The following is a 288,358-nucleotide window of genomic DNA, read 5'->3' as shown; positions in this document are numbered from 1 at the left end:
CAGTGCATTTGCACTTCTGGTACAGAAGTACATTCATTTCCAATGGAACTCTGTGTTTGCCTTGCAGCATTGCGTTGCAGAGGCAGTTGCAGCGCGTTCTGTGTGGTACATACATTGGATTTATAGAACATATGCAACAAATTGTATGCGTTGACGGCTTGACAGAAATGGTAATAGAAGGTGAAGGTTTAACTTTTGCTGCACAAATATCCAGATGATGCTGCATACCATTTTGCGCACAAACGCTGTCTGTGTGATCGAGGCATAAACCCTGGGATGTGTACAGTACGTTTTTATGTTACGTTAAATTGAACAGAAGCCGGGCTGTACTGAAAGACCAGTTGAAAAACAGGGAGGTTGTGAGTTGGGTAATGCTGTCAGCATGGCCACTGTCCTTTAAATACTTAACTCATTGCTTCAAGCCACACCAACCAAACGGGAACAACATACCTCAAAGTCTGTTCAAGAATGTTCAAGAATGTACAAGAACTTTTAGGGGAAACGTGTCGTTCAGTGCAAACCGTTCCGCAACGTAGCAAACGTTCAAGTGACCTGAACGCACCTCAGGATTGCTGATGCTATGTATTGGCAAGTGAGAGTCTTTGAAGCTACCGTTTTAATTTTAAATGTTTATGTTGAGCTCACATAATATAATTTAAAAGTATGCATTAAGGTATCTGTAATATAATAAACGTGGAAAAAACTAATGTATACATTAATAAATGCTTTTCTATACCTTCCAAAATATATTTTTTACGATGGTGGGGGAGTGCCAAGATGGAGGTGTGGTGGCTTCAAAATAGCACCCTTTTCAATCTAGTGAGTTAAGTGAGTTAAGTGAGTTCAATCTAGTGAGTTAAACAATGAGTTAAGTATTTAAAGGACAGTGGCCATGCTGACAGCATTACCCAACTCACAACCTCCCTGTTTTTCAACTGGTCTTTCAGTACAGCCCGGCTTCTGTTCAATTTAACGTAACATAAAAACGTACTGTACACATCCCAGGGTTTATATAAATCATTGGGTGTATCCCAGAAAAGGGTTAAGGCCATTACAGTATTTCTCTTTGTTTGTAGGATAGGCCTACTACTGTACCTGCCAATGAAGAAAATAATTCTGTCAAGAGCTTTACTGAATGCCCACTACTTTTTAGGGACATGATACTTTGTGTTTGAGTTTGACTGGGGATGCATCTCAAGTTAACTGCCTAAAATCAATGGCCTCTTGGCCTTTTCTCCTGATCTCTGAAAAACCTGCACAGGTGGAAGTAAAATTACCTGAGAAAATCAGAAAAGGAGACCATGATGATGTTGAGACGCAGCAGTGCAAGTAAGTACATCAGGAGGAGTAGGGCTAATGGAAAAGGTCAGACTGTTGGAGTGTTTGTCAGTGGCAGACATAAAAACAATGGGCCTATTGTTCTATAGAGTAGGGACCCATACAGATAGTCACAATCACTGCCTATTTACCTAGGCAAGTCAGTTAAGAACAAATTCTTATTTTCAATGGCAGCCTAGGAACATTGGGTTAACTGCCTTGTTCAGGGGCAGAACGACAGATTTTTTTTACCTTGTCAGCTCGGGGATTTGATCTTGCAACCGTTCGGTTACTAGTCCAACACTCTAACCACTAGGCTACCTGCCACTATGATCCCTTATTGATGTCACCTGTTAAATCCACCTCAATTAGTGTAGATGAAGGGGAGGAGACAGGTTAAATAAGGATTTTTAAGCCTTGAGACGTGGATTTTGTGTGTGCCATTCATAGGGTGATTCATGCTCAACAGTGTGTATCAAGAATGGTTCACCACCCAAAGGACATCTGGCCAACTTGACTGCACTGCGGGAAGCATTTGAGTCAACATGGGCCAGCATTCCTGTGGAACGCTTTTGACACCTTGTAGAGTCCATGCCCTGACGAATTGAGGCTGTTCTGAGGGCAAAAGGGGGTGCAACTATTAGGATGGTGTTCCTAATGTTTTGTACACTCAGTCTATGTTGGGGACCATTTCATCACATCATAAGCTGTAGAGAAGCAGGCATCCAGGTAGCCTGATCCATCATCCGGTGATAGCTTGGGCTAACACATACCGTCTGAAATATAGCAATATAACTGTTTTAAACAGTTATGTGCCTGCCAAGATACTGAATGAAATGACATTGGAATTTACTCTACTGGTTGTCAGTGGTTGGTACTTATGCAGCTGGGCATTTTTTACAAAATATCTAAAGGAAATCATTTTTAAACAGACTTCAAAATGCTGGAAAAGCATTCAGATTTCAATTACCTGAACCATGAGCACACAATGTAAATACATGCAAAAAAGTGTACTATAGATTAAGTGCCTATTAACACGCCCCCCTCAGAACATGTTTTTTTACAAAAGGATAGATTTGAAGTTAGATCAACTTTTTCAGCAGGTGCATATGCAGAATGCTACCCTCCACAGCATGGCATTCGCTCCAGATCAGAACTCCAAACCTACAACCTAATTTAGACCAAAGTTAACCGGAGAGATTACTACTTTCAAGGTTCTTTTTCCAAGCTATACGGAGGGTGCTCTAACAGCAGAGACCTGAGGACACCATTCCAACCTGGAACTGAGTGAGTAGTGTTTGGTCCGATTCTATTTTGTAAGCCAAATAGAAAAGGAAAAATGAAATAATGAAAAATAAAGTACATTACTGTAACGGCAGCCTTCCTCCTCTTCACGAGAAGAGGAGGTGTAGCAGGGATCGGACCAACACGCAGCGTAGCCAGTGCTCAACATGTTTAATAAACGAAACTGTGAACACTTACAACAATACAAAAATAACAAACCGAAACAGTCCTCTCTGGTGAAACGAACACAAAGACAGGAAACAACCACCCACAAACCCCAACACAAAACAAGCCACCTAAATATGATTCCCAATCAGAGACAACACAAAACACCTGCCTCTGATTGAGAACCATATTAGGCCAAACATAGAAACAGACAAACTAGACACACAACATAGAATGCCCACCCAGCTCACGTCCTGACCAACACTAAAACAAGTAAAACACACAAGAACTATGGTCAGAACGTGACAATTACGATTATATATTTTATTTTATGGGGACTGAATGCTGAGTTAAGGCTCCCAGGCTTGCAAGGACAGACCAGATACAAATTCAATTAGCACTAAGGTGTGAGGTAAACGGTGTCAAGGCCTTTGGGCCCAACAAGTGTCAGGAGACTTTGAATCATCCTCTGAAGCCCCCTCCTGCTGTTCAAAGACCATTCACGGGCATTTTCTACAAGAAATCTGCCTCCATAAATAAAAGGTTCTCCTAAGTGGGTGTGACACCTACTCTCATTGCCTGCTGCACTGCTGCTTGGATAACACCTGGTGATCTGTTCACCGTCTGCCCTGGCCTGTCTCCCCTGTCTGGTTCAGGTACATCCACCCCTCTCTCCCGAGCTTTCGCTCGCCTCAAGCACTCACGCACTGTTGGGGCGAGTGACTCTGATCTTACAATGGCAAGCCCCAAGTCGTTGTATATTTTATTTTTTGTGCATTTTGCTATTTTGCTATTTGCCTCATGACTCCTGCATACTTTGTTGACTACAAACTTTCTTTACCCAACCGTGGGACAGACTATGTTTGTTCCCACACTCGGGACTCTGACTCTCTATTGGTTACACAGATTTTTGGCCTCCCATCCTCTTCTAACCACCATTCGTTGGCTTTGTATTCATGTTACCTGATGATATTGCTGTACAATATGATCTTGTTGCCATCTGATGCACATTCACATGTCATAATTCAGCACTGCAGAGTTGTCATGAGAATTTTGTTCTCAATGTTCATAAACTGAACTTCAATTAAAATACTCTGTCTGTTACTAAGAATTTGTAAGGTTCTTGTTGAAATGAAACAGACAGAGGCCAGTCTACCATAGTCAGAATGTTTATTTACGAGAGCTCTGCCCATCCTTACATGTACATTGGTTTATATACCTCTCATTTCGTCATAACTGTCCCTCCTCCTCTAAGACAATAACAATATAGTTCACAAGTCTTCTCCTTCTCATACATTGTCTGCCACCTGTTATACAATCTACTACAAGCCCAAGGTCTCTCCCCTCCCTGGGTGGGGACAGAATGTCCTGAAAGGAACACAGTAGTACAGCTTGTCTGTCGATAGCTCCTCTTATCATTTGTTTCACACTTGCACCCTGCTGACATACTAAAAAGGAACAAAAAGTCCTTGTTCTAATTCTGACTAAAACTACACACATCAGATTTAGATTTATGATTCTAATACATTTCATACAATCATACAGTGACAGGGTAGAATTCTGTTAGTTATAGTTCTACGTTAAATGTATACATCATTTAGTCATTATTCATAAAAATCATAACAAGAGTTCTCCCCGTACTATGCCGTGCCTTGATTGTATTACTGTTGATGATATCTGGAAATGTGCATGTACACCCTGGCCCACCTACTGTTGCTAGCCCCAATTCTGACTTGTGCTCTGATATCTGCTTCACTGTTTTCTGTTCTCGTAAAAGCCTGCGTTTTCTGCACGTTAACACTAGAAGCTTATTACCTAAAATGGATAAATTGAAAGTGTGGGTTCACAGGTCCAATCCAGATGTTGGTCATTACTGAGACGTGGTGAAGGAAGAGTGTTTTGAATACTGATGTTAACCTTTCTGGTTATAACCTTTTTCGGCAAGACAGATATTCCAAAGGTGGGGGAGTGGCAATCTTTACCAAGGAACACCTTCAGTACTCGGTTGTCTCCACTAAGTCTGTCCGCAAACAATTTGATTTGCTAGTTTTAAGCATTAAACTTTCATATAGCTCTTTGTTGACTGTTGCTGGGTGCTATCGTCCCCCATCAGCACCGGCCTGTACCCTACCTGCCCAAAGCTCTCTCCTGGCCCCTTACACTAAGTCTGAATTTGTCCTGCTAGGTGACCTAAACTGGGACATGCTTAAACCACCTGACCAGGTCCTAAAGCAATGGGACTCCCTAAATCTTTCTCAGATTATCACCAATCCCACAAGGTATGACTCCAAACACCCAGAAAAGGCTACTCTCCTCGATGTTATCCTCACAAATAATCCTGATAGGTATCAGTCTGGTGTTTTCTGTAATGACCTTAGTGATCACTGTTTTACAGCCTGTGTTCGTAATGGCTGCTCAGTGAAACGACCTGTTCTGATTTGTCATAGACGCTTGAGCAAGCCTTCCTTCATGAACTGGCCTCTGTAAAATGGTATAGAATCAGCTTGATCCCCTCTGTCGACGACGCTTGGACCTTCTTTTTTGATATTTTCAATGGGATTGTTAACAAACATGCCCCCATAAAGAAAATGAGAATTAAAAACAGGTTCAGCCCCTGGTTCAACCGTGATCTTGCAGAGTTACTGCATTTGTCGAAAGGCTCAGCACACACATACTCAGGACTACTGGTTATTGTTCAGGCAAATGAGTAAAAAGTGCACTCAGGCTATCCGGGAAGGCCAAAGTTTGTTACTTTATGGAGCAGTTCTCTCTCTGTGTGTCTAACCCCAAGAAGTTCTGGAAAACGGTTAAAGACCAAGAGAATAAACCCTCCTCCTCACAGTTGCCCATGTCCCTTAATGTTGATGATGTGGTTGTTACTGACAAGCGGTACATGGCTGAGCTCTTTAATCACCACTTCATTAATTCAGGATTCCTATTTGACTCTGCCTGTCCAACATTTCCTCATCTCACACCCCTTCTAATGCGACTATCCCCGATGCGTCTCCCTCTTTTTCCCCAGCTACAAAGTTTCTCCCTGCAGGCAGTCACTGAGTCCGAGGTGCTAAATGAGCTCCTTAAACTTTACCCCCCAAAAACATCTGAGTCAGATATTTTAGACCATTTCTTCTTTAAGGTTGCTGCCCCTATCATCGCCAAGCCTATCTCCAACCGTTTTAACCTCTCTTTCCTTTCTGGGGAGGTTCCCATTGCTTGGAAGGCAGTCACAGTTTGTCCTTTATTTAAAGGGGGAGATCAAACTGATCCTAATTGTTATAGGCCTATTTCTATTTTGCCCTGTTTATCAAAAGTGTTGGAAAAACTTGTCAATAATCAACTGACTGGCTTTCTTGATGTCTATAGTATTCTCTCTGGTATGCAATCTGGTTTCTGCTCAGGTTATGGATGTGTCACTGCAACCTTAAAGGTCCTCAATGATGTCACCATTGCCCTTGATTCTGAGCAATAATGTGTTGCTATTTTTATTGAATTTGCCAAAGCTTTTGATACAGTAGACCATTCCATTCTTGTGGGCCGGCTAAGGAGTATTGGTGCCTCTGAGGGGTCTTTGGCCTGGTTTGCTAACTACCTCTCTCAAAGAGTGCAGTGTATAAAGTCAGAAAATCTGCTGTCTCAATCACTACCTGTCACCAAGGGAGTACCCCAAGGTTCAATTCTAGGCCCCACGCTCTTCTCAATTTACATCAACAACATAGCTCAGGCAGTAGGAAGCTCTCTCATCCATTTATATGCAGATGATACAGTCTTGTACTCAGCTGGCCCCTCCCTGGATTCTGTGTTAAATTCTCTACAACAAAGCTTTCTTAGTGTCCAACAAGCTTTCTCTAACCTTAACCTTGGCTAGACGGTGCACTGTCCTTCTCTCAACACATATCAAAGCTGCAGGCTAAAGTTAAATCTAGACTTGGTTTCCTCTATCGTAATCGCTCCTCTTTCACCCCAGCTGCCAAACTAACCCTGATTCAGATGACCATCCTACCCATGCGAGATTACGGAGACCTAATTTATAGATCGGCAGGTAAGGGTGCTCTCGAGCGGCTAGATGTTCTTTACCATTCGGCCATCAGATTTGCCACCAATGCTCCTTATAGGATACATCACTGCACTCTATACTCCTCTGTAAACAGGTCATCTCTGTATACCCGTCGCAAGACCCACTGGTTGATGCTTGTTTATAAAACCCTCTTAGGCCTCACTCCCCCTATCTGAGATATCTACTGCAGCCCTCATCCTCCACATACTTGACCCGTTCTGCCAGTCACATTCTGTTAAAGGTCCCCAAAGCACACACATCCCTTGGTCACTCCTCTTTTCAGTTTGCTGCAGCTAGCGACTGGAACGAGCTGCAACAAATACTCAAACTGGACAGGTTTATCTCAATCTCTTCATTCAAAGACTCAATCATGGACTCTTACTGACAGTTGTGGCTGCTTTGTGTGATGTATTGTTGTCTTTACCTTCTTGCTCTTTATGCTGTTGTCTGTGCCCAATAATGTTTGTACCATGTTTTGTGCTGCTACCATGTTGTGTTGCTACCATGCTGTGTTGTCATGTGTTGCTGCCTTGCTATGTTGTTGTCTTAGGTCTCTCTTTATGTAGTGTTGTGCTGTCTCCTTGTGATGTATGTTTTGTCCTATATTTATATTGTATTTATTTATTTATTTTAATCCCAGGCCCCCGTCCCTGCAGGAGGCCTTTTGCCAGGCCATCATTGTAAATAAGATTTTGTTCTTAACTGACTTTCCTAGTTAAATAAAAATAAATCAAATAAAAATTGTGCCAAATAAAGTAAAACCCACTGGGCACAGATGTCAGTTTAATGCTTATTTCTGATGTACATTTGATTGAGTTGTCAACAAGAAATCAACAACAATTTCACCATGACATTGGATTTAGGTTAAAAGTTGGGTGAAAAAACGTCCATTCCCTTATGTTGGTGACTTTTTGCAAATCCAATCCAGGTTGATTCAACATCACATTTATTTATTTTGGTTGAAATGATGTGGAAACATTGATTCCAACAGTTTTTACCCAGTGGGAAAGTTGACTGTAACCGGGTTGACAATCTTAAATCAGATATAAATTGAGACGGGGAATGGAAGCTTGTTGTGTGCAACAGGGAGTGGCAATTGAATGCAAGCTTCACAAAAAATAAAATACAATTGTTAAAACATTTCTAGCCTGTCTATCTATGGTTAGCAGGGTTGTGTTATGCTTGACCCGTTCAGTTTTCCAGCACAAAACACCAGAAAAATGTAAGAGTAGAATCACCTCACCTGATATTACTCTGGTTTGAGAACGAGATGTTCAATGTTTCTTTTGAATTGTTTTTTTAAAGGAATAGTTTAACCATATTAAAGTTAGCGTTCACTTCACATAATAGGGTTTACCCTAAGGACAGTCGAAATTAAGCACCAAATCACAAATATCTTCATAAATGACTTTGCCAAAGCAACAAAATAACTAAGGCTTGTAGTGGAAATTCTAACCAAGTGAGAGAGACTTTGTTATTTTTTCAAACAATCAATCTTTATTACCGATTTAAGAATTGCAATAATGGAGCGGGTCAACAACCACCCATCGGTAATCGTTGAGAACCCAATGAGCAGATCTGGGTTACAGCTCTTTATAGTACATCCTCCTGAATGTTCATGACAAACATGTGTAGAATTATACAAAAGTACATTGTGCTATCAAGCAACAGCAAGATTTACATTGCGCCAGGTTTCTGTCTCTAGGTCATTTACTGCTTGTTTATACAGGGGTATCTTTTCAGTTTCACCCTCCTTAACACACATATACTAATGCAACAAGTCCAGTGTTCATCTGTATGTGAGAGAGAAACTGGAGGGAGGGTTCACCTGGCCCTGGCAGAAAGGCCACTATTTCGTAGACACTATTCAATCAATGGAATGCAGGCTGTAGGTTCTATCACCTAGCCATCATAAATCAAATTGCTGTCGTGGCAGAATCAGATTTAGCTAAGTAACATAGATAGATAAGATGTTATTTTCATCATATGCTTGTGAGATACTTGTCATTAGAATCTTCTGAGCTAGGGATTGGTAACTTGGGGCCAGAGAGGGGAGAGGTCAGGCTTGTCTTCATAAGTCAATGTATCTGTTAAACCATGTGGTACTAAGTAGAATATCAGAAGGGGAGGAGGACAGAGTGGAACRTTGGTTTCTTATGGGAATGTTGTTTGTAACTATTCCTAAACCATGGGATGGAGTTATTAATTGGGGAACCAGTTAGTTATCTCATACAATGTCTGTACGCCAGTCACTCCCTACTTTTCTCATAGGGGGAAGGAGTTTGGCCGTGTTTGGAACCATTGTATGTCCCCTCTGAGGTTGCCCTTATCTTGACCTAGTATTTGACCTAAGGGGCTCACTGTCTGATTTTGAGTTTGTTCAGGTTTGGGAGTATCTAGAAATGACAATTGATATATGCCATTGGATGAGGTAATGTTTTGGTAGACAGTGAAGTATCAAGCATGAGATTTAAACCTTGTCTTGGGAGATCAAACTGAACGATGATTTATAGCTGATGCTGTCTAGCGATAGGATACTCCTCTTTCGGGTAAAGGATTCTTTGTAAGTTGAGAGGGGTGTATCTTGGCTATAAATGAAACTAAGAATTGTTTTGTAGGCACTCTCAGAGAATTCATTTATAGACACTGAATTGATCTGAGAGTCATTAAAGGGCTTTGGTGAAGCTTGTATATATATTAAAGATGGAATATATAATTTAACTCTGACTTGTGTGTGGTTGGCTCTCTCTCTCTCTCTATTGAGTAATACAGGAAATTACCACGACATTGCCAACCCCAAGCCCCAGAGACCCAACTCAGTCCCACAGACACAGATGAGACTGTACTGAGAACTTATTCAATGTATAAACAGTTTTAAAACAATCTTGTAATTTTTTACCATAATCCCCCATTTTAAGACTTGTCTCAACTTCAAAGAAAATGTGTTTTAAAAAGACATGAATAGAAAAACACATCAGACATGAAACAACTTCTAACTTAAATATATTTAAAAAACTTCCTTGCACTATTATATTACCATTGTAAATGACCATCTGTTGGTTCATTGTGTTCAACCTTAACAAATTATTGGTACATTTTTTAATCGGGATGAAACACAATCACGTTGACACTGAGCATACTCCCATTGGACAGCATGGTGGAAATAACTCAACTCAGCAAAAACGTCCTTTTCACTGTCAACTGCATTTATTTTCAACAAACTTAACATGTGTAAATATTAATTTTATATTAATAAATATTAATATTAACAATAATTAACAAACATAACAAGATTCAACAACGGAGACATAAACTGAACAAGTTCCACAGACATGTGTCAAACAGAAATGGAGTAATGTGTCCCTGAACAAAGCGGGGGGTCAAAATCAAAAGTAACAGTCAGTATCTGGTGTGGCCACCAGCTGCATTAAGTACTGCAGTGCATCTCATCCTCATGGACTGCACCAGATTTGCCAGTTCTTGCTGTGAGATGGTACCCCACTCTTCCACCAAGGCACCTGTAAGTTCCCGGACATGTCTGGGGGAATGGCCCTAGCCCTCACCCTCCGATCCAACAGGTCCCAGACGTGCTCAATGGGATTGAGATCCAGGCTCTTCGCTGGCCATGGCAGAACATGTCAGGACCCGGTAACGAACTCGGGTCTCCGGTGTGAGAAACAGTCACTTAGTAAACTGAGCAACTAATAGTCGGCAGAACCCAGAAGATGAGGCAGACACAGCAGTACTAGAGACGGTGGTTTAATAAAGTAAAAAGGAAAAGATCTTCAGGCAAAAAATATAAATCCACAACGTCAAAAGTAATTCCAAGAGAAAACATGTATATCCTCCAAGACACAAGGAAAAATCCACAAAGTGGTAAGAACAGCAGGGAAAAAACAAACCTCAAAAGAATAATCAAAAATAAACAAGAACAAAACCAGAGTACCTCAAGAATATCCAACTAGAGAAACAAATGTTCACAGCATGGCTGGGGCTGGGTGCTAACATACAAACACAGACTTATTTTCCACCATAATTTGCAAATAAATTCATAAAAAATCCTACAATGTGATTTTCTGGATTTTTTTTCTCATTTTGTCTGTCATAGTTGAAGTGTACCTATGATGAAAATTACAGGCCTCTCTCTTCTTTTTAAGTGGGAGAACTTGCATAATTGGTGGCTGACTAAATACTTTTTTTGCCCCACTGTATGTACAGTGTGTGCAAATGTGGTAAGTTAGGGAGGTAAGGCAATAAATAGGCCGTAGTGGCGAAATAATTACAATTTAGCATTAACACTGGAGTGATAGATGTGCAAGTAGAGATACTGGGGTGCAAAATAGCAAATAAATAAATAACAATATGGGGATGAGGTGTGCTATTTACAGATGGGCTGTGTACAGGTACAGTAAGCTGCTCTGACAGCTGATGCTTAAAGTTTGTGAGGGAGATATAAGTCTCCAGCTTCAGTGATTTTGGAATTCATTCCAGTCATTGGCAGCAGAGAACTGGAAGGAAAGGCGGCCAAAGGAAGTGTTGGCTTTGGGGATGACCAGTGAAATATACCTGCTGGAGCTTATGCTATGGGTGGGTGTTGCTATGGTGACCAGTGAGCTGAGATAAGGCAGGGCTTTACCTAGCAAAGACTTAAAGATGACCTGGAGCCAGTAGGTTTGGCAACGAATATGTAGCGAGGACCAGCCAACGAGAGCATACAGGTCGCAGTGGTGGGTAATATATGGGGCTTTGGTGACAAAACAGATGGCACTGTGCTAGACTACATCCAATTTGCTGAGTAGAGGGTTGGAGGCTATTTTGTAAATTACATCGCCGAAGTCAAGGATGGGTAGGATGGTCAGTTTTACGAGGGTATGTTAGGCAGCATGAGTGAAGGAGGCTTTGTTGCGAAATAGGAAGCCGATTCTAGATTTAATTTTGGATTGGAGATGCTTAATGTGAGTCTGGAAGAGAGTTTACAGTCTAACCAGACACCTAGGTATTTGTAGTTGTCCACATATTCTAAGTCAGAACCGTCCAGAGTAGWGATGCTAGGGGGCGGGCAGCAATCAGTTGAAGAGCATGCACTTCGTTTTACTAGCATTATAGAGCAGTTGGAGGCCACGGAAGGAGTGTTGTATGGCATTGAAGCTCGTTTGGAGGTTTGTTAACACAGTTTCCAAGGAAGGGCCAGATGTATACAGAAGGTGTTGTCTGTGTAGAGGTGGATTATAGAATCACCAGCAGCAAAAACTATATCATTGATGTATACAGAGAAAAGAGTAGGCCAGAGAATTGAACCCTGTGGCACCCCCATAGAGAATGCCAGAGGTATGGACAACAGGCCCTCCGATTTGACACACTGAACTCCGAGAAGTAGTTGGTGAACCAGGCGAGGCAGTCATTTGAGAAACCAAGGCAATTGAGTCTGCCGATAACAATGCGGTGATTGACAGAGTCGAAAGCCTTGGCCAGGTCGATGAAAACCGCTGCACAGTACTGTCTTTTATCGACGGCGGTTATGATATCGTTTAGGACCTTGAGCATGGCTGAGGTGCACCCATGACCAGCTCGGAAACCAGACTGCATAGTGGACAAGGTACAGTGGGATTCGAAATGGTTGGTGATCTGTTTGTTAACTTGGCTTTCGAAGACTTTAACGGCAGGGTAGGATAGATATAGGTCTGTAACAGTTTGGGTTTAGAGTGTCTCCCCCTTTGAAGGGGGGATGACCACTGCAGCTTTCCAATCTTTAGGGATCTCAGACGATACGAAAGAGAGGTTGAACAGGCTAGTAATAGGGGTTGCAACAATTTTGGCGGATAACTTTAGAAAGAGAGGGTCCAGATTGTCTAGCCCAGCTGATTTGTAGGGGTCCAGATTTTGCCGCTCTTTCAGAACATTAGCTATCTAGATTTGGGTGAAGGAGAAGCAAGGGGGGCTTGGGCAAGTTGCTGCAGGGGGTGCAGAGCTGTTGGCCAGGGTAGGGGTAACCAGTTGGACAGCATGGCCAACCGTGGAAAAATGCTTATTGAATTTCTCGATTATCGTAGATTTATCGGTGGTGACAGTATTTCCTAGCCTCAGTGCAGTGGGCAGCTGGGAGGAGGTGCTCTTATTCTCCATGGACTTTACGGTGTCCCAAAACTTTTTGGAATTAGTGCTACAGAATGCAAATTTCTGTTTGAAAAAGCTAGCCTTAGCTTTCCTAACTGACTTTGTATATTGGTTCCTGACTTCCCTGAAAAGTTGCATATCGCGGGGGCTATTCGATGCTAATGCAGTACACCACAGGATGTTTTTGTGCTGGTCAAGGGCAGTCAAGTCTAAGGGCATCGCCTATGGACTCTATGTGCCATTAGCACAAACATGCTATAGTTCATAAGTATTATCATCAAAATGTAATTTGGTAATGGATATAGGTCAAATAGATTAGGATAAGATTCACTCTCAGGATCAGAGGGTTTCCCCTCTCCATTTAGCAGCGGCATGGTGAGATCTTTAGTACACAACTCCTTAGCACACGTCACAATTTGCATAACAAATCAATCCATAATACATTAATTGCTCCACTCATATCGTTAACATACTAAAAACTTACTCAAATCAATGTCAGTTTACAAAAAATCTTTCCGTTTCCAAATCATAATTAAAACCCAATTAATGAATTATCCAACCCAAATTTAGAATTACAATGCTTAGAACTAACGTGAATCACTATCACTCAAAGTTAAAACCCTCAACTTAACACAGATTGACATGAATATAAACATACAATATAGTCATTTTATAATTCTAGCATTGACTTATCATCACGGTCATAATTACAGATCAGTATCTTAATGCATTCTTAGTCTAAATTACTATACATTTTGCAGTGTGTAGACCTCTACAATCAACTTGATACCCCAAATAAACAATTTAGGGCAACCCTAAATCAATTATGGGCACAGAATTATGGGCACAGATGACCAACCCCTGCTTCAGGCACTCATTCTTCTGGCATCTCTTCATTGTCTTCTTCAGATAGATTCACAGTTCAAAGTGGATGGTCCATGATAATGTCCTGATTTCAATGTCTCACCTGGGTTGCCACCACCTTTATCACCCATTATGTCTTGTCCATTTGCCAACCAATATACCAGCAGCATGAGAGAAGTTTGGACGGGATCTCTCTCCATGCTCTCTCCACGTGGACTCATGTCACACTCCTGAGAGGAAAGGAACCTCCCTCACCTCAGACTCCTGGAGTGGACCAGCCACCACCGGCCTGAGGAGAGACACATGGAAATGAGGGGTTAATACGGTAATCGGGGGGAAGCTGTAACCTGTAACATACCTCGTTCACGCTCCTCAGGACTTTGAATGGCCCCACAAACCACGGGCCCAGCTTCCGGCAGGGTAGGTGGAGGGGCAGGTTTCGGGTCGAGAGCCAGACCCTGTCCCCTGGTGCGAACACCAGGGCCTCACTGCGGTGATAGTCCGCGCTGGTCTTTTGGCGCACGCGGCCTGCTGGAGGTGACCATGGGCGGCTTCCCAGGTCTCCTCCGCGCGTCTGAACCACTCGTCCACCGCAGGAGCCTCAGTCTGACTCCGGTCCCAGAACAGGCTGGTACCCCAATACACACTGAAAGGGGGAGAGGTTAGTGGAGGAGTGGCGGAGCGAGTTCTGCACCATCTCTGCCCAGGGCACGAACGCCGCCCACTCCCCCGGCCGGTCCCGGCCGGTCCTGGCAACCTGCTCATTACTCTCGGGGTGGAAACCCGAGGTAAGGCTGATCGAGACCCCCAAACGTTCCATGACATGACAAATCGGCATATTCTGAGGGAATGCGCACGGTGGAGACCTGGTCTGGACTTTCCACCGTGGTAGCACCAACGGAAACCCCTCCCCGAGCACTCTCGCAACCACCCCGTGAGAGCCCTCTGTTGCCAGGAAATAGTGGGGTTATGACGAGCCAACCAGGGAAGGTCTAGTACCACGGGAAACGCAGGAGAGTCAATGAGAAAGAGACTGATTCTCTCATCACGACCCCCCTGCGTCTCCATGGCCATGGAGAGGGTGGCCTTCTTGATTAGCCCGGACCCTAATGCTCGACTATCCAGAGTGTGAACCGGAAAAGGTCTATACACAGGAATAATGGGGATCCCTAAACTAAGTGCTAACGCTCTGTCAATAAAATTCCCAGCTGCGCCTGAATCGACGAGCGCCTTATGCTGGGAATGCGGGGAGAACTCTGGGAAACAAACAGTTACAAACAGGTGGAAAACAGGGCTCTGGATGAGAGTGGTGCATACTCACCTGGGGTGACGTCAGAGTGCCCTGTCTGCTGCCTCAACACCCAGAGGGACCAACCCGGCACCGACTGGCAGTGTGCCCTCTGCGGCCACAGATGGTGCACGTGAAGGCCCCTCCTCCAGCCTCACTACGCACAGCCCCTCCCAACTCCATGGGCACTGGAGCGGGAGTGTTGGGCGATGGAACCGACAGAGCCCCCTCAGGACGTCTCCACGGATGACCAGCAGGTTATCCAACCGGATGGACATATCCACCAGTTGGTCAAAGGTGGTGACATCCCTGCAGGCCAACTCCCGTTGGACGTCCTCACGTAAGCTGCATCGATAGTTGTCGATGAGGGCCCTGTCGTTCCATCCTGCTTCGGCGGCCAAGTTCCGGAACTCCAGCGCAAAATCCTGTGCGCTCCTCGTCCCCTGCCTCAAATGGAAGAGTCGTTCACCCGCCGCTCTACCTTCGGGCGGATGGTCAAAGACGGCCCGGAAACGGCGAGTAAACTCCTCGAAGTGGTCCAACGCTGCGTCTTCCTCTCCCCACACGGCGTTTACCCACTCCAGAGCTCTCCCCGAGAGGCATGAGACGAGGGCGGATACTCTCTCCCTTCCTGAGGGAGCTGGGTGAACAGTGGCCAGTATAGGTCCAGTTGTGAAAGGAACCGCTGGCACTGTGCGGCCGTCCCATCATACTCGCTGGGAAGGGAGAGACGTATTCCACTGGAGCTGGATCCGGATGGGACGGGTAGAGAGAACCCCGGTTGAGCTGGTCGAGGCGCTGGAGAGATCCATCATGGCACCGAGATGATGTAGCATAGCCGCGTGTTCCTGGACGCGTTCCTCGACTCCTCTGACCGGGGTACCTGCTCCTGCTGACTCCATGGTAGGTGTAGGATTCTGTTAGGATTGTGTATTGGAGGCGAAGTCAGGTGCAGGAAAGCAGAGTGTAGTGAACAGGCACACTTTTTATTCCGGACAAAATGACAGCACAAAGTAACATAAAATGTGCCCAAAACACAGAACATAGACAAAAAGTATTGCGCGTAACAATATCTACAATATCAAAATACACGTAACACAAAACAATCGTACACAAAGACATGATGGGAAACAGAGGAATAAATACATATGAATTGATTGGGGAAAGAAAACCAGGTGTGCAGGGAACAAGACAAAACAAATGGATACATGAAAAATGGAGCGGCGATGGCTAGAAAGCCGGTGACGTCGACTGCCGAATGCCGCCCGAACAAGGAGAGGAGCCGACTTCGGCGGAAGTCGTGACACAGTCGTTTTCAGCTACAATAGTCATTTACAACATGAACAATGTCTACACTGTATTTCTGATCAATTTCATGTTATTTTATGGACAAAAAAAGTGATTTTCTATAAAAAACAAGGACATTTCTAACTGACCCCAAACTTTTGAACGATAGTGTATATTCAGTTCATATCCATATTATTAATATTTTGTGACTGAAATTATGACACCATTCTCAGTAGCCTATTCTAGCAGGTTATTAGGCAAGACAAAAATGTATTACCACAAAATGGCCTCGCTATTCATGTTGAATAAATTAGCCTTTCAATTTGAACTAAGCAAGCTGCTAAATCATTCAGTTTACATTTTAAAACAAACCCTGGCTGCTTTTTTTAGCTAAGAAAAGCATGGCAATAGTTGAAATACAATTAGAAATCCAGATTTTAGTCAGTAACAGACGCAAAGCTATTGAAATGACAAGTAAATCCCACAAATAACCCAAATATAATGGGTTTATTTTTTTAATTTTTTTTTATATAACCTTTATTTAACCAGGTAAGCTAGTTGAGAACAAGTTCTCATTTACAACTGCGACCTGGCCAAGATAAAGCAAAGCAGTGCGACAGAAACAACAACACAGAGTTACACATGGAATAAACAAGCGTACAGTCATTAACACAATAGAAAAAAAAGAAAGTCTATATACAGTGTGTGCAAATGGCATGAGGAGGTATGGCAATAAATAGACCATAGTAGCAAAGTAATTACAATTTAGCAAATTAACACTGGAGTGATAGATGAGCAGATGATGTTGTGTAAGTAGTGATACTGGTGTGCAAAAGAGCAGCAAAGTAAATAAAAACAATATGGGGATGAGGTAGGTAGATTGGGTGGGCTATTTACAGATGGACTATGTACAGCTGCAGTGATCGGTTAGCTGCTCAGATAGCTGATGTTTAAAGTTAGTGAGGGAAATGTAAGTCTCCAGCTTCAGCGATTTTTGCAATTGTAGTCTTAACATCTGGCACATAATAACGACACAATTACTAGAAAATAGCCTTAAAGTTTATACAATTGTTTCTTTGCAAAGATTTCACACGCGCAAAGGGAATTTAGCAGTCAACGAGTTGAATCGACATTCATTGATTTGGAAACAGATCTGGCGAGTTTAATAAAAGCGGATGATCTTTTCTCGTGCGACATAATGAAATTCCTTTATTACTACATCACATTAGCTCCGCAATAATTATTATCTTGATAGAGAACCTAATTAGTTTTTTACGTCGTTACAAGTTATGTCTACATTCCATGTTAATTCCCTTGAACTTTATGACAAAAGTGTTTATTCGATAAATATAGCAACTCCTCTCTTACTGTGGGAAAAAAACACATTTTCAGTCCTTACGGGCAGTTAAATTTTTTATTTTATTACCTGGGCAGAGAATCGCATGTGTTTATAGTTTATTGGTTAGAGGTAAGTCAATTTCCCATATTTTTACAAAAAATTGATATACGCCAATCTTTTTATGAGACTCTTTCCAAGACTCTGTAGACAGTCATAATGCTTTAACCTTATCTCTATCAAATGATCCATAAAGGGACTAACTGAGAATACTTCTAAAATACTTTGTACTCCCCTTACATACATCTACATGTGGGTTGTTTAAGTTGTATATCATTATTACTTTATCAAATCTGTAGTAATCAATTATACACACACATAAAAACATAACAAATGATATCTTCACAGAATCCATATATAACGTTAGAAATCTTAGGTACTCACATCAACCACTCCATGTGCATTTTCAACGACTCTCCATTGCTGTGCATTGCTGTGCAACCAAACTCCCAGTGGAACCCAAAAGCGGGGATCCACTCTAGTGGAGTATGGCATCCCCAGCTGCATCTAATGCAACACCCTTGCACGGTTAACCTGGATTACCCCGGGAATAATCAGCGAAATTAAGATTGTCATCGCATCCTAGTCGCCAAATGGCTTTACAAAGATGGCGACATTGAGATTAAGTGGGTTAAAATAGTCCTAGAAGTGACACAGGGTTGACGGAAGGACATGTCAAAATGCTGAATTATGAGACTTTAGCAACCCTTTTTTTCATATTCAAAATCTGATTCATAGAATTTCCCATGTGGTCTATATTAAACATGTTAATGCACAATTTCTACTTAAAATATTAGAGGGACACAAGGCACTCATTTCGTGGAACGACTCACACTGTCACCCAAGTTTCCCAATTGACTCACATTCCTCTTGTCAATCCAGTCAGACCAGAATCTGACCTTGAGAGCAGACTTCCCAATTACATTGTTGATAACAGATCAGCATTTGGCAACCATCTCAAATGGATGGACAAGTGAAATGAAAGTATTGTCATTTTAATAACAATAGATGTTTAACATAATTCCTCACATGAAATGAAAACTAAATTATTTTCACATTTGATATGAAATAGTTCACCATATCCAAGTATTGTAAACCATTGGACATCGTCTAACCACTAACCAGAGCTTATTGCAGACATAAATAGCACTCAATGTTACTTTGTTAAATAAATTCTAGATATACAGTTAAATAATAATCTTCAGACTGTCACTAACTTTTAAGTCATCATTGCCTTCAACAGATATATTTCTCTCATAAATGGTCTTGCCTGCTACAACTACATTCATGTGTCCATCCATCCATTCCCAAGGGTAGAGAAGTGGACATTAGTATGTAGGGGCAAAAGGAGGAGTATGTGGCTCTAACAGCAGCAATGGGTGGAGGGCCATTGGTAGTCTCTCCTGGAAGCATCTGGTACTGGTGCCCACCAGCTGTATCAATGTCCTTCTCTGGCCTCCAGGGCTGTGTTTCCCCTGGTCTTGCCCCTGCTCAGCCTCCACATTGATCTCTGCATACATGTGCTTCTGATGGGCACTCCTCTTATTATGGAACTTCCTCTGACTTTACATTTTAATTCTTCTGTTTGTTGGGATTTGGGTCCAGGTGGTGTGTGTTCGGTCGGGGCCTGTGGTCGTCTGTCTGTATACACCATCCTGGGTCCTGGGGGGCCTTCAGGTGCAGTGCTGCTCTGTGTCTTGATCTTTCTCTGTGGAAGAGCAGGGAGCTCTGGCAGGTAACTCATGAGGTTGGTCTGGCTGGGCCGCGGTGACTAAGTGTATCTTTCTGGGCAATGGCTTAGCAGTACAATCTACCTGGAATATACAGAATAGATAGACTGTACTCTTACACTAACTTCAGTTCTCTTTGATCTCAGTGGATTCAACCTGCAGACATATGTAGGCAATAAAGGCCTACAATGCTTTTGCAATAGCAATATTTCAACATTTAAAAAATGAAAATACAACTTTAGCCCTATCCCCCAACAAACACACAATGTAATTCCAGCATTTTTCCAATGCTTGGGTTTTGGAGGCTCATTGTGTTTAACTCTGTCTCCAGGCAGGGGTAGAGTCTTGGAGGATGGCCGTTTGGAGTTACTAGCATTTGGAGGCTGGCGGCAGAGTCACTCAATGTGCTGGGATGATGTTGGAAGGCAGGTTAAGTGTCCTCAGTTGGTTTTAGATGAATACTGCTGTTCATGTGTGGGTGGTTATTCAGCAACACACCATGATTAGGGTTCATGGGTTGTCTTTTGGGGAATAAAAGTTCTGCATAATTAGCCTCGGCCATTGATACCAACAACAACAACAAGTAGATGAAGGGGGAGAATGTTTAGTCAAAAACATCTCAATTCACTTATGTATCCACAACAGTGTTCAAAAATTCAGCTCAGTGTGCTGTGCCGACCACTGCGTGTGTATGCCATATCAAACCAACTCAATGCAAGCCTATAGGGTACCTGTGTGTGTACAAAATGAACAATATGGTAGTTTACGGAATCAACTATAGTTCCTCACCTGTCCACAAGCTACAGTCAGCAGCTCATTGAAAGGCATGACAGGCACCCTGCAGTGAAAGTTCACAAGGTCTTGCAGCACGTTGATCATGAAGTGCCTGCAGCGATCAGTGGCACTAGACATACAGAGAGAAAAACCAAAATAAGGAAGTGGAGAAGGACTTTAAACTACACTGGTGAATAGAACAAGGGCCTGTCAGTGGGTAATAGGTGTGACGATGGTGTAGAATCAGATAAGAAACAAGCTATGGAAACAGAACACAATTAATTTGCTCATGTGCCTATTGTTAACATTTCTTTGCCTGCCTGTTTATAGAAATGCCATTATTCATGTTTCAGCTGAACAAACAACCAATCTAACGACGCCTCGCCTGGAAGTGTCTATCTAATGTACAAAGTACAGAGGCTTACCGATAGGACAGTGTGTATCCTATCCTGCTTTCACTTACTCGGATCAGGAAGTAGTCTGTGGGCTTGGAAAGGAGYATTTCCTCAGCTACCCTGCAGCGAATAGACACGGCCATGTTAGGACAGACTTCAGTTTTAACTCACTTAACTGATGAATATACAACATGCAATGTCACAGAACACAACCATTCAGTGCCCTACTGTAATACAATAACAACAGTCATAAGGCACATATCCTACACTCCAGGCCACACATTTTTTGTTGTTGTATTTATGAAGGTATTTTTGTATTTACATTGGTCTCATCTAGCCTTGGTTGCTACGGCTGGTAAGCAATGAGTGCATTTCAATGACAGAGACAATTTGAGAACTTACTTCCTAGAAATAATGCCATGGAACCATTCTGGAACTACCCCATTCCTGATTACACAGTCACGTTGGAACTCTGAACCAGGAAAGGGCATCATGGTCTTCCCTGAGTCTGTGTTCTGTTCATACCCTCAGTTGTGTCCTGGTAAAATAATGAATGTTTGGAATCAACCCCAATTTCTATTGCCAATTTGACAGGTCAAACGCTGCTGGGTTTTTCACACTGAATAATTTCCAGTGTGTGTCAAGAATTGTCCACCACCCAAAGGACATCCAGCCAACTTGACACAACTGGGAAGCATTGGCGTCAACATGGGCCAGCATCCCGGTAGAACGCTTTCAACACGTTGTAGAGTCCCTGCCCGACGAATTAAGTTCTGAGGGCAAAAAGAGGTGCAACTCAATATAAAGGTGTTCCTAATGCTTTGTACACTCAGTGTACAGTCGTGGCCAAAACCTTTGAGAATGACACAAATATAAATTTTCACAAAGTCTGCTGCCTCAGTTTGTATGATGGCAATTTGCATATACTCCAGAATGTTATGAAGAGTGATCAGATGAATTGCAATTAATTGCAAAGTCCCTCTTTGCCATGCAAATGAACTGAATCCCCCAAAAACATTTCCACTGCATTTCAGAACCTTGGCGTGATCCTGGACAACACCCTGTCGTTCTCAACTAACATCAAGGCGGTGACCCGTTCCTGCTAGCGCCCGTTCATGGCTCTACAACATTCGCAGAGTACGACCCTGCCTCACGCAGGAAGCGGCGCAGGTCCTAATCCAGGCACTTGTCATCTCCCGTCTGGATTACTGCAACTCGCTGTTGGCTGGGCTCCCTGCCTGTGCCATTAAACCCCTACAACTCATCCAGAACGCCGCAGCCCGTCTGGTGTTCAACTTTCCCAAGTTCTCTCACGTCACCCCGCTCCTCCCTCTCTCCACTGGCTTCCAGTTGAAGCTCGCATCCGTTACAAGACCATGGTGCTTGCCTACGGAGCTGTGAGGGGAACGGCACCTCCGTACCTTCAGGCTCTGATCAGGGCCTACACCCAAACAAGGGCACTGCGTTCATCCACCTCTTGCCTGCTCGCCTCCCTAACCTCTGAGGAAGTACAGTTTCCCGCTCAGCCCAGTCAAAACTGTTCGCTGCTCTGGCACCCCAATGGTGGACAAACTCCCTCAACGACGCCAGGTCAGCGGAGTCAATCATCACCTTCCGGAGACACCTGAAACCCCACCTCTTTAAGGAATAACTAGGATAGGATAAAGTAATCCTTCTAACCACCCCCCCCCCCCCTTAAAGGAGTTAGATGCACTATGTAAAGTGGTTGTTCCACTGGATATCATAAGGTGAATGCACCAATTGTAAGTCGCTCTGGATAAGAGCGTCTGCTAAATGACTAAAATGTAAATGTAAATTTCAGCCCTGCCACAAAAGGACCAGCTGACATCATGTCAGTGATTCTCTCGTTAACACAGTGTGAGTGTTGACGAGACAAGGCTGGAGATCACTCTGTCATGCTGATTGAGTTTGAATAACAACGGAAGCTTCAAAAGGAGGGTGGTGCTTGGAATCATTGTTCTTCCTCTGTCAACCATGGTTACCTGCAAGGAATCAAATCAAATCAAGTTTATTTTATATAGCCTTCGTACATCAGCTAATATCTCGAAGTGCTGTACAGAAACCAGACTAAAACCCCAAACAGCAAGCAATGCAGGTATAGAGCACGGCGGCTAGGAAAAACTCCCTAGAAAGGTCAAAACCTGGGAAGAAACCTAGAGAGGAACCAGGCTATGAGGGGTGGCCAGTCCTCTTCTGCTGTGCCGGGTGGAGATTATAACAGAACATGGCCAAGATGTTCAAATGTTCATAAATGACCAGCATGGTTCAAATAATATCAGGAGTAAATGTCAGTGGCTTTTCATAGCCGATCATTAAGAGTATTCTCTACCCGCTCCTGCGGTCTTCAGAGAGTTGAAAACAGCAGGTCTGGGACAGGTAGCACGTCCGGTGGACAGGTCAGGGTTCCATAGCTGCAGGCAGAACAGTTGAAACTGGAACAGCCAGCAAGGCCAGGTGGACTGGGGACAGCAAGGAGTCATCATCGCCGGTAGTCCTGACGCATGGTCCTAGGGCTCAGGTCCTCGAGAGAGAGAAAGAAAGAGAGAAGGAGAGAATTAGAGAGAGCATACTTAAATTCACACAGGACACCGGATAAGACAGGAGAAGTACTCCAGATATAACCAACTGACCTAGCCCCTGACACATAAACTACTGCAGCATAAATACTGGAGGCTGAGACAGGAGGGGTCAGGACACACTGTGGCCCCATCGATGATACCCCGGACAGGGCCAAACAGGAAGGATATAACCCCACCCACTTTGCCCAAAGCACAGGAAACACGTGCCATCATCATTGCTTGCCACAAAAAGGGCTTCACAGGCAAGGATATGCTGCCAGTAAGATTGCACCTAAATCAACCATTTATCGGATCATCAAGAACTTCAAGGAGAGCGTTCAAATGTTGTGAAGAAGGCTTCAGGGCGCCCAAGAAAAGTCCAGCAAGCGGCAGGACCGTCTCCTAAAGTTGATTCAGCTGTGGGATCCGGGGCACCACCAGTACAGAGCTTGCATGGCAGCAGGCAGGTGTGAGTGCATCTGCACGCACAGTGAGGCGAAACTTTTGAGGAATGGCCTGGTGCAGAAGGGCAGCAAAGAAGCCACTTCTCTCCAGGAAAAACATCAGGACAGACGATATTCTGCAAAAGGTACAGGGATTGGACTGCAGAAGACTGGGGTAAAGTCATTTTCTCTGATGAATCCCTTTCCGATTGTTTGGGGCATCCGAAAAAAGCTTGTCCGGGAAGAACAGGTGAGCGCTACCATCAGTCCTGTGTCATGCCAACAGTAAAGTATCCTGAGACCATTCATGTGTGGGTTGCTTCTCAGCCAAGGAGTGGGTCTCACTCACAATTTTGCCTAAGAACACAGCATGAATAAAGAATGGTACCAACACATCCTCCGAGAGCAACTTCTCCCAACCATCCAGGAACAGTTTGGTGACGAACAATGCCTTTTCCAGCATGATGGAGCACCTTGCCATAAGGCAAAAGTGATAACTAAGTGGCTTGGGGAACAAAACATCGATATTATGGCCAGAAAACTCCCCAGACCTTAATCCCATTGAGAACTTGTGGTCAATCCTCAAGAGGCGGGTGGACAAACAAAACCCCACAAATTCTGACAAACTTCAATCATTGATTATGCAAGAATGGGCTGTCATCAGTCAGGATGTGGCCCAGAAGTTAATTGACAGCATGTTAGGCGGATTGCAGAGGTCTTGAAAAAGTATGGTCAACACTGCAAATATTGACTCTGCATCAACTTCATGTAATTGTCAATAAAAGCCTTTGACACTTATGAAATGCTTGTAATTATACTTCAGTATTCCATAGTAACATCTGACAAAAATATCTGAAGACACTGAAGCAGCAAACTTTGTGGAAATTAATATTTGTGTCATTTTCAAAACTTTTGGCCACGACTGTACATACCACATTGATAGCTATATTGATAGGATATGCAAATCATTACATTTTTTAACTCTGGTCTGGTATCCGTATGCAAATATTATTTTAACGGAGGCAAAAACCTGATACAGCAACAAATAGGCATAAAATTAATACAATGCAATGTTCATAACAAACTGGGTAATTAATAGAGAAATAAATAGTAAACGTAATTCTGAAATGTATGTAATGTCTTTGGTATACAAGGCAGAAGGTTACTTAATACAAAAACAAAAGGAGGGTGGTTGGTCAGGGTAAATGGGTGGGCATAACATGAACGTCTATCAACCCAAAGATTGCATGTTTGAATCTCATCACAGACAACTTTAGCATTTTAGCAACTACTGACAACTTTAACTACTTTTCAACTACTTAGCATGTTATCTAACCCTTTAACCTAGCTCCTGACCCTAACTCCTAATCCTAAACCCTAGCGTAGCTAAGGTTAGCTACCTAGCAAACGTTTAGCAGCCCAAAGTTTGCAAGTTCGAATCTCATCAAGGACAAATGTAGCTAATTAGCAACTACATACTACTTTTTAGCTACTATGAAATTACGTTGCATGTTAGCTAATCCTTCCTCCTAACTCCTAACCTTAACCCCCCCAGTGTTTCCCAAACTGTCATCATGACCCCAAGGGGTGCACGTTTTGTTTTATTCCCTAGCATTATGCCCTAGTTTTGGGAACAGAAAACTGTATTGAGATCAAATGTTTAATCGATGAGAAAATTTGCAGAATGTCAGCCAAAATCCATCTCTTTTCCATCTTCTCCCATTGCCCGCCAGTAAGCTTCCTCTGGAAACGCGAAAGTGGAAACGCCAAGTGGACGCTTCACATTTAAATATCCAGTGAAATATATGTCTCGTTGTTCTGTGGTACTGTCCTTGGTATTACAGCTTTATCAAGCTATTTTGTTTAAAAAAAATGTTAATATGAATTCCATATAGGATTAGGCCTATTGAATATCTATTGATAAAATTTGATTAAGATGAATTCGAAAATGTCGGACAAAAAAAAAAGCAGCAAGTTAAAATAATCTCATTTTAATAAATCAAAAAAAGTACACATCTACAAACATGTAGATCAATTCAACAAGATTTATGAAAGTAGGTAACAGTAAAATGTATTTTTCTTATTTACAATTGTTTTCAAAATGCGATTGTCCCCTCCATTTAACCCATAATCAACTATGAAATCCAAATAGTCTTGAACATGGAATGCTAATGATATGTTCAAAGAAAAAAGTAATTTATAAACTGAAATATGTACAAATAGTTCCACCAGAAGGAAAATAAACCTTCATAATAACTAGTATTCTGATTAAACATTTGCCAGACCTTCGTAAAGGACCTAAAAGATACAACAGTCCGACAAACTGACTGTGCCCCACCCATGTGGTGTTTTACACAAGAGAGGACATATAAAATAATTCAATGGCAATTTACTTCATTGTCACACCTAGAGAAACCATTTGTGATAATTCATGGGGAAGTCACTGTTGTTCCTTTGCTATGATTTAACATGTGCTCCATTCCCTATAGATTTGCATTGAGAAAAGCAAGTTCAAGGTGACAAAAATAAGTATAAGAACAGAAAGCTAGACAAGAATGTTCCTTTGCGCATTTCTAATCTCAAAGAGAAGCTCTTCTTCAAGTTAAATATTAAAAGCCTTAAGAGGTCCAACAGTCTCATGATGAATAGTTCCAAAGCCCATGATATCAAGCATCAGGTGAAAATAAGCCACTTCTGTTGCGGTGGACAGGGGCAAGCTCAGCGGGAAGGATAGACGAGAACAAAAACAAAATTCTAAATCCAATATGAAAAGTCACTTTCCTCCAGCCTTCAGGCATCCATTTAACATTGTCACACTGAAGGCGACTTAAATTAAGTCGAGGTTAGGGACTGTACTGTAGAATATCGCAACTCGTTCATTGTAAATCATTTGGTCTTTCATGACAATGGAGAATTATTGAAAAGTGCATAATCAAGAGCAGGCTTTCTACAAGGGCACTTTCATACTTGGATGTTGTTTTTTTCTCAGACTACACGTTCTCTTGCTTGTAAAATTTTAGTCCATTGCCATGTCACTACAGTGGTATGCCGATATCTTGCTTCGAATACAGTATGCAATGCAAATACCTTCAACTCAAAACACCCCAAAATAGATTGTGGTCTTAATACTGGCACACCAACATTTGGGCCTTGCAGTTAAATTAGGACAAACGCATAGCTACCGCTCTTGACTAAAGAAGGGGAGAGGCTATAAGGACACTGGTGACCTTCAAAATGACTAACCAGAAACTGAAACTGACCCTTACCTTAACGGCCATGCATGCATATAATCTCCACCCGGCCCAGCCAGAAGAGGACTGGACATCCCGCAGAGCCTGGTTCCTCTCTAGGTTTCTGATATTTCTAGGGAGTTTTTCATAGCTACCACGCTTCTACATCTGTATTGTTTGCAGTTTTAGGCTGGGTTTCTGTATAAGCACTTTGACATCTGCTTAGGTAAAAAAGGATTTCTAAATAAATACATTTGATTGATTAACCCTAACCTAATTTTAACCAATTCTTAAATTGGTCAGGAGTGTCCGTGTAGCCTTTTCCCTAAAGAAGCAGCAGGAATGGTTCTCTAGGGAACTGGAATGTCACAGCATATTGATAAATGAAAAAAGGAGAACATAGTAATAAACCTGGAAATTAATATTCATGGCATTTGTTTCACCATACAGTAGGTTGACATTATTCAATTGAGTTCTTATAAAATCACATTTGACTAGTAATATAGGCCTACCAAACAACTATCAAGGCAGCCTACTTTGGCGCAATTGTCACTAATTTTCCATCAAAAATACTGACAAGCATGAAAACAGCTTACAAAAGTCAAAGGCCACACAAACCTGCACGGTATTACAGTATCACAATTAAAACAACCAGTAAAAAAAAAAAAAAAAGGAATAGGCTGAGAGGCTGGAATTTGAAAAGGGTGCATAAGACGTTAAAAATGAAATCAAGCAATTACCACCCAAAGGACTATATCTCTATTTCAGTGGTATCTACATCATACATAACATGAATATTTGGGGCAATGAGGTACTCACACTGTTTTGGTGGAGTGGTATAAGATTAAAACACATTTTGAATGCCAAAACAAAATGTGGTAAACGTATGCATTCATTTGTTAGATTGCAATTCATTTCCTAACTAGACTGATGTTATTGTGGAACAGATGATTTTTACTTATAGCCTCTGGAACAAGTTCTGGAATGTAATAGTTCTAATGAATACTGACATTCCTATACTTCCATACAAGGGACTGGAATAAGACATGCTTTTGCAAATTGCAAGATGTGCAGCCAATTTCACTACTAAAGTGCAAGAGTACACAGTAAAACAGGGTTCAACTCAATGTGCAGTTACCGGCACATAAAATTGTTCTAACACTCAAATATATAGTTTATAAATCATTGCAAACCTTGTGCATAAAAATAATCTGAACTGCATAATGGTAAATGCTGAACACAGATGCACATTTTCAGGTATGTTGTTAAGATGGTATGCCTTTACTGTTAACATTGTAAGACTAACACTTCAGAACTGTATTATATTATCTAAAGTATTATCTTAAGGAAATAAGTGGCTTTCTTGTCTATAATTTGTTGGATGGCAAAAGGGGATTTAAGGTAGAATACAGATAATCACTAATTTGAGAAAGGAAAAACAGGGATGCATAGATGACACATTTGGAATAAATCTCCATAGTAGCTAGATGACGCAGAATTCAACAATCTCACAGAAGATGTCAGATGTATGATGGTTAACTAGTCTTATCATGGAATTAAGCCACTACTTTTAAGGATAAGGTCAATCCATGTTGAGACAAAACCTCACTAAGGATCAACTTTGGCAGCAGTGCGACCACAGAGCAACATACAGTATCTGTGACAACCGTTGCAGAGAACAGAGAGAGAGGAGAGGGTGAGCAGCAACCTAAGTGTAATTACGAGAGACGATATAAGAGCATGATGGTACAGAAGAGTGCCTGGTATAGAGACCTAAATCTAACGCCCATCCAACAACACTGATTGATCCACCTGACCAATGAAAGCTACCGTTTGTAAACTGGGGGCACATGGTGAAGCAGAAAAAAAAAACAAAGCCCAAAGAGGCCTGGGATATCGGGAATGAGAGGGATGAGAACAGGGCGAAAGAGGAAAGCTCTGAGCAMGCCCAGTCCAGTTCTGTCCAGCTGTGGACAATGATAAGATCGTTGTCCTCACAGGAGGGTGCAGCGGAAGAAACTGCTCTTCTTGGGCTGTTCTGTGATCTTCACACCATGACTGCTGCCCTGAGGATTGTTGCCCTCCTGGAACACACACACAGTAAGTCAGAACACACACACACAATACCCCATCTAAAATAGATGTGCACATAAAACACACACTTACCAGTTTCTTGTCCATTTTCGCCTTGATGTCTCTGGCAAGGGTCATAAATGCCTGAAAGTTCAAGGGGAAAAAGACAGGACAAATTAAGATCAAAGAGACAAAACAGCGTGCAGTCTCTTTCAACCTAACAGAACAACAATTACTGTACAGCCATTGTTGTTTTTTAACTGCTGAGAATTAGTGAACTCACATTCTCCACGTTGATATTGGCCTTTGCACTGGTCTCCATAAACTTGATACCGTACTCCAACGACAACTGCCAAAGGTCAATAAAAGGGACGCACAAAATATACTCAGCGAACATTGACAGTAACTCAATCACAAGTCTACATCTGTAGATACTCAAGATGTGAGTCATTGAATATAATTATTGATAATAGCCTACATAACATTTACTGATCCCCCACCGTCTCACATCTGTCTTTGGACAACTGTCACTCAGCAAACATGGGCAGTAGCACAAAACATCTACTGTATAGACACTTGGATATCAGTCAGGTAGTTTGATATTTTTCATTTCCTGATCGGTGATGATCACCCACCTGCTCCCCTCTGTCTTTGGACACCTGTCGCTTGTCATTGACGTCACACTTGTTTCCCAGAACCATCTTCTCCACGTCAGCAGAGGCATGCTGGACAGGAAGACAGAAGATTGATCATGCAATGTAATTGCTACTTTCACTAAAACGTACAGACTTCAAAGACATATCGTGCATTCGGAAAGTATTCAACCTGGAGGTCGACCGATGATTTTTCAACGCCGATACCGATTATTGGAGGACCAAAAAAAGCCGATTAAATCGGCCGATAAAGATGTATTTTTTTTATTTGTAATAATGACAATTACAACAATACTGAATGAACACTTATTTTAACTTAATACATCAATAATATAATACATCAATAAAATCAATTTAGCCTCAAATAAATAATGAAACATGTTCAAATTGGTTTAAATAATGCAAAAACAAAGTGTTGGAGAAGAAAGTAAAAGTGCAATATGTGCCATGTAAAAAAGCTAACGTTTAAGTTCCTTGCTCAGAACATGAGAACATATGAAAGCTGGTGGTTCCTTTTAACATGCGTCTTCAATATTCCATGGTATGAAGTTTTAGGTTGTAGTTATAGGAATTATAGGACTATTTCTCTCTATACCATTGTATTTAATATACCTTTGACTATTGGATGTTCTTATAGGCACTTTAGTATTGCCAGTGTAACAGTATAGCTTCCGTCCCTCTCCTCGCCCCTACCTGGGCACGAACCAGGAACACAACAGCCACCCTCGAAGCATCGTTACCCATCGCACCAAAAGCCACGGCCCTTGCGGAGCAAGGGGAACAACTACTTCACGGTCTCAGAACGAGTGACGTCACTTTAGCGCGCACCCCGCCAACTAGCTAGCCATTTCACATCGGTTACACCAGCCTATTCTCGGGAGTTGATAGGCTTGAAGTCAAACAGCGCAATGCTTGAAGCACAGCGAAGAGCTGCTGGCAAACGCACGAAAGTGCTGTTTGAATGAATGCTTACGAGCCTGCTGCTGCTTACCACCGCTCAGTCAGACTGCTCTATCAAATCATAGACTTAATTATAACATAATAACACACGGAAATACGAGCCTTGGGTCAATAATATGGTGAAATCCAGAAACTATCATTTTGAAAACAAAACGTTTATTCTTTCAGTGAAATACGGAACCATTCCGTATTTTATCTAACGGGTGGCATCCATAAGTCTAAATATTCCTGTTATATTGCACAACCTTCAATGTTATGTCATAATTATGTAAAATTCTGGCAAATTAGGTCGCAACGAGCCAGGCGGTTCAAACTGTTGCATATACCCTGACTCTGCGTGCAATGAACGCAAGAGAAGTGACACAATTTCCCTAGTTTAATATTGCCTGCTAACATGAATTTAACTAAATATGCAGGTCTCAAAAAATATACTTCTGTGTATTGATTTCAAGAAAGGCATTGATGTTTATGGTTAGGTACATTCGTGTAACGATTGTGCTTTTTTCGCAAATGCGCTTTTGTTGAATCATCCCCAGTTTGGAGAAGTTGAAGTCTTTGTTAGGAAGACATAGTCTTCACACAGTTCGCAACGAGCCAAAAGGCCCAAACTGCTGCATATACCTTGGCTCTGTTGCACAGAACGCAAGAGAAGTGACAATTTCCCTAGTTAAAATAAATTAATGTTAGCAGGAAATATTAACTAAATATGCAGGTTTAAAAATATATACTTGTGTATTGATTTTAAGAAAGGCGTTGATGTTTAGGTACACATTTGTGCAACAACAGTGATTTTTTCGCGAATGCGCTTATTAAAATCACCCGTTTGGCAAAGTAGGCTATGATTCAATGATAAATTAACAGGCACCGCATCGATTATATGCAACGCTAGATAAACTAGTAATATCATCATCCATGTGTAGTTAACTAGTGATTATGTTAAGATTGATTGTTTTTTATAAGATACGTTTAATGCTAGCTAGCGCCTTACCTTGGCTCCTTGCTGCACTCGCATAACAGGTAGTCAGCCTGCCACGCAGTCTCCATGGAGTGCAATGTAATCGGCCATGATCGGTGTCCAAAAATGCAGATTACCGATTGTTATGAAAACTTGAAATCGGCCCTAATTAAATCGGCCATTACGATTAATCGGTCTACCTCTAATTCAGACCCCTTGACTTTGTACACATTGTCTTACGTTACAGCCTTATTCTAAAATAGTTTTTTTTATTCCCCTCAATCTACACACAAGACCCCATAATGACAAAGTAAGAACAGGTTTAGACATTTTAGGAAATTTATAAAAAAAAWAAAWAAWAAAATATCACATTTACGTAAGTATTCAGACCCTTTACTCAGAACTTTGTTGAAGCACCTTCGGCGGCAATTACTGCCTCGAGTCTTCTTGGGTATGACGCTACAAGCTTGACACACCTGTATTTGGGGAGTTTCTCCCATTCTTCTCTGCAGATGCTCTCAAGCTCTGTCAGGTTGGATGGGGAGCATTGCTGAACAGCTATTTTCAGGTCTCTCCAGAGATGTTAGATCAGGTTCAAGTCCGGGCCACTCAAGGACATTCAGAGACTTGTCCCAAAACCACTCCTGCGTTGTCTTGGCGGTCTGCTTAGGGTAGTTGTCCTGTTCGAAGTTGAACCTTCGCCCCCAGTCTAAGGTCCTGAGCGCTCCGTTTATCTTTCACTTGATCCTGACTAGTCTCCTAGTCCCTGAAAAACATCCCCACAGCATGATGCTGCCACCAACATGCTTCACTGTAGGGATGGTGCCAGGTTTCTTCCAGATGTGATGCTTGGCATTCAGGCCAAATAGTTCAATCTTGCTTTCATCAGACCAGAGAACCATGTTTCTCATGGTCTGAGAGTCCTTTAGGTTCCTTTAACTGAAGAGTGGCTTCTGCCTGGCCACTACATAAAAGGCCTGATTGGTGGAGTGCTGCAGAGGTGGTTGTCCTTCTGGAAGGTTCTCCCATCTCCACAGAGAAACTCTGGAGCTCTGTCAGAGTGACCATCGGGTTCCTGGTCACCTCCCTGACCAAGGCCCTTCTCCCCCCATTGCTCAGTTTGGCCGGGCGGCCAGCTCTAGGCAGTCTTGGTGGTTCCAAACTTCTTCCATTTATGAATGATGGAGGCCACTGTGTTCTTGGGGACCTTCAATGCTGCAGACATTTTTTGTTACCCTTCCCCAGATCTGTGCCTCGACACAATCCTGTCTTGGAGCTCTACAGGAAACTCCTTCGACCTCATGGCTTGGTTTTTGCTCTGTCAACTGTGGGACCTTATATAGACTGGTGTGTGCCTTTCCAAATCATGTCAAATCAATTGAATTTACCACAGATGGACTCCAATCAAGGATGATCAATGGAAACAGGATTTACCTGATGTCAATTTTTAGTCTCATAGCAAAGGGTCTGAATACTTAGCAGGTATTGGCCATATACCATAAACCCCCAAGGTGGCGTATTGTTATTATAACTTCTTATGGCTGCAGGGGCAGTATTGAGTAGCTTGGATGAAAGGTGCACAGAGGTGCCCAGAGTAAACGGCCTGCTCCTCAGTCATAGGTGCTAATATATGCATATTATTATTAGTATTGGATAGAAAACACTCTGAAGTTTCCAAAACTGTTTGAATTATGTCTGTGAGTATAACAGAACTCATATGGCAGGCAAAAACCAGAGAAAAAATCCAAACAGGAAGTGGGAATTCTGAGGCTGGTCGATTTTCAACCAATATCCTATTGAAATCTCAGCAAGATATGGATTTTGCACTTCCACTAGATGTCAACAGTCTGTAGAACCTTGTCTGATGCCTCTACTGTGAAGGGGGGCCAAATGAGAGAGATATTAGTCAGGTCTGCCATGACCTGACCATGCGCGTTCATATGAGGGAGCTCTGTTCCATCGCTCATCTGAAGTCAATGTAATTCTCCGGTTGGAACGTTATTCAAGATTTATGTTAAAAACATTCTAAAGATTGATTCAATACATCATTTGACATGTTTCTACTGACTGTTATGGAACTTTTGGACATTTCGTCAGCTTTTAGTGAATGCGCTATTTGGACATAAATGATGGACATTACCGAACAAAACAAACATTTCTTGTGGAAGTGGGAGTCCTGGGAGTGCAATCCGACGAAGATCAGCAAAGGTAAGTGAAGATTTATAATGCTTTTTATGAGTTTTGTTGACTGCACAATTTGGCGGGTAACTGTATGGCTTGCTTTTGTGGCTGAGCGCTGTTTTCAGATTATTGAATATTGTGTTTTGCTGTAAAGCTTTTTGAAATCTGACACAGCGGTTGCATTAAGAACAAGTGTATCTTTAATTCTATGTAAAACATGTATCTTTCATCAAAGTTTATTTCTGTTATTTGACGTGGCTCTCTGCAATTTCTCCGGATATTTTGGAGGTATTTCTGAACATGGCGCCAATGTAAACTGAGGTTTTTGGATATAAATATGAACTTAATCGAACAAAACATATATGTATTGTGTAACATGAAGTCCTATGAGTGTCATCTGATGAAGATCAAAGGTTAGTGATTCATTTTATCTCCATTTGTGCTTTTTGTGACTCTCTTTGGCTGGAAAAATGGCAGAATTTTTCTGTGAGTTGGTGGTGACCTAACATAATCGTTTGTGGTGTATTCGCTGAAAAGCCTATTTAAAATCGGACATTTTGGTTGGATTAACAACAATATTACCTTTAAAATGGTATAAGACACACGTATGTTTGAGGAATTTTAATTATGAGATTTCTGTTTGAATTTGGCGCCCTGCACTTTCACTGCCTGTTGTCATATCGATCCCGTTAACGGGATTGCAGCCATAAGAAGATAAACTGGTTACCAACGTAATTAGAGTAGTAAAAATAAATGTTGTCATACCCGTGGTATACGGTCTGATATACCACGGCTGTCAGCCAATCAGCATTCAGGGATCGAACCACCCAGTTTATAATGGCCAATATACCATGGCATTGTTTTGTAGCAGTGGGGGTTCTCATTGGATAATTTTTATGTAGAATGACTGAGAAGCTCAGCTCTGGTGACTTTTTTTTAAAGGACTCGAAAATGAATGAAAATAAAATCATGCTGACACCATCTCAAATATAATTTCCAACTCCAGGAATGATCCCAATAACATATCTGTAAAAATTTGGTGTTACAATTATTTTAACATATTGAACCATGCATAGGTCCATATTATTAGATATTAGTGATGGAGGAAAATAATTGATAGGTACATATCAGGACATTATATTTCACAATATATTGTATAGTTTTGACAACATCGCAATACTATTTCTGCGCTAGTTGGATGTACCTACACCAAAACTCCAGTATTATTCCTTCATAGCTTGTTCTCCATCTTTTTAAATAGGGAGCCAATTTATTTTCAGCACTTCCATGACTGACCAAAACTTGTTTTTTCACAGCTGTCCCTTGTCCCTCTGCAGCAGACATATGGTGAGCAATATGTTTGGAACGTCGAATCACAATAAAATCAGTTTCGAATCGCAATACTTATTGTATCGGTGATAATATTGTACTTCTCACAGAAACCACTGCATGTCACAATTCTTTCCCCCAACACTTTCCCTGGCTGCCACTACTCTTGCTCAACTAAAGACCATTAAAACTCCTGTTTACCCATGATTGCGTTATGAATTGTTGTGCATTGACTGCTTGTCAGAATGCATGTTTCCCTCCCTATGGCAATCGCAACTCGAATGCATCTTGAGAGAAATATTTATCTAGCATAGAACGTATAAAAACAAGCTGACTAGGTAAATTGATAAACTATTTTACTATGGGGTTGTCTGTTTTTTCTAGCAATTACTCGTTTTGTTTGCAGGGGAAAAGTTATAGCATCTTTATTTTGACTGTAGTGGAAACACTACCACAGCTAAGGGCTGTTCTTAGGCACCACGTGACATAAAATGCTGTTTCAGCCAATAAGCATCCAGGAACCAAACTACTATAATTTCTGATAATTACCTCCTCTATATTCCTTATCCAGTTTTTGATGTTGTCAAATGACTTCTCATTGGTGATGTCATAGACCAACATGATGCCCTGGGGAGAAAAACAGAGACTTGGTAAACAACAACCACTTTAACAATGAATGTCAGATACTAACATCCTGTTAAACTTGAGACTTGTACACTTCAGTAAAAAGCTAATTGTTATGAAGGGCCTGAACAGGATTCCAGTGCGATTTTACGCCTCCCATGAATGATCTCAGGTATGTAGTGCTTAATTTACAAAAATAAAGGGAGGGACTCAAACTAGTGTGCAATCTAGGCCTAACAAATTGATCGCCATTAATGTCTCTGAATATGGATTTTTTTTATTTTTTATAATCTAAACTATATTCTCATCAGCGGTGTAAAGTGCTTAAGTAAAAACACTTTAAAGTACTACTTAAGTAGTTTTTTGGAGCAACTGTATTTATATGACAACTTTTACTCCACTACATTCCGAAAGAAAGTAATGTACTTTTTACTCCTTACATTTTCCAGTACCCAAAAGTACTAGTTACATTTTGAATGCTTAGCACGATATGAAAATTGTCTAATTCACACACTTATCAAGAGAACATCCCTGGTCATCCCTACTGTGTGATCTGGCAGATTCATTTAACACAAATGCTTTGTTTGTAAATTATGTCTGAGTGTTGAAATGTGTCCAGGCTATCCATACATTAAAAAATATATATAATCAAGAAAATCGTGCCATCTGGTTTGCTTAATATAAGGAATTTGAAATTATTAATACTTTTACACTTAAGTATATTTTAGCGATTACATTTACTTTTGATACTTAAGTACATTTAAAACCAAATACCTTTAGACTTTTACCAAAGTAGTACTTTACTGGGTGACTTTCACTTGAGTCATTATCTTTTAAATGCATCTTTACTTTTACTCAAGTATCTTACTGATTCTCATGTAGGTATATGTGCTTTGTAGTACATTTGCAAAATTGAGAGAGGGACATTGATGTATTTTAAAAAGATGAGGAGCAAGAGAGGGAGTGTGGTGATGTAGTGTCCACAACTAAAGAATCATTGTGGAATCCCGAAAGCATAAGCGACTGACCATGGCTCCTCTGTAGTATGCCGTTGTGATTGTTCGAAACCGCTCCTGGCCAGCTGTGTCCCTGGGAGAGAACAACACAATGAGATCCTTTAATTCCCATCCCTGATTTTAACCCACTTGTAGAATTATAGGCCAATTGTGATCATTCCCAAGGTGCACTTTTTCAAGACATAATTTCAGAGAAATTCTGTTAAGTCAAAGGGCTGTCTTACCATATCTGTAGCTTGATCTTCTTACCATCTAGTTCTACAGTTCTAATTTTAAAGTCAATACCTGAAACAGGAATAGCAAAAGTGAGACAATTCTTGCATTTCTACCCACTTAAATTTTTATTTCACTATTGTCTAACCACAGCGCTCCAAACGACAAAGGATCATTGAAACACMACCATTTGAGTTTGATGTATTTTGTAGGCCTACCGCACTGTTTATGCACAAGTGGCAAAACCAGACTGCATTCAACATTTGCTTGAAGGCTAGCTAGTAATTATTTGGATTATATCATGTCCAGAGAGTTCTGGCTAGGGAGGCCCATCTTTTTAGATGATGCTGCAGGCCACATACAGGAAGTGCACAACTTCAATTTGAGAAATGGCTTGTCTAATGTAAATGGCTGCATAACTTCAGGGAAGACCTCCCCAACATGTAGCTACTAAAACGGACCTTTCTGTAATGTTACAGTGACTGGTTTGAACTAGCGAACTCTCATGTATTGTTTACTGGGAAGTGAACTTCACTGTTATCTAACGTTAGCTAACTAAGCTATCTAATGAGTCAGAGTAAGCTTGTTCTTGCTCACTTGACAGCTAACGTTAGTTAGCTAAGGAGTCAGGTGACGTCACCTGCTAAAATCTTATGAAAATATCAATTTGAGGTATGCTGGGGATGCTGAAGTGCTGGTTTTATTGCCAAGCGAGCAGTGTGAAAAGCCGGTTAAGTTAACTAGCAAGCTAGTCCTGAATGCTAACCAAATAAGCTAGCTAGCCAGCTAACTTTAGCTAACTAGCGTTAGCATGACAGGATGGGCGCACACTAGCATTGCTGCTAACTAGCTACCCGTCCTCCGGCATAACTTTTCTAACCAGAAAACTTACGAAATTCACATACCTATTGTGGAGATAAATGTTGAGTTGAAGGCATCTTCTGAAAACCTGAACAACACACACGTCTTTCCGACGCCAGAATCGCCGATTAACAGTAGTTTAAACAAGTAATCGTAAGTCTTCGCCATATTATTAGCAATTGCGGAAATCCCGCCCGGCAGTTGTGAAAAGAGATACGTTACTGCTTTGCTCGATTTACTGGACCAGTGATTGGACAAACAACTTTTCACTCTTGACTGCTCTGGAGCCGTGAATTCCACGCTGTCAATCAAAATGGAAACGTCAGCTGATTGTGCTCTTGAAGTCAATGTCCCACCCATTAAAATGTGGTCCCACCCATTAAAATGTGGTCCCACCCATTAAAATGTGGTCCCACCCATTAAAATGTGGTCCCACCCATTAAAATGTGGTCCCACCCATTAAAATGTGGTCCCACCCATTAAAATGTGGTCCCACCCATTMAAATGTGGTCCCACCCATTCAAATGTGGTCCCACCATTATCTTCTCATCTTAATAACAATGATAGTCAGTCTGCAAGGAGTGCTGTAATATTCTAATCAAAGTTGAAAGTACAGTGCCAGTGAGTGAAATAACAATAACCAAGAGAAGTAATGTCGGTAAGTGGTTTTTCTTTGCACATGCGAGCAATTCTTTGGAATAGCCAGTCAAATACTGTACAACGTGTACATGTTTATTGGAGGTCTTGTTTTGACCATGAACATTGAAGTCAGTAGCTAATAGTGCTGTGCTATTAGTACTTTTTGAGGTTGCTTCGGTTTCAGTTCGATTATAAAAAAAGAATCATGGTTTTCGGTTTTGATCTTTTTTTTATACATGAAATGCATTATGAAATAATAGCATTACAATGATTTTACAGCTTTTTAATGGAAATTCCAAAGTCAAAAGTAGTAAACATTCATTTGTCAAAACATTGAAAATATTGCTTTGTCTCTCAGTTCCACATGGGGTAGATATCAATATAAAATAAGAAATGACTATGAAATAATACAATATTTCCGGTGTATATTACTTTTTATTTGATGAGCTTATTCGTTTTAATATCCTAATAATATTTTCTCTGCTTGGGCAGTAACAGTCAGCCGGTGGCATCCTGGTTTCAAAGAATTTCGTATTTTTCTGTTATGAATTCTAGCTAGGTGGCTAACGTTAGCTAGGCTAGGTGTTAGGCTTAAGGTTACGTTTAGGAGTTAGGTTAAAGGGGAAGGGGAAGGGATAGCAGACATGCTAAGTAGTTATAAAGTAGCTAAAAAAGTAGTAAGTAGTTGTAAATTAGCGAAAATGTTAAAGTTGTCCGTGATGAGTTATGAACTCGCAACCTTTGGGTTGCTAGACCTTCGCAATATACGCCCACCCACTAAAACCAGACTAAATGGAATTCAAGTAATTGACCAACGTTGCTAATAACCAGAAAAAAACTGTYGGTTAATCGCTCAGCACTAGCTAATGATTCAGTCAAATTCAGCAATAAGTTATGAAGACTATGGTTTGGTTTAAAACATGACCATTTAGCAAATATAAAATAGTGGTGCCTGTTCTGGGAATGGAATACATGTCTGGGCATGCATCAGAAATAGTTCTGGTGCAGTTCTTGTATCAGACATGAGAGGGTACCCTTGACTTATTTCCCCTTTCATATGGTTTTATGTTTTTTTAATGGTTCTAATGGTGTGAGCTGTGAAAACAAATATTTTTATACATTAGTCCATATTGCAGCTCAATAAGGACCTAATACACCCTACTTTGGAGGCTGAGAGGCAAAGACACAAGAAGAAGAGGTTGGTTCAGAGTCCCAACTCCTACTTCATGGATGTAAAATGCCCTGGTGAGTATTAAGGATGTAGCTTACATCCTGCCCAAGTTGCAACTTTTTGCATTGATAAACTATTTACATGTAGTGTTCACACTATTATTAAATTAGCTTTCCCATTTCCCGATCTATAAGAATTATAATCATTTACAACACCAAAAAAAATAAAGCATGAAAATAAATAAAGCATTTACAAAGGTTTATTTAAAGAAAAAAATATACGGTTACAGAAAAACATATTTGTTTTCAACTTTATTCCAGGCTGCTACAGGATCACCACAGTGTTCAGTCATGCCCAGAGAGTGGTGCCCTGTGGCGGCTGCTCCTTCGTCCTGTGCCAGCCCAGAGGGGGGAAATGCCGCCTCACTGAGGGTAAGAAGACTGTTGTATAATCACATTGCTCAAGAACTTACACAGTAGCATAGGCCCATATCAGTGTAGAGCTCTATCGAATATCTACTGATTTTTGACTTTACCAGTCTCTTTCTCACCCCTATACAGGCTGCTCCTTCAGAAGAAAGCAACGCTGAGTGAGATTTCAGTAGTGAACTATCAACTGTGATAGTTGTAAATTGGGGTCCATGGATGTTTCGTAAATTATATTGAATGGAATGGGGATTATTCAACTGATCTGATTGGCAGTGTTTTGTCCTTATTATTATATAAACAGATTACAATATTGTTCAGCTACAATATGCCTTTTCGTAATGAATAGGTATAATATACTGTATGCTGAAGTGGTTTGTCTCTGTTTGACATTTCTATTTTTCTTACTAAATAATAAATTAAATAATCTCTTGAGCGAGGTTGTTGTGTAAAAATTTATTAGACTGAAAGCAGGAAAAGTGAATGAAACATTTCAACACAGACTCAGTCAAATAATGAGAAGCCTTGATTGATTACCTTCACAGACAACAATAAAACCTTTTGACGGTTCACCTTCTCTGGTTTGTGTATTCTTTGGTTTCGAGAGTTCCCCTGACTGAAAGTTTTGTAAAACTGGAGCAATACATCAATAACTAACATTATTCTACTCTATACAATATCTATCCATGTTTTATTACCTTGATTGAGGCCCCAGTGGTGCTTTTTTTGGTTTCACTTTTACTAAATATGCTACCACCACAATATAATACCAGGATTATGGTTTTACACCTAGGCTAGGCAGTCAAATGCAGAGCTGGGATAGTGGCAGGCATGCCAGGCCATAGTGGAAAGGAGGTGCTATAAAGCTGCATGTCAGCATATGGCGGCACTTTAAGACCATACAGATAATAGGTTAGGTCAGAAGAGGGGTTGTAGTTCCTTGAAAGATTTGTATATAATGCTCTTTTCACATTAAAAACAATTGTTTTTTTTTCTCGCTTTGGCAATCCCTCCACCTGAATGACAGTCACAGTATTTTAGCACCACCAGTAGCACCACAGACATGTTCGCCATCCTTTCCATGAGTCTTCCTCTAGTCTCAATGACCATGTTAACACACACATATACACCAAAGGTAGAATATTGGCTCATTATTAAAAGGCACAGTCCAACCTGTGGATATGTCCACATACAGTGGGGAGAACAAGTATTTGATACACTGCCGATTTTGCAGGTTTTCCTACTTACAAAGCATGTAGAGGTCTGTAATTTTTTTATCATATTTATCATCTATAAATAAAAATCCAGAAAATCACCTTGTATGATTTTTAAGTAATTATTTGCATTTTATTGCATGACATAAGTATTTGATCACCTACCAACCAATAAGAATTCCGGCTCTCACAGACCTGTTAGTTTTTCTTTAAGAAGCCCTCCTGTTCTCCACTCATTACCTGTATTAACTGCACCTGTTTGAACTCGTTACCTGTATAAAAAGACACCTGTCCACACACTCAATCAAACAACTCCAACCTCTCCACAATGGCCAAGACCAGAGAGCTGTGTAAGACATCAGGGATAAAATTGTAGACCTGCACAGGCTGGGATGGGTTACAGGACAATAGGCAAACAGCTTGGTGAGAAGGCAACAACTGTTGGCGCAATTATTAGAAAATGGAAGAAGTTCAAGATGACACTCAATCACCCTCGGTCTGGGGCTCCATGCAAGATCTCACCTCGTGGGGCATCAATGATCATGAGGAAGGTGAGGGATCAGCCCAGAACTACACGGCAGGACCTGGTCAATGACCTGAAGAGAGCTGGGACCACAGTCTCAAAGAAAACCATTAGTAACACACTACGCCGTCATGGATTAAAATCCTGCAGCGCACGCAAGGTCCCCCTGCTCAAGCCAGCGCATGTCCAGGCCCGTCTGAAGTTTGCCAATGACCATCTGGATGATCCAGAGGAGGAATGGGAGAAGGTCATGTGGTCTGATGACAAAAATAGAGCTTTTTGGTCTAAACTCCACTCGCCGTGTTTGGAGGAAGAAGAAGGATGAGTACAACGCCAAGAACACCATCCCAACCGTGAAGCATGTAGGTGGAAACATCATTCTTTGGGGATGCTTTTCTGCAAAGGGGACAGGACGACTGCACCGTATTGAGGGGAGGATGGATGGGGCCATGTATTGCGAGATCTTGGCCAACAACCTCCTTCCCTCAGTAAGAGCATTGAAGATGGGTCGTGGCATGACAACGACCCGAAACACACAGCCAGGGCAACTAAGGAGTGGCTCCATAAGAAGCATCTCAAGGTTCTGGAGTGGCCTAGCCAGTCTCCAGACTTGAACCCAATAGAAAATCTTTGGAGGGAGCTGAAAGTCCGTATTGCCCAGCGACAGCCCCGAAACCTGAAGGATCTGGAGAAGGTCTGTATGGAGGAGTGGGCCAAAATCCCTGCTGCAGTGTGTGCAAACCTGGTCAAGAACTACAGAAAACTTATGATCTCTGTAATTGTAAACAAAGGTTTCTGTACCAAATATTAAGTTCTGCTTTTCTGATGTATCAAATACTTATGTCATGCAAGAAAATGCAAATGAATTACTTAAAAATCATACAATGTGATTTTCTGGATTTTTATTTTAGATTCCGTCTCTCACAGTTGAAGTGCACCAATGATACAAATTACAGACCTCTACATGCTTTGTAAGTAGGAAAACCTGCAAAATCGGCAGTGTATCAAATACTTGTTCTCCCCACTGTACATTGTGCATGGACTAAATTACCATGTCAGTTGGTAAAAGCTGATTCCTGTCAACTGTTTGCAAAATAACTCTAGGTGGAGCTCATGAATCATACATAAATGAAGGCCATACATATAACATAACCTATTTCAAAACATGCTTTTGAGTGCACATTTCAAATATGAGTTGTCGTTTTTCTATTCTTGACTCATTGGTTTGAAAAAACTAAGGGTACAAGTTAAGTTAATCCCCTTTCGCTGGGAATAAGACTTTACAGCTCAAAATGTGGAATGAAATGTAATATTTATGGAATGTTGCAAGACTTTTATCCTCTCCATCTTCCTCATCATCATCTTTATAAGCTGTTGAGCTCTTGCAGTGTTTGATCCAGGACTTGATGCATTCCCAGGTTCTCTTCTTTGGCACCTGCTAATTTTTCTAAAAAATAAATAAAATAAAGACATATTGAAAAAATATTGAATGAAACCACACATAACAGGACCATCAAAGTTGATTAATATGAATTAATTCTCCTTAGGTTTGGTAAACAATATTCTACACAGAATCCAAAGCCATTCCTATACAGGATGTACAACAGCTGCTTCCTAGCCACCATGCTTCTACATCTGCATTTCTTGCTGTTTAGGGTTTTAGGCTGGGTTTATAAATACATTTGATTGATTGATTGATTGATTTTACATACTGTAACTGCTGCGATCGTGTTAAGTTGTTCCATATGCAAAACACAACCACACTAAAGAACACTACCCAAAACAAAAGGCAGATTTGCATATATAAAACTGATGACAGTAATGTATGGAGTTGCACGACAAATGTTATGTAAAACGGATGTGAGGGACACTCAGTGTGACTGCATGCCACACTCCATAAATTCTCACCTTCTTAAAACAGTTGTTTATCCCATTATAAAGATTGTAATATCAGAACTTTTTAATTAAAGAAGAAAGGATATTTGAGATAGTTAGCTTTTAATGAGTTTCATTACACAGTGAGATGGACAGAAGGCACAGAGAAAAGGAGAAAGGGTATTTCAAGAGGCTAACCTCAGGACACAATAGCCTAAAGTGGGAAGGGTGAGAGAACAGACACCCTGGAGGGAGCAGGAGGCCAGCAGAAAGAAATGTCTACAAGGAGGTCATGTCATTGAGGGCATGATCCAGCTCCTCGCTGATAGCCTTGTACTTCAGCTTCTGAGCGTAAAGTTCATCTGGAGGTCAAAGGGCAGCAGGAAGTAGCACAGGTAAGGCACAAGGAAAGCAGCAGCCGAGAGAGGTGGAGGACAGGACAGGGAATCAAAAAGGAAATGGTGGCAAAAAGAGAGGGAAGAGAAAGAGAGGACAGTTCAGTGGATGCAAAAGAGAAAATTCATACAGTATAAAAATGAAAGAAGAGAATATGCCAGAAAGATAAGACATCTTAGTCTACCTGTGAGCATTCTAAAATTGAAATATGTTGCAAATCTGGGGGGGCAAGAGATGACTACCATAAGCATTTAAGCCTATATCAAGGTTTCCATAAAAGTACTTCATACTGGTAAACCCATTTCATGTGGCTCTAGGACCAAAAATTATGATCTAAAAGGAATTTGAGCACTCTGTTCTTATTGCAGACATCAGACACCAAAATAGGTGCTCTTTGGTTAGTAGAAAATGGGCCTACATATTTCTTTACACTAGAGACCAAGGCAGTGTGTTTTATTAGCTTGTCGGAGAAGTTTCCATATGTTTGGCAGGGTACGCTTTCTTCTAGAGAAATATTTCCAGCTAGTTGAATATTTTTTTTTTTAGCTGGGACCGGGTCAATGTGAAACTGTGCATAATAAGATGTTGTTTCATTGCTCAGGGAGAAGATTAAATATCCAGACCTCTTGACCTAGGAAATTACATACAAATGGGGAATACGGAACAAGCTTGACATCTTAACTAATTTACTGACATGGAATGTTCTTATTTGAGCAACTCAGCTTTATAAGTCTGAGATGCAACTGAGAACAATGATAAAACTGTTATTTTCAAAATATATAGTGTAATCTTCTGCAATAAAATATGTCTAATTTACAGGAACTTTCTCTCCACACTAAGTTACATTTACTTTCTCTTCTATCGAAATGCCATAGAGCAGTTTGCAACAGCGTTTTTAGCACTCATACCTTCCAGGTCATCAATGAACTTTTCCAGTTTGGCCACTGTCCTCTCTGCAAACTCTGCACGAGTCTCAGCCTGGGGGACACAGAGGGAGGGGGGTGTCAGAACAGGACGCCATTTTTGACATGGAGCAAACTGGCTTACTACTGGATGAACTAAAAATCCAATAAGATGCCAGCAGCTGCTTACCTCCTTCAGCTTGTCACTAAGAACCTTGATCTCCTCTTCATACTTGTCCTCTTTTTCTGAGTACTGTCAAAATACAAGACAAAGTCTGTTCCAGGCAAGCTCTGAAATCTTGAACATGTCAGACCATTCATCTCAGAGACAGAAACGCGTACAGAAACAGACAGACATGAAAGTGCATAGACAGCGATGATCTTGCGGCAGTGTTTGTCAACCATACTTCGCTGTAATACAACTAGGGTTGCAAAGGGAGGGTATATTACTGGAAACGTTCTAAGTTTAAAAGTAAACTACCAACATTTTGGTATATTTCAATGATTTTATCACAAACATTTGGTGGCCCTTTTGGGTACTTCAGATTATCACAGGTGTCTGTAATAATCTCTTAGCTCTGTATGGCCTCATCACATGTAAAATATATAAAATAATTAAATAAGATGATTTTAAAATAAAAAATAGAATGACAAAGCTGTAAAACATTATCCTAAATGTAAACCATCAACTTCGTGAATACCATTGGTGTTTAACATGAGGGTTTCAACATGAAATATCTTCTTTTTTTTTCTTCTTTTTTTTTTTACAAACTTTTATTTATTTTACTATGTCAATATGTAAAATGATAAACTGGAGTGAGCTTTGGCAAATTGAGGCAAGCAACATCAGCTTCATCATAAGAGCTGTTCACCAAAAAACCTACATCAATGGTATGGCGAGGACCCGACCTGCCCCCTCTGCCCAGCTCCAGCGACTCTCAGGCATATAATGACAGGTTGCAAGACCAGCCTCTCACAAGGCCGCTACACCTGGAGGCACAATCAGGTCCTCAAGAGCCTTGCTGCAGCACTTGAGACCAAGAGGAGTGCAACCAATTCATTACCTCCAAAAACAAGCAATCCCGTCAAAACAACAACATTCATCCGGGAGTGACAGAAAAGGCCCAAGCATCCTCCTACGAAGCCAGAAACTGGACACCTAGCCATGGCCCGGGACTGGAAGATGCTTGTCGATATTGGCCAGCAACTAATTTTTCCACCTGAGATTGCGTCTACCAACCTTAGGCCAGACATGGTACTCTGGTCCCCTTCACGAAAGGCTGTGTACATCATAGAGCTCACAGTCCCGTGGGAAAACTCTGTTGAACAGGCCTACGACCATAAGAAACTGCGTTACACAGAGTTGGCAGCAGATGCAACTCAGCGTGGCTGGAATGCAAAAGTCTTGCCAGTTGAAGTGGGATGCAGAGGATTCGTGGCTTCTTCCACCATCAGGTTGCTGATAGAACTTGGAATCCATGGACAGGCTCTGCGGCAGACCGTCAGAGCAGTTTCTCAAGCAGCTGAAAGAGGCAGCCAGTGGATCTGGATCAAACGGAAGGACCCTTGCTGGGCTATAACTTCATGACCCCCCACCTGAGAACCCAATTCAGATCCCTCCAACTTGAGGAGGGCATATGAGGTATGCAGTCAGCTGTAGGGCTGGCTCAGGGAAGAGGACGCCCCTGCCTTGCATAGTCCCGTGGGAAATCTTAATTGGGCATGGGACACAAGCTAAGGCTTGATCACCCTTTAGCTGGCCACCTTTGATGAGGGTGTTTAGTGATTAAAGGCCGAAACACCCACTGATTCGAAGGCACACTACTGAGGATGTGTCCCAAAATTGACATCTTAACCCAGTCTAAGAAATAAACCTCCCATGCCACTCTGTCAACATCACGGCAAATCTAATGTGAGTGCATACCATCTATTGGCACAATGGACCATTTTTACATCTCGTCCCGTGTTTTATGATTCTGATTCTTTGCTAATGTTTTGTCGTCAAACTGGTGACAGTTGTGAAAAAAGTAAATAGTTGGAAGAGTTGCAGAATTAATTGAAAATAATGCCAGTGTTGATTAGAGGCCTTTTCATTAATTTGGCTATTTTCTCTTGAACCACATGGTCTATCTAATAAGAAACTCATGGACAATATGGACACAGATATAAAAAATGAATACTATATGAATAAAACATGTTTTAAGTTATTCAAGTATAAATTACCAAAATTACGATAGTGACATATTTTCTGTTAATTACCCAAATTACTGAAGATTCCGGTAACTTTTGTAAATTACCGGTAGCTTTGCAACCCTAAATGCAACTCTTCAGGTGTGATAAACTGGCTGTGTGTTAACATGGGTATAAGGAACACATCGTGCTGTGATGCCAACCATGAGAAGGGCAGTGATTTAATCAGCACCGGGCAACTGCTTAAGTGGCTGAGGGAGTATCATGTGGCATGACTGGCACTAAGCTGGCTAGGTAGGAATGCAGAGAAAGGTCTGTTTTGTTTCCAGGGCTATTACACCTTCCTGTTCCATCAACATTATCATAAAGAAATCAACATCCAATTTGTCAGGTGACACCAGGATCTTTGTTCAGATGTCTTTGAAGATAAAAGTGTGTCAGGTAGTGATTATACTCAAAACAACTCTGCTTTCATGTCTGCCATGTAAAGTCAACTAATGATTTGGGACTGACTTAAGTGGATGCACTTACCCAGAACATGCAGATATACAGAATAAGTAAAAACAATTATGTATTTGAATTGGGACTGGTGATCTACACTGCACTTAAGCTGAGTTTGCACTCATCAGTAGTTGACTGTATTTACTTGTATGATGTAATAGTATGCACACTGACCTTCTCAGATGAGGCTTCTAGGGATTTTAGGTTGTTGGTCACATTTTTCAACTCCTCCTCCAGATCACTGCATTTACTACCAGGGAATAAAGGAAGAAAAGTACTTAGCATTGGCATCTCAATACTTACATACACAATACTGGAAGGATCTTCACATGTTCATTTCAAGAACCTTTGTTTACCCTCTTATTTTAGTGTAGTGTGCTGCACTTACAGTTCTGAGACCTCGGCCCTCTCCTCAGCTCTCTCCAGTTCTCCCTCAAGGATTACCAGCTTACGGGCTACCTAAGGTAGAGAGATAACCATATTAGTGAAACAGTATGAGTGTGTTAAAACTTCTTATGGCTGCAGTCCCGGTAACGGGACCGATATGACAACAGCCAGTCGAAGTGCAGGGCGCCAAATTCAAAAAACAGAAATCTCATAATTAAAATTCCTCAGACATTCATGTGTCTTATATCATTTTAAAGGTAATCTTGTTGTTAATCCCACCAAAGTGTCTGATTTCAAATAGGCTTTTCAGCGAAAGCACTACAAACGATTATGTTAGGTCACCACAAAACCACAATAATCACAGCCATTTTTTCCAGCTAAAGATAGCTTCACAAAAACTAGAATAGAGATAAAATTAATCACTAACCTTCAATTATTTTCATCAGATGACACTCATAGGACTTCATGTTACACAATACATGCATGTTTTGTTTGATTAAATTCATATTTATATCAAAACATCTGAGTTTACATTGCGGCGACTAGATTCACTAGTGGCAAAAACATCAAGTGATTTTGCATAGCCACATCGTTTCAACAGAAATACTCATAAATATAGATGATAATACAAGTTATACACATGGAATTATAGATATACCTCTCCTTAATGCAACCGCTGTGGTGTCAGATTACAAAAAAACTTTACAGAAAAAGAAACCCACGCTATAATCTGAGACGGCGCTCAAAAGTAAAACACCACAGCCGCAAAGATGGTGTCAACATAAACAAGAAAATATATGATAAATATTCCCTTACCTTTGATGATCTACATCAGAAAGCACACCAGGAATCCCAGGTCCACAATAAATGTTTGTTTTGTTCGAAAAAATCCGTTATTTTTGTCCAAATACCTTCTTTTGTTAGCACGTCTGGTTTACATATCCAAACGCTAATTCTGGTCAGCGTTATATCGGACAAAAACTTCAAAAAGTGATATTACCGATCAAAGAAACATTTCAAACTAAGTACAGAATCAATCATTAGGATGTTTTTAACATATAGTTTCAATAAAGTTCCAACCGGAGTATTCTTTCTTGTCTTCGTGAGCAATGGAACGCAAGTGACTACCATGAGGAAAAAGCATGATCAGAAAATGGCTGCTTGATGGACACCTGACTGATTCTGCTATCATTCTCTCCCACAACATCATAGAAGTCTCATTATAATTTCTATTGATGGTTGACATCTAGTGGAACCCCTAGGCAGTGCACAATCATTCATATCTCAAGGGGATTTTATTCGGGACTCTGGTGAATACATACAAGCTCAGATTTCTGACTTCCTGTTTTGATTTCAACTCAGGATTTTGCTTGCCAATATGAGTTCTGTTAATCTCACTGACATAATTCAAACAGTTTTAGAAACTTTAGAGTGTTTTCTATCCAATACTAATAATAATATGCAAATATTAGCAACTATGACTGAGGAGCAGGCCGTTTGATATGGGCACCTTTCATCCAAGCTACTCAATACTGCCCCTTCAGCCATAAGAAGTTAAGGGATACTTCTATGAGTGGATTTAACCCCAGACAGAACAAACTCTATGGGACCATGTGAAGTCTCACCTCCTCGTATTTGCGGTCGGCCTCCTCAGCGATGTGTTTGGCCTCCTTTAGCTGCATCTCCTGCATCTCCATCTTCTCCTCGTCCTTGGAGGCCCGGTTCTCGATCACCTTCATGCCTCTGATAGGACAGGACACACAGTAATGTCAGCAACACCCAAGACACAATCAATTTCAAGTATCATTTACACAGCCCACCCAATATGGAGGCACATTGAATGGTTTTACACATTCAAGATGGCTTTCCGAGAAATATCGCTGGTCTGTTGCTAGCAATGGACATGGCATCAAAACCTATAACAATAAAAAAATGTCAAAGCAAGCCGCATGTGCCTGGTACTATCCAATGGAGAATGGCATACACAGTGCATTTGGAAAGTATTCAGACCCCTTGACTGTTTCCACATTTTGTTACATTACAGCCTTATTCGAAAACAAGTCGTTTTTTTCTCCCCTCAAACTACTACACACAATACCCCATCATTTATTTAACTAGGCAAGTCAGTTAAGAACAAATTATTATTTACTATGACAGCCTTGACAAAGCAAAAACAGGTTTAGACATTTTAGCAAATGTATTAAAAATAAACTGGAATATCACATTTACATACGTTTCCGACCCTTTACTCAGTACTTTGTTGAAGCACCTTTGGCAGAGATTACAGTCTCGAGTCTTCTTGGGTATGACACTACAAGCTTGGCACACCTGTATTTGGGGACTTTCTGCCCTTCTTCTCTGCAGATTGGCTGGGGAGTGTTCCTGTACAGCTCTTTTCAGGTCTCTCCAGAGATGTTCGATCGGGTTCAAGTCCGGGCTCTGGCTGGGCCACTTAAGGACATTCAGAGACTTGTCCCAAAGCCACTCCTGCATGGTCTTGGCTGTGTGCATAGGGTTGGTGTCCTTTTGGAAGGTGAACCGTCACCACAGTCTGAGGTCCTGAGCGTTCTGGAGCAGGTTTTCATCAAGGATCTCTCTGTACTTTGCTCCATTAATCTTTCTCTCGATCCTGACTAGTATCCCAGTCTCTGCTGCTGAAAAACATCCCCACAGCATGCGCTGCCACAACCATGTTTCACCGTAGGGACGGTGCCAGGTTTCCTCCAGACGTGACGCTTGGCATTCAGGCTTCATCAGACCAGAGATTCTTGTTTCTCATGGTCAGAGAGTCTTTAGGTGCCTTTTGGCAAACTCCAAGTGGGATGTCACCTGCCTTTTACTGAGGAGTGGCTTCCGTCTGGGCACTCTACTATAAAGGCCTGATTGTGGAGTGCTGCAGAGATGGTTGTCCTTCAGAAATATTCTACTGTGGGACCTTATATATACACAGGTGTGAGCCTTTCCAAATCATGTCCAATCAATTAAATTTACCACAGATGGACTCCAATCTAGTTGTAAAAACATCTGAAGGATGATCAATGGAAAGAGGATGCACCTAAGCTCAATTACAAGTCTCATAGCAAAGTGTCTGAATACTTAAGTAAATAAGGGATTTCTGTTTTTTATTTTTAATACATTTGCAAAAATGTCCAAAAACCTGTTTTTGCTTTGTCATTATGGGGTATTGTGTGTAGATTGAAGAGGAAAAATATTTATTTAATCCATTTCAGAATAAGGCTGTAACGTAACAAAATGTTGAAAAAGTCAAGGGGTCTGAATACTTTCCGAATGCACTGTAAATATAAATATGCGGTCAAATTAAAAGGTGAAAGATTATAAATACATCCGTTTCTGTGAATGGCTGGTACTGACCTCTCGCTCTCGTCCGCAGCCTTCTCGGCCTCCTCCAGTTTCTGCAGCGCAGTGGCCAGCCTCTCCTGGGCCCGGTCCAACTCCTCCTCCACCAGCTGGATCCTGCGGTTCAGACCCGCCACATCACCCTCCGCCTGGGAGAAGAGAGGGGGATGAGGTCAAAGGTTAGAAGGGTCACACAAAGGGTCACACTGACACAGTAATGTGTTGTACTAGAAAGCAGCACATCCTGCTAAGAGGATGTTCCCTGGATGGTATCCTCACATGGTCTCTCCTATCATTGCTATGCGGATGAAACTCAACTACTTTTCTCCTTCTCCCTTCCGACACCCAGGTGGCAACACGCATCTCTGCGTGCTTGGTAGATATCTCAGCTTAGATGTCGGCCCACCACCTCAAGCTCAACCTTGACAAGAAGGTGCTGCTCTTCATTCCGGAGAAGACCGGCCCGCTCAAAGACCTCTCCATCCAGATTGACAACTCCACAAGCTCCCCCTTGCAGAATGCAGAGAACCTTGGCGTAACCATGGACAACACCCTGTCGTTCTCTGCAAACATCAAAACAGTGACTCGCTCATGTAGGTTCATGCTCTACAACATCCGTAGAGTACGATTCTAGCTCACACAGGAAGTGGCGCAGGTCGTAATCCAGGCACTTGTCATCTCCCGCCTGGGCTACTGCAACTTGCTGTTGGCTGGGCTCCCCGCTTGTTCCATTAAACCCCTGCAACTTATCCAGAACGCTACTGCCCACCTGGTGTTCAACCTTCCCAAGTTCACCCATGTCAACCGCTTCTCCGCACACTGCAAAAATGCCTTTTGTGAACTAACATTCGATCTTGACTTTTTTCCCCTCCCCTTACTACCTTTGACTTTGCTGATAGCTACTTTATTGAGGAAAAATGGACTTACTATGACTGTGGTGTGGTTGTCCCACCTAGTTATCTTAAGATGAATTCACTAACGAACTGTAAGTTGCTCTGGATAAGAGTGTCTGCTAAATGACTCATAATAAATGTAAATGCTAATGTAATGGAAGCCATCATATGGAGGTTAAAGACATCCTCAATCACCTATAACCATGTGTGAGGATCCAATGACAGGGGAATACACAAAGAGCCCATATCCTCTTCATGATCCATTTCCTATAGTCAAATGACCAAATCGCCCTCTAGTGGCCTCATGGGTGGAATGTTATTAATATTTTTCTGAAAGTCCGGTGTTTCTATGTCAAACGGTTTTGTTATATTTCAGTCTTCTGTGAAGTATATAAAGTGTAATTTTGGGATGTAAACTCAAAATGTAATACATTTCAACTCTATATCTGACATGGTACAGTTGCCTTAATTTGTTTCAGTCAATAACCATGTGTGTAAGGTGTATACATTTCTTTCAAAGTAGATTTGTTTAAGATGACCAAGAAACACTCTGTGTGACCCTGATTTAGCCCACTGCAGTAAAAGGTTAAGCCAAGGCAATCTATTTGGCTGAGTTCTTGGGTGTCAAATTAGTCATACATTCACAGTGTCTAAATAATAAATAACTAATTTACAAAGTGAATTGGAGACAGATGGAAACATTCAAATGTATAGAAGCCAGAGTCTTTTAAGGTCAGTGGGTTTAATGATGAATGAGCATCGAACAGAACTACTGATTCCATTCACTGGAATCCATTTGATTTGATTTAAGACAAAATAAGTGGGTCACATGATGGAATTTTTTGGGGATCCTCTTTACTTGATAAACAATCCAATTCGTAGAAAGCAAACAGAAAATCAAACCTTTATTTCCTCTCTCAGTCCATAAGCATATCCACCTCCCAGGGAGTAGGCCTAATATTTATACACAGATTTCAGACAAATACAATGGAAGCTCTCCAGCCAACTCTGACTCAGGTCTTACTACTACTACTACTCCCACAGTTCAATACAGCACCCACAGGCCTGCCCTTGGCTGACCATGTCCAGACCCAGCTTACACAACTAGGCCTCAGGCCTGGAAGAGAAGCGCTACAGAGATAGAGATGGGGGTTACGGTTGGAAAGTGAGGCATAGAGAGAGCTAACAGAGGACAGAGGAAAAGGGTAATTAGGAGTTATTTGTGCAGAGTGAGTGCCATTCCATTCCATTCTCTCATGGGCTGGATATTTCAGCTCTGCTCTGGGATGGCTGTGGGAGAGACATGGCTTCCTGCTCTGCTCAGGGCCTGGCGGTTAGTCAGCACTCTCCTTTCTATGCCTCTCTTTTGCTTTCTCCCGATCTATCTTTCAGGCCTGACTGACACCCCACCCATCCTCCCCCTTCTCTCTCCCTAGTTAATACAGAAGCATGTGCTTAGAGAGGCAGTAGAGGCGGGCAGGAAATGTCCAAATGACTGATGGATCAACAGCCAGCCAGCTAAAAGTCAATTGAATCCAACGAGACAATGAGCGATTTCTAGACTGGTGCATAAACTGACCACAAAATGAATCATTGTGGATAATACATCACCCCTAACTTATTTATGGGGTTTTATGGACATCAGATCAACTGCCAGACAGTTTGAAAGAAACGAGGCCTGAAAAAACAGATACAGTTATGAGGCAATTGTCTGGAGAAAGCCTCCACACATAAACAAACATCAATTCTATTCATGAGCGCAGGTCAGTTAGGTATGCATGTCTGTATGTGGCTGTGAAACACGTTCTGATACAGACAGGCAGGCAGTTAGCAATAGAGCTACAATAGCTTCCTGAACAATTGAATGGCTGTTGTGTTGACAAAAAATCAGCAGCATAGAAATATTTTTACTAGCGGATTTACCACTAAAACAATGAGCGATAGAGTTGAGGCACTAGTTTATAATGGCTATCTAAATTCAGACATTGATTATCATGTGGGTAAATCTCCCCCAGACAGTTCTCTGTGTGTTTTAAAGCTTGCTTGTCCATCTACAGATGTAGGATCTTAATTTGATCACCCTGTTGCAGGAGAACTTTTCTGCAATGCAGGACTGTATTTTCTACTGTATTTGAGGTTTAAAAGGATTCAGACAAAAATKTCTATTAATTATAATCTGCATAATAATTTACATTTCCTATTGCTGCAGGATTATTTTCCTGCTATAGCAAACTGGCTCAAATAAAGATCCTACATCTGTATACAGWATGTTCCAAAGGTAATTCATTCAGCCATGTCGAGGGAACCAGGCATTCTTCTTCGAGACGCATGATGATGTAAGGTACTTGCATTCAAAAACTGAAGTCTCTCAGGGTTGGTTGGAAAAGCATTTTGTTGTTAGTTAGATTATTTACCGTGTAGCTGAACTATGGACCAGGCCCATACCATATGGATGGTCGCTAAAGAATAATCTGGAAAAGTACCACAAAGAAAAGTATGCAAATATCATAGCTAATTACCAACTAACTGTCATAACAACTTACAGTCACACCCTATACAGTACATGAGCACATTCCTGTTATTTAGACGAAAATGTAAAGACCCTATTTGAGAGAAAGGAAATGGAGTAGGTTTAAAGGGGGAAAAGGTAGAAAACGGACAGGAAACCAATCCACACTACATCCTGACCTTCCTCCCTCCCCTCTTTCTCTCTCAGTTAGGTCAGGGTCAGAGGAGATCTCTCTCTCTCTCTCTCTCTCGTCAAACAGCATTCTCTGGCTGCCTAAGACACACACCTTATATGGTAAAACATACTCGAGAGAATGTTTGTAGTGCAGTGCCAAGAAGACGTTAGAGAGGCAAGGCACCACACACACACACACCACACACCACACACACACCACACACACACACCACACACACACACACACACAACACACCACACCACACACACACTTACTTGCGTATATGCACAATGGCGCACATAGACACACACAAAGAGAGACACACACACAGAGAAAAAAAATGCTTAAATGAAACCATCTGTGAGAACTAGATTCAGGAAAAGGAAAGACACCAAGCTAAGGAGGTGCTCTGTTAGTGCTTCCTCTCTCACATATAAATAAGAGGATCCAATTATGAATGGAAGATAGGAAATGTCTAGTGAGAAACTCAACAGACTAAAGTTATGCTAATGCAATGTCTATTATTATGTCATGGCATTAAATATATCAACAATAGTGTATAGAATGAAAAGGGTATCAGTAGCTACAAATGTAGGATCATTATTATTATGTAGATAATAATTCATGGACATTTTTTGTTGGGGTTGATTCCTTTTTTCGGAAGGGAAAATCAGATCTGAAATTTCAAAGTGTAAATTACAAACTTCAGAAGCCTTTTTAACTCCTAGCCATTAGCTTCTATATATCTGCTGTACCAGCTGACTGTGTTCTGTTGTATTGAGGCCGTTTGAGGCTAGCTGGCAGCTGATGACACAACGAAGCCGCACTGACACTAATAACCCACTGCCACAGCATCCTTATCAAGCGCCAGCAGCTCACTACAATAGGCTTGATATTCCACCAGCATCTAGAGCGCTAACTCGCTGAATCGCTCACTTTGTCCCCTACTCAGCACAAAGTTCTATCCCCCTCCCTGTGGCCACGCGACCAGCTTTCTTTACGCTGTGAAGACTTTATGTCAATACCAGAGCCTTTTCATTGGCCGTGATTATGTAAATGCTGAGCCAAAGATGACAGGGATATACCATTTAGCGATTTACAACAGTGAATTAATACATTTTCGTATTGATGGCCCCAGCTGGAATCGAACCCAAGACCCTGGCGTCACTAACGCCATTCTCTTATGATCTGAGCTACAAAGAACGAAGAAGGTGAGAGTGAGACTGCATTCATTAGAAAACACATGCCTGTTGTCTCTCTCATCCTGAAGAGTCATAAGCATTGAGAGGGAGGGAGGGCTACTGCACGTCAGGAATCAAATTATTGCTTCATTTGAGGACAGTGGGGTAATGAAGAGCGTAAGGATTGGGTTTCTATGGAAGTGTTCCAGGCTGGAGCTGTGTTATAGTGCTGGTCCAGTCCTGTTGTGATCCCATCTGTTAGCAGAGACTTGACATGCAAAGACAGCCTCATATAACTAGGGGTTTCAGGAGGAGATATGTAAAGGCAGGCTATTAACCATCAGCCACGTGCTTCTAATGCAGTGCCACAAGCCTTTTCAATGCAAATAGGACGCTAAATGAACAGAGTGGTCAACTCCATCGTATTTCAGGCACATTCAGACCCTGTCCCGTTCCTCATCCTTGACTTAAGCCAGCTTCAGAGTGGAGATGGCTCACTGATTTGTTTATGGGTCTGAGAACATGTGCAAAACAAAAGCCCTGTGCTTCAGCAGGGTCTCGGTTGCTAGCCAACACCAGGAAGTAGTGCGGGTATGCAAATAAGGAAGCGAGGGCTCAATTGGGTCTTAGACCGGAGAGTTAAGTACCAGCAGGTAAAGTAAACATTCCGCTTGTGAAACTATTTACTGGTTTATATATTATGGTGACCCCACAACTCTAAAGCAGTGGACAAGCTTAGGCCTGTCACTATGCGTGGCAGTGGGATCCCTGGTCAACACTGTAAGTACAAGCCAACATCCACTCCCTCAAATACTGTACTTTCAAGTTCCAAAGGAGTGCCCTGTGCCCAATGAATGCCAAAATGTATTACTGTTAAACTTAAATTTGAATAGTCGTGATACTCCCATGGAGAAAGTCCAAAGTTAGATTTTTTTTCTCCAGTGGAACCAGGAAGTAATTCTTTCCATAGCATGCAATGCATCATGGTGCTATTTGTGGCAGGAAACCACTGGCTAATTACCAGACAGGCCAGTCAACAACTCTAGACCTATTTGGCATTCACTACTGTATATTTACGTGGCTGTCAAAAGCATACAGATCTAAGCAATAAAGTGTTATTTAAAACTTGGTGAGAGGGATAGACTGCCCAGCTAGCACATTTGGTTCCTTGGAAGTTGTGGGAACGTCCGATTTTGGTTTCCCATTGGTTCTGGGAACAAAGCCATAAGTTGCCTGACAAGTAAAACTTAATGTTTTTGGGGCCTCCCGAGTGGCGCAGTGGTCTAAGGCACTGCATCGCAGGGTTTGGCCGGGGGGGGCTTTACTTGGCTCATCACGCTCTAGCAACTCCTTGTGGTGGGCCGGGCGCCTGCAGGCTGACCTCGGTCGTCAGTTGAATGGCTTTTCCTCCAACACATTGGCGCGGCTGGCAGGTGTTAAGGAGCGCGGTTTGGTGGGCCATGTTTCGGAGCACGCATGACTCGACCTTCGCTTCTCCCAAACGCATTGGGGAGTTGCAGCGATGTGACAAGATCATAATTGGATATCACGAAATTAGGAAGAAAAGGGGGATAAAATAAAAAWATATATATWTTTTTTTATGTTCTGAGGACGGAAGTGAACATTCAAAGGAAACAAGCACTCATTAAGATCAGGTGTGGCCAACACACTTGAACACACTTAACAAGATAGAGGATAGAGAGAGTTTTGTCGATGCGGAGAACGGATTGTATACATAATTCTTAAAACGTTCTCTGAACGTTACTAAAGTTTTCATGTCAATGGTCTTAACGTTCTGAGAACGGAATGTATGTTTTTATATTCTTAGAACGTTCTCTGAATGTTATTAAAGTTCTCTTGTGGTTTTTATGTAAAGTTTTCTTAACGTTCTCGGAACAATTTGAGAACATGACTTTAAATACAACCATGAGAACACCTGTAGGAAACGTTATGCTGAAGTATGGAAATTCCGACAGACGAACATTGTTTCTTAAGGGTCTAGAACATTACCAAAATTGAAATTAAATGTAACCATGTTTGAACTTTTAGGAAACGTCCTGTTAAAGTAATGAAATACCAAGATTTTWATTTTTTTTGTCAAGTTCCTTAAATGTGCTGAGAATGTCCCAAAGCCATGTAACTATCCTGCACCATTCCCAGAAAGTTATGTTAAGGTTTTATGCAAAATAACCATAGGACAACCACGCTCATATGGTTCTCAGAATGTTATGCGCTAGCTGGGTGTGGTCTGCTCTTTACACTTTTATAATAAGTGATTCTAAATATCACATTATTCTATAGAAGTCTTTTGATAAGAAATATTTGCAGCACCAAAGTCAGTAGCCAACTTMACATAGCAACTGGGTTCTCTTTTAGACCCCCCAGATAATCAGGATGTGTCTGTATCACAGGCCTGGGAGAAATGTCCAGCATCTGCTTATCTTCCTGCTGATGTGGGCTGAAGCTGTGGCACAGGAAGTGTCGGAGTGGAGCCGACAGGCAGTATCCTGGCATGTTCCTCAGGGGCAGGGAGTAGAGAGAAGCTGCGTCTAACCACTGATACTGGGTCAGATACTGTTTCATCCCCCTAATGGTTAAGGCTAGGACTGGGGGTAGGGTAATCTGATCCTAGCTCTGTGGTTTGGAGCACTATGGTATATATCGAGCCAGAGGCAGTCCCTCCAGGAAGGATCTGGGAGTAAAGCTAGCTCAGCTTGGGATAGATATCTTCCCTCTCCTCTACATGCATAGAATATGGATAATAATCTGAAATAGGCCTAGAACCTGCAACCTAACCTAAATACTGTACATACTGTGAGAACTGTTGATATGAATATATAAAGCCTCAATGAAGCACATCTTGTTTTTGTGATCAACTTTTTATTTCGTTTTGACATTTTCCTTTTTCAGAGGGGGGTTACAAGTACAAAAACAAACAAAATGCATACAAAGATAACCCTGACCCATTCCCCCTTAGTCCACATCCACTCGCCCGCATCCTCCCTCCCCACCCGGAAAGCATGCTTCCCACCCTGAAGAAAGCATGCCTCGCCCACTCCTTCCCTTCCCATCCCATCCAGCAACCAAGGTTGCTTATCAGTTCATCTCCCACCCATCCATCCCCTGAGTCTCCTCTTAGAATCCCGCCTACCACCCCTGTCCAGTGGGCCTGAATGCTAAGAAAGCAACAAAAGTCTAAATAAATATATATTGTATAATTGGTTTGTATGTGTGGGGCTTTAGCTGAGATTGTTCTTTACAACGTCAAGTATTTCTTGATTATCATTCCATGGTGGTTCAACAAAGGCAGAGGGTGTTGTGTGAAGTTAAGTTACGCCTTGCAAGACAAGAATGCCACTTCACTCCAAAATAACATCAAGGCATTCGTTTTAGGCCAATAGTCTCCCTGTTTTAACTATTCAAAAGACGATTCATTACCTCATGAAAGACACAACAATGTTCCCTCTTTTGTGCATCTTGTTCCAATGAAATTGTGCCAATAAATCACCCTGGTTTGCCCCAATTATTCACACATGGGCCCATACACCCTTGAGGTAGCCACACAAGTGCTCACTCAAGACTCAACCACTTCAATTCTTTTCATCCTTGAACACAGACTAATGTCTTGAGCTTGAAGGGATAGTTTGGGATTTTGGCATGAAGCCCTTTATCTACTTCCACAGAGTCAGATGAACTTGTGGATACCATTTTTATGTCTCTGCGTGCAGTTTGAAGGGAGTTGCTATCTAGCGTTTGCGATAGCGCAATGACTGGAAGCTTTTGTAAATTACAAACTCCAGAAGCCTTTTTATCTCCTAGCCATTAGCTTCTATATATCTGCTGTACCAGCTGAATGTGTTCTTCCAGTCATAGCGTTAACGTTAGTTATCATTGGTTCGTGAAACTACCTTTAACTTTTTTCATGCTTGAGAGACATAAAAATGGTATTCACGAGTTTATCTGACTCTGGGGAAGTAGATAAATGGCTTCATTGACAAAATCCCAAACTATCCCTTTAAGAGGTACATTAAAATGCTTTGAGGCTGAGAAGACCGACATGATGTAAGGTCTGAGTCTGTGACTGAAGAAACTGTGAATGTAATAGCAGCCAGGTTGCAGACTTGGGGTCAATTCAGGGGATGAAATGAAAATGCATCCCCCACCATGCCTGGTTCTTAAGCTTCTCACAGACCCACTATGGCCTCCCTGCTGTCCAATCATGAGTCAGTACTCATGTCCAATGAGCCCTGAGGTTCTGTCTCTTCTATATGCATCACCATATGTCAGTGAAAGCTTCCTCTCTACAAGGCCTATAGCTGACAACAACTACCAAGAAGCCATTGGCACACATTTACATCCTGGGCCTCTCGTGGAGGACAATGCTATCCATCAAACATCCATTTCACATCCCTCTTTCTTTTGCTTCCTTTGATGGATTGCACTGAAATGAAGGGGAAACCCCTCCTTTAGCCAGATCCTCTCATTACCTCACCTCTTGCTGTCTTCCCAATCAAGACCTGACAACTCATTAGGCCCCCCGCAAGTAGCCATGTAATGTTTCTATTGCAAATATGTTTTGATGATTCAGACATATTTCAAAAGCAACAGCATTTGAAATACTTTTTGAACCATACAGCTATTTTACAAGAAACTTAAGTTCGTACTGGCCCTCCAGATTTACCCATTTTTTATACTAACATCTTGTTCCAGCATTAGACTCATACAAACCTAAATTAGGCCTAATTATTAAGTCTAGCCTAGTTACAGCTTACTCCTTTATAATGAAAAGGAAATGTCCAAAGAGAGAAAAGGACCATATATTTATATTCCTACTGTAGCACACATCTGATGATTATGGGGCACGCGCTAGGACCTTTAGCAATTCAGGCTTTTTTGGAGACCATTGTGTCTTCACTACCGGCAGATCAATTAATTAACGTGTACTTTCCACACTATTACAGAACGTAACATTATAACAGACGTGGTCATGAAGAGAAGGACAGGTAAGCGAAGTTTTTAAAAGGAGTAGACAGAGGGAAAAGATAAGTATTCGATTGTCTCACTTTCTCCCGAAGTTCTCGTTCCCCATCCAGTTCTCTCTGTAAAACCTGGGCTCGGTCTTCTGCATCGTCGGCTTGCTGTTGCAAACACTGGATTTTTCTCTTCACAGCGTCCAAAGAATTCAAACCTGCCATTCTCGTACTATTCGTTAAAAAAATACTTTTGGTTTCGAAAATTGTAATATTGTGCAAAAGTTGCTTTGGTCTATTCAAACAGGATATAATAATAGTATTCAGTCTTTGGAATGGACCGAAATAGCAGAATAGAAATCTTCAAGTGCAGTGCAATAAGAAAAGTTGTATAAGCCAAGACAATAGGTTTTCCAGGTGGTTATTTAGTTCAGACTCAGACTAAGAGTCTGAGACTAACTTTAGAAAAATATTAAAATATATACTTTGGAATGAAATATGTATGAACGCATTAGCGAAGCGTTCCAGTTTTGAACGGCAGATAATAAATAAATAAAAGGAAGGAATGATGAGGAAAGTTCCTCCAATACAGAGAAGTTTGAAGTGTGATTCAGATGAGGTCACAGTTTTAGGATAGGCGTTCCCGTTCTGCGGGATTCTTGCGGGTGTAGGCAAAGGGGACTTTCAATGAACAGCTTCAATGGCAAGAAATCAATCCATTTTGTAGCCTATAAAGAGAATTATGTACGTTAACAGTTGCCAATGCCATGGTAAATAATGTATGTTCTTCAAATTCAGGGCTTCAATTTAGTCACCAAAGACAGGGAAAACAGGAAATCCAGTCCAGCAAAAATGAGGCTAAAATGTGACACTTAAGTGCCTATAAGTAGCTCTTCTCTCTGGTTTGATATGGAAAATTCATACTTGAACTTTAAGAGATTATTCTGAACAATATTCGTAACAGTTCATTCTTATGATCTATTACAGTGTACAAAAATTCCAGGTTTTATCAACATTTGTCAAATCAAAGTCTAAAGCATTTGATTTTAGGCTAAATGTTGTGGTGTTTTTGTGTAGCTCTGGAGACTCATTTGTTTGGTTACTGTAACTTGATTGTTGAATACCTCATCAATATGTGTGTGGGTAGCAATACACAAAACAATTCACATGATTCAGTTGTCTCCATACTCCAGCAAGCAGACGGAATCAGCAGGTTTTGATTTATGGTGTCTCGGGTGAGTGTCTTGTGGAAATGTGGTTGGTACAGCTTCAGCTCCAGCTCTATGAATGCCTATGTGAATTCCCCACCGGAAAAGCTTGGAGCATTTATTTCATTAGACACTGGAGTGTGGGCCTATCTGTTTGCTTTAGCTGCATTCTTGACATTCCTGAACTGCTGCTCGGCCCTGCTGCTCCACAGCCCTTTTCAACCCGTATTCACTACAGCCCATTCTCTAAGGTTACCATGCCCCACAGACACAAAGGACATACCACACGCTTCAGGTTGGAGTTCCCCCTAGGCACTGATCTAGGACCAGCTTAACCTCCCTAAAATCCTGATGTTAAATCATTAGCTGGGAAAATTGACCTTAGACCAGTGTCTAGGGGCAGCCTCACCATACTATTCATTTACAATGCCCCACAGACACAGGCTAACATTAGTAATCAGCTGTTGTCTGGCTTATAGGGCAGTTATTCTCTGCCTACTCATCTGATTTGGCTGTGTTAATTCAGATGTGTGATTAGTTGACCATTGCCTCTAATAAATGACATGTGGCGGAGTGTTCAGGAGCATGTTTTCATGGGAAGCCTGGTCTAAATTCCCCAGAGCTGCCATGTCAGTCCTGCCTTCCTGGGCCTGATCAGCCACTTCCTCTCTCTCTGTCTTTCTCTCTCCCTGTGCAAGACAACAGTGAGTTTCTCTGGGATATCCGGAATCCCAAACAATACGGTCTCCTTGTTGAAGTTGGGGCACACACGGCTCAGATAATCTGACTTTGTTGTTTTATCTACAAACCGCTATCTCTTACGTTAGAGAATTTTTAAAAGTGTTACAGGAACTGTATTGTTACTGCTAATTGTTTTCTTGCATAGATTGTTTATTGTATAAATATTGGTGCTCATTCTTTCTTGCTGTCTGCTTGCAGATCTCAGACACCAGGCCTACTGTGTTTGGGAAAATGAAAAAGTGGGTCTGGTGTGAGAGATAATATCTCATAATGACAGCAGGATAACATCATTCTAGCCACAGGCAAAACAGACACTGCCTTTCTTTGACGAACAGTCGTTCAGAGAGCACATAACTAATATCAAAAACTGCCTTTCCTCTTATGAAAAGTTGGTGAATTTCTACATTTGAATAGATCATCTTATTAGATCATCAGATTGTGGATATTGAAAAACAACAATATGGGCTTATTCATATTCAACATCAAAAATATCCATCAAAAGTATGACAAGCACACACTTGATCCTCTTTGAAATGAAGCCTAAGCCTGTATTTAAATTGAACCTTTGTTTAACTAGGCAAGTCAGTTAAGAACAAATTCTTATTTACAATGACAGCCTACCCCGGCCAAACCCAAACCCGGGCAACAGTGGGCCAATTGTGCGCCGCCCTATGGGACTCCCAATCACAGCCGGTTGTGATACAGCCTGGAATCAAACCAGGGTCTGTAGTGATGCCTCTAGCACTGAGATGCAGTGTCTTAGACTGCTGCGCCACTCGGGAGCCCAAATCAAAATGGCACATCATGGTAAGCCTACACATCACAAAGACCTCATTTGAGGTGTTTCTAAAATCCCTTAAAGGCAAAATGATTGGTGGAAAAAACAATTGGAGCCATTTCCCTGTTTGACTGCTAAGTTTTATGGTTATTATGCCACATACTGTGGTACTCTATGGGAATGAATGAAATTGTGCAGTATTTCAATCAAATGTTTCAAGGACAAAATGACATCTATTTAAGTATTTTTGTTGTTGTATTGGAGACAGTAACATTAGTAATCTAAAAAATTTACTTTTAAGAACATTTTTGCTCACTTAATATAATTTAAAAGTATGCAATAGGGTGTGTGTAATATAATACATGCAAAAACAAATGTAGACATGAATAAATTAATTTCTATAACTTCTAAAAATATTTTTTACAACGGTGGAAGAGTGCCAAGATGGAGGCATGGTGGTTTCAACACATCGCCCCCTATCAGTCATCTAGTGTATATATAAATCATTGATCCCAACAGGTGGAACCATTCCACTAATGCTTAATATTGTAAAGGAGCTGATCACGGACTACAGGAAACGGAGGGGCGAGCACGCCCCCATCCATATCGATCGGGCTGTAGTGGAGCGGGTCGATAGCTTTGAGTTCCTCGATGTCTACATCACTAACAAATTAACATGGTCCACACACACCCACACAGTTGTGAAGAGGGCACGATAGCACCTCTTCACCCTCAGGAGGCTGAAATTATTTGGCATGAGCCCTCAAGTTCTACAGCTGCACCATTGAGAGTATCTTGACTGACTGCATCACCGCTTGGTACGGCAACTGTAAGGCCATACAGAGGGTGGTGAGTACGGCCCAATACATCATGGGGGGCCAAGCTCCCTGCCATCCAGGACCTCTATACCTGATGGTGTCAGAGAAAGGCCCCAAAAATTGTCAGAATCCAGCCACCCAAGACATAGGCTGTTCTCTCTGCTACCGCACGTCAAGTAGCACCAGTGCTTCAAAGTCTGGAACCAACAGGAGCCTGAACAACTTCTACCCCCAAGCCATAAGACTGCTAAACTGAGCAAATTTTAGGTCTTGTGAGCGGAATTTGTTTTTAAACTTCCGGCAAGTGTTTACAGTGAACACTGAGGATGTACCTTTGCCGTTTTAGACAGTAGCCAATTGGCTATTCTGGCTATTTGAGCATAATGTAGGCCTACCAACAAAACCAATGCAGCAAATCCCATAACATTTTCACGTGGAAATATCTTTTGATTTCTATGATATACAGTGCATTTGGGAAGTATTCAGACCCCTTTACTTTCTCCACATTTTGTTACGTTACAGCCTTATTCTAAAATGGATTAAATAAATATTTTTATCTACACACAATACCCCATCATGCCGAAGCGAAAACAGGTTTTTAGAAATGTTTGCAAATCAGGCCTCCATGGTCGAATTGCTGCAAAGAAACAACTACTAAGGGACACCAATAAGAAGAGGAGACTTGCTTTGGCCAAGAAACACGAGCAATGGACATTAGACCGGTGGAAATTTGTCCTTTGGGCTGGAGTCCAAATGAGATATTTTTGGTTCCAACCGCCATGTTTTTGTGAGACGCGGTGTGGATGAACGGATGATCTCTGGTGTGTATTTCCCACCGTAAAGCATGGAGGAGGTGTTATGGTGTGGGGGTGCTTTGCTGGTGACACTGTCTGTGATTTATTTAGTATTCAAGGAACACTTAACCAGTATGACTACCACAGCATTCTGCAGCGATACGCCATCCCATCTGGTTTGGGCTTAGTGGGACTATCATTTGTTTTTYAACAGGACAATGACCCAACAGACCTCCAGGCTGTGTAAGGGCTATTTTACCAAGAAGGAGAGTGATGGAGTGCTGCGTCAGATGACCTGGCCACCACAATCCCCCGACCTCAAACAAATTGAGATGGTTTGGGATGAGTCGGACCGCAGGGTGAAGGAAAAGCAGCCAGCAAGTGCTCAGCATGTGTGGGAACTCCTTCAAGACTGTTGGAAAAGCATTCCAGGTGAAGCTGGTTGAGAGAATGCCAAGAGTGTGAAGTATTTGAGATTTGAAGAATCTCATACTTTTTTGGTTACTACATGATTCCATATGTGTTATTTCATAGTTTTGACGTCTTCACTATTATTCTACAATGTAGAAAATAGTAAAAAATAAATAAAAACCCTTGAATGAGTAGGTGTTCTAAAACTTTTGACTGATAGTGTACTTAACCCACGCCCCCAACCTCCTCCTAGTCCCCTTCCTCCGATCACCACCTAGTGGGTGTGTGATAGGGGCTCTACCCAGGGTGCTTTGCTGCCCACTCACGTCTGCGGCGGTCTTCTCAGACTGTTCCAGTTTCTCCTTGGCGTCTTTGAGGGACTCAGAGTATTTGTCCAGCTCGTCTTCAGTCCCCTTCAGGTTCTTCTGCAGGCTCAGCACCTCGTCTTCCAGCTAGAGCAGGACAGATGTTTGTTAGTTAATAGTACACACAGTTAGCTCTCTCTCAATCACCCACCCACCCACTCTCACACACACAAACATTCACATACATACATATTAGCTCTCCTGCATGCACACACGCACAAACATTGGTGTCTTTTCTTCTTTTAGTATATTAGCCTACTCATCTTGCTTTCTTATATTTCTATTATGATAACTCTTATTATATCACCGTTTTATCAAAGTTAAAGGATAAAGTCTCTTGAAGGAATCTTCACATCAACTTAAGGTTTTTAGTATCAAGTTTCCATCATATGTTGCCGTTCTTGTTTATCTTCTTTAATGAATTAATAAAATGTGAGATTGTGTTTCCAAATTTCTTTAAGAAAATATGTTGGTATGGGTAGGAATGTGTATGCTTTGTTCAGTTCTGTCCTTCAGCTACACATCTAGCTGTATCTGTAACGTCTGCTTCCAACTCACACCCTCAAACACATAGATCCCCTGAACGCAGCTCACTTTCCAGATCCCAATCACCTGAATTCTAATCACCTGTTCACACACCTGTATTTCATTAACACACATTATTTAGTTCAGTTCTTTGCACCCCATCACTGAGGTATTGTTTGTTTTGTGACATGTATTTCAGAGCACTGTTTTTCCCGCGATTTACTCCTCCCGTGTATGAGTTTTTGCCTGCCTCACTAACGACGCCTATTCCCTGCCTGTACTTTAGCCTATGGATTTCCTGTTATCTACCTATTGCCTGACCTCCCGGGCTACGTTACTAGCCTTTTCCCTGCCTGTGTATGGCCTGCCCCTGGACCCAGCTACCTGCCTCCACCTGTGGTCCTTTTCAATAAACACCTGCGCCCTTTGCTTGAAACCAGCTCCCTGTCTCCCATCGTGTTTATTACAGTATCAAATTCCTCAGACTCAAATAAAAGAGAGTTTACATTTACCAGAAGCTTTAATAACTTGTTTGTGTTCAGTGGGCTTTACAGGACCAATGTGTCTACCCAGAATCCATCTTGATATTCAGGGGATCTATTTAGCAGCCCCCCTATGGGTACCAATGTTACACCTCTATGATTTGATGGTAAAACATCAGAGAAATGAATGCCTATAAAATTATAACTCCGCAGATGGATTGATAATCTGCTCAAAGCAACAGTGATGAGATGATAAATCTACAATGTGCATGGTGACTTCCCTCAGGGTGTTGAAAGTGGATTTCAGTTTTTGTCAGAACAATAAAGTGCTAGCATGCAGAGCCTGCACACACACTGGGGGCTAAGTAGTAATCAGAGTTCCCCTCTGTGCCTTTGGGGCTCTAAAGTGCTGATAATCCCGCTGGATTCCACATGGCCGATCTATTGTTTAAAAATACAGCTGCTATCCTTGGTTGACTGTGTTCTCTCAGGCAATGGAGACGCATGTCAGGCACTTGGATGGACGCCCTTGGTCTACCAGTGGTCCTCAGCCAGGCTCCTCTGCTACAGCTATACCTCTCCAGAGCCCCATCACGAACCTCCAAACTCGGGGTGAATAGGATCTGGGGCCTGGGTCTATCTCTGTGGAATTGTAGGACCACAACCACCACTGGGCTTATCCTGATTTGGGCTGAGCCTTGTCAACAGACCATCAAGACGATGCTGCATCCAGCACCTATTTGTTCTTTTTTAAATACATTTTTTTCAGTTGGCATCAGTTTAGTCCAAGCCTGGGGGATAAAGTACTCAGATCATCATTAATCTTTGGACTATGTAACGAAAGGCATAATCGGAGGTTATACTCTGTTTTAGCTGTGTTTTATTGCTCTTGTCAAGTCCCAGTGGTACTGTGTGTTGTCCATTGAAGGAGCTGTCATCCTGTCCTCTTTCCCTCCCAAGGCTGCTGTGGGCTGTTGGTAAGGAATCTTTCCTCATAGGTCAGCGTCATCTTTCATGAGTCATTTGTTGATTTAACCCAACCTAAACACTTTTACACTGAGCTCTGCTCTGGTCAGCTGCATTACAGGCATATGCACACTGGATTCACTTTGATTCTTTCAACTTTGATTGACTTGGTCTCACATCTATTACAATTCCCTAACAATACATTTGCTAACACTGTAAATCTTTGATTTTGTTCCACACTTTAATCAAACATATTTGCATTGGATTAATTCAATAAACTGTGACGTGTTTACCAATAATTTTCTCTGAAATACAACTGGTATGGAACAAATGTTTAGATTGGCTTACAGAGTGTAGAGCAGTATGAGACATCAGAGCCCGTACATGGTTTGAATTTAAGCATCGTCATCCAACTCGGATATCTCTTGTGATGTCCCTTTATGAACATAGCTTTTGATTAAATCCTGCACTTTATCCTTCTGTAGCTAAGTGCCAATTTACTGTGTCAACTGAGTGATGTTTCATAGATCCATCTGCATGTCTCTTTCTCAACTCACCTGCTTGCACTTGTCCTCTGCTGCCTTCTTGTCGGTCTCAGCCTGCTCTGCGCGGTCGATGGCGTTCTCCTTGTCCAGCTTCAGCATCTGCATCTTCTTCTTGATGGCCTCCATAGTGCCTGATTAGAGTGCGCTCACTGAGAAGAGAAATGTAGCTGAGAAAGTTGTGTTACCCCTGTAGTTTGAGATAGAGCCTGTACTATGCAGTAATGGAGAGACTACTAGATCCCGAGTCCACAAGTCAGAGGGCTAGAGAAACAGACAGAGGTAGAGAAAGAGGGAGAGCAACGGATTGAGAGACAGAGGTTGCAAGTGCAGCACAGAGGGATGCAGACTTGAGCCTAGGGCTGCTGTCAATACTTTAAACTCCCAACCAAACCTGAGTGTAGTCTCCGATGCTTCCCTCTCCCTCCCTCCCTCCCTCCATCCCTCCACGCACCACTCTGCCCCCCTCACCAAACATCCACCCACCCACCCACCACCCAATCAAACCACTCATACGAGGCCTTTCTAAGGAATGGCTTGGACCACTGTAAACACTCACTTACACAGCAGCTCTCAGCCAATCTCCTTATTTGGGTTGCTATGTTTTCACAGAAAAAAGACAGATCAGACAGGAGAGAGAAACACAGGGCCTAATTCGACATTTAACCCTGTGGATGGAAGAGTTGGCATATGACGCTTAATACACCTCTTGTCCTGCTCAAGAATAGGTTTGGCTCTGGTATGGGTAAGCCATAGAGAGAGAGATAGAGTTAACAAGTTGTGATTGCTTGGTGAAGATGTCTGTGGTCTGTTGTTGGACGGTCCGTCCAAGTCACTAATAAAGAATGCTTAGCAGCTCCACATACAACAGAGGACAGATAATGAGTTTACATTGAAGTTTCCCCTCACCAGCTGATATTAGTTGGAATGCCAAGGTTTTGAGGTTGGGATGAGGGGATCAGATGTCCTGTTGATGGGAGAGAATGGAGAATAATGTCTGCCATTGAAATAGGAAGATATACGCAAATAAATATGATTCTTATTATTGATTGACATACATCTAATGTACTGGAGTATTAAACATATTGAATAATTCAGCATTCTGCAACCAAACACCATTCTCTGAAAGATACTGTTTTGCTTTGATTTCTGCACACCTGAAATTTGAGTTTGAGTCACAGAGAACTGTGGAGAGGTTTTGTCTTATAGGGTGTGGAAAGATGTGCAGGAGGTAGGGGTGTCCCCCCTAAACCTGGACCCACAGCCTGTCTGTCTTCACAGTTTAGTAGCATACCAGCTGCACTAAAACTGTCCATCAATAAAGGGCATTGCCCGCTGACTAGCTGTGGTAAACCACTACAACAACAGCCTTTTATCGATTGACTTTGCATCTTGACACATGCCAACCAGATTCTAGTGAGGAACCTGATCTGATTTATAAGAAAGTGTTTTCACTTTCAGGTGTGCCAAAGGCATCCTACCTGCCCCAACTCACCTCATTCATGGAGCAGTATTGTTTACAGACACATCAGCTGCTTTGACATGGCTGACACTGAGGTGAAAAGGTGCCATATACCAATCGTTCATATTTCCTCTGGGCAGTGTGAAGGGAGTTGGCCCAGAAAAGCTCACTGGGGATGAAGTGAAAAATGTCACACCATGTGCCGTCCAGCCTGCCTGTCAACCCAGGCTAACGGCTTTATCATAGAGGAATAAGTAGTTCAAATCCATAACAATCATCGTTTGATATCTGGCAAAGACCATTTGATGATAGGCTGATATGATAATAAAATTGATTTATAGGGAACAAGTCGTTTCTGATGTTGCATGTAAGCACTTTAAGGTAAGTAAGTAAACAAGTACTTATACACAGAGGGTCTTGTCATAACGAATCTCATCCACTAAGGAATGAGACGTGAGGAATCCAAATCCATAAGGAATACAGAATTTATCCAAGGGAATATTTACAGTTGAAGTCGGAAGTTTACATACACTTAGGTTGGAGTCATTAAAACTTGTTTTTCAACCACTCCACAAGTTTCTTGTTAACAAACTATAGTTTTGGCAAGCTGGTTAGGACATCTACTTTGTGCACGACACAACTAATTTTTCCAAGAATTGTTTACAGACAGATTATTTCAATTATAATTCACTGTATCACAATTCCAGTGGGTCAGAAGTTTACATGCACTAAGTTGACTGTGCCTTTAAACAGCTTGGAAAATTCCAGAAAATTCAGTCATGGCTTTAGAAGCTTCTGATAGGCTAATTGACATAATTTGAGTCAATTGGATGTGTACCTGTGGATGTATTTCAAGGCCTACCTTCAAACTCAGTGTCTCTTTGCTTGATATCATGGGGGGGGTGGGGGGAAACAGCCAAGACCTCAGAAAATAAATTGTAGACCTCCACAAGTCTGGTTCATCCTTGGGAACAATTTCTAAACGCCTAAAGGTACCACGTTCATCTGTACAAACAATAATACGCAAGTATAAACACCATGGAACCACACAGCTGTTATACTGCTCAGGAAGGAGACGCGTTCTGTATCCTAGAGATGGATGTATTTTGGTGCAAAAAGTGCAAATTAGTCCCAGGACAACAGTAAAGGACCTTGTGAAGATGCTGGAGGAAACAGGTACAAAAGTATCTATATCCACAGTAAAACGAGTCCTATATCGACAAAACCTGAAAGGCTGTTCAGCAAGGAAGAAGCCACTGCTCCAAAACCGCCATAAAAAAAGCCAGACTACGGTTTGCAACTGCACATGGGGACAAAGATCATACTTTTTGGAGAAATGTCCTCTGGTCTGATGAAACAAAAATAGAACTGTTTGGCCATAATCACCATCGTTATGTTTGGAGGAAAAAGGGGGAGGCTTGCATGCCGAAGAACACCATCCCAACCGTGAAGCACGGGGGTGGCAGCATCATGTTGTGGAGGTGCTTTGCTGCAGGAGGGACTGGTGCACTTCACAAAATAGATGGCATCATGAGGTAGGAAAATTGTGTGGTTATATTGAAGCAACATCTCAAGACATCAGTCAGGAAGTTAAAGCTTGTTCGCAAATGGGTCTTCCAAATGGACAATGACCACAAGCATACTTCCAAAGTTGTGGGAAAATGGCTTAAGGACAACAAAGTCAAGGTATTGGAGTGGCCATCACAAAGCCCTGACCTCAATCCTATAGAAAATGTGTGGGCAGAACTGAAAAAGCGTGCACGCCTACAAACCTGACTCAGTTACATCAGCTCTGTCAAGAGGAATGGGCCAAAATTCACCCAATTTATTGTGGGAAGCTTGTGGTAGGCTACCCGAAATGTTTGACCCAAGTAAAACAATATACAGGCAATGCTACCAAATACTAATTTAGTGTTTGTAAACTTCTGACCCACTGGGAATGTGATGAAAGAAATAAAAGCTGAAATAAATCATTCACTCTACTATTATTCTGACATTTCACATTCTTAAAATAAAGTGGTGATCCTAACTGACCTAAGACAGGGAATTTTTACTGGAATTAAATGTCAGGAATTGTGAAAAACTGAGTTTTCTCCTCTTGAGAATAAGATATTGCACTGCTGTTTAGCTCACACTGCATTTCTGCATGGATGGATGCCACTGGAATTTCCTGACTACGGAGCCCATTTCTGAATGTGGATTGAGACCTATAAGGATCACATATTATAGCTATTCAAATATGTGTTACAACTGGCTTCCTCTGTCCCTTCCCTGTCTGTCTCCTCTGTAGGAATAGGCCTGAATTCAGACAGGTTGGCCATACAGTGCCTTTTGATATTATTTATACCCCTTGACTTATTCCATATTTTGCTGTGTTACAGGTTGAATTCAAAATGAATTAAATCTATTTTTTTCTCTCTCACCCATCTACCTAATAATGAGAAAGTGAAAACATGTTTTTAGAAATTTTTGCAAATGTATTGAAAATTAAATACAGAAATATCTCATTTACATATGTTTTCAGACCACTCAGTCAATACTTTGTAGAAGCACGTTTGGCAGCATTTACAGCTGTGAGTCTTTCAGGGTAAGTCTCTAAGAGATTTCCACACCTGGATTGGAAACATTATCCCATTATTCTGGTTGTTGATCATTGTTATTCAACCATTTTCAGGTCTTGCCATAGATTTAAGTCAAAACTGTAACTCAGCCACTCAGGAACATTCACTGTCTTCTTGGTAAGCAACTCCATTGTAGATTTGGCCTTGTGTTTTAGGTTATTGTCCTGCTGAAAGGTGTATTCATCTCCCAGTGTCTGGTGGAAAGAAGACTGAACCAGGTTCTCCTCTAGGATTTTGCCTGTGCTTAGCTCCATTCCTTTTCTTTTTATCCTGAAAAGTTCCCCAGGCCTTAACGCATACCCATAACATGATGCCGCCACCGCTATGCTTGGTAATATGGGGAGTGGTACTCAGTAATGTGTTGTATTGGATATGCCCCAAACATAACACTTTGTGTTCATGACAAAAAGTTAATTGCTTTGCCACATTTTTTCTGTATAACTTTAGTGCCTTTTTGCAAAAAGGATGAATGTTTTTGGAATATTTGTATTCTGTACATGTCACGATCGTCTTGCTGAGAGAGAGTGGACCAAGGCGCAGCGTGTGCAAAATACATTCTCTTTTATTTTAGAGAAAAGGAAAAACACGCAACGAACACTTTAACAAACTGAAACCAAAACAACAAACGATCGTGAAGCTAAWGACKTAAGTGCACACACARGCTACAAACGYACAACATAGACAATTACCCACATTAACCTAGTGCCTATGGCTGTCTTAAATATGGCTCCCAATCAGAGACAATTAATGACATCTGTCTCTGATTGAGAACCATTCAGGCAACCATAGACACAGCTAGACACCTACACTAAACACAAACCCATCTACTCTACTTAACCCCCTAAACCATACAACCACCCTAGACAATACAAAAACACATACATTCCCCATGTTACACCCTAACCTAACTAAAATAATAAAGGAAACAAAGAATACTAAGGCCAGGGCGTGACAGTACAGGCTTCCTTTTTTTCACTCTGTCAATTAGTTTAGTGCTGTGGGGTAACTACAATGTTATTGATCCATCCTCAGTTTTCTCCTATCACAGCCATTAAGCTCTGTAACTGTTTAAAGTCACCATTGGCCTCATGGTGAAATCCCTGAGCGGTTCTCTTCCTCTCCGGCAACTGAGTAAGGAAGGATGCCTGTATCTTTGTAGTTACTGGGTGTATTAATACACCATTCAAAGTGTAATTAATAACTTCACCATGCTCAAAGGAATATTCAATGTCAGTTTTTTTTGCCATCTACCAATTGGTGCCCTTATTTGCGAGGCATTAGAAAACCTTTGTGGTTGAATCTGTGTTTGAAATTCACTGCTCAACTGTGGGACTTTACAGATAATTGTATGTGTGGACTACAGAGATGCGGTAGTCATTCAAAAATCATGTTAAAATACCCTAAGGTCGATTAATTAGCATAATACAAAAATCCCCATAAAAATCTGTCAGTTTAATCTAGAGATATGTTTTTTTTGCATTGGATGCGTCTCAATCCACCTCATATGCTTATGTCGCTCTTCCGCATCTGCGGTGAAAGGTGACAGAGCTATAAAGGTGTTTGTTAGACCATGAAACATCACGAAAAACGGTCTTCTCACAAAATCGTCTGTAGCTTCCGAACTATTATGACCCCTCTGTGGAAAGGTGAGACTCTCACAAACACGTAACTGATTATGTTGCTCTAGGACGCCCACAGGCCTCACAAGACTCGTTTGAAGGTCCCCCATACCAGTTGAAAAAGTTATGGAAGTACATATGCAGTCTATTTAGTGCCAAAAATAAGGAGTTAAATACATAATAAATATTTCCTGATCCTTCTTATATCTCTCAAATATAGAACAGACACTTCAGAACTGTCACGCCCTGGCCTTAGTATTATTTGTTTTCTTTATTATTTTAGTTAGGTCAGGGTGTGACATGGGGTATGTGTGTGTTTTGGGTGATTATATGGTATAGGGGGTGTTGGTTGTAGTGTATGGGTTTGTGTTGAGTGTATGTGTCTAGGTATGTCTATGGTTGAGTGTAGGTGTTTAGCAAAGTCTATGGTTGCCTGATTTGGTTCTCAATCAGAGACAGCTGGTTATTGTTGTCTCTGATTGGGAGCCATATTTAAGGTAGCCATAGGCTTTAGGTGTTTGTGGGTAATTGTCTATGTTGAACGTTTGTTGCTTTTTGTGTGCACTAACGTTTATAGCTTCACGGTCGTTTGTTGTTTTGTGTAGTGTTCGTTTTTGTGTTTTTTTCCTCTTCTAATAAAAGAAGATGTTCTTTTCACGCGCTGCGCCTTGGTCCGTCTCTCCACACGATCGTGACAAGAACAAACTTATTGTTGCACACAGTGTGTCCGTGCTTATTATGTGACTTGTAAAGCACATTTTTTCCTGAATTTATTTAGGCTTGCCATAACAAAGGTTTGAATACTTATTGACTCAAGACATTTCAGCTTACATTTTTTTCTTGATTTGTAAACATTTCGAAAAACATAATTCCACTTTGACATTATGGGGTATTGTGTGTAGGCCAGTGACAAATGTAATCCATTTTAAATTCAGGCTGTAACACAACAAAATGTGGAAAAAGTCAAAGGGTGTGAATACTTTCAGAAGGCAATGTTGGTTGATGGGGCCTCAGAACACTCTGGATCCAGAGATCAGAAATACTTCTGAATATTTCACCATGTTCCCTCTCTCAGCCTCTGTGGCAGAAACTCTGGAGCATAATTTAGTGCTTTTAATATGCTGTCCCACAGTTCCAGGCCCGCCTTCTGTTTCAGAAGAGAAGCCACAGAAATTATTCAAAAGATGTTAGACCAATATGAAATATTTTGCCAACTGAGTTTGAATAGCTGGTACTAGTGTATGGTTTTGATTTATAACCATGAATTATACTGGTCTGACATAAGTAATGGGGTGCGTGTATAGGAAAGGCGGGAGAGTTGTGATGGAATTGATGGATATTCATTCTGACATGGATTAGGAATCTGCACAGCTCTAAACAACTCTTAGACGTACATTTGTTTTCATCATTTTATCTGCTGATCTTTTTCTCTCTCAATAGGAAAGGAATCCTACTCTTACCTTAACCATACGATTTTATGACTGGTAAACCTATATGAACATGTTCATTTCCACTATTTAAACAATTAATTACAATGTAGTTACACTTCTCTCAATTTTTAAAACAGTCATGCTTTCTCGGTCTTCTTCCGTATCATAATGTTGAACACAAAACCATGGAGTCATGGCTCTCATTCTCTCCCAGTCATAGAAATGAAAGCAGGCCTGAACTACACCTCCAGTTCCATTCATCACCTTGTAATCCCTCCTATCCCTCTCTCTGACTCTCTGACTATGACTCATCCTGGACAGTAAACCACCTGGTCTCTGTTACTAGCCATGATGTTCTCCTCCTCTATAACACACACACACACACCTGTTGGAATTATGTCATGCACCCCCCCCTCCACCTGTCAATGCACTTATGTTTGGATCGCATTTAGCCAATCAGACATGAGCTCACCTATGAATTTCCCCTTAAGCACTAGGACAAGAGGATGACGTCATGTACCATGGTACACTTGCAGAATAACACAAACACATATACGCATACACTGACACAAATGTTCACCAGCATACAGACACACACACCTGTGTGACTCAACCTTTGCTCACCTCTCATTCGAGAACAAAGCCTGTTCCTGTGCATGTCATCGTGTGACAACTATAGGATCCCAAATCAATATCTCACCATCAGCCCCTTACTCTCCCTAGAATTTCTAAGCAAACAGCTGGAGGCAGGGCTTTCTCCTATAGAGCTCCATTTTTATGGAATGGTCTGCCTATCCATGTGAGCGACGCAGACTCGGTCTCAACCTTTAAGTCTTTACTGAAGACTCATCTCTTCAGTAGGTCCTATGATTGAGTGTGAAGGTGAACGGAAAGGCACTGGAGCAACGATCCACCCTTGCTGTCTCTGCCTGGCCGGTTCCCCTCTCTCCACTGGRATTCTCTGCCTCAAACCCTATTACAGGGACTGAGTCACTGGCTTACTGGTGCTCTTCCATGCCGTCCCTGGGAGGGGTGCGTCACTTGAGTGTGTTGAGTCACTAACGTGATCTTCCTGTCCGGGTTGGCGCCCTGCTGGTCATTTGACCCTGCTGGTCATCTATGAACATTTGAACAACTTGGCCATGTTCTGTTATAATCTCCACCCGGCACAGCCAGAAGAGGACTGGCCACCCCCCATAGCCTGGTTCCTCTCTTGGTTTCATCCTAGGTTCTGGCCTTTCTAGGGAGTTTTTCCTAGCCACCGTGCTTCTACACCTGCATTGCTTGCTGTTTGGGGTGTTAGGCTGGGTTTCTGTACAGCACTTTGAGATATCAGCTGATGTAAGAAGGGCTTTATAAATACATTTGATTGATTGATTGATCACAAAATACTGAGTCACAATGCTCACTTCACCCCCTACTGGAGACTGAATAGGCTATAGACACGTGGCCAACCATTGCAGGACAATTACAAGGTTTAGTCTATCAGGTTTGTTCTCCAATGTTCACATCATGTCCACAATTCTTGATTTGTTCTGATCAGAAGACAATAATCCAGATAGTTCATTGAGAATTGCCCTGAGGCATGTTGGTGACAGAAACCTGTTGCACAAGTTTAGATGGGCCTATAATGAGCAGGAGGCACACAAACAGTAATCTGATCACTCACTCGTGAAGCATTGATATCACTGGAGAGAGAGAAATTGTTTATTTCACTTTTGTTTATCCATTTTACTTGCTTTGGCAATATAAACATATGTTTCCCATGCCAAAAAAGCCCATTGAATTGAGAGTGAGAGGGAGAGATAGTGAGATAGATCTATACCAATTATTAATATTACTCAGATGAATACAGTAGTTATTGTATGAGTTCTGATTACTGTATTCAGTAGGCTGTGTTTCTGTCACAACACGCTTGTGATGCTGCAAGACCTATTTCCTCAACATGGATGATTAAGTGCTCATATCCAACCTAATGACGAGTGACTGATGACACACCAAGACCCGTGGCAATTCTCCACAGTAGTCAGTAGATCAGGAGCTTTTCTCAACATGTGAAAGTATAACTTTATATGGACATGAGATGACTGAGTAATTTACTATTGTCTGGTCTGAGGAGGAATCAGGAGGATGCTCCTCACAGAGGATGTTATGGACTAAGGATGATTTAATGTTTCAATGAGCACCTAGTACTTGAAGTGCTCTCTCCCCCCTCTCTTTCTTCACTCATACAGTGCTGTCCACTGGATTAATAAAGGCCTAGTTCACAAAAATGTTTCCTTACAAAAATTACAAAATAATCTTTAAATGTTGATTTATCCGGGGGGTTCTTCAGTACCTTCAGCACTCCTGCTTCCCGCGGTTATGTCTCTCTCTTCATTTCTCACTGTCTCTTCCACCCACCCCCACCCAGCCTCTCATTATTGTGTAGTTGCAATGGGCAGTCAAATGGTTTGGAAATATCTACAGTATCCTTCTTAAGGCATTTTAATCATTGGGCTCTGACTTTTGGGTTCTTTATTGAAACATGTAAAGCAGCATGAGAGAGATGAGGAACTCCTTAAAGTATATTTAACCTCTGTTAAGTAAGGGGCCAGGTCAGCCTGTGTACAGTACATCTGGCTTTGTGGGGACTGTGCTCTACTCTGCCTAGAACAGGAAAGAGACCAGAAGTGAACATGTGTATGTGTGTGGGGTGGGGGGGAGGGGGGTGTATGTGGGTGAGGGAGGAGGGGCAGGTCCAGGCTCTCAGTTCCAAAGAAGGAGAGAGGAAAGGCCTCCCACAGGAAACCACAGCTCAACTCGGCATGGCCTTTTAAGGTAAAAAACTCCCTAAAAGCTGTTTGCCTGGGGAATAGGAGTAAGATATAGCTGGATTTAAAGCTACAGAGTCACAGTAAAGTGAGGGCAGAGTGTATTACTGAGGGAGAAAACAGGGCTTGGACTGTAACACTGCTACTATGAACATGGTAGTCTAAAAGTATTTTTAGGGTAGATAAGACCAAAAATGTAATGTTAAGTAGCAGACGATACCCAAGTAGTCACTGGCTTCATAAATAAGTGCATCGATGTGCATCTGTGACGTTGTCCCTCCAGTGACCGTACGTACATACCCCAACCAGAAGCCATGGATTACAGGCAACATCCGCACTGAGCTAAAGGGTAGAGCTGCCGCTTTCAAGGAGCGGGACTCTAACTCGGACGCTTATAAAAAAAATCCCGCTATGCCCTCCGACGAACCATCAAATAGTCAAAGCATCAATACAGGACTAAGATTGAATCCTACTACAGCAGCTCCGACAAGCTCTGCAAACTATTACGGACTACAAAGGGAAGCACAGCCGCGAGCTGCCCAGTGACACGAGCCTATCAGATGAGCAAAATTACTTCTCTGAGCGCTTTGAGGCAAGCAATACTGTAGCATGCATGAGAGCACGGGCTGTTCCGGACGACTGTGTGATCCCGTTCTCTGTAGCCGTTGTGAGCAAGACCTTTAAACAGGTCAACATTCACAAGGCCGCAGGGCCTGACGGATTACCAGGATGTGTACTCCGAGGATGCGCTGACCAACTGGCAAGTGTCTTTACTGACATTTTCAACCTCTCCCTGACCGAGTCTGTAATACCAACATGTTTCAAGCAGACCACCATAGTCCCTGTGCCCAAGAACACCAAGGTAACCTGCCTAAATGACTACCGACCCTTAGCACTCACGTCTGTAGCCATAAAGTGCTTTGAAAGGCTGATCATGGCTCACATCAACACTGTTATCCCAGAAACCCTAGACTCACTCCAATTTGCTGCCCCAACAGATCCACAGATCACGCAATCTCTATTGCACTCCACACTGCCCTTTCCCACCTGGACGAAAGGAACACCTATGTGAGAACCCTGTTCATTGACTACAGCTCAGCGTTCAACACCATAGTGCTCTCAAAACTCATCACTAAGCTAAGGACCCTGGGAATAAACACCTCCCTCTGCAACTGGATCCTGGACTTCCTGAAGGGCCGCCCCCAGGTAGTAAGGGTAGGTTACAACACATTTGCCACACTGATCCTCAACACGGGGGCCCCTAAGGGGTGCATGCTCAGTCCCCTCCTGTACTCCCTGTTCACCCATGATTGCATGGCCAAGCACGACTCCAACACCATCATTAAGTTTGTCGACGACACAACAGTGGTAGGCCTGATCACCGACAACAACGAGACAGCCTATAGGGAAGAGGTCAGAGGCCTGGCACCACACCAGGATGCCAGGATAACAACCTCTCCTTCAACGTGATCAAGACAAAGGAGATGATCATGGACTACAGGAAAAGGAGGGCCGAGCACGCTCCCATTCTCTTCAACGGGGCTGTAGTGGAGCAGATTGAGAGCTTCAAGTTCCTCTGTGTCCACATCACCAACAAACTATCATGGTCCAAACACACCAAGACAGTCATGAAGAGGGCATGACAACGCCTATTCCCCCTTAGGTGACTGAAAAGATTTGGCATGGGTCCTCAGATCCTCAAAAAGTTATTCAGCTGCACCATCGAGACCATCCTGACTGGTTGCATCACCGCCTGGTATGGCAACTGCTCGGCCTCAGACCTCAAGGCACTACAGAGGGTAGTGCGCATTGGGCAGTACATCACTGGGGCCAAGCTTCCTGCCATCCAGGACCTCTATACTAGGCGGTGTCAGAGGAAGGCCCTAAAAATTGCCAAAGACTCCGGCCACCCTATTCATAGACTGTTCTCCCTGCTACCGCACAGCAAGCGGTACCGGAGCGCCAAGTCTAGGTCCAAAAAGCTTCTTAATTCTACCCCCAAGTGTAACCGATGTGAAATGGCTAGCTAGTTAGCGGGGTGTGCGCTAATAGCGTTTCAATAGGTGCCGTCACTCACTCTGAGACCTTGAAGTAGTTGTTCCCCTTGCTTTGCAAGGGCCGCGGCTTTTGTGGAGCGATGGGTAACAATGCTTTGTTGGAGGCAGTTGTTGATGTGTGCAGAGGGTCCCTGGTTTGAGCCCAGGTAAGGGTGAGGAGAGGGACAGAAGCTATGCTGTTACAGTGATGCTGTTGACCCGGATCACTGGTTTCGGCGGAAAAGGAGGAGGTCAAAAGAGTGTAACCGATGTGAAACCATAAGACTCCTGAACAGCTAATCAAATGGCTACCCGGACAATTTGCATTGACCCCCCCCAATTTGCATTGACAGGCAGGTCAGGGACCCCAGCTCTTGACCATGGGAAATGTGTCATAATTACAAAGTAAGAGTAAACATGAAACGTGTCCATAAAACACAGTTGATCACTGAAAAAAACATAAAATAGGACCCTTGTGTCTGTTTCGCCTCCATGTTCCCCGTTTGGCCTCTCGTGACCAGCGATTTGCCTCCAGGACTCTTTTCATCAATAACATTTACCCTCCATGCCCTCTCTATTCTGACTAGAGTTATACTGTGAGAGCTGTGTTCATGCTACTGCATGAGGTTACAATAACACGGATAACTCAACTCTGACTCCCTCTTTATTGCTCTCGCCATCATTGGAGCACGTCATCATGTAGGCACCCTACAGGGCAGTAAAAGCTTTGGGAAGAAGGCAGTCTTTCTCCATACAAAGAGCTAGCTGTATCAGTCTATATTTTACTGCTGAATCATCATATCCTGTCATACCCTGCACTGTTATCTGCCCTTACATTTGCCTCTGGCAGTTCAAAGAGACAGGGTATAAATAAATTGCTCAGCCTATTTACAATGTTTATCAATTTATTACATTCATTCATAAATGGCTGCCACGAGTGGCACAAAGGCTGGGTGTTGAAAGGGAAGGAAAATAAATTAGATTAGTAACATGGATGAGACATGAGTGAGACCAGGCCAACAGAATGTTTGTGCACAGCAAATTCTCCAGTGTTAAATCAACAGGGGCGGCAGGTAGCCTAGTGGTTAAAGTGTTGAGCCAGCAGAGCGTTGGCCCAGTAACTGAAAGGTTGCTGGATCGAATCCCTGTCGCTCTAAAAATATGTCGTTCTGCCCCTGAACAAGGCAGTTAACCCACTGTTCCCCGGTAGGCCGTCATTGTAAATAAGAATTTGTTCTTAACTGGCTTGCCTTTTTAAACAGTGTTAAATGTAACACTGTTCCAGTATCTATACGTGTTAAATTAAGCCTTATTAGCGGAGGTTTACATACACTTAGGTTGGAGTCCTTCTTATGGATAGGGGGCAGTATTTGGAGGTTTGGATGAATGAGGTGCCCAAAGTAAACTGCCTGTTACTCAGGCCTAGAAGCTAGGATATGCATATAATTGGTAGTATTGGATAGAAAACACTCTGAAGTTTCCAAAACTGTTAACATAATGTCTGTGAGTATAACAGAACTGATATAGCAGGCGAAAACCCGAGGAGAATCCATCCGGGAATTTGTTTTTGTTGAGCTCACCATTCTTTATAATGGCTGTCTATAGGAATATAAATGGAATACCTCCCAGATTGCAGTTCCTAGGGCTTCCAGTAGATGTCAACAGTCTTTAGAAAGAGTTTCAGGCTTGTTTTTTGAAAGTGGCTAAGTTTCTAAGTGGCTCCCATTTTGGCTGTAGTGTTGTGGTGCGCGGCGGTGAGGGTGCGCACTTCGTTATTTATCTCCGGTAATGAACATACTATTCTCCGTCTTAAATTTGATCATTTATTTACATATTAGGGTACCTGAGGATTGATTAGAAATATTGTTTGACTTGTTTGGATGAAGTTTATTGGTAACTTTCGGGATTCGTTTGTATGCGTTTTGAACGAGGGAAACCGGTGGATAACTGAGTCAAGCGCGCCAACTAAACATACTTTTTGGTGATATAAATAAGGACTTTATCGAACAAAAGGACCATTTGTTATGTAGCTGGGACCCTTGTGATTGCAACCAGAGGAAGATCTTCAAAGGTAAGTTATTTATTTTATCGCTATTTCTGACTTTCGTAACGCCTCTGCTTGGTTGGAAAATGTTTGTAATGCTTTTGTATGTGGGGCGCTGTCCTGAGATAATCGCATGGTGTGCTTTCGCCGTAAAGCCTTTTTGAAATCTGACAAAGCGGCTGGATTAACAAGAAGTTAAGCTTTTAAACGATGTAAGACACTTGTATTTTCATGAATGTTTAATATTACGAATTTTGTATTTTGAATTTTGCGCTCTGCAATTTCACCGGATGTTGTCGAGGTGGGGCGCTAGCGGCACGCCTATCCCAAAGAGGTTTTAAAACCTCTTAAGGATCCACCCCTTTTTTCAATTTTTGCCTAGATTTTGGCCACTAGATGGCAGCAGTGCATGTGCAAAGTTTTAGACTGATCCAATGAACCATTGCATTTCCATTCAACATTTTAGACTGCCCAAATGTGCCTAATTTGTTTATTAATATCTTTTCATGTTCAAAATTGTGCACTCTCAAACAATAGCATGGTATTATTTCACTGTAATGGCTACTGTAAATTGGACAGTGAAGTTAGATTAACAAGAATTTAAGCTTTCTGCCAATATCAGATATGTCTATGTCCTAGGAAATATTCTTGTTACTTACAACCTCATGCTAATCGCATTAGCCTATGTTAGCTCAACCGTCCCGTGGACGGGACACTGATCCCGACGAAGTTGGGCTCTGACACACAGTGAGTTGTATTGCTGAAGTTATCTGGGTAACACTTAAGAGCCCAGGAACAATGCATGACGATATCGGCCTGCCATTCCACTGACAGGCCAGCAGTAGACAGACTAGCCATGCTAAGTGCACTGTGAGCTGTTGAAACATAGGTAGACTGGGTACATGGACACAGGTCACTGCGTGAGTAATCAACACTTCGACTGAAGTGTGCAGAGAGCAGTTAAGAGAGGAGGCCATCAGAATGAATCACTGTCCTAAGACTTGTAATTCAATCAAACTCACAATGTAGCAACATAAAAATGTAGGAAAATAATGTTGCTTGATTCATAGTAAGAAGGCATGTTTTAGGTAAAGAAATTACAGATTTAGAGTTTGCAAAGATGAAATGACAATACACTGCAGCTTTCATTGAATTCAGCCCTGAGATCATCATAGGCATTCCGGGAGACCAAAGCAGTAGAAAGAAAACTTGTTGTCTGCTTTTCCATTGGACCACATTTTTCTCCACCATTTTTTCCATTCTCTTAGAAGCTAATTCAGCACAACATAGCTTTGATATTCAGATTAGTTTATCCGCCCTGCCTTTTTTCTCTGTCCTGCCCCAGCCAGCATCTCCAGAGCTGAATAAGATGTCAGTGTGTCCACTGAAGTCCTGGATTACTCTCCAAAACAGCACAACCCAGACCCCTGTTTTACTCTTGACAGTCAAAAGTGACACCTTACTGAAGATACACATAGACTAGTCTTTTCATGATTAGTTCCATATAGGATTATAGCTTGCTGTGTGAGTGAGTTTATCTGAGTTCATAAGTCTATATAAATTATCTGGAAGAGAAAACACACAGGTCCAGGAGTGAGAGGATATGGGGCTAATTTCTCAGTGTGCTACAGTAGGATAAGGTTCAGTATGTTATGGCGATGTGGGGAGTCACAGAGGGATACATAACATAGAGCTCATGCACACCCCACAGTCATCTGAACCGCAGCACTCATAAGCCATTTCCTGGCTTCGTTATTGTACAGAATTGACAACCAGGTCTTCAATCAACATTAGTCACATTCTCTTTTGTCATCATTGGATTTTAAAATCCATGAACAGCAATACTTACTGTTATACTGTAATCCATCAGTGTCTCAGTGTGCTTTCCTCTCTGGCCCCTATGGCCAAGTCTATTACTTTAACCACGACTCTAACAGATCAAAGGATTGTGTGTGTGTCTGTGTGTGTCTGTGTTTACAGTTCCCTGAGGTAAATCAGATTTCCTGGCCAATGGTAGCAACTGTCTGTCTATGCATCGCTGGGATTCTGTGAAGATTACAGCCTCACTAAATAGATGTCACTTGTCCTCAGCATTCCACACGCACACAAAGAAACAACCACATTGTACAGTAACTAGCTCCAAATCAGACCTTGCCCTTACGTACAGATCTAGGATCAGCTTACACTTCACAAATCCAAACCTGAACCATTGATAAAGAAAAAGGAATACAGATCAGTTTCTAGCAGCAACGTCATCCTAATTCACCATAGTCTGTAGCCATAATGGGTTGTGAGTGTTAGTACCTCTCTCTGCTGGGGACATCTTTGGAGTTTATTACACTGACTTAGACAGGAACTCAATGTTAAGAGTACAAGTACATCTTGTGATTTATAATACTGTGGTACCCTCTAGTGGTTTATATTCAGAGGAACAGTGTCTTCAATTCCAAACGCTTCACATCTCAGCATTAGTGTCCCATTCCCAATGTGTTTAAACAAAAATGGTGACAAATTATGGCTACCTATGTAAATGTATTGCTAATGATAATTTCTGAACAGAAGACCCGTCTTGCAAACTAAACTACATTGTGAGACAGCAAAAACAATTTTGGTGAAAGGCTATTGGAAAGCAATTAAGTCGTATTCACTAGGCACAAAAAGGAAGCAACTGGGCCGAAATAGAGAAGTACTACCAAACTTGTCTGTGCAAAACATTTTGCTACGGTTTGCTCAGTGTGCACTAATTAATACACCCCCTTATCTTGTGGATAGTCCAACCACCTACCTAAACCAGCAGAGAGTGCAATAGTACTGCTCATAAGAGATTTGAAAAGTGTTATTATTTTACAATGGTAAATTTCCCACTTCTCCAAGAGTTTAGAACTATTCAAATGACCTGTTAGCCTTGGTATGATAGGCTTACTACACAGCAGGAACCATTCAACTAAGGAATGTGACTCTGAATAAGAGTATCTGCTAAATGACTAAATAAAGGTTAAGTACAAATTTWAATCAAAAATCAAAAATCAGCTAAATGACTAAATGTAAATCTAGGCAGGATATCAAAACCTTTAGCTTATCTCTTCAGTTCCGTGAGTGAACTTTCACATTTGTCTCGCTTTACTGTGGTTAAGGGTCAGAAACTAAACTCAAAACAGACTCACTCACAAACAAAATGACCCAATAAGATGCACTTTCCTTGGAACTCATTACTTCAGTTGCCTCAGAACGTTTAACATATGTGGATTTTTCTTTTACTGAGTCATTAACTCATTTTATCCAGGACCGTCTGAGCTCTGATGGCTCCCTGTGTGCAAAACCATTAGCAAGGTACATTATTCAATACAAATTCCTGTAGCCATCCCCTGCACACACTGTGGTCAAACAGCAGCTGTAAAGACCCTCAAACATAACACATGTACCTGTCAGCTGTGTATTTTCCATTTGCATCTATCCTCTACCCATCTCCTCCCTTTCCATGTCTGAACCTGCTAAAACACCAGCCATGACCAGCATCTTGGACCCTCTACATCCGTGTGTGCAGTAAGACTATAGCTATCGTATGGTTCCTTTACCTCATCCCTGAGCAACTATCATCCCAAAAGGCTCTCCAGATGGAGGGCATCTGAAGTCTAAAGTCAACACAACCACTCCAATACAACCTAACGGTACAGAATGGAAGCACACATGTAGACCTGGTGACAGACAGCCACTCCAAGTCAGAGGCTCCAGTCTGTACACATAATGCAGTTCTGTGTCACCCACCCACACAGCAACATCACATCACTCATCCACATTAAATGGCTTTGGAAATGGTTTTGCTTGTTGTTTCTGTTGATGAGTGTTTTGGACCTGAACTTATACACACGCAGGTCTAACTAGGCCAACATCAGGACCTGCACATGTAGGCAGTCTGAGGACGCTGCACTCTTTGAGATGCACCGCTCTCCTGACATGCTTCGTCTAGCTCCATCTTTCCAAAACAACCACCACACCAGATGTCTGAGTCACAAGGCTCTTCCCAGAACTATCCTCCCTCCCTCCTTCCACCCCCCTCTCTCTCTAAGGTATAAAAGAAAGTAGGACAACATCCACGATAGCGTTCATAATCTGATTTTTTGCCATCCATTTATTATTGATACTATTTACATCTTTCGTGTTCATAATACTATTTTTGGTGGTCCTTTTGTTCATTGACATTTTAAATAGTTCATAATATTATGATGCCGCAGGTACCTGAGCCCCACCTGATCACAGCAGTGTGTCAGATTCATGGATACAACAGCAAAACATGGGGGGGTTCTGGAAAACAGAAAGTGGAGTTGTGACGTGTTTGTTTGTAACAGTATCCATGTGTTTTCCCTATGATGTAGTGTTAAGCCAACTATTTCTATAATTTCTCTCTTAAAATTAGATTTTCAACTTAAACCTAACCCTAACCTTAACCACAGTGCTAACCTTATGCCTAACCGTAACCTTAAATTAAGGCAATTTTGCCTTTGTGGCTGTGGTAACTAGTGGAAACCATAGTGTTATACTACAATTGAGACCCAGATTTCTTCCTGGTCAAGTCATGAAAAAGTCCTAGCCTTAATTATGATTGGTCCAAACTGAGGTGCGAGACACATCTGTATTGCCGCGGTTACGGGGCACATGAACAGCATCCACAAGCCAGAGGATGAGAAGCAGGAGGTGAAGAGAGAAGGAGTTGAAGAGGAGAGGGGCCCAACCAAAGGCCTCGCTCTGTAGATAGGTCAGGACCCTCCCTTGACAGAAGAAAGAAAGTAAAGCTGTGACAACATCTTTATTATCACTTCATGTAATTCAAGCTCAGCTACATAACTGGAGCTCCGGGGAGGCAGCATTCAGGACCATAAAGAAGACTGTCTCCGTGGTACAACAAGAGGAAGGGGAATAAAAGAGTGGTGATGGAATTGATCAACAAGGCTGATCGCCAAGAACAATAAAAGAAGCCACAACAAACACATACAGTACATATATATTCACACACATATGTACTCTCTTAAAAAAAATAACCTGAAAGGGTTCTTCGGCTGTCCCCATAGGCGAACCCTTTGAAGAACCCTTTTTGGTTCCAGGTAGAACCCTTATGGTTCCAAGCAGAACCCTTTTGGGTTCCATGTAGAACTCTTGTCACAGAGGGTTCTCCATGGAACCCGAAAGGATTTTACCCATGGAACCAGAAAGGGTTATAACTTCTTAAGGATCTGAGGGCCCATGACAAATCTTTTCAGCCTCCTGAAGTGGACGAGGTGTTGTCGTGCCCTCTTCACGACTGTGTTGGTGTGTTTAGACCATGATAGGTCCTTAGTGATGTTGACACGAGGAACTTGAAGCTCTCGACCCACTCCACTACAGCCGCGTCGATGAATAGGGGCGTGCTTGGCCCTCCGTTTTCTGTAGTCCACGATCATCTCCTTTGTCTTGCTGACGTTGAGGGAAAGGTTGTTGTCCTGGCACCACACTGCCAGGTCTCTGACCTCCCTATAGGATGTCACATTGTTGTCGGTGATCAGGCCTACCAAAGTCGTCTTGTTGGCAAACTTAATGATGGTGTTGGAGTTGTGAGCGGCCACGCAATCATGGGTGAACAGGGAGTACAGGATGGGACTAAGCACGCACCCCAGAGGGGCCTCCGTGTTGAGGGTCAGCGGATGTGTTGTTGCCTACCCTCACCACCTGTGGCGGCCCGTCAGGAAGTGCAGGAACCAGTTGCAGAGGGTGGTGTTCAGTCTCAAGGTCCTTAGCTTAGTGATGGACGTGGAGGGCAGTATGGTGTTGAACGATGAGCTGTAGTCAATGAACAGCGTTCTCACCTTTTCTCCAGGTGGGAAAGGGCAGTGTGGAGTGCAATAGAGATTGCGCCATCTGTGGATCTGTTGGTGCGGTATGAAAATTGGAGTGGGTCCAGGGTATCTGGGATGATGGTGTTGATGTGAGCCATGACCAGCCTTTCAAAGCATTTCATGGCTACAGATGTGAGTGCTACGGGGCGATAGTCTTTTAGACAGGTTACCATGGCATAAGGGACTATGGTGGTCTGCTTGAAACATTTAGGTATTACAGACTAGGTCAGGTAGAGGTTGAAAATATCAGTGAAGACACTTACAAACTGGTCAGCACATGCTCTGAGTATGCGTCCTGGTAATCTGTCTGGCCCTGCAACCTTGTGAATGTTTACCTGTTTAAAGGTCTTACTGACATCGGCTACGGAGAGTGTGATCACACAGTCGTCCGGAACAGCTGGTGCTCTCATGCATGGTTCAGTGTTGCTAGCCTTGAAGGGAGCATAGAAGGCATTTAGCTCATCTGGTAGGCTCGCATCACTGGGCAGCTTGTGGCTGGGTTTCCCTTTGCAATCCTTGATAGCCCTGCCACATCCGACGAGTGTCAGAGCCGGTGTAGTAGGATTTGATCTTAGTCCTGTATTGACGCTTGCCTATTTGATGGTTCATCGGAGAGCGTAGCTGGATTTCTTATATTTTTTAAGCATCCGGATTAGCATCCCACTCCTTGAAAGTGGCAGCTCTAGCCTTTAGCTAGCCTTTAGCTCCTGTAATCCATGGCTTTTGGTTGGAACATATACGTACAGTCACTGTGGGGATGACGTCGATGCACTATTAATGAAGCCAGTTACTGATGTGGTAAACTCATCAATGCCTTCGGATTAATCGAATGGAACATATTCCAGTCTGTGCTAGCGAAACAGTGCTGTAGCTTAGTATCCGATTCATCGGATCACTTCCATATTGAGCACTATATTTAGAGCACTTCCATATTATAGCACTGGTATTTCATGTTTGAGTTTTTGCTTGTAAGCAGGAATCAGGAGGATAGAGTTATGGCCAGATTTGTGTGTGGAGTAAAGGTGATCTATAGTTTTTTCGCTTCTAGTTGTACAGATGATATGCTGGTAGAAATGAGGTGAGATGGATTTCAGTTTTCTTGCATTAAAATCACCGGCCACTAGGAGCGCCACCTCTGGGTGAGCATTTTCTGGTTTTCTTATGGCCCTATACAGCTCATTGAGTGAGGTCTTACTGCCAGCATTAGTTTGTGGTGGTAAGAAGATAGCTACGAAAAATATAGATGAAAACCATTTTGGTAAATAGTATGGTCTACAGCTTAACATGAGGTATTCTAACTCAGGTATATTTTCCATGTCCTTGTTCATCCATGATTTGGAGAAACATAGGATATTACAGTTCTTCAGATCACGTTGATAGTATAGTCTCGAACGGAGCTCATCAAGTTTATTCTCCAGTGATTGCACGTTCGCCAATAGAACTGAGGTTTGAGGCGGTTTATCCACTCGCTGCAGAACACATGGTATGGTTTTAGAAGACACCAAAACTGGCTTTATAGCATCTACAGACACATCATTGTAGTGAACTGGGTAAGGCCAAAATGTAACAAATTTCACAACTTTAATTAATTATTTCTCAATAATTATTTGGAGTCAAATGTCAAATGCATGCCAAACATCCATTCCCCAAAGGACCTTTTTTATGGATTTCATTTCAGGAAGATCCAAAACATAAATATATTTTGGCCATCCTGGCATAGAACTGCCCAATGCTTCCCCATTTCACATACTTAAATATTCCAGTGTGTGTGTGGTTACATATATATATGTGCGCATGTGGGTGTATTTGCAATTGTGAATTGGAGCGAACCTGTGTGCAGGCATGTTATGTGTTTACTACCCACTGAGCACAGACGTCAGTTCAATGTCTAGTTTGATTTACATTGAGTCCCCAAAAAATGTCACTTAGTCATTGGATTTAGGTTAAAAGTTAGGTGAAAGAAATACGAATTGCCCTTGCGTTGATTATTTTTTGATTCAACCACTTTTTGCCCAGTGGGTACATGTTTGTGTTTGTGAGTACACTGTACACTCTTAGGAAAAAGGGTTCCAAAAGGGTTTATACATGTATTTATTTTTATTTAACCTTTATCTAACTAGGTAAGTCAGTTAAGAACAAATTCTTATTTACAATGATGGCCTAGTTTTTCGGCTTTCCCCATAGGTTCTACAGCTGCACCATTAAGAGCGTCTTGACTGGCTGCATCACTTCTTGGTATGGCAACTGCTTGGCATCCAAACATAAGGCGCTACAGAGGGTATCCAGCCACCCAAGTCATAGACTGTTCAAGTCTGGGACCAAAAGGCTCCTGAACAGCTTCTACCCCCAACTCATGAGACTGCTGAACAGATAATCATATGGCTACCCTGACTATTTGCATTGAACCGTCTTGCATCATCAACTCACTGGACTCTACCCACATACTCACACATACTACACAAACACTCCAACACACACACACATACGCTCACACACACACGAAACACACACACATGCATATTGACGCTACACACAGACACATACTCACACATAGACACACTTTCACACTTCACATACGCTGCTGCTACTCTGTTTATTATCAATCCTGATTGCCTAGTGACTTTTACCCTTACCTGCATTACTTCAACTACCTCGTACCTCTGCACATTCACTCGGTACCGGTACTCCAATGTGTATAGTCTCGTTATTGTCATTTTATTGTGATACTATTTCCTTTTTTGCAATTTTTTTTGTACTTTTATTGTGAAAGGGCACGTAAGGCACTGCATTATTGTGAAAGGGAACGTAAGTAAGATTTTAACAGTAAAGTCTACACCTGTTGTATTCGGTGGATGTGACAAATACATTTGATTTGATTTGAAATATGAGTAGTGTTTAGATTAAGAACACGATTTCTTTACATTCATTTATGGATCATTTAAAATATGAACTTACGGGACTCCTGAGTGGCGCAGCTATAGATCTGGGTTCGATCCCGGGCTGTGTCGCAGCCGGCCGCGACTGGGAGACCTATGAGGCGGCGCACAATTGGCCTAGCATCGTCCAGTTTAGGGGAGGGTTTGGCCCGGCCGGATGTCCTTGTCCCATCGCGCTCTAGCGACTCCTTGTGGCTGCTGGGCGCATGCACGCTGGCTTCGGTTGCCAGCTGTATGGTGTTTCCTCCGTCACATCGTGTGGCTGGCTTCTGGGTTAAGCCAGCAGTGTGTCAAGAAGCAGTGTGACTTGGCGGGTCGTGTTTCAGAGGATGCATGGCTCTCGACCTTCGCCTCTCCCGAGTCCGCACGGGAGTTATAGCGATGGGACAAGACTGTAACTACCAATTGGATATCACAAAAAAGGGGTATAAAATAAAAACCTGTCAAATGAACTGGGGTGGCAGGGTAGCCTAGTGGTTAGAGTGTTGGACTAGTAATCGATAGGTTGCAAAATCAAATCCTTGAGCTGACAAGGTAAAAATATGTCGTTCTGCCCCTGAACAAGGCAGTTAACCCACTGTTCCTAGGCCGTCATTGAAAATAAGAATTTGTTCTTAACTGACTTGTCTAGTTAAATAAAGGTTAAAAATAAAATATCTCAAAGGTACTCTTTTTGATTTAGTTTATTTTCAGACATATTGTTTGGAACAATACACTCTTAAAACACCTCAAATTTCCAGAATGATCTTTCTGGTACTTTTTAAGATACAACCCATTTTATACATAGAAGTTTACATCATAGACCATTAATCAATCACTGCTCTTGTGAATGTGAATTGCACATTCAGCAAATCACCAGCAGATGGAGTTCCCTTTGAATCCATGTGTTGGTGGTGCTCATAAATTCAAAAGTAGCAAACAGCCCACTCTGGAAATTTGATGTACTTATATAGTACATTGTTTAAAACAAAATGTCTCAAAAAGAATAACATCTAAAAGAGTAATTTTGAGATATTTATGTTTATACTTTTTACTATCCCAAAATTAATATAAATAACTTGTATTCTTAAATCTAAACACTCATATTTCAGAACCCACGGTAAGGGTTCAGATTACATCACCACTGGCTTTGTAGCATCTACAGACTCATTGTAGTCAGACTCGTTGTAGTCAGTGTTTAGGTAAAAACAAAATGTCACAACTTTAACTAGTTATTTCTCAAGAATTATTTTGGATACAGATTTCAAAAGGTATGCCAACCGTCCTTCCCCCAAAGGACCTTGTAAGGGAATTCATTTCAGGAAAATCCACAACATCATGTATATGATATCAAATAACTTTGGGCCATCCTGGCATGGAATTGCCCCATTGTGAAATGGGTTAGCTGAGTGCAGGGTTGGAATGCCTCTGTCCCCTGGGCCTGGGTGGTTGGGTAGATGTGATGAGTTGTGAAATGCTGTTTCACAGTGGAGGCTGGCTGACTGGCTGCTGTGCATGGAGTCTGCTGGCTGGAGCTGCCTGAGATGGATTCCATGGCCAGTCAGGTTCCTGGGTGTACACAAGATACATTATCCTGATGGGTCACTCTCCATTCCCCACATAACTGACTGACAGCAATTCCTCTTACACACAGACATACACACGCACACACACACACGCACATGCACACACACGCACGCACGCAACGCACGCAAGCACGCACGCACCGCACGCCACGCACGCAGCACGCACGAGGCACCGCCACGCACGCACGCCACGCACGCACACACACCACACACCACACACACACACACACACACACACACACACACACACACACACACACACACACACACTAATTAAAATAGGGCAAATTAATACATAAGCACTTTCACGCCTAAACTGACTTGAGCAGCATAGGTGCTAGTTTTACAGTAATGCTTATGACTTCCAGTGACAGTTTAAAACAGACAGTGGAGTGGTCCTATACAAGTGGAGTTGTATAGGACCTGAGCACTGAGACGTGTGGGAATGTGGGAACACTGCCCTGGGATCTGTAAAATTGAGATGAGGTTTAGTAAAAGGACATGGAGTACCTTTGCCCCTGAAGTCCTCTTTGTTTTATACCAGTTACGAAGGCATGTCTCTACACAGAGGGAACACATGTGGCAAACAGATGAGTGGCATTCAGACATACGTTTCCCTTTTCTAAAATGTGTGTGCATTTGTTATGCATGTGTGTGGGTGCGTGCGTGCGTGTGTGTGTGTTGTGTGTGTGTGTGTGTGTGTGTGTGTGTGTGTGTGTGTGTGTGTGTTGTGTGTGGTGTGTGTGTGTGTGTGTGTGTGTGTGGTGTGTGTGTGTGTGTGTGTGTGTGTGTGTGTGTGTGTGTTGTGTGATGTCGGGGGGTATATACCAAGCGGAAACTGAGTGGGGGAGGTAGCGTACATCGGCATGTAGATTGTAGAATAAGGTTTTACCTATATAACTGCAGCTGTACTGTAGTTGTCTCACAGTCATAACTAACTCCTAAGGACTGTTCATTCAGCTCACGGTGGACTGTACACATCACTGGTTTACATCACTGGTTTACACCACTGGTTTGCATTGTATAAGTGGAATGAGGATGAGGCGGAGTGGACTTACAGAACAGTCTGGTTCTTATTAGAGGCAAACTGGTTCCCCCCTGCAAGGCTCAATGTCCCTGCACTTTACCTACTCTTCTACACTATAAAGGGGAAACCATACTTTAGAGACATATACACACACACACATGTGTATATATATATTAATATATATATGTATATATATATATGTATATATACACACACACACACACACACACACACACACACACACACCACACACACACACACACACACACACACACACACACATCACACGACACACACACACACCACAAGATGCCCCCACGCACGTGACACCACACATTTAGACACAGACATACACATTGTCACTCAGCCTCCATACAGTACACAGCCTGAGGACAGAACATGGCCATTTCCTTCATGTCATGTCAGGACGGAGGGAGGAAATAGGAGAGTCATTTTCTTTCTTTCTCGCTCCAATGTTTCTCCACATAAAGGCTTCACAATTCATAAAGGTCATGTTAACTGACCGATATTATCTCATAGAACAAAACGTATTTCTCCATTCATTTTGCCCATAGGGATGGCTGAACGAACCAGAGGTAACTGATTTCCGGGTTTTAGGACTACAAGCTGGCGAGCTCTTTGTCCCACTGAGTTAAGCCATGGGGGTTGTTATAAAGCAGTATGTCAAACTCATTCCATGGAGGGCTGAGTGTCTGTGGGTTTTCACTCCTCCCTTGTACTTGATTTATGAAATAAGGCCACTAATTAGTAAGGAACTCCCCTCACTTGGTTGTATAGGTCTTAATTGAAAGAAGGAAAAAAACGTGCAGACACTGGGCCCTACATGGAATGAGTTCGACACCCCTGGTTTAAATGGTGACTCGTGTTTTTTACATTCCAACTCAGCTGGGCTGGTCTCAAGGCCTTAGCAGCACCTCAATCTTTTCCTATTGTGTCTTGGTCATGGTGATACGGAGAGCGGCTGGAAATACTACAAACTCACTTTCAGATAAAGAAATCAGTATGCAGGACACATCTGCAAAAGAATTATGCTATGTGACCATTTTCACTCAGCAATCAAACCTCACTGTTTTGTGCAGGGATTTCTACTGTAAGAGTCCCTCTCCTCTACCCTCCCTCCCTCGTTCAAGGTCAAGGTCCAGGGCAGAGGGCCAACATGTGTTGGTGTTGTGCCATACTAGGACAGGCAGGCAGGGGTCCCTGGCAGATGGATATACGGGTCGGGGGTCTGGAGTGAGGTGAGGTGGCAGGTTTAATGTAGGCTGTTTAATGTAGAGGGTTCTACATGGAACCTAACATCTTTCTACCTGGAACCAAAAAGGGTTCTCCTATGGGGACAGCTGAAGAACTCTTTAGGAATTATTTTTTCTAAGAGTGTAGTGTGGAAAAATGCTGAATCCACTGGAGTACATCACAGACAGTTTACTTATTACACATCATAAGACCAAAGGGCATGGACGTACAGCTTGGCCCACAGCTAAAGCAAAGAATAGATAGAGTACAGTCCCTTCATGTGGAAACCAAAGTCCTGCAGCCATACAGCGCTGTACACACCTTCCTGCTGGCTTCCTCCTGAAACGTATTTGTGTTTCATCGTGCTAAGTAATTAAGACAAGTTTTTACTTGTTTACAGTTTTCCCACAGCGTATCCAATCTGTGAGTAATCAGATGGGGGTTTAGCATGAGGATGCTGGACACCTTGGCAGTGGGGTGTTTGATGCATATGGCTCTTTTGAGGAGGGTTGAACAGTTCTTATAAACAATGGACTGACTGCAAACTCAGCTGGAGTACCTATGCGCGTTTGTGTGGTGCAGAGAGAGAGAGGAGACCAGATGGAGCAGTATTCACTACATATAAATGTTTATAATTAAGTATTTATTACTAATGTAAATGTTAGTAATTAATGCTGACCTAGCTCGTTGACCTCCTAGACAGAGCTGCAGGCTTTTTAGACTGGAGTTTCTAGCATGGCCATGGCTGCAATCAAACTATACAGAATAATGTCACAGAATGGTCATGTTTGTTGTTGTAGGTCGCGCATGCTGTTTTCATGCAAAGATAACTATTTGCTCTATTCTGGATGTCCGGCTTTTTGGACACAAACTGACAGGAAATTGATCTGTTTTGTCCAGATGCTGTGAACTCGCAGTGAGCCTTTAATTTCCTCAGCAGAACTCACGGTCAAAGCCAAGCTAATAAGAGACAAAGGACTGCATGACACCAAACTGTGATATTAGACCTGTACAGACTCCAATACGCCCCCATCTATCTGGCACTATGTTTGTCTGACTGCTTAGCTATATATCTGGCTGGCTGGCTGCTTGGTTCTCTCTGTCTGTCTGTTTGCTTGCCTGTATGTCTCTGTCTGCCTTCCTGTCTGTCTGTTCTCTCTCTCACGCTCTCTCTGTGTCTCTGTCAATTCAATTCAGGGGGCTTTATTGGCATGGAAAACATATGTTTACATTGCCAAAGCAACTGAAATGGATAAACAAAAGTGAAATAAACAATAAAAAGTGAACAGTAAATATTACACTCACACAAGGTCCAAAATAATAAAGACATTTCAAATGGCATATTATGTCTATATACAGTGTTGTAGCGATGTGCAAATAGTTATAGTACAAAAGGGAAAATAAATAAATATCTCTTCCTCTTTCCAGCTGTCTCCACATGGTGCGACTGCCATTATTTATCCTCTCTGAAGTGGTTGTTGGGAAATGTGGGTCTCCATGTTAATCATACCAATGAAGACACAAGTAGACTTATCCTCAGTGTTGTCAGGAAATCCCAGAGGTGAGTATTGTGTATTGCACAGTCATGCTTACATTTCTGCCTTATCTTCTATCAATATGCTTCCCCTTGGGCAAAGATGACAACCACAGTGTATAGTCTGTCTGAGATTAGGGAGATATAGGGGGAGCACAGCCAATAGGCATCCTTCTCCTTAATTACAACGTGTCTTCAGTGGGTTAGACATCACAGATCAAGGCTAGGCATCACTCCCATCTTAAACACTGGGTTGGGCACATTGGTAGCCCTAAGCATCAATTCCCTTAGTTAGTCATGCACATAACCAGAGACAATTCAAAGAAACAGTGTGTTATATTTGTAATGAGAAAGGTTATTGAATGATTACCAGAAAACGTGTAGTTTATCATTGGTCCATATTTTGCCAGCAATGCTGTATTTGCATTCGGAAAATGTCACATCTAAATACAATATGCATTCCTAAGTACAGAGTTGATATTTCTCCACAAATCTCAGTTTTACTGGTTACATAAGGTGATCTGTATACAGGGCCAGTCCTAGCCTTTTTTGGGGCCCTGGATACCTCATGGGCAAAACATTTTAGTGGCCCCACTTTTAAAAGCAGAGAGAAGAAAAGTTTTAAAACAGGTTTGCTGCAATTCTACAGATTTTGTCATGGGGTGGAGAGAAGATTTATCAATTTCATTAAATATTTTATGCAATTCTACTCATTTTGTCATGGGGCAGAGCAAAAAATGCAGTTTTATCGCTAATTTCCAGCAATTCTACACATTTTGTCATAGGGTGGAGAGAAATTCTTGTAGTTTTTWAAGATAATTTCCTTCAATTCTACAAATTTTTCCATGAGTTATGCCATGTCCTTTATTCCTCGAACAGTGGGGTCACGGCCAGGGTGTGCCATTATCAACAGCAACCCTGGAGCAATTAGGGTTAAATGCCTTGCTCAAGTGCACATCGGCACATTTTTCACCTTGCCCCTGGGCAAGTGCCCTGTGTGCCTGGTAGGTAATTTGACCATGATTACTACAAGTTTAGATAGCTGGCTAAACTAATTTACCAATCTAGAAATGTTTTGCTGACATGGTCCAATTGAGTGACTGTCAGTAACTGCCATAACAAGAGAACAACAGATGTGTACAACCAAATTGCACCTAGTGTATTCTGCTTTTATAGCTCAACAGTAAGTTGAAAATGCATTTATTTTGGGGTCTGAGGCCCCCTTGCTCTACGGAGCCCCAAGTGGTCACTTATCTCACTTATGCCTTGGGCCGGCCCTGTCTGTATAAGTTACTGTACACATTAGATACACAGATCCTCCCTAAAGGTCAACTCAGATTCATATGTGGGTACTTTTGTAGCGAGGGCAAAGCACAAAGCCTCCCAGATAAATAGTACTGTACATGTTCATACATGCTCCTCTGACCGCGGGTTTAATCTATTTTATGGCATTTCTTCCTACAGATTCTAAGATTTAGTGAAACAATATTCCTCCAGAGTGAGATCCAGGTTTGACATGTTCTCTAGTCAGTGGACAGGCTATAGATCAATAATATGACATTATATACAATCAAACAGTACATGTTATTGCTCTCTCATCAAGTTATGTCAAGTTGACCCTCAGGTTAATATGTTTTGCCTGATGTACCAGACAAATGTGGAGGAGAAGACAATTGGCATGCATCACTCTCTGTCCAGACATGAGTTATATATTCTCTGTTCATAACACCAGTCATACTGGTCACACTAATTTCCCACCCACACCACTGCCTCTCCCCCAGTGTAATTTCAATCTCACAATTTATTTTGTGCTACATGCAAAAAAGATTAAAGTTAATAGAACCTTAAAACTGTTCAGCTGCCAACATACTATATAAATTGTGTTTTAAACATCTGGTTTTCATAGTCCAATTAAATGAGTTATTTATTGGAGTATGCCAACCCAATGCCAACCCAGCCAACCCAGTGGGCACAGACATCAATTCAATGTCTATTCCATGTTGGTTCAAGTTATTTCCCGTGTGGCTCAGTTGGTAGAGCATGGCGCTTGCAACGCCAGGGTTGTGGGTTCATTCCCCACGGGGGGGCCAGGATGAATATGTATGAACTTTCCAATTTGTAAGTCGCTCTGGATAAGAGCGTCAGCTAAATGACTTAAATGTAAATGTAAATTTAATTTCATTGAAATTACATGAAAACAAGGTTGATTCAACCAGTGTGCCCAGTGGGAAGAGACTGCTTTGTGGAGTTTAGTACTGCATAAATTAACATAACGCATTGAAATATGTCCTTCAGAATTTCCACACAGATCTGGTATGCAGGCACACTCACAAGACACTGTGAGACAGTCTTGTATCATTTGTGAGTCAATCGAGATTTGTCATTGTTTCCAAATTCAGCTGATCGACCAATGAGAGAAGGGGCTTGCTTACACAACACACCCATTGCCCTTCTCCTTCACATGGTGTCCACCACGTCGTTCTCAGTAAAGGCAAGTGCCAAGAGTGTAAGACACATCAATTCTGTAATCCCTGTAAGATCAATGCAACATATTTTCGAGTTTTAAAGTATAGCCTATTAGGATATATTTTATAACGGATTTAAACGAGTTATAGCATACCACAAATATGACATTATGCAAGTACATTTCAAATGATATTGACACATTTTATTGAATAAATATTAGTAGGCAAGTTCTTTCAGCACCAATAGTGTCTCTGCATTTAGCAGAATCCTACACACAAAACGTATAACTTTTCGCTATATAGAGATAGATCGAGATATAATTGGACATACATATATTACGATTCATAAATATTGCGGGGGAAAACGCATTGTTACTTAAGACGATGTCACTGGTTCCTCTCAAATGACATTTTAACAAGGCACATGTGTTTTATGAAACACTCTAGTTTGCTGCATTGTGTCTGGTAGGCCTGAATCACAGAAGAGCAATAAACTGGAGCATGAGATTGTAGCGACTGCATAGCTCACACACCTATAGAAGCCCATTTCTGACGAATAAAAGTTTTACATTTTTTTATTTTACGAAAAAATATATTGAAAAAAAGTTTAAAACGAATTAGGCTAAAGCATTGAATCTCAAAGGAAATAGCAAGTAAATCAATTTGGTGAACATATTCTAACCATGACAAGATATTATTCTGAAATGAAGGATTACAAGTGAAAGCTATAGAACAGAAATATAACATTTCCACATTTAATGCGCATTGGTGAAGGCACAGAGTTGCGAACGATTTTTGTTGCAATTTTGCATTTGGAACCAGCCCACTTATTTCAGACCAATGGAGTTTGTTTATTCAAATGAGCCTCTCTTAAAGACAACTTGGGCGGCAATTGTGGCAGACTTCGTAAGAAAGTTTACTCTCTGATCACAGTCAGACCACAGTTTTTAACCGGAGCTGTGTTCCTACTGACTTATACAATTGGATCTACTACTCCTGAACCAATTTTCAAGGAACTTTTCATTCGGGACTTAACAGAGAAACCTCTATATCAACAATAATATGGGAAAAGAAAATACCTATTTGGTCACCGTTTGGATAATTCTTGCAAATATCTGTGCATCTTTTTCAAGTACACCAGAACAAACACTTTTTGGTAAGTAAGGGATATGTGTCCTGTTTGTAGAGCTGACTTTGGCTTTGTTAGAGAGAGGTTAAATAAATACATTATTTTCCTGGGGGCTGACTAGCCATCTGACATTACGGGCAAATGCCAGATGGGTTGGTCAAGTTTTTTTGTCCAGTGGGCCTGTCTAACTTGTTTGTTTTTTTGCACAAAAGTATAATTATGGGTTCCTCAAGGAAAAATTGGTCCAGTGTGAGGGCCTCAAGAAAAATAATGGTATGGTGTGTTAGAAATGCCAGGGCTGATTTCTGGTCCCAGTCCGCTCCTAGTTGAATTTCTGCCATAAAATAAACTCTCAAGCCACCTGGAAGGAGTATAATTGGTGCAGCCATCTCCAACTGACCCATAGTAACCCAGAAAATAGTTTATAAAGTTGTCAGACCTACCTACCCCACTCTTTTAGGGTGCGCAGTGGGAGCTCTTTCCAACCATTGCAACAACAACAAGAATTCGATCAGAAAGAAAATGAGGCATTTTCATGGCAGATAATTATTTGCAAATTCAAGTGCAATTACAACAATACTTTGAGAACTAAAATATGTTAGCATTTTGTTATGCAAAATAACTATTTTCCATTTGTTTGACACATTTTTGCATAATAACACACACATATATATATATATATATATATATATATATATATATATATATATATATTATAATTAACATTATATTCAATATTTAATGTGGTCGATAGGCTTATTTGTGATTTGTTTTGTGTGAAATAGTATTACTAGAAAATGTGGAATCATGAATGAATGTTTGGTTGGTAGAAATGCAAGTGGCAAAAGGGGGCGACACTTGACTGTTAAAACGTTTCATGATATATTTTATCATGCTGTTAATTGGACTAGATTATACCAATTGATAAACTGATAGATTCTGCAGATTGTGTTTTGTAATTATTTTCTTCCAAGATAGTCAGTGTGTGAATATAAAAAGCTGAATTGCCACCACTTGAAAGATCCAATAAAAAATACTGGAATTTGTTTCCTTGAAAGGAATTGTAGATGCTGGATCTGATTTGTCATGCAAATCAGAAGTACATTTTTGGTAGTGGTAAAGGCTTTGAATTTCTAGTGCCGTTGAGCAAGGCACTTAACACTAATTTGTCCTGTAAATTGCTCTAGATAAGAGTGCCTGCTAAATGACCAAAAAAATGTCAAAATCATCACTCATGCAGGTAACAACAACTCTACTGAATGGCTTGAGGACTTCACTGACATTGTATCCAAGTTCTCCCTGAGAACCGCTGAGGTACCAGATGATGACCTGTGCTACATTGTTCCTGGCCAGCCCTTAACCATCCCAGAGTGTGAATTCAACTCTGAGACTCAGACGTTTGTGGTTATTCATGGATGGACGGTAAAAAGCTTTGACATTCTATTATGATTGATTACCACTAAAGCATAAATTGTTTACCATCATTTGAATAAGCTGTATTGTTTATATTATGAGCGAATTAACTCAACAATAATTGTCCCTAAAAATAGATTCAGCAATGATAACTAGATGCATGATGAGAAGCCTCCCACTGTCCCTAGTTATAACGCTCCAGTGCTCATTCATGTGTTAAAGTGCTGACACTTGGCTGGTCTTCAATCAGTGCAGTGAGCAGACAATGGGGGATAGGGCCACAGTGGGTCACGCCAGCCACTGACCCCAGAACTGTGTCTCCTCCAGGTCACAGGGCTGTTTGAGAGCTGGGTCCCTAAGCTGGTGACAGCGCTGTATGAGAGGGAGCCCAAGGCCAACGTTATCGTGGTGGACTGGCTGACCCGGGCCCAGCAGCACTACCCTACCTCCGCCGCTTACACCAAGCTGGTGGGCAGAGACGTGGCCAAGTTTGTCAACTGGCTGCAGGTAAGTGATCTCAAGGTCACTGTGAACACAGGAAATAATATAATATTAACTGGGTGGTTCGAGCCTGAATGCTGATTGGCCGAAAGCCGTGGTATATCAGACCGTATACCACGGTTATGTCAAAAAAAAATTTAAAGCTCTAATTAATTTGGTAACCAGTTTATAATAGCAATAAGGCACCTGACATTGGTAATATACCACAGCTAAGGGCTGTATCCAGGCACTCAGCGTTGCGTCGTGCTAAGGACTGCCCTTAGTCGTGGTATATTGGCTATATACAACACCCCCTCGGCCCTTATTGCTTAAATATAAGCTTCACACAATGGCCTGATTTCTAACTTGAGATCAGACTTTCAGGCAGTAGTGTAAATGGGTGAGTTGAACAAAAGTTGCATCTGAAGTTTGGAATCGATCTAGTTATTAAAAATACACTGAACAAAAATATAAACGCAACATGTAGATTGTTTATCCCATGTTTCATGAGCTTAAATAAAATATCCCAGAAATGTTCCATAGTCACAAAAAGCTTATTTCTCTAAAATGTTGTGCACACATTTGTTTACATCCATGTTAGTGAGCATTTCTCCTTTGCCAAGTTAATCCAACCCCCTGACAGGTTTGGCATATCAAGAAACAGCATGATCCGTACACAGGTGCACCTTGTGCTGGGGACAATAAAATGCCACTCTAAAATGTGCAGTTTTGTCACGTGTAATTGGCATGCTGACTACAGGAATGTCCACCAGTGCTGTTGCCAGAAAATATAATGTTAATTTCTCTACCGTAAGCCACCTCCATCGTCGTTTTAGAGAATTTGGCAGTATGTCCAACTGGCCTCACAACCGCAGACCACATGTATGGCGTCATCTGGGCGAGTGGTTTACTGATGACAACCTGGTGAACAGAGTTCCCCATGGTGGCGGTGGGTTTGTAGTATGGGCATGCATAAGCTACGGAGAATGAACACAATTGCATTTTATCGATGGCAATTTAAATGCACAAAGATACTGTGACGAGATACTGTGACGAGGCCCATTGTGAGGCAATAAAAAAAAAAAAAAAGATATCTGTGACCAACAGATGCATATCTGTATTCCCAGTGATGTGAAATCGATAGATTAGGCCCTAATAAATGTATTTCAAATGACTGATTTCCTTATATGAACTGTAACTCAGTCAAATCTGTGAAATGAATGCGTGTTGCGTTTATGTTTTTGTTCAGTATACTGTATATTACTGGTGATGCAATGTTTTAGAAGTCAGAGTTGTGGATGTGTTTTCCTCCTGGTTCTGATTTGTATGCCTCATAAAGGCTTTTTACTGCCATGTTGTTGATCCACATCATTACACAGAACATTATTGATAGAAGCGGCACGTGGAGCTAGTGAAGCATATCCTCTGCTAGAAAAATACTTTAGGGCGAGGGAGGACACATTGGTATGATAAACCGCCTGAAATGGTTACATGTGAAAGCGGACAGTATAACTGACGGAACAGAATATACTTGAAAGGGTGTTAGCATCGCATAACCATGGCGTAAGAGGTTTTACAGCTAAGTCTTTACACAGTCACAACACACTTGACAGTTTAGGAATTAGGAATAAACCATGTTTGTTTTCCTTCTTGTCAGAAAACACTGGACTACCCCTGGGAGAGGATACATCTGCTGGGATACAGTCTGGGGGCTCATGTAGCCGGCATCGCCGGTCTCCTCACCAACCACAAAGTCAGCAGGATCACAGGTGAGCAGACAGTCCTTCTCTGCTGAAGAGGTTTTATTGTTTGTCTATCAGTCTGTCATTACATGTACCATGGATGCAAACATACATGCATAGGCCTACATATGCAAGTTCTATCTCAATGAATTTAGCCTCAATAGTCCCTGAATTTGTCTCCATAAAGTTTACTCAACTATGAAATCTCTTTGACCTGCTTAGAATATTAACATATTTATCCCTAAACCAGATCAGGCCCTGGAGGCAGCAGACCATTAAACACCATAATCACATCCATTGAGTACATTGTGGCTTTACTTCAGTGCTGGAAGCACACTGAGGCTTTTGCCTGCATGTTCTCATGTACAGTATTACAGATGGACTGTGACTGTTCTCTCCCTCTCTCCCTCTCTCTCTCTACTTCCCCCTTCTCTCTCCTTCCATCTGTCTCCCAGGTTTGGACCCAGCCGGCCCGACCTTTGAGCACGCTGACACCCAGAGCACCCTGTCCCCTGATGATGCTCTCTTCGTGGACGTCCTGCACACCAACACCCGGGGCTCCCCAGACCGCAGCATCGGCATCCAGAGACCGGTGGGCCATGTGGACATCTACCCCAACGGAGGAACCTTCCAGCCAGGCTGTGACCTGCAGAACACCATGATGATGATTGCCACCACAGGCATCCATAGTACGTACTGTAATTTAACACTGCAATGTAATAAAATCACACTCTGTTATTACAGTGTAGTAAATCTTCACGAGGCGTGTTCCTTTAAGTTTGAATAGCTGCATCAGATACTTTGACCTCATTAAAAGTGTCATTTTCAATGTCTTAACTTTTCTTTAACTTTAAGTCTGAATAAGCAAATGTCCCAGACATGGTTGCACAGTTAGTCCGGTGTATATCAGAGAATCAGCCAGTGATTCAGTCATCATGGTCCTAATGGTGTTGTTTTATGTGGGTCCTGTGTAGATATGGACCAGATTGTGAAGTGTTCCCACGAGCGCTCCATCCACCTGTTCATCGACTCGCTGGTGAATGCAGCAGAGCATCAGAGCATGGCCTACCGCTGCAGCTCCAAGGAGGCCTTCATGAAGGGCATGTGTCTCAACTGCCGCAAGAACCGTTGCAACAAGGTGGGCTACGGCGTCAACAAGGTCCGCCTGCCCCGGAGCACCAAGATGTACCTCAAGACCCGCGAGATGATGCCCTTCAAACGTAAGAGCGAGAGAGATGTAGGGGAATTGTTTTAGGATGAGAGAGCACGCATGCACAAAGGAACAATTGGATTAATCTTTGTCACAACAGAAGGTTCATTCCCTAGCACTAAAATAGATTTTCATAAGTTAAGACTTGATGTACATTTGTTACCAAATCCTCAATGTATTGGTCCAGAAGTCTGAATGTAGTTACGGTAGTGGTGGCATGGAGCTAGGCTTAGCTCAAGCTGGCCTTGAGAGCTTTAACTGAACACTGAGTCTCTTTACCAGGCCATGTATGTCACATTAGTACAACGGCCCCCCAGTGCACATACTGTACCAGTACTAGATAACCCTGTTCAAACAGTGTGACTTCTGAAGTCTACACAAGTCCCTCCTTTATCAGTCCCTCCTGACTCCCTATCCATAAAAGATTCCATAACATATGTCCAGCCTGCGTCCATTTTTCACCCCCCTCACCCCACTATTGTAGGATTGGCACAGTCTAACACATCTGATACGTTAGTGGCATCAAGGTCAAATCAAAACAAGCAGGGGGGATAAAACAAGGTTTATGGTGCAAGCCATGAAAGTCACATTAGAGTGAGGCTATTAGTATTTCAGTAGTTTGGTAACTTGACACCACTGCGCGTGATTGCTTAGGGTGGAAAGTTAGAGGATACTTTACATGCCAATTCTATTCGTTAATGCTTAATCTGCAGTTAAGCATTTTCCTACCCTTAGTCACCCTTAGTCATGGCAGTAAGCAATAATATGGGTATGTAAAGACAGGTCATAATCATGGAGGTACTACAGTTCTGTGGGAGCAGAATAAGGATCTTTAGCTTTAACTGTGGGCATCAGTGATGGGATAATGTCCACATGCCACAAACACTTCAAACAGTTGGAGAATATGTCTCAACCGGGCACACTGCAGGTATTTGCATCGGCAAACATACTCAGGGTTTCAGACGTCTGTGTGTGGCGTGGTTCTAAATGAAGGTCTCCGTCATTCTTTCCCCAGTTTTCCATTACCAAGTGAAGGTGCATTTCTTCAGCAGCGAGAAACTGGACTACACTGAGCAGCCCATGAAAATCTCTCTGTATGGAACTCATGATGAGAAGACAGACATTCCCTACATCATGTACGTATAGTCTGATATTAAAGAAAATAATAAAATCATTATTATTATTATTTATTTTTTATATACTTAGTTGTCCAGAAATGCTTGATATAATTTCTAAACATATCCAAACTTACAAATATCATACACTGACATAATTAACCCCAGAGATAACATCTCGTCGCCTCTCCTCAGCTGGGTACTGTATACAGTACAGAAGGTAAAATGACCCCCTAACCGTTGACCTGTGTGTGACCCCTCAGGCCCTTCCTGAACACTAACAGCACTGTGTCCTTCCTGCTGACCACCGACGTGGACATCGGGGAGCTGCTTATGGTCAAGCTGCGTTGGGAGAAAGACGCTTACTTCAGCTGGTCTGACTGGTGGGGTAACAGCAACTTCCACATCCGCAAAATGCGTGTCAAGGCCGGGGAGACTCAGTCCAAGTAAGTTATGATGAACTGAATATTCCAATTGATGAGATGAATCAATCAAAACCCAGCAGTACTGTGTACCATATTTGAATATCTTTGACACTGCACATCATCTTTCACATTGCCAGTCTTTGAAGTTGTATGATAAATGTTTCAGAAGGCTTTACTGATAGTCTTTACTGTCTGACTCCAGGGTGATCTTCAGCGCTAAAGATGGAGAGTTTGCCTACCTCGTCAGAGGAAAAGACGACGCAGTCTTTGTCAAATCAAAAGAGGACAACATGAGCCGGAAAGAAAAAACGTAAGAAATCTAGAACATTTTGAAACTTTGTGAAACTTTGATTGCATAAAAATCTATCATATCCAAAGATAGGATTCAGAACTTCCTTCCTCATTTTCTTTTGTGAACTTTTTTTTCTCTTCTCTTATCTTTAGGATGCACAGGCTCAAGATGCAGGGAAGCCTCTTCAAGAAGAACACTGCATGAAGCAGCACTTGAATACAGTCTGCACTGCACCCCACAGCCAAAGCTGGATGAAGCCAGGGAGAACGTGCTGGAGAGAAGATAAGGGATGTTAGTCTCTGACATGTACCGTTTTCTGCCTTCCATTCTGTCATGTCATCTCCATCCCCAAGCACAATCTATATCACTTTATCCACTGTGCTGGGAGTCAGTTTATGGGCTTTTTCTTCTATTAACCGTCATGATGGATAGTGTTACAAATGTCATTCTAAAATCATCTTTTTCATGGTTTTGACTTTGTCTAACGTTGCTACATTATCTTTGTAATCCTTCATCTGTGTTCATGTATACAAATCACATCAATGTATTTCTAACCCTGTACTGGGTAGTTCCGATTCAAACTTTTGATTCAAAGAGATTAACATAGCTTCTGCTTTTATGAAAGCTTTTTGACACATTCGGTATGCACACTATAATAGTCATGTCACTAATGTCACATCATGCCTAAACCACTAACCACCACAGGGACCAAAGATGGTGACACTGTCTACTGAGTTGAATATTACAGTGATCCGTGTACATGGCTTTTCAATCAGTGTTATACAGTATATATGAGTTGTTGTAGATTAATTCCCTGCTTGTTCTTTGTGTGCATTTGGTTATTGTGTTTGGCATGGGTCACTTGAAGGGCGTTAATCCACGTCAGTCGATTTGATCATTCAACAACTAGTCAAACTGGATTGTTGTGTTAAGATCAATATTTCATTGGCCACTTGACTTGAGAAGAATAGAGGTCACAAGCAGAAGTTAGCATATCCTGAAAACTTCTATAACTTCCTTTATAGGTCAAAAATTATGTGGAAACAATTACCTTAACCCTATTGGTCAATCATGCCCTTTTGAAAGGTCAAACAAAATGCTACACTAAATACAGAACATATCTGTGAGCCTTTGCAAACATTGGTAGACAGCCCTACATAATAGTCATAATGCATCCCAATAATGTTTCATATTCTATTTATTGAATGTACCTGTATATATTTGTATATTAAGCTGTAATATATTTGGGCAAGTTTCCATTGCTGTCTTTGTTTTTATAGATGAAGCTTTGGGATTTTACACGTGTGGCTTTGGACAGACTGATCAAATTGGTCTCCATGCCAGCTGATGAGTACATTTACTTTTATGAACTGAAATGCAGTGCACTGTATGAAGGAAAATCATGATACTTTAATAAAGTGAGTACATTATACATCTGGGTATTATTGGATTTACTACTCCCCTGATCTACATATTGTGTTCTTGAATTCCTTAAATCTTATTCTAACCCTAGAACATGTAACTAGATACAACATGGAGCTATTCTTAGGACATTATTAAAATCTGTCAACATCACTCAATAGTGTATAATTGTTGGCAATACATAATTTACAAGACTGACTATATAAGCATATAGTCGGCAGGTAGTCTAGTGGTTCGAGGCGAACCAGCACCCGGAGGGTTGCCAGTTTGAATCCCGGGTCTGATGGGGAAAAATTTGTCGGGAAGTGAGCTGGCAACTGGAATCTGGTATCAAACCCTAGATGCCATTGCCTGCCATTGTGCCCTTGAGCAAGGCACTTAACTCAAACAACAACAGCTCCCCTGGCGCCCAGTGTGGCAGCCCCACGCACCTCTCCAAAACTTTATAAGTACAGTATGTGTGTCTTTAGGAGGGGTTGGGTTAAATGCGGAAGTCAAATTTCGGTTGGACCTTGAGTACAATTGACCAAAAAGGCGTTCTTAATCTCTTGATATGATCACATGCTGAACCTAGTGCCATCAATATAGAGGCAGTTGTCATTCACAGGTATTATCAATATTTGCAAACAAGCAAAAGAGAAATAATATATAATTTGATGTGGATGGCTACTGTTGTAATAGCAGTGTTATTACTCCTGTGCTTAACACACAGTGGTCTCATTGTGCCTAATCTGACACCTGCGGCTCATTAAACCTTGCGTCTGACATGTGCTATTAGCACAACATCCACATTAGAGCCTATCATCAGTACCCTAAAATACCAAAACAAGTTACGCAACACATAGTGGCAATACACAGAGAAATAGTTTTGGACCCCAAATTCCCTGAGTTGGAAATACATGGTAGAATTCCTTAAAAACAGTGAGGTTATTGGGTAATTATTGGAATTTGGACCATCCAAAAAATAAGGAAACATGATAGGATAGGTATTTTCCCATGACTCACTACTGTGAGTACTGTACAAAACAACATGAGATAGATGACACATTGTCAACATTTTGCTTTAATCCATTCATTAATACACATTTTTCATGGATTAAGAAGATATATCTTGAAAGTATGTGGCGAAAACATGGAAACCCTCTGTCATCCGGTCAATTACAGTCGGATTGAGGAATGACACTGATGTGTTTAAGCAATCCGGTCTGCCTGTGTTCCCTCAGGGGTGATGGGTCTAAGTAGGTGCTGGACAGAGATAGGGTTAGGAAACCTCTTCCCTCCCTTGAGGTCATTGAAATATTTCCTTATTGTGTTTTTGTGTTTGTGTACGACTGTAACCCCCACAAAGATGTGGTTAAAACCTTACTTTTCACTGAACCTATTGTCCCAAAACAGTTGTCCCCAGAATGCCTCTCTAAGATGTTATTGTCATTTTTCCATTGGAGTTCTTATGAAAAGCTCCAAAAAACAAAGCAAACAACGTGAGACAAATGTTTGCAGTGAAGATGTAATAGTTCAGAATAATTTTAAAGATGTTCCTAATGGGAAAAAATATACACTTCTGGCTCATTTAGCTACACAACACACTATACATCACAACCATGATAAATAAACTAGGATATCTTTACAGTTCACATGGTAAGAACTTCCTGAAGCCATTACAACCACACATGTCATTCTTAAAAAGAACCCTGGAAAAAGCAGTCCAGAACAATTTATCACTTCCAAAATTTTGGACAGCAGTTGGCTTCCAAACCACACCATTTTACTGGCTCTTGCAAATCTCTACAGTACAGCTTTCCAACATTATCTCATCAAAACAAACTACGTCACCATAACACTGAATGAGATGCTTCCCTCCAAAATTGAATCAGCTTCCCTCCAGAATTGCAGCACCGTAGCAATGGGGAGTGATTGCATCTGTTTTTCTAATACTGCTGTTCCTGCTTTACAGGGAAACTCGGTCATGTTCCTAGAAAAGCAACATTAGATTGGATGACAACTGGAACGATACAAGAGCTGCTTTTTCTGGGGGGAGCAGCAGGGGATATGTGTGTTGAATCTGGCAACAGTACAATAAGACAACTTCTGTGGGGATTTTCCCCCCTTTGTCCCACTTGTTCCATAACAACAGCGACAAATACCAGCATCAGAGCCAAACTTTGTTTCCATCTCATTCTGAGCGACCAGGGGCCTCTGATAGGTTTGTCAGGGCATCCATTCTGGAATTTTCCTTGGCGCTTGACAACAATGGTCCACCATAGAGGCTAGACACACTTGCCATGTGCACATTCTTGAAGGAAAGCATGTAACCCTAGCAGGTGACATTATTCTTAGTCCTACGTACACACTGGTGCACTGCTTAGATAATGGAAACACAGGACGGGTCCAACAGACCTCTGAGGCTGACCAACCACAATTCACACGGACTCCAGAGCCCTACTGACTGATACAGTATGTCAAATGTTGAGAAGATCAACGGTCTTAAGTGAGGAAGCGGGTTAAAAACAACTAGGCCTATGTCTTGCTGATTGGTTGTAGGCCTATTCCTCCCACAGTACATCCAGTGGGTGTCCCAGCATAAAGAATCAAACAACAACTAACTAAAAGCATGCATTTGTTCATTTGTTATTAATGTGTACCCACAGAGATCACAGGACAGTTAGGCTACATCTCTGAATGTACCTACGCAAATGATCAAGCTAAACATCCAATTGAAATTTGCTTTGCAACAGAAAGCAAGTTTGGATAAGCTCAAATGCTGTTTTGTTAGAAAGCGGGGGAGAAATGTTGTTGAAGCGATCTTGCATCATTACTAGACCACAATTTCTACGTAAGTCAAGGGGCTATGGATGTATAACATGGTGAATGGTGGCTAGGGGAAGAGGCTCAGGGAAAGGGGGTAGAGGGGTGGTTGGTTAGGATTGGACTATGATTTATACTGGTCCATCTGGCCTCCTCCACTCAGAGCAGTCTTCTGGAACTAAAGACAGTAATGTTGATGACATCACAGGTTTCGCACATTGCTTCTCATAACATGATGTTCCACTTTAGTAGTGCTGCTAAACCCCACATGGCCCACTTAACACATACCTGCTGTAGGAAACAGTCCCCTCAAGCAGACCTAATGTGGGCTGAGGTTCCCCTTGCATGTAAAATACCCTCTGCACTGTGATACGTTGTATAGGGAAAAAAACATGATCATATGTCCAATAGTTATGGCGTCATGTTATCATAAATCAATTGACAAAATAACTCAAACCCAGCTAGTACATTTGGTTCCTTGGAAGTTGTGGGAACGTATGTTTTTGATTTCCATTGGCTGTAGGAACGAAGCCATATGTTTCCTGAATGGTGAAAATGAACRTTTTTTAAACATTCTGAGAACAGAAGTGAAAATTTYACCTGTTCTAAGAACATTGGTTTTTAGGATGTAGGGAGATTCTGAAAACGTTTTACTCTGGTTCCTTGACATTTTTCCTGTGAGGTAATATTAACGCTCTGAGATTGAAGTTTTTTAATAACTTCCTTTTTGGGTTAACATTTGGGTTAACTTTTTTGAACTCCAAGCATAGATTGGAGATTAATTTCCTTAGGCATTAATCATGCAAAGACATTCACTTTTTATTGTGACATGGCATCAGTGACATTCAAACCTTCTGTTCTCTAGCCATGGAATTAGCCCACTGCGCCACCAGGATGGAGCTAGTATGYCATGTTTTTAAATACATACAAAGCTGTCCATTTGAATTTTTTCAAACACTCCCCCTTTCAAAGGAAGCAAGCTCTAATTAAGATCAGGTATGGCCAACACACCTGAACACACTTAACAAGAAAGATGATAGAGTTTTGTTGACACTGACAACGGAACTTATATATTTAAGCAATAAGGCCCGGGGGGGTATAGCTAAGGGCTATTCTTAGCACGACGCAATGAGGAGTGCCTGGATACAGCCCTTAGCTGTGGTATATTGGCAATATACCACAAACTAGTTACTTACGTAATTAGAGCAGTAAAAATAAATGTTTTGTCATACCCGTGGTATACGGTCTGATATACCACGGCTTTCAGCCAATCAGCATTCAGGGCTAGAACCACCCAGTTTATAATTTTAAATAACATTCTTAGAACTTCATCTGTCCAGTGTGTGTGATATGATGAAGTAAGTTCCCCTATGTTATTTYATTGTAGGAGAAATGTAAGTTAACTATATGTATTATGAGGCCTAAACTCATAGCATGTCCTTTATATCCATGCTATTGCTCCTTTATGTTATTCTTGGCAGTCTCCTTAGTTTATAGATGTTATGTTAAGCCTATTTCCCCATAGTCACCTGGCACTACTTTGTTGTGTTCCTAATGTTTCCCTTTTTGTATTTCCCTTCCAGACCACCACATCCAATATATCTCCAAGGCCTTACAAGCCACAACTTCTAACACATCCTTCCCACCGGCTTTATAAAACCATCCAACCCCACCTCCACCTGCAAACTCCTTATTTGCATTTTGAYGATGAGCCATGGTGGCAGCAGAAGTTAGTCCACCAAAAGCCTAGTCCTTTTCTTCAAGAACCATGAGGAAATGTTATGCTGAAGTACTGAAATTCCCACAGAACGTTTCGTAATGTTCTTGAGAACATTCCCAATGTCAAATCAGTTAGAGAACATTACACAAATCTAACTGTTTGAACTTTTAGGAAAGGTTCTGTCAAAGCAATGAAATACCAATATTCTTTTGTTTGGTCAAGTTCCTTAAATGTGAGTGTTCCCTAAGCCAAGCAACTATCCTGCACCATTCCCAGAAAGTTGTATGGGGAAGCGTTAAATGAACTATTTATTTTCAGGCATGAAACTTCCCTCATGAAGTCAAGAGCAAAGCCATTTGTAGCTATGGGCAACAGCAAATTCAGTCTAGCCAGATCTGATTTAACATTTGCCTGTGCTATTTCACATAGTAAATAACATTCGCTTGAATAAAATTATTAACTTCATTGCCAGTTATCAATGTCTTACATTATACCCTCATTCCCTGCGCGGGGTAAAAGCAACCAATAGGTTTGCGACAGAGGGAGAGGTCCTCTTTAGGAACCGGGCACTTCAAGGTGGTTCAGATAGCAATACTGCGCGCCACAGAACGTACGGAATCTCTTCTAACCGGTGGAAAATTGTCACCATTTTACATTCGATACATTTTTTTAGGGTCTGTGATTGCAAACTTGACATTTCCCCAAATAAGAATTATTAGGTTGAAAAGAAATGAAAGGGTTGCAAGCGCAATGTCTTTACTTTCTTGTGTTAAATTCAGTATTGTATGTCTCGTCTTTGGAAGAGGACCACTACGTTCATACCCTTGGTGAGTAGCTAATCCATGAAATTACTGTTGAGAATTACTATTCTCCGTTTTGTGATCTGATTAGAAAACATTGCATTTGTGCCGCTAAAATGACATTATCTGAAGAATCGAACTTTTCAGATTATTATAAATGTAATTGACAGCCTTTAGATACTGTCACTTAAATGATGAGGCTGTATCAAATTTCTGGGATTTTGTGATGACGTAGACTAAATTGTTAGTATAGGATATGACCTCAAGTATTCGACTGAACGCCCATTCATTCATGCGATTTTTGAGTAAGGTTACTATAATTAGGTATTGAAAAAAATCCTAATGTTGATGTATATTGGACATAAAAGTAGACAAAAGATAATGAACAAAAACAAAAATGCAACATGTGTTGGTCCCATGTTTCATGAGCTGAAATAAAAGATCCCAGAAATGTTCCATACACAAGAATATTATTTCTCTCATTTTGTGCAAAAATGTATTTGTGCAAAAATGTATCCCTGTTAGTGACCATTTTCTCCTTTGCCAAGATAATCCATCCACCTAACAGGTGTGGCATATCAATAAACKGATTAAACAGCATGATCATTACACAGGTGCACCTTGTGCTGGGGGGAAAAGGCCACAAAAATATGCAGTTTTGTCACACAACACAATGCCACAGATGTCTCAAGTTTTGAGGGAAAGTGCAATTGGCATGCTGACTGCAGGAATGTCCACCAGAGCTGTTGAGTTGAATGTTAATTTTTCTACCATAAGCCGCCTCCAACGTGGCAGGAAGTCCAACTGGTAAGTCCAACTGGCCTCACAACCGAAGACCACGTCTAACCACACCAGCCCAGGACCTCCACATCCGGCTTCTTCACCTGTGGGATCGTCTGAGACCAGCCACTCTGACAGTTGATGAGTGTTTCTGTCTGTAATAAAGCCCTGTTGTGGGGAAAAACTCATTCTGATTGGCAGGGCCTGGCTCCCCAGTGGGTGGGCCTATGCCCACCTATGGCTGCTCCCCTACCAGTCATGTGAAATCCATAGATTAGGGCCTAATGAATGTATTTCAATTGACGGATTTCCTTAAATGAACTGTAACTCACTGAAATCATTGCAATTGTTGCATGTTGCATTTATATTTCTGTTCAGTATAGATAGGCTACAGAAACTCAAAAGTTTTATACAAAACTTGATGTAGGTCTTCTGCAATGGTGAAGTAAGACATAAATGTAGTCAGATTGCATATGAATACAAAGGCTATGGTCTATTTATTATTCAAAATATAACGTATTTGTGTCTGCTTTAACCGTCATGGAATGCAACCTCCATTCATTGCAGTGCAGTAGCTTAGTGCTTACCTATAGCCTTGGCCAAGGAGTCCGCTGACCCACTGTGAATGCAGCTACTTTTATACCCTGTGCGATTTGTCAGAGCTAGAGGAACAAAGCTGGGAAAAGCTGTGGTTTCTATGGGATCTGTCTGACCGACTGAACCCTAGTAGCCCCCCTGGTACTGAGGGGCCTGTGCAGTCAGGCATCCCCACCATCACCAGTATGATTTAAGATTAGAAATAGCAGCATGGATCAAAACATTTTATAATCCATAGGCCTACAGCTACTTTCTATTGTCGTGCATTCTGCCTGTCTGGTTTATGGTCCAATTAATATACAAATATTTCTAAAGCCAATGTGTTGTGTTCACATTCCTCTCTTAGATAATTTAATGGACAACTTCAAGGACTTGTTTCAAAAGAACGATGCCACTCCTCATGCCTACACCAAATTCTCCCTCCGGAAGTCATTGATGCCAGAASATGACATCTGTTACATCATCCCCGGCAACCCCGAGTCTCTCAAAGAATGCACTTTCAACAGCACCTCTAAAACATTCCTTGTGATCCATGGCTGGACAGTAAGCCCCTCCAACCTGTAGCAGCATGTCTGTGACATTAAGTCCTTCACAACTATTGCTCAAGGGCTTGGATTCCCTGTCACTAACAAAAAACATTTGTGCTTTCTCTCTGCTGCAACAGGTGAGCGGCTTGTTTGAGAGCTGGGTGGCCAAACTGGTGTCAGCGCTGTATGAGAGAGAGCAGGATGCCAATGTGATCGTGGTGGACTGGCTGTACGCAGCCCAGAACCACTATCCTGTAGCCGCCCAGAACACCAAGATGGTGGGACAAGAGATCGCTCACTTCATTGACTGGCTGGAGGTTTGTACGATGACTCAACTTCTAAGTCACTGCACTGTTTTTCAGAGAAAGTATAAATGACATGTTATAAACATAGGTAACAAAGTACAAAGATTTACTGTAAATTGTTTCTATTAGGGATGTGATAAATGGAAACATTTTCTTACATTTAAACTGCAATTTTTTGTATCGGTTTTCCATTTAAAATGATTAAAAAAACATTAAATTCCATGTTAATTCACAATGCAGAATAATGGTCCTATTAAGTATGTACAGTGGCTTGCGAAAGTATTCACCCCCCTTGGCAATTTTCCTATTTTGTTGCCTTACAACCTGGAATTAAAATATATTTTGGGGGGGTTTGTATCATTTGATTTACATAACATGCCTACCATTTTGAAGATGCAAAATATGTTTTATTGTGAAACAAACAAGAAAAAAACAAGAAAACTTGAGCATAACATAACTTTTCACCCGCCCAAAGTCAATACTTTGTAGAGCCACCTTTTGCAGCAAATACAGCTGCAAGTCTCTTGGGTTATGTCTCTATAAGCTTGGCAYATCTAGCCACTGGGATTTATGCCCATTCTTCAAGGCTAAACTGCTCCAGCTCCTTCAAGTTGGATGGGCTCTGCTGGTGTACAGCAATCTTTAAGTCGTACCATAGATTCTCAATTTTATTGAGGTCTGGGCTTTGACTAGGCCATTCCAAGACATTTAAATGTTCCTCTTAAACCACCCGAGTGTTGCTTTAGCATTATGCTTAATTGTTTTTGATGGTAGGCCACTCTGGTAGGCCTACATTATGAGCAAATAGCCACAGTAGCCTACTTGGCCACTGTTAAAACTGTAACTTAAAGGGGATATAGCCTCAATTTTCACAGTAAATGCACACTGGAAGTTGCACAGAATTTTCAGAATGTTCAAGTTTGCGCTTAGTAGACCTGAAATTTGCTCAGTGCTTTAATTTATTTTTGAGGGAACATTGCACGCCACTTACAGACAAGTAAAATGCCTTTCATGTCTCCAGAGAAGGTTTCGTGTTGGCGTTTAAAAAGCCGTGGTTTGTCCTACCCTAACATAAACAAACATGCCGTAGCGGAAGCGTTTTCAAGGGGCCACACACCATTATATCTGAAAAGGGTAATCGATACAGGCTATACCAGTAGCCTATTGTAATTTCCTAATATGAGACAAAAACACCCCCACCCGCTCAGCAACGAAGAGGAGCTTACCCATGCTCACAAGACTGGCCCGAAGATARCTCTGTATCCTGGCGACATCGGTCCCATGAATAGCCTAAGCCTGGATATTATACATACAGCAGACCGAAGACTGAACACACACTCTTGTCATTAGCAAAGAGAAAGAGCAGGCACTCAGAACCGTGGCTATATGTCTTACTAATCTGAATCTCGCAATGTCTTAATTGTCTTGCATGCCTCGCGGATTCACCTAAGTAGCCTAAAGTTCGCCTCTTCCTGTCTGGTTTTATTTCAATTCAGCAACTTTCCCCCAGGCCTTTTATAGCCATATAGTCTAGTTAGGCTACAACATGGAAGATAATGTTTTGTGATAACTACACTGTGATTTAAATTGTGGGTTAGAGATTTTTCTTAACGTTAAGGATCCCAACTTTGTTTAAATGTTTTAACTTTTAAATGTTCACACTCCTAGTTTCTATGGCAATGAACTTGACACTTTACTCCAATGTGTTTTATAGGAGGCAACCGACATCCCTCTTGAAAACCTCCACCTCATTGGCTACAGTCTGGGTGCTCATGTGGCAGGATTCGCTGGGAGTCACGCCTCTAATAAAGTGGGCAGAATAACTGGTAAATATAATGTCTTATAGAGAAACAAAGACCAGATAATAGCACTGTTGCTAATCATTAGTTGCTTCTTTGGACTGCAAGAACTTTCTTTCATAGGGCTTTGGCTTGTTCCACTACCCACTGATTGGCCCGCTTCTCTTTACAGGTCTTGACCCAGCCGGTCCAGACTTTGAGGGAGAGCATGCTCACCACCGCCTGTCCCCAGATGATGCTCACTTTGTGGACGTTCTTCACACCTTCACGCGGGGCTCTCTGGGCTTCAGCATCGGCATCCAGCAGCCTGTGGGTCATGTGGACATATACCCCAATGGAGGCAGTTTCCAGCCAGGCTGCAATCTGCAAAGCACCCTGGAGACTATTTCCAAATATGGTCTCTTTGGTGAGAATCACATCTAGATATTTTTGTGTGTCACTATAAAATTGGTGACATATTAGACATACACTTAGTGCACAAAATATTAAGGACACCTTCCCAATATTGAGTTGTAGCCTCCCCTTTGTCCTCAGAACAGCCTCAATTGGGGTTGATACACAAGGGAAACTGTTGAGCGTGAGACCCAGCAKCGTTGCAGTTCTTGACACAAACCTTGCACCCACTACCATACCCCGTTCAAAGACACTTACCTATTTTGTCTTGCCCATTCACCCTCGGAATGGCACATATACACAATCCACGTCTCAAGTCTTAACAATCATTCTTTAACCTGTCCCCTCCCCTTCATCTACACTGATTTGAAGTGGATTTAACAAGTGACATCAATAAGGGATCACAGTTTTCACCTGGATTCACCTGGTCAGTCTATGTCATGGAAAGAGCAGGTGTCCTTAATGTTCTGTATACTCAGTGTATATAACAACACTCGCAATCACTTTCCACACAATGACTCTGTTGTCAATTTGGGTACTGATGTATCATTGGCTAAGGCAGACATGTAATTGTCCACTTGTAATTTATTTGAAGATGGCAGGGCTTGTGAACAATAGGGTGGTGAAGTCAGTACAACAATATAACAGAAGTTGCAGTAACTTTGCAGCTAGTCGCTTATCTGTCTTTACGACTAACATTGTAGCTGTCAGCCTGACAAAGGCCCATTCATTACTGTTAAAACAGAGGCCCCCAAACATCACAGCTAGAGATAATCCCTTCAGAAGGTCACCAGCAACATAACTCTTATTGTAGGGCCCCAGATAAAGGTTGATATTACTATCTATAATGGTAATGTTAGGGAAGGAAACTTTCTCCTTCAATTGAGAATCTCAACTCTGGTTTTTGAACGTGGACCAGTAATGCAACTATACCCTTTATGTTCACAGCCATCACTGACATTCCCAGATGTTCCCATGAGCGTTCCATTCACCTGTTCATCGACTCCCTGGTCAACGAGCAGGAGGCCAGCATGGCATATCGCTGCGGGAGCAACGATATGTTCGACCGCGGAATGTGCCTCAGCTGCCGCAAGAACCACTGTAACACCGTGGGCTACAACATCAGAAAGATTCGCATGACACGCAGCATTAAGATGTACACCAAGACCAAAGACTTCATGCCGTTCAGAGTCTATCATTACCAGCTGAAGATCCACTTCTCCAGCAAGGTGGACAGGTCTGAGATGGAGCCTTCACTGACAGTCTCTCTGATTGGAACCAAAGGAGAGGTTGAAGACCTCAAGCTGACATTGTGAGTACCTGCTCCAACAGGTAGTTAAATCCTAAACCATACAACAAACCACATGCTATATCAACATAAGACACCTGACACCATTTATCACGTTTATAATGACATAAGTCTTTATGGTCTATAGCTCAAGTTTTCGTGCTACTGTATTCTATGATTAGACATGACACCTTCACTCAGAGGTAAATTAGTTGTTCTTGTGAAGTGAGGTGACATTAACCTGTTGAGCATCTATGCTCTTTCTCATTGGCAGAAAGGAGAAGATAACGACCAATAAGACCCATTCCTTCCTGTTGGTAGCGGAGAAAGACATAGGTGACCTCCTGATGGTAAAGTTCAAGTGGCAGGAGTCTACTAACTGGTCAGCCTCGTCCATGCTCAAAATGGTGTCATCTTGGTGGTCAGATGACTCTGTGGATTCTGAAGTGGAGGTTCACAAAATACGCATCAGAGTCGGGGAGACGCAGAAAAAGTGAGTTTTGAGAGGCCTCATTTATTTTAAAATCATGAAATGAAGACAATTGTCATCCATAAAATCATTAGAAATATGAACGTTTTGAAAAATCTGTGCAGAAATGGACTGTATGATGTATTCTGTGTGATGCATATGATGCAAAATGCATTATACCGGCTGTATTTCTGTAATTTGAAAGTTTTATATATCTTGAATTTGATTGCTGACATTTAAAACATTTTGGCACTATACCAACAATGGGCTAATAGTTTTTGTGTGGAATTTACCTTAAAAAAATGTTTAAGTAGTTGACTTGACCTTTAATATTCTATTCTTGTATGACCCTTTTCCAGGATGGTGTTCTGCATTAAAGGTCCTCATGCCCTCAGCTTACAACAGGAAGTGACGTTTGTAAAATGCAAAATGAATGGGAAAAAACAAACATAAAAAAGGCGTTTTTTTTTTTTTTTTAACAGCTATTTTTTTTCTTCCTGCAGTACTTTTTTCCTGCATTATTGCCAGTCAGGGATCCATTGACAAAAATCCTGTTTGTTTTACAGAGTTAACCTCAGGAACCGCTAATATTGAATGTATGGAGCAACGGACGATTGCCCTCCTTCCACTGCCGAAGCACTTAGAAAAATAATTTATACAGCTGTAAATGATTTTGTCATTCAAACTATAGAAATACATTTCCACCTTGTATATAGTGTACAGAAATGTGTTATTACAAATGTGTGAATATTTGTATTTATTTATTTTTTAAGTCTACTTGTGCCACATCAACTACGATGTGGTGCTAAAGGATAGTGAATGCCATCGTCTTTGCTGATTTTCTGGCAACCCCAAAGAGATGGTTCTTATACAAAGTCGTTGGTGCCTCTGACTGACCTCAACCCATAGACAGAATGAGAAGAGGCCTCGAGGTACCTGCAGTTAAAACCTCATGTGTTGCCTATGYTATGCTTAAACTGACAGAGCATTCACCATTGTCGTCCTCAATACTTTGTGATTATAGGATCGGACTCAGTGTGCCTTAAAATAACTTATTGTCAATTAACTTGTCTTAACCTACCGCATGTATTTGTTGATACTGTATGTTTTTTTTCATAGTTATTTGTATCTTTTACATGGTCTTTGAGACAGTAATATTGTGAGGTCCGAAATGCAAATTATTCCCGATAACTTTGTGATTATAGTCAAGCACTTGAGCAATAATGCATTGACTGCTGTTTTTATACAAGTAAATTCATTTGAGACCAGCAATAGTCCGGCCTTTGCAGCCGAATACACTACATATCAATGGGATAACCGTTATTACAATGTTATACAATATTATACCTTTTAAAACAAAAATAATAATTACAACGATTTATACAGAACCCTTACCTCTGTTTCATTGCAAGTGCTTATGTGATGTATTTAACTGACATATCCATGGTTGCTGCTGAACTATAACCCAAATAATGTTAATTTAGCTGTGGATGCCATTTTATAACTGTGAACAGGAAGCTTCTCTGAAATAAGTCAATGAGTGGTTCTTGTAAAGTGAGTCGACATCAACAATAGAAACATGACAGTCTTCCTCAGTAGACTGCACAGTTTACTTTGCATCATAGTTTAAGTTACAGGTAATAATTGGCAGGTAATGAGGATATTAGAAACAATGTTATTGTGATCATATCTAAATGTCAGACTATTTTCAACAGCACTGAGTAGGCTAATTATAACAAATATGATATATTTTGAGATCGGTATTGTAAATCATTGTGACTCATTTAATTTCTGCCTGTTCTATTGAGCCTGTATAAAGGGGAGATGAAACACTTTTGCACTGAAAACTGAGAAAAGGTTACTAAAGCGGTTACTTGCTAAGTGCACCATGTGTAAATACCATGTTGGCATATACTTCTATGGTACAGAATATTACTATATATTTTTTTACCCTCTTTTACCTCTGAAAGTATATCTGCACTCTATTGATACCTGTAAATACTGTATGTGACTATATACATATTTTAATAAATTGGAACTGCTATTTTGAAGTAGAATGAGTGCTTTAATGGAAAGATAGTTGTAAACATGAACATTTTTCCAGGATCATCCTTAGAAATACTATAAAGTATAAACCCATTCACACATCCAAGCAGAGATAAACAGACAATATCATTCAATAATACACAATCTACATTCAATTTCAGAACATATAACAAAGCTTCCAGTGACTTCCCGCTCCTTAATCTTATTCAAGTAAGGGGTGGCAGGTAGCCTAGTAGTTAAGAGCATTGGGCCAGTAACCGAAGGTCTCTGTTTCAAAATCCCCCAAGCCAACTAGGTAAAAAATCTGCCAATGTGCCCTTGACCAAGGCACTTACCCTAATTGCTCCTGTAAGTCACTCTGGATAAGAACGTCTGCTAAAATGTAAAAAGGTGTCACGCCCTGACCTTAGAGAGCCTGTTAATTTCTCTATTTGGTTAGGTCAGGGTGTGATTTGGGTGGGCATTCTAGTTTTCTATTTCTTTGTTGGCCAGGTATGGTTCCCAATCAGAGGCAGCTGTCTATCGTTGTCTCTGATTGGGAATCATACTTAGGCAGCCTGTTTTCGACCTGAGTTTGTGGGATCTTGTTTTTGCACTGTAGCTGTTAGCCCTGCAGAACTTTACATTCGTTGATCTTTTGTTGTTTTTTGGTGTTCATTCGAAAATAAATTAAGATGTACACTTTCCACGCTGCGCTTTGGTCTCATTCCGACGACGGACGTAACAGAAGATCCCACCACCAAGTGACCAAGCAGCGTGCCCAGGAGTGGAGGACATCCTGGACCTGGGAGGAGGTAATGGCAGGGGACAAGACCCTGCCATGGAAGCAGGCGGAGGCAGCGAGAGAGGAACGGCGACGAGACCAGGAATATAGGACTTGACGCAAGCACGAGAGGCAGCCCCCACATTTTTGGGGGGAGGGGCACACGGAGTGGTCGGCGGAGCCGAGGGGTGAACCAGAGCCAGTCAGCGAGTCGAGTGAGGAGCTCGACGCAAGATTCCGGAGAGAGGTGCTGTTGTTGAGAGCGCTGCAGAGAGGGCGTGCTGAGGAGCGTGACACCAGTCCGGTGTCATGTGCACCGGTTTCACACATCTGGCCTTAGGTGCGCCTCCCCAGTCCGGTGCGTCCTGTGTTTCCTCCGCGCACTCGCCCTGGGGTGTGTGTCACCGTTCAGGCACCATGTTATGCGGTTCTACGCACTGTGTCTCCAGTGCGCTTTCACAGCCCAGTGCGTCCTGTGCCAGCGCCCCGCACCTGCCGGGCTAAAGTGAGCATCCAGCCAGGACGGATTGTRCCAGCTCTACGCTCCAGACCTCCAGTGCGCCTCCACAGTCCATTACGTCCTATGCCTCCTCGCCGCACTCGCCCTGAGGTACGTGTCATTAGCCCGGTGCCACCTGTACCGGTCCCACGCATCAGGCCTCCAGTGCGCCTCCGCAGTCCAGAGCTTCCGGCGACAGTACCCAGTCCAGAGCTTCCGGCGACAGTTCACAGTCCAGAGCTTCCGGTGACAGTTCCCAGTCCAGAGCTTCCAGCGACAGTTCCCAGTCCAGAGCTTCCGGCGACAGTTCCCAGTCCAGAGCAATCCGGCGCAGTTCCCAGTCCAGCAGCTTCCGGCGACGTTTCACAGTCCGGAACCTCTTGAGGCGGTCCACAGTCCGGAACCTCCTGAGGCGGTCCACAGTCCGGAACCTCCTGAGACGGTCCACAGTCCGGAACTCCTGAGACGGTCCACAGTCCGGAACCTCCTGAGACGGTCCACAGTCCGGAACCTCCTGAGACGGTCCACAGTCCGGAACCTGCTGTGATGATCCATGGCACAAAGCCTGCAGTGATGATCCATGGCCGAAGCCTCCAGTAACGATCCAAGGTCCGGAGTCTCCAGCGACGGTCGGCAGTCCAGAGCTTTCAGCGACGGTCGGCAGTCCAGAGCCTCCAGCGACGGTCGGCAGTCCAGAGCCTCCAGCGACGGTCGGCAGTCCAGAGCCTCCAGCGACGGTCGCAGTCCAGAGCCTCCAGCGACGGTCGGCAGTCCAGAGCCTCCAGCAACGGTCTGCAGTCCAGAGCCTACAACGACGGTCGGCAGTCCAGAGCCCCAGCAACGGTCGGCAGTCCAGAGCCTCCGGCGACGATCTACGGTCGGGACCTCCGGCGGCGATCACGGTCCGGCGCCTCCGGCGACGATCCACGGTCCGGTTCCACGGAAGCGGAGGGATCAGCAAGCGGAGCGGGGTCTACGCCCCGAACCGGAGCCGCCACCGAGGCTAGATGCCCACCCGGACCCTCCCTCATAGAGTCAGGTTTTGCGGCCGGAGTCCGCACCTTTGGGTGGGGGGGTACTGTCACGCCCTGACCTTAAAGAGCCTGTTTATTTCTCTATTTGGTTAGGTCAGGGTGTGATTTGGGTGGGCATTCTAGTTTTCTACTTCTTTGTTGGCCGGGTATGGTTCCCAATCAGAGGCAGCTGTTTATCGATGTCTCTGATTGGGAATCACACTTAGGCAGCCTGTTTTCCACCTGAGTTTGTGGGATCTTGTTTTTGCACTGTAGCTGTTAGCCCTGCAGAACTTTACGTTCGTTGATCTTTTGTTGTTTTTTGGTGTTCATTCGAAAATAAATTAAGATGTACACTTTCCCCGCTGCGCTTTGGTCTCATTCCGACGACGGACGTAACAAAAGGGGTAATCGCATCTTTTTACTGGAACCTTCAACAATAGAAACACCGCCTATCAAATGTTCAAAAGGGGGCTTTTGACAAATTACAGATTAAAACCAACCATTTTCACCCTGTTTAAATTATCCTCCTTTTTAAATGAAGCAATACAGAGTTGGTTAAAATTCCAATTTCATCCTCCAGAAGAGGCAGAACAAATATTACAGCAAATAATGTCACTAAACTCTAAATCGTAAAATGTATATGTTTAATTTAAGGTTAAGATTAAATATTTTTTTATGTCCCAGTACCATAGCATCGGGTTAATGAACTGCTATACAAAACAACAACTGACGCATCAATCCATGCTTCTCAATTTAAACTATTATATAAAATTCTTGGCACAAAAAGAAAGCTCAATATATGGGGCATTGAACAGTCAGCCTTGTGCAGACTCTGCCACAAGGAAACAGAATCAATAGATCATCTATTTTGGTACTGTCCTTCTGTGGTTCGGTTTTGGAGTCAGGTCCAGAAGTGGTTGTAAGTGATAATATCTGTGTTCAGATGGATATACAAACAGTACTGTTAGGAGATCTGAAAAACCATGATCAATCAATGGGAAATATGATTATACTCATAGTGTCACGTTCCTGACCTGTTTTCTCTTGTTTTGTATTCATTTTAGTTGGTCAGGGCGTGAGTTGGGTGGGTTTGTCTATGTTTGTATTTCTATGTTGGGAGTTTGTGTTCGGCCTGGTATGATTCTCAATCAGAGACAGCTGTCAATCGTTGTCCCTGATTGAGAGTCATACTTAGGCAGCCTGGGTTTCACCTGTGTTTTGTGGGTGTTTGTTTCCTGTGTTAGCGTTTGGGCCACACAGGACTGTTGCAGGTTAGTCACGTTTGTTGTTTTGTTTATTTGTAGTGTTTGTTGGTTTGCCATTAAAATCATGAATACCTCCTACTCCGCATCTTGGTCCGATCCATGCTCCTCCTCGTCTGAGGAGGAGAACGACATTGACAGCCGTTACACATAGGTAAAGTTTTTATTTTTAGAGCAATCTTGGTAGAAATTGTAAAAAAATAGAGGCTCAAGACCTTCATAAGACATCACAGTAAAATAGAAGGATGTATCGCAAAAGGAAATAGTAAAATGGTATTGTACTGGGAAAGATGGTGTCACGCACTGATCTGTTTCACCTGACCTTGTGATCGTCTCCACCCCCTCCAGGTGTCGCTTATTTTCCCCAGTGTATTTATCCCTGTGTTTCCTGTCTCTCTGTGCCAGTTCATCTGGTATGTTTCCAAGTCAACCAGCGGTTTTCTCTTTCTCCTGCTATTTGCATTTTCCTTTTTCTAGTCCTCCCGGTGTTGACCCTTGCCTGTTTCTGGACTCTGTACCTGCCTGCCTGACCATTCTGCCTGCCTCGACCACGAGCCTGTCTGCCACTCTGTACCTCCTGGACTCTGTACCTCCTGGACTCTGATCTGGTTTTGACCTTTTTTGCCTGTCCACGACCATTCTCTTGCCTACCCCTTTGGATTAATAAACATTGTAAGACTCCAACCATCTGCATCCTGTGTCTGCATTTGGGTCTCGCCTTGTGCCTTGATAGATGGGTTAGTCTGGGGACATCTGCGGATTGGAATTAAGATTATGGATTGATTGGCCAACACACTTGGAACCAAGTAAAATCAGGAAATAAACTATATACAGTTGAAGTCGCAAGTTTACATACACCTTAGCCAAATACATTTAAACTCAGTTTTTCACAATTCCTGACATTTAATCCAAGTAAAGATTCCCTGTTTTAGGTCAGTTTGGATCACCACTTTATTTTAAGAATGTGAAATGTCAGAATAATAGTAGAGAATGATTTATTTCAGCTTTTTTTTTCTTAACATTCCCAGTGGGTCAGAAGTTTACATATACTCAATAAAAATTTGGTAGCATTGCCTTTCAATTCTTTAAYCTGGGTCAAACGTTACGGGTAGCCTTCCACAAGCTTCCCACAATAAATTGGGTGAATTTTGGCCCATTCCTCCTGACAGAGCTGGTGTAACTGAGTCAGGTTTGTAGACCTCCTTGCACGCACATCCTTTTTCAGTTTTTCTGCCCACAAAATGTCTATGGGATTGAGGTCAGGGCGTTGTGATGGCCACTCCAATACCTTGACTTTGTTGTCCTTAAACCATTTTGCCACAACTTTGGAAGTATCCTTGGGGTCATTGTCGATTTGGAAGACCCATTTGCAACCAAGCTTAAACTTCCTGACATGTCTTAAGATGTTGCTTCAATATATACACGTAATTTTCCTCCTTCATGATGACATCTATTTTGTGAAGTGCACCAGTCCCTCCTGCAGCAGAGCACCCCCACAACATGATGCTGCCACCACCGTGCTTCACGGTTGGGATGGTGTTCTTCGGCGTGCAAGCATCCCCCTTCTCCTCCAAACATAACGATGGTCATTATGGCCAAACAGTTCTATTTTTGTTTGATCAGACCAAAGGACATTTCTCCAGAAAGTACGATCTTTGTTCCCATGTGCTGTTGCAAACCGTAGTCTGTCTTTTTTATGGCGGTTTTGGAGCAGTGGCTTCTTTCTTGCTGAGCGGCCTTTCTGGTTATGTCGACGTAGGACTTGTTTTACTGTGGATATAGATACTTTTTTACCTGTTTCCTCCAGCATCTTCACAAGGTCCTTTGCTGTTGTTCTGGGATTGATTTGCACTTTTCGCACCAAGTACGTTAATCTCTAGGAGACAGAATGTGTTTCCTTCCTGAGCGGTATGACGCCTGCGTGGTCCTATGGTGTTTATACTTGCATACTATTGTTTGTACAGATGAACGTGGTACCTTCAGGCATTTGGAAATTGCTCCCAAGGATGAACCAGACTTGTGGAGGTCTACAATTTATTTTCTGAGGTCTTGGCTGATTTCTGTTGATTTTCCCATGATGTCAAGAGGCACTGAGTTTGAAGGTAGGCCTTGAAATACATCCATATGTACACCTCCAATTGACTCAAATGATGTCAATTAGCCTATCAGAAGCTTCTAAAGCCATGATATCATTCTCTGGAATTTTCCAAGCTGTTTAAAGGCACAGTCAACTTAGTGTATGTAAACTTCTGACCCACTAGAATTGTGATACAGTGAATTATAAGTTAAATAATCTGTCTGTAAACAATTGTTGGAAGAATTACTTAGATGTCAGTACAAGTCCTAACCGACTTGCCAAAACTATAGTTTGTTAACCTTTTGACGCTAGGGGTCAGATTTTTATTTTACTTTTAAATAACGTTCCCAAGGTAAACAGACTATTTCTCAGGTCCAGATCATAGAACATGCATATAATTTACAGATTAGGATAGAAAACACTCCAAAGTTTCCAAAACTGTCAAATATTGTCTGTGAGTATAACAAAACTGATTCTGCAGTTTTGTTATACTCACAGAAGTGATTTCTTTAAAAAAAATCTGTGTTTCCTGGCCCATCTTTCTTCCATTTAAAGGGGTATCAACCAGATTCATTTTCCAATGGCTTCCTCAGGCTGTGACCAGGCTTTAGACATAGTTTCAGGCTTTTATTTTGAAAAATTAGCAAGATTTTTCAAAACTAGTCAAGTGTCCTCTGAATAGTTCCTGCGCGTGAGAGGGTAGCTCTCCATTTTCTTTTTCTCTTTTATTGAATAGGTTACGGTTCGGTTGAAATATTATCGATTATGTTTGTTAAAAACAACCTGAGGATTGATTATAAAAAACATTTGACATGTTTCTACGACCATTACGGATACTTTTTGGAATTATCGTCGAATGGAACGAGGCTTTGGTTTTCTGAACATAATGCGCAACCCAAATGGCGTTTTTTTGTTATAAAAGTAATATTTACGAACAAAAAGAAAATTTGTTGTGTAACTGGGAGTCTCGTGAGTGCAAACATCCGAAGATTATCAAAGGTAAGCGATTCATTTTATTGCTTTTCTGACTTTCGTGACCATGCTAATTTGGGGCTAGCTGTTCTAGCATTGATTGATAATCACAAAAGCTTGGATTTCTTTCTCTGCAAAGCATATTTTCAAAATCTGACACGATAGGTGGATTAACAACAAGCTAAGCTGTGTTTTGGTATATTTCACTTGTGATTGCATGATTATAAATATTTTTTGTAATATTTTGCGTGCTGCAATTCAGCGGTTGTTTAGGAAAATGATCCCGTAAAAGGGATCCGTAGCGCAGAGAAGTTAACAAGAAATTTGTAGAGTGGTTGAAAAACATGTTTTAATGACTCCAACCTAAGTGTATGTAAACTTCAGACTTCAACTGTATATACACAACCGTTCAACTTAGAAATGTCCTTGTTTTTTAAAGAAAAGCTATTTCTTTTCCATTAAAATAACATAAAATTGATCAGAAATACAGTGTAGACATTGTTAATGTTGTAAATGACTATTGTTGCTGGAAACAGCTGATCTTTAAGGAAATATCGACATAGTCGTACAGAGGCCCAATATCAGCAACCTCACTCCTGTGTTCCAATGGCATGTTTGTAACGCACGTCGTCGGGAGAAGGAGAAGAGGACAAAGGTGCAGCGTGGTAAGTGTTCATATTATTTAATAAAATACGCAACACTTGACAAAACAACAAACACAACAAACGAACAGTCCTGAAAGGTGAAACAAACACTAAACAGGAAACAACCACCCACAAACACAGGTGGGGACAGGCTACCTAAGTATGATTCTCAAACAGAGACAACGATAGACAGCTGCCTCTGATTGAGAACCATACCAGGCCAAACACACAGAAATACAAAACAAGGACAACATAGAACACCAGACATAGAATGCCCACCCAAACTCACGCCCTGACCAACCAAAATAGAGACATAAAAAGGATCTCTACGGTCAGGGCGTGACAACGTTGTGTTTTCTAATCCAAGTTTATCATTTTAAAAGGCTAATTGATCATTAGAAAACCCTTTTGCAATTATGTTAGCACAGCTGAAAATTGTRRWKCTGATTATAGAAACAATAAAACTGGCCTTCTTTAGACTAGTTGAGTATCTGAAGCATCAGCATTTTTGGGATCGATTACAGGCTCAAGATGGCCAGAAACAAAGAATTTTATTCTGAAACGCATCACTCTATTCTTGTTCTGAGAAATGAAGGCCATTCCATGCGAGAAATTGCCAAGAAACTGAAGATCTCGTACAACGCTCTGCACTACTCCCATAGTTGACAGTGCATGTCAGAGAAAAAACCAAGCCATGAGGTCGAAGGAATTGTCGGTAGAGCTCCGAGACAGGATTGTGATGAGGCACAGATCTGGGGAAGGGTACCAAAAAATGTCTGCAGCATTGATCCCCAAGAACCCAGTGGCCTCCATCATTCTTAAATGGAAGAAGTTTGGAACCACGAAGACCCTTCCTAGAGCTGGCCGCCAGGGCAAACTGAGCAATTGGGGGAGAAGGGCCTTGGTCAGGGAGTTGACCAAGAACCTGATGGTCACTCTGACAGAGCTCCAGAGTTCCTCTGTGGAGATGGGAGAACCTTCCAAAAGGACAACCATCTCTGCAGCACTCCACCAATCAGGCCTTTATGGTATAGTGGCCAGACGGAAGCCACTCCTCAGTAAAATGCACATCACCGCCCGCTTGGAGTTTGCCAAAAGGCACCTAAACACGATTCTCTGGTCTGATGTAATCAATATTTAACTCTTTGGCCTGAGTGCCAAGCATCACATCCAGAGGAAACCTGGCACAATCCCTACGGTGAAGCATGGTGGTGGCAGCATCATGCTGTGGGGATGTTTTTCAGCGGCAGGGACTGGGAGACTAGTCAGGATCAAGGGAAAGATGAACGGAGCAAAGTACAGAAAGATCCTTGATGAAAATCTGCTCCAGAGCACTCAGGACCTCAGACTGGAGGTCACCTTCAAATAGGACAACAACCCTAAGCACACAGCCACGACAGCGCAGGACTGGCTTCGGAACAAGTCTCTGAATGTCCTTGAGTGGCCCGCCAGAGCCCAGACTTGAACCCGTTCGAACATCTCTGGAGAGACCTGAAAATAGCTGTGCAGCAATGCTCCCCATCCAACCATCCAAGCTTGAGAGGATCTGCAGAGAAGAATGGGAGAAACTCCCCAAATACAGGTAGCTTGTAGCGTCATACCCAAGAATACTCTATGCTGTAATCRCTGCCAAATGTGCTTCAACAAAGTACTGAATAAAGGGTCTGAATACTTATATAAATGTACAATTTCAGTTTGACATTTTTTATAAAGGAGCAAAAATTGCTTTGTCATTATGTGGTATTGTGTGTAGATTGATGAGGAAAAAAACGATTTAATCAATTTTAGAATAAGGCTGTAACCTAACAAAATGTGGAATAAGTCAAGTGGTCTGAATACTTTCTGAAGGTACTGTATATAGAGGGTTTACAAATGATGCAAGTAATGTTATAACACCCATTGTGTTTTTGATACAAGTTATAATCCTTCTGCTGCACCCAAATAAACCTGACTGATTCCATTGTGTCCCTGAGTTTCTGACCCCATTCCATTAGGTTAACCAGGTCAGGGTGACCCCATTATCTTACATCAGAAAGCGCACTGATTGTGCCTGTACTGATCAACTGGTTGAAGGATAATCTCCTGTGGGCAGATTCTGCTGTAGACGTAGAGAATCTGCCAGGACTGAATGGGATGTGTGAGATCCCAGTAGCATTAGTTCCGGTTTGGGGTGTTTCGTCAAATATTGCAAATACTGCATCCAAAATAACCGTTTTATTTACTGCAGTAATTTTGCAGTGTGTACAATACTGGTTCGATTCCAGACTGTATCAAATCTGGCCATGATTGGGAGTCCCATAGGGTGGTGCACAATTGGCCCAGCGTCGTCTGGGTTTGGCTGGGGTGGGCCGTCATTGTAAATAAGAATTTGTTCTTAACTAACGATCCGCCCCCTTTAAAAAAAAAATTCGCCTAAAATGACATACCCAAATCTAACTTCCTGTAGCTCAGGCCCTGAAGCAAGGATATGCATATTCTTGGTACCATTTGAAAGGAAACACTTTGACGTTTGTGGAAATGTGAAAGGAATGTAGGAGAATATAACACATTAGATCTGGTAAAAGGTAATACAAAGAAAAAAAACGTTAATTTGTATTTTTTGTACTATTATCTTTGAAATGCAAGAGAAAGGCCATCATGTATTATTCCAGCCCAGGTGCAATTTAGATTTTGGCCGTTAGATGGCAGCAGTGTACCTGCAACGTTTTAGACTGATCCAATGAACCATTGTATTTCTGTTCAAAATATTGTATCAAGACTGCCCAAATGTGCCTAGTTTTTTAATAACTTTTCATGTTCAAAATTGTGCACTCTTCTCAAACAATAGCATGTTATTCTTTCACTTTAATAGCTACTGTAAATTGGACAGTGCAGTTAGATTAACAAGAAATTAAGCTTTCTGCCAATATCAGATATGTCTATGTCCTGGGAAATTTTCTTGTTACTTACAACCTCATGCTAATCGCATCAGCATACATTAGCTGAACTGTCCCGTGGAAGGGACACCGATCCCGAAGAAGTTTTTTAAATAAAGGTTAAATAAAAAATAAATAGGTATGTAGGTTGTACGATTCTGCTTGCTCTGGACTCCATAGAAGTGACAGTACATCTCTACTTGATATATTGGCTGCTAACGTGAATGACTTTCAACAAAAAAATGCAGGTGTAAAAACGTAGTTTATTTAAAAAAAATGCAAATGAATGAAAATGCATTGCTGTTTAGTGCTGCAATGTCAGACTTCATTTGCCCAGCCATTGTGCATGTGTGTTCGCGCGGGCGCAGGTGTATGTGCGTGCGTGTGGGGCCGCAAGCTTTGAACCACTGCTTTTTGCGGGTTTGTGTGTCAAAAAGTTTGAGAACCACAGAGCTAGCGAACAGATTGCGGATTTTCTGTACAGCTATAGGATCGGATGCAGTCCAAACGTCAAATGGAAGGGAGAGAGGATTGCCATAAATAAATGTCTAGCTCCCACAACATTTTGGTGATCAAGAATATTAATTGTTTACTTTGCAAGCTCACAAGTAATGGGTCATCAAGCAACAATTACTAGCATAGTCTTTTGGTATGTCAAAAGTGCTTGAAATATATCAAAATATGTTGTAGACAAAATAATGAAAAGTGCAGTCTGGTAGCCTCATTAAACAGAAAAAGCTGCACAAGCCATTGCATGTATAGATTATTTATTTACTGACTTGAGACTTGACTTGAAAAAACGTGTCTCTACTCGAATTGACTTGCTTTAAGAATGCACGACTTGGACTTGACTCGAGTGGCACTGCCGTTACAAGAAGAGGACCAAGGTGCAGCGTGGTGAGCGTACATGTTCCTTTAATTAATAAAAATGACGCAGAACAAAACAATAAACACTACAAAAACAAACCGTGAAGCTAAAGGCTATGTGCCCTAAACAAAGTCAACTTCCCACAAAGACAGGTGGAAAAAAGGGCTACCTAAGTATGGTTCTCAATCAGAGACAACGATAGACAGATGCCTCTGATTGAGAACCACACCCGGCCAAACAAAAATAAATAGAAAACATAGAAATAAAGAAACTAGAATGCACACCCTGTGACATCGAGACTCAACCCGTTCGACTTGGGACTCGAATTGAGACTTGAATGATAGTGTATTGATCCCACCTCCGACGTCCTCCAACCTATCAGAGTTCTTGCAGTATGAACTAACATCTTGTCCATCCAATCAAATGATCAGAGAATTAATCTATTACTGAAAGCATAAGCTAGTGTGGTGAGTAGTTGACTTAAAGTGAAAGACAATAGTTTAACTGTTTTGAAGAAATACATTTCTTTAAAAATTAAGAAGAAGCAGCAGAGAGATACATTTCATTGTATTTTTTGAATTCTTAATTTACCCCTTTCACTTACTTAGCTAATGCAGCTAATTTAGCCTACTCAACAACCTGACTGAAACAGAGAAGAATGCTATTTATGTTAGCTAGCTGGCAAAGGCTATCCAACACTGCAACTCTTCAAAGTCAAGGTAAGCTTTCGTTTTTATAAATGTATTGCTACCTGAGCCCTCCGTGGTAACTGCTAAACTGCTTGCTGTACACTGTACTGTGTAATTGTACACATGGCTTGGATTGTGGGTTTACTAACACGTTAGTTATAGTTTGATGACTAACGTTAATATGGTGACAACGATGTAGGCTGTGTAGCGGTTAGTGGTTATGTTATGAAGGTTTGGCTTGGAGAGGTTTTTGTGCCTAATCACGGACAGCTGTTGAGTTATAAACTGAAGTCCACAAGTGAAGGAAAAAGGTGAGAGAAGGAGAGCGCGTAGATGCGAGAATTAATTATACAACGAGCAAAGTGATGATGCTGTATGTGGCCGCTATGAAAGTGAACTATGTGTGCAGGTGATCAGGGGAGTATTCATTCCGCCGGTTCTGTTACAAAACGTATAGTTTTAGTTGCAAAACTGAACGTTTTCTAACTGCTTGGACTAATGATTACACCCCAGATCAGATAGATGCAGGCAAGAGTGTGCAAGGCGGAATTGAATGTGAATGTGATTACTCCAATTTGTCCCTAGACCTGTGCACCTACGTTATAAACTTTAATTTTTAGACTAGGTTGTAGCAACCTCATGATGGGTATAGGGCCAATTCGAGTAGCATGTAGTAGCCTAAGCCTATCGATGTTACATTGAGCTGGGTGAAGGGAATATGAATGGCAGTCATCCAATATGCTGTAATCGAAATAAGGCCATGCTCATAAAAAATATTGCCGCTCTCCCTAATCTTGAATGGCACCAACTGCCACTGTTGGAGCTACAGTGGTTACTCTGGGTCACCCATGTCCAGGGTACGTCCACACAGGCACACGGTGCTGACCATCACGGCAGACAGAGTCATGATGGCCAAGAGAATGGCCCACCAGTGAGTCTGCAGACGACAAGAGCACAACAAGTCAAACACTCACCCACTTTAGTTCCAATCTGCTATTGTCAGATGTTAAATAGTCAAAACACCACTGCAACTTACTTTAATTCACATTGACTTGACGTGTTCTTTTCTTCAAGAAGCCATTTGTTACAGGACGTTAGTCAGCTAGCATTCCTTATGTGTCACACTCATTTGGATGGAACCAATGGGCATGCAGTAGCCAATTCATATGTGGTATGGAAACACTACTACTGCCATATCTAAGCCTAATAACCATTAGCTGGCATGGCTCCCAAACCAATTGTGTGAGCGGTACATCTAGGCACTAGTAGGTGTCACCATCTCGCTAACTCAACATGACACACCTGAACAGATCTTTTAAATCCCTGTGGGCATTCCTGATTCGCTGCGCTTTCTAGCGAGACCAAAGCTCAAAGCCAACTGAGGCTGGAACATCTGAACGAAGAACATCAACAGAGGAAGCTTTCTACAGTCGTGGCCAAAAGTTTTGAGAATGACACAAAAATTAATTTCCACAAAGTTTGCTGCTTCAGTGTCTTTTTTTGTTGTTGTCAGATGTTACTATGGAATACTGAAGTAAAATTACAAGCATTTCAAAAGTGTCAAAGGCTTTTATTGACAATTACATTGCCAAACATACCTTGTAAAACTGACCATCCTACCAATCCTCGACTTCGGTGATGTCTATTACAAAATAGCCTCCAAAACCCTACTCAATAAATTGGGATGCAGTCTATCACAGTGCCATCCGTTTTGTCACCAAAGCCCCATATACTACCCACCACTGCGACCTGTACACTCTCGTTGGCTGGCCCTCGCTTCATACTCGTCGCCAAACCCACTGGTTCCAGGTCATCTACAAGACCTGCTAGGTAAAGTCCCCCCTTATCTCTGCTCGCTGGTCACCATAGCAGCACCTATCTGTAGCACGCGCTCCAGCAGGTATATCTCTCTAGTCACCCCCAAAAACCAATTCTTCCTTTGGACGCCTCTCCTTCCAGTTCTCTTGCTGCCCAATGACTGGAACGAACTACAAAAATCTGAAATTGGAAACACCTATCTCCCTCACTAGCTTTAGCACAGCTGTCAGAGCAGCTCAAGATTACTGCACCTGTACATAACCCATCTACAATTTAGCCCAAACAACTACCTCTTTACCTACTGTATTTATTTTATTAATTTATTTTGCTCCTTTGCACCCCATTATTTTCTGTCCTACTTTTCACTTTCTTCCGCCTGCAAACCACACCATTCCAGGGTTTTTTTTAGTTTATTTTACTTGCTGTGTTGGTATTCACTTCACTCCATGGCCTTTTATATTTTTAATTTATTTATTATTTATTTATACATTATATTTTGTTTGCCTTCACCTCCCTTATCTCACCTCACTTGCTCACATTGTATATAGACTTATTTTATTTTTTTTTCACTGTATTATTGACTATATGTTTGTTTACTCCATGTGTAACTATGTGTTGTTGTATTGTGTCGAACTGCTTTGCTTTATCTTGGCCAGGTCGCAAATGTAAATGAGAACGTGTTCTCAATTTGCCTACCTGGTTAAATAAAGGTTAAATAAATAAATAAAAAACATTAAAGTTGATGCAGAGTCAATATTTGCAGTGTTGACCCTTCTTTTTCAAGACCTCTGCAACCTGGCATGCTGTCAATTAACTTCTGGGCCACATCCTGACTGATGGCAGCCAATTCTTGCATAATCAATGCTTAGAGTTTATCAGAATTTGTGAGTTTCTGTTTGTCCACCCGCCTCTTGAGGATTGACCACAAGTTCTCAATGGGATTAAGGTCTGGGGAGTTCCTGGCCATGGACCCAAAATATCAATGTTTTGTTCCCCGAGCCACTTAGTTATCACTTTTGCCTTATGGCAAGGTGCTCCATCATGCTGGCAAAGGCATTGTTCATCACCATCACCACCTGGATGTTTGGGAGAAGTTGCTCTCGGAGGATGTGTTGGTACCATTCTTTAATCATGGCTGTGTTCTTAGGCAAAAAATGTCAGTGAGCCCACTCCTTTGGCTGAGAAGCAACCCCACACATGAATGGTCTCAGGATGCTTTACTGTTGGCATGACAAGGACTAATGGTAGCGCTCACCTTGTCTTCTCCTGACAAGCTTTTTTCCGGATGCCCCAAACAATCGGAAAGGGGATTCATCAGAGAAAATGACTTTACCCAGTCCTCAGCAGTCAATCCCTGTACCTTTTGCAGAATATCAGTCTGTCCCTGATGTTTTTCCTGAGAGAAATGGCTTCTTTGCTGCCCTTCTTGACACCAGGCCAACCTCCCAAAGTCTTCGCCCAGTGTGCGTGCAGATGCACTCACACTGCCTGCTGCTATTCCTGAGCAAGCTCTGTACTGGTGGTGCCCCGATCCCGCAGCTGAATCAACGTTAGGAGACGGTCCTGCACTTGCTGGACTTTCTTGGCGCCCTGAAGCCTTCTTCACAACAATTGAACCGCTCTCCTTGAAGTTCTCAATGATCGATAAATGGTTGATTTAGGTGCAATCTTACTGGCAGCAATATCCTTGCCTGTGAAGCCCTTTTTATGCAAAGCAATGATGACGGCACGTGTTTCTTGCAGGTAATCATGAGAGAGGAAGAACAATGATCCAAGCACCACCCTCCTTTTGAAGCTTCCAGTCTGTTATTCGAACTCAATCAGCATGACAGAGTGATCTCCAGCCTTGCCTCGTCAACACTCACACCTGTGTTAACGAGAGAATCACTGACATGATGTCAGCTGGTCCTTTTGTGGCAGGGCAGAAATGAGTGGAAATGTTTTTTGGGGATTCAGTTCATTGCATGCAAAGAGGACTTTGCAATAAATTGCAATTCATCTGATCACTCTTCATAACATTCTGGAGTATATGCAAATTGCCACATACAAACTGAGCAGCAGAATGTGAAAATAATATTTGTGTCATTCTCAAAACTTTTGGCCACGACTGTATTTACACTGAGCTCAACACGCATCCCAACACACCCCATCTGCTAGGATCCTCTGGCCTGTTGTAAAATAAATACGTCATAGAGTAGATAGATAGCCGACCCCCTCAGCACAACAAACATAGAACAAACCTTTATCCACTCAGCCAGGTCATCAAACTCATCCAGGTCTACCAGGTGGAGGAAGGATTCTTCAGCCTGGCGATGGGCCCGTCAGCGTCCAGGATGCGACACACCTGGAACATGTCGCAGTAGCCCTGCTTGGCTGAACACGTGCCCCGGCAACCAAGGCTACACGCTTTCCCTGGAAATGCTTGTCAAGACAGAGGATGTGGTGCTGGCGCAGGTTGCAGGCTTGTCTGAGGTGAAGAAATACATGGAGAATACAGTGAACATTTTGTTATAGGTAAAATATTGAGTTTACTGAGTGGAAAAGCACATGCACACATTTGTAACTAAGTCCTCCTATCCTGTTAAATGAACTTTCACAGCACATCAGATGTTCGAACAGAAGAATGTATTATGATGGGAAAATCCAATCCAAATGTACAACAGGAGCGAGGAGTCGCATTCGAGCCGGGTCGGGCATTTCTACTGTCGCTCCGCAGGTAGTATAACTTCATTTACATTTCATTATAGTACAACGATTTGATTTTGTCTGATCTAGCAATTTCTTCTTAGCTAGCTACATAGCCGTCTTTTATTCAAAGACCAATTGCGTAATTATCGGAATTCGTCGCCCCCCTAACGTTAGTCAACACTGCTATCTGGCCAGCGGCTAGCCCAGCTAGCAAACGGGCCACCCCGTCTACCGTAATAGCAGCACTGTAGAAACTATTACATTCAACCGGAACGACTTGATTTGTGTAGTGTTAGCTAGCTACATAGTTGGCCTTGCTGTCTTCGTATCCACAATTGTGTTAGGTTCAGAGCGTGTAGTTTTAGAGTGATTATCTAATTTACCGAGGCTAGCTAGCCAGCTACTTTGTCGTCCTTAACGTAGGAAACACTGCCTAGCCAGCCAACAGCCAACAAGCTAGCCAGCCAACAGCTAGCCAACGGTCTACCGAATAGAACTCCCGCATTCAACAACCCGGTCGCATTCCGCTGCGCTCCACAGGTAGTACACATTTCATTTCCATTACCAGTACAACCCGTTTGATTTGTTTGATCGTAGCTAGCTACATACCCGTCTTTGTATCAAAGATAATTGTGTAGTCTTAGAGCGATTTTTCTAGGTTAGCTAGCCCAGCTTTTTCGCCCTTTTAACGTAACTTAACGTAATCAACACTGCTAGCTAGCCAGCTAGCCACCGAATAGCAGCACTGTAGAAACTATACACTCAACGGAACGACTTGATAGTGTAGTGTTAGCTAGCTACATAGTTGTCTTTGCTGTCTTGTATCTAGAATAACTGTGGAGTCTAGAGGTAATTTCGGTTTTCTAGGTTAGGTTTTCTAAGTTAGCTTCTTTCTAGGTTAGCCGATTTTGCTAGGTTAGCTAGCCAGCTATTTTTCCGCCTTTTAAAACGTAACTTAACGTAAATCAACACTGCTAGCTAGCCAGCTAGCCACGAATTAGCAGCACTGTAGAAACTATTACATTCAACGGAACAACGGAACGATTGATAGTGTAGGTTAGCTAGCTACATAGTTGTCTTTGCTGTCTTTGTATCTAAGCACAACTGTGGAGTCGGTAGGAGTTAATTTCGGTTAAGCTAGCCAGCTTTCAAACAAAATTCAACAACGCAGGCACTGCTACGCTAGCCTACTTCATCCAGGTACTGTATCATTTAATCATCTTAGTCATAAGATTTTTGCAACGTAGGCTTAACTTCTGAACATTCGAGGAGGTGTAGTCCACTTGTCATTCCAATAGCTTCCTTTTGCATTAGCGTAGCCTCTTCAGTAGCCTGGTCAACCATGTGGTTTGTCTATCCCTGTTCTCTCCTCTCTGCACAGACCATATACAACCGCTTCACACCGCGTGGCCGCGGCCACCCAGCCTGGTGGTCCCCCAGCGCGACAGACCCACGTGAGAGTCCTGGTCTCCGGTAGGCTCTGGAACTGCCGATCTCGTGGCCAACAAGGCAGAGTTCATCTCAGCCTACGCTTCCCTCCAGCTCCTCGACTTCTTGGCCACTGACGGAAAATGGATCCACCACAGATAACACTGCTACTCCTACTGCTCTCTCTTCGTCCGCCCCACGTGTTCTCCCACACCCCGAGAGCTTTCTGGTCAGCGTGGTGGTGGCACCGGGATCCTCATCTCTCCCAAGTGGTCATTCTCTCTTTCTCCCCTTACCCATCTGTCTATCGCCTCCTTTGAATTCCATGCTGTCACAGTTACAGCCCTTTCAAGCTTAACATCCTTATCATTTATCGCCCTCCAGGTTTCCTCGGAGAAGTTCATCAATGAGCTTGGATGCCTTGATAAAGCTCCTTTCCTGAGGACGGCCTCACCTCTCACAGTCTGGGCGACTTTACCTCCCCACGTCTACCTTTGACTCATTCCTCTCTGCCTCCTTCTTTTCCACTCCTCTCTTTCTTTTGACCTCACCCTCTCACCTTCCCCCCCTACTCACAAGGCAGGCAATACGCTTGACCTCATCTTTACTAGATTGCGGTTTCTTCCAACAACCTCATTGCAACTCCCCTCCAAGTCTCCGACCACTACCTTGGTATCCTTTTCCCTCTCGCTCTCATCCCAACACTCTCCCACACTGCCCCCTACTCGGATGGATGGATCGCGCCGTCCCAACCTCCGCTCTCTCTCCCCCGCTACTCTCTCCTCTTCCATCCTTATCATTCTCTTCCCTCTGCTCAAAACGCTCTCCAACCTAATTCCTGACTCTGCCCTCCTCAACCCTCCTCTCCTCCCTTCTCTTGCATCCGTTTGGACTCTCGGCATGTCCCCCTATCCTCCAAGGCCGGCTCAGGCTCCCTCCCCCTCCTCGCTCCGTGGCTCGACGACCTCATTTCCGAGCTCAACAGAACCAGGGCTCCGGGCAGCCGAGCGGAAATGGAGGAAGAATTCGCCCTCCCTGCCGGACTGCATCCTTTCACTCCCTCCTCTCTACATGTATTCCTCCTCTGTCTCTGCTGCCAAAGCCCTTTTCTACCACCTCTTAAATTCCAAGCATCTGCCTCCTAACCCTGTGGAAGCTCATTTTTGCCCACCTTTCCTCCCCCGGAATCCTCCTCCCCCTCCCCCCCCCACCCCCCCCCCCACCCCCCCTCCTCCCTCTCTGCAGGATTGACTTCGTCAAACCCAATTTTTGAAAAGCAGGTCCGCACCCGACATCCGATCCTGTTTGCCTAAAGTCCAACGCGACCACCGGCTTGGTTCTGCTCACTACTCGCCCTTACCCTGTGCTCTGAACCCTCTTTCTCCCCCCTGCTCCCTCTACCCAGATGAAATCTGCGTCTTGTGGCACGCCAGGCGCCCCCCCCAACAACCTGCCCGCTTGGACCCTATCCCCTCCTCTCTTCTCCAGACTATTTTCCGCGAGACCTTCTCGCCTTACCTCCCCACCCCTCGCTCATCAATACTCATCCCTTGACCGCTTGGCTACGCTTCCCTTCCGTCTTCAAGAGACGCCGAGAGTTTTGCACCCCTTCTGAAAGAAACCTTACACCGCGGATCCCCTCCCGATTTCAACAACTACAGACCAGTAGATCCCTTCTTTCTTTTCTGCCCAAAAATCCGTGAACGGTGCCGTCCTTGGCCAGTAACTCTCCTTGCTACTCTCTTCTCAGAATGGAGCCTTTCTTGATCCAAATCAGTCAGTTTGCAAGACTGGTAGAGTACAATTCAACTGAAGACTGTCGTTCTCTGTAATACGGAGGCGCTCAGCCGCCACAGCGTAAAGCTAACTCTCACGTCCTCTGCTCTCATCCTTCCCTAAGACTAATGGGCTGCCTTCGTAACTGTTGAACATTCAGATCCTCGACTCTCCACCGACTCTCCGAGGTTGGCCATTCTCCGGCGGCGGCCCACGCTTGGATTGCGTCCTAGTCCTGACAGGGTCGCTGCTACCAGTGTGGGTGGCGATAAGCTGTTCTCCACCCATCGTCGTTCTCACCACAATGTGGTGTCCCAGGGCTCTGTTCTGGGCCCTCTCCTGGTGTTTCTCGCCTATAGCACACACAAGGTCCACTTGGGACTCTTGTCTAACCTCGCACATGGTCTCTCCTATCATTGCTATGCAGACGAACACAATTAATCTTCTCCTTCCCCTTCTGATGACCAGGTGGCGAATCGCATCTCTGCATGTCTGGCAGACATATCAGTGTGATGACGGAATCACCACCTCAAGCTGAACCTCGGCCAAGACGGAGCTGCTCTTCCTCCCGGCGGAAGCGGACTGCCGTTCCATGATCTCGCCATCACGGTTTGACAATCCATGTGGTCCTCCTCCCAGAGCGCTACAGAACCTTGGCGTGATCCTGGACAACACCCTGTCGTTCTTCAACTAACAACATAAGGCGGGGGGGGCCGTTCCTGTAGGTTCATGCTCTACAACATCCGCAGAGTAGAACCTGCTCACACAGGGAAGCGGCGCAGGTCCTAATCCAGGCACTTGTCATCTCCCGTCTGGATTACTGCAACTCGCTTGTTGGCTGGCTCCCTGCTGTGCCATTAAACCCCTACAACTCATCCAGAAACGCCGCAGCCCGTCTGGTTTCACCTTCCCGAAGTTCTCTCACGTCACCCCGCTCCTCCGCCCCATCCACTGGCGTCCAGTGGAAGCTCGCATTCCGAGCTACAAGACCATGGTGCTTGCCTACGGAGCTGTGAGGGAACGGCACTCAAGTACCTCAGGCCCTGATCAGGCCCTTACACCCCAAACTAGGGCACTGCGTCATCCACCTTGGCCTGCTCGCCTCCCTACCACTGAGGAAGTACAGTTCCCGCGCAGCCCAGTCAAAAACTGTTCGCTGCTCTGGCCCCCAATGGTGGGAACAAACCCCTCACGACGCCAGGAGCAGCCGGAGTTCTTTCTTTTGTCTTTTCTTTTTTTTTCCCTTTTTTTCTTCCTTTTCTTTTCTTTCTTTTTTCTTCTTTTTTTTTCCTGTTAGTGTTCCTGCTATGGCTGCTCTTGTTTTTTTTTTTTTTCTTTTGTTTTCTTTTTTTTATCGTGGGGGTGGCTCTGGCTGTGGGCTGGCTACTGTTGGGGGGCTCATGTGGGCTATTGGCTTCCTTCTTTTTTCTGTTTTTCTTTTTTTTGTTTATTTTTATTTTCTTTGTTTTTTCCTTTTTTTCTTCCTTTCTTTTATTTTTTGTCTTTTTTTTTCTTGGAGTTTTGCAATCCACCACCTTCGCGCGGAGACACCTAAACCCCACCTCTTTAAGGCATACCTAGATCAGGATAAAGTGAATCCTTCTGACCCCGTGCCCCCCCCACCCCCCCCCCCCTTCAAAAGATTTAGATGCACTATTGTAAAGTGGCTGTTCCACTGGATGTCATAAGGTGAATGCACCAATTTGTAAGTCGCTCTGGATAAGAGCGTCTGCTAAATGACTTAAATGTAAAATGTAAATGTACACAGCTTTGTTTGTGCCCCAATCATAAACACAGTCCCCAGATCTAAGCACATCAGAGGAAACGAGGGTGAGGGAGGAGAAGAGGGATTGTGCTTACCCGGCTGTTGGCAGCACATGTGGCACTTTTCTTTTTTGGACTCTCCCAGACAGTCACACTGCTCCAGGCCGTACCTCACACACAGTGATTTAGCACAGTTCTGAGAAATAGAGGGAGAAATGGAGAGAAAAGGATAGGGAAGAGTGAAGAGAGAGAGAGAGATGGAGAAAGGGAAAAGGATAGGGGAAGAGGAGGGGAAGGATAGAGAGAGAGGGAAAGAAGGATGGTGAAATAGAGGAGAGAGGGGAGAAGACATAAAGAGAATGAAAGGAGAATAACAGAGAGGAGAACACCAAAGTCTGGATGAGCTCTGGTATATTATGGCCACCAGTGAAGTCTCACAGACAAAAATGCAGGACAGGCCTGCTCATTTCCACAAATCCTAAACATCTGTATTCAGTTAACTTGTTCCCTGCTCCAGGCAGCCTCAGAAATGTGTTCTGGTCCAAATCTTATATTTCAGGATTTATGCCCCCATAGTGAGCCATACGTATGTAATTTACACATTTACATTTACACTTGAGCAATCTTCACATTCAGAACAACTTTCCAAACTCAGAACCCCATTTATCATCTGAATGGGTGAAAAAAATTAGTAAATGTACTCAAGTTGGCAGCCAAGGACAACAGATCCTGTGAAAGTGGATACTGTTGACTTTGGAACGTCGTTGAAATGAGACAGTGGGTGCAATGGGTGAAAAGGTTGAGTCATTGTCTGGCCCTCCTACGGTGCTCACCCCGTTGAGACACACCCGGGTGCCCAGACTGCATACGGTCATGTTGGGCTTGGCCACAGGCTCGGGGCAGATGGGGGAGAGACCAGAGCATATACTCTCCAGCTGACAGTCTGACTCCTCCTCACAGCTGACCCCTGACGGTTTCAAGACACATGCTGGCCCACAGCACAGACCCTGACTGGGACTGAGGGGACAGACAGAAAGACAAACAGACAGATAGACAGAGAGACAGACAGGCAGGTGGGCGGACAGACAGATAGACAAAGAAAGACAATTTCTTAACATAGGTGTTGTGGTTTACTGTTTTGTTTTTGAATGGTAAGATAGAGGTAATTATCCTCACATCCACAACCACAACTCTGCTTTGACAAAAATGTTCCATGGGTGATGTTATGTAACTTTGTATAGAAATTACCCATAGAAACAGATCTAGAATCAGCAAATTGCAAAAGGACAATTTTAATCCTACTACTGATTTTAATTGCGAAACTTTGGAACAGAAGTTACCTGCACTTCTTGCCAGGTTTCAGGCGACACTGGATGCCCACAGATTCCTTGGCGCTTTGGCAGCAGAGGTCTGTCTCGTTGTGGCCCACGTCACACTCCTCCCCCTCCTCCACGATCTGATTCCCACAGATGGGCTGATCACTGACTGACAGGACAGAACACATACAGTGGGGAGAACAAGTATTTGATACACTGCCGATTTTGCAGGTTTTCCTACTTACAAAGCATGTAGAGGTCTGTAATTTTTTATATCATAAGTACACTTCAACTATGAGAGACGAATCTAAAACAAAATCCAGAAAATCACATTGTATGATTTTTAAGTAATTAATTTGCATTTATTGCATGACATAAGTATTTGATAATCAGAAAACAGAGAACTTAATATTTGGTACAGAACTTTGTTGCAATACAGAGATCATACGTTTCCTGTAGTTCTTGACTAGGTTTGCACACACTGCAGCAGGGATTTTGGCCCACTCCTCCCTACAGATCTTCTCCAGATCCTTCAGGTTTCGGGGCTGTCGCTGGTGCAATACGGACTTTCAGCTCCTCCAAAGATTTTCTATTGGGTCAGGTCTGGAGACTGGCTAGGCCACTCCAGGACCTTGAGATGCTTCTTACGGAGCCACTCCTTAGTTGCCAGGCTGTGTGTTTCGTGTCGTTGTCATGCTGGAAGACCCAGCCACGACCATTCTTCAATGCTCTTACTGAGGGAAGGAGGTTGTTGGCCAAGATCTCGCGATACATGGCCCATCCATCTCCCTCAATACGGTGCAGTCGTCCTGTCCCCTTGCAGAAAAGCATCCCAAAGAATGATGTTTCCACCTCCATGCTTCAAGTTGGGATGTGTTCTGGGGTGTACTCATACTTCTTCTTCCTCAAACACGGCGAGTGGAGATAGACCAATAGCTCTATTTTTGTCTCATCAGACCACATGACCTTCTCCCATTCCTCCTCTGTGATCATCCAGATGGTCATTGGCAAACTTCAGACAGGCCTGGACATGCACTGGCTTAAGCAGGGGACTTGGCGTGCGCTGCAGGATTTTAATCATGACGGCGTAGTGTTGTTATCAATGGTTTTCTTTGAGACTGTGGTCCAGCTCTCTCAGGTCATTGACCAGGTCCTGCCGTGTAGTTCTGGCTGATCCCTCCACCTTCCTCATGATCATTGATGCCCCACGAGGTGAAATCTTGCATGAGCCCAGACCGAGGTGATTGACCGTCATCTTGAACGTCTTCTCATTTTCTAATAATTGCGCCAAACAGTTGTTTCCTTCTCACCAAGCTGCTTGCCTATTGTCCTGTAGCCATCCCAGCCTTGTGCAGGTCTACAATTTTATCCCTGATGTCCTTACACAGCTCTCTGGTCTTGGCCAATTGTGGAGAATCTGTTTGATTGAGTGTGTGGACAGGTGTCTTTTATACAGGTAACGAGTTCAAAGAGTCTAGTTAATACAGAATGAGTGGAGAACAGGAGGGCTTCTTAAAGAAAAAACTAAACAGGTCTGTGAGAGCCGGAATTCTTACTGGTTGGTAGGTGATCAAATACTTATGTCATGCAATAAAATGCAAATTAATTATTTTAAAATCATACAATGTGATTTTCTGGATTTTTGTTTTAGATTCCGTCTCTCACAGTTGAAGTGTACCTATGATAAAAATTACAGACCTCTACATGCTTTGTAAGTAGGAAAACCTGCAAAATCGGCAGTGTATCAAATACTTGTTCTCCCCACTGTATAGCCACACACATTAGCTCATTTCAACACTGCTGACTCATGTAGATGTCCTGTAGTATCTTCATAAATGATTGGAATAAATCAGATCCAGAGAGAGATAGATACAGAGAGAGAGACACACAGAGAGAGACACAGAGAGATACAGTGCCTTCAGAAAGTATTCATACCATTTGACATATTCCATATTTTGTTGTTACAGCCTGAATTCGAAATTGATTAAAATATATTTTTTTATCTCACCAATCTACACACAATACCCCATAATGACAATGTAAAACACGTTTTTATACATTTTTGCAAATTTATTGAAGATGAAATAGAGGTGTGAATACTTATGTAATTAGATATTTCTTTGAGTCAATACTTTGTAGTAGCACCTTTGGCAACGATTACAGCTGTGTACACCTGGATTGTGCAACATTCACCCATTATTCTTTTCAAAATTCTTCAAGCTCTGTCAAATTGGTTGATGATCATTGCTAGACAACCATTTTCAGGTCTTGCCATAGATTTTCAAGTAGATTTAAGTCAAAACTGTAACTCGACCATTCTCTGTCTTCTTGGTAAGCAACTTCAGTGTAGATTTGGYCTTGTGTTTAAGGTTATTGTCCTGCTGAAATGGGAATTCATCTTCCAGTGTCTGGTGAAAAGCAGATACTTGTTGCCTTGTTGCAAACAGGATGCATGTTTTGGAATACTTTTATTCTGTACAGGCTTCCTTCTTTACACTCTGGTTAGTTAGGTTAGTATTGTGGTGTAACTACAATGTTGTTGATCCATCCTCAGTTTTCTCCTATCACAGCCATTAAACTCTGTAACTGTTTTAAAGTCACCATTGGCCTCATGGGGAAATCCCTGAGCCGTTTCCTTCCTCTCCGGCAACTGAGTTAGGAACAACGCCTGTATCTTTGCAGTGACTGGGTGTACACCATCCAACACACCATACACCATCCAACGTGTAAAAGTAATAACCATGCTCAAAGGGATAATAAATGTCTGCTTTTTATGTTTACCCATCTACCAATAGGGGCCCTTCTTTGTTAGGCATTGGAAAACCTCCCTGGTCTTTGTGGTTGAATCTGTGTTTAAAAATTCACTGCTGGAACTGAGGGACGTTAAAGAGAATTGTATGTGTGGGGTAAAGAGATGAGGTAGTTTTTCAAAAATCACGTTTAACACTATTATTGCACACGGAGTGAGTCCATGCAATTTACTATGTGATTATGTGATTTTTACTCCTGAACTTATTTAGGCATGCCATAACAAAGTGGTTGAATACTTTTGACTTAAGCTTTTCATTTTTAATTAATTTGTAAACATTTTGAAAAACATAATTCCACTTTGACATTATCAGGTATTGTGTGTAGGGAAGTGACAAAAAAATCTACATTTAATCCATTTTAAATTCAGGCTTTCACACAACAAAATGTGGAAAAAGTCGATGGGTATGAATACTTTCTGGAGGCACTGTAGAGAAACAGATCACTACATGCTATTGATGTCCTCTTTCCACAGAGGAGGTCTGGTTTGTTTAGACCTACATGTAGAGCCTCACCCACAAAGCAGTCATCCTTCTTGACTTTCAGGACTCGGCTGATATGCTTGATGCTGCAGGGAGAGAACTTATCGTTGTTCTCCCGGACCTCATTGGTAGCGTGAGGGAACATCAAGAACCTGCCTTTCCCTCCAGAAGAACCCAGGTTCCCACAATCCAAACCTTCATCATGCTGAGAAGCAAATACAACACAGAACATAAAGGTTCTACTTCACAGTAGAATGAGCTCAAGAAGTTTTGTCTCCTTCTAGTACAAGATTATGGACATTGGGGCCCTCATATTCAAACATATTTATGTCAAATTCAATAATTTCCACCAGATGAAAAGGAAGTTAATACTGAATATCCTTTTTCATTAAAAGTAAGACTATCACCCCATTTGTATGGGGTGATTCTGGGAAAGCAACTACTGAACTCATTGTAAAAAATTAAGAACAAATTATTATTTACAATGAGGGTTTGGCCAGGGTACAACCCGGATGACGCTGGGCCAATTGTGCACCACACTATGGGACTCCCAACCACGGCCGGTTGTGATACAGCCTGGAATCAAACCAGGGTCTGTAGTGATGCCTCTAGCACTGAGATGCAGTGCCTTTGACCGCTGCGCCACTCGGGAGCCCCCAAGATATAACCTTTATTTAACCAGGCAAGTCAGTTAAGAACAAATTCTTATTTATGACGGCCTAGGAACAGTGGGTTAACTGCCTTGTTCAGKGGCAGAAAGACAGATTTTTACACTAAAAATTACTCTCTTTATTGCTGGATACAAGCGCTTGTTAACTTAAATGAAGGTAATTTTAGGAGAGAGACAAAAGTGCTGTGTCACTGTAGGCCATGGTTCTGGAAGAGGAATACAATGTTCTCATAACAAACGACACACCCAGGACAGCACAGATAGATACAGCCCTGAGGTCTTCTTCTCTGAATCTCTCCAAGACCAACTTTCTCTGATTATCTACCAGAACAAATGACGAGGTCCGATCGTTCATGTGTTTAAATCTGCGGTTGAGATGTTAATGTAGACTGGGAATGTAATCACTTAGAACAGTTTAAGGGGCAAATAAACTATGTGTAGACAAATGACTTAGGCCCCTTTGTTAGGTTCCTCTCTTACTCTTCCCTCTCTCTTCCCTCTATCTCTCGGAGGCCCATGCTGTCACATTAAGGATAGCAAGAGGGTTTCCAGACACTATGGGACTATGGGAAAGAATATCATCACCAAAGTAGGCCGAAGGCCTGGCCCCCTCTCTCCCCTCAGACCCCTTACCTCCCCCTTCCCCCTCATCATACATCTCAGGTGAAGCAGGCCCTCTGATCTCTCTGTGCCCTATCCCATCCTCCATCTGGAAACAATGAGGCATGCCTGTCAGTGTACCCGGGGTACCGCACCGTTCAGCCAAGAACCTGCTGGATTTATAAAAGGGCCACAGACCGACATGCTGTAGCAGAACTAATCTGTGCAGGAACGCCTGGGAAGAATCCATTGCTGCCTATGGAAGTGTGAATAACATCTCTGGGGGAGCAGGGTATAGGGAGGGGGGTGGAATGTTGGCATTTGAGGCAGTGGGAGAAAGGTCGTAGATGGTGCTGCTGGTGGTTATGGAGGGAAAGTGGGTGTGTGGGGGGGTTGCTGTAAGGGGTACCAATAATGGGTGGCAGGCAGCCTATCAGTTAAGATAAGAGCATTGAGCCAGTAACCAAAAGGTTGCTGACTCGAATCCCCAAGACGATTAGGTGAAACATGTGCCCTTGAGCAAGGCACTTAACTCTACTTGCTCCTGTAAGTCGCTCCGGATAAGAACATCTGCAAAATGACTCAAATGTAAAAATGTAATGTTCTGCAAACAACACCTTTGGAGAGGGAGAAAATGGAAAGCCTCCCATTTATGGCAGGCTTTCAAAATAATGTGTAAGCTAGTGAGTGAGCATGTGCCAAGACTTTATAACATACAGTGCATTCGGAAAGTATTCAGACCCCTTGACATTTTGTTACGTTACAGCCTTATTCTAAAATATATTCAATTGATTGTTTTCCTCATCAATCTACACACAATACCCCACAATGACAAAGCTAAACCATGTTTTTTGACATTTTTGCAAATGTATTAAAAGTAAAATAATTTACACATTTACATACGTTTTCAGACACTTTACTCAGTATTTTGTTGAAGCACCTTTGGCAGCGATTACAGCCTTGAGTCATGTGTTTTTAGGGTTGGTGTGACGCTCGTCGGAAGAAGTTGACCAAAGCGCAGCGTGGTACGTGTTCATGCTTCTTTATTAAAACCGAACACCAAACAAAACAACAAAAGAACAACGAACGTCTTGTTCTGAAGGCTACATAGAGCTAACAAAAACAACATCCCACAACCTAAGGTGGCAAAACAGGCTGCCTAAGTATGATTCCCAATCAGAGACAACGATAGACAGCTGTCCCTGATTGAGAACCATACCCGGCCAAAACATAGAAACACAAAACCTAGAAATAAAGAACATAGAATGCCCACCCAAATCACACCCTGACCAAACCAAATTGAGATATAAAAAGGCTCTCTAAGGTCAGGGCGTGACAGTTGGTGTCCTGTTGGAAGGTGAACCTTTGCCCCAGTCTGAGGTCCTGAGCACTCTGGAGCAGGTTTTCATCAAGGATCTCTGTACTTTGCTCCGTTCATCGTTCCCTCGATCCTGACTAGTCTCCTAGTCCCTGCCGCTGAATAACATCCCCACAACATGATGCTGCCACCACCATTCTTCACCGTAGGGATGGTGCCAGGTTTCCTCCAGACGTGACATTTGACATTCAGACCAAAGAGTTCAATCTTGGTTTCATCCAACCAGAGAATCTTGTTTCTCATGGTCGGAGAGTCCTTTAGGTGCCTTTTGGCAAACTCCAAGCGGGCTGTCATGTGCCTTTTGCTGAGGAGTGGCTTCCGTCTGGGCACTATACCATAAAGGCCTGATTGGTGGAGTGCTGCAGAGATGGTTGTCTTTCTGGAAGGTTCTCCCATCTTCACAGAGAAACTCTGGAGCTCTGTCAGTGACCATCTGGTTTTTGGTCACCTCCCTGACCAAGGTCCTTCTCCCCCAATTGCTCAGTTTGGCTGGGAAGAGTCTTGTTGGTTCCAAACTTCTTCCATTTTAGAATGATGGAGCCACTGTGTTCCCCAGATCTGTGCCTTGACACAATCCTGTCTCGGAGCTCTACGGACAATTCCTTCGACCTCATAGCTCGGTTTTTGTTCTGACATGCAAACATTTGTAAAAACCTGCGTTCGCTTCGTCATTATGGGGTATTGTGTGTAGATTGATGAGGAAAATTGTTATTAAATCTATTTTAGAATAAGGCTATAACGTAACACAAATACTTTCCAAATGCACTAATCATTAGTAATGCTGAGCGATTAGTGCTTTTTGAGATTGGTTCGGTTTGGTTCGATTAATACATTGAATGCACTATGCATTATGTGGGTTGAATGCTGTAACAACACAGAATAAAACAATGAATAAAAGTCCCATGATGGTAGTGACTGAACATTACTGCTTATCACTTGTTAACCATAATTTGTTCACATTACTTAACTTTTTTTATTTTTTATTAAGTTGTTGTGTATATTACGTTTGTTTTATTTTGTCTGCGGCTTATTCTGTCTGACAAAATCACAATTTTAGTAGCAAATAAGGTGTAATTTTTTGACTGCTGAATACTAACGATTAATCACTTAGGTCATTTATTTTTAGGTAGAGATACAGTACCTTGGGAAGCAACTGCTCTCTGTCCATCTATCCCTCTATATCTCTAATCCTTCTGTATATTTTATGTAGCAGGCTAAAAGAAACACACAGACTGGACAAGTAGGTTTTCAATGGATTATGGTCATTGTAATTAATTACCACGTTGTCTGCTCTGAACTATGTAGAATATTGGCCTGTGTGGAAATTACAACTCCCTTTTAAATTTCACAGTATGGGCTTGAGCTGATTTATCTCTACAGAAACTGCACAATGTGCGCATAGAGCTCACATTAAAAAAACGAACGAAATTAAATAAAAATAATTGAAGGTCAATTACATAGGTAAATTAGTTGTTTAAAAACAAAACAAATGCCCATATTTTTGTTAATCGCTCAACACTATACATTAGTCAATAAAGACCAACTTTTATAACATCGGCAGCAGTGAAGTGGATCATTTGCTGATTTCTTCGGGAACAATGCAAACAACCACGTAGCGTTAAGTGTACTCAATACATGGGAAATGCAGAACTGACAGATCATTGGGATTGGTTATGYTACATATACACACTCACAACAAATCCTGTTTTACCAAAGGCCAGGGCAGGAAGGTCTTCCTTACAACAACAAAAAAAACGAAAATCACATGGTTTTTGGACAAGTGTGAAGTTTCACGTTAACTTTTCACGTGTTTTTCCCTCACGTTTATTTTCACACTGTCTGCTCTCCCATCCAGGGACTGACAAGGACCTACCCTGCTAAGCTTCAGAAGAAAACCAGCAGTAGGATGTAGGGTGCTATGTTGCTGGAATTAATACACTAAAACTTGCAAATGAAAAAAATGCCAGGGTAACATAACCAAAGATAGGGAAAATTGTAGGAAAGAAGGAGGCGTTTAATTTAATTACGCTATTATAAACATTTTTAAAAAGCACTGAAAACTATTTTTGGGTATCCAGTTATGATACAACCTGGGCGTCTGTAGTGATGCCTCTAGCACTGAGATGCAGTGCCTTAGACCGCTGAGTCACTCGGGAGAATAGTAAATGTGTTTAAAGTTGAGGGATGAGGCTGGAGAAATGCAACCACTCTCAAATCAATAGACTACACTATGGATGCAAGGAGACTATGCCATCCATGATATAAAAAATTATAGTTTTAACCATGGTTTTAGGCTATACAATGTTTGTATACATTTACTTTGTTTACWAACATTAGCGTAAATGTGGAGTTTTCTTTCATGTGAACCTGCAAATTAGATTTTCACATGTGATTGATTTTCACATGTCAACCTACAATTCCAAATGTGAAAGTGAGATTTTTTTAACATGTGAAATGGCATATCCGATTCTCTGATATGAAAGTCTTAACATGTAAAACTGCAAAAACATGAAAACATATTATTCTCCTCACATGTGAAAAGGTGGTGTTAATATTTAACATTTAATACATATGTTTCACATGTAAACCTTAAGCTCAACATGTGAAAACAGCTATTTCACATACTGTCTGAACTTCAAAACATAAGAACGCCTTTGCGCACAGGGGTTCAAATCCTGCAACGAATTAATGCAGAGAGCTGCAACACGACCGGTACAACAAAAAAGGTAAAGTGATGAAATTACATGTATCAGTAAAATAACACCAAATATCAGTAAAATAACAAGTAAAGGTGGCTGTTCCACTGGATGTCATAAGGTGAATGCACCAATTTGTAAGTCGCTCTGGATAAGAGCGTCTGCTAAATGAATTAAATGTAAATGTAATGTAAAGGAAAGTGCTAGGACTCCAATGGGGGTAAAACATTAAGGATAGCCAAGGGTGATACTGTCCAGAACTCACAGGGGCACCCAGGCTGTGGCCCAGTTCGTGGGCCAGGGTGAGCTGAACGTGTTGGGGGGGCAGGTACTGGCCGTAGTTCTGCAGCGTGATCAGGCCTGTGTTCAGACTGGCGTTGCTACCATCCCGCATGAGCGTGTGTCGCGAACAAATCCCTCCCCAGTTCCCTGAAATATAAGGGAAAAGTAAGGAGAGTAAAGATAAGGTATGAGTAGGGTCTAGACTTGATACTATCATTTAGGTGAAAGGGCAATTTCCTTGGCAGAATGTGTACAGTAGACAACATGTTCAGCGCAGTATAAATAAAGCGTGAGAAACCTCAGCTGCAACTGGGTTGCTTAACGTCATGAACGTGTTAGTTGTTACTAATATGCCATTTTTACTGTAATAGCTGTGTTATGGCTGTCCACCCTTCACTATATGCTTACAGTATACAGTGGGGAGAACAAGTATTTGATACACTGCCGATTTTGCAGGTTTTCCTACTTACAAAGCATGTAGAGGTCTGTAATTTTTATCATAGGTACACTTCAACTGTGAGAGACGGAATCTAAAACAAAAATCCAGAAAATCACATTGTATGATTTTTAAGTAATTAATTTGCATTTTATTGCATGACATAAGTATTTGATACATCAGAAAAGCAGTACTTAATATTTGGTACAGACAACCTTGTGTTTGCAATTACAGAGATCATACGTTTCCTGTAGTTCTTGACTAGGTTTTGCACACACTGCAGCAGGGATTTTGGCCCACTCCTCCCTACAGATCTTCTCCAGATCCTTCAGGTTTCGGGGCTGTCGCTGGGCAATACGGAGTTTCAGCTCCCTCCAAAGATTTTCTATTGGGTTCAGGTCTGGAGACTGGCTAGGCCACTCCAGGACCTTGAGATGCTTCTTACGGAGCCACTCCTTAGTTGCCAGGCTGTGTGTGCTTCGTGTCGTTGTCATGCTGGAGACCCAGCCACGACCCATCTTCAATGCTCTTACTGAGGAAGGAGTTGTTGGCCAAGATCTCGCGATACATGGCCCCATCCATCCTCCCCTCAATACGGTGCAGTCGTCCTGTCCCCTTTGCAGAAAAGCATCCCAAAGAATGATGTTTCCACCTCCATGCTTCACGGTTGGGATGGTGTTCTTGGGGTTGTACTCATACTTCTTCTTCCTCCAAACACGGCGAGTGGAGTTAGACCAAAAAGCTCTATTTTTGTCTCATCAGACCACATGACCTTCTCCCATTCCTCCTCTGGATCATCCAGATGGTCATTGGCAAACTTCAGACAGGCCTGGACATGCACTGGCTTAAGCAGGGGGACCTTGCGTGCGCTGCAGGATTTTAATCCATGACGGCGTAGTGTGTTACTAATGGTTTTCTTTGAGACTGTGGTCCCAGCTCTCTTCAGGTCATTGACCAGGTCCTGCCGTGTAGTTCTGGGCTGATCCCTCACCTTCCTCATGACATTTGATGCCCCACGAGGTGAAATCTTGCATGGAGCCCCAGACCGAGGGTGATTGACCGTCATCTTGAACTTCTTCCATTTTCTAATAATTGCGCCAACAGTTGTTTCCTTCTCACCAAGCTGCTTGCCTATTGTCCTGTAGCCCATCCCAGCCTGTGCAGGTCTACAATTTTATCCCTGATGTCCTTACACAGCTCTCTGGTCTTGGCCATTGTGGAGAGGTTGGAATCTGTTTGATTGAGTGTGGGACAGTGTCTTCATACAGGTAACGAGTTCAAACAGGTGCAGTTAATACAGGTAATGAGTGGAGAACAGGAGGGCTTCTTAAAGAAAAACTAACAGGTCTGTGAGAGCCGGAATTCTTACTGGTTGGTAGGTGATCAAATACTTATGTCATGCAATAAAATGCAAATTAATTATTTAAAAATCATACAATGTGATTTTCTGGATTTTTGTTTTAGATTCCGTCTCTCACAGTTGAAGTGTACCTATGATAAAAATTACAGACCTCTACATGCTTTGTAAGTAGGAAAACCTGCAAAATCGGCAGTGTATCAAATACTTGTTCTCCCCACTGTAGGTTGCATACGTGACCTTGACCTTCCTCTTTAACACCACAGGGCCGTATTTATGTTTTATTGAGGTTGTCCCCAGCCCCCTAAATATCAATGAAAGTATGGACAGTATGGACGTTTATCATATATGCGCAGTCACTTTAACTATACATTCATGCACATATGTACATACTACCTCAATTGGCCTGACCAACCAGTGCTCTCGCACATAGGCTAACCGGGCTATCTGCATTGTGTCCCGCCACCCTACACCCACCACCCGCCAACCCCTCTTTACGCTACTGCTACTCTCTGTTCATCATATATGCATAGTCACTTTAACCATATCTACATGTACGTACTACCTCAAATCAGTCTGACTGAAAAGTGTCTGTATGTAGCCTCGCTACTTTTATAGCCTCGCTTTCGTATATAGCCTCGCTACTGTTTTTCACTGTCTTTTTGTTGTTTTTATTTCTTTACTTACCTATTGTTCAGTTAATACCTTTTTTGCACTATTGGTTAGAGCCTGTAAGTAAGTATTTCACTGTAAGGTCTACCTACACCTGTTGTATTCGGCGCACGTGACAAATAAACGTTGACTTGATTTGACAGGCCAGAAGGCAGGCTAAGTTCTCACTGGGGCAGATAAAAGCCTCATGGCCAGATGGGTCTGTGTATCGGTGACTTGCCTTAACTTGTTGGCTTATATAATGCTCCTGCACTGCATGCGATCCCACCGGCCACCAATTACAAACAGCTGGCCTTTTTCCTCACAGAATGCAGTACTGTGACATCATCTTTCAGCTAGCCCACCACTCATTTCAGAGAGGCCCGTTTTGTTACAGTATGTGGATCATAGAAAAGCTTTGGTCATGGAGCTGACATGGGCTATAGGAGTTGGGAGTTAACCTTGGCTTTAAAAAAAAAATACATGTTTTGTTTATTTAATTTTTTAAATGTAACCTTTATTTAACTAGGCTTGGCTTCACAGTATGCACTAGATATATTTGCAAAGGGGCACAGCCACTATTGCCACAGGCAAAGGATATTTGCAGCTTAGTGAGCGAAGGACAACACTTATGTCCAATTCTATTGTTCCCCAGGCAATATAACCACCTCTAGTAATACAACTACCACTACTACTACTACATTACCATTATAGTCATATACACTGAGTGTATAAAACATTAGGAACACCTGCTCTTTCCATGACAGACTGACCAGGTGAATCCAGGTGAAAACTATGATCCCTTATCTACACTTCAATAAGTGTAGATGAAGGGGAGGAGACAGGTTAAAGAAGGGTCTTTAATTATTAGGGATAGCCCCCTTTTTTCAATATTTGCCTAAAATGACATACCAAAATCTAACTGCCTGTAGCTCAGGCCCTGAAGCAAGGATTTGCATATTCTTGGTACCATTTGAAAGGAAACATTTTGAAGTTTGTGGAAATGTGAATTGAATGTAGGAGAATATAACACAATAGATCTGGTAGAAGAAAATACAAAGAAAAAAACAACCAGTTTTGGCAGCAGTGTATGTGCAAAGTTTCAGACGGATAACATATGTATGAGCGAACTAAATTACATTTAGTGTGATGTCACCCAGGTACATCTGGGCAAATCGTGAAGGAGACATTAGCATTCATATTACATTTTTCTGCAAGAATATCGTCAAATCTGTATACTTGAACTTTGATTTCCCAGTGTTAGTAGCCATATTATAAGTTCAACATTTGCAAAACAACCAGTTTTCATAACTTCATAACTGAATATTCTTATAATTTTTGTCCAAAAGGAAAAGGCAGGCTGTCGTACAAGGTTAATAGCTACATTTTACGACAGATACAGGGTTTCCGGATACTCCTGTAAAGCCCAGCTCATTGGCTATCCATCTAGCTTTGTTTGACCCCAATTGGTGCTTATTTGACAAAGTTAGAGTCGTTCAAGTGAAGATCGCCCGCGTCATCGGCGTGCCATGAAGGCGTCGCTCTCTGACCAAATAGGGTGTCCTACAGGTTATACTACACCCCTAATTATATAGTGAAGTCTCGTTACATTCAAGGATCTGAGGAATACATACGAACGGGATTTGACTGGTTGAAACAACGTTTAGGGTTAGATTTTCACAGATTCCTTTCTTTGCAAATTGAACGAGTGGAAATACAAAATCGATCGTGCATGCTATATGGATCTTTTGGGGATATGAAAAAGCATTTAATCTAACAAAACGAAACTTCATGTTATCTCTGGGACCCTTTGGATGATAAATCAGAGCAAGATTTCAGAATGTAAGTACACATTTCACCTTCTGAGGTGAATTTATCAAACCTATCGCAGTGAAAAAAGTGTTTTGTTGTTAGGAGCTCTCCTTAAACAATAGCATGGCATTTTTTTCACAGTAATAGCTACTGTAAATTGGACAGTTATATTAACAAGAATTTAAGCTTTCAGCCGATATAAGACACTTATATGTACCGACATTTGTTGTTTCTCTAAAATCTGCGATCGTGACACAAGGCGCTGCATGATTTACAACTGTCCCGTTGACAGGACGCCTATCCCTATAAAGCCTTGAGACAATTGAGACATGGATTGTGTATGGGTGCCATTCAGMGTGTGACTGGGCAAGATAAAAGATTTAATGAGGAAAACATTTAATTTAATCCATTTTAGAATAAGGCTGTAACAAAATGATGAAAAAGGAAGGGGTCTGAAAACTTTCCAAATGCACTGTATATATGTATATATATTTTACAATAAACAAAAACATACATAGACAGAAACAATAGACAACTTAACAATTACACAAACATTAATGACATCACACTTGCTCAGACCAATGCTCAGACATCAAACTTGCTGAGACCCATGTTCCCATTGTATCCACACCCAATGTTGTTTCGAATGCTTGTAAGAATAGGATTTAAAGTGCGTTTCAAGTTTGATTCAGTGCTATTCTTTAACTTAGATTTTGAGTTGAAATGGAGACGTGAATACAACATATCAGTTATTAATTTGTAGACWAAATGGAAATAAATCCAGACTCAATGGCACCGATGGAGCTATCCAAGCAGAAGAAACACCTCCTTAAATTTTTTTAACCTTTAGTTACCTTGTCAAACAAACACAATTAATATTACTTTTGTAAGACAGTAAATAGCCTAATGTTAAGGCTATTTTACAAACTAATTAACAGTATTTATTCAACCTTAAAATGAGTAATACATCCATGACCACATTTTGAGGTTACTTTAACAATAAATGTCTTCTTATATAATCATATAAAGTGTGCATGTTCAGGGTTACAGGTCTGTGGAAATATTCACAATTGCTGTAATAATCTGCAGAGAATCTCAAATGCCATTGATGACTTGCACTGTGTACTTTCATGTAATCTCAACTGCAATCCAGGTAATTTGGTTGTTCTATTAGAGGAAGCACAGCGATAACACATTTATTTATTTATTTTATTTATCCGTTATTTTACCAGGTAAGTTGACTGAGAACACGTTCTCATTTGCAGCAACGACCTGGGGAATCGTTACAGGGGAGAGGAGGGGGATGAATGAGCCAATTGTAAACAACATTAAGTTGTTGTATAGTATAGGGACAAGTATAGGGACAAAGTGGAGGAGCATTTCAGCGGGCCAGACCCAGGCATATGTGGCAGGGGCTTCTAGCGGTCATGGGTTACAAAATGAAAGCCAGTCACGTCACGGACAACAACATTGCCCTACAGGACGAGCTAAACACCTTTTTCTCCCACTTCGAGAATAGCGACTCTGAGCTGCCGAGGAGCCCCTGAGGACAACAAGGGCAAAGTGCTAATTCAAGCATGTTAACCCTCGCAAGGCTGCCGGCCCAGACAGTATCCCTAGCCGCACCATCCGAGCATGTGCAGACCAGCTAGCTGTTATGTTTCCTGACATTTTCATCTCTCTCTAGCTAAGGCTGTTATCCCCACCTGCTTCAAGATGTCCACTATCATCCCCGTGCCCAAGAAAGGGAAAGTAACTTAACTGAATGACTACCGACCCGCAGCACTCACTTCTGTCATCATGAAGTGCTTCTAAAGTCCAGTCAAAGACCACATCACCTCTTACCTCCCTGACACACTCGACCCTCTCCAATTCACCTACCGCCCTGACAGATCCACGGACGACGCAATAGCCATTCCACTGCACACAGCCCACACACTGATCAAAAGGAATGGACATGTGAGGATAATGTTCAATACCATAGTACCCTCTAAGCTCATCACAAAGCTCACGACCCTGGGACTGAACTCCTCCCTATTGTATGCAACTGGGTCCTGGACTTCCTGACGGGACGCCCCCAGGTGGTAAATGTAGGCAGCATTACCTCCTCCACACTGATTCTCAACACGGGGGCCCCACAAGGGTGCGTCCTCAGTCCCCTCCTGTACTCCCTGTATACCCACGACTGCTTGGCCTCACACAGTTCCAACTTCATGATCAAGTTCATTGACGACAGTAGTGGGCCTGATTATCAACAATGACAAGACAGTCTACAGAGAGGAGGTAGGCACTCTGACAGCATGGTGCCAGGTAAACAACCTCTCCCTTAACATCAACAAAACAAAGCAGCTGATTGTGAACTTCAGGAGGAACCAGGTTAGACACGCCCCCATCCTCATCAACGGGGCGACTATGGAGACAGTCAAAAACTTAAAGTTCCTCAGAGTAGACATTTCCGATGAGCTGAAATGATTAAACCACATAGACACTATGGTGTAGAAGGCACGGCAGCTACTCTTTAACTTTGGGAGACTGAAGAAATTTGGCCTGTCCCCGAGGGTAGGATATTATTATTGTTTCATTCACTTCTCAGTTCCCCCCCCTGCTGCTCCCACTATGGACATTCTACACCCTGTGCATGTGACCCTGTGCATGTGACTAATAAACAAATCTAATCTAATGTATTCTTGTATTCCCATTTAAACTTTGACACCTAAACCAGAAATCAGATAGATTTTCCATTGGAATTTGGTTGTGCTTTTAGATGGTTGACAACATAGTGAAAACACATTGGGAATTCAACAAACTTTTGGCTGTCTTTTTGATTGAGTGAAAATAGGTTGAACTCTCACTGATCAACATATCTACCAAATATTACCCAATTCTCCACGTTGAAATGATGTGGTGTGCCCAGTGGGCTATATCTTAAACATTTGAATCGGGGAACTATGCTTATAGGTGAATCGTCACATCCCTAGTACAAAGGCAAGAACATGATCAGAAGTTCTGTAAATGTATTTGAGCATTTTATCATTGCTGTATTACTGTAGAAACGTTTCAACACAGATCCCAAAATTGCTTTATGTGATTGAATGATGTGAGCGTGTTGTTGTTTTTTATAGCGCACGTGGCCCATTTACGCTCCATTTCAGCCCTTCTATTTCTCCATCGTCATAAGAGAGCCTCACTAGATCCAGGTCCTCCCTGTAATGTTGTGTGTTACTGTGTTTGTCCAAGACTGTGAGAGAGTACGTGCTGGTGTAGATTTGTAAGGGGTGCTTGTGTTTGTCAGTGTATTCATGCTTGGATGTGTGCATGTGTGTGTTTGCCTGTATGTGCATGTTTATGCATGGGTGTGTGTGTGTGTGTGTGTGTGTGTGTGTGTGTGTGTGTGTGTGTTGTGTGTGTGTGTGTGTGTGTGTGTGTGTGTGTGTGTGTGTGTGTGTGTTTGTGGTGTGAGTCTATGTGACTAATAATAGGAGGCATTCATCAGGGATCTTTCTAAGGAGGAGAGGAGGACGAGGGGGACACAAACCTAAACAGAGCTGATTGCAGTTGGCTTAGCCAAACCACAAGCTAGGCTCATAACAACACTGGTGCCAAAGCCATGCTCTTTCTAAGTAACTCATCCCTCTGAATAGCCCCATTGGCTCAATTCAGAGAGTGGGGATGCGTACAGCATTCTTAATGGGCCTGGAGATGTTGAGGTTGGCAGTCCGGCCTGTATGGGGAGTTYTCCATGCGAAGCATGGCTACGTTGGCTATGCTCACTCAAGTAGGGGCTCCTTTTGATGCTGATCCTTAATTGCCTTTTGATCAGCCTCAAAGCCATGGGAATCTCTAGGACTTGTGTAATTCCTGGAAGTCATGCTGAATCCCACAGRGATGAACAATCTCGGATTAGTGTACATTTTAATAACAGGCCCATCCACAAAGCAGCATGGATAGGATGCTTAAATTAGAGGTAGCCCTAACCCACAGATCTAGGATCAGATTACCATATCCCCAGTACTAACCTTACATAATAACCTTGACTAAATAATATATGACAGACTGCATCCTTGTATTGGCAGGCAGGTGAAAGAGGGCAGCCTTGTTTTGCAGCTCAACCCTCACTGTTCACTGACTACACTCTTGGAGGTGATCCTTCTAAAGTATGTCCATCAGCAATCAATAAAACAAGCTATTGTATTAGTGAGAGGCCCAGGGGGACACTGTTCTGTGTCAATAAAACTATGAGAGTTAGCCTCTGATATGTTTAGCAGACTCCAAACCCCCTTTCCCCAAATATACCTGCAACAGCTCATTGGTGCTGACACATTGTTTAACAGAGTTCTTATATAAAAGACATGGGTAGCACGTGCTGGACAGTGTTGGACAGGCCTGATACCCAAAACATACACATCAGGCCTTGGGACTGTTATAGGGGAAATGAGACAGACTGGGTGGTAGGGAAGTGTGACAGGAGTTTCCTTGGTCTTGTTCATTATTTGCTGAGTATAAAACAAATTAGACATTATTCTTAAAAGATGGTGGTAGTGGTGGTGGTGATGGTAGTAATGTTAGTAGTGGTGGTGGTGTATACCACCCTGCATCCCACTGCTGGCTTGCCTCTGAAGCTAAGCAGGGTTGGTCCTTGTCTGTCCCTGGATGAGAGACCAGACGGGGCTGGAAGTGGTGTTGGAGGGCCAGTAGGAGACACTCTTTCCTCTGGTCAAAAACAATATCCCAATGCCCCAGGGCAGTGATTGTGGACATTGCCCTGTATAGGGGGACGTTAAATGGGTGACCTGACTCTCTGTGGTCACAAAATATCTGGTGTCCTGGCTAAATTCCCGAACTGGCCCTCATRCCATCATGACCACTTAATCATCCTCAGCTTCCTATTGACTCATTCATTCCCCTGTAACTATTCCCCAGGTTGTTGCAATTTGTCGGGCATGGACTACAAGGAGTTGAAAGCGTTCCACAGGGATGCTGGCTCATGTTGACTCCAATGCTTCCTGCAGTTGTGTGAAGTTGGCTGGATATTCTTTGGGTAGTGGACTATTCTTGATACACACAAGAAACTGTTGAGCGTGAAAAACCCAGCAGTGTTGCAGTTCTTGTCACACTCAAACCGGTGCGCCTGGCACCAACTACAATACCCTTCATCTACACACAGTGCCCCATAATGACAAAGCGAAAACAGGTTTTAGAATTTTTTGCAAATTTATAAAAAATGTTACACAGAAATACCCTATTTACCCAAGTATTCAGACCCTTTGCTATGAAACTCGAAATTGAGCTCAGGTGCATCCTGTTTCTATTGATCATCCTTGAGATGTTTCTACAACTTGATTGGAGTCCACCTGTGGTAAATGCAATTGATTGGACATGATTTGGAAAGGCACACACCTGTCTATATAAGGTCCCACAGTTGACAGTGCATGTCAGAGCAAAAAACCAAGCCACGAGGTCGAAGGAATTGTCCTCAGAGCTCCAAGACAGGATTTTGTAGAGGCACAGATCTGGGGAAGGGTACCAAAAAATGTCTGCAGTATTGAAGGTCCCCAAGAACACAGTGACCTCCATCGTTCTTAAATGGAATAAGTTTGGAACCACCAAGATTATTCCTAGAGCTGGCTGCCCGGCCAAACTGAGCAATCAGGGGAGAAGGGCCTTGGTCAGGGAGGTGACCATGAACCCGATGTTCGCTCTGACAGAGCTCCAGAGTTCCTCTGTGGAGATGGGATAATCTTTCAGAAGGACAACCATATCTGCAGCATTCCACCAATCAGGTCTTTGTGGTAGAGTGGCCAGACAGAAGTCACTTCTCAGTAAAAGGCACATGACAGCCYGCTTGGAGTTTGCTAAAAGGCACCTAAAGAACTCTCAGACATGAGAAACACGCCTGTTGTAAATTAAAGGAGAAGAAGACTCTCTCACCCCCTCCAGTATTAACTAAAGGAATGTTCTTTGTTAACAGAGGTTTCCCGCCTAAACTCTAACACGTCCTAAACCGAATACTGGAACAATATTTCTAACATAAGAATGTGGGGAATGGTCAGAATGGATCTAAAGAATAATCATGTCATATGGTTGTTATTTTTTTATGTAAGTAAAATGGTTATAAAGGAAATACTGTAACTTGAAAAGTATATGCACCACTTGTATGAAGTCTCCATCCTTGTATATGAAATATAAAAAATGATGAACATGTTTATGTAAAGATAGGAATGTGATTTTAGGAGCCATAAGAACATTTTCCTCCTATAAAATTTACACAGTAAGTAGCCACGCCCAGAGTGAGGTCAGAGAGTGTGTCAGCCTGACGGAACCGTCCCTGTCTCTCAGAGTGCATAAAAAGATTGGTAAAGAAAGTAACATTAGACCAGAAAAACATGAAGCGGTAGCTACACGTTTGAAATGTTTGGAACTTTGAACCTCAATACGAGATGAAGAAAATAAACTCACCTCCCAGACGAGAGACGCGTGTAGAGCTGCAGCTCACATCCAGAGTGGCTTGAACCCTGAATACCAACACCATTTGAAGAAGAAAACTCCCCTCTCAGACAATCACTGGTACAGCTGATTAGCTGTTCTAAGTCAAATATCTAGAAAAGCTCATTTAAGTGGGACCATCCTACTACTCTTCTCAAATCACCATATTCTACTACTCCCATCACCAATGGGAACCGTCGACACGGATGGCTAGTTTATCTTCCAAGGAGCATCTTCAGAGTGAACAACAGTAAAAGAAGGGGGAGGGGTGAACAACCCCTTTTGGACAATCAGAGCCTTACAAGCGTGCYGTGGAAAGGCCAACAACCTTCCTAAGAAGGACTGGTTCCGACAGAGATAAACGGCGAATGAAGGCATTCACACGTAAATAMATTCATGATTTCTTCCTCCAAACGGACGGCAGTTCGTGTGCAAAGTATATGATTACTGTGAGAATAGTTTCTAAAATGTATCAACGATGGGTCACTCTCTCTCTCTCTCTCCCTCTCTCTCTCCCTCTCCATGTCATTGTGTAAAAATCCACCATATTGTGTCAGTTCGTCAGGGACATTTTCTTAATGTATTAAGTGTGTATGTTATCCTGTGTTATAATTTAGTTAGCTAGTAAATAAATAATTAAACCAATTTGTGTAGTACTGAATCATAAGTAAGGCTGGGGTTTTTGAAGATCCAAGGAGGTTACGACTGTTCAGAATTATGATATTTCTTATAGTGGATATTATGTTGAAGATTTGACGTTGTTTCAAAGGTAGAAATCCAATATATTTTGTAAGGTTTTTCTATCTTGAAAATCATTTCAAATGTTATGAATCATTTGTTCACTAAATATTTTTGCTCATATTACATTCTTTCTACCTTCCGAAAATATCGCTCATTTTTTGTGACAACTGATGCGTCCTCTCCTTCAGTGTTGAACTGCATGTAACTGTGAAGACAGTCATCGATCTACAAGTCATTTTGCATGACGAACAACCCCAGGCAATGTCAGTAGCCTAGACAAATGGTGCACTGTGCCCAGCTTCGCGTGCTGACCAACGGCCTGTTCCTGATCTGCGCGGCACCTTGAGCATTCAAATGCTAAAGTGGCTTGTGTGATATTAGGCTTTGTTAGTTGAGTGACAACCTATGTAATTTACTAAGTCATTGTTATCTATACGCTGTTGATAATTGTTTTTTACTGTAATAAAAGTAACTCTCAACTGGCTTTACTTGCTGAACAGAGCTTACAATAGATTTTATTTTGATTATTGAGGATCACCAACAGCAATATTTGTTTTGCTTTAAACAATCTGTGAATATGGTTATTTTTAAATTTACAGAGTAATGTTCATAATTTCATAATGAGGACAGCAATGACTTTTGCTAGGCGCACCGCATAGCGAAAGCGAGGGGAGAAAGAAGATCACTCTGTAAAAAATGTTCAAACGGTAAAAAACATTATATTTTGAGATGGGGGGTGAAATCCAAAGTTCTCCTATACAGTTGAAGTCGGAAGTTTACATACAACCTTAGCCAAATACATTTAAACTCAGATTTTCACAATTCCTGACTTTCAATCCAAGTAAAGATTCCCTGTCATAGGTCAGTTAGGATCATCACTTTATTTTAAGAATGTGAAATGTCAGAATAATAGTAGAGAGAATGATTTATTTCAGCTTTTATTACTTTCATCACATTCCCAGTGGGTCAGAAGTTTACATACACTCAATTAGTATTTGGTAGCATTGCCTTGAAATTGTTTCACTTGGGTCAAACATTACGGGTAGCCTTCCACAAGCTTCCCACAATAAGTTGGGTGAATTTTGTCCCATTCCTCCTGACAGAGCTGGTGTAACTGAGTCAGATTTGTAGGCCTCCTTGCTCACACGCTTTTTCAGTTTTGCCCACACATTTTCTATGGGACTGAGGTCAGGGCTTTGTGATGGCCACTCCAATACCTTGACTTTGTTGTCCTTCAGCCATTTTGCCACAACTTTGGAAGTATGCTTGGGGTCATTGTCCATTTGGAAGACCCATTTGCAACCAAGCTTTAACTGATGTCTTGAGATGTTGCTTCAATATATCCACATAATTTTCCTCCTCATGATGCCATCTATGTTGTGAAGTGCACCAGTCCCTCCTGCAGCAAAGCACCCCCACAAGATGATGCTGCCACCCTCGTGCTTCACGGTTGGGATGGTGTTCTTCGGCTTGCAAGCCTCCCCCTTTTTCCTCCAAACATAACGATGGTCATTCAATCAAATCAATCAATCAAATGCATTTATAAAGCCCTTCTTACATCAGCTGATGTCATAAAGTGCTGTACAGAAACTATGGCCAAACAGTTCTATTTTTGTTTCATTAGACCAGAGGACATTTCTCCAAAAAGTAATATCTTTGTCCCCATGTGCAGTTGCAAACCGTAGTCTGKCTTTTTTATGGTGGTTTTGGAGCAGTGGCTTCTTCCTTGCTGAGCGGCCATTCAGGTTGTGCGGCCATTCATGTCGATATAGGACTCATTTTACTGTGGATATAGATACTTTTTTACCTGTTTCCTCCAGCATCTTCACACAGTCCTTTACTGTTGTTCTGGGATTGATTTGCACTTTTCGCACCAAAGTACGCTCATCTCTAGGAGACAGAATGCTTCCCCTTCCTGAGCGGTATTGGCGGCTGCGTGGTCCCATGGTGTTTATGCTTGCATACTATTGTTTGTACAGATGAACGTGGTACCTTCAGCCATTTGGAAATTGCTCCCAAGTATGAACCAGACTTACATTTACATTTACATTTAAGTCATTTAGCAGACGCTCTTATCCAGAGCGACTTACAAATTGGAAAGTTCATACATATTCATCCTGGTCCCCCCGTGGGGGGACTAACGAATGAGACTAACGTGAGGTAAATAATAATTCATTAATCAGAAGACTAAGTGATCAGATATTAAAATATCTGAAAGTTATATTAGGAAAATGATAACTTTATAATCTGAATATTTTCCTTGGTGCTGTCACGCCCTGACCTTAGAGGTCCTTTTTATGTCTCTATTTTGGTTTGGTCAGGGCGTGAGTTGGGGTGGGCATTCTATGTTTTGTGTTCTATGTTTTCTATTTCTGTGTGTTTGGCTGGGTGTGGTTCTCAATCAGAGGCAGCTGTCTATCGTTGTCTCTGATTGAGAACCATACTTAGGTAGCCTTTTCCCACCTGTGTTTTGTGGGTAGTTGTTTTCTGTTCTGTGTCTGCACCAGACAGAACTGTTTCGGTTACGTTCGTTCTCTTTGTTGTTTTTGTTATTCAGTGTTCAGTTTTATGAATAAATCATGAACATTTACGACGCTGCGCTTTGGTCCACTTSTTCATGCAACGATGGCCGTTACAGAACTACCCACCACCAAAGGACCAAGCAGCGTGGTRAAAGGGACTCCTGGACAGGTGAGCAGTGCTATCTGGAGTATGAGACAACCTGGGAGGAGATAGAGAGGTGGTCGGTCGACCCAGGGAGAGTGCCGGAGCCCGCCTGGGATTCTCTAGAACACTTCTTCATGCAACGATGGCCGTTACAGGTGCCCCGACTTCCTAGTTAATTACAGTTACATGATTAATCAGTTTAATTGCGTAATAATAATTACAGAGAATATTTGATAAAGATACGTTTTCAGTTTCAATGATGCTTAAGACACGACACCGCCATAAGCAAACAGGAAAACACTCACATAAAGGCGACGCTCCTAGTGGCCGGGGACTTTAATGCAAGGAAACTTAAATCGGTCTTAAGCAAATTTCTATCAGCATGTTAAATGTACAACCAGAGGGAAAAAAACTCTGGACCACCTTTACTTCACACACAGAGACGCATGCAAAGCTCTCCCTCGCCCTCCATTTGGAAAATCTGACCATATTTAAATGCTCCTGATTCCTGCCTACAAGCAAAAATTAAAGCAGGAAGCAGTGACTCGATCAATAAAAAAGTGGTCAGATGAAGCAGATGCTAAGCTACAGGACTGTTTTGCTAGCACAGACTGGAATATGTTCCGGGATTCCTCCGATGGCATTGAGGAGTACACCACATAAGTTATTGGCTTCATCAATAAGTGCATCGATGACGTCGTCCCCACAGTAACCTTACGAACATACCCCAACCAGAAGCCATGGATTACAAGCAACACCCACACTGAGCTGAAGGCTAGAGCTGCCACTTTCAAGGAGCGGGACTCTAACCCGGAAGCTTATAAGAAATACTGCTATGCCCTCCGACGAACCACCAAACAGGCAAAGCATCAATACAGGACTAAGATCGAATCGTACTACACCGGCTCTGACGCTCGTCGGATGTTGCAGGGCTTGCAAGCCATTGCAGACTACAAAAGGAAGTACAGCCGAGAGCTGCCCAGTGACACGAGCCTACCAGACAAGCTAAACTACTTCTATGCTCGCTTCGAGGCAAGTAACACTGAAACATGCATGAGAGCACCAGATGTTCCGGAAGAATGTGTGATCACGCTATCCGCAGCCGAGAGAGCGTTCACAATGCCGCAGGGCCAGACGGATTACCAGGACGTGTAACTGGTTGAGGCATAGCGCTGACCACCTGGCAAGTGTCTTCACTGACATTTTCAATCTCTCCCTGTCCGAGTCTGTAATACCAACATGTTTCAAGCAGACACTTAGTCCCTGTGCCCAAGAACACTAAGGTAACCTGCCTAATGTATTATCGACCCATAGCACTCACGCCTGTAGCCATGAAGTGCTTTGGAAAGGCTGGTCATGGCTCTCTTCAATACCATTATCCCAGAAACCCTAGACCCACTTCAATTTTCATACCGCCCTGACAGATCCACAGATGATGCAATCTCTATTGCACTCCACACTGCCCTTTCCCACCTGGACAAAAGGAACACCTATGTGAGAATGCTATTCATTGACTACAGCTCTGCGTTCAACACCATAGTGCCCTCAAAGCTCATCATAAGCTAAGGACCCTGGGACTGAACACCTCCCTCTGCAACTGGATCCTGGACTTCCTGACGGGCAGCCTCCAGGTGGTAAGGGTAGGTAACACACACCTGCCACGCTGATCCTCAACACAGGGGCCCTCAGGGGTGTGTGCTCCATCCCCTCCTGTACTCCCTGTTCACTCATGACTGCACGGCCAGGCACAACTCCAACACCATCATTAAGTTTACCGATGACACAACAGTGGTAGGCCTGATCACCGACAACGAAGAAACAGCCTATAGGAAGGAGGTCAGAGTTCTGGCCGTGTGGTTCCAGAACAACAATCTCTTGCTCAACATGATCAAGAAAGGAGATGATTGTGGACTACAGGAAAAAGAGGACCAGGCATGACCCATTCTCATTGACGGGGCTGTAGTGGAGCAGGTTGAGAGCTTCAAGTTTCTTGGTGTCCACATCACCAACAAACTAACATGGTCCAGCACACCAAGACCGTCGTGAAGAGGGCACGACAAAACCTATTCCCCCCAGGAGACTGAAAAGATTTGGCATGGGTCCACAGATCCTCAAAAAAGTTTTACAGCTGCACCATCGAGAGCATCCTGACTGGTTGCATCACTGCCTGGTATGGCAAATTGACTCTGTACCGGTACCCCCATGTATATAGTCTCCCTATTGTTTATTTTACTGCTGCTCGTTAATTACGTGTTACTTTTATTTCTTATTCTTATTGTATTCAGCACATGTGACGAATAAAATTTGATTTGATGTGATGATTTAGTCACTAAATCATGATGATCAAAATGTATCTACTGGGATTTTTAAAAGACAGACTAACTTTCTGTTTTGTCTGCTTGGACTCAGGAGACAAGTATGGTTGTGTTAATCTTTTGCAGGCACATTTTTTTACCGTATAAGATAGTTTTGATTAATGTTATTTATGTTTTGAGAAGGCAACTACAATTATTGTTTGCAAAAGGCCACAGAGTTCTGTGTCTTGTGGACAATTTTTTAAAATTTTATTGACCACACTGTTCCAAAAAATGCTTGTACGCAATTGAGAAAAAAACTGTTAAATAGCAAAAGTCTAGGTGGTGGAGTGGTGGCGACCGGACCGTGCGAGTCCTTCTACAGTGATGTGAGTCTGATTTCAGTCTTGTGTGGTGTGTGTGTGTGGTGTGTGTGTGTGTGGTGTGGTGTGTGTGTGGTGTGGGTGTGTGTGTGGTGTGTGTGTGTTGTGTGTGTGTGGTGTGTGGTGTGTGTGGTGGGTGTGTGTGTGTGTGTGTGGTGTGTGTGTGTGTGTGTGTGTGTGGTGTGTGTGTGTGTGTGTGTGTGTGGTGTGTGTGTTTGTGGTGTGTGTCTTGGGTTTGTGTGTTTTGCTTTGCTTCCAATAGTGCCCTCATTCCCTTCAGGGTTCAGCGGGTTCAACAGGGTTTAGAGCACCATAAAGGGGGAGGGGGAGAGAGGAGGTCGCATAGGACGCATGAAAGTCTTTCTCTCACGCCCCTCTGATCAGCCAATCAAAAGCGTCCCAGCTAACGATGTGATGGAAACACCCAAGGTGCTCCACCCCCTGGTCCCCCCTTCCTCACATACAACAATAATAAAACAGAGAAGGCTTTGTCACATTGTCCCTAGAATGGCAGCACTGTGTGTTTCATTGATGACATTCCTGAGGTGTTTTGTTTCCGTAAAACACTTTACCCACAAAACCTGGGGTATTTAAACAGGTTGAGTTAGGTAAAATAAGACGCATATGAGATGTGGAAAGGTCAGATGAGATTTTGGCTTCTAGAGAAGACATTGGACACGCAGCTTTGATTGGAGATGTGATCAGATGTGACTCTGTGATCAAAACTCAGGAATGTGTGAGTTTGTGTGGGWTTGTATGTGTGTGTAATGCGGTAGTGTTTAGGAGGGTAGCGGGGCTGTTTTTATGCTTGTGTCCGTGTGTGTGTCTCTATTGCTTTCCAGATYCTGCCTCTCACCTGTCTTGCCCTCCCAGGCCAGCCCCAGCACTCCACTGTAGTCCCTGTTGGTCAGCAGGTAGGACAGACAGTAGTTTCCCCAGTCTCTCTCAGAGAACAGACTGAGCAGCTTCTCTGGGCCGAGGAAGGGCCGATTCAAGGGGTTGGTCTCGTCCTCCTCTCTCATGACCTGTAGGAGACACATTAGCAGCACCTGAGGACGCTGCATTATTTCTATAATAGCTCTTCCCAAAATCACCCATAAAGGAGCCTTTGAGTCCAAGAAGGAGAGGAAGAAAGGGAAAACATAACTAGTTTGTGAATTGCACATATCAAGTTGGTAGCTTAGCTAATCTAAAGTGGATAAGCCTTGAAACACAGAACATTGCAGCCATTGTGAATGAGTGGAGTTCTTACACTGAGTGATTTCACTTTGAAGTTGATTAGCTTGAGACCGTCAAAGTCGGCCTTGTCATAAATATCATTCACCGCTCTCACGTAGGAGGCAACCTAGGACAGGAGGACACAGAGACAAAAGAGGGAGAAGATTCTCATAAAACAGCTCACAGTGTTATATACACTGCTTCTCTTTAGAGGACATTCTACTTCGCTGCTTGAGGAGAGTCATTGCAGAACTGTGGATATGGCATTAATACAATTCATAATCTACTCCACAAAGCTATTTAATCCACTGTATTATCATCATGGGTGGGAGACTGGTGACATTGTACCCTGCATACCGTACACATGCAAACCAGTCACATGCTAACCAGTTCCTACAGAACATAGTATAGAATCCCTTTTCTTCTGCAAACAACAACGACGCACAGTGTGAACTTTCCATAAATATTTATGCTTCGGAGTGAGGAGACAGCAGCCTCGTCTCTGTCCTGTGAGAATGGTCACCAGTGACAACAAGATCCATATTTACACGCAGATGACATCAGTGCATCATTTACAATGCTTGTTTTAAAAATAAAGACATCCAGTGCCCACAACAAGCGCCATGGAAAACATAAATTGTCACGAGTGGAAAGAATCTGGCTAGGTCAGGAGAGGTAAGACAGGAGCAGATGGCGTGGCTGCCATGTGCCATTAAAGCTGGCAGGGAGATCACATTCACTTACTGAGTGACAGACCTGGGTTCAGAGTATTTGTTATTTAAATACAATGTTCTGTGTGATTGTTTATTCTAAAAAAACACAGCCAAAACAAGTACTTTTATTTGAGTATTTAAATGGTTATTTGGTTAACTAAATTGTATTTACAAGTATTTTCAAATACTTATTTCAAATACTATTTTCAAATACCTGGGTTAAATGCATGGGAGTGTATTTGAGTCAGTGTATTTTTGAATTTTCAAATACTTTCCAATTGCATTCCCAAATACATTCCAATATTCAACTACCTGTTTTTCATATAAAGGTTATCTGAATACTTGTTCTTAAATGTATTGAAAAGTGATTGAAGTGCCTGAAATAGTATTTGAACCCAGGTCTGCTGAGTGGACGTTCTATTTCCTCTGGACTGGAATGGTCCTGTGTGACTTCATAGCAGAGGTGGTCAGACTTGCGCAAACCTAGTTTACTCCAAAGATAAACTACGCATAGGCCTGGTAGTTTTTCATACAGTATAGTGTACAGCATCCCAGAAAGTTAGGCAAGCAGCGGGTGGACAGGCAGGCTGGTTGGCGGGAGGTCACATTGAGCCTTTGACCCAATCGGTCCACCAGTTATGCCAGAGTTCACTACAGGTCTATGGGACTGGGCCTGTGTCATGGGCATGGAGTCTCAAAGTCACACTACTCACTACTGGTGTCAAAGACTTGGCTGCAGCCATCTTGGCAGCCCCTGCTGCCATAGTAACAGTGCTGGGCATGGCCATGATGTTACTACATACCGATGGGTGTAGCTGGCACAGAAGAGATAGAAGGCATCCAAATGGCACTTAAACCTGTGTTGATATGCCCTCAGCATTGGGTTAATTTAGCCATGTGGGGTAGTTAGAGCTTACGACTGGCACACCCTCTTGGCACCTATGTCACCCTGACAGCTCTCTCCTAATCTTTCCCAGTGTAATGCCACAGCAGCTGTGTGGTCAAGAAAGGAGAAGGATTGTAAATTGGCATAGAGAAGGTGGTTTTCTGCAGGCACTGACTGCATAACCACCACCAAATACGATGACTCTGGCCTTTTACGAAAGTTTAACATAAAGAGTGAATTAATTAATTAATATTGTACATACCAAATGGAATTCCAAATTGTCTCCTAATAATCTGTTTAATCCAGTCATCTGACTGAATAGCAGCATTGAACTGTTGTTGACATTTATATTTTATTCAATCTAATTAATCCTGATAACATGAAATACTATTAGGATTAGGGCTGTAGCGGTCATGACATTTTGTCAGCCAATAACTGTCATGCAAATAACTGCTGGTCTCACGGTAATTGACTGTTAATGAACATAAACACATTTATCATCTCCAGGCTTCCACGCATAGCCTACAAACCACTAATGTGAACCTTTTGGAACACCTACATTTAAGAAATGTTGCCGTTTTAAAGCACGTTCTCTGCAGTTCTACACATTTTGCCATGGGGGCGGGGAGAGAATTTTGAAAATTTATAACACATTTCATGCAGTTCTACTCATTTTGCCATGGGGAAGAGATACTTATTCGCAGTTTTAAAGCAAGTTTTTTTCAGTTCTACACATTTTGCCATGGGGTGGAGATACCCTACATTTTTGCAATTTTATAACAAACACTTCCACTCATTTTGAGAGAACAATTTACGTTTGAAAGTTAATTTCCTGCAATTCTACACATTTTGCCATAGGGTGGAGAGAAATGTTTGCAGTTTTAAAGATCATTTCCTACAATTCTACACATTTTGCCATGAATTATGCCATGTTAATGATATCTGAGTGAGAGTGAGGGCACCTGCCCTGAGTGCTCGGTCGGTATTCGGACATGATTACTACAAATTTAGATAATTGGCTAGACTAACTTTCCAATCATGATGGGGTGGTCCAAAATAGGGGAGGGTTGTCTAAGTTTTAATTTTGCTTTGGGGAGAGTGTGTGTTTTTCTCTGGTTTACATTAGCCCTTTTGCAGGTTTTACTGTATAATTTCTTCCATCCTTGCCAAATTTCCTCATATGCTTGCATGCGCCACCCCTATATCAAGGTGTTTTGGTACAGCCCTTATGCTATTCTATCCTATTCTAACTTTTTGATGTTAACTTTTACTGTTCTAACTTTTTGATGTTATTGATCATAAATTATTATTGAAGAATCTCACTTGCTATGGCTTTACATCACCTGCCATCACATGGTTGGTTAGTTATTATCCAATAGAACGCAGAGTGTTCTTCAATGGAAGCTTCTCTAACTGTCACACGCTGATCTGTTTCACCTCTCTTTGTGCTTGTCTCCACCCCTCTCCAGGTGTTGCCCATCTTCCCCATTATTATGTCTTTATACCTGTGTTCTCTGTTTGTCTGATGCCAGTTCGTTTTGTTCGTCAAGAGAGTCGGACACTTGTCGGGTGAGTCGGGCACCTGTCGGGAGTTTCTCGCTCAGTGTTCCCTCATCATCGAGCTGCAGCACTGCTCCTTCCCCTCAGACAGCTCTAAGATAGCGTACCTCATCACGCTGATGTCCGGGAGGGCTCTCACCTGGACTACAGCAGTATGGGAACAACAGTCGGCCATATGCTTCAGTCTGGAGGAGTTCGTGGTGGAGGTGAAGAAAGTTTTCGATGCTCCATTGTCCAGGAGAGAGGCTGCCCGGAAGTGCCTCCAGCTTCGGCAAGACTCCCGCAGTGTGGCAGACTATGCAGTGGATTTACGCACGTTGGCAGCTGAGAGTACCTGGAACATGGATGCGCTGTTCGACATGTACCTGCACAGAGTATCAGAGGAAGTAAAGGACGAGCTTGCAGCCTGAGAACTACCAACTGATCTCGACTCGCTCATCGCCTTGACCTTTCGGATCGATGAGCGACTATGGGAGCGAAAGAAGGAGAGGAGGTTCAATTTCACTCACCCGCCCAAGGTTTCCACCCTTGTCACACCACCCTGGATTATTGACCTCTGCCTGCCCTGACCCCGAGACTGCCTGCCGTTCTGTACCTTATGGACTCTGATCTGGATTACTGACCTCTGCCTTCCCTTTTTCTGCCCCCTGATTTAGTAATAAATTTGTCGTATTGAGGAGACCAAGGCGCAGCATGATATGTATACATTCTTCTTTTAATGAAGAAAGAACACAGAACAAACTAACAAAGTAACAAAACGAACGTGAAGCTATATAAGACGAATGCTGACAGGCGACTACACATAGACAAGAACCCACAAAACCAAAAGGGAAAATGGAAACCTAAATAGGATCCCCAATCAGAGACAACGATAAACAGCTGGCTCTGATTGGGAACCAATTCGGGCCACCATAGACCTACAATATGCCTAGACTTACAAACACCCCTAGACATACAAAAACCCTAGACAACACAAAACACGCATACCCACCCTCGTCACACCCTGACCTGACCAAAATAATACAGAAAACATAGATAACTAAGGTCAGGGCGTGACAGTACCCCCCCTCCCCCCAAAGGTGCGGACTCCCGACCGCAAACCTGAATTTATAGGGGAGGGTCCGGTGGGCATCTACCCTCGGTGGCAACTCTGGTTCTGGACGCCGCCCCCCATCTTTACACTGGTCCCTCCGCCTTTGTAGAGCCGAACCGTGGCTCATCGCCGGAGGCTCCGGACTGTGGATCGTCGTCGGAGACCCCGGGCTGGGGACCGTCGCCGGAGACCCCGGGCTGGGGACCGTCGCCAGAGGCTCCGGACTGTGGCCCGCCGTTAGAGGTTTCAGACTGTGGCCCGTCGTTGGAGGTTCCGGACTGTGGCCTGTCGTTGGAGCTTCCGGACTGTGGCCCGTCGTTGGAGGTTCCGGACTGTGAAACGTCGCCGGAAGCTCTGGACTGGGTACTGTCGCCGGAATCTCTGGACTGGGTACTGTCGCCGGAAGCTCTGGACTGGGTACTGTCGCCGGAAGCTCTGGACTGGGTACTGTCGCCGGAAGGTCTGGACTATGGAAGCGCACTGGAAGCCTGATGCGTGGTGCCGGAACTGGTGGTACCGGGCTAAGGACACGCACCTCAGGGCGAGTGCGGGGAAGAGGCACAGGCCGTACTGGACTGTGGAGGCGCACTGGAGGCCTGGTGCGTGGTGCCAGGACTGGTTGTACCGGGCTGAGGACACGCACCTCAGGGCAAGAGCGGGGAGGAGGAACAGGACGTACTGGACTCTGGAAGCCTGGTGCGTGGTGCCGGAACTGGTGGTACCGGGCTGGGACACGCACCTCAGGGCGAGTGCGGGAAGGAGGCACAGGATTCACTGGGCCGTGGAGACGCATTGGAGATCYGGAACGTAGAGCTGGCTCAATACGTCCTGGCTGGATGCCCCTTCTAGCACGGCAAATGCGAGGAGCTGGAATAGAGCGCACCGGGCTAAGAATGCGAACTGGAGACACCGTGCGCATCTCTGCATAACACGGTGCCTGACCAGTTACACACTCCCCACGGTAAGCACGAGGAGTTGGCTCAGGTTCTCCAACCTGACTCAGCCAATCTCCTCGTGTGCCTCCCCCAAAAAACATTGGGGCTGCCTCTCGGGCTTCCGTGCTAGCCGTATCCCCTCATATCGTCGCCGTTCCTCCTGCACTGTTTCTACCTGCCTCCATGGCAGAGTCCTGTCCCCTCGGTACTTCTCTTCATAGTATCGCCGTTCCGCCTTCGCTGCCTCTATCTCCTCCTTAGAAAGGTGATACTCCTCCGGCTGCGTCCAGGGTCCTGCTCCATCCAGTATTTCTTCCCAGGTCCAATTCTCCACAAAGCGCTGTTCCTCCTTTTCACACTGCTTGGTCCTTTTTTGGTGGGTYCTTCTGTCACATCCGTAGTATTGAGGAGACCAAGGCGCAGCGTGATATGTATACATTCTTCTTTTAATGAAGAAAGAACACAGAACAAACTAACAAAGTAACAAAACAAACGTGACGCTATATAAGACGAATGCTGACAGGCAACTACACATAGACAAGAACCCACAAAACCAAAAGGGAAATGGCAACCTAAATAGGATCCCCAATCAGAGACAACGATAAACAGCTGCCTCTGATTGGGAACCAATTCAGGCCACCATAGACCTACAATATGCCTAGACTTACAAACACCCCTAGACATACAAAAACCCTAGACAATACAAAAACACGCATACCCACCCTCGTCACACCCTGACCTGACCAAAATAATACAGAAAACATAGATAACTAAGGTCAGGGCGTGACAATTTCCCAAAAGTCAGACTTTTCCCAGTCTGACTTTTCTAAATTCACCAAATATTGTGCGTTTATATTCTTGAGACTTGCCCAGAGAGAATTGTTGATATTATACAACATTACGTTTTCTTTTTAATAAAAAAATGCATTTCACATACGTATTTACTATTTTACAGATAGAAAGAGGAAAAAAATATTTATCCACAATCTGAGTTAAGTCTGGTCCAGGAGTGTTTTAACAAAATTACATCAAAATATTTAGGATAACTTAATCCAGTGTCCCGATGTTACAGATTTTGTTTTTTCCATTTATGTTTTGAGGTTGGACTTGCGGCACGTATAGCTCGTTAGCACGTTGGACACACCATTTGGTGTCACCTCGTTAGTCAGTATGTGCTGCACCTGTGCTGGTTTCCATCTCGTTAGTGGGAAGGTGTTTCACCTGTGCTGGCCCAGGTGCTACTTAAGAGTGTCTGGCCCAGTGTTCCAGTTGTCTTGAGAGATGTGGAAGGTCAACACTATTATTTGGCTTTCCCTATTTGAATTCTAGAAAGACAATCCTTCATCTGATCTTCCCTGTTTTCATTTTTCTCCACTTTTTGGTTTGTTTCCTGTTAAGTTTGGTGGGGGGTTTTCTTTTGTTTCCTCTTCTTAGGCAAATTTAGTGGCCGCTAATGGTCAGTGGTGTGTATTCATGGATGCTAAGGGAAACCAGGCTTCCCCCCAAAAATCACCAAGAAAAAACAACAAAATAACTTTTTTTCTCACTCTGTTTCATAATTTTACTTCAATTCGCAAGAGGCTGAATGTATCTCACAGGAGAAGGCATCCGAGCAAGCGAAACAGTGGCCCTTTGTCTCTCTACGTGTAGGCCATATATCTGATGCTGTCTGGTACAAATGAGTTTGACATTGTTGCCGCTCGTAGCATTGAATGCAAGGGAAACCAAGAAGCATTTGGGCTCCCTTGACAAAAAAGTATACAAAATTAGCCAATCAGCTTTGAGCTAAACTGAGCGTGCTCAACTGTGAATGGTCCTGGACACCAAAAAAAGTGTCAAGGGAAGCCAGCTTGGATTTGGCGTCTCTCCTATCAAATCGCATTGAGAGCATACGAGAGCACCAGCTGTTCTGGATGACTGTGTGATAACGCTCTCGGTAGCCGACGTGAGCAAGACCTTTAAACAGGTCAACATTCACAAAGCCGCGGGGCCAGATGGATTACCAGGACGTGTGCTCAAAGCATGCTCGGACCAACTGGCAAGTCTCTTCACTGACATTTTCAACCTCTCCCTGACTGAGTCTGTAATACTTACATGTTTCAGGCATACCACCATAGTCCTTGTGCCCAAGGAAACGAAGGTCACCTGCCTAAATTATTACCGCCTCGTATCACGCAGACCGGTAGCCAGGAAGTGCTTTGAAAGGCTGGTCATGGCTCACATCAACAGCATCCTCCCAGATACCCTAGACCTACTCCAATTCGCATACCGCCCCAACAGATCCACAGATGACGCAATCTCAATCGCACTCCACACTGCCCTTTCCCACATGGACAAAAGGAACACCTATGTGAGACTCCTGTTCATTGACTACAGCTCAGGGTTCAACACCATAGTAACCACAAAGCTCATCACTGAGCTAAGGACCCAGGGACTAAATACCTCCCTCTGCAACTGGATCCTGGACTTCCTGATGGGCCGCCCCCAAGTGGTAAGGGTAGGCAACAACACACCTGCCACGGTGATCCTCAACAAAGGGTCCTTCAGGGGTGTGAACTTAGTCCCCTCCTGTACTCCCTGGTGTGGCCAAACACAATCATTAAGTTTGCTGACGACACAACAGTGGTAGGCCTGATCACCGACAACGATGAGACAGCCTATAGGGAGGTCAGAGAACTGGCAGTATGGTCCCTCAATGTCAGCAAGACAAAGGAGCTGATCGTGGACTACAGGAAAAGGCCCTCATTAACATCGACAGGGCTGTAGTGGAGCGGGTCGAGAGTTTCAAGTTCCTTGCTGTCCACATCACCAACAAACTATCATGGTCCAAACACACCAAGACAGTCGTGATGAGGGCACAACAAAACCTTTTCCCCCTCAGGAGACTGAAAAGATTTGGGATCGGTCCCCAGTTCCTAAAAAAGTTCTACAGCTCCACCGTCAAGAGCATCCTGACCGGTTGCATCACCGCCTGGTACGGCAACGCTCGGCATCTGACTGTAAGGCGCTACAGAGGGTGCGTACAGCCCAGTACATCACTGGGGCCAAGCTTCCTGCCATCCAGGACCTATATAATAGGCGGTGTCCGAGGAAAGCCCATAAAATTGTCAGACTCCAGTCACTCAAGTCATAGACTGTTTTCTCTGCTACCGCACGGCAAGCGGTACCAGAGCGCCGAGTCTAGGACCAAAAGGCTCGGACCAAAAGGCTCCTTAACAGCTACCCCCAAGCCATAAGACTGCTGAACAATTAATAAAATGGCCACTGGACTATTAAATTGACCCCCCCCCCCCCCAAATTTGTTTTGTACTCTGCTGCTACTCGCTGTTTATTATCTATGCATAGTCACATCACCCCTACCTACATGTACAAACTACCTCAACTAACCTGTACCCCCACACACTGACTCGGTACCGGTAACCCCTCATTATTGTTATGTTATTGTTACTTTTTATAATTTTTTTATTTTATTTTTTACTTTAGTTTATTTGGTAAATATTTTCTTAGCTCTTCTTGAACTGCACTGTTGGTTAACGGCTTGTAAGTAAGCATTTCACGGTAAGGTCTACACTTTGTATTCGGCGCATGTGACAAATAAAGTTTGATTTGATTTTGATACGTCATTGACAGAAACAACTTGAATTGTTGCATCTCGTTGTGTTGTCCTCTGGTGTCTGGCTAGCTAGCTAGATAAAATTGTCCCTTTCCTAAATTAGCCATGGATGGAGATATGGATTTGGACTTGTGGTTTTACTTAATTCTCCGTTCTGGCCAATGATTACAGTATAAYGGCGAATTCTGCTCCAACCATTAATTCATACATTGTTGCGCCCCTGGCCTGAGAGAATGGAAGTTCAATATGTAGCTAGATGTAAAATGATAATGTTAACTAGCTAACGTTGCCCATGAAAGGAAGTTAGGCTAGCGAGCCAGCATTTTAGCCAGGTAGCCTAGAACAAAAAATAAAAGCGTTTACTGTATGACAGAGTGATAGACAGTTTCGTCAACATGAAAGAGAGGAGGATGGCATTGGCATTTCTCTACAAGTACGGCGAGTCAACATGTTTTCAACTTGTGCGTGTATGCACGCACACACCCACACACAAATCAGAACCATGGACAGCCACATCATATTTAGCTTACATTGATTGGAGTAAATTGTTTATGGAGTCTTTTAGTTGTCAATGTATTAATTAGACTAAGCAGAGTTGATTTGATTCTGTTGAAGTTGAATTGGTGCTGGATTAGTGGAGGCAGCCCCTGTTTCTTTGTGACTTGCGGTCACGCTCTGTGGTTCTAAATCAATAGTTGTTTAGTGGTCCGAAAATGTTGGAAACATTAACTTGCTTCACCATGCTACTGTTCATGTAACTGTCTGTTATATGCAATATGCTTTGTGGACTTCACCAGACAGAGGTTGCTATCCAATTTTGTGATAAAACAAAGGTGTGGTTGAATTTATCCTGCCACTGTGACTTCTTATTGTCTCAGCGTTTAGGCCTATATATCACGGTCTAAAGGCATATGACTTAACAGGTTATAGAGCAAACAATGCAATTATCACAACACAGGTTGTAATATGGGTTTTAGGGGGGGGGGGGCTTGGCTACCCAAGTGATTTTCCCCAAGCACTGATACTGCTCATGGTGGGTGTCTTTTAGGTTCCAGTGGTTGTTGCTAGGCAACTTTCAGGGGGGGGGGGGGGGCGGCATCCCATATTGGGGTGTGGTGCATGGCTTTAAATAACATGTTTGACAGACAGTTCAGATCCAAAAGATCTAGAGTTATCAAGTTAGAACAATTCAGAGCAATAAGTGCGATAACAACAAACCATAACATCCTGATAAGAAGTTCTGATAGACGATTTAAATATGCTGGACAATGGTTAAAACAAATGACTAAACGGCAAGAGAAAATTACCCAAAACAAGTCAGTGAACTTTTGTCCAGATGTGTCCAATATTGTGTAGTACCTCCAGTTCTGAATGCGATATCCGAGAACAAAGTTAGTAAATAGAGCGGACAGGATTACTGAGGGAACTGAGGGAAATCCTGATGCATTATCTCTGACATACCAATGTTACATAATGACTGCATCAAGCATGYTAGGGTTTCAAAAGTACTGCATGTTCTCTGGGTCCTGAAACATAGAACAGGTCATTTTTGGCAGACACCCTGGGCCCCGACCCTTCCCATCGAAGGAACTCACAAATGGCACGCGGAAAGGGCGGAGGTTGGTTATCAGTCCAAAAATACAATTAAACTCTCCATTCCATAAATGGAAATTTGGGGTACAAACTTCAGAAAGTAGTATAAGGCCACTGGGCTGAAAGGACAGGCACAAGAAGGCCCCTTACATACCCATAGACATGGATAATTTATTTTTAAAGACATCCAATATCATACAGACCATCTATTTGGCTTTTTTCTTACGACCAGTCACCTGAGCCACAACAGCCTCGACACTCTTGAACTTCCTGTAGTAGAAGTGGTCAGCATGGAGGTGGAGTAGACAGCTGGTTTTAGACTGGTCCAATGTTCTCTTCGACCTGGACACTGGAACTTCCTGTGAATGTCACATGAGACAGTAGTCACTAGAGATAGACATGATCAAAATGACAAAATAGGAAGCTAGTCAAAACCATTCAGGAAGAACATTAGTTRTTTCATTTTACGGCAGTTTGCATTCTCACTCCACCACAAATGTGTGGTTATTCACCAATAACGCACATCCTGTTGGGTAAATCTAAGGTTTGTGGTTAAAATCCAATTTTCATCCTTTCTAGCATGACCACATAGACAGAGTGTGACCTCAGGGCCAGTCACCTGTGGGAAAGTGTCTGAGGGAGGGTGAACAGGATCGGCAGGATGGAAAGTTCCTCAGGGAAAAACATCTGCTCGATACATTTTATAGCTAATCTCAAAATAAAGGATATTCTGTATGTTTACAAACAAGTGGCTATAAATAAATAACTATACATGATGTTCTGTACATGTTCAATTGTCCCTGTATCCATTGTTGATCAAGATGTAGGGACCACAAACCAATTAGCCTCACGCCTCAGAGACAATGGCCTGCCTGCCTACAATAGATTGAGGAAATACGTGGAGCTGGCACGCAAAGCCATGCAGGCTGTTTATTGAATCAGTTTACAGGGTAGCTTATTATGGCGCTAAAGAACAATATATATACTCATCAAAAATATAAACGCAACTTGCAACAATTTCTAAGATGTTACTGAGTTAACGTTCATATGAGGAAGTCAGTCAATTGAAATAAATGAATCCTAATCTATGGATTTCACATGACTGGGAATAAAGATTTGCATCTGTTGGTCACACATACAGTACCTTAAAAGAAATGGGCCTCACAACGGGCCTCAGGATCTCATCACGGTAGTTCTGTGCATTCAAATTGCCATCGATAAAATACAATTGTGTTCATTGGTCATAGTTTATGCCTGCCCATACCATAACCCCACTGTCACCCTGTGGCACTCTGTTCACAATGTTGACATCATTAAACCGCATGCCCACAGGATGCTGTACATGGACGCCGTGTCTGCAGTAGTGAGGCCGGTAGGACGTACTGCCAAATTCTCTAAAACAACGTTTTCAGTTGCTTATGGTAGAGAAATTAACATTAAAATCTCTGGCAACAGCACTGATGGACATTCATGCAGTCAGCATCCCAATTGCATGCTCCCTCAACTTGAGACATTTGTGGCATTGTGTTGTATGACATAACTGAACATTTTAGAGTGGCATTTTATGGTGCACCTGTGTAATGATCATGATGTTTAATCAGTACCTGTCAGGTGGATTGATTATCTTGGCAAAGGAGAAATGCTCACTAACAGGGATATAAACACATTTGTACACAACATTTGAGGGAAATAAGCTTTTTGTGTGTATGGAACATTTCTGGGATCTTTTATTTCAGCTCATGATACATGGAACCAACACTTCACATGTTGCATTTTATATTTTTGTTCACTGTATGATCTTCAATAGATACTATATCTGTAGATCGTCTACAGAGGAAAAAGAGGCAAATCAATACTACAAATCAAATATTTTCTCTCATCTTTTATTTACACACCTTTTTCTCATGAATTCTGTCAAACATTTTGTTGGTTAGTTCTGGTTATCAAAGGGTTCGGAAGCCAATTACAATTATGGTTTCACAGATGAGAAAATGCTAAGCAAGATTGAGGACAAAAACTGAAATTAGGACAGGGAAGTGTTTCTTTTCAGGTGTGTGTGTGTGTGTGTGTGTGTGTGTGTGTGTGTGTGTGTGTGTGTGTGTGTGTGTGTGGTTGTGTGTGTGTGTGTGTGTGGTGTGTGTGTGTGTGTGTGTGTGTGTGTTGTGTGTGTGGTGTGTGTGTGTGTGTGTGTGTGTGTGTGTGTGTGTGTGTGTGTGTGTGTGTGTGTGTGTATATATATATATATACACTGCTCAAAAAAATAAAGGGAACACTAAAATAACACATCCTAGATCTGAATGAATGAAATATTTTATTAAATACTTTTTTCTTTACATAGTTGAATGTGCTGACAACAAAATCACACAAAAATTATCAATGGAAATCAAATTTATCAACCATGGAGGTCTGGATTTGGAGTCACACTCAAAATTAAAATGGAAAACCACACTACAGGCTGATCCAACTTTGATGTAATGTCCTTAAAACAAGTCAAAATGAGGCTCAGTAGTGTGTGTGGCCTCCACGTGCCTGTATGACCTCCCTACAACGCCTGGGCATGCTCCTGATGAGGTGGCGGATGGTCTCCTGAGGCATCTCTCCCGAACCTGGACTAAAGCATCCGCCAACTCCTGGACAGTCTGTGGTGCAACGTGGCGTTGGTGGATGGAGCGAGACATGATGTCCCAGATGTGCTCAATTGGATTCAGGTCTGGGGAACGGGCGGGCCAGTCCATAGCATCAATGCCTTCCTCTTGCAGGAACTGCTGACACACTCCAGCCACATGAGGTCTAGCATTGTCTTGCATTAGAGGAACCCAGGGCCAAACGCACCAGCATATGGTCTCACAAGGGGTCTGAGGATCTCATCTCGGTACCTAATGGCAGTCAGGCTACCTCTAGCGAGCACATGGAGGGCTGTGCGGCCCCCAAAGAAATGCCACCCACACCATGACTGACCCACCGCCAAACCGGTCATGCTGGAGGATGTTGCAGGCAGCAGAACGTTCTCCACGGCGTCTCCAGACTCACGTCTGTCACGTGCTCAGTGTGAACGCCTCCCCACGTCTCCTGATGTACTGGCCTGTCTCCTGGTAGCGCCTCCATTGCTCTGGACACTACGCTGACAGACACAGCAAACCTTCTTGCCACAGCTCGCATTGATGTGCCATCCTGGATGAGCTGCACTACCTGAGCCACTTGTGTGGGTTGTAGACTCCGTCTCATGCTACCACTAGAGTGAAAGCACCGCCAGCATTCAAAAGTGACCAAAACATCAGCCAGGAAGCATAGGAACTGAGAAGTGGTCTGGTGGTCAACACCTGCAGAACCACTCCTTTATTGGGGGTGTCTTGCTAATTGCCTATAATTTCCACCTGTTGTCTATTCCATTTGCACAACAGCATGTGAAATTTATTGTCAATCAGTGTTGCTTCCTAAGTGGACAGTTTGATTTCACAGAAGTGTGATTGACTTGGAGTTACATTGTGTTGTTTAAGTGTTCCCTTTATTTTATATAWGATATAAGATGTATATATATAAGATAAGATGTCTGGTCTGAACTACCTGATTGGGTCTGAGGCTTTGGGCAAGGCGCCGCAGACGTTCTGCACCACAGAACCCGTCACGACTGCTTCCCATGGGAGGAGCATCTATATGTGGATAAACACACACACATATGTAAACACACACTGGAAAAGCACACGCATAGTGTCCTCAGCAAATATTCAAACCCCTTGAATTTTTCAAATTTTGTTGTTACAGCCCGAAATGTAAAAGGGAGTCAATTTAGATTTTTGTGTCACTGGCCTACACACAATATCCCATAATGTCAAAGTGGTATATTATCATTCTTTTTTTAATATAAAAAAATAGAAGCTAAAATGTCTTGAGTCAATAGGAATTCAACCCTAAAAACATAATTCCACTTTGACATTATGGGGTATTGTGTGTAGGCAAGTGATCAAAATACTAAATTTTATYTATTTTAAATTCAGGATGTAACACAAAATGTGGAAAAAGTCAAGAGGTGTGAATACTTTCTGAAGGGACTGTATTTTCAAGCATAGTGGTGGCTGCATCATGTTATGGGTATGCTTGAAATCATTAAGGACTGGGAAGTTTTTCAGGATAAAAAATAAACAGAATGGTGCTCGGCACATGCAAAAGGGAAACCTGGTTCAGTCTGCTCTCCACCAGACACTGGGAGATGAATGCACCTTTCAGCAGGACAATAACCAAAAACACAAGGCCAAATCTACACTGGAGTTGCATACCAAGAAGACAGGGAATGTTTCTGAGTGGACAAGTTACAGTTTTGAATTAAATCTGCTTGAAAATCTATGGCAAGACTTGAAAATGGTTGTCTAGCAACGATCAACAACCAATTTGACAGAGCTTGAAGAATTTTTTAAATAATAATGGGCAAATGTTGTACAATCCAGGTCTGTAAAAAGGTGATTCTATATATTTCTGTATTTCCTTTAAAAAAAAAAATCWAATTAAAAGGTTTACACTGTCATTATGGGGTATTGTGTTTAGATGGGTGAGAAAAAAAAAATGTAATCCATTTTGAATTCAGGCTGTAACACAACAAAATGTGGAATAAGTCAAGGGGTATGAAAACTTTCTAAAGGCACTGTACGTTAACATATACTAACTACTGTCTAAACACATGAACACATGCACAAATACACAGTAACAAGATGGTGCCGGAGGGGAGGGCTGCCGTCTTATCGGCTCTTAACCAACCATGCTATTTGTTTWGTTTTTTGTGTTGTACTTGTCCTCTTGCTCAGTTGTGCACCTGGGCCTCTGTTCTGTGAAGGGAGTAGTACACAGCGTTGTATGAGATCTTCAGTTTCTGTGCAAATTTCTCGAAAGGAAATGCCTTCATTTCTCGAAACAAGAATAGACTGAGTTTCAAAAGAAAGTTATTTGTATCTGGCCATTTTGAGCCTGTCATCGAACCCACAAATGCTGATGCTCCAGATACTCAACTAGTCCAAAGAAGGCCAGTTTTATTGCTTCTTTAATCATCACAACAGTTTTCAGCTGTGCTAACATAATTGMAAAAGGGTTTTCTAATGATCAATTAGCCTTTTAAAATGATAAACTTGGATTAGCTAACACAACGTGACATTGGAACACAGGAGTGATGGTTGGCCTCTGTACGCCTATCTAGATATTCCATTAAAAATCAGCCGTTTCCAGCAACAATAGTCACTTACAACATTAACAATGTCTACACTGTTTTCTGATCAATTTGATGTTAATTTAATGAACAAAAAAACATGCTTTTCTATCAAAACAAGGACATTTCTAAGTGACCCCAAACTTTTGAACGGTAGTTTATATGAATGCAGCTGACAATGTATTAAAGCCATTGGATGCAGTTTATCATAGCACACTATGCTTTATTAGAGGCGTCAGGTTCAGTTCACATCACTGCATTCTGTATCAGAAAGTAGGCTGGCCCTCCATGAGGTCTCGTCGATTGATACATTGCACAATTTTTGTTTCTAAAGCCCTCTTACACAAACTTCCACCGGACCTTACTTCACTGTGAACCTACAGACGTACGAGCTACCTTACCCGGTTTCAGTGATGGTTAACTCTGTAGATCCCTTCAATCTCCACTGAGTTAGGTAAATCTGCTTTAGTATTTTTGCACCTCACTTGTGTAATAATCTCATACTCTATAAAATTGGATGTTTTGGTAAGGAAAACTTTGAAAACGGAATATCATATGAGACGTATTTGAACTTGGAGGACGAAATCCTGAACAAAACACACTAAATACATAACATTTTAAGAAAATCATTGCTTTTCCAGCAATACCTTTGTTACAGCCTGAATTTAAAATGGATTAAATTCAGCTTTTCTTGTCACTGGTCTACACACAATACTCCAWAATGTCAAAGGGGATTATTTTTTATAAATTAATTAAAAATGAAAAGCTGAAATGTCTTGGGTCAATAAGTATTCCACCCCTTTGTTATGGCAAGCCTAAATGCGTTCAGCAGGAAAAATGTGCTTAATAAGTCATAAATTGCATGGACTCACTGTGTGCAATAATAGTGTTTAACATGATGTTTGAATGACTACCTCATCTCTGTACCTGTAAGCATACAATTATCTGTAAGGTCCCTCAGTCGAGCAGTGAATTTCAAACACAGATTCAACCACAAAGACAAGGGAGGTTTTCCAATGCCTTGCTAAGAAGGGCACCTGTTGGTAGATGGGTAAAAAACAAACAGACATTRCATATCCCTTTGAGCATGGTGAAGGTATTAATTGCACTTTGGATGGTGTATCAATACACCCAGTCACTACAAAGATATATGTGTCATTCCTCACGCAGTTGCCGAAGACGAAGGAAACCACTCAGGGATTTTGCCATGAGGCCAATCGGGACTTTAAAACAGTTACAGAGTTTAATGGCTGTGATAGGAGAAAACTAAGGATGGATCAACAACATTGTAGTTACTYCACAATACTAACCTAATTGACAGAGTGAAAAGAAGGAAGTCTGCACAGAATAAAAATATTCCAAAACATGCAACAAGACACTAAAGTAATACTGCAAAAAATGTGGCAAAACAATACATTTTGGGCMTGAATACAAAGTGTTATGTTAGCGGAAAATCCAATATAACACATTACTGAGTACCACTCTCCATATTTTTAAGCATAGTTGTGGCTACATCATGTTATGGGTATGCTTGTAATCACAAAGGACTGGGGAGTTTTTCAGGATAAAAAAAATTGAATGRAGCTAAGCACAGGCCAAATCCTAGAGGAAAGCCTGGTTCAGTCTGCTTTCCATGAGACACTGGGAGATTAATTCACCTTTCAGCAGGACAATAACATAAAGCACAAGGCCAAATCTACACTGGAGTTGCTTACCAAGAAGACAGTGAATGTTCCTTAGTGGCCGAGTTACAGTTTGGACTTAAATCTACTTGAAAATCTATCCCAAGATGTGAACATGGTTGTCTAGCAATGATCAACAACCAATTTGACAGAGCTATAAGAATTTTGAAAAGAATAATGGGCAAATGTTGCACAATCCAGGTGTGGAAAACTCTTAGAGACTTTCCCAGGAAGACTCACAGCTGTAATGCTGCTATTTCTACAAAGTATTGACTCAGGGGTGTTAATACTACTGTCAATTTGATATTTCAATTTCAATTTKATATTTCTGTATTACATTTTCAATTTTTAGCTAACATTTCTAAAAACATGTTTTCACTTTGTCATTCTAGGGTACTGTGTGTAGATGGCTAAGAAAATAAATCTATGTAATCCATTTTGAGTCAGGCTGTAACACAACTACATTTGGAATAAGTCAAGGGGTATGAATACTTTCTGAAGGCACTCTGAAAGTATTCAGATCCCTYAACATTTTCTACATGTTGTTTCGTTACAGCCTTATTCTAAAATTGATTATATAGTTTCCCCCCCTCAGCGATCTACACACAATACCCCATAACGGCAAAGCAAAAACAGGTTTGTAGAAGTTTTTGCAAATGTATAAAWTWWWWAAAAAGTTCATATCACATTTACATAAGTATTCAGACCCTTTACTGAGTACTTTGTTTAAGTAGCTTTGGCAGTGATTACAGCCTTCTWGGGTATGACACTACAAGCTTGGCACACCTGTATTTAGGGAGTTTCTGCCATTCTTCTCTGCAGATCCTCTCAAGCTCTGTCAGGTTGGATGGGGAGCGTTACTGCACAGCTATTTTCAGGTCTCTCCAGAGATGTTCGATCAGGTTCAACACCGGGCTCTGGCTGGGTCGCTCAAGGACATTCAGAGACCTGTCCCGAAACTACTCCTGTGTTGTCTTGGCTGTGTGCTAAGGGTCGTTGTCCTGTTGGAAGGTGAACCTTCACACCAGTCTGAGGTCCTGAGCACTCTGAAGCATGTTTTCATTAAGGATCTCTCTGTACCTTGCTCCATTCATCTTTCCCTCGATCCTGACTAGTCTCCCAGTCCCTGCCGCTGAAAARCATCCCCACAGCATGATGCTACCACCACCATGCTTCACTGTAGGGATGGTGCCAGGTTTCCTCCAGAAGTGATACTTGGCATTCAGGCCAAAGAGTTCAATCTTGGATTCATCAGACCAGAGAATATTCCTTTAGGTGCCTTTTGGCAAACTAAAGKCTTGAATTGGTGGAGTGTTGCAGAGATGGTTGTCCTTCTGGAAGGTTCTCCCATCTCCACAGAGGAAATCTGGAGCTCGGTCAGAGTGACCATCGGGGGTTGTTGGTCACCTCCATGACCAAAGCCCTTCTCCCCCGATTGTTCAGTTTGGCCAGGCGGCCAGCTCTAGGAAGAGTCTTGGTGGTTCCAAACTTCATTCATTTAAGAATGATGGAGGCCACTGTGTTCTTGGGGACCTTCAATGCTGCAGTAATGTTTTGGKACCCTTCCCCAGATCTGTTCCTTGACATAATCCTGTCTTAKTGCTCTACGGACAATTCCTTCGACCTCATGGTTTGGTTTTTTGTCTGACATGCACTGTCAACTGTGGGACCTCATATAGACAGGCGTGTGCCTTTCCAAATCATGTCCAATCAATTGAATTTACCACAGATGGACTCCAATCAAGTTGTAGAAACATCTGGAGGATGATCAATGGAAACAGCTCMATTTTGAGTCTCATAGCAAAGGGTCTGAATACTTATGTAAATAAGGTATCTGTTTTTTATTTTTTATTAATTTGTGTGAAGTATTGTGTGAAGATTGATGAGGAAAACAACAGTTGAGCTAATGTAGGCTAAWGAGATTAGCATGAGGTTGTAAGTAACAAGAAAATTTCCCAGGGCATAGACATATCTGATATTGGCAGAAAGCTTCAATTCTTGTTAATCTAACTGCACTGTCCAATTTACAGTAGCCATTACAGTGAAAGAATACCATGCTATTGTTTGAGGATAATGCACAATTTTGAACATGACAAGTTATTAATAAACAAATTAGGCACATTTGGGCAGTATTGATAGAAAATTTTGAACAAAAATTAAATAGTTCATTGGATCAGTCTAAAACGTTGCATGTACAGTGCTGCCATCTAGTGGCCAAAATCTAAATTACACATGGGCTGGAATATTACATTATGGCCTTTCTCTTGCATTTCAAAGATGATGGTACAAAAAAATTACAAAATAATGGTTGTTTTTTTCTTTGTATTATCTTTTACCAGATCTACTGGGTTATATTCTACAACATTCCTTTCACATTTCCACAAACTTCAAAGTGTTTCCTTTCAAATGGTACCAAGAATATGCATATCCTTGCTTCAGGGCCTAAGCTACAGGCAGTTAGATTTGGGTATGTCATTTTAAGCGAAAATTGAAACAAAGGGGGCGGATCCTTAAGAGCCTCTAGCTAGAGTGCCCACCCTGATATTGAAATGGATTGAGTCATACCATAGACAAAACATTTTTTACCCGATGCTTCTCTTCTTGGCACCCAGCATTAAAGAGATGGATAGGGGGTAAGGCCCTGCGATAGACTAGCGTCCTGTACAGGGGTTGTACTTGTATATCAAGCTGCCCCACACTACAGAATCAGGAGATAGGTTCCTGCCCTATGGGCTGTTCTGGCTCAGACTAGGCTTGTTGAAGTCAAATGAAATATTATATAATAATGTCATGACATAACAATAATCACTTTCACTTTTCACAACCATTCTTTAGTATTTTTTTTWGTACCATCATCTTTGAAATGCAAAACAAGGGATAAGTTATTTGCCAACTTAAATAACTAAACCTGATCTGTCTGACTGCAGTAGAGTTCATTTAAATACCCCATACATGCAGTACATTTGGAAAGTATTCAGACCCCTTGACTTTTCCAAATGTTGTTATGGTACAGCCTTATTCTAAAATTGATTAAATCGTTTTTTTCCCTCATCAATTTACACACAATACCCCATAATGACAAAGCAAAAACAGGTTTTTAGAATTTTTTGCTCATTTATAAAAAATAAAAACTGAAATATTACATTTATATACTAAGTATCAGACCATTTACTCAGTACTTTGTTAAAGCACCTTTGGTAGCATTTACAGCCTTAAGTCTTCCTGGGTATGACGCTACAAGCTTGGCACACCTGTATTTGGCGAGTTTCTCCCATTCTTTTCTGCAGATCTTCTCAAGCTCTGTCAGGTTGGATGGGGAGCGTTGCTGCACAGTTATTTCAGGTCTCTCCAGAGATGTTCAATCAGGCTCAAGTCCGGGCTTTGGCTGGGCCGCTCAAGGACATTCAGAGACTTGTCCTGAAGCCACTCCTGCATTGTCTTGGCTGCGTGCTTAGGGTCGTTGTCCTGTTGGAAGGTGAACCTTCACCCCAGTCTGAGGACCTGAGCGCTCTGGAACAGGTTTTCGTTAAGGATGTCTCTGTACTCGATCCTGTTTAGTCTCCCAGTCCCTGCAGCTGAAAACATCTCACACAGCATGACGCTGCCATTACCATGCTTCACTGTAGGGATGGTGCCAGGTTTCCTCCAGACGTGACACTTGGCATTCACAGAAAGAGTTCAATCTTGGTTTCATCAGACCAGAGAATCTTGTTCCTCATGGTCTGAGAGTCTTTGGGTGCCTTTTGGCAAACTCCAAGTGGACTGTTATTTGCCTTTTACTGAGGAGCGGCTTCCGTCTGGCCACTCCACCATAAACTTCTTCCATTTAAGAATGATGGAAGCCACTGTGTTCTTGGGGACCTTCAATGCTGCAGAAATGTTTTGGTACCCTTCCCCAGATCTGTGCCTCAACACAATCATGTCTCGGAGTTCTACGGACAATTCCCTCTACCTCATGACTTGGTTTTTGCTCTGACATGCACTGTCAACTGTGGGACCTCATATAAACAGGTGTGCCTTTCCAAATCATGGCCAATCAATTACATTTACCATAGGTGGACTCCAATCAAGTTGTAGAAATATCTGAAGAGTGGTCAATGCAAACAGGATGCACCTGAGCTCAATTTCAATTCTCATATTAAAGGATCTGAACGCTTATGTAAATAAGTTATTTCTGTTTTTTGTTTAAAATACATTTGCAAAAAATTCAAAAAATCGGTTTTTGGTTTATCATTATGAGGTTTTGTGTGTAGATTGCAGAGGATTTTATTTTATTTAATCCATTTTAGAATAAGGCTGTAATGTAACAAAATGTGGATGAGTCAACGGGCCTTAATGCTTTCCGAAGGCACTGTATTTTAAACTGACTACTACACTTTTTATTTGAAATGTGCACAGTTTAAACATATAATGGTTTTAAATCTAGAAAAAAACTCTGAGTGGGTTGACCTGAAGATCAAACCAATTCAGGGCTAAAGAAGGATTTCATAAAACTGAAACAATGTGCTATGCTCAGCCACAGAGTAGACCAGAACCCTCAGTCACCAGACATATTTTTTGATCCTATAGGACAGGTATTCCCATACTGGGGTATGCGCAATACCGTCGGGGGTACGCCAAGTAAAAATGTGATTTAAAATTATTATTTGTCAAATACAGGTAGCCTAGTCAAATAATTAACATCCAATCACATTAACCGTTACTCTCTCGTGGGAAACCTTCACACTTGCTCAGACATTTAGAAATGAAACATGACAATTAAAAAATAAGCCACAGGAGGTTTTTGAGCGAGAATAAAGACAACTTTCGAGTAGGAAGACATGTTTAAAAGCAACAGATACCTTCAATAAGAAGGGGCTAGAAGCGTCTTATATGGTGAGCTACCGAGTGGCTAGGACAGGCAAGCCCCATACTATTGTGTAGGACTTAATTCTTCCTGCTGCCACGGATATGGCTGGGACAATGCTGGGGGAAAAGGCCGAAAAAACTATACAGACAATGTCTTCATCAAACAACACTGTTTCACAACGCATCAGTAACATGGCAGGAGTTGTTTTGAAACAATTACTGCTTCGCATACAAGCCAGTGAATTATATGCGTTAAAGCTGGATGAGTCAACAGACATGGCGGGCCTGGCACAGCTCCTGGTACATGTCTGTTACGTTTACGGGGGGGGTTAATTAAGGAGGACATCCTCTTCTGCAACCCACTGGAAACCAGGACAACATGAGAGGATATTTTTTWAAGTACTGGACAGCTTTGTGATATCAAATCGACTTTGGTGGTCAAGATGTGTTGGTATCTGTACTGATGGCGCAAAAGCCATGACCGGGCGACATAGTGAAGTGGTAATGCGCGTGCAAGCAGATGCTCCCGACGCCACTTGGGTACACTGCAGCATCCACTGAGAGGCTCTTGCTGCCAAGGGAATGCCTGACAGCTTGAAAGATGTTTTGGACACTACAGTGAAAATGGTTAACTTTGTTAAAGCAAGGCCCCTGAAATCTTGTGTATTTCTTGCATTATGCAATGATATGGGCAGCGACCATGTAATGCTTTTACAACATACAGAAGTGCGCTGGTTATCAAGGGGCAAAGTATTGACAAGTTTTTTTTTATTAAGAGAAGAGCTTAAAGTTTTCTTTACTGAACATAATTTTCACTTGTCTGACCGCTTGCATGATGACGAGTTTCTCACATGACTGGCCTATCTGGGTGATTGGGCTCTTTTCTATCTGCATTAACAAGGACAACACTCAGGTCTTTCCATCATTGTATGATTTTTTGTGTGCAAATTAACTCAAGCTTACGGACAATGTCAAATGTCATATATCGAAGCACCTGCGAGTTGGGTGCGCAATTAGGCAGGTACTTTCCTGAAACGGACAACACAAACAACTGGATTTGTTATCCCTTTCATGCCCAGCCTCCAGTTCACTTACAAGAGAGCCTCATCGAAATTGCAACAAGCGGTTCTGTGAAAATTGAATTTAATCAGAAGCCACTGCCAGATTTCTGGATAGGGCTGCGCTCAGAGTTTCTTGCCTTGGCAAATCGCGCTGTTAAGACACTGATCCCCTTTGCAACCACGTACCTATGTGAGAGTGGATTCTCGGCCCTCACTAGCATGAAAACTAAATACAGGCACAGACTGTGTGTGGAAAATTATTTAAGACTGAGACTCTCCAATACAAGCCAACATTGCAGAGTTATGTGCATCCTTTCAAGCACACCCTTCTCATTAACCTGTGGTGNATTGATTATTATTATATTATTATTTGTGCCCTGGTCCTATAAGAGCTCTTTGTCACTTCCCACGAGCCGGGTTGTGACAAACTCACACTCATTCTTATGTTTAATAAATGTATCGTATAGTGTGTGTGGCAGGCTTACAATGATGCCAAAAAACAACATTTGAGAGTGCGCTGACCCTGGTGCTAGAGGGGGTACGCAGCTGGAGGTTGAATGTTTGAAGGGGTACGGAACTATAAAAAGTTTGGGAACCACTGTTATAGGAGAACTTGGCCACATCCCCTGAATGTGCTGATGGAAAGGTTCTATCATTGTCACAGAGTAATTTGCTAAAAGTAGTCTGCCTGAGACATCCTTCCATGGTGGGCTACAAATCATGTCATTAAGCATGGCCAGGAGATAACACTGGGGGGGTTCAAGACCTGAAATGTGGTCTCTGGGTATTTCACAACACGGATTCTTCATGCGAAATTCCTTGAAGGGACTGAATTTAGTCTGAGTCCGGATGCAATTCAACTAGAGGACTGTYCCTTTACAACACACAAGGTGAACAACGTTGAAAGCACTGTGTGAGGACTGCCYATGTTTCGAATAGATCTTAAAACAAAAATGCTTTCACACATCTGGAGTACGTATTCTTCTTCACTGTTGTTTTTGTGAGATTATTCACTTACAGTCAGAACTAGAGACTTTGTCTCTGCTTGCTTGCAGGGTGTGGGTTGAGTGAACCTCTTAACTAATCACACCCAGAGCGGAAGGAGTGCCAGCAGGGTGAATGACAGAGCCCCAGACAGCATGGGAAATGCTCGATAGTTACCCCTCTCTCACACCATGGTGGTGTGACTTCAAAAGAGTGGTCACATGACCAGGGGTAACCACAGAGCGCTCACAAACAGGCACACTCGGACACTCCTTTCTCTGGTATTTTTTTTACTTTAGGTTGTCTGCTTCTCCTCTTTCAGCACTCCATACAGCATGGGGACTTGTCAGTACTAGCCTGCCCCCACCTCTCTATCTCCTCACTGCACTCATACACGCACGCACGCGCAGGCACGCACACACACACACACAAACACTTCAAAAGGCTACTCTAATCCAAGCCACTGGAGATAATCTCAATGCTTTATGACTCCATGGATGGGGGGTAAAACTTCCTCCATCTTCTTTATTACCTTGTGATGAGCTTGGCCTTCAGTTTGTCTGTTTGTCTGTCTGTCAGGAGGGATGTGTTTCTAAAGGCCTATTTACAAACAAACCTGGGCCTAACCCATGTCTGGGGACCAGGAGACCTTCATCCTTATCCAACYTCAAGTTCAGATGTCAACCACAGGCAGTTACTGTAGTACAAAATGGCCCCATTACCTCTGGCCCACTCACACTAGTTGTGGGGTAAGTTGAGTAATTTTTTACATTCAGCATCACTCCGTGAAGCAAAATATAGTATTCTTTCTAACAAAGATATCTACATACAGTATATTTCAGGATGTTGTGTATCCCTGGAAATAATCAAATATCATGTAAACATTACAGTTTTGAAAACAGCGCTTTCAAATAAAGGGTAAGGGCTAAACGTAACCCAAGTGTGGGGTAAGTTGAGCCGCGGGACAGGGTAAGTTAAGCTGCCTACACATTTCTGTACTTAATGAAAAACTACCACTACCTTTTTAAACCATGTCTACCTTTAGTTCCCAAACACAATGCAACACAGTCACAATACATTTTTGTCTTTTAATCATTTTAAGCATATTTTATCACCTAACATACACTTTGTACTTTTTTAGAACAATTTTAACMATTTTAATTATTTTACCTAACTTGCTAACACTTTCTCCATGTGGTTTCTTCCATCTCAGACTCAATGAAATGAAGACCTCTTCCTAAATATTTGGTCAAATTATTAATTGTGTGTATGGTTTACTAGAAACAAAGGTGGCTCAAGTTACCCTTTGGCTCAACTTACCCCACTCTCCCCTACTGATATAACACTCCATCTGTCTCCATCAGTTACACTGTGTTTCAATGAAATATCACATACCATATAACTTCCTGCTTATACTGTATATTGGCAAGTGTATAAAAGTACAGAACATTGTCTACAACCAGCATCAGCAAACCTCTAAAATCTACAGTTTGGCTTTGGGCTATTTTAGGGGAGGTGGAGGCAAAAACCTTGAGAAGACTCCAGTACAAGCAGGGGGTCTTGGTTTTGTGTGCGTAATATTGTTCCACCTCTTTCCTGGAATTAATCACTCACTCACACACACACACACACACACACACACACACACACACACACACACACACACACACACACACACACACACACACACACACACAGGATGACAGCTTTCCAATGAGTGCCACCTGGCCAAACCTCTCAGATGGGGTCCTAATATAAAATCGCTATGAGAACCAGCTCCAAGGGTTCACAGCCCTGGGAGGATGCCAAGTCACCTGACACTCCTCCGCCTTCCTCACACCAGCTCAGGTTTTTTTTCTCTTTGGCTGGAGCTCTGAGTGAGTCTCCACCTCCTCCCACCCCCCAGAGCTCCATAAGAGGACTCTGCTGTTAACCCGTTAACCCTTTCTGCTCTAAATAGCACAGAGATTGACTGCATCACTGACCCACTGTAACCCCGGCTCACAGCCTACTGGTTTAAGGCTTTAGACTGGGTTAGGCTAAAAGGAAAGATAGGGAACCATTGACAGTCATTAGTCTGGCCCTGGAGCAGGATCTTCTCTGCTGATCTGCCCTGGTTTTGTGTGGTAAGGAGTAGGAGGCATCAGGCCTTGACCATTAGTCCATTTCATCTGAACATGATGTCATAAAATACAGTGCATTCGAAAAGTATTCAGACCCCCTCCCCTTTTCCACATTTTGTTACATTACAGCCTTATTCTAAAATGGATTAAATACTTTTTTCCCTCATCAATCTACACACAATATCCTATAATGAGAAATGGAAAACAGGTTTTTAGTCATGTTTGCAAATTTATTACAAATAAATTATTCAGACACTTTGCTATAAGACTCGAAATTGAGCTCAGGTGCATCCTGTTTCCATTGGTCATCCTTGAGGTTTTTCTACAACTTGATTGGAGTCCACCTGTGGTAAATTCAATTGATTGGACATGATTTGGAAAGGCACACACCTGTCTATACAAGGTCCCACAGTTGACAGTGCATGTCAGAGAAAAAAAACAAGCCATGAGGTCGAAGGAATTGCCCGTAAAGTTCCGAGACAGGATTKTGTTGAGGCACAGATCTGGGGAAGGGTACCAATGTCTGCAGCATTGAAGGTCCCCAAGAACACAGTGGCCTCCATCATTCTTAAATGGAAGAAGTTTGGAACTACCAAGACTCTTCCCAGAGCTGGCCGCCCAGCCAAACTGAGCAATCTGCGGAGAAGAGCCTTGGTCAGGGAGGTGACCAACAACCGGACGGTCACTGACAGAGCTCCAGAGTTCCCCTGTTGGGAGAACCTTCCAGAAATACAACCATCTCTGCAGCACTYGACCAATCAGGCCTTTATGGTAGAGTGGACAGACTGAAGCCACTCCTCATTAAAAGGCACATGACAGCCCGCTTGGAGTTTGCCAAAAGGGCACCTAAAACATGAGAAACAAGATTCTCTTGTCTGATGAAACCAAGATTGAACTCTTTGGCCTGAATGCCAGGTGTCACGTCTGGAGGAAACCTGGCACCCTCCCTATGGTGAAGCACGGTGGTGGCAGCATCAGCGGCAGGGACTGGGAGACTAGTCAGGATCGAGGGAAAGATGAACAGAGCAAATTACAGAGAGATCCTTGATGAAAACCTGCTCCAGAGCCCACAGGTTCTCAGGGATGGGTTCACCTTCCAATTTCTAAAAAACTGTTTTTGCTCTGTCATTATGTGGTATTGTGTGTAGATTGATGAGGGGAAAAACAATTTAATCAATATTAGAATAAGGCTGTAACGTAACAAAATGTGGAAAAAGTGAAGTGGTCTGGAAACTTTCCGAATGCACTGTATGTCATCCTAACCTTTGGTAGATGAGTTCATGGTCTGATTATAGGTTTATATTGATTTCTTCATTCCAAAAATGAGGAAGGGTGGATACACACATGTGACGCAATAGGAGAGATATTTTGAGATTCGTTTGAAATAGACCATTATCATTTTGGGGAAGCAATATAGCCGTTAAAGGCCCAGTGCAGTCAAACTGATTTTCCTGTGTTTTATATATGTCCACACTATGAGGTTGGAATAATACTGTGAAAGTTGTGAAAATKGTGATAATGCCATTTTAGTGTAAGAGCTGTTTGGAAAGATCACCTGAAATTTCAGCTTGTTTTGTATGGGTGGAGTTTTGGCCTGCCTGGCGACATCACCATGCGGTATAAGTTAATAGACCAATAACAAAGAGAGTTTCAAACCTCACTGCCAATAACAGCTAGTTGTCAGGTTACATATCTCTCCCATTAGACTATTTTTGACTGCTTTAGTTGAAAACAATCACAGTAAGGTACTTCATTTTTACACAGAGATGATTTGATATTGAGATAAAAACGGCTGCATTGGACCGTTTTAATATACACTTGAGAAGAACATTCATTAGATGTTCAACAGTCCTCTCTTACCCATGTCGTCCTCATGGTAGATGATGGAGTGGTGTTGTGTGGGCTGGYTGGTGTATCTGTGGACGGGCTCTATGTAATACGTTCCATTGGCTGTGAGGACAGAACCCTCAAACTGGCCCTGGATGACCGAGCCGTGACAGGAAGATCCCTTCTCATCTGGTGAGAAACAGACAGGTGGGAGTTAGCGAGAGATGGAGGGGGGAGAGAGACTGATAGGCAGATTGAGGGGAGGCAGGCTACAATATGTTGGATTATAAAGCCACGAATCCCTGAAGTGTCATATACCTTCAAGTTCTCCAGAATATAGATGGGAGAGGTCTGCTGTACTTGATATATTTTCAGAGAAGACTTCAAAAGGCTCTGTGAATCCCGTCGTGTCTCGCCTCAAACGCAACCGGAAGGTCCTACAGTAAACAATCGTGTGACACAAAACACAAAGAGTGAAGCAAACATTGAAAGAAGTGTTGACAATTATATACTCAATTGGAAAGGAAATTAAACAGCAGCTCCTGGGCTTGTGTCCAGTACCTGAGAAAAGCTCTGAAGTCCAGCTGCAGTGTCTGGTCCTGAGGCTGGGTCTCTCGTTTGGCACGCCGGTGTCTCCTGTGTAAGGCCTCACGATCATAAGACAAGCCTTCGTAATGCCTTATGAACGGGCTAATACCATTCAGAGCTCCTAGAGAAGTTGACATAGAAATGACAGAGGAAAGTTTAGATACAGTGGCTTTATCTTGTCTGGTGTGAGAACTGTGTTAACCTGCTTTGTGACGTAATCAAAAACATTTTCCAGAAAACTGCACAAACAATGCTTAAAAGACTTAACAGCTTCTACCCCCAAGCCATAAGACTGCTGAACAGTTCATCAAATGGCTACCAGGACTATTTACCTTGACCCCCTTATTTTATTATTATCTATTACTATGTTTAGCACTGACTCGCTTGCACAGGCTCGATGTACAATCACTGGACTAACCTCACACTCAAAACACACACGCACACACATGCATATTGACGCTACACACACACACATACATTCACATTCCTTCCCACTCTTCACATACACTGCTGCTACTCTGTTTATTATCTATGCATAGTCACTTTACCCCTACCTACATGTACATGTTGCCTCAATTACCTTGACTAACCCGTACCCCTCCACTTTGACTTGGTACCGCTACCCCTTGTATATAGCCTCGTTATTGTTATTTTATTGTGTTACTGTTGTTGTTTTTTGCACAAATTTCGTACTTTTAAAACTCTGCATTGTTGGTTAAGATCTTGTAAGTAAGAATTTCATACCTGTTGTATTTGGCGCATGTGAAAAATAAAAATGTGATTGATTTGATAATATAACAACGTTTGAGAGGGGCAAAACAAACAATGTCTATAGATAAATGACCTACTGTAGGGAAGTGATGCACGGAACTGGGGCTTACTTTGTGTAGAGGCAGGCATTATGAACATTTCTCATCCATTTCAACTTTGCCATTCAGATTGTGTTATAAATATCAGGCATTTCCCTATTTCTAGTAGGCCTATGGACAGCAGATAAAAGTGACATAATTTCATCATAACAACAACTTCCCCATTATCGTGCTACATTGTTTTCTCCTTTGTCAAAGATCATGCCAAACAGATGGTCAAGGGCTTACACACACTGTCCATATAACACTCACACAAAGCTTCCATAAAGAATATCTCATATCATATCTAATCAAACAAAACACAGCATTAACAAGACATGGAGGCCTTTGTAGCAATGTAGTCCTATGTGTTTGTTGGCCATTGCATTACACAGAGGACAAGCTCAGGCAGATCCCCTGTCTTGTCTGATAGTTTCAAGCTAAGGGTAGGCCACCGAACCCCCCTGCATCGCGTGACTTGTCACACCTCAAAAATAACCTAACAGTGTCAAGTGTCACACAGGAAATAAAAGCCATTCTACCTGCATTGGGTCCGCCCGAGTAGATAAGCAACATCAGAAGGCAGTATTGAGGTGTATTCATGATGTCTTCTGTGCTTCCTTCCTTTCTGTCTCTCTCTCTCGCTGCTTACCTGTGGTCTCCTCACTGTGGAATGTGACTAGATAGCTGCTCATGCCATGACTTACCATTGGAAGATAGGAACACACACAGTCCAAGGCAAATTCAGACTTGTTGTTATACAGTTAGGGAGTCCTTTAAAATATATGCAAAAAATATATGCAAAAAAACACATTTCCAATTCACACATGCGTATTAACACACACTTGTACATGTGTGAAATAGGACAAATATAAGCACCCACCAAATTATTATATATTATTTAAATATAATTAGTGAAGACGAATGTGTATTAGGTAACAGTGGTTTCACAACAATGGTGTTACTGTTTCATAGAGGTAATGATAAAGGTCATAAAAAAAATTGTGGTTGGTACAGTCACAATAACACGAATTGGGGTGAGAAGTTACCATTATCTTTATTTAGGMTAGTTGTATTAGATAATGTTAGCTGGAAACTCCCCTTGGAGACAGTGATAGACTGATTAGCCTATAGGCATACTTCCCCCACAAATTAGATCTATTTGGAGAATGTTTTATAATAGACAATGTGTTATATTTTGGGGAGCAATATGGAACAAAAGTCAAGATATTCTGATTGAAAGACGGTCATCAGACTTATATAAAGGGAAGTAAAAACCCATAAGTTAAAAGCAGTGCTGTCACGTGTGCTCCCTCTCCGGGCTCTAGGTCACCAGGCTGCTTGTTATGGCGCACACCTGTCACCAGCGTTTTGCACATCTCTGCATAATGACACTCACCTGGACTCCATCACCTCCTTGATTACCTGCCCTTTATACAGTTGAAGTCGGAAGTTAACATACACTTAGGTTAGAGTCATCAAACTCGTTTTTCAACCACTCCACAAATTTCTTGTTAACAAACTATAGTTTTGGCAAGTGGGGTTAGGACATCTACTTTGTGCATGACACAAGTCATTTTTTCAACAATTGTTTACAGACAGATTATTTCACTTATAATTCACTGTATCACAATTCCAGTGGGTCAGAAGTTTACATACACTAAGTTGACTGTGCCTTTAAACAGCTTGGAAAATTCCAAAAAATGATGTCATGTCTTTTTGAGTCAATTGGAGGTGTACCTGTGGATGTATTTCAAGGCCTACCTTCAAACTCAGTGCCTCTTTGCTTGACATCATGGGAAAATCAAAATAAATCAGCCAAGACCTCAGAAAATAAATTGTAGACCTTCACAAGTCTGGTTCATCCTTGGGAGCAATTTCCAAACGCCTGAAGGTACCACGTTCATCTGTACAAACAGTAGTATGTAAGAATAAACACCACAGCCGTCATACCGCTCAGGAAGGAGACGCGTTCTGTCTCCTAGAGATGAACGTACTTTGATGCGAAAAGTGCAAATCAATCCCAGAACAACAGCAAAGGACCTTGTGAAGGTATTGGAGGAAACAGGTACAAAAGATATCTATATCCACAGTAAAACGAGTCCTATATTGACATAACCTGAAAGGCCACTCAGCAAGGAAGCTGCTCCAAAACCGCCATAAAAAAATCCAGACTACGGTTTGCAACTGCACATGGGGACAAAGATCATACTTTTTAGAGAAATATCCTCTGGTCTGATGAAACAAAAATAGAACTGTTTAGCCCTAGAGACCATCGTTATGTTTGGAGGAAAAAGGGGGATGCTTGCAAGCCGAAGAACACCATCTCAACCGTGAAGCACGGGGGTGGCAGCATCATGTTGTGGGGGTGCTTTGCTGCAGGAGGGACTGGTGCATGTCACAAAATAGATGGCACCATGAGGCAGGAAAATTATGTGGATGTATTGAAGCAACATCTCAAGACATCAGTCAGGAAGTTAAAGCTTGGTCGGCAGGTAGCCTAGTGGTTAGAGCGTTGGACTATTAACCGGAAGGTTGCAAGATTGAATCCCCGAGCCGACAAGGTAAAAATCTGTCCTTCTGCCCATGAACAAGGCAGTTAATCCACTGTTCCTAGGCCAGCATTGAAAATAAGAATTAGTTCTTAACTGACTTGCCTAGTTAAATAAAGGTAAAATAATAATAATACAATTAAGGGGTCTTCCAAATGGACAATGACCCCAAGCATACTTCCAAAGTTGTAKCAAAATGGTGTAAGGACAACAAAGTCAAGGTATTGGAGTGGCCATCACAAAGCTCTGACCTCAATCCTCTAGATAATTTGTGGGCAGAACTGAAAAAGTGTGTGTGAGCAAGGAGGCCTACAAACCTGACTCAGTTACACCAGCTCTGTCAGGAGGAATGGGCCAAAATTCACCCAACTTATTATGGGAAGCTTGCGGAAGGCTACCCGAAATGTTTGACCCAAGTTAAACAATTTAAAGGCAATGCTACCAAATTCAAATTGAGTGTATGTAAACTTCTGACCCACTGGGAATGTGGGAATCATTCTCTCTACTATTATTCTCACATTTCACGTTCTTAAAATAAAGTGGTGATCCTAAGTGACCTAAGACAGGGAATTTTTACTAAATGTCAGGAATTGTGAAAAACTGAGTTTAAATGTATTTGGCTAAGGTGTATGTCAACTTCCGACTTCAACTGTATGTCACTCCCTTTGGTTTCTTCCCCAGTCATCATTGTTTCTGTTTCTGTATCATGTTGGTGCGCTGGTCATGTTTCTTGTTGTGTTCGTTTATTTATTAAATGTATTCACTCCCTGAACTTGCTTCCCGACTCTCAGTGTACATCGTAACAAGTGCGATACACTGAGTATACCAAACATTAGGAACACCTTCGTAATTTTAAGTTACACCACCCCCTTTTGCCCTCAGAACAGACTCAATTCTTCAGGGCATGGACTCTACAAGGTGTCGAAAGTGTTCCACAGGGATTCTGGCCCATGTTGACTTCAGTGCTTCCCATGTTGACTTCAGTRCTTCCCACAGTTGTGTCAAGTTGGCTGGATGTCCTTTGGGTGTTGGACCATTCTTGATACACACGGGAAACTGTTGAGTGTGAAAAACCCAGGAGCATTGCAGTTCTTGACACACTCAAACCGGTGCGCCTGGCATCTACCCTGTTCAAAGGCACTTACATATTTTGTCTTGCCCATTCACCCTCTGAAAGGCACACACAAAATCCATGTCTTAGTTGTCTCAAGGCTTAAAAATCCTTCTTTAACCTGTCTCCTCCCCTTCATCTACACTGATTGAAGTGCATTTAACAAGTGACAATCAATAAGGGATCATAGCTTTGACCTGGATTCACCTGGTCAGTCTGTCATTGAAAGAGCAGATGTTCCTAATTTTGTACACTCAGTTTATAAGGAATAGGGTGCCATTTGGGATGCACCCATGGACGTCACCAGTTCTAATAAATGCAATCAGTTGAGGGATTCCTCACGAAACTAGAACAAAAAAAGACCATCTGGGGTTTTCATAGACCTCCTTTTACTTGCAAATCCACTCATTCAATTAACAAACGTGAAAGTTTTCAGTTGAGGAAACTTCAATGGAGACATTCCCATCCCAAACGGAACAAGGCAACCCAATGACTGGACAGAACTATGGTGCACTCTCAGTCATAAAGGGTCAAAGCCAGGTTCCTATATAAGAGATTACACACAGCAGGATAACAGTTGCTTTAAATCATATTTTACTGTAATGTGTTTTCATTTGGATGTTGTTCAGTAGGCCCTGCAGTGCTGCATGACAAACTGGCTACAGCTGAGAAATGCATCTCCTCCGGCCACACTGTGATGACACAAGCCAGACACCAGCACTTCATCTGGTCTGAGGTATGCACATATTACCTCAATATGAAAGGAGAGGTGGAAGAGTGCTAAGACAAGCACTGCATATACGTACCTAGAGGGGACACAGAATCGAACTGATCTAAAAATCACAATTAATACAAGTTATTGTAAATGGTAATAGATGAAGAGCAACTGCTGAACATGACATTAACTATTTTCATGCCAGGGACACAGAGGAGCTAATCATGGCAGTAAGAATAGTAGCCAGACAATGTCTTGTGTCTGACACTGAAATGAAGACCTAAACCCTAATTCCACTTCTTGTCTGATCTGGTTTACCTCCAGAGAAACACAGCTGTCACGACTAGAGGTGGGCTCCTCCAGGTAAATATTTTGCTCTTTACGGCTATATTATAGGGGCATCATACGAAGAAAGCTAGATCTACTCAGGGTTTTCTAAAACTAACCAGCTTCAGTTAGTTTCACATTCCAGCTTAGGTTTCATCCGCACTACAACAGCGGACTACGACAGCGGATATTGCTTGACCGCCTGCGTGTGTAAGTCACACATGGCTAGTCGAACACCAAACTCTTAATTGAGACAATACTGAAACATAAATCCATGGGCAAGTCAGTGTCACATTTAAAATTGTGCCGAAATCAAAATGAAGGAAAAGTTATCTTGCAAATTCAACAGGCTATGTTGTGAAATAGGCTTTTTGAAGTGCTCTTTTTTCTTATCGTTAATGCCATCTTTAACATCTTATTCTTTTTTTTACACAAAAAAACATTTGATTCATAAAATATTTWATCAGTTCCTCAAATGAAGGGGACGATGTCGCAATTCTTGTGAGAGGGAGAGAATCCCATTTCATTGGTCATCAACTCAGGTCCTAGACACTTCATTCAAGACAAACGGAGTTAGTCCTGAGTTAGCCTGTCACGGAGCAGGTTAGTTCTGAAGGATTCGTTGCAATAGAAATTTACCTGACTAAAATGTGAGCCACATTCGTATGACCAGTTATCCTGTGTTGAACTCCGAACTGACCAAAGTTTGAGTTAACTTCTCAAACCTGAATCATAGGATACCCTTTATCTCTCCTGCTGCTGTTCCGCTCCCTGACAGACTCCCCCAAATCACCCTGCCTTAAACCGATTGGCCAGGGTTGAACGGCCTGATGTGAAATATGACATCACACACCCATCCCACCCACATGTAACCACGTGACCTCAACATTTCATGAGGTCTCTAAAGTTGTAAATGTACGGCTGTCTAGTCCGATATGGAGTCTTTAATAGTCAGCCCTAGGAAAAGCCAAGATATAGAGCTCTCTTCTCTCCTCTGTCCCTGCACACTCAGCCTTTAGTTCTAATCCCATAGGAATAATATGTTTTTACCACGGGTATCAATGGTTCAAACTAACTTTGTGAGCTTTTTTGGTTGCTAGTGAAACTAATTCAAACCAACATTAGATGTGACATTTGACCCTGCAAATGAGCGGTATTCAGAGACAAAGGGTCGGGAGTGATTAGTGAAGACTATGCCCTAGATTACTTGGATCTCCCTGGGTTCGTAGGTTATGGGAATTATCAAACCACCTTCATCTTTAGACTTACCCAATCCATCTATTAACCCCTTTAGTTCATAACCCACTTCATAAAATGATTCAATACAGAGAAGCCCATCGATTTCATGCCTTTAAACCAAATAATGTCCACACTGATGTGTTCAACAAATTGCCTGTTGTTCTCATGACACTGACATAGCTCAACAGACAACCATTCTAATTAATGTACAGGGCATTCAGAAATTATTCATTTTGCTGTGTTTTACACATAATACCCTAAAATGACAAAGTGAAAACATGTTTCGAAATTTTAGCAAATGTATTGAAAATGTAAATTAAATATTTCATTTATATACAGTTACAGTCAAAAGTTTTGACACACCTACTCATATCAAGGGTTTTTCTTTATTTTTACTATTTTCTACATTGTAGAATACCAGTGAAGATATCAAAACTATGAAATAACACATATGGAATCATGTAGTAACCAAAAAAGTGTTAAACAAATCTGAATATATTTTAGATTCTTGAAAGTAGCCACCCTTTGCCTTGATGACAGCTTTGCACACTATTGGCATTCTGTCAACCAACTTAACTTGGAATACCTTTCCAACAGTCTTGAAGTTCCCACATATGCTGAGCACTTGTTGGCTACTTTTCCTTCACTCTGCGGTCCAACTCATCCCAAACCATCTCATTGGGTTGAGGTCAGGTGATTGTGGAGGCCAGGTCATTTGATGCAGCACTCCATCACTCTCCTTCTTGGTCAAATAGCCCTTACACAGCCTGGAGGTGTGTTGGGTCATTGTCCTGTTGAAAATCAAATGATAGTCCCACTAAGCACAAACCAGATGGGATGGCGTATCGCTGCAGAATGCTGTGGTAGCCATGCTGGTTAAGTGTGCCTTGAATTCTAAATAAATCACAAACGGTGTCACCAACAAAGCACCCCCACACCATCACACCTCCTCCTCCATGCTTTACGGTGGGAACTACGTATGCCGAGATCATCCGTTCACCTACTCTGCGTCTCACAAAGACACGGAACCAAAAATCTCAAATATGGACTCATCAGACCAAAGGACAGATTTACACCGGTCTCCATTGCTTGTGTCCATTGCTTGTGTTTCGTGGCCCAAGCAAATCTCTTCTTATTGGTGTCCTTTAGTAGTGGTTTCTTTGCAGCAATACGACCATGAAGTACTGATTCACGCAGTCTCCTCTGAACAGTTTAAGTTGAACTCTGTGAAGCATTTATTTGGCTGGTAACTCTAATGAACTTATCCTCTGCAGCAGAAGTAACTCTGGGTCTTCCTTTCCTGTGGCGGTCCTCATGAGAGCCAGTTTCATCATAACGCTTGATGGTTTTTTCAACTGCACTTGAAGACACTTTCAAAGTTCTTGAAATTTTCCAGATTGACTGACCTTCATGTCATAAAGTAATAATGGACTGTCATTTCTCTTTGCTTATTTGAGCTGTTCTTTCCATAATATGGACTTGGTATTTTACCAAATACGCCTATCTTCTGTATACAACCCCTACCTTGTCACAACACAAATGATTGGCACAAACGCATTAAGGACAGAAATTCCACAAATTCACTTAGAACAAGGCACACCTGTTAATTGAAATGCATTCCAGGTGACTACCTCATGAAGCTGGTTGAGAGAATTCCAAGAGTGTGCAAAGCTGTCATCAAGGCAAAGGGTGGCTACTTTGATGAATCTCAAATATAAATTATACTTTGATTTGTTTAACACTTTTTTGGTTACTACATGATTCCATATGTGTTATTTCATAGTTTTGATGTCTTCACTATTATTCTACAATGTAGAAAATGGTCAAAATAAAGAAAAACCCTTGAATGAGTAGGTGTGTCAACTTTTGACTGGTACTGTCGGTATTAACACCCCTGAGTCAATCCTTTGTAGTAACACATTTGGGCATGTCTGTATCAGCTTTGCACATCTGGATTTTGGAATTTTCTCCCATTATTCCTTGTAGATTTTCTCAAGTTCTGTTAAGTTAGATGGGGAGAGGCGGTAAACAGCAATCTTCAAGTCTTTCCACAGATTTCCATTAGGATTCTAGTCTGGGCTTTGGCTGGGCCACTCAAGGACTTTCACATTCTTGTTATGAAGCCATTCCACTGTTGCTTTGGCTGTATGCTTGGGGTCATTGTCCTGTTGGAACGTAAATCTTCTCCTCCAGTCTAAGGTCATTTGCACTCTGAAACAGGTTCTCATCAAGGATTTGCCTGTATTTGCCTCCATTCATTGTTCCCTCTGTCCTTAGTAGTCTCCCTGCCTCTGAAAAGCATCCCCATAGCATGATGCTGACACCACCACCATGCTTCACTGTAGGGATGGTGTTAGATGGGAGATGAGCTGTGCCTGGTTTTCTCCGGACATAACGCTTTGCAGTCTTGCCATATCATGAAAAAAAAAATCTACCAGTCTTTCACATGCCTTTTTGCAAACTCCAGGCGTGCTGTCATCTGCCTTTTTTTAAGAACTGGCTTCTGTCTGGCCACTCTCCCATCAAATCCAGATGTGTAAAATGCTGTACAGACTGTTGTCCTTCTAGCAGGTTCTCCCATCTCAGACAAGGAACATTCTAGTTTTGTCAGAGTTTGCTCAGTTGGGTCGGACAACCAGCTCTAAGCAGAGTCTGGGTTGTTCCATTTTTTTCAATTTCCCAATGATGGAGACCACTGAGCTCTTGGAAAATTTCCACACTCTAGAAATTGTTTTATACCCTTGCCCAGATATATGCCTCATCACAATTCTATCTTGGAGATCTACGGACAGTTCCTTGAACTTCATGGTATAGTTTCTGCTCTGACACCTTATATATACAGATGTGTTTCTTTCTAAATCATGTCTAAACTATTGAATTTGCCACAGGTGTACTCCAAGGAAGTTGTAGTGACATCTCAAGGATGATCAAAGGAAATTGGATGCAGCTGAGCTCAATTTGGAGTGTTACAGCAAAGGGGTATAAATACTTACGCAAATTAGATATTTCTGTATTTAATTTTCAATAAATGTGCAAACATTTATAAAAACATGTTTTCACTTTGTCATTATGGGGTATTGTGTGTAGATGGGTGAGAGAACATCAATGTAATCCATTTTGAATTCAGGCTGTAACAACAAAATGTGGAATAAGTCATGGGGTATGAATACTTTCTGAAGGCTATGTATGTCAGTCTGGGGTCCATGTATGAAAGTCAATAGTGCAGGAGAGCTCAAGTGTAACCAAGGGCCAACATTTTGACCCATTTCTGTCCATTGAAGCCCATTCAGGCTGCAATCATAGAATAATGGAACGTGTTAGACTCTAGACTGGCCACCAATGTCCCATGTGCCGCAGGCTGCTACCCCTGCCATAGTGAACTATTTTCAAGATGCTTCAAAGATTGGGAAAGGTGAAGGTATATGGGTTGTTCCACGAAATGAGTGCCTTTGTGTCCCTTTGATATTTTAAGTAGAATTGTGCACAAATATTGCATTTTAAATGCCTGTTATATTAAATGAAGTGCCCTTTAATATTGAGCACTGCATGGAACATTCAATAAATCCRATTTTTTTTTAAGAACTGCTAAAGTGCCAGAAATGTACCTCTGTACACCCTCTGTAACTACTATGAAGATTTTAACAAATTTTAAATCACCCAGACATTTCTCGAAGGTGTAAAGTCCTAGTTATTTTGTTGCTTTGACAGTCATTTCTGGCGATTATTATTTATTTCRTGCGATTGGTGATTCATTTTAAGGTCGACCCTGTTATATGAACTGAACTTTAATTTTAACATGGTGAAACTATTCCTTTTGACTATTCCTTTTTTTTCAGAAGAAACATTTAAAATCTTATAGTCAAACCCTAGTGTCAAAGCAGGTTATACTCTTTTAGGCAATTTTCTGGTGTTTTGTGGTGGAAAACTGAGTGGGTCGAGCATAACACGTGAACCCTGTTACCCATAGATAGGCTAGAAAAGCTTGCATTCAATTGCCCTCCCTGTTGCACACAACAAGCTTCCATTCCATGGCTGATTTAAGATTAAATCATCAACCCTGTTACTTTACTTGGCACTTAATAGGCACTCACTATAGTCATTTTTTTATTTATTTAACACCTCTTGAGATAGGAAAGTATGTTTTTTATTCAGTTGAACGTGATCTTTGTGACAGAATGTTAAAATTAGGTGAAAACAAGTTTTTCTTCCTACCAAGTTACACTACTCAAAAGGCACCCACCCAATTGGTGGAACGGCCCATATCGTTTCACTACTCCCAGTTCTAGAGGGGAGAAAGCCTGATAGACATAATGTGTGTCAATAGACCCACATTCCCACCACTAAGAGAAGATTATCTGTTTGAAAAGTCATATCCTCCATGAGACCTTCAGGTGCAATCAATTCTAGATGTAACCTTGGGGGGTAATGGCAATGGAAAATAATTTGAATCCAAATGTGGTATTGCATCGCCCCCTGCTGCAAGCTTTGGGGAATTAAAGTATCTTGAGTGCAGAAGACCCTCTTTGAGGCAAGCATGGTATTTGGGAAAGGGCCATCAGTTGCAGCACTGCAGCCAAGAGACCAACACTTCAACAGACACAAGGACATTCATGCTAGAGGCATCCCAAAACAAGAGGATAGGCAAGGACTTCTAGGTGGGATGTTTGAAGTAAACATTCAGTGGCTATCTCTACTGATTAGGAACTGTCCGTGATCAGCTACTTAATATTAGAAACAGCATGCGATAGTCCTCTGGGGATATAAAATAAAGTACAAATGACCTTTCTAGCCTATTTCAATTTTCTGTGTTTTGTTAAATAATCAATCCTTGAATGGCAGATGTTTTTCTTAGAGGAGAAAAGCCTAAACACGTCCTTGTGTTACCCGACATGTATGGGTTCCAGGGTATCTGCAGCTGGGTGAAGCTATGACTAATAATACTTACAATATAATATTATTATCAATATCACTCACAATTCCTATTACATATGTCATAATACCATAAAACAAGATAAGATTAACGTCTGAGAAAACTCAAGAATGTTGTAAGAAAAACATGCCTGAGAAAAATCTAATACAGTAGGCCTATGTCCTGAATAGGGTTGCAAATTCATCTGTAATTTACTGTAATCTTCAATAATTGTGGTCATTAACAGAAAATCCATGGCATTCTACCGTAACTTTGGTCATTTATACTTGAATAACTTTAAAAAAAAAAATTGTTTATATTGTCCATGAGTTTCTAGTAGATAGACCATATGGTTCAAGAGAAAATAGCCTAATTAAACTTCTTATGGCTGCAATCCCGTTAACAGGATGATATGACAACAGCCAGTGAAAGTGCAGGGCGCCAAATTCAAACAACAGAAATCTCATAATTAAAATTCCTCAAACATACATGTGTCTTATACCATTTTAAAGGTAATCTTGTTGTTAATCCCACCAAAGTGTCCGATTTCAAATAGGCTTTTCAGCGAAAGCACCACAAATGMTTATGTTAGGTCACAGCAAAATCACAGAAAAACACAGCTATTTTTCGAGCCAAAGACAGGTGTCACAAAAAGCAGAAATAGAGATAAAATTAATCACTAACCTTTGATGATCTTCATCAGATGACACTCATAGGACTTCATGTTACACAATACATATATGTTTTGTTCGATTAAGTTCATATTTATATCCAAAAACCTCAGTTTACATTGGCGCCATGTTCAGAAATGCCTCCAAAATATCCGGAGAAATTGCAGAGTCACGTCAAATAACATAAATACTCATCATAAACGTTGATGAAAGATACATGTTTTACATAGAATGAAAGATACACTTGTTCTTAATGTAACTGCTGTGTCAGATTTCAAAAATCTTTACCGCAAAAGCACAATATTCAATAATCTGAGAACAGCGTTCAGCCACTAAAAGGAAGCCATACAGTTACCCGCCAAATTGTGCAGTCAACAAAACTAATAAAAAGCATTATAAATCTTCACTTACCTTTGCTGATCTTCATCGGAATGCACTCCCAGGACTCCCACTTCCACAAGAAATGTTTGTTTTGTTCGGTAATGTCCATAATTTATGTCCAAGTAGCTACTTTTGTTAGCGCATTTAGTATATAAATCCAAACGCTCGTGCAGGTCCAGGCGAACTTCGGACGAAAACTTCAAAAAGTTATATTACAGGTCGAAGAAACTTGTCAAACTAAGTATAGAATCAATCTTTAGGATGTTGTTATCATAAATATTCAATAACATTCCAACCGGAGAATTCCTTTGTGTCCATAGAAGTAATGGAACGCAAGTCGATATCATGTRGAATGCGCGTGACCAGGACCTGGCTCTCTGCCAGACCACTGACTAATTCCCCTCTCATTCAGCCCCACATCACAGTAGAAGCTTCATTCAACGTTCTACCGACTGTTGACATCTAGTGGAAGCCGTAGGAAGTGCAAACAGATCCATATCCTACGGTGTTTTCAATAGGCGATGAGTTGAAAATCGACCAACCTCAGATTTCTCACTTCCTGGTTGGATTTCTTCTCAGGTTTTTGCCTGCCATATGAGTTCTGTTATACTCACAGACATAATTCAAACAGTTTTAGAAACTTCCAATACTAATAATAATATGCATATATTAGCAACTATGACTGAGGAGCAGGCCGTTTACTCTGGGCACCTCTGTGCACCTTTCATCCAAGCTACTCAATACTGCCCCTGCAGCCATAAGAAGTTCATGAAAAAAGCATCTATTTTTAATTAACTCTGCAACTCTTCCAACTATTGTTTTCAACTCTCTAGAGACCGCAGTAGCGGTAGAGATACTCTTAATGATCGGCTATGAAAAGCCAACTGACATTTACTCCTGAGGTGCTGACTTGCTGCACCCTCAACTACTGTGATTATTATTATTTGACCATGCTGGTCATTTATGAACATTTGAACATCTTGGCCATGTTCTGTTATAATCTCCACCCGGCACAGCCAGAAGAGGACTGGCCACCCCTCATAGCCTGGTTCCTCTCTAGGTTTCTTCCTAGGTTTTGGCCTTTCTAGGGAGTTTTTCCTAGCCACCGTACTTCTACACCTGCATTGCTTGCTGTTTGGGGTTTTAGGCTGGGTTTCTGTACAGCACTTTGAGATATCAGCTGATGTACGAAGGGCTATATAAATAAATTTGATTTGATTTTGATTTGATTGACTTTTTTCACAACTGCCACCAGTTTGATGCCGAAACATTAACAAATACATATTAACATATAAAAATAAATGCAAGTTTGTAAAACAAATATATAGATTATATTTAATGTTGAAACCTTCATAACACCAATGGTATTCACTAAGTTAATGGTTAAAATTTAGGATAAGACAGCTTTGTCATTCTATTTTTTTATATTTTAAAATCATATTATTCAATGATTTCATATCCTGTATGTTACATGTGATAAAGCCACACAGAGGGCCAGAGATTGTTAGACATCTGTGATAATCTGAAGTACCCAAAATGGCCACTAGATGTCTTGTGAAAGATTACATAAAATCCTTGAAAAATACACATGTTAGTTTACTGGTAAACTTCAAAAGTTTTCAGTAATATACCCTCCTTTGCAACCCTAGTCCTTATTTACCTTACACTAGACCTAAAGTAGTCAGGGTGGAGTTATATAATTTCCTTCCATTTTTCTGTTAAAATTATGAGTCTGCAGTATTAATCAAATTACTCTCTTCCTCAATACAGGTGGCTGCCATGCCCTGGCCGATTTGGACAACATGTGCCACCACACAAACTAGAGTTAACTTTCATTAACAGGGTTGGATAGTAACCTGACATGACAATTACATTTTAAAGGACACTTTCCCACTTGTATAGGCCATGCCATGTTTCTTAACAGTGGCCATATACATAATCTAGTTGTCTCGTGTAAACGTTGAGGGTGCTGTTACCATTCTTCTTTCTGAATGAAATWGATAATGAAATAAATTTGAGACTGAGGTGTGATTCAACACAGACATGCACCTTGTTCAAAACAACCCAATTAAGAGACCAGTGTCAATAAACCGTAGATCTGGCTTCATAACATCTTTAATTACGTTTTCAGTCCTGCTGGTAGATCTATGTCTCTGTACACAAATGTTATGTATGAGAATGTCATCTATGAAATGCAGTACCTGTCAAAAGTTTGGAAACACTGACTCATTCAAGGGTTTTTCTTTATTTTTACTATTTTATACATTGTAGAGTAATAGTGAAGACATCAAAACTATGAAATAACACAAATGGAATCATGTAGTAACCAAAAAAGTGTTAAACAAATCAAAATATATTTTAGATTCTTCAAAGTAGCCACCCTTTGCCTTGACAGCTTTGCACACACTAGGCATTCTCTCAACCAGCTAAATGAGGTGGAATGCAGTTCAATTAACAGGTGTGCCTTGTTCTAAGTGAATTTGTGGAATTTCTGTCCTTCTTAATGCGTTTGAGCCAATCAATTGTGTTGTGACAAGGTAGGGGTGGTATACAGAAGATAGCCCTATTTAGTAAAAGACCAAGTCCATATTATGGCAAGAACAGTTCAAATAAGAAAAGAGAAACGACAGTCCATCATTACTTTAAGACATGAAGGTCAGTCAATCCAGAAAATGTCAAGAACTTTGAAAGTTTGAAAGAGGAGGAAGGGAAGYGCTACTAAGGTACACTATAGTAGATTTTGGTAGATAGGTGCTCTTTGGTAAAAGGGGTAAATTGGTCATCAAAAAGAAAGGAGGACCAAGGCACTTCATATAATTAATTAAAATGCCTTTATTAGTATGGCATGTTCAATAGAAACAAAGTTTTTTTTAAACCGACGCGTTTCGGCTGCATGGCCTTCCCTGACGAAGGCTTAATTCAAGGTAAGGCATAAGGTTAAAGTGGTTAAGTTTAGTATTAAAATCAGATTTTAATGAAACATTTTGGAAATATGTAGGTTTTAGCTACAATTGACTTTGTGGCTGTRGTGACAACCACACGTTTGGAAAGGTCATTAGTTAACACAGCCAGAAAGATCATAATTATGGCTAAACCCCACCCATTTATACAATTYCTGATTTTAAACCTAACCACTGCTAAATGTAAGGCTCAAACAACCTGAAATAAACACAACACATTTCACAAGGATTATGTCCTTGCTCTTTTTCTGGTTGCATGAAGAGTCCTGAGCTTTTATAAGCCCACTATTCTATTGGATTTGTGGAGAGTTGTACATCTACCATGATCCTTTTGTTGTTAACCATGTTTGACAGGTAAATGTTAATCATTATAACGTCATTATGATGAAAGACACGTCAAAAAACCGTTTAGCAGTTGCACTGCAAAAAGAATTTTATTAGGCAGCATTTTCATTTCGCAGAAAAATAGCCATCAGGTGCCATCCAGTGGTATAGTACAACTGCAGTTGAATCTGACACAGTTGATTTGTTTCCTATTGTGAACATGGTACTTCTATTCTGCGAAGAAGTTACAGTGTCAATACAAAGTCTGAAAAAGAGTTGTTTAAGTACAAAAACTAAAGACAATGTGACAGTTACTGAAATGAAGTCTGAAACACAATCATGATCATTAATGGGTTCGTACTTCTCCGCAACCAAGTTCCCCACAGGTTTTAGCAAACGGTTTAAGCAGACGCATTCCTGAGCATTTCTACCAAAACTCAAACCCATACAAATCACTTAAAATACACAAAAAATAAAATCCAATCAATTTGAAAACAAAAGGACAGTCAGAATGAAAAACCGATGGATGATCTGATCAGAGACATTTAAAACTCAGATGTTCAGTTCAATCGTGTCTTAGTTTGAGGAAAGAAAGTCAAAGGGACTATAAAAGCAACATCTGAATTCACGAAGCTTCCGTGAGCAATATACAAGCTGCAGACGGTTTCACTTGCATACACTTAAACATGTGACTGGGAACAAGGGTGTTCAGACCTCAGTAGCGGCGACCGAATGCCCCGCCACCCTGCATCCCACTGCCTTGCATCATCTGGTTCTGACGATTCAGAGCTCCAGAGAGGGACTGGGAGGTCCCCGTTGGCATGTAGCCACCACGACTGTGGGTGAGAAAAGACACTAAGTATCAGTATTGCTAAAAGGTTTGCCATAACTGGAGGGAATAAAAGTTGCACCTGGCTCAAAAGATGAATCCATCTGGCCCCACATTTCCTAAACCTACATTGACTGGTGTGTGATAAAAAATAGTAAATAACGCTATATATTTCAACTTACCCTGCCATTCCTCCCCGTGCCCCAATGTGACTTTGGCCTGGGATGCCACCGTCTCGACCTGTTTGCCATGTTCGGTCCCCATCTATTTTCCGTCCTGAGTCCCAGTCACGGCCCACCCTGAAAGAAACAGCAGACAGTTGACGCAGAGAAGTGCAGAACACACATTGGTCTCCAACTGGTGAGAGGTAAATAAACTTGTCAAAGCCATCTAAATMAAGCTGACCTTGGATTAATAGTACGCTTGTCATAACTTCCTGCAGCGGTCCAGGTGTCACGAGTGTCCCTTCCGTGCCTCTCGGTACGGTCGGAGAAGTGCTGCCGAGAGGGAAGCATGATTAAAAACAAACAATCAAGTACACATTTAAAAAGCCACTAAATGGGAGAAAATGTTGTAAAACAGAGGTGGTCCTACAAGAACCTCAATGCATTCATATGGCCATGTCTCTTACCGCACTATCCCGGTCCGCAACCACAGCCCGTGAAGTGTCCCTCCTACAGGAAAGATCTCAGATTATTAAACAAACATCCAGCAATGATCAAAGCATGTGGCATACAACTACAAATTCACCACAAACAAGCAGWTGGCCAGTAATACTACCTTTACATAAGTTTACATATAGGCATCTGTTACAGAATCAGTCGAAAAATATTTGACACCCCTATAAGGCCTACACAACAAGGACAATGCTGTCATAAACCTTCATAACAGCTGATGTCAGCTCGCGGCAAATAACCTTAGTCTACTCTGTACCTGTCAATGACGGAATCGTCCTGGTAGCGACTGCGGTCCCTGTGGTCAAAGTCTTGGTAGCGCTCCTGGCGACCGAAGTCTGAGCGCCCCCCATAGCGGTCATCCATAGCCAGCCTCTTGTTGTCCTGCCAGTTGTCTTTCCTACAAGCAGCAGGTCTTTGTCAGTCAGTCGCAATAAAAAAATCCTCAAGCCACGCACACCTTTACATGACAGGCATGCATACTGAAGATCTAGAGGCTGAGGTTGTGGTTGTGGCCATATCCATCTAAAAACATGCCCAGGAACTGCGGTCGCAAATTAGCCAGTTGGCTAAAACCGGCACTTTTACTGAAACGTTGATTAATGTGCACTGTCCCTGTAAAAATAAACTAAAATCTATTTTATAACAGCGACCTGGTAATTCAAACGGGGGGGGTACTGATGCTATGGAGAGGGGGAAAGACAGGGATAAAATGTGTACCTGCTGTCCACGTCGGCGTATGGCCTCTTGAGGGGCCGGCGGTCCTGCTCGAAGCGCAGCTGCTCCTGCTGCCTGCGGAGCTCATCCCTCTCCCGCTGGATCCTCTCCTGCTCACGCCGGCGCTCATACTCCACTCGCTGACGCTCGCGCTCCAGGAACTCACGCTCCAAGCGGTCAAAGTTCAGCCGCTCCTTCTCCACCTCCAGGAAGTTTCTCTTACGCAGGAGGCGTTCACGCTCCTCCTTCTCCCGGAACAGGCGGATACGCTCGCGCTCCGTGCGGCTGTCTGCACCACTGCCGCGCTCACTGGAACAAACAAAGGACGAGAGATATTTTTAGCCCACTTTTAGCCCACTTTAGCCCACTTTGAACGACGAGTCCCTTTTCAAAGCATACTACCAACTGTTATAACAAGCTGGCTTCAGGTGAAATGTCCTGCAACTAGAGCAACTCCTCACCCAGAGTGTCTGCGTCTCTCCACCTCCCTGATGTCCCTCTCCCGCTGTCTCTGTCTCTCTCGCTCACGCTGCTCCTTGATCTGGTCAAACGACAGTATATCCTTCTCTTTGCTTGCAGACTTGCGGTCACGACTCTTGGTGCTCTGGATTGAATAACAGATCATGTAGCGTAACCACTTTTCAAAAAAGTTTGAAGTGAAAGTTCAATAGATGGAGTACAGAGGTCAACATGTGGGTATCTTACCCGGTCTTTGCTTTTGGCTTTCACGCTGACAACAGGCTCTCCCTTAGACTTGTCCATCACCACTGTTCTCTCGTTGCGTTTTCCATCTTTCCCGACCTCCCCTTCAGCCTTTTCATCCTTGTTTGCATCGGACCTGGATAGAGAAAATGTTAAAGGAATAGTTCACCCAAACTACAAAGTGACATATTGGTTTCCTTACCCTGTAAGCAGTCTATGGACAAGGTATGACAGCAATCTATGCTTTGGTTTAGTTTCCCTGGCACGGTTTCCAAATGCTGGAAACAGTACCAGCCACTGCCAGGGAAATGAAACCAAAGCATGGATTGCTGTCATACCTTGTACAGACTACATGACATACAGTACATAATAACTTAATGTGTAATGACGTGTTATCAGCCTTTACTTGGAGTCTGAGGAGTGTATCCCATCGGTGCCAGACTGGTCAGCAGGTTTCTTCCCAGCAGGCTCATTCTTAGCCTGGAACAGCGGTCAAAGTGACAGATTAGAATGGTCAAACCTCACTTCTCTGAATGAAGGCAACCCATTAATTTGAGAAACACTACAGGTTTACTGTTGTGTGTACAGCAGTGGTCGGTCTCAAAGGCAACTGATATGCACGGTGGTAGATAATGACCCTCACCCTCTCAACAGAGATCATTCTCCCGTGGAGCTCGGTCCTGTGCAGGTGGCTGATGCACTTGGTGGCCTCATCTGTGGAACACATGGTGACAAAGCCGTAGCAGCGAGCACCGGGGCTACGGGCATTAGTCACCACTTTAGCTCCAACAACCTGAGGGATGGAGAATGATAGGACCCTAATTGTTGGGCAGGGAAAGTGTGTGTGTGGGCTCCAAAAGAACAGGCAGTAGCATYCCACATCTTCCTCAATTATTCTGACCAAAAATAAAACGTAACAATTTCAAAGATTTTACTGAGTTACAGTTCATAACAAAAATCGGTCAATTTAAATAAATTCATTAGGCCCTAATCTATGGATTTCACATTACTGGGAATACAGACAAGTTGTGACCAACAGATGCTTACAAATGAAAGGAAGGAAGTGGATCAGAAAAGAAGTCACTGTGGTGTGCCCATTTGCCTCAGGCAGCACGACATCTCCGCATAGAGTAGATCAGGCTGTTGATTGTGGCATGGAAAGTTGTCCCACTCTTCAATGTGCGAAGTTGCTGGAGATTGATGGGAAACCGGAAGACCAGGTTGATCTTACACGCTGATCCAGAGCATCCAAAACATGCTCAATGGGTGACATGCCTGGAGAGTATGCAGGCCATGGAAGAACTGGTACATTTTCAGATTCCAGGAATTGTGTACAGATCCTTGTGACATGGGGCCGTGCATTATTATGCTGAAACATGATGTGATGCCAGCGGATGAATGGCACGACAATGGGCCTCAGGATCTCATAACGGTACCTCTGCATTGAAATTGGCATTGATAAAAAGCAGTTGTGTTCATTGTCCGTAGCTTACTCCTACCCATACCCCACCATGGGGCACTCTGTTCACAACGTAGACATCAACAAACTGCTCGCCCAAACAACGCCATACAGTTGAAACCGTGAAAAGAACTTCTCCAGCATGCCAGTGGCCATCGAAGGTGAGCACTTGCCCACTGAAGTTGGTTACGACACCAAACTCCAGTCAGGTCAAGACCTTGGTGAGGACGACGGGCACGCAGACGAGCTTCCCTGAGACGGTTTCTGATAGTTTGTGCAGAAATTATTCAGCTGTGCTAACCCACAATTTTATCAGCTGTCCGGGTGGCTATTATCAGACAATGTGGAGGTCCTGGGCTGGTATGGTTACACATGGTCTGCCGTTGTTAGGATGGTCGACGTACAGMCAAATTCTCCAAAACGACGTTGAGGCAGCTTATGGTAGAGAAATTAACATTCAATTCTCTGGCAACAGCTCTGGTGGACATTCCTGCAGTCAGCATGCCAATTGCACACTCCCTCAAAACCTGAGACATCTGTGGCATTGTGTTGTGTGACAAAGCTGCACATTTTAGAGTGGCCTTTCAATGTCCCCAGCACAAGGTGCACCTGTGTAATCAGCTTCTTGATATGCTACATCAGGTGGATAAATGTGCACAAAATTGAGAGAAATACATTTCTTTGCACGTAGGGAAACTTTCAGGGAAAATTTATTTCAGCTCATGAAACCAACACTTTACATGTTGCATTCATATTTTTGTTCAGTGTACATTCATGCACCATGCATGCACATACACCAAAAAGGGTGGTATTTCTCCTCAGGATACTGACCTTCCCATACTTGCTGAACAGAGTCTTCAGATCAGTCGCTCTTGTGGTGGAGGAGAGCCCGCTAACCCACAGGTTTCTGCCACTACTAGCTGGAGCATTGCCTGCAGGGGCTTTTGGAACACAGACAAACATGACTCAGGTGGACATTCAACTCAGAGCTGATTCAGCACCTCATTCAGGTGAGAGCACATTACTTGCAATTATCTACAATGGACATCCCAATTACAAAATGATAGAGGGGGACAATATTCACACTTACCCTTATCCTCTTTTGAATCAGGCTTGCTACCCTTTTCCTCATCAGAACTAAAGGCAAAGAGAACACACAATGAATATTTGGAACTTAGAAGACCTGGGGGAGGGGGTCTCATCCAGATGAATTATACTTACCCTGTGCACACAGGAATTATCCCCAGCATATACAACATCACAGTGATTTGGGTGGGTGTCAATGTCACTAGGCTGCCTTAGATGGTCAAAGAAACTCCCAATAGATGCAGTAAAGAGGTCAATGGAACGTAGACCATGAGGGATAGAAGGATGCCGGAATGGTGCTTATTTGGATTGATTGGGCTGCATTACATTTAGTAGCCGTGCATTTTCAGGTTTAGAAGTGACTGCTAAATGCTAAGTCCTGTTCGTATAAGCTCGTAGCATAGACAGTGATAGCCACTCGTTTAACTGTAATGCAGTTGGAGACGATGACATGAACATTCATTGGGGTTGACATCCATACAAGCATTATACTCCAATTTTTACCTTATAATAGTGTAAAAAACACAAATAGCCTAAAAGTAGAGTAATTTTGCTTGGGGGGGGCAATGAGGAGATTTGAGCTCTTTCCTTCACAGCATCTTTCCACCACGCGTTTCCATTGTTTTGGTCAAGTTCCATTGATCTCTTTACCACATCTATACATTCCTTTATGATGGTTAAGAGGTGAGGTATAGGTGGGGAATGACAAAATGAAAACTTGACAAATGCGCAGACCATTTTGCCTCCAAAAGAGCACCAAAACTTGCTAAAAAAGGAGCCAATGCAACAGATAGCCATTGTTCTAGTAGACAGAAAACAACAAACCTCTTTTTCTGATCATCGCCCTCAACAGAAGAGGACTCTTTCACTGCCGTTGATTCTGCAGCGTTCTCTTCAGTCTTGTCTTCCTCCTCACCCTCAGCCTTAGAAACCATTTCAGAATCAACAGCGCTTCCGCCCTGCTCGTTTACACTAACAGCCTGAGTACTTTCAGCGTCAACGGTGTCTTCCGGGACATTGTGCGTGTTCTCAGCGTCTTTAATTTGACGTTCAGTTAGCTTAGCAACGTCCTTGTCGCTAGTCGACAGTTCAGTCTCTACATTGATGGCCTCCTCTGCATTAGTGGTGTCGCACACATCGTCTTCCTCTGCAACATTGACCGTGTCCACGGTGGTGCCTTGATCTTCAGTTGGTGGCTCCTGGCACTCTTCATTTAGTGGCTCAGATAAACAAGACCCGGCTACTTTCTCATTTTCTACGGATTTAACAGGAATAGAATGGCAGAGTTTAATTACTTCTGAAACACAGCAATGGTTAACGTGGAACTGGCAAGGCTGGAAAAGGACGTGGCCCTCTGCTGTCATTGAACTATGTATACACAGATATACACGTAACAAGAGACTGGAAAAACCAAAGAGACTGACCAAGCAGCCTAACTCCTCATTCAAGTCGACCATTTCAGTTCACCTGATCGCAAGGTAGAAAAAGATCTGATCTGAAGAAAGCCACAAGATCACCAGAGGCACAAGGAAGGTCCGTCTTCATGCAAGTGCTGACTTCATGAGTGTCCATAATGTGGTAAGTGACATTGAATTCAGAATTCCATTAGTCTCATGTCCAGTGAGAATATTAGGCTTTTGAATGGTTGGTTTCAAATGGGCCTCAGTCTTCTTTTCTTCTGGCTCTGTGTGGCAACCTAAAAACACTGCATATCACTTGCAACATCTCACTAACTACATCTTTAATTACTGGCTCTGTGCTTCAGATTGTTAACCAGTTCTGTGTTAATAATAGGAGGGTGCCAAAAATGGACAGATTAATGTGAGTATTTAACAATTTTAGTCAACAAGCATCAACACACAGTCAGCAATTATCTTTGGATTTCCAGTCTCTGACCAACCACAGCAATAATTTGTATCTAACGGACTTGCATTCCAAGGTTTACACTGCAAAAAGAAAGTGTGCATTCATATGAACTTCTAACCACTTCTCAAAAAGGTACCTATTTCTTCCTTTGAGTCTTCGGGATCCGGATCCTTCTCTTGAACCTAAAGAAATAAAGGGAAAATGTATCTAGTGTAACATTGGTCGGTACCAACCACAAATGGCTTTTTACTGTCACTCAGTGTGTTTTCATTCCAACTACAAACAAATGACCAACTATACCTCTTTAGCTGATGGGCAAGTGAGATCTTCATTATCTTCCATGTCTGCTACTTTAGCCTGTACATCCTAGTTTTAGAAAGAGGAAAAAAAGACTCACACACCAGCATGGTGCAACATGTCAAACAAGTACGGCAATATTGTAAACATCATTAGACATGACTGTTCCACACAACTCTAGCGCATGTGTCTCACCTCTTCAGGTTTGGCTTTGCCCATTGGCTCAGTAAAGCCAGAGATGCCGATGTCGTGTTCATCTTCGTTCAGGACTTCATCCGTGTCATACTCCTCCTCTCCCGGCATACCGTTGTCATTCTCAGCTTCATCAAGCACATTCATATCCAGGATGTCCATGTCCTGCATGTTTTCCATGTCATCCTTGAAGGCATGTGAATTCATCAATAGATTGTTATCCAGGGAGACTAACAGTAGAGCAAAGCGATTACATTAGATTAAACCAGGTGATTCAATGGTTGATACACACCTGCCCATCACCCGAATCTTCCTCCATGGTGCAGTCCTCTGGTTCATCGTTCTCCTGTCTTTTCCCTGCAGAAGAGCAATGTCTCATTTTAAGGCTCTCTGTAATATATTTTATCTTTACTTCAAGATATTATTGCTGACTTAAGACCTTGCTTCCACTCCTTTAACATACCTTTGGAGGTCCGTTTAGCCAGTGCCTTCTTAGGAGTTCCATCGAGAACAACCTCCATCTCATCTGGATTTCCACCCTCTTCTTCAATCGCCTGTGGAGAAATTGATGACATGATGAATGAATGATTATCATGATTATCTAGCTACCTAGCCAACTATGTTAGATCTGGTTTCAGGAGTTAAGCCAATTTGGCTATCAAACACACAGCTATGTGGTCGGTTATAGGCTACAAGGGTGCTGGCTGGTGGAATTATTGTTACTTAACGTTAGCTAGCTATGTATACATCTTTATTTTACCTTTATTTAACTAGGCAAGTCAGTTAAGAAAAAATGACGGCCTACACCAGCCAACGCTGGGCCAATCGTGCGCAACACTATGGGCCTACCAATCACGGTCGGTTAAGATACAGCCTGGATTCGAACCAGGGAGGCTGTAGTGACACCTCTAGCACTTAGACCGCTGCGCCATTCGGAAGCCCATCTGACTCGGGAAGCTAGCTGCAGGCCTAGGCAGGGGCCGTGTTTCGCAAACCTCTATTTTTATTTTATTGAATCTTTATATAACTAGGCAGGTCAGTTAATTACAAATTATTATTTACAATGACGGCTTACTTATAATGCCTCCCAGGCCAAACAATCCCATTACCCGGACGACACTGGGGCAATTGTGCGCCGCCATAACCTCTCAGTAAGTTACCCACCTCCATTCAACGTATTTTATGTATTCCAAAACTAGAACATATGATTCAAATGGTGTACTAACCACCAATACTTTTGGTAGTTGAATCGGGTGTGTTAGTTCTAGAATACGGAGTAGGGGTACTCGAGGAAAGGGAACCATGTGGCTAACGCAACGCAAGGCCATGGTTAGCGAACGTTCACTTTTCATTTGGAGTGAATATCAAATTTAGCTAATGTTAGTGGTTATAGCTAACTATTGATAATTATATTAACTAACTAAATTATACAGGTTCCACTTAATTGTGGAATTAACACGAAAGGTCATCTGTTAGCAAAATACCAAGCACATTAGCACAGCTAACGTTATCCATCTACTAGTTAGCATGTCTACCTTTTTCAGCCTCTCAGTCAGCGTACTCTTGATGCCAATGGTGTCCAAATTTCGTCTTTTTAATTCGGCTTTTAAGTCAATGACTCTCAACTCCGACAATTTGCGAATCGCTCCCTCAGGAATCTCAACAGCCCCAGCTTCTCCTGCCGAAGAGTTTTCAGCCATTATTACACTGAGAAAACGCAACAAAAAAGTGTTTGCAATCACCGAATAGCTGCTCTCTTGCGCGAAAACAGGCGGTCTACTGTTACAAAATGGCGTAATTTGAAAAGGACATTCCACTGCGCATGCGTTTTTTGATAACAGTTTGTACCTGAGGGCAGTAGGTGGCAGTGTTCTTCTTCTTCTTCGACGAGGTTTAACGGCGGTTGGCATCCAATAAATGCTGCATTACCGCCACCTWCTAGACTGGAATACAACTCCCTTATACTTTACTTGATAAACAAATAAACAAATACCCGACCATCTAACACTACACTCACAAAAAATAACACCACCGTACTCCACTTTTTAAATATATTTAATCCTACCTCATGCCAAGAACCTGAAAGGATGGGACACCACCACTTAACACACCCTGTAACTCTTCTGATGTCAAGTTTCACACACACACCTCTCTGCAGCTGCCACCACAACCTTTTCTGCGACTTACGTTCCATCCCTGCAATACAGTTGATAACCATCGCTATAAATGCAAAAATTCCAATCTTACTGAAACATATATAACTTATTGGCATATCCCTCTTTACTGGTACATATTTACTACTCACACCACTCCTCTCAGGATCCGTCCACCTTGACCCATATTCCTCTACTTTCTTCACTGCCTCAGCATATGACAACTTCTGCACTAGTCTAACCTTGGAAACCTCGACCTGCCTCTCTCGCACGGGTAATTTCTGATCCCCAGCCCCATGGGCACCCCTACAATGAACACATACCACTACTTTCCCCATTGATACACATTCCTTTGTCTCATGGCCTTCTGCACACTTCTCACACTTAGGAACCTCCATCCTACACACTGCTGCCACAAGCCTATAAGCTTGACACCTGCAACAACGTAATATATTCGACACAAAAGCTTGTACAGGATATATCCTAACATCACTTTGTCGGGCAAAGATTCAACATCAAAACTCAAAAGAACAGACAATGACTCTTCACTTTCACCACTCACGCCACCCTGTCTGCGTCGCACCAAACAACGAGCATCACAAACACCGGGAATCTTCCCCTTCAGTTGGTCAACTTTTACATTTACTGCTACCCCAGTTATCACTCCATTCAATGGCACGCTTTTCTTGAGAGCAAAACAATTCACATTTCCTCGCCTCCATTCGATTAATGCAGAGCGCTTTCTCCCTCTGACCAGCAGAAACACAAACAATTATCACAAGACCACTTCTGGTTACCCTCACCGATTCCACAGCACCCAACTCTGTTTTCACCCACCCTGAAACCACAAATGGATCAGCCAAAAGGCAAGGGTCCACTTTTTCCAAAAACTTCCCTTCTACTATCACAGACTCATCTTTATCCTAACCGATGGCGCAAGCCTCGGGCTCCGAGAACTTCACCACACCTACCACCTCCGATACTTTGACCTCATTCACTTCCATTTCTCCTCCTGTCTTCAGCTCACTCTGCTTACACTTTCTACTATTGTTCTTTTTTCCACCATTTTTAACTGACTCAAGCTCACCCTCTTCCTCCCTCTCTCTCTTAGAACTCCTCTGCCTCTCTTTTTCCCTCCATTCCTCCTCTGTATTCCAAGTATATGTTTCCTTATGATAATACTGCACTTCTCCTGACATACATCTTGTTCTTGCCTTCTCAAGGGACGCCATTTAAACAGCTGTCACAATCTCCATACAATCAGCATGAAACCCTCAGGATGTAGCGCTCAACAGTGCATCCCGCTTATGAAGCAGCTGCTTCGTCTTGATGTTCTTCTTTATCAAAAGCTACCGCAACACTTTTCCATTTCAAACAAGCACGCTCTTCCTACCACCATCCCGGGCAGTGTCCTTGTTAGGAAATTATTTGTTTATATTKTATTAAAGGGAAATTTGAAATTCTGAATGTTCAAAAACACGGTTTAATAAGTTATTTATGTTTTAAAAAATGACTAATATTTCATACCACCGTGTGAAAGAAATGTAATAATACCATGCCCAAAATGTAATGGTTCTGCTTTGAACTATAGAAAAGCCACTATGTTTTCATACAATTTTCACAAACACCCATTACATTTTTTTTTTATCTCTGTATCCTTTAACATATAAACAATGCAGGTTATGGGATCAATTTGTTGTAATGCAAGTTCAAATGAAAATCAAATCCAATTTTATTGGTCACAGACACATATTTAGCAGATGTTATTGCGGGTGTACTGTAGCGAAATGCTTGTGTTCCTCGTCCCAATAGTGCAGTAGTATTTAACAATTCACAAATCTAAAATAATGGAATTAAGAAGGATGAGCAATGTCGGAGTGGCATTGACTAAAATACAGTAGAACAATAAGTTGCACAATACGTTAATGTGTAGGTCTGTAGACAAAACAGAATGGGTCGCACGCTTACGTTCCACAAATTGACAGGACTAACATGAATGGAAGTTTTGCATGTTACTGAACCAATATGTGAGGTCCTCTACTTGACCATGAGGAGCAGGGAAGCCAAGGTTCGTGGAGATTTTGTTTGGATACCAGTGGTTTGCCCACAATGACCGTTTGCTTTTCTTGGACCTCCTCATCCAAGTTCGCATACCGATGCTGAAGGTACACAGTGAATGTCAGCTCCTTCTGTAATGAGAACAAGCTAAGACAGATGCGTCAGAGCTCATAAAAAGGGATAGTCACATAGCTCATATAAACCACAGGCCTACACAGAGAAGGGATTCATAATCACTTCAGCAAGGTTCCTACAGGGTAGCTGGGCTCTCCCATATCCAATATATTGTTTTTATTTTTAACTCTGCATCGTTGGGAAAGAGCTCGTGAGTACGTATTTCACGGTAAAGTCTACACCTGTTGTATTTGGTGCATGTATAAAATAAAATGTTATTTGATTTTGACAAATCTGGTAACAATGATATCCGATTTGGATTTCCAATACTAACACTGGTCCCACTGTCTTGTGGAACCGCCGAGAGTCAGTGTGTAATTTGAACCCTCACCTTGAGTCTCTGTACGCCCTTCAGGCGGGTGTAGAGGCCTGGAAGCTCTGTGGGCAGAAGGATGTCCATTGGCAGTAAACTCCCTACATCTAGGAGGCTCTCCTGATTACCCATCTTCAGATCCATATCCAAACCCTGCCATCATAAAGAACACAATAGGAAACAGGAACGAGTATGATTACATGTCTAGAGGACAGAAACATATTACTGTGCAATGTTTAATAGGGTCACCAAGCCAGATTGTGCTGCAGTGGAAGACTATTGAACATATTAAGATGTTTTGACAATGGAGCAGCTAACCTCAGCGAAGTCTGTGAGATTGGCAAAGCAGGACACAATGTCCTTGGTCTTCTCCAATATTCTGGTGTAGATGATCATGATGTTGGAGAACTCTGCTGCGAAGCCCAGCTGCACCTTCACGCCACAGTCAAACTGCAGGTTACGGCTCTCTGGAAGAACTGGACAGAGACAGGCAATGCTTATTGAAGCCGTTATGCAGTGCTTACTTAGCTCTACCTGGACTCATATCAGCTCCAAGAGTGAATGCCTTGGCATTAGCTCAGAGGGATAATGTTATCTTGATTTACACAGATGACCCAGCTTCAAAATCCATTTGGTCACTCCACTACTGTACCTTGATTGAAACATGCATGGTGAATAAGCCAAAGGTCTCACCATGTGCTATGGCCCACTGCAGGTTACGTGCTGAGGTGGTCTCTGACCAGCAAGAGCTCTGGATGTGGTCAGTGAGTGCACTAGCTCAGACAGATTACTGCTTAACTCTAGAGCCTGCCGCACTCGCGTGATCTCACACAGACCCATGTCTGTACAGATACATGAACCAAACAGAGAAACTACATTAACAGACATTTTTAAAGATTGGTGTTCATGATATGTCACAATACTTTGAAATATGTATTTTTGTCTAGCGTATATTGAATGTAATCAGTAATAGTGATACCTTTGGCAACCCTGTCCAGCATGACTGTGACCTTATCGTCCTCCATGACTCTCTGTTTGAGGAAACTGTTTGAAGATTCCATGAGACACATCGTCTTTGTTCACCTCAAAGGCCTTTGCATCCACACACCAAGGCATAATCAGAGATTAATATAACACATTCTGTGATACTTGTATTTGAGTGAAGGAGGTACTTCTAGGCGGCAGAGAAGAAACTCACGTGGCAATACCAAACACTAAGTTTGAAGTCACTTTCAGTTGCCCTGGCTGTGGAGGGATGCCGTCGTTCAAGTTTCTCACAAGTCCTCAACTGGCAGCTTCATTAAATAGTACCCACAAAACAGAAGTCTCAAAGTCAACAGTGAAGAGGCAACTCCATGATGCTGGCCTTCTAGGCAGAGTTGCAAAGAAAAAGCCATATCTCAGACTGGCCAATAAAAATAAAATATTAAGATGGGCAAAAGAACACAGACACTGAACAGAGGAACTCTGCCTAGAAGGCCAGCATCCCGGAGTCGCCTCTTCACTGTTGACGTTGAGACTGGTGTTTTGCGGGTACTATTTAATGAAGCTGCCAGTTGAGGACTTGTGAGGCGTCTGTTTCTCAAACTAGACACTCTAATGTACTTGTCCTCTTGCTCAGTTGTGCACCGAGGCCTCCCACTCCTCTTTCTATTCTGGTTAGAGCCAGTTTGCGCTGTTCTGTGAAGGGAGTAGTACACAGCGTTGTACGAGATCTTCAGTTTCTTGGCAATTTCTCACATGGAATAGCCTTCATTCCTCAGAACAAGAATAGACTGACGAGTTTCAGAAGAAAGTTCTTGTTTCTGGCCATTTTGAGCCTGTAAACGAACCCATAATGCTGATACTCAACTAGTTTAAAGAAGGACAGTTTTATTGCTTCTTTAATTATGACAACAGTTTTCAACTGTGCTAACATAATTGCAAAATCGTTTTCTAATGATCAATTAGCCTTTTAAAATGATAAACTTGGATTAGCTAACAGGAGTGATGGTTGCTGATAATGGGCCTCTGTACGCCTATGTTGATATTCCATTAAATATCAGCCATTTCCAGCTAAAATAGTAATTTATAACATTAACAATGTCTACACTGTATTTCTGATCAATTTGATTATTTATTTTATTGGACACATTTTTTTGCTTTGCTTTCAAAAACAAGGACATTTCTATGTGACCCCAAACTTTTGAACAGTAGTGTATATGGGCCTAATCATAGAATTACATATAGAATCCCTATTAATTTAATAGGATCTCTGTGGGCCTAATAGTAAAGATTTGTCATTTAACTTTAAAAGTATTATCCTACCTTTTAATGTGGCATAAACACAACCAGTCATGACGTTTTCATTTGACTGTCAAACAATTACTTCAAAAGGCTCATGTAGACTACCTGCGCATGTTACTCAGGGACAGCTGAACGACAGGGGGTGCGGGAATATTACATTTTTCTGCTTATAATTTCCGACATTTGGTAGTTTATTTGTTAGTCAACTTGTCTATAATTAGGTACATGTAGCTTCTCTTTTTTTATTACTTGATGCTCGTCCAGAATATTAAATAAAGCCTTGCTCATCAGAATGATGTCATAAATTGATAGAATGATCAATGCATCATCAACAATCTAGTTGACATCGGTAAAGTTTTCTCTTTCATTTCTGCTTCTCTCATCGAGCGTTGACGTATGGGGACCAGGGAGATTTCCAAATCACATCAGTTTGACTGGTTTAAAGAAAATGAAAAGCTGTGAAAACGATCCAACACCTTTCTGGTAGTATTTCAGTTCGTCTTGGATGCATATTTTATGTGGTTGAAAATGAAATACTGTCATCTTTTATATAGCTGGATGAAATTGCACATTTAGACTACACAACAGTCCCTATGTGCGCAATCGCATTCTCTCAAGATGTTGAAATAAATAAATAATATTTCTCCACTCATGTTCCTGAGACAAAATGTACATTTGGTCTATCATTTTACTGTGAGGAACACTTAATTCTGCAGGAGTTAACATTTATAATAGGCTACATGTGAGGCCTACAGTCAGTGTCCAGACTTCAGTTACTATTAGGCTACAGTGCCATTTGATAAACACCAAAAAGGGTTTATGAATCAGTGATTGTAACCTGAATTGATGTGTACACTGCTGTCCGCACGCGTCTCGGTCTCGGCCACTCATCTCTGACTTGGCAAAATGTCAGTGTTATAGTTGAACCACACCGCATTTTGGCAGATGTCCCGAGTTCATGCCAGATATGGGCCGAATCAGAAGAAAGTGGTACTGGCTAAGCAAGCAGTCATGTACATTACATTATTATGTTCTAATATCATAGTTTATCATGGAGTTAACTGAGCTGGAGCCAGCTGACCGGACCAGGCGGACATGTGCACACTGGGAGAAGATTAAGCTCTCTCCATGTTTGAACCTGCAGATGCAGTGTCCATGGTAGGTTGGGGTTAAAGGGCAAAGGACCAGCTCTGGACTGCTTCCACCCAGAACCTATTATCTCACTCACTGACCAGTGGCATGGAAGCATCTTCTTCATGTTTTGTGTGTTGCATGTCTAAAATGCTTTCCTCAAATCAACAGCACTTCTCACTGTATGTGGGAACTGGGTATATAATGACTGCAATATGCAATGGACTGACCTCTTCTTTGCCTCTGAACCACTGGAAGCCAATAGCAGTAGGACCACTGGCCTTACAGACCAGCACCACCTGCCTCCCTCTGTAGCATGCTGGGCCTTGGGCTGCATTGTTATCTGGATCAGCTCCATCACTAAACAAATGCACACATAAACACACACACACTCACGTACAAACACACGCATGCACGCACACACCAGGTAAGATGACTGAGAGGATGCCTGTAGTGTTGATGTTTTGCCAAAATGGAGCTGGACTATATGTCACATATTTCAGAGAGAGAGTCAGGAATTTGTTGAGGTTTAGGCTATTTGTGGCAGTGAGGTACTGGACAGCGTCATGGTGCTCCTTTGTCTTCAAGCAGTGCAGCAGGAAGCCCAGGGTGAAGGAGCGCTCAGACAGTCTCTCCAGGAGGTAGCGGCCGGGGCTGCCTGTTAGGCTGAGAATCTGGAGCGAACAGCTGATCATCTCATTCTCACTGTCAATCAATGGTGGCAAACCCCTGTCAGGTCAGGAGAAACACTCATTCTCTCCATGGGGCTTTATGCCATCTTTCAGACTTCCACAGCTTCACAACATCACAAATTAAAAGTTACAGATTGACTGTTATCATTGGGTAAAGATGACAAAGATTCTTCTGTGAAGAATATAAGGTATGGATTTACATATCAACATCAAATCTGTATTGATTATGAGTCAATGTTTTTAACATTGAGTGTTTAATTTCAAAGTCTCACCTGCAGCGGAATCGAGATTGCTCAGTGATAACATTGGCAAGTTGTCGCCATCCACATTTGGCTTTGTCCAGCATGTCAGCTAACCTGTTCCGAGCTCCTTCACTTAACGTCCCAATGCTTAGATTCCAGTCACCTATCTCTAATCTGTCTTTAAACAATACTGTTGTTTGGAGGGAAAATAACAATTGTAAATAATGGTTATTGATCCTAGTTTTCACAGTTCTCAAATTAAAACATAATTTTAAGCGGTAACTCGACTGCAACAGTGGTCATTCAGAGTCAAGGGTGCCAGTCACACCTTGAGTGGCTGTGATGGCAGAACAATACAGAAGACACATTGTCACAACTTTCACTTGCTGATGCTTAGTGATTGGTATGCAAGCATGCAAAAATAACGTATGATTGGATTTTACATAGCCTAGCTAAAAGCTATAACATGTATACAAAAAAAAAAGAAGCTGATCTACCTCCTAAAAATTAACACATTAGATTATAACAACAAATAAATATCTGCCAACTGCTGTAGCCTATTTATCCGAATTTACCAAAAAACTGAAAGCGCATCCATTTACTTGCGTTCTATTCAGATGCATACGGAATAACCTGAGATTAATTTCTTTGTCCACGTAAACTACTATGTTTATCTCAAAGCATACAAACCCCTGCTTCTTTACCGATTCCGATGATGTTTTCGATTAGATAAGTTGTTCAATCATTTACAGTGGAAGAACAGACAGACCGAACGCTCTACTAGTTCAGAAATCTCTAAATCTCAATCTCTATTTCAGAAGTAGCCTACAGTAATTTGCCTTTGCCAATCTCGTCTGTGTGAATAATATTCTCCCAATTAGGTTAACAATGCGTCACTCCTCATTTCACATCGTTTCCTCTTTTTGTGTCATCCCTTGTATTTTCATGAAAGCAACCATGTTCCCCCTTAGGTTTAGCCTACTTTCACCTTCTCTATCTATGCACACCAACACTCAGCTTCAGTGGGAAATATACAGTATATCTAAGAATGCATTTAGACAGATAGCCCCTTTTCTGATCTTTTTCAATAATTGGGTCTTTTGACCAATCAGATCAGCTCTGGAAAAGAGCTGTTGAGAAAAGATCTGATGTGATTGACCAATTAGTGGAAAAAATATCATAATTGGGCTCCATTGTGAACTCAGCCAGAGAAGCTTGGAATGATCAAACTCAACCACATGTTGCAGATTAATCAAAATCAAAATTTCAAAAATAATAAAAACAGAAACAGTCATTGAATTTAGAATGATGTTTATTCACCATTGATAGACAAACTCTTGCATGAAATAAATAGACCTCAACGGGTATTTATTTAGGTGTTCACTCTGACAAATGACAAGAATAAACAAGGCCTTCATTTTTCTGAAAGTATCTAGCACCGCCATGCATCGATCACAGAGTATTCCAGATGCCATCTGCAAGATGTGAATCAAAACTCCTACTCTCACATAATGTGAAAATTGAATGTGTGATATTTTTCAAAGAAGCTTATAGATGGTAACATTTGAGATACGAAATCAAAAGGCAAAAGTTAAGATTAATAAAAAATCCAGGTCTTTCTTTTTTACTTTACTTACAACAAGTCCAAGTTCTCAAGGTGATTGGTGATTCCTTTTCAGCAGAAAGATGACATACAGACTGACAGTATTGAGTTGGTCAGGTTACAGCTATGCTGTAGTGTCTGGTGTACACAGAACACAGATCTGCAGAGAGCAGCTGATCACTGAGGGGCTCTCTCTCACTGGCTCTGGGTCCTACAGCTTCTTCCCTTTGTGTAACCTGTTAAAGCGCAACATGTGCTCCTTCCTCAGGACCTTCCAGTACTCATGGCTATCTGGCTCCAGCTCATGGACATTCTTAGGGGGACCCAGCTGCAACCGGAACAGCCTGGGAGGCAAGAGAGGTAGCAGCTTGGTGTCACTTAAATTGATCATATGAAATGATTTGTAATTATTAATTAATAACATTATATGTTTAAAACAAAAGCTGCTATTCATGGACATGAAGTTGAGCATTAATAAAATATCGCAGAAAAACATAACTGATCTCCAGCTATCTTCTCAAGGTAGTACCATATTTGAGCACTTACCACTCTGGGTACTCCTCGGCAGGTTTCAGTGCAGGGTCGTCTCCTTGCTTAAAAATGTTGACTCCAACAGCGTGAGAGGTGAGCTTCACAGGGTCCTTACACACCTCCGGTCCCTTCAGCACATCTTTCACCATGCCCTTGCCCTTCCCTTTGGCAGCTGGGAGAGAGAAAGTAAGTTGAGATGAAAACAGGTTATGACTCATTCAATACTTTAGCACGGCTTTCACTGGTCTTATTACAAAACATGGAACAATGAGTTAGAGAACATGAACAAGATTGGACTTCTGCTTTGTCTCTGCTTTGTTCTAGCCATCTCTCCCCAGTGTTTTTGATAAACATATGAAATTGTTTCCATGTATAGATTTTGAAAAAAGTCTTACAAACAGTTACATTTATTAACTGATTAATTGATCTGTAAATGCAATAGCATATATTTAACAACATTGGCTCAAGATATTGTCCTGAATGCTATGTGGCAAGGAAACACTCGGATGAAATTCTAAAGATCCAGTGCCTTGAGATAAACTTCACAATTAGAGATAATATGCAAAAGCAAGTCAGATGCTGTGATTCAGTGGGTGGGTGTGAAATAATTATTTTGATTGCACATGCATGAAGTTATGTCAGGAACTGTGGTACATAGCAAGTAGCTAGCTACCTCACTATATTGATGCTATAATTATTCATACTGTAATCAAAGAAATAACATTGCTCATCATGTCTGTAATTTACCTGTTCCTGGGTTCATCACCCAGTTATCTTTTCTAATGGTAACTAGCTAGCTAGAGACATTTTCTTGTAAACATATTATCCACCGTACCATTTTATTGTGGGGGAGAAGGATTTTTACAGACGCCATTTACTTACCAACTTTCTTTGCATATCCACACGTCGGAATTCTATACAACAGCTTACTCATACAAAATCTCACAGGTGTATTGGTCGCAAAGCATTTAATTCTCATTGTAGAGCAGAATAATCCGTACCCTGCCATCCTTTCTTGCGGTAAGGGATAACACAAATGGCCACCATGCATGTCTTTGACATTCATAATCGCCACTTCCGGGTAACTTCTTCTCCTAAGGAAAACCGAGCGTATCAGCCGTCGCTGAATTTCTATTGCACGTTACTGCCACCTGCTTGGAGGAATGCATGCGATCACTGTGCCTCTATGCGACAGCAAAGTACCAATCATTAAACTCATCTGCATGAAATCGAGAGAGGAAGATATCCACAACAACAGGTTGACACAGAAATCCGGTGTAGGTGGTTGATCAATACTGGACTGTGACTGTATCAGAGATGGATGGAAAGGTAGCGGGGTTAGTAGTTAAGGAGGACGGATGGAGTGTAGTGATGGAGTGGAAAAAAGTAGAGGTATAGTAAGAGTAAAGGTTAAGAAGAAGAGGAAGCCTGAGGAGCCTTTTACAGGTCTTGTCAGAGGAGAGTAGTGATGATGAGGGAGGTTCGGTTCACAGTGTTGTACTGAGAGAAGTGGAGTTCAAGGTGTTGGTGAAATTTAAGGATCAAGGTGGACTTACGGATGTGAGTCCTATCGCGTTGACTAGGGATTTGGAGAGTAAAGTAGAAGAGTTTGTGTCTGCTAAAGTTTTTCGTGATGGAAGTTTGGTGGTGGTGCGTTTCAATGCTAAACAGTATGAGTTGGCGCTCAAACTCAAGCAGGTATGTAAACGTGTGGTTGATAGTAGCATGCCGGATCAAACTGGACGGAAGTGGGTGAAGGGCATTATTACATGAGAAAGGAAGAAGGTGGATAGCTTGTCAGTGCTACTAAACTTTGAGGATCTGGTATTGCCAGGAAAAGTTAGGATTGGGTATATGAGTTACTATGTGCGAGCATATGTTCCGAAACCATTGCATTGCTATAACTGTCAAAGGTTTGGGCGTGTAGCTCTGGTGTGTTAAGGCAAAAGGAGATGTGCGAAGTGTGGGGGAGAACATGCATTGGGGAGATGGGGTCCAGTTAAAGTGCTGTAACTGTAGGGGTGCCCATAGTGTAGCATATGGGGGTTGTTCAGTGATGAAAATACAGGTGGGAAGTGCAGCAGGTGAGGAGTGAGCTTAACATCTCGTATGCAGAAGCAGTGAAGGTAGTTCACACAGAAATAATCGGGGCACCTAGAAGAGCAGGTATTCCAGGGCAGATTGGGATGTAGGTTGGGCGTGATGGAGGGAGCAGAATGGGGGAGGATACAAGACTGGTAGGAGACATGAGGAAGGTKGTTTCATTTGTGACAGCAGCAATCAATTGCACCAAAAAATGACAATCAAGGACTAAGATAAAGATCATAGTGGAGCAGGCAGTGAGGTATCTTGGGATCACAGTAACTTCATGGGAAAATGTACAGGGTGACCTCAATAAGATTGAGAATCAGTCCAGCCAGGAATCATGTATTGGTTAATTTGCATTATGGTGTTAATCATTCAATGGAATGCCAGAAGTTTGATGGCTAATGGGCAAGAGTTCAACCAGTTTCTTGAGGAGTTACCAGYCAAACCTGATGTGATATGTTTCCAGGAGACATGGCTAAAACCTACTAGAGGTTTTGTAATACAAGGTTATGTTGCAGTCCGTAGAGATAAGGTGGCAGGGGGAGGATGAGGGTGTGCTACCTTTATAAAGTGAGGGATCCCTAATAGGTGTGTGGGAGAGGGAGTGGAACAGGAGTATGTAGTGGTGGAGGTGTGGTTGGGAGGGGGGGATATGGTAATAGTGAACTTTTACAACCCGTGTAAGAGACTGGAGTTGCGGGTACTTGAGAATGTAGAAGGTCAAGATAGGAGATGGGTAATGTGGTGTGGGTATTTTAATACTCATAGTACGCTCTTGGGAGGGTTAGGTAAATGGACAAGTGTTGGAGGAACTACTGGATGAGAAAGGGCTTGTGAGTCTTAATGACGGCTGGGGAACAGGATTGACCCAGTAACAGGAAATGAATCTGCTCTGGATCTTACTTTGATCTCAAGTTCATTGGCAGGCAGATGTAGTTGGGAGGTTTTGGAAGAATCTGCAGTGGGTAGTGATCACTATCCTATCATATGTACTGTAGGATTGAGGGAGGAAGAATCAGTAGGAAATGAATTGAGGAGATGGATATTTGGGAAAGCGGAGTGGGTTCAGTTCCAGGAGTTGAGTGAACAGGAGTTGTCTCAGGTAGATCTTAATTCAGATATAGAAACAGTCGATGCAATAAGAGGAGCAATAGTAGGGACCGCAAGGCAGGTGATTCCTATTGGTACAGAGGGGAGAAAGAGTAACGCAGTCCAATAGTGGAGTGATGAGTGTAGAGAAACAGTGGAGAGTAGGAAAAGGGCTTTCAGAATGTTGAAAACATACCATAATTACAGCTAAGAGGGAGTATTGGAGGACATCCGGGGGGTCCTGGATCAGAGAGAGATGGTGGGGGATACATTGAATGGCCCTTTTACGTTGGCCGAGATGAAGAGAGCATTAGCTAAAGCTGGGATAACATCTCCTGGGAAGGATGAGATGTGTTACATCATGATGGCTCATCTCAGTGACACTGCAATGGGGAAAGTATTGGGCCTTTACAATAAGGTGTGGCAGGAAGGGAACTGCCTGGAAGTTGGAAGCAGGCGATAGTGGTGCCAATACGGAAACCTGGAAAAGACACTACTAGTCCTTCAAGCTATAGGCCGATAGCGTTGATATCTCATGTATGTAAAATTATGGAAAGGATGATAACGGAAAGACTGATGTACTTTCTGAAGAGTAGAGGACTGTCACCAGATCAAAGTGGGTTCAGGAAAAGCAGGGGGAACAATGGAACCTGTATTGTGCCTCGAGTCAATCATACTTAAGGGACAGGCAAATAAAGAGGTGGTGGTAGCCATTTTCTTTGATGTAGAGATGGCTCGTGATATGATGTGGAAGGAAGGCCTACTTATCAAGCTGGATAACATGGGGGTTGGACAAAGGGTTTTTATCTGGATACATTTGATTTTTGGGCGATCAATACGAGTGAGGGTGGGGAGCTCTGTCAGAAAGCTATGAGGTAGATAATRGTACCCACCAGGGAAGTGTCATTAATAACAGCTGGTGCGCGATGTCTAACATTAAAGTCTCAAGGTATTGCTCACCTGAGGTGGAGTACCTTATGATGAGCTGTAGACCACACTATCTACCAAGAGAGTTCTCATCTATATTATTCGTAGCCGTCTATTTACCACCACAAACCGATGTTGACACTAAGACCGCACTCAACCAGCTGTATAAGGCCATAAGCAAACATGAAAATGCTCACCCAGAAGCTGCAAACCATTACAGACTACAAAGGGAAGTACAGCCGGGAGCTGCCCAGTGACACGAGCCTACCAGACAAGCTAAACTAGTTCTATGCTCGCTTCGAGGCAAGTAACACTTAAACATGCATGAGAGCACCAGCTGTTACAGAAGACTGTGTGATCACGCTCTCCAAAGGACGATGTGAGTAAGACCTTTAAACAGGTCAACATTCACAAGGCTGCAGGGCCAGACGGATTACCAGGACATGTACTGCAAGCATGCACTGACCAACTGGTGAGTGTCTTCACTGACATTTTCAACCTCTCCCTGTCCGAGTCTGTAATACCAACATGTTTTAAGCAGACCGCCATAGTACCTGTGCCCAAGAACACTAAGGTAACCTGCCTAAATGACTACCGACCCTTAGCACTCACATCTGTAGCCATGAAGTGCTTTGAAAGGCTGGTCATGGCTCACATCAACACCATTATCCCAGAAACCCTAGACCCACTCCAATTTGCATACCGCCCTGACAGATCCACAGATGATGCAATCTCTATTGCACTGCACACTACCCTTTCCCACCTGCATAAAAGGAACACCTATGTGAGAATGCTATTCATTGACTACAGCTCAGCGTTCAACACCATAGTGCCCTCAAAGCTCATCACTAAGCTAAGGACCCTGGGACTAAACACCTCCCTCTGCAGCTGGATTCTGGACTTCCTGACGGTTCGCCCCCAGGTGGTAAGGGTAGATAACAACATATCCGCCACGCTGATCCTCAACACAAGGCCCCCTCAGGGGTGCGTGCTCAGTCCCCTCCTGTACTCCCTGTTCACTCATGACTGCACAGCCAGGCACGACTCCAACACCATCATTAAGTTTGCTGAAAAGTGACTATGCCTCCTGTGATGCATAGTCACTTTACCCCTACCTACATGTACATATTACCTCGACTAACCTGTACCCCCGCACATTGACTCTGTACCGGTAGGGTTAGGGTTAAATTTTTTACTTTCGTTTATTTAGTAAATATATTCTTAACTATATTTCTTGAACTGCATTGTTGGTTAAGGACTTATAAGTAAGCATTTCACGGTAAAGTCTACACCTATTGTATTCGGAGCATGTGACAAATAAAGTTTGATTTGATTTGATTTTGATATGATTAGTCCTTTGTTGTTTTCCATTATGATTGACGATGTATTCTCTCAGGTGAGATCTGATATTGGGAGGTCGTTGTTTGCGGATGATGGGAGTGCTGTGGAAGAGAGGGAGAAATATTACCCATAGAGCCAGAAGAGTTCAAGAAGTGATTAATGAAGTAGAGCAGTGGTCCCTTAGGTGGGGCTTCAAGTTTTCAATTGAGAAAACACAGACTGTGTTTTTTTCTAGAAGGAAGATTGGAGAGGAAATATACTTGAAGTTGTATGGAAGGAATCTGGGGAGGGTTTAAGTTCCTGGGCTTCTGGTTTGACACTTTAAATGACATGGACGGAGCATATTAAGAGAGTAGTTGTCAAAGGAAAGAAAATATTGAATGTGATGGATTGCTTGTCAGGAATGGAGCGGGAGCAGATAGAATGGCATTGAAAATGATAYATAGCGKTGTTAAGGTCATCAATGGATTATGGAAGTATAGCATATGGATCAGCAGCTCAGACATTTTTTAAAAAGCTAGATGTTATCCAGGCCAAAGCCCTAAGAATATGTTGTGGAGCACTCAGGACCTCCCTGGTGGCAGCGATGCAGGTAGAGTTGGGAAAGATACCGTTTAAGTTAAAAAGACAGCTGGCCATGACATATTGTGTAAATCTACAAGGACATAAGGCTACACATCCTACAAAAAAGGTGAACTAAATCTGAATACAAGCTTTGGGTGGATAGGCAATTACATGGCGAGAGAGATGGGGTTGTTTGGGAGGAAGTTCAGCCCCTCTGTGGTTCTCTCTGCTTTCCCACCTTGGTTTCTCCCTCAGCCAGTGATAGATCTAGGGTTGCTTGAGAGGGTGTTGAGGAAGGAGTCGATTCAGTTGTAAGTGAACATTTAAGAACACAATAGTATGCTTTCTTTAATATATTCACAGATGGATCTAAGAACCCTAAAACAGGGACGACGGGGCAGTGACGAAAAGAGCTACGGATAATTTATCTGTTTATACAATGGAGTTGTTGGCCATACTATTGGCTGCAGAGTGGGTGGAGGAGGTGAGGCCAGAATTCATGTGTGTCTCAGAGCGGAAAGGATGTATTTTATGAGGTTTTGCAGTGCTTATATAGGGTGAAACAGATGGGGTAAATCCTACCCAATAATCTCGTCTCCCTAAGGAAACGAAATACATAATGAAATACTACATCCCCTTTAGATTTCCCCAGCAGTTCACTTAATCCTGGCCTTTCAACCCCATTACTCCTCAAATCTAATGACAATCACTCCCTTTCTCTCACATATTTCTGGCACTGAAATAGAACATGTTCCACTGTCTCCATCTCYGCCTGACAATGATCACACCTCCCAGTCGGACGTTTCTCCACCAATTTCAATGTACTATTTAGCCTTGTGTGTCCTAGTCTCAGCCTTGTGAGTACACTTTCCTCCCTTCTCTCTCGGCCTGAGGACTTCCCTGCCCCCACCTTTTCCTGGATCTTATACAGGTGTCTTACCTTACTCTCTCTGTTACACAATTCTTGCCACTTTTAACCACTGTTCTTATTAACCCCTTGGCTTCTGCTTTACTGATTGACAATTCCATCTCAACATTAGGATGTTTAAGAGCCTGCTTGGCGATAATACCCACTTCCTCATTCCCCTCTACTCCCACATGAGCTGCTACCCAGAGGAACATAACAAATACCCCCATCGATTTAGACTTCCACTGTCTCTGATCCACACTCCAGTCTAGTTGGTGGCGGTAATGCGCCTTAAAGTTGTTTGCCAACCGCCATATAAATCCACAGAAGAAGAAGACGACGAATCCACAACAACAAAGATGTCGGATCAATACGCCACCGTTCAGAAAGGCTCCCTGAAATTGAAAGGGATTGGAGTTGTGTCAGCTGGTAAAAAGTATGTATTTCATGTTATTATTACTTATAGGTCAGTGTGCTCTAAAACTCATGTATCTCTTTCACCTTGGTCGGACGTGAAAGAGTAGCTAGCTCTGTCCCTATTAACCAGCTAACGTTAAATTCGCTAACCAGCTAAAGTTAGCTTCGCTACAAGCACACATGGCAACAACAGCAACATCATCGGTTGTTCACTGTAAATTGTTACATACGTAGCTAGTGTCAGCCTATTCATGTAGTTTTAAGTGCAAGTAAGCAGACATGTAGGCCTAATCTAGTATTTCCCTCAAAGCTTTAGCTGGTGTAACGTTACCTACCTACCTTATTTTTTATTTTTTTAGAAAGAAGAAGAAGGACAAAGAGAAGAAGCGTTTGGAGCAGCAAATTAATACAAATCGAAACGAAGAGGAGGAGACCAAGAGTGGATACATTGACAAAAGAACACCAGCTCAAATTGCATTTGACAAGATGCAAGAGAAGAGGGTAATACTCATTGTTCTAGCTAAATGTATTGTCCAACTGATGTTAAAGCACTGAAATAGATACAATGTTGGTCATGGGATGAAATGCTTAAAGTTTAAATTATTCACACCCCCCCCCCCCTTTCATTTCTTTAAGCAAATGGAGAGGATTTTGAACAAAGCAGAAAAAACTCACAAGAGGAGAGTTGAGGTAAGACATTTTATTATTTTATGCGTTAATATTCAGAAAATACACTTGGACATTTGAGTTCTACAAACTCCTGGCATTTACAATAAACAAAGGTATTTTTGTTGTATTGCAGGATTTCAACCGTCACCTGGACAGCCTGACAGAACATTACGATATTCCTAAAGTCAGCTGGACCAAATGAAGAGGACTACTGGATCACTATTTTAGAATATGCTTTAAAAGTTCCTTTTATGCCCATTGTGACACGTTTGTTAATATGTAATTTGGGTCAGTTCTTAAATTCACTCTGGCTATATCCTCAGATTTAAGAGCACTCATCTGTGTGCCAAAGCGCAGAATAACTGATGAATTTGCTAATGCCGTTGAATATGACAGATTGTTGCCAGCAGCACAGTTATTCACCAACGCTCTGGATAACATGAAAACAGCCTAACCAGTTCTGCTAGGGTGAGTAAAATGATCAGTGAGGTGTTCTCTCATTTGTGTCTGGAAGTAGTTAGCCAGTTAGCTTGGGTGYTTTACTGCCGTGTAAGGTCAGAACGCTCTAATCAATCCTACTCCTCAGCCAGAGCTTCCAGTGTATGTTCTGAATTCATGAATAGACAATCTTACAACGCTCTGAATTTACAAACGCCCAGAGTGCACTCCAGAGTGACTTTACGAACACACCCTTTGTGAATACATTTGTTTCATATGCTGAATTATACAAGATTACAAGAATGCTGTTGTAATCATGTGTATTTGATTAAAGTGAGCTACCTTTCCTTGTATTTGGAAATTCATTAATTTATACGCCATAATGTTGATTGTAATTATTGAATGTGTGTAGTTAGTTGCTGTAAAGATTGCACAATGACATTTAGTTGGTATTTTCCACAGGCTGAGCTGCAGAACCATCTATTTGTAAAGTAGAGGCATAGAGATCCTACAATTATTATTATAGCCCCAAATTGTTGGAGTAGGTGTGCTGATCTCAGATAAGTTTTGGCCTTTAGATCATAATGAATATGATTATATGTACAGATCCTTGACCAGCACTCCTATTCTGAAACGCTTTGTGTATACGCGCCCTGGTCTCTTATACCACCACATGCATAAATAAGTACTGTGTAGTCTCTAAAATAATTCTAATATGTAATTGAAAACAATATCGACCAAATGATGTCTTATGTATGAATGAAACATTTGTCTTGGAAAAGGTGTTGCTAGAACATAGTTTCCAACTCTAGCGGCGGTTTCGGGGTAGAGAGAAGTTGCGAGGGCAGCATGGAGAGGAGGAGCAAAAAGTGAATCTGAAGTTTAGGGAGGAAGGGGGAGTTGGGGTGATGAGTCTGTGAAGGTTGTGATACAAGAGTTGATTGGGGAAGTTGTCAATGCTAAAGTGTTAAGAGATGGGAGCTTGTTGGTGCTCTGTAAGGACATGGCGCAGAGGGAAAAAGCTCTGYGCGAAGTAAATAGGGAAGTGTAAGGTGGTGTCTAGCAGCTGGCCTGGTCAAGCAGGGAATCAGTGGATTAAAGGGGTGATGACAGGAGTGCCTTTGCACTAAAGAGGTTAGCGTCAACTTGAGAAGGCATTGTAGTAAAYGTTCAAAGATAGCAAGCAACAAGGGGTGGAGTTAGGGTAGATAGCCCATCTATTCTGTTAAACTTCAAGGACCGGGTACTGCCAAATAAAGCAACCATAGGATATATGAGCTATTATGTGAGGGTTTATGTCCCGAAGCCTTTAAGATGTTATAACTGCCAGAGGTTTGGGCATGTGGCAACAGCATGTAAAGAGAAAATCAGGTGTGCCAGGTGTGGAGGGGAGGATGAGTATGGGAAGTGTGGGGATGGTGGAAGGGCGACACGTGTGGGAGATGATTAAGAGGATGAGTGGAGTCACAAGGGGGTGGGATTATCCAGTGTTGACGAGTGGGGATGATATGGCAGTAACAGACGAGAAGGCAGAGATAATTGACAAAGCGTTTGTCCAAATGCATAGCTCGGCCAATTTGTCAGAGGGAGGGAGAGAGAGAGAACGAGAGAGGAGAACCCTGGAGTGCTGGATAGGAGGGAGGATGTAAATGATGCATTGAATGCACCATTTACCATGGCAGAGATAAAAAGGGCAATAGGTAAGGCTGGGTTAACTTCACCTGGGAAAGATGAGGTGTGCTATGTTATGTTAGCCCATCTTAGTGATGAGGCACTGGATAAGGTATTGGTGTTGTACAACAGAGTGTGGGAGGAGGGGATACTACCAGGCAGCTGGAAGGAGGCAGTAGTGGTACCAATCCGGAAGCCAGGGAAGGACGCAATGAGGCCAACATGCTATCGGCCAATAGCTTTAACATCACATGTATTTAAGATTATGGAGCGTATGATTTCGGAGAGGCTAACTTACTTCCTGGATAACAGTGGGCTAGTATATGCCCTGTCAGAGTGGGTTCAGGAAGGGTAGGGGAACTATGGACCCAGTGCTCTGCTTAGAAGCAGAGGTCACGAAGGCTCAGGTGAACAAGGAGACTGTTGTAGCTATCTTTTCAGTTGTGTAAAGTATTTAAGTAAAAATAATTTAAAGTACTACTTAACTAGTTTTTTAGGTTATCTGTAATTTACCATTCATATTTTTGACAACTTTTACTTCACTGCATTCCTAAAGAAAATAATGTACTTTCCCTGACATTTTCCCTGACACACCAAGAGTTACATTTTGAATGCTTACCAGGACAGTTTCAAATTCACACTCTTAAAGAAAAAATCCCTGGTCATCCCTACTGCATCTGATCTGGTGGGCTCACTAAACACAAATGCTTAATTTTTAAATGATGTCTGAGGGTTGGAATGTGCCCCTGGCTATCCGTAAATAAATAAAAAACAAGAAAATCGTGCCGTCTGGTTTGCTTAATATAATGAATTTGACATTTACTTTTGATACTTAAGTATATTTAAAACCAAATGCTTTTAGACTTTTACTCATGTAATTTTCTATTACTGTGTCTTTGCTTTTACTCAAGTATGACAATTGGGTACTTTTTCCACCACTGGTCTTTTTTATGTGTAGAAGGCATATGATATGATGTGGAAGGAGGGGTTGTTAACCAAGCTTGATGTTATGGGGGTAGGAGGAAGAATGTACAACTGGATAAAGGATTTCCTGTTTGGAAGGTCTATCCRGGTGAGGGTGTTGAAGACTATCAGACAGCTACCTGGTGGATAACGGTACACCGCAGGGGAGCGTCATTAGTCATCTGTTCTCAATCTTGATCAATGATGTTTACTCAGGTACAGACGGATATTGGGAGGTCATTATTTACAGATGATGGGACCCTTATGGAAGAGGGGAAGAAATGTGCCATACATAGTCATGAAGTTACAGGAAGCAATTGATGAGGTAGAGCGGTGGGCATTAATGTGTGGATTCAGGTTCTCTGTAGAGAAAACTCAGACAGTGTTCTTTACCAGGAGGAAGGTGTGAGATGTGGTATGCTTGAGGTTATATGGAAGAAACTTGGAGAGGGTGGGGTAATTCAGGTTCCTTGGGATATACTTTGACACTAGACTGACCTGGGCAGAACACATTGAAAGAGTGGTGGGAAAGTTTAAGAAGGTGCTCAATGTGATGCGCAGTCTGACGGGGAAGGAGTGGGGGGCTGGGCGTTCCTCACTGAGGACCATGTATGTTGCATTGATCCGATCTGTAATAGACTATGGAAGTATAGCGTATGGACCTCATTTGAAAGGCTAGATGACATACAGGGGCAAGAACTCAGAATATGTAGTGGGGTGTTTTTGACCTCCCCAGTGGCATCGCTACAGGTGGAGATAGGGGATATGCCATTGCAGATTAGGAGACAGCATCTGGCAATTAATTATTGGGTCAACCTACAGGAACATGGGGTGTCTCATCCTGCGAAAGGGATTTTACAGGCATGCTGGGAACATGAGTGAGGACAGAACACAAGCTTTGGGTCGGCGGGTAATACCCAGGTGAAGGAGATAGGACTATATGGAAGGGAGTTCAGTCCAACGGTAGCTATTCCTATAAATCTACCTCGCCCCTACTCCTGCCTCCAGTAGTTCTAGAAGTGTTGGAGAGACTACAGAAAGATAGGGATGGTGTTGATCCATCTGATTTGTTTAAGAGACGTCTGTATACTGTGTATCAGGATTTTGTGGCCATTTACACAGATGGTTCAAAAGATAGTGCAGGAATGTGGGGTGGCAGTCAGGAAACATATTACAGATCATCTTGCTGTATATACGGCGGAGCTGATGGCCATACTGTTGGCCTTGCAGTGGGTGGAGGAAGTCAAGCCAGCCAGAGTAGTTATTTGCTCTGATTCATGTGCAGTGTTGATGAGTCTGCAGTCCTTTAGCTCAGGTAGCAGACAACGCCTACTTTATGAAGTACTACAAATCTATTGCAGGATTAGATAGATGGGTATACAGATAAGATTTACTTGGGTCCCAGACCATGTGGGGCTGGAGGGGACTGAGGCAGTTGATGTACTGGCTAAACAAGCACTTAGTAGTAGGGATGTTGTAGTTTCAGTAAACAAAGCAGAGGCAAAAATCCTGATATGGACAGTGATGGTGGAGAGATGGCAAGAGCAGTGGAATAGAGATACTAAGGGCGGGCATTTATTTCAAGTTCGGGGGAAAGTCGGGGAGGGGAGGACGGCAGGAAGGGACAGAAGAGAGGAGGCTATTTTTACAAGATTACGGGTGGGACACAGCCAGTTGAATAAGACTTTAAATGTGATTGGAAAGCATCCAACGGGAAAGTGTGATTATTGCCAGGAAACAGAGACCGTGGAGCATGTATTGTTACAGTGTGGGTAGGATCAGAGGGATAGAGAGAGGCTTAGATCTAGTATGAGGGAGAAGGAGATACAGGAAATTAGTTTAAAGAGTATATTGGGTGGAACTTCATTAGATATAGTCTCAAGTACTTTATATTTTTTGAGCAACGGGGCTGGCAGGTAGGATTTAGTTTATCCTTGTCTCTGGCTCACACTCGAGTAGAGTAGGTGGCGGTAATGCACCATAACGTTGGATGCCAACCGCCGATAAACCCCACCRAAGAAGAAGGCGGTGACAGCATCCCGGAAGTGGCGCATATAACGTTTTGTGTCTTCTGGTTTGTGAAGTGACGTGTGCACAAAACCCGGTCAATGGTAGCGAAAAACACCTAGCACCCCTAGTTGGATGCTACCCTACCGCATTTAAAAAAAAATATTTAGATATTATAAATATATTTATCACCAACTCGTAGTAAGTTACGGCGAACTAGAAGCAAAATGTCAGCAAGTGCTGTTTACGTGTTAGACCTCAAAGGCAAGGTAAGAGGACATGACAGATTTGGGTTAGCTAACGTTAGCTAGCTAGCTAAATAACAAGTGTTTCACATTAAAATGTTTAGCTAATAATGCATTGGTCGATTTGATGAACAAGTTACAATATAAAGTTAGCTAGTTTACGTTATAAGAAAAATATAGAGTATTGAATTTGAGAGCTTTATCTTGACATGGGAAAGTAGTGATGGGWACCCGAGGCTTTCTGAAGCCTTTGGGGCTTTTACCAAATTGTGCCGAAAAACGGTTAATTACTCGGAGCTTTTTAACAATGCAAGTTAGTGATGATCGTCGGTGCCAAGCGTGCCGGTTCCAGTACACTTTTTTTGTTTGTTGTTAAAATGTATGAACTCACATACATAAGTCGTTCTGGATAAGAGCGTCTGCTAAGTGACTAAAATGTAAATGACATCTGCTGGTCAGCAATGAAAAGTACCGTTTGATGTTTTATACGTTTTTTCCCACACTATTCATCAAATTTCAATGGTGCAGCGGTTAGTCGCTCGTCTTCGTAGCCTACAATTAGTTACCATTACGTTGCAGATTCGTACCTTACATTATGCTTTCCTTTTTTTGCTTTGAATCACTTTTTTCCTATCAAAAACGGAATCTATGGTATTATYTAAGATCCTTAAGACAAGTAATTGTTTAAAGCTGCAATATGTAGGTTTTTGGGCGACCCAACAAAATTTGCATAGAAAAGTAAGTTATAGATCAGTCATTCTCGGTGAAAGCAAGTAAGACGAGGTTGATCTGGTCTATGTGTGCTATTTCTATGCTTTACGGTCTTAAGTTTTACTTTTCATTATTTTACTTTCGGTTTGGTACACGAGCTTCAAACAGCTGAAAATACAATATTTTTGGTTATGGAAAATATATTTCACAGCAGTTTAGTGCGACCTGGCCAAGGCGTTCGACTCTGTCAATCACCGCATTCTTATCGGCATACTCAACAGCCTTGGTTTCTCAAATGACTGCCTCGCCTGGTTCACCAACTACTTCTCAGACAGAGTTCAATGTGTCAAATTGGAGGGCTTGTTKTCCGGACCTCTGGCAGTCTCTATGGGGGTACCACAGGGTTCAATTCTCGGGCCGACTCTCTTCTCTGTATATATATCAACGATGTCGCTCTTGCTGCGGGTGATTCCCTGATCCACCTCTACGCAGACGACACCATTCTGTATACATCTGGCCCTTCTTTGGACATTGTGTTAACTAACCTCCAAACGAGCTTCAWTGCCATACAACACTCCTTCCGTGGCCTCCAACTGCTCTTAAATGCTAGTAAAACCAAATGAATGCTTTTCAACCGTTCGCTGCCCACACCCGCCCGCCCGTCTAGCATCACTACTCTGGACGGTTCTGACTACTACAAAATACCTAAGTGTCTGGCTAGACTATAAACTCTCCTTCCAGACTCATATTAAACATCTCCAATCCAAAACATCTCCAGTTCCTATTTTGCAACAAAGCCGCCTTCACTCACGCCATACCAAGATGGCTTAGCAGTGTAGACGTGTTTCTTTAGTCCTCTCGTGTACGTTTGTATTTTTTCGTATTTCTTGTATATATTTWAACATTTTTTTTCTATCTCTTTTCGATTTTTAATTCGATTATACCTTCCGGTAACCTACCTCACCCAATGTGATACGGAATCGCTATTATTTTTTAACTTTGGAACACTTTCAAGAACCCCCAGTAGCTAACCAGCTAATCAGCTACAAGCTAATTTAGCCATTTTTTGCCGCTGCTAGCAGCTTTTACCTTCTGCACAGACACCAGCCCAGTTATTAGCCTGGATATTACTCACCAATTTACCAGCATCGGACTGTCTCTCGACAACAACGCCGGATTCCTGCCGTAATCCCTGAGCCACTACTTCTGATCCTCACAGCTAGCTGGCAGCTAGCGCCAGCTAGCGCCCACTGCCACAAGCTAGCACCAGTTAGCAAACACAATTCTACAATTCACAACCTCTCTTTCGCCATCGCCATCCGGCTTGGATTCTCTGTCGACACGACCACGTCTGGTCTGCAGACGAATACCCCATCCGCTGTGCCCTCAACCGGCCTCCGTCTGAGCAGACCCCCTCCGTCTGAGCAGACCACCCCCGGGCTACTAACTTTAAACGCCGCGGGCTAGCGTTAGTGGAGGCCTCCCTGCTCCATCTACGCTGCCCCCTGGACACTATGATCACTTGGCTACATAGCTGATGCCTGCTTGACTGTTCATTAATTCACGGTACTCCATTCTGTTTATTTGTGTTTTATCTGTCGGCTCTGTGCTTTAACTCAGGACTGTGTGTAGTTAATCCGACCCTCTCTGCCTAGTCGTCGCCATTTTTTTACCTGTTGTTGCTGTGTTAGTGGACTAGCTGCTGTTATTCTACCTGTTGTTTTAGGCTAGCTCTCCCAATCAAGACCTGCAATCACTTTATGCCTTATTGTATGTCTCTCTCAAATATCAATATGCCTTGCATACTGTTGTTCAGGCTAGTTATCATTGTTTTGGTTTGCAATGGACCCCGTAGTTCCACTCTCCGTACCTCTGATACCTCCTTTGTCCCACCCCCACCACATGCGGTGACCTCACCTTGAGACCAGCATGTCCAGAGATACAACCTCTCTTATCATCACCCAGTGCCTGGGCTTGCCTCCGCTGTACCCGTGCCCCACCATACCCCTGTCTGCACATTATGCCCAGAATCTATTCTACCACGCCATAAATCTGCTCCTTTTATTCCTTGTCCCCAACTCCTAGGCGACCAGTTTTGATAGCCTTTAGCCGCACCCTCATCCTACTACTCCTCTGTTCCTCGGGTGATGTGGAGGTAAACCCAGGCCCTGCATGTTCCCCAGTCACCCTCATTTGTTGACTTCTGTGATCGAAAAAGCCTTGGCCTCATGCATGTCAACATCAGAAGCCTCCTCCCTAAGTTTGCCTTAAGTACCCGCTTTAGCACACTGTGCCAACCCTGAGTTCCTTGCCGTGTCCGAATCCTGGCTTAGGAAGGCCACCAAAATTCTTGGATTTCCATACCCAACTATAACACTTTCCGTCAAGATAGAACTGCCAAAGGGGAGGAGTTGCAATCTACTGCAGAGATAGCCTGCAAAGTTCTTGTCATACTTTCCAGGTCTATGCCCAAACAGTTCGAAACTCTAATTTTAAAAATTAATCTCTCCAGAAATAAGTCTCTCACTGTTGCCGCCTGCTAACCGACCCCCCCCTCAGCTCCCAGCTGTGCCCTGGACACCATCTGTGAATTGATCGCTCCCCATCTAGCTTCAGAGTTTGTTCTGTTAGGTGACCTAAACTGGGATATGCTTAACACCCCGGCAGTCTACAATCTAAGCTTGATGCCCTCAATCTCACACAAATCATCAAGGAACCCACCAGGTACAACCCTAAATCCGTAAACATGGGCACCCTAATAGACATTATCCTGACCAACCTGCCCTCCAAATACACCTCTGCTGTCTTCAATCAAGATCTCAGCGATCACTGCCTCATTGCCTGTATCCGCCACGGGTCCGCGGTCACAACGACCACCCCTCATCCATGTCAAACGCTCCCTAAAACACTTCTGCGAGCAGGCCTTTCTAATCGACCTGGCCGGGTACCCTGGAAGGATATTGACCTCATCCGTCAGTTGAGGATGCCTGGTCATCTCTTAAAAGTTACTTCCTCACCATATTAGACAAGCATGCCCGTTCAAAAATGCAGAACCAAGAACAGATATAGCCCTTGGTTCACTCCAGACCTGACTGCCCTCGACCAGCACAAAAACATCCTGTGGCGAACTGCAATAGCATCGAAGAGCCCCCGCGATATGCAACTGTTCAGGGAAGTCAGGAACCAATACACGCAGTCAGTCAGGAAAGCAAAGGCCAGCTTTTTCAAGCAGAAATTTGCATCCTGTAGCTCTAACTCCAAAAAGTTCTGGGATACTGTAAAGTCCATGGAAAACAAGAGCACCTCCTCCCAGCTGCCCACTGCACTGAGGCTAGGTAACACGGTCACCACTGATAAATCCGTGATAATCGAAAAACTTCAACAAACATTTTCTCAATGGCTGGCCATGCCTTCCTCCTGGCGACTCCAACCTTGGCCAACAGCCCCGCCCCCCCCGCTGCTACTCGCCCAAGCCTCCCCAGCTTCTCCTTTACCCATAGCAGATGTTCTGAAAGAGCTGGAAAACCTTGGACCCATACAAATCAGCTGGGCTTGACAATCTGGACCCCCTATTTCTTAAACTGTCCGCCGCCATTGTCGCACCCCTAACCAGCCTGTTCAACCTCTCCTTCGTATCATCTGAGATCCCCAAGGATTGGAAAGCTGCCGCGGTCATCCCCCTCTTCAAAGGGAGACACCCTGGACCCAAACTGTTACAGACCTATATCCATCCGCCCTGCCTATCTAAGGTCTTCGAAAGCCAAGTCAACAAAACAGATCACTGACCATCTCGAATCCCACCGTACCTCTCCGCTGTGCAATCCGGTTTCCGAGCCGGTCACGGGTGCACCTCAGCCACGCTCAAGGTACTAAACGATATTCATAACCGCATCGGATAAAAGACATTTACTGTGCAGCCGTCTTCATCGACCTGGCCAAGGCTTTCGACTCTGTCAATCACCATATTCTTATCGGCAGACTCAGTAGCTCTGGTTTTTCTAATGACTGCCTTGCCTGGTTCACCAACTACTTTGCAGACAGAGCAGTGTGTCAAATCGGAGGCATTGTGTCCGGTCCTCTGGCAGTCTCTATGGGGGTACCACAGGGTTCAATTCTCGGGCCGACTCTTTTCTCTGTATACTCAATGATGTTGCTCTTGCTGCGGGCGATTCCCTGATCCACCTCTACGCAGACGACACCATTCTGTATACTTCCGGCCCTTCCTTGGACAATGTGCTATCTAACCTCCAAACGAGCTTCAATGCCATACAACACTCCTTCCGTGGCCTCCAACTGCTCTTAAACGCTAGTAAAACCAAATGCATGCTTTTCAACCGTTCGCTGCCTGCACCCGCACGCCCGACTAGCATCACCCCCTGACGGTTCCGACCTAGAATATGTGGACATCTATAGTACCTAGGTGTCTGGCTAGACTGCAAAACTCTCCTTCCAGACTCATATCAAACATCTCCAATCCAAAATCAAATCAAGAATCGGCTTTCTATTCCGCAACAAAGCCTCCTTCACTCACGCCGCCAAACTTACCCTAGTAAAAACTGACTATCCTACCGATCTCGACTTCGGCGATGTCATCTACAAAATAGCTTCCAATACTCTACTCAGCAAACTGGATGCAGTTTATCCCAGTGCATCCGTTTTGTTACTAAAGCACCTTATACGACCACCACTGCGACCTGTATGCCCTAGTCGGCTGGCCCTCGCTACATGTTCGTCGTCAGACCCACTGGCTCCAGGTCATCTACAAGGCTATGCTAGGTAAAGTGCCGCCTTATCTCAGTTCACTGGTCACGATGCTACACCCACCCGTAGCACGCGCTCCAGCAGGTGTATCTCACTGATCATCCCTAAAGCCAAAACCTCATTGGACGCCTTTCCTTCCAGTTCTCTGCTGCCTGCGACTGGAACGAATTGCAAAAATCTTGAAGTTGGAGACTTTTATCTCCTCAACAACTTTAAAAATCTGCTATCCGAGCAGCAACCGATCGCTGCAGCTGTACATAGTCCATCTGTAAACTACCCACCCAATTTACCTACCTCACCCCCCATACTGCTTTTATTTATTTACTTTTTCTCTCTTTTGCACCCAGTATCTCTTCTTGCACATGATCATCTGATTTATCACTCCAGTTGTAATCTGCTAAATTGTAATTATTCGATTTATTGCCTACCTCATGCCTTTTGCACACATTGTATATAGATTCTCTTTTTTTTCTACCATGTTATTGACTTGTTTATTGTTTACTCCATGTGTAACTCTGTGTTGTCTGTTCACACTGCTATGCTTTATCTTGGCCAGGTCGCAGTTGCAAATGAGAACTTGTTCTCAACTAGCCTACCTGGTTAAATAAAGGTGAAATAAAATAAAATAAATAGCCTGTGACAAATGAGGGGACACGAACAACAGGTATAGGCCAATTTTAAAAAGGTTCTTTATTCTACAACAAACTATTAACTTAAACTAAGAAAAAGGAATGAGGTGTGGAAGTATCATAATGTAAGGTGTATGTAAAGTGCATGGATGCGTGAATATGTGTGTGTGAACATGACTGAGTGAAAACTATGCAAAACTACAAAGGAACAAACAAATCATGAGCATACCTGGAGGAGCAGAGAGAGAGCGAGAGAAGTGATTAGTGACAGTTTAAATACTTAGAGCCCAGGTGACTCCAATCACTAACGACCCTCCTCTGCCTGCAGGAGGAACCGCCCCTATATAGACTTTATTTTTTCTATTGTGTTATTGATAGTACGCTTGTTTATTCCATGTGTAACTCTGTGTTGTTTGTGTCTCACTGCTTTGCYTTATCTTGGCCAGGTCGCAGTTGTAAATGAGAACTTGTTTTCAACTAGCTTACCTGGTTAAATAAAGGTAAAATACAATGATTCTCTACACTACACTTGCCTGTTTTGTCACACACACTGAAATTAGGCAAACTATTAGAATTTTAACAACCAGGAAGTGACTGAGCAGTGTCTGCATAGTGCATATTTGAGTAACAATGTGCAGAAATTATGTGGTGTCACATAAAACAACWWAAAAAAAAAAAAATGCCTTCGCCCCCATTCCCTGTCATTTGAGTGTTCTAGACCCCGCGACTACCTGCTGAGCTATCGTTCATGTGACGCTACATGAAAAAGTCTATATACGGTACATTGTAAGTACGGTGTCCAGTAGAGGTCCGTGTTTGAAAGCAGCTTGGAGTCATAGAATTCACCGGAACCACGGCGACATCAGTGGCATCTCGCATTTTGCAACACACGTTTGAAAAACCATGTGATCAAACGAATCTTCGGCCATCATTGATCACGTAATAATGTTCCTTTTGAAACGATCAGATCAGTAGTGCTTTGAAAACCACGGGAAAATAATGTTACTTAGCTAGCTACCCCACCAGCTGGACTGGTTTTGAATGGACTGTTTCATTGGATCACGTGATGCATTAAAGACAAATTCTGCAATGAAGATGATTATGATAATGGTGGTGGCCTTGTGAATAGTAGACGAGAGGTGTTATAATGGTTGTCGTGACCACCAACAGTTGCCCTCATCCAAAGGCTAATTTATTAGGTACACCCGTCTCCTACCGGGTCGGTACCCCATTTGCCTCCAGAACAGCCGGAATGCTTCGGTGCATGGAAACATTGCTCAATTGATATTAAGGGACCTAACGTGTGCCAGGAAAACATTCCCCACACCATTACACCACCGCGATCAGCCTGTACCTTTGACACAGCCACGATGTGGCCATGGACTCATGCATCTTATGCCAAATCCTGACTCTGCCATCAGCATGACGCAACAGGAACTGGAATTCGTTGGACCGCTCCTCAATAGTCCAGTGGTGATCGCGTGCCCACGAGTCGTTTTTTCATGTTTTTGCTGATAACCATGTATGGGCCTCTGCTGCAATAGCCCGTCCGTGACAAGGACCGGCGAGTTGTGCGTTACGAGATTCCATTCTGCACACCACTGTTGTACTGTGCCATTATTTGCCTGTTTGTGGCTWGCAAGAGTCTTGCCATTCTCCTTCAACCTCTCATCAATGAGCTGTTTTCACCCACAGAACTGCTGATGACTGGATGTTTTTTGTTTATTGCACCATTCTAAGTAAATCCTAAACATAGTTGTGTGTGGAAAGTCCAACGCCCTGCACCGACGATCATACCACGATCAGTCTCTTAGGTCACTCGCTTTGCCCATTCTAACGTTCAATCGAACATTAACTGAATGCCTCTGTCTGCCTGCTTTTTATAGCAAGCCACGTCCACGTCACTCAACATACATAGGAGCGAACCATTTGAACCGGGTGGTGTGCCTAAAAAAAAAACTGTCCGCTGTGTGTGACAGCTCAAATGCATAGTCCAATTATGTAGATTTTTGTGTTCCATATCAAGGACAATGGAAGATATGAATACATTGCCAGTGATTCCTGTTCAGGATGTCGTCAGGAGACACAGGCCATGTAGATGTCCTAACATGAAGGATAGAGAAAGTGAGAGTAAGTTCCTGTTGATTTGTTTCACCTTCTCAGGTTCTGGTTTGCCGTAACTACAGAGGAGATGTGGACATGTCAGAGATTGAGCACTTTATGCCCATCCTCATGGACAGAGAGGAGGAGGGTAACTTATCCCCTATCCTGGCCCACGGAGGTGTCCGCTTCATGTGGATCAAACACAACAACCTGTACCGTATCCTTACTGCCACTCACTCATCCTACTACTGCCTCAATATTCCTTTGCCTTTCCAATATTAGAGCACCCAATACAAATGGGAAAATTATACTTGCGCTTGGTAAAAGGGAGTGATGGTTGGTTTGATTGCGTATGTCAAATATACTACTACTCCCCGAGAGCTCACAAAAGGATCACTTCCAGTAAATACCACTTTCAGTTATTTCTCAAACTGACCTCCTTTTCCAGCTCATGTTTGTTTTACTTATCAGCCCCACATCAACTTCACCTTAACATATTTTCAATCAGTTGTAGCAACGTCTAAGAAAAATGCTTGTGTCTCATTGGTCTTCTCTTTCCTCTACAAAATTATTCAGGTGAGTTGCATATTTTGTCTATGCGGTATAAAATGGTGTCCAGTAGTGTTTACTATGGAGGTTGATGAAAATCGTAGTCTTATTTGGCCAATTATTACCCATAGGTTATTACAGATGTTTAACTGGTAAGAAATGTGTTATAGCTTGTCTTTGAATTATTATATGATGCACTGCTACCAACTTCATGAGAAAATGCAGGTGGGTAACTTTATTCAAGTCCTTTTGTCTCCTCAGGTTTTCTCAGAGTATTTTAAGGAGTTGGAAGAGGAGAGTATCAGAGATAACTTTGTCATCATCTATGAGTTGATGGATGAGTTGATGGACTTTGGCTACCCCCAGACCACTGACAGCAAGATCCTTCAAGAGTGAGTATCCTCTCCAGCCCTTAATCAGTCTCCTAAACTCTGTACAAACCTATGTTTTGCTTCCATTAAACATTTTCAAATTCCTCCAAGTTAAACACAAGATACGTAGTGATCTACAGTAGTGTATGTACTGTAAATCTAGAATTTCACCCAAGCACCCAGTATGGCTGCAGACAGAGTAGTATCTGTCATTGTTGTCCTATCCTCTCACCCTGTTTGTCTCTGTTGGTTTTTAGGTACATCACCCAAGAGGGGCACAAGCTAGACACGGGGGGCCCGCGCCCCCCTGCAACCGTCACCAACGCAGTGTCCTGGAGGTCAGAGGGCATCAAGTACAGGAAGAACGAAGTCTTCCTGGACGTCATTGAGTCTGTTAATCTTCTGGTGAGGCGCCTTGTCACGTTGTGTTCTAACACTCCCTTCCCTCTAATACAGTCGTGGCTTGCAATGTTTATTTTTGTCTATGACAAAATCATTCAGTGTTTTATTGAAATACTATCAACCATTTGAACTTAGACACATTTGAGCAATTGTTGTAAAATCTCTACTTCCCCTTTTCTCATGTATGTGCAGGTCAGTGCGAATGGTAACGTGCTGCGCAGTGAGATCGTGGGCTCCATCAAGATGCGGGTGTTCCTGTCAGGGATGCCTGAGCTGCGTCTGGGGCTCAACGACAAAGTTCTCTTTGAGAACACTGGCCGTGAGTTCCTCTGCACTGTTTACCACTGGATGGGTTACAGTTCAGTTAAAAGACAAATGCATGTAGATTTCAAAGCTGTTTCTGTGTGGATTCTCAGCCCTAACTTTAGACACTTAGCCTTTTGCTCACAATTTCCCATAGACAGCAATGCATGATTTTCAAGACATGTGTGCACAACTCCAAYTATCTCAWGTTAGGATTCAGCTCTTACCTCTAATCTATTTCAATTAAACATAGCTTTAATTTTTCTCAGAACTGTACTTGTACCAAGACCAATCCTCTAATGCCCTCCAACTCTCCATATTTTTCTATTGCTGTGCTCATCACAGGTGGGAAGAGTAAATCAGTGGAGCTGGAGGACACGAAGTTCCACCAGTGTGTGCGTCTGTCCCGCTTTGAGAATGACCGCACCATTTCTTTCATTCCTCCCGATGGAGAGTTTGAGCTCATGTCCTACCGCCTCAACACACACGTATGTACTGTATCAGAGACGGGCCAGTTTAATTGCATAACATGGGCTTGTCATTATAGTTTGTTTTCCCGGACAAAGATTAAGTGTAGTCTTAGACTAATAATGGAGTTTCTCCATTGAAAGGGCTTTAATAAATATACAGTGCATTGGGAAAGTATTCAGAACCCTTGTCTTTTCCAACATGTTATGTTACAGCCTGATTATAAAATTTATAAAATGTATTAAATAGTTTTTCCCCCTAATCAAATCAAATGTATTTATATAGCCCTTCTTACATCAGCTGATATATCAAAGTGCTGTACAGAAACCCAGCCTAAAACCCCAAACAGCAAGCAATGCAGGTGTAGAAGCACGGTGGCTAGGAAAAACTCCCTAGAAAGGCCAAAACCTAGGAAGAATCCTAAAGAGGAACCAGGCTATAAGGGGTGGCCAGTCCTCTTCTGGCTGTGCCGGGTGGAGATTATAACAGAACATGGCCAAGATGTTCAAATGTTCATAAATGACCAGCATGGTCAAATAATAATAATTAACAGTAGTTGCAACAAGTCAGCACCTCAGGAGTAAATGTCAGTTGGCTTTTCATAGCCGATCATTGAGAGTATCTCTACCGCTCCTGCTGTCTCTAGAGAGTTAAACAGCAGGTCTGGGACAGGTAGCACGTCCGGTGAACAGGTCAGGGTTCCATAGCCGCAGGCAGAACAGTTGAAACTGGAGGTGAGACAGGAGGGGTCAGGAGACACTGTGGCCCCATCCAATGATACCCCCGGAATGGGCCAACAGGCAGGATATACCACCCAATTTGCCAAAGCACAGCCCCACACCACTAGAGGGATATCTTCAACACCACCTACCATCCTGAGACAAGGCGAGTATAGCCCACAAAGATTCCGCCACGGCTCAACCAAGGGGGGGTGCCAACCCAGACAGGAAGACCACGTCGCAACTCAACCCACTCAAGTGACGCACCCCTCTTAGGGACGGCATGGAAGAACACCAGTAAGCCAGTGACTCAGCCCCTGTAATAGGGTTAGAGGCAGAGAATCCCAGTGGGAGAGGGGAACCGGCCAGGCAGAGACAGCAAGGGCAGTTCGTTGTCCAGAGCTTTCCGTTCACCTTCACACTCCTGGGCCAGACTGACACTCAATATATGACCTACTGAGAGATGGTTTTCAGTAAAGACTTAAAGGTTGAGACCGAGTCTGCGTCTCATCATGTGTAGGCAGACCATTCCATAAAAATGGTGCTCTATAGGAGAAAGCCTGCCTCCAGCTGTTTGCTTAGAAATTCTAGGACAATTAGGAGGCCTGCATCTTGTGATCGTAGCGTACGTGTAGGTATGTACGCCAGGACCAAATCGAAAGATAGCTAGGAGCAAGCCCATGTAATGCTTTGTAGGTTAGCAGTAAAACCTTATCAGCCCTTGCCTTAACAGGAAGCCAGTGTATGGAGGCTAGCACTGGAGTAATATGATACATTTTTTTTGGTTAGTCAGGATTCTAGCAGCCGTGTTTAGCACTAACTGAAGTTTATTTAGTGCTTTATCCGGGTGCCGGGAAGTAGAGCATTGCAGTAGTCTAACATAGAAGTAAAGCATGGATTAATTTTTCTGCATCATTTTTGGACAGAGTTTCAGATTTTTGCAAATGTGTATGTAGATTGGAAAAGCTGTCCTTGAAACAGTCTTGATATGTTTGTCAAAAGAGAGATCAGGGTCCAGAGTAACGCTGAGGTCCTTCACAGTTTTATTTGAGACGACTGTACAACCATCAAGATTAATTGGCAGATTCAACAGAAGATCTCTTTGTTTCTTGGGACCTAGAACAAGCATCTCTGTTTTATCCGAGTTTAAAAGTAAAACGTTTGCAGCCATCCACTTCCTTATGTCTGAAACACAGGCTTCTAGCGAGGGCAATTTTGGGGCTTCACCATGTTTCATTGAAATGTACAGCTGTGTGTCATCCGCATAGCAGTGAAAGTTAACTTTATGTTTTGGAATGACATCCCCAAGAGGTAAAATATATAGTGAAAACAATAGTGGTCCTAAAACGGAACCTTGAGGAACACCGAAATATACAGTTGATTTGTCAGAGGACAAACCATTCACAGAGAGAAATGTATATCTTTCCGACAGATGAGATCTAAACCAGGCCAGAACTTGTCCGTGTAGACCAATTTTGGTTTCCAATCTCTCCAAAAGAATGTGGTGATCGATGGTATCAAAAGCAGCACTAAGGTCTAGGAGCACGAGGACAGATGCAGAGCCTCGGTCTGATGCCATTAAAAGGTAATTTACCACCTTCACAAGTGCAGTCTCAGTGCTATGATGGGGTCTAAAACCAGACTGAAGCATTTCGTATACATTGTTTGTCTTCAGGAAGGCAGTGAGTTGCTGCGCAACAGCTTTTTCTAACATTTTTGAGAGGAATGGAAGATTCGATATAGGCCGATAGTTTTTTATATTTTCTGGGTCAAGGTTTGGCTTTTTCAAGAGAGGCTTTATTACTGCCACTTTTAGTGAGTTTGGTACACATCCGGTGGATAGAGAGCCGTTTATTATGTTCAAGATAGGAGGGCCAAGCACAGGAAGCAGCTCTTTCAGTACGTAGTTTAGTTGGAATAGGGTCCAGTATGCAGCTTGAAGGTTTAGAAGTCATGATTATTTTCATCATTGTGTCAAGAGATATAGTACTAAAACACTTGAGTGTCTCTCTTGATCCTAGGTCCTGGCAGAGTTGTGCAGACTTAGGACAACTAAGCAGATTTAAAGGGGAGTCCGTAATTTGCTTTCTAATGATCATGATCTTTTCCTCAAAGAAGTTCATGAATTTATTACTGCTGAAGTGAAAGCCATCCTCTCTTGGGGAATGCTGCTTTTTAGTTAGCTTTGCGACAGTATCAAAAATACATTTCGGATTGATCTTATTTTCCTCAATCAAGTTGGAAAAATAGGATGATCGAGCAGCAGTGAGGGCKCTTCGATACTGCACGGTACTGTCTTTCCAAGCTAGTCGGAAGACTTCCAGTTTGGTGTAGCACCATTTCCCTTCCAATTTTCTGGAAGCTTGCTTCAGAGCTCGGGTATTTTCGGTATACCAGGGAGCTAGTTTCTTATATCAAATGTTTTTAGTTTTTAGGGGTGCAACTGCATCTAGGGTATTGCGCAAGGTTAAATTGAGTTCCTCAGTTAGGTGGTTAACTGATTTTTGTCCTCTGACGTCCTTGGGTAGGCAGAGGGAGTCTGGAAGGGCATCAAGGAATCTTTGGGTTGTCTGAGAATTTATAGCACGACTTTTGATGCTCCTTTGTTGGGGTCTGAGCAGATTATTTATTGCGATTGCAAACGTAATAAAATGGTGGTCCGATAGTCCAGGGTTATGAGGGAAAACATTAAGATCCACAACATTTATTTCATGGGACAAAACTAGGTCCAGAGTATGACTGTGGCAGTGAGTAGGTCCAGAGACATGTTGGACAAAACCCACTGAGTCGATGATGGCTCCGAAAGCCTTTTGGAGTGGGTCTGTGGACTTTTCCATGTGAATATTAAAGTCACCAAAAATTTGAATATCTGCTTGAGTGTCTCTCTACAAGGTCCGATAGGAACTCAATGAGGAACGCTGTATATGGCCCAGGAGGCCTGTAAACAGTAGCTATAAAAAGTGATTGGGTAGGCTGCATAGATTTCATGACTAGAAGCTCAAAAGACGAAAACGTCTTTTTTKTWTTTTWTTKTTTTTTGTAAATTGAAATTTGCTATCGTAAATGTTAGCAACACCTCCGCCTTTGCGGGATGCACGGGGGATATGGTCACTAGTGTAACCAGGAGGTGAGGCCTCATTTAACATAGTAAATTCATCAGGCTTAAGCCATGTTTCAGTCAGGGCAATCACATCAAGATTATGATCAGTGATTAGTTCRTTGACTATAACTGCCTTGGAAGTGAGGGATYTAACATTAAGTCGCCCTATTTTGAGATGTGAGGTATCATGATCTCTTTCAATAATGGCAGGAATGGAGGTGGTCTTTATTCTAGTGAGATTGCTAAGGCGAACACCGCCATGTTTAGTTTTGCCCAACCTAGGTCGAGGCACAGACATGGTCTCAATGGGGATAGCTGGACTGACTACATGACTGTGCTAATGGCAGACTCCACTAAGCTGGCAGGCTGGGGCTAACAAGCCTGCTGCCTTGGCCCTGCACCCTAATCACACCCTTAATCAATCTACACACAATACACCAAAATGACAACGCCAAAAAACAAGTTAATAACATTTTGCAAATTTATTACAAATAAAAACCAGAAATGTGTCACATTTACATTAAGTATTTCAGACCCTTCACTCAGCAATTTGTTGAAGCACTGCTGGCAGGGATTACAGTTTTGCGTCTTCTTGGGCTTTTATGACACTGTTAAACTAATGCGGTCACAGAGTTCATGTTTGAGTTAATTCATCAAGCTCTATCTAAAGATATTTGTAATTGTATCTAGAATTTGTGTGTTGGAGATTAGAAGAACTACATACATATTTTGTACTGGTTAGTATGAATTAGGCTTTGACTGCAAGTTCCAGAATGCCTTGCGACAGGAAAGAGAAGAGAACGCGCAGTTAAGTGCAATTGAACCAGGTGATTATCCTGACTTCCTTAGCCGCTAGCAACTCATTATTCATTGTTCTGTTGAATCTAAAGTTTTGTAAATGTAATGTGAACAAGTATTATATTACTAAAAAGAAGCTTTCAATATCAAACCCGACCGTCCCGAAGTCATTACATTTTTGAAGATAGTTATTCTATAATAACTACTTTCTCCAAAAAGTACTATCTTTGTCCCCATGTGCAGTTGCAAACCGTAGTCTGGCCTTTCTTTATGGTGGTTTTGGAGCAGTGGCTTCTTCCTTGCTGAGCGGGCCTTTCAGGTTATTGTCGATATAGGACTCGTTTTTCTGTGGATATAGATACTTTTGTACCTGTTTCCTCCAGCATCTTCACAAGGTCCTTTGCTGCTGTTCTGGGATTGATTTGCACTTCGCACACAACGTACGTTCAATCTCTAGGAAACAGGAACGCGTCTCCTTCCTGAGTTTATGACGCGCTGCGTGGTCCCATTGGTGTTTATACGTAACTATTGTTTGTATAGATGAACGTGGACCTTCAGGCGTTTGAAATTCTCCCAAGGGATGACCCAAGACTTGTGGAGGGTCTACAATTCTTTTTTTCTGATGTCTTGGCTGATTTCTTTTGATTTTCCCATGATGTCAAACAGAGGCAGTGAGTTTGAAGGTAGACCTTGAAATACATCCACAGGTACACCTCCAATTGACTCAAATTATGTCAATTAGCCTATCAGAAGCTTCTAAAGCCATGACATAATTTTCTGGAATTTTCCAAGCTGTTTAAAGGCACAGTCAACTTAGTGTATGTACTGACTCACTGGAATTGTGATACAGTGAAATAATCTGTCTGTAAACAGTTGTTGGAAAAATTACTTGTCATGCACGAAATAGATGTCCTAACCGACTTGCCAAAATTATAGATTGTTAAGAAGAGGTTTGTGGAGTGGTTGAAAAACGAGTTTTAATGACTCCAACCTAAGTGTGTGTACATTTCCGACCTCAACTGTACATAAAACATGTAGTCTCAAGGTTAATGAGGATAGTGGATGTGAGGGTTTAAGTGAGATTGCTTATAACAGCGCCACCTATAGGCCAATCAGCACCATTCTTTTTGACGAAGTTACTCATTGTGTGCTAAAGTTTTGACCATATCAAGGACAAATAAAAATCTAAGAATAACAATAGCTTCGCTGGGAACCCCTCATGATAACTTTATTTGTATAGCGCTTTTCAATACAAGTGCTTCACATCATAAAATAGAAGTACTTACAAAGAAACAAAGACGGGAGGAAGGAGAATGAAAAAAGATGGCCAAATAAAGTCATACATTAAAAGCATCTTTATAAAAATGTATATTCAGCAGGGATTTAAAGCTACTTTGTTGGGGATCCGACCAAATTCAGAGAGATGTGAGTTAGACCTTTCATTCCCGTTGAAAGCAAGTCTACAAAGCCGTAGATCTGTTCTGTGTGTGCTATTTCTATGCTTCCCGTTCTGAAGTTTTGTTTTTGCGTCTTTTGGTTTTGTACACCAGCTTCAAACAGCTGAATATACTGAACAAAAATATAAACGCAACATGTAAAGTGTTGGTTTCATGAGCTGAATAAAAGATCCCAGATATTTTACATGCATACCAAGCTTTTTTCTCAAATGTTGAGCACATTTGTTTATATCCCTGTTATTGAGCATTTCTCCTTTGCCAAGATAATCCATCTACCCGACAGGTGTGGCATATCAAGAATCTGGTTAAACAGCATTATCATTTCACAGGTGCACCTTGTGCTGGGGACAAAAGGCTGCTCTAAAATGTGCAGTTTTGTCACACAGCACAAAGCCAACTTTTGAGGGAATGTGCAATTGGCAAGCTGACTGCAGGAATGTCTACCAGAGCTGTTGCCAGATAATTTAATGTTAATTTCTCTACCATAAGCCGTATCCAACGTTTTTTTTTTTAAATTTGGCAATACGTCCCACCGGCCTCACAACCGCATACCACGTGTATGGTGGTGTGTGGGCGAGCGGTTTGCCGACGTAAACGTTGTGAACAGAGTGCCCCATGTTGGCGATGGGGTTATGGTATGGGCAGGCATAAGCTACGGACAACAAACACAATTGCATTTTATCGATGGCAATTTGAATGCACAAAAATACCGTGACGAATACCGTTTTTTAAAGGTATCTGACCAACAGCTGCTTATCTGTATTCCCAGTCATGTAAAATCCATAGTTTATGGCCTAATGAATTTATTTCAATTGACTGATTTCCTCATATGATCTTTAACTCAGTAAAATAAATGACGTTGCATGTAGGGTTTTATTTTTGTTGAGTATACAATATTTTTGGTTATGGAAAATGTATTTCACAGCAGTTTAGATGGTACAATGATTCTCAACTCAATGAATGCTTGTTTTGTCTCACAAACTGACATTAGGCGAACTATTAGAATTTTAGCAACCAGGAAATGGCAGCGCGATTTCTGCATGGTGCGTCTTTAGTCACTGAATCTGCAAGCCCATGTTTTTTTTTTTTTATGGATATTCTCCATTCAAAGGGCTTCAAAGCCCTGTTTTAATGGAGATTCTCAATTGAAATGGCTTCTTAGTCCAAGACTAGGCTTTATATCTGTCCGGGAAACCGCCCCTTTTGGGATGCGCATGCCATTAGAAGTGTTCAAGTAGAAGTTGGAATTCGTACTTGGTGAAACTGCCACATCCATTTGCGACATTACAACTACAAAGAAGTTAGTTCAAACAACGTATACTGTTTTCTTCCCTCGGACGTCATTGCATGTGCGATAGAACAGCAGAGTGTACTTTTTTTGTTGTTGCTACGATGCTGGATGCTCATCTGGTTTCATTAACAAAAACAATAATACATGCGCTGAGGTGAACAGTAGCACTGTTTCACCTTATGCAGATTTCAGCTTTAAGGTATTCATATTTCTTTATGCATATGAGATTGTGACATTATGCATATGAGAAAGATGTGTCAAAGCAGAAATGACCCTTTCGTTGCATTGTTGAGAAGTTGTTTTTTTAAGCCTTAGAAATGTGTTGTCCCCAGGTGAAGCCCCTGATCTGGATTGAGTCTGTGATAGAGAAACACTCTCACAGCAGGATCGAGTACATGATTAAGGTAAACACCAGCCCTGCAAYGTTACCCAGCAGCTAAGATAACAGTATGCTTAGGTATCAAATCAATAGTTAACCACGAAGCTATCATAAACACAATAAGCATGATCTTCTGAAATACAATATATTGATCTCACTCACTCAGGCTAAGAGTCAGTTCAAGAGGCGGTCCACAGCCAACAATGTGGAGATCCACATTCCAGTTCCCACAGATGCCGACTCGCCCAAGTTCAAGACCACGGTGGGCAGTGTCAAGTGGATCCCAGAGAACAGCGAGGTCATCTGGTCCATTAAGTCATTCCCGGTGAGTACAACAACACACTGGACTGCATGCTAAAGTAGACCATATTTTTCAAAGTGGGGTTCTTTTGAGTGACTGATCATCATAACCACAAATACAGATCTCAAGTGTCACAACTAACCTGGATAAATGTTTGTATAAAACACCATGATCCTAACTGTTGCTCTTTTGTCTTGTCCCAGGGGGGTAAGGAGTATCTGATGAGGGCCCACTTCGGTCTGCCCAGTGTGGAAGCAGAGGACAAGGAGGGGAAGCCCCCCATCAGTGTCAAGTTTGAGATCCCCTACTTCACTACTTCTGGCATCCAGGTAAGATGCCTTCCTTGCTGCAGTACCTATTTTATCCACCAGGGGTGTCTCTTGTTGCTTTTAGTAGTGGGAAACTGGTAATCATTCTAACACATGATGGAGCTATTGTAACACATATGAGGTCTGCCTGTTCAAGCTGAGACCTGAGGTGTGTCTGGTTTGGTGCGCTTGGTTTGCTGCTTCGGGTACTGGTGCTGTTTGTATGTGGTATTTTGACTACAGACTGTATGACACTGTCAGTTAACACAGGGAGAACATCATCCCTTCATCACCATAGTGTTTGCCTGGTGGGTCTCTGTCAGAGATGTTGGCCTCTCTGTCACTAAGCTACACTGGAGAGCTTAGAAGTTGACAAGTTGCTCTCTTTCTGGGAAACAGCAGAATGTGTGCACTGTATCCAGAAAGATCTGCACAGGTGCTGTATAGCCAGCATCAGGCAATTGCCCCAAAATAAAAACACGATCCACACACACTGCTTTTAGCACTCAAAATTGCCTTGTTGTATTGAGACATTGTTTTGACAAATACTGTGACATAATGGTCAAAAGCTTGTTGATGGGATGGTTAAGTGAAGAACAATTAGGAGCACAGTACAGTGTGCAGGTCTGTATTGTTGTGGGTCAATGTCATTCTCTCCCTGACAGCCCTCTGGGAGCTGTGGGTCCCCTGATCGATCCAATCAACCTCCAGATCTGCCACCAGGGAAATGACTTCGTAGCCCAGAGAATCAAAGGAAAGCCTTTTCATTGGCTCAGAGGAGGTTCTCTCGCCTCGTGTCTTTGTAAGCCCTCAGGGCAGCCTAAATTTGTCGGGGCATGGACTGGGCAAGGTGTCAAGCATTTCACAGGGATATTGGCCCATGTTGACTCCAATGCTTCCCACAGTTGTGACTCATTTCTCTGAACAGGTGRRAAAAAAAACATCACCAAATTCAATGGGAGAACTTTACATAGGATGAAGATGCAGTACTCCGGCACCTCCGTACTACCTGTTGTTGGGGTTGATTGGTGTGGTGGGTCCGTGGGGGGCTTTTGACCATTTCTTTGGATTCCTCATGTCGAACTCGTTGTTAGAAAAAGTTTAGTCCAAATCAGATGTTAGTTTCTATATTTATTGAATATGATATGAATCCTATAAATTAAAATGGTCAATTTGGGTGCAATCAATTAGTTTAATTTCTTAGATCAAACTATATTTCAACAGAATGTTGCAATTATGGTAATTGTATCTGTTTCTAACAAACWATTTCAGACCAATCTGAGATGGTGGGTGTCAATCCTCTAGTGCTTTCTGAGGTGAAACAACCCGTATCATGTTTTGCACTGGACGCAGCACATTCAATAACATCCCACACATAATTGAGAGGCAGGGGATTAAATTACACTTTGCTTGAATTTCTCTGGAAATCAGGAAATTTTGGCACTAATGGAAAATGGGGACTTTGTAATGAAATCAAGCGATGGAGATATTGACAGTGTCTTCCTGTTATGTTCTACCAGAGAACGGTCACTGAAAGGTTTCATCATCACTCCAAGATGCTCTCGTTAACATAGCAATACGTAGGCCTACTTAACCCCAGTAATGGCACCTTGAGGAAAGAGTTGCTTGTAAACCGCAGCTCCTCAAAATAACTCACTCAACCAGAGATCAATGGAGACATCATCAGAGAGATGCCGCTGGAAGCTGCTATTTAGGGCGTTTTGATTGAGCTACTGTGTTTTTTGGCTCTAGCTGACCCCAAGGCCGCTTCGCTGGTGTTCCAGGTCCTCTTGAATTGTGCAGAACCCCTGAGCCCACCGCACGCCACCAAGGATCTCTTCTAGCATGGAGGGAACGTTTAGGCAGCTTGGACTTATCATGTGAAATCCATAGATTAGGGCTAAATGTAATTTATTTCAATTGACTTATATGAACTCTAAGCCAGTAAAATTGTTTCATGTTGCGTTTATATTTTTGTTCAATCTAGTTTATCAACATTTTAAGCAAAARAAATCTGATCTGTTGTATGAGCCTCATTGCTTTTAAAATGTTTTTGGATGTAGCTTAGGCCTACTGGGTGTTTGGGATCAATCATCTGACAACTCTGTCTGTTTGGAATAAGTTATTTCTTTCTCGCACAGAACGACAAGCTGACCAATAGAATAGGTATACTTTTCTACTATGGGGGATAGTAAGATTGACATAGGTTTGTGATTTTGCTGTTCGTTACTCTTCTTGTTGGCTGAGGAAAAGTAAATGTGGACCGTTATTCTAACATCTTCAAATTGGGATCGGAATTCGTTAAGGACGCACACTATTGCATCCTGTTCTGTTAAAATGAATTAGGCCTACTATAATCTGCATGTGATTTCAGTCATTCTGAGCATTGTGGGTTGACGCCCTAATCAGGTCATGCACCCAATGCATATTGGTCCGGTACATTTCTTAAATGTCCAGTAAATTAAAATGCTGCCAGTCAAGTGTCCGGCGTCACATTTTCCTAACAGAAACCCTGGTGTGTGGGCGTATGTGGGCGTGCCTCTGCGTATGCCTGGCTACATGTGCGAATGTGCGTGCTTACTCTCCACGCTCCCTTGTCTCTCGCACACGACACGCGGCACCAGCAAAAAAAGAAAAGAAAGAGGAACCACATCATCAGCTCCTTAATTAGACAGTGTGGTATATCAGAGCGTATCAAAGTGGTGTTTAACCCCACTGCCAGGCGTACAGGCAGATGTGCATCAAGCTCCCCAGCCATACCCCATCTGAGGTAGAAAAGGGAAGTTTAACACCAGAGTGGTTGGACTGCTGTAGAGGCAGGGGCTGCATTTTTTTCTTTATAGCCTGCTGATGGTAGGGGAGCCACATCAGGGCTCATCTGTCCCCCTCTAGGGGATAATTACAGCTAGGTTCCCCCTCCCCTCAGACACAGTGGCGTGACCCACCAGCCCCTCAGAGATGTACTCCATATAGGCCCAGTCAACCACCAGAACAGAACACATGACCAACTGCAAGTATACATGTACTATAAAATGTACAATAAATACATCATAGTCCATATTATGTTTGTACTGTGTATGAAAATAAGAATTGTGTTTGGCACAGACATCATGACAGATATCCTGAAAAGTAGATATTATTGTGTGGTACTATTCAGGTGCCCAAGAAATTGATTGATTGATGGATGTGCCTTTGCTGTAAGTTTTGTAAGCACATGATCATTTGATCTTAATTTGATGTACATTAAGTTGTTCCTGTTTTGGGGTGGCACAGGTATACTAGTGGTTAGATCATTGGGCCAGTAACCGAAAGGTTGCTGGATCGAATCCCCAAGCTGACATGGTAAAGATCTGTGTCGTTCTGCCCCTGAACGAAGCAGTTAACCCACTGTAGGCCGTCATTTGTAAATAAGAATTTGTTCTTAACTGACTTGCCTAGTTAAATAAAGGTTAAAAATAAAAAATATCTGTTTATTTATTTTATTATCAAACATCTATCAGTAGGTAGTAGAGCTGTCATGTAGACCTAGTTGTTTCAAAGAAGAACTTCAAAAACAAGTTGTTTATTGGACCCTGGTTGACAGGTTCAGTGCCTATTTTAGCTTCAGCATTAATTGAAGCTATTAGTTTGATCAGCATGAGGCAAAGAGCTATTGAAATTGTGAATGATCTACCAGAGCCTGGAGAAAGCTCTTATAAACAACTACTGTCTCGATACAGAATGTGAATACAATCAGAGAAATCCTTGAAGACTGAGGACACATTCATCCCCAAGCTAAATATGCTGTATTTCAAGAGGGTGTCCTTGAAATATGGCATATTTAGCTTGCTCCAAATGTGTCTGAAACTTTTATACCGACTGTGTGAAAAATGTTGCCAAATCGTGCCTGCTTTGGTCTTACAGTAGTTTATAACAACAAACATCTAAAATTGTAAGGCTCCAGACAACTTAGACACAGAGTATAGTAGGCTACACCTCGATTTAGCTGTGTTTTATTACAGAATCCTATCAGCCAACCTTGTTACTGTCTGTGACTAACTGGTAGTGTAGGAATATGGAGCTACCAATTTCACCACAGGCCATGTAGAGTTGTAGACAGGTCAACTAATGTTGGAGATGTCAGAAGGAGAATAATGCTTTGTCCTTGTTTCACCCTGTGGGTACTATTTCTGTATCTCTGGCAGTTTCTCACTATGACTCTTGATGACTAAAACTTTAGAAACTGTGAAATATTAGGGAACTTTGAATAGGCTCAGTTATGGTACCACGTTTAGGCAAGATGAGACTAAAGGTTAGTGTGATTCTTGCTGATTTTAAAGTATGAATGTATCAATAAGGCCAAGAGTGTGCAAAGCTGTCAAGACAAAGGGTGGCTACTTTGAAGAATCTCAAATATAGAATATATTTTGATTTGTTTAACACTTATTTGCTTACTACATGATTCCATATGTGTTATTTCATAGTGTTGATGTCTTCACTATTATTCTACAATGTAGAAAATTGTAAAAAATTAAGAAAAACCCTTGAATGAGTAGGTGTGTCCAAACTTTTGACCGGAACTGTACGTCATTCATAATCTTTATTGCTATGTAGGTCTATGTATGAGCTGGTAGCACAATTGAGGTTAGCTAGGGACACTGTCAGTGATAACCACCAGGCCTTTCTGAATCGGCCTTGTAGGCTTGCTTTAACTGCTAGCACTCCTGTTCTGCCAATGACAACCACTGGACCTGACTGATGTTAGCTTTAACATGCCAGCACTGAGATCCTCCTGTTCTCACAATGAGAAGAGCCTCTACTGTCTAGACTGCAGACACACACACACACACACACTCACACCGCTCTGAGACAGTTCAGACAGTCCTCCCATATGCATATAGACCTATTCATTTTGCATTGTGTATCGGTCGTGTGATCTGCCTCAAACACCCTTTAGATCTTAAATTACACTTGGAATTGGCATTGTGCTCAAATGGGAGTAGATTTACAGCTCACAGTCCAAATACAGCGCTAGTCTGACATGAATAATGTCAAGTCAGCAGACAGATTTACCTCGGTGGAGTAAATTATGTGTTTGTATCCTACTAGGTTGCCTTTGCACCAGTTTATGGGATCACAGCCTTTTCATAGGGGAATGCAGCAGCCCCCCCTCTGTAACCGTTTGGTATTTTATTAGGATCCCCATTAGCTGTTGCGAAAGCAGCAGCTACTCTTCCTGGGGTCCACACAAAACATGACATAATACAGAACATTAATAGACAAGAACAGTTCAAGGACAGAACTACATCAATTGTTTCTTTGTTGCCTGTTATGAGACAAATCAATCTGTCTTGGAGGTAGGTGTCTTGGAGGTAGGTTGTGCCCTAGTACTTGCAGTGTTCACACCTTTCTGAGAGGAAGATCAAATATTTATTTTGGGTGGCCAACTGCATGCCTGTTGCATCTTCATCAGGACCACCAGACAGATCAGACTTAGAGGTGCTCATTGAGGAGCCTTTAAGGGCCGGTGATGTCCTGGCTTTCTTCATTATGGCCCAGTTATGATTGATGGTACCCTTGGTGTAAAGTGTTTCACTCCCTAATGCAAAAACTATCATCTTCCACATATGGTGTTGATAAAAAGCTCAGTATTTATGTGAAGAGAGCTGGGCTGCGGTGTGGTGTGCTGAGTCCATTTACACATTGTCAAATCTGCCTGTCAGTGTAATTCTCTGGGCTGTTATTGCAAGTGTTTTATCTTGGGGAAGATTTAAGACTTAATCCCCCCCACTCTCTATCTGTTAGAATCTCTGGATGCCTGAAGGTGGTCCTCGTTTCAATGAGAGCCCGGCCATGAAACAATGGGGGAATATGAAGCTCAATTAATTATAAGAGCACCACGAAGATAAGCATATTAAAGGGATACTTCTGGATTTTTACATGCTAGCAGTTACCATAGACTCCTAGCCATTGTGCTAACGCTAGTTGGCAATTGCGCTAACGCCGGTTAGCAACTTCCATCAAACTGCACGCAGACATAAAAATGGTATCCACAAGTTCATCTGACTCTAGGGAAGTGGATAAAAGGCGTTATTGGAACAGTTAGCCCCCTCGTGGTATGGCTCAATTTGGATTTGGTAAATTCTTGCTATATGTGTACCCTTGGTGGATCTTATTCAGTAGGTTGTAGTTTGAAGAATTAGGATTGGGAAGTGCTAGTTCCCCACTTTTTGTTTTAATATCGAAAATGTTCTTAACCACTTCTTCATACCAGCTTGTTTCTGGAATGTGAGAAGTTCTCATCTGCAGACATTGACTTGTGTTGCAGCCAGGGCATATTTGACCTTTGTGGTTGTTGCCTGAAACATGGCATTGTTAAAGTTAGTATTTGAGTGAATATAAACAATAAAATCATCCTGGTAAAAACAATAAAGTATCATATACAGTAAACCTGATTTTGTTCTATTCGTTATAGTGTACTTTACAACCCCTCCCCCCACTTCCTCACTTGAAACACGGTTTGCTCTGTGTGATGAAAGACATGTTTTGTGAAAACGTTTGCTCACTCTTGTTTTCAGGTGCGCTACCTGAAGATCATTGAGAAGAGTGGCTACCAGGCTCTGCCATGGGTTCGATACATCACACAGAACGGGGGTAAGGTTGAACATTCTCCACACATGTAGTAATAATAATAAGCATTCACACTCTTCTCTCAAAGAAGACTTCATCTCATTCCATTATACTGTAATAATGATCTCTCATTATCATACCACCCACTAAACATCTGCATGTAAAACACCGGCATCTACCATCAATCCTATGTGTTGAATTGTGCATGTATCTGAACAGCCATGTGGCTCTGCTCCGGTCCTCCGTGGTTCCATTGGCGCTTCTACTCTGTTGCCCCTCACATTAAATGTCTTGGCCTTTTTATTGGTTTCAATAGTTTTAGTAATTGCAGCACTGAATGTTGCTTCAGGGACCTTTTTTTTCTCTCCCTGCCATGGACTACATCTAGGAGACACACTGCTAGCAAGGGGTCTGTAATGCCAGTAGATTTGGTTATTTTCTCTCCCCTCTTCTACTGTACAGTACATCATGTTGTGAGGTTCTACAGTACAGTCTGCAGTCCATCTCTCTCCAGGCCTCTCTTCCTGATAAGGTTATCTGTGCAGATGGTCTGAGACAGGGCCCCTCCCACCTCTGATTGGCAGGAAGGAAGTAGCCAGGCAATAGCGTTGTTCTTGGCGGCCGCTGGGCAGCTGTCATACTGTACTACACCCCATCGAATGGCTGTCTGAATTATAAGCAGAGCAAACCCAGCCAATATTAATTATCTCCGATATCAACCAGAGGAAGGCATTCATCTCCACTCGACTGGGCGCTTGTTTTGATACTTTGTCAATCATGGGGGGTTGAATCTTTTGGTCCGTGCAGTCTTTTTGTCTGCTCTGTGCAAGGTCAGACTACAGGTCCTGGGTCTGTTTTTGTCTGCGTGTGTGAATTGAAGATACAGTTGAAGACTAGCCTATTTGGAATCACTGACTCGCTGATGGAATTCATGTCAATCTTTTTACTACAATAAAACTAGATAAAACTGACAAACTGTATCTCCAGTAGGGTTGCGCGGTATCCAGGGTATGACATTCAGGTAAATTTGTCAGTGGTGGGCCGGGCCAGTACCAAGTGGCATGCAGAATTCAATAGTGGGTGATTTCATGTTTCATTTGCAGTCTGGGCAAGTACTTTTTTTTWAATATTATAGCTAACCATAAAATCTGATATTTACACTATTTAACCCCCCCCCCTTCTCAAGGATGACAATAGCCTTAACATATGAAACTGTTTAAAATGTAATATTCTCCTCTTGAAATGAGCCCAATAATATATTGCAATATCTTTTAAGGCGTGTACATGAACCATATTATCAGGCAGGTGTGCTATTATAGCAATAAGCATTATCACCTGAAGTCAGATGGATGTAGCATGGTGACTACATGGCTGAAGAATGGGGTTGCTCTTCTGCATTGTTAACCACAATACGCTATTCATTAGCTAGGCCACACTCTAAATGTCATCTTGTTGCTTGCTAAATGTTCAAAAAAAACTCCCAATGTCACTAATAAATAATGTGATTTAGAGTTTTATAAATACTGTGTAATTGTGTGCATTTTCCAGTGAATATAGGCCTACCGTTAATGCATTCAATTGGCCGACGCGCTTCACGCTGGTACTTTTTTGTTGTTGTCATGCCAGACATCTCGTTTGTAAAACACTGCCAATTGCGGTTAAAGTGGAGTTGAAAAATGAATCGTACAGCACTGAAAAGCCATGATCAGGCTCTTTTCAATAATTGCAATCAAAACTGTTGTCTTCCTGAGATTGCAGTTATATGTGTTGTGCAGTGACTGGGCTTATTAGAACATATTATTTTCCACTCAGTGATCAGCTGTGTGAGGAGTTGTGCGCTTTTGCCACCCAACAATGGATATTCAGCTGATCAACGACATGGCTACTTAACAGCTTCAGGAATTAATCTGTTATTAAACAATTATATAAACTTGACAATCAAGCAGTTCAATAGTGTAGGCCTACATAAACCTTTCTTTGCTAATGACATCGCTGTGTATGATGTCTGATATGAAAAAAGACTGAAAAGCAGGTGGAGGACTTTTTATTCTGTGATTGTGTGGAATCCAAGTGCCGATGTTCAACTCTGAATTGGGCTTCCCGCCTCCGCTGAGATGTGTCCGGCACGAGTATCCAGGACGTAGCCTACTGAGGCGGGGCTCACTCGAGACGGAAAGGGAAGGCTTCCTCCGCTTGGAAACCGAATGCTGATTTAATAAATAGTGTGAAGCGTCAGATATCGGGAAGATTGTTAAGGAATAAATACAAATATAAATGATTATTTTCTGTTTTGAAGTTTGAAAATGTACTGGCTCAAGCGGCCATATGAAAGCTTCATTAACTTGCCCTGGTGAGCTCGGCAGAGGTTGCTGGGCCAGCGGGCAGCCCTGAATGTCGAGCTCTGCCTTAATACCATTCCTGTACCATACTGGGGTATACAGTATTACCAGCAGTGCACACAAGGGCTGCTATTTTCTTTCCAAACATAAAAAAATTATTCATTTGTCATATAAAACAAAATTAGGAGTCAGAGATCTTTAACCGGGAGGGGATTTATTGACTCTGCTGTAAACAACAAGCTTGATCTTGCAAGTTAGCAAACCAAATGCATCGCTGGAGCCCTGAGCTGGAGATAATTTATTTGGCACATCTTACATAGTTAAGTTATAGTTATATGCAGTGGCGTAGCATGCACCCCCCTGAGCTTTAGGGTACCTCAAACCCCCCAAAAAACAAAAATATTGACAGCATTTCAAAATAGCCGGGTGTATATGGTATACCGCCCAAGTCTAATCTCCAGTGATCCATTTTCACCAGGAAGAATAATGAGTCCTGGCAATAAGACGGCTCCGTTTTGTCTCAATCCCTCTGAATAGATGAGTTCCACCGCCTTTGTCTGCGAGAAGAGATAAAACAAAGATATGCTGAAGCAGTTAAGTATCAATGCCAGAGGTGCAGAATCATTATTTTGTAAGAGTGGGAAAAAAGGGAAGAAAAACACAGGATGGGGCGAAAAGCTTTGAAGTCCCAGAGGACTGTGAGAACCTGCTAGCGTAGCGAGAGGGGAGGGCCGGCCGGAGAGGTCTTTGCCAAACGAGGGTGACCCCTCCGGTTTGGGGTTGGCGGATTACGAATGTAGGCAGCCCACAGGGACTACACCTGCATGCCCTTGCTCTTAAATGTTTGTTACCTTTTGTCACTGGGTTATTGCCAGTGCATTTAGCCAAGGAATGATTTAGACATGCATATGTGAGTAGGGGAATTCAGCAGTGCTGAAACTGAAAGTGTAATTTTTTCTAAATGGTTCTGATAAGATTTAATATAACAAGCACCAGTGGGTCTGTTGAATTACTCAAGTCAAATCAAATTTTATTAGTCACATGCGCAGAATACAACAGGTGTAGACCTTACAGTGAAATGTTTACTTACGAGCCCCTAACCGACAGTGCAGTTTAAAAAAAATATGGATAAAAGTAACAAGTAATTAAAGAGGAGCAGTAAAACAATAACTATGTACAGGGGGGTGCCGGTACAGAGTCAATGTGCGGGGTCACCGGTTAGTTGAGGTAGTATGTACATGTAGGTAGAGTTAATTAAAGTGACTATGCATAGATGACAACAGAGATTGGCAGTGGTGGTGGTGGGGGGGGGGGCAGCAATGCAAATAGTTTGTGTAGCCATTTGATTAGCTGTTCATGAGTCTTATGGCTTGGGGGTAGAAGCTGTTTAGAAGCCTCTTGGACCTGGACTTGGCGCTCCGGTACCGCTTGCTGTGCGGTAGCAGAGAGAACAGTCTATGACTAGGGTGGCTGGAGTCTGAAGTCTTAAGTATGGGTGATAGATTTCATACTGGAGAGGTTAGACCTTAACTGTGAGTGGATCGCTGAATACTTACAGTAGATGTACTGTGCATATAGATTAATCTTTCAATTCTTTAGTTTGACACAGATATAAAAAATTATATTTAAGAACGGTGCCAGCATACTGCACTGTTGTATCTCACCAAAAGGGAAGTTCTAGCCACCCTTTTCCATACTAAGCATCTGTATTTGTCATGTGCATGCATGTGTGGCGTATTCCATTAGTTCCACTTAGAGTTTAAAGAATACTAGAGCTTTTGTTTATGTTCCTAATTAATACTAAATCCAACTTTATTGTTCATCAAACCTGTGATTAACTTAATGTGTTTATGTAAGCTGTCACGGCAATCAAGCAACACAGGAGATCACTGATGTGTAATTATAAACTATGTGTGAAGGTGTTTGTAATTAACTGGGAAGACAAGACATCTCATGTAGGCCATCTCATGTAGGCCACCTCATGTACTCTGGGCAGTGCCAAGTTTTAAGTCCACATTCACCCCCAACGGCCCAACTGAATACAAGCCAACGCCACCTGATCTGAGTACTTGCATCATCTTGATGAGCTCTGGATTATAGTTGCCACACTGGGCACCCGTTTCCAGACTGTTTCCTTGCCAGTGTCCACCGCAGACTGCTACCACACAACCATTTTCTTTTATTTTGTTCAAGAAAGTGATGCAACGTTAGCAGCCTTAACTGACAGATGATTCAGTCTGTATTCATTTTAAAGAGCAAATGTATTTAGACATCCTTAATATTAAGCGTGGCACCCTTTGGTTTTATTAACCTCATCCATTAACATTTACAACTTCAAAGGGAAAGAAGTGAATCATTATTGACCTATGCCTAGCCTATATGACATATCACTCTGTTATCAAACAATGAAAGACGAAGTACTTCAAATTCYACGTTTCATATTACTTTAAAAGAGGAGCAGTGTTATTTTATGGGGAAGTGATACACTTCACTGTACAACAACAAAGCAGTGGCCCGAAGTCAACTAGAGGCCCTGATCTCTTTGGCAGCCTAGTGTTTTCTTCAGGCTGATTTGAAAATCCTTGTCAGATTTGCAGAGTGGCTTGGGGGCCTTGATGTGGACTTAGGTCCTGATTGGCATGTTGATGGCGGTTGCTGTGGGGTCACAGGTCTGTGGTTTAGCTTCACCCCTGCACCGACAAGCACTTTGTTGTGGACGACGGCGTGCGAATGGCACATCATCTGCGTGTCCCTGTGTGAGTGTGCAATGGCCAGGAGCCTGAGTCAGCAAAGCCACGCACTGTCTCCATCTCCGCAAGAAGAACTGTGTGCTTACGTTTTTGGGGAGAGGGGCGCATAGGACCAAATTAGAGATCTCCCATGAGCGGGCAGTAAAGGCCTGTAAACACAGCTTATCAATTACCACAGCCAAAGTAGTTCTAGACTTAAGCTGTCTTATTCTACCCCTTTTAATGTTTTCTCTCAAACGCCATATAGGGAACCAGCATGTGTTTGATGGTTAAGAAGGGGGGAAACCAGTAGAACCATTGTCTAGCCCGTGGCATGTGCTTGCTACAATTTTAAAAATAGTTTATCCATCTGAGTCAGTTATTTAGACTGATGTGACAACTGGATTAGAGTTCTGTTAAAAGTATAATTTTTTAAGAAATGTCATATTACCGAGTAGTACTATTTTGAAGTTTATTAGTTCTATTAGTTGTTAAATGTTTAGAAAGGGTCAAAAAGTCTTCAGTTTTATGCACATGGAAAAGAGTATTTCAAACTAACAATATGAATCCCCACATTTAGAAAGCGAACCGTTGAGTTTCACTAGAAGTAAACATGTTGGGAAATTTAAAGCGTGTGTAGCAGGGACTTGTGGGCGTCTGTGTTAGACTCTTCATAACTATTGAATTTGGCACAGAATTTCTCCAACCACCGTCACAAACAAATTACAAATATGTCAGTAGTGTGTTTCAAAGTCAACTCCCGTCACGTAACAATACTATTGGGCTCCAGGCACTATTGTTCCAAGTGCCCTTGGTTCCCCTAGCAACCACAGAAACACTGTTCCACCTTAACCTTTGCACTTAATTGCTCTTAAAGCAGATACGGTTCAAGGCAAATGAAAACCAGATACGCTGGGCTTGGGGGGCAAACCATTTCATCACTCCACGTCTAACGTTCCACACATCACACTGTTTCCATAACAAACTCTTTCAAAAAATGTTTTATTACATACATTGAGGCTGTTTCTTAGGCTAAAGAGTGATTTTGGAGAGGTTTCTACTAACAGACGGTACTGATCTCGTTAAATCCGGCCCATGCTGCGTGCTTGCCCACGTTGTGACGTGTAAGAGGACACACAAAGTCCACAAACATAAAGCAGTACACAAGCCAGTGTGTAGGTGGGTGGGGGAGTGTGGATCTCATGCTCACCTCTACTCAAAACTCTGAGATTCCTGAACAGATAAGCAGTCAGAACTTGGCCTGAGCAGAGAAACCAAACTCGACACAGCTGTGTGCTTCCCATTGTAAATCTGTGTATTTAAGATGTTTGTTTACAACTCACACTGCCAAGCAAAGCACCAGAGAAACTTAACTCAACATCTCCTTACTTACACAGTATCGTTGGTCTTAGGGAACCAAAATAAGGAAACTTATCCTTGAGCTGGTTCTGCTGGTTTAATCAGTTGTCTCATACATACTTGTCCTCTGTTAGTTTTACAATGGGTGGAGCCAGCTCCCAAGAGACACATCCGGTTTTCTTTTGTTTGGCTCTAGGAATAATATTGAAACACCAATTCATTTTGATGAATTATTTTCCATTGTGAGTGTTTGAGGTTAAGGTGGAAGGGTAGGAAAACGGCTTCTCTAAGCATTGGCTTTTATGGCCAAACGGATGTATTATATATCAGTCAATATCCATGTATGACTGTGGGCTAAATTGATGTTACCGATTTGGTCACTAATGATATTGGTTTCCATTTTCTTTTCCAGATTACCAGCTCCGAACCCAATAGAAACTGCAGCAGGAAAGGGAAGGGCCCATATTTCTATGGATGGAACATTGTTGGTCACGGATGTGTAATTACTTCTAGTCCTTTTTCATGGACATTTGTTGTCAATTGACTTCATTTGTTTTCTTTTCAAGTTTGAAGTTTGTTTCATGTTTAGTGCCATAATACAAAAATTATATTCCTCTGAAAATTCTAAATATACGTTTTTATTTGGTTCCAGTTGTGCTCTAAAAGTTATGAGATGTATGATATTTCTATAGTAGGTCAGTTGCAAATAATCAATACAATTGTTGATACTCTACTTACCCCTTTTCCATCTAAATCACCTGCTTGCAATGTGGTCATATTTTAAAGGTCAATTTCAGGTGTTACAAGTTGAGTGTGACCAACGAAACAGTGAAGTGTTATAAGAAGTTTAATGTGAATTTACACACTGCGTTCTTCATTTATCGGTTGTCCTGATTACTTAGTGATAGCCTGATGCAAGGCTGAAAAAGCTCTTCAATATATTGTCTGGTCTGGAATCATCGGACATCATAGTCTGTATGGCTGTTATGATGAGAATAAGGTGCATTGGTACATTTGTGCAGATCAAAGTGGGCACTTAAAATGGTCAAACTATAATAAAATATTTGCCACAAGTTTTTATTGCAGTTCCTTTAGGCCACCATTACCTCTGTGAATAGTCAAATCCTAAATGTTTATTAGGATGTATTAAGTTGCTAATTAGCTGTTGATACATTTTTATATTTTTGTCATTTTCATCTCGTGTTTTCTTATCCTCACATTATTCAGTGGAATACAACATGCTCAATGGAAGGCAACATTTTATAAACCGTTCTGAATGAAGCTAGCTATTAAATGGTATTGTACATTGCTAGCAGATCTTTTAGATGACTTGTGTTAACAGTTGACTGCCATGGTTGCGTCAATAAGTTCTAAAAAAAACTAGGCCAAAAGCTGTAAACCGCAAATTTGCAAAAACATCCCTATAGTGATCCGACCATCAGATATTTTCTCCCTCATAAAATAAAAATTATATGGTCTTGTTTGCTGTAAACTGATGTTTATGTCCAAATCAGAGACAACAGTCCGAGTGGTTGTAAGTTTGAGGTTTCTCTCTTTCTTGTCCATTTATTTTGATCACAACACCGTTGTGGCCAGAGCTTTTGCATATGCAGAAAATGTATCTGAAAGTGTCATCGATTTTGACAACTTTTTTTTTTATACCTTCAGTTCACATCCAATTGATCTTTTAAAATGAACATTTTGTTGTACTTCATCATCCAACCAAACTTTTGCTTACTTTATACTTATGACACAAGGAACCCTTCAATCAGTTAAAATTAGGAAACCTCTTTTAGCAGTGGTATTGACTTGCCTGTATTGTTATCCATATCTTTAAAATCAAGCATCTATAAAAGTTATCAAAAAGAGCTTGACTTTCATTTTGTATTAAACTATTTTCAACTTCATTGCAGGCTTTCTACTGCATTGTCTGCAGCATGTTTAGGCAACATTTGAATACTTTAAAAATGCATCCATCCTTTGAAGTAATCACTTATCTGACTTGACTGCATCTGTGAATGCAAAATAGTGACACCCCTGCTTTCACCTAGCCAAACTTGTTCGACCAATGATTAATTTCAAGAAAGTGTGGGAGGATGGATGCATTTTCAAAGTATTCCAAAATTGAATAGTTTTATGCTAACAGGTATTGGATATCTATCACTACAGCCCATTTGTGTTACATCACAACTCTGAGGAGAGTAGAAAGTGAATTGTCAGTGAGTCTAGATGCTGTGTTGCGTGCATTCCTCATGCTCCAGACCAGAATGGTGTATCTCCCTGCAGAACACTGGGGTGTGAATAGCATGCAGGCCTGTGAGTCTCTCTCGCTCTCTAAAACAAATCTGCCATTGTATCAGTTAATAAGCTTTAGATCATAATGGTGATACAAAGACCAGTTCTGCATAGCTGGTCTGCCCTTTACACAACAGAAGTGGCTCCTCGAGGATATGTCTCAGATATGCATATACAAGGCGGGCGCGTGGACAAATAAGACAAAATTGGCCTTCTGGAAACAAAGGTTCAAACTTCAGAACATGAACTGGATCAGCTAGAAAAGCAAAAAAATTGTGAGAATATTCTCCCTACTGGAAGATGGAGGGGAAAGGGGACCATTCAAGCTGATATCAGAGGAGCTTGACGTGGATGTATCACTGGAGGATCTGGAGTGATGCCATCAGATCGGCGTGAAGCAGAAGAACGCTAAATACCCTCGCATGATCATATGTAAACTGGAATTCTCAGACCAAAGTCAACTTTCTTGATGGCACGGGGGAAAGGAGATCAGGGTCCAGGTGGGAAAGGGAAGTGTGGAGTGCAATAGAGATTGTATCTGTGGATCTGTTGGTGCGGTATGAAAATTGGAGTGGGTCTAGCGTTTCTTGGATAATGGTAGTGATGTGAGCCATGACCAGCCTTTCAAAGCATTTCATGGCTACAGACACTACAGACTATGAGTGTTACGGGTCGGTAGTCATTTAGGCAGGTTACCTTAGTGTCCTTGGGCACAGGGATTATGGCGGTCTGCTTGAAACATGTTGGTATTACAGACTCAGGCAGGGAGAGGTTTAAAATGTTAGAGAACACGTCCTGGTAATCCGTCTGGCCCAGCGGCCTTGTGAATGTTAACTTGTTTAATGGTCTTACATCGGCTGCGGAGAGCGTGATCACACAGTCATCCGGAACTGTTGATGCTCTCATGCATGTTTCAGTGTTACTTGCCTTGAAGTGAGCATAGAAGTTATTTAGCTCGTCTGGTAGGCTCGTGTCACTGGACAGCTCTCGGATGTGCTTCCCTTTTGTAATCTGTAAGAGTTTGCAAGCCTTGCAACATCCGACGAGCGTCGGAGCCGGTGTAGCATGATTCGATCTTAGTCCTGTATTGATGCTTTGGCTGTTTGTTGGTTCATCAGAGGGCATAGCGGGATTTCTTATAACCTTCCGGGTTAGAGTCCCACTCCTTGAAAGCGGCAGCTCTACCCTTTAGCTTAGTGCGAATGTTGCCTGTAACCCATGGCTTCTGGTTGGGGTATGTACGTACAGTCACTGTGGGTACGACGTCCTCAATCCACTTATTGATAAAGCCAGTACTCCTCAATGCCATCGGAAGAATTCCGGAACATATTCCATTCTGTGCTAGCAAAATAGTCCTGTAGTTTAGCATCTGCTTCATCTGACCACTTTTTTAAAGCTTCCTGCTTTAATTTTTGCTCATAAGCAGGAATCAGGAGGATAGAGTTATGGTCAGATTTGCCAAATGGAGGGCGAGCTTTGTACGCATCTGTATGTGGAGCAGAGGTTGTCTAGAATTTCAAATCAAATTTGATTTGTCACATACACATGGTTAGCAGATGTTAATGCGAGTGTAGCGAGCAATTTCACAACAACTACCTTATACACACAAGTGTAAAGGAATGAATAAGAATATGTACAAAAAAATATTGAATGAGTGATGGCCGAACGGCATAGGCAAGATGCAGTAGATGGTATAGAGTACAGTATATACATATGAGATGAGTAATGTAGGGTATGTAAACATTAAATAAAGTGGCATTGTTTAAAGTGGCTAGTTAAGATACTCCACCTCAGGCGAGCAAAACATTGAGACTTCCTTAGATATCGTGCACCAACTGTTGTTTACATAAATGCATAGGCCACCGCCCCATGTCTTACCAGAAGCTGCTGTTCTGTCTTGCCGATGGAGTGTATAACACACCATCTCTATGGTCTTAATGTCGCCATTCATCTACAACTCGGTGAAGCATAAAATATTACAGTTTTTATTGTCCGGTTGGTGGGATATACGTGCTTTCAGTTCGTCCCATTTATTTTCTAGCGATTGAATGTTAGCTAGCAGAACGGAGGGCAAGGGCAGATTCRCCACTCGTCGCCTGGTCTTCACAAGGCACCCTGATCTTTTGCCTCAATCTACGTTTCCTTCTCCAGCGAATCATGGGGATCAAGGCCTGATCGGATGTCAACAGTATATCCCTCGCGTTCCGACTCATTGAAGAAAAACTCTTCATCCAGTTTGAGGTGAGAAATCCCAGTTCTGATGTTTAGAAGCTATTTTCAGTAATTGGAGACGCTAGCAGCAACATGATGTACAAAACAAGTTACAAACAAACAAAATAGCAGGATTGGTTGAGGGCCGATAAGACGGCCCTACCCACCGGCGCCATCATATCAACATCTCTCCAGAGATGTTCAATACCTTTACTCAGTACTGTGTTGAAACACCTTTGGCAATAATTACAGCCTTGAGTCTTCTTGGGTATGAAGCTACAAGCTTGGCACAACTGTATTTGGGGAGTTTCTCCCATTCTTCTCTACAGATCCTCTCAAACTCTGTCAGATTGGATGGGGAGCGTTGCACAGCTATTTTCAGGTCTCTCCAGAGATGTTCAATCGGGTTCAAGTCCGGGCTCTGGCTGTGCCACTCAAGGACATTCAGAGACTTGTCCCGAAGCCACTCCTGCATTGTCTTGGCTTTGTGCTTAGGGTCGTTGTCCTGTTGGAAGGTGAACTTTCACCCCAGTCAGGTCCTGAGCACTCTGGAGCAGGTTTTCATCAAGGATCTCTCTGTACTTTGCTCCGTTCATCTATGCCTCGATCCTGACTCGTCTCCCAGTCCCTTCTGCTGAAAAACACCCCCACAGCATGATGCTGCCACCACCAGGCTTCACCGTAGGGATGGTGCCAGGTTTCCTCCAGACATGTCACTTGGCATTCAGGCCAAAGACTTGAATCTTGGTTTCATCTGGCCAGAGAATCTTGTTTCTCATGGTTTGAGAGTCTTTCTTTAGGTGCCTCTTGGCAAATTCCAAACGGGCTGTCAAGTCCATTTCACTGAGGAGTAGTTTCTGTCTGGACACTACCATAAAGGCCTGATTGGTAGAGTGCTGCAGAGATGGTTGTTCTTCTGGAAGGTTCTCCCATCTCCACAGAGGAGCTCAGAGTGACCATTGGGTTCTTTGTCACCTCCCTGACCAAGGCCCTTCTCCCCCGATTGCTCAGTTTGGCCAGGCAGCCAGTTAAAGGAAGAGTCTTGGTGGTTCCAAACTTCTTCCATTTAAGAATGATGGAGGCCACTGTGTTCTTGGGGACCTTCAATGCTGCAGACATTTATTGGTACCCTTCCCCAGATCTGTGCATCGACACAATCCTGTCTCGGAGCTYTACAGACAATTCCTTCGACCTCGTGGCTTGGTTTTTTGCTCTGACAACTGTGGGACCTTTATATAGACAGGTGTGTGCCTTTCCAAATCATGTCCAATCAGTTGAATTTACCACAGGTGGACTCCAATCAAGTTGTAGAAAAATCTCAAGGATGCTCAATGGAAACAGGATGCACCTGAGCTCAATTTCGAGTATCATAGCAAAGGGTCTGAATACTTATGCAAATAAGGTATTCATGTTTTTAATTTTTAATACATTTGCAAAAATGTGTAAGCCTGTTTTTGCTTTGTCATTATGGGATATTGTGTGTAGATTGATGAGAAAAACATTTAATACATTTTTGAGTAAGGCTGTAACGTGACAAAATGTGGAAAAAAGGATGCACCCGAATTGTTACAGTTTAAGACCATGTGGCAAACAATAATACAAGCACCAGGGACGGAAGTGTGAGCATGCGGGTCTGGCCAGAGTAGATGTAATTGTTTGTGTGTGTGTGTTTTTTTTTTTTTGTGTGTAAAAAATAAATATAAATCTATTTTTGTGTCTCCTCCCCCTTTCCACTGATACAATGTAACAACAAAACACAACAACATTGCCTATAAACCAAAGGCTGCCAGTGTATGGTTGGCTGTGTATGAAGGATAAAACAAATAATTGCCTGCAAACAAGGGGTCTGATTTGCATTCTCATGGACCAGGAAGTGGCAGGCTGTTTTACCTGTCAACACACCCACACGCACACAGAGAGATAGAGAGTCCGATGCTGTCCCTATGTGTTGAAAGCTGGACAGGGCCAGCCAGTCTGCCCTTGAAACCTATGTTACACATGGTTGGTTTGTGGGGGGTTTGTGACTGTGTGAATGCTGCAGCTCCAGCCTGGGCAACTGTGAGGTTATGTCCTGAGTCACAGAAAGCAGCATTTTGGAAAAAAGCCCTGGAATGTGGAGAAGGAAGTGATTCAAAGAGGGGATCAGACTGGGAAGCATGGGGCCTGACTCAGCTAGGTTCATTCCCCAACACACACAAACACACACACAAATAGGACAATGGGACATACATTGTGTTCAGGTGTTCCCAGACCTTAGTCCTGTAGTAGGCCATGTGTGTTAGTTTGTGAGGTAATCAAGTGCACCTCCATGTACGGTAAGCAGCACATCCAAGTACAGTAAGCAGCATTTCAAACAATGGGCTCTACTGGTCTCAAGGCCTCTATATTGAAGTTAAGAATGACTTCCACCTGCTTTTGTTTTTTGGTAAACAAATACAACTTCATGACTGAGTGCATTGAATGCACTGAATTGTTGCATTGTATAAATGCATGAAAGAAGCTTATAAAAAAACATCACCATACAATACAACCTGTTGTTAATGCATGCAAAAACAGTGGGATCAAACATGTATTCACATATAACAAAGATTTTTTAACCTAGTATTAGACTGGGTTTCAGGCTTGATAATACTGAATCCTTCAGTGTTTACCTATCAGACAGAGCAGAAGGAAGGCAGAGCACTTGTTTAGTATGAATGGCGGTGGCTCTCAGACAGACACATCTCCAGACTGCTGTGCTATCACCTTATTTCAGTGGCTCTCCCCAGTATGCCTGTGGTAATTAGGCTACTACTACTGGATCTGCAAAGGAAGCTTCAAAGTGGATGTTCAATACAAGGTGTTTATTGTTAAATGGTAATGCACATGGTGCTGCATTAAAGCCTTCACCAGTTGGCTCCTTATTTCTCTTTATGAGACTTTGTTGAATGATGTGGGAGTGTACCGCCCAGCCCTATGTAAATGTGAATACTTTACAGTACAACAGAACAGAAAACGAGGGAGAAAAAGGAAGATCTATACAGTACACAGAAATAGTTAACATTATAGCTGTTGTAGGACAGGTTAGTTGTGTCAACATTATAGATGTTGTAGGACAGGCTGGTGTGTCCACATTATTGCTGTTTGTAGGACAGACTAGTGTGTCCACATTATAGCTGTTGTAGTACAGACTAGTGTGTAACATTATAGCTGTGTTGGACAGGCTAGTGTGTCAACATTATAGATGTTGTAGGACAGACTGGTGTGTCCACATTATTGCTGTTGTAGGACAGACTGGTGTGTCCACATTATAGCTGTTGTAGGAAAGACTAGTGTCCACATATAGCTGTTGTAGGACAGGCTAGTGTGTCTACATTATAGCTGTTGAAGGACAGACTAGTGCCCACTTATAGCTGTTGTAGGACAGACTAGTGTCCAATTATAGCTGTTGTAGGACAGGCTAGTGTGTCCACAATATAGCTGTTGTAGGACAGACTAGTGTCCATATTATAGCTG

At 42.3% G+C, this 288,358-nt stretch overlaps 10 protein-coding genes, 1 long non-coding RNA gene and 1 pseudogene across 17 annotated transcripts; 6 read left to right on the top strand and 6 right to left on the bottom strand.

Annotated features, from left to right (window-relative positions):
* Positions 1–25,665: 25,665 nt before the first annotated feature.
* Positions 25,666–38,088, bottom strand: LOC111952140 (ras-related protein Rab-8A). The gene is made up of 8 exons (XM_023970667.2): positions 37,830–38,088; positions 36,936–36,996; positions 36,724–36,784; positions 35,621–35,698; positions 29,629–29,718; positions 29,277–29,342; positions 29,087–29,137; positions 25,666–29,004 (listed from the first exon to the last, which is right to left on the bottom strand). Exons 1-8 carry the CDS (start codon positions 37,951–37,953, stop codon positions 28,915–28,917), a joined length of 621 nt encoding a protein of 206 aa, XP_023826435.1. The 5' UTR covers positions 37,954–38,088; the 3' UTR covers positions 25,666–28,914.
* Positions 38,089–38,308: 220 nt separating this feature from the next.
* LOC111952141 (small ribosomal subunit protein eS27-like) lies at positions 38,309–40,590 on the top strand. 2 transcript variants are annotated; one of them, XM_070435141.1, is made up of 4 exons: positions 38,309–38,443; positions 39,561–39,669; positions 39,916–40,026; positions 40,156–40,590. In XM_070435141.1, the coding sequence occupies exons 1-4, from the start codon at positions 38,438–38,440 to the stop codon at positions 40,182–40,184; spliced, it is 255 nt and encodes an 84-aa protein (XP_070291242.1). In that variant the 5' UTR covers positions 38,309–38,437; the 3' UTR covers positions 40,185–40,590. The 2 variants fall into 2 exon arrangements, with proteins under 2 accessions (XP_070291242.1, XP_023826436.1); XM_023970668.2 differs by having other exon boundaries at positions 38,312–38,443; positions 39,549–39,669.
* Positions 40,591–42,644: 2,054 nt separating this feature from the next.
* LOC111952571 (tropomyosin alpha-4 chain-like) lies at positions 42,645–69,140 on the bottom strand. Of its 4 annotated transcripts, none has more exons than XM_023971392.3 (9): positions 68,739–69,140; positions 66,170–66,295; positions 51,381–51,514; positions 49,634–49,751; positions 48,010–48,080; positions 47,796–47,871; positions 45,121–45,183; positions 44,937–45,006; positions 42,645–43,204 (listed from the first exon to the last, which is right to left on the bottom strand). In XM_023971392.3, the coding sequence occupies exons 1-9, from the start codon at positions 68,850–68,852 to the stop codon at positions 43,122–43,124; spliced, it is 855 nt and encodes a 284-aa protein (XP_023827160.1). In that variant the 5' UTR covers positions 68,853–69,140; the 3' UTR covers positions 42,645–43,121. The 4 variants fall into 4 exon arrangements, with proteins under 4 accessions (XP_023827160.1, XP_023827161.1, XP_023827162.1 ...); XM_023971394.2 differs by lacking the exon at positions 42,645–43,204 and adding an exon at positions 43,248–43,994; XM_023971393.3 differs by lacking the exons at positions 66,170–66,295; positions 68,739–69,140 and adding an exon at positions 61,187–61,705.
* LOC111952573 (uncharacterized) lies at positions 47,995–52,842 on the top strand. Its single transcript, XR_002875751.2, has 3 exons — positions 47,995–48,085; positions 51,400–51,544; positions 51,715–52,842. It is a non-coding gene; the product is annotated as an uncharacterized lncRNA (long non-coding RNA).
* Positions 69,141–100,295: 31,155 nt separating the features above from the next.
* On the top strand, positions 100,296–108,111 carry LOC111952856 (lipoprotein lipase). The gene is made up of 10 exons (XM_023971805.2): positions 100,296–100,552; positions 101,766–101,947; positions 102,266–102,445; positions 104,076–104,187; positions 104,616–104,849; positions 105,135–105,380; positions 106,386–106,506; positions 106,749–106,931; positions 107,113–107,220; positions 107,355–108,111. The coding sequence occupies exons 1-10, from the start codon at positions 100,459–100,461 to the stop codon at positions 107,404–107,406; spliced, it is 1,512 nt and encodes a 503-aa protein (XP_023827573.1). The 5' UTR covers positions 100,296–100,458; the 3' UTR covers positions 107,407–108,111.
* Positions 108,112–113,698: 5,587 nt separating this feature from the next.
* Positions 113,699–121,501, top strand: LOC111952857 (lipoprotein lipase-like). Of its 2 annotated transcripts, XM_023971807.2 has the most exons (9): positions 113,701–113,976; positions 115,673–115,869; positions 115,991–116,170; positions 117,873–117,984; positions 118,130–118,363; positions 119,299–119,662; positions 119,913–120,131; positions 120,467–120,565; positions 120,674–121,501. In XM_023971807.2, exons 1-8 carry the CDS (start codon positions 113,880–113,882, stop codon positions 120,558–120,560), a joined length of 1,497 nt encoding a protein of 498 aa, XP_023827575.1. In that variant the 5' UTR covers positions 113,701–113,879; the 3' UTR covers positions 120,561–120,565; positions 120,674–121,501. The 2 variants fall into 2 exon arrangements, with proteins under 2 accessions (XP_023827576.1, XP_023827575.1); XM_023971808.2 differs by lacking the exons at positions 120,467–120,565; positions 120,674–121,501 and having other exon boundaries at positions 113,699–113,976; positions 119,299–119,682; positions 119,913–119,989.
* Positions 121,502–133,199: 11,698 nt separating this feature from the next.
* On the bottom strand, positions 133,200–201,965 carry si:ch1073-396h14.1 (disintegrin and metalloproteinase domain-containing protein 10). The gene is given in 18 exon segments (XM_023971803.2): positions 133,200–134,795; positions 137,917–137,972; positions 137,975–138,058; positions 138,061–138,102; positions 138,105–138,143; positions 143,429–143,528; positions 144,166–144,349; positions 144,673–144,817; positions 147,972–148,143; positions 153,548–153,711; positions 171,245–171,413; positions 171,641–171,733; positions 182,236–182,358; positions 185,564–185,649; positions 199,749–199,904; positions 200,034–200,152; positions 200,277–200,424; positions 201,694–201,965. Coding segments are annotated over 18 exon segments (2,046 nt in total). The 5' UTR covers positions 201,755–201,965; the 3' UTR covers positions 133,200–134,690.
* Positions 201,966–216,418: 14,453 nt separating this feature from the next.
* Positions 216,419–225,975, bottom strand: LOC111952263 (scaffold attachment factor B2). Of its 2 annotated transcripts, XM_023970813.2 has the most exons (19): positions 225,698–225,975; positions 224,626–224,716; positions 224,455–224,519; positions 224,166–224,348; positions 223,974–224,039; positions 223,810–223,855; positions 222,633–223,062; positions 221,812–221,858; positions 221,553–221,662; positions 219,906–220,055; positions 219,669–219,742; positions 219,266–219,398; positions 219,022–219,164; positions 218,564–218,869; positions 218,103–218,243; positions 217,801–217,843; positions 217,575–217,666; positions 217,352–217,468; positions 216,419–217,176 (listed from the first exon to the last, which is right to left on the bottom strand). In XM_023970813.2, the coding sequence occupies exons 1-19, from the start codon at positions 225,860–225,862 to the stop codon at positions 217,056–217,058; spliced, it is 2,523 nt and encodes an 840-aa protein (XP_023826581.1). In that variant the 5' UTR covers positions 225,863–225,975; the 3' UTR covers positions 216,419–217,055. The 2 variants fall into 2 exon arrangements, with proteins under 2 accessions (XP_023826581.1, XP_023826583.1); XM_023970815.2 differs by lacking the exon at positions 218,103–218,243.
* A 2,352-nt stretch (positions 225,976–228,327) lies between these two features.
* LOC111952701 (mucosa-associated lymphoid tissue lymphoma translocation protein 1-like) lies at positions 228,328–233,579 on the bottom strand (annotated as a pseudogene).
* A 974-nt stretch (positions 233,580–234,553) lies between these two features.
* Positions 234,554–236,430, bottom strand: mrpl54 (mitochondrial ribosomal protein L54). Its single transcript, XM_023972161.2, has 3 exons — positions 236,228–236,430; positions 235,361–235,517; positions 234,554–235,158 (listed from the first exon to the last, which is right to left on the bottom strand). Exons 1-3 carry the CDS (start codon positions 236,409–236,411, stop codon positions 235,026–235,028), a joined length of 474 nt encoding a protein of 157 aa, XP_023827929.1. The 5' UTR covers positions 236,412–236,430; the 3' UTR covers positions 234,554–235,025.
* Positions 236,431–242,545: 6,115 nt separating this feature from the next.
* LOC111952300 (protein FAM32A-like) lies at positions 242,546–244,138 on the top strand. Its single transcript, XM_023970864.3, has 4 exons — positions 242,546–242,697; positions 243,038–243,179; positions 243,315–243,368; positions 243,481–244,138. The coding sequence occupies exons 1-4, from the start codon at positions 242,546–242,548 to the stop codon at positions 243,547–243,549; spliced, it is 417 nt and encodes a 138-aa protein (XP_023826632.2). The 3' UTR covers positions 243,550–244,138.
* A 4,343-nt stretch (positions 244,139–248,481) lies between these two features.
* LOC111952299 (adaptor related protein complex 1 subunit mu 1) lies at positions 248,482–280,886 on the top strand. The gene is made up of 12 exons (XM_023970863.2): positions 248,482–248,695; positions 256,936–257,092; positions 257,384–257,451; positions 257,686–257,816; positions 258,053–258,200; positions 258,390–258,516; positions 258,846–258,988; positions 266,666–266,737; positions 266,879–267,037; positions 267,217–267,342; positions 273,879–273,954; positions 280,770–280,886. The coding sequence occupies exons 1-12, from the start codon at positions 248,654–248,656 to the stop codon at positions 280,790–280,792; spliced, it is 1,272 nt and encodes a 423-aa protein (XP_023826631.1). The 5' UTR covers positions 248,482–248,653; the 3' UTR covers positions 280,793–280,886.
* The last annotated feature ends 7,472 nt before the right edge of the window (positions 280,887–288,358 follow it).

This window comes from Salvelinus sp. IW2-2015, linkage group LG26, assembly GCF_002910315.2.
Source record: "Salvelinus sp. IW2-2015 linkage group LG26, ASM291031v2, whole genome shotgun sequence".
Classification (NCBI taxonomy): domain Eukaryota; kingdom Metazoa; phylum Chordata; class Actinopteri; order Salmoniformes; family Salmonidae; genus Salvelinus; species Salvelinus sp. IW2-2015.
Note: the sequence above shows the minus strand (reverse complement) of the source record. Positions and strands in the feature narration are given on the sequence as shown.

Bases quoted from the DNA above. Each gene is read 5' to 3' on its own strand.
- LOC111952140 (XM_023970667.2), bottom strand. From the start codon at position 37,953: ATGGCGAAGACTTACGATTACTTGTTTAAACTACTGTTAATCGGCGAT. The intron at 36,785-36,935 runs GTAAGACAGCCC...GTTCTCTCCCAG, and splicing joins AAGATCAAGCTACAGATATG to GGACACAGCTGGCCAGGAGC. The intron at 29,005-29,086 runs GTAAGTGTGTGT...TGTGTGTTCCAG, and splicing joins CGAAAATGGACAAGAAACTG to GAGGGCAACAATCCTCAGGG.
- LOC111952263 (XM_023970813.2), bottom strand. From the start codon at position 225,862: ATGGCTGAAAACTCTTCGGCAGGAGAAGCTGGGGCTGTTGAGATTCCT. The intron at 224,717-225,697 runs GTAGACATGCTA...ATTTCTCCACAG, and splicing joins TGACTGAGAGGCTGAAAAAG to GCGATTGAAGAAGAGGGTGG. The intron at 219,165-219,265 runs GTAAGATACCCA...TATTCAATCCAG, and splicing joins AAGCCAAAAGCAAAGACCGG to AGCACCAAGAGTCGTGACCG.
- LOC111952299 (XM_023970863.2), top strand. From the start codon at position 248,654: ATGTCAGCAAGTGCTGTTTACGTGTTAGACCTCAAAGGCAAG. The intron at 258,989-266,665 runs GTATGTACTGTA...TGTTGTCCCCAG, and splicing joins CCTACCGCCTCAACACACAC to GTGAAGCCCCTGATCTGGAT. The intron at 266,738-266,878 runs GTAAACACCAGC...TCACTCACTCAG, and splicing joins GGATCGAGTACATGATTAAG to GCTAAGAGTCAGTTCAAGAG.
- LOC111952141 (XM_023970668.2), top strand. The intron at 39,670-39,915 runs GTGAGTATTAAG...ACTTTATTCCAG, and splicing joins CATGGATGTAAAATGCCCTG to GCTGCTACAGGATCACCACA. The intron at 40,027-40,155 runs GTAAGAAGACTG...ACCCCTATACAG, and splicing joins GAAATGCCGCCTCACTGAGG to GCTGCTCCTTCAGAAGAAAG.
- LOC111952300 (XM_023970864.3), top strand. From the start codon at position 242,546: ATGCGCCTTAAAGTTGTTTGCCAACCGCCATATAAATCCACAGAAGAA. The intron at 242,698-243,037 runs GTATGTATTTCA...TTATTTTTTTAG, and splicing joins GTTGTGTCAGCTGGTAAAAA to AAAGAAGAAGAAGGACAAAG. The intron at 243,180-243,314 runs GTAATACTCATT...CATTTCTTTAAG, and splicing joins ACAAGATGCAAGAGAAGAGG to CAAATGGAGAGGATTTTGAA.
- LOC111952856 (XM_023971805.2), top strand. From the start codon at position 100,459: ATGGGAAAAGAAAATACCTATTTGGTCACCGTTTGGATAATTCTTGCA. The intron at 101,948-102,265 runs GTAAAAAGCTTT...TGTCTCCTCCAG, and splicing joins TGGTTATTCATGGATGGACG to GTCACAGGGCTGTTTGAGAG. The intron at 104,188-104,615 runs GTGAGCAGACAG...TCTGTCTCCCAG, and splicing joins CAAAGTCAGCAGGATCACAG to GTTTGGACCCAGCCGGCCCG.
- mrpl54 (XM_023972161.2), bottom strand. From the start codon at position 236,411: ATGAATGTCAAAGACATGCATGGTGGCCATTTGTGTTATCCCTTACCG. The intron at 235,518-236,227 runs GTAAGTAAATGG...TCTCTCTCCCAG, and splicing joins TGGATATGCAAAGAAAGTTG to CTGCCAAAGGGAAGGGCAAG. The intron at 235,159-235,360 runs GTAAGTGCTCAA...CTTGCCTCCCAG, and splicing joins GCCGAGGAGTACCCAGAGTG to GCTGTTCCGGTTGCAGCTGG.
- LOC111952571 (XM_023971392.3), bottom strand. From the start codon at position 68,852: ATGGAGGCCATCAAGAAGAAGATGCAGATGCTGAAGCTGGACAAGGAG. The intron at 47,872-48,009 runs GTAAGTGCAGCA...ATTCCCTGGTAG, and splicing joins AGGGCCGAGGTCTCAGAACT to TAAATGCAGTGATCTGGAGG. The intron at 43,205-44,936 runs GTATGAGTGCTA...TTTATTTTTTAG, and splicing joins GTTCATTGATGACCTGGAAG to AAAAATTAGCAGGTGCCAAA.